Here is a 282,935-nt window from a genome sequence, read left to right as displayed (position 1 = left end):
TAGTTGTATATTTGTTAAAGTTAAAATTTTTTATATTCCTACAATAATATTAGTAGGTAGAGTTTTTAATGAGTAAAATTATATATAATTTTTGAATATTTAATTTTTCATATTTTGTAAGCTAATCTTTTACCTATCAAATTTATGATGTTATAGTGAGATATTTTTATATAAGATACTATATTGATATTTGATAATTAAATATCTTAATTTTTATAATGCAACAAATAATTTAACTATATTTGGTAATTTAGAAAATAGAAAATATAAATTAAAAAAAAAAGATAATAATAATCATGTTTTGGGCATAATTTTGGTAAATTATAATTTCTACTTGTGAGTGAACAATCATTAAGAGCCCACTTCCAACCATGTGGAGTTTGTTTAAATTTATTAGTATATAGTATTATTTTTAGGAAATACGATTTAGATCTTGTAATTTTTCATTCTTCATTCGAAATTCGAAATTAAGAAGTGTTATATCGGGAATTTTCCAACATGTTATCAGAAAGAAAGTTGAAAAAATACGAACTCTTTCTTTAAAGAGAGTCGAACGAAGAGGCGATATTTGTTATTAGGTCAGAGAGAAATCTGTAACTCGTAAGTTTGTCTCTCTTAAAAATTTACTACGTGATATGAACAGACTTCTTATATTTTGATCTATTTTACATATATTACTAATAAACTATTTCTTTTGTTTCAATTAATGTGACATTTTTTTTATTAGTTCATTCGAAAAAATAAAGATATAATTCTATAGTTAAAATAATATAACTCTGACCATTTTATTTTACACATTTTACTCTGATAGGAATCCTTCATCAAAACGTGAATGTTATGAATATTTAAAATCACAAGTTTCAAAATGTCTATAAAATTATAACTATATGTATATACATTATAAAATATTTTAAGATCTCATATATGTATATGTATCGTTTAAATCATAAATTTTAAAAGTTATTTTTTTTTATAAATACCATCACATAAATTAATTTCTATTAGTGTCCTTTTATCCTACTAACTTCCAAGTAGCTTATGTTTTTCCCTTCATGGTAAAGTGGATTATTAATTTCTACATTTAATTTGCTCTATTTTGCCATTTTAAGGTTCATGGAATTTGCCCCAAATGATAAGAAACTAGGTTTCAATAAGTGTATAAGTCCTTTAATATATATATATATATATATATATATATATATATATATGGAAAATCAAATCTTCATCATTAACATATAATAATTCAGATAGTCAACCAACTAAGCAGAAATATATTTAACTTTTAATTAGTAATTTTGATAAATTTGAAGTATTAATATTAAATATTTTTCTTACTTACGTCCCACGGAGTATGTTAAATATATATTGTTATTTTGTATTCAGAATAACATAATTCTACGTATAATTTAAATATAACATATTTCTTTATGTAAAAAGACAAGAAAAAAACATTTTAATTAATTTAAAGTAATATTTAGGTAATGACATATATGTATGTTGTTATTATATGATTTAAATATAACATATTTCTTACGTAAAAAGACAAGAAAAATACATTTTAATTAATTTAAAGCAATGTTTACATAATGACATATATATATATATATATATATGTTGTTATTTCTTATGTTTGAAGTCTTTGATTCCCAGCCAACAAGCCAAGAAACAAAAATAATAAATAAAATATAATTTTAAATCACAGTTTCATCCATTAAATACTAAGGTTAATTAATTATATTAAAAGATAAAATCAATAAATGACTAGTACATATATTGGATCAATTATTCTACTTATAGAATAATACAAATATAATGGCACATTTTTTAATTTATTTGGTGGGATAATTGTAGAATTTTTCTATCGTTAACTCTAAATTAAAGATATTAAATTTAAATTTTAATGAGGAATATTTTCCTTTTGAATGGATTTTATATAGCATAAATTTAAATTAGTCGAATTTTTAATATATATTTTTGTTTAAATGTTGAATCTTTTTCTTTATTATAAGAAGTAGTAAATTAATTGATCATGTCGTATGGTCTAATAATCAATAAAGTTGAAATAATTATGTGATTTCAAATTTAAATTCAACGAAGACAGAAATGTTTCGTGATTTTTTTCCTCATGTCTTAACCTTAGTAGCAGAAATATCTGATATTGAGCTAGTGGAAATAGTATATACTCGGAAAAAAATATAGTTATGATGCATATAAATTGACTCAAACACCGCAATCATAAGGAACAACAATAACTACCATATCTTACTCCCCAAAAAAAGTTAAGATCGACAATGTCAATCATCAAAATTTAATTAAAACTTAATGCATATAAAATAAAACAAAACAAAACAAATATCGTGTTTAATAATTTATCATGAACTGACATATTTTATGTTAACTGACAATCTACCGCAAACCTCTTCGTTTTTCCTATACCAAAACCTGAAATCAGTAGTGGCGAGTAAATTTTGCACAAACAGACTCGAACACCACCGTTATTAAAAAATTTATAGTTATTTTTAAGTGTGACATTATTTTGGTAGGGCATGCTTTGCAAAGCAAGCCTAACCACAAAGGTTAAGACAAAATGAGGTCCCATTTGTGGGGACTTAAGTCCAAATAAGTCAAAAAGTTGGGGCCATAATAAAAATTTTATAATTAACTTTTTGTTTTGCCTTTAATTTTTTTTAAAAAAAATTTGCTAATTAATATTTAATTAAAAGGAAATATTTTTGTCTTTGAATTGACAAAAATCTTATGTTATGTCTAAAGTTTATTTAGGGACTATTAAGTCGGTGTTGGAATTACCCTTCTAAGTGCTACAAATTTCATAAATGCCATTTAAAGATTAGTATTATTAATCACATTTAAACCCTAATTATTGAAGAAATCACAAGTAGTAATAAATAAAAAAATTTAAAGTGAGTGGTAATTCAATATCACAACCATATTAAGTTGCATTTTAGAGGTGTAAAGTTTTAAAAAAATGTGATTTTTATTGAACATTTTTGTCATAATATCATTGAAAAAAAGTGAGATTTTAAATTCATCGAAAATATATTTAATGTTAATTTTTGACAATTTTTAATCAGAATTTTCCCATTGAAAATTCGTGTGTTATAAGCATTTTTCCCGCTCAACATCAATCTTGCATTTTAAGGATGTATAGAGTTCGATTGTCAAATTATTCATGTCTTTTTTGTTAATTGCTCAATCTAGATTTTTTATTTTTAAACGTAATGAGACGATTTTCTTCGACGATAATAAGATAGATTAGAAATTTGTTAAGGAAAATTTAATTCTAGTTTTGACACTAAGCAAATATGTGTTAGTCCATTAATTGGCACCTATCAATTAATAACATATACATAAAAGAAAAAAAATCTAAAGTCAATCCTTTTGAAATTTGAGCAATATGATTCAACTAATTATAACAAAAAATTCTAATAACTTCTTCTTTTTCTTTTTGGAATATTGAAAATGCAATAACTTATTAGACTTGCTTTAAAACTAAAATGAAAATATCTAAAATAATTATAATTATAACGCCTCAATCCCAAACAATTTAAGTTGGTTATATGGATCCTTACGTTTAGTGATGGGGTTACATACAGTTGAAGAGTGTCAATCGATATTCCTTCATCGAAAAATTATCTGTAGCTAGAATATATATATATATTGACACTCTTTGACTTTTACGCGATTTTACTTATTTATATTTTGAGACACCTTAGTCGAAATTCTGATTTCATCACTTTTCACTTCTTCTCGTGATATGGAGGGTAGGAGGAAGATGAGGATTGCAAAAAGGTCGACGACCAACGTAAAACGTCGACCTATATCTTCAACTTAGTTGGAAAACCCTTCTATCGCTAAAAAGCAAGGTTTTTTAATCAGTATTTTAGCTAGTAGTCACTTTCTTAGATATGACTTTCGGCAAATTTGCGTAAGTGTCTTTGTAAGCAATACTCCTAAAACTCCAACAGAAAGAAGCCGAAAAACTTTGACATAATAGGAACGCCTCTTATAAGGGCTCGATCCTTGTGAATCTTAAAAAAATAAAAATATAATTGAATAAAATAAAAATAAATATATTTTTAATTAATTATTATCTTGCTTTATAAGATGATAGCCTACAGACAAAGTGGGTCTGGTCAATATTTGGAGTAGAATTTGTGGGAATATTTATAACATAAAAAGGCAAAAGCAATTGTTTGCTAAATCTAAATAAATGCCTTTTTGTCTTTGAAATATATTCCTTGTAACAAGTACCAAGTTTTAGAGTTGATATTAATATTAACATAAAAGTTAAAATTTACAAATAATTATTTTTCATCTCTCCTAATTGGAAAAAATAGATTTTATCATGAAATTTCAAATTCTTGATTTTTGTAACTGAAAAATTGATATCATCATGAAATTCTAATTTTTACTGGACAAAATTCGATAATAACAACTATCTTTTAACTAGTGTAATGTGAGCTTGACTCCTTCTATCTTTAGTATATTTTTTTTTGAAGTGCATATGATTTTTATAAAGCTTCATAATTAAGTCTAGCTAATTATAAGTAAAAATTATAATTTAATTAACTTTAATGTATGTGTGAGCCCACATAAAAGTAGAAAAAAATATTTAGAATATTATAACATGGTGCATTATGTGCAACTTTGAAGTGATTTGGATTAATGATAGTGACCAAAAGGTGAAAATAATGCAAAAAGAAATGAGGAAAGGAGATTCGATATCTATTAAATAAATTGTGTCGATAGTGATAATTTATTTGGTTAATTTGCTTTTATCGTGCGAAGAGAGTTTAAAAATAAGGTCTCGTAACGTATAAACGATATATAAAAAGGAAAATTTAGTGAAACACACATAACACATGATATATCAAATCTCGAAAGAGATAAATATTAATGAAACATAACCACTTTCTTTGTTTGGAGATTTTTCTACCTTATTATTTTCTTCCTTCATATTTAAATTTAATATATTTTTAAAAAAATAATAAATAAATTAGTTTATATATACTAAGAACTGAATAGATTTAGTTATAGTACTTAACATAAGAAAATAAATAAATATAAAATAATAAATTATCTCTTATTTTTCTAAACTAGACATACAAATGAACATTTATTGTTAGTATCGAAATAACCTATTATCTATCGAAAACAAGTTATTTATCTTTATGAGACATAATTAAGATCTACGTACATTCTATTCTCCTCGTATTCTATATGTAGTATTAAACTGAATACATTCTTCTTCTTCTTCTTATTATTATTATTATATAATGAATAAGTAAATATGAACAATTTTTACATTTTTAAAGTCGATCTGATCCATTCGTTCGATATTTCAAAAAAAAAAATCAGCCATTCACTGAATTTCCAACCCCACTTATAAGAAAAAGAAGAAGATTTGTTTGGACCAATAAATTGTTGAAAAATATTAAAAATTCTTATCCACACAAGTGTGAAAAAATTGTTTGGACCAATTGCTACAATTATTCAATCAATTTGGTCCACGTTACAATGAATAATTGGGTTAGTCTGCTACAATAATTTTCTATTATTAAGTGATAAATATTCTTTTTTAATTCTTATTAAGGATCGATTATCAAATTTGAGCTTTGAGAATGAAGTTGAACGTCTTTGCTATGAAGGGCTTAGTGTTTGTCAAAGTGAGACTTTTCCATTCGAATTTAAATTAGCTGAATCTCAAAATAAATATCAAACTTCAGATAGTAAATTAAAAGAGAGATCATACTTGACTTTTTATTGTATTACGTAATCATATTTTAACAGATCAACTTAGATGATTCACTAGTAAATAAACAATGAAATCTTATAAATCAAGTAAATAAAAGATGATGAAAATGACGTTATATATATATATATATGTAAAGCTAATTATATTTAGGTTATACAATCAAACTTTATTATAAAGGTCATTCATTATAAAGATTATATTACTACAATAGTTTGATTTTCTCCAAAATTATTTTTTTATAATATATTTACTTTTCTATTACAATATTCTACCTATAATAACAAGAGTTTTAACGCCAAAAAGGAAAATTATTTTGACACAACGTATCGAAACATACCCTTTCTGAAAACTAATATTTGGATACATTCTATTCTTTCATACCTCACTTTGTGATATTACATGTGTATATATACACATAAGTTTTAATTTAAACGATTGATTCGGCGTCTATTTAAATTATTTTTTCTAAAAAAAGTTCCATTTTTCAAAATATGTTTGTGTGAGTGCTGTTTGAAGCCCATTGGGCTTTTCCACTCTCAAGTTGGTTTCTAAGTCCATTGGGTATTGTTGGGTCAAAATTGAAATAATGAAGCTCATTAAGATATTATGTAGTTCAATTTTAAACGTTTAATCGATTTAAAGTTGTTTAGTTAAACTAATGGATTGTCGAATTAATATCAATTTTTTAAAAATTTAAAATTTATTAATCATCAAATTAAAATTTTCAATACTATTATTAAAGAATACGGTGTAGTAGATAGAAATGTTCCTTCTTTAATCAGGAGTTTTGATTTCGAGTCTTGAGTTAAAAACAATCCTACTTCTCCTTAATGTATCTATACGATAAATTTAAATTAGTCGAATTTTAATATGATATCAAATGACAAATGAACCCCTGCCCCCCCTCCCCCTCCCAAAAAAAAGATTCCAATACTTTTTATGCAAGTTCGTTCGATCCGAAATACAACAATTACTACCTTGTCTGATCAGAAATCAACTTATTTTGATAAATACTTTTGTATCAAAAATATTCTCCGAACTAGTAATTTAGAAGGGTAATACTTTCTATTTATAGTTTAATATTTGAACATATATATTTTTAAAAAGCAAAAACTTTTACACATCAAATTCCAAAAAATAAATTATAAACAATTTTTTATTTGATAGATATAAATTTTACCTAGCATTTTCGAATTAAGAAAAATAAATATTTTTTAATTTTTCTTTTTTATTTATTTTTTATTTTTTTAGGGATTCGTCTAGGTTTGTTTGAACTCTTTTTTTTTTTCACTAGCTCAAAAGCCTTCAATTTTTCGAGTAATTTTCTTCAGCAACTCAGTTTTTCTCTTCTTGAAGTTTCAATAATCTTCCATTAACAAGTAAGTATTGTATTAATTCTATCAATTAAACTTTTTTTTTTTTTAGAAATTTAGTTTAGTATTTTGTTGTGTTTGGAGCCATAGTTGTTGTGTATAGAACAGGAATAAAAAGCAAAGATTCAATGATTTTTGTGTAGTAAATGATATGGGGTTTCGACCCTTTACATGTTTCTTGTTTATCTTTTGTAAAGTTATGATCTTTTTTAGGTTCAGATGTTATGGTGTTCAAGCTACTGTAATTGGTTCCTTTTATCTTATCTCTGTCTGTCCTAAAATTAACTTTGTATAGTAGCTCTTGGAGCTGATTATAATCCTCAAACTTCTCAATATTTTGTCTAAATTGCATAATCTTTGGTGGGTTTTTTGTATAAAGGTGTTAGCAATCATTAACAGCAGCAAAAGAGGATAAGATGAAGTTGGATGTTAACGTTTTGAGATACCTTTCGAAAGATGATTTCAGGGTCCTTACTGCCGTTGAGATGGGAATGCGCAATGTCTGTAAAATCGTATACACCCTTTTCGACTTTGATTTGTTTTCTTTTCAGTTTATGATGGTTTGTGTTTTGGCTTTTTCAGCATGAGATTGTGCCTTGTGAGCTCATTGACCGGATTGCTCGCCTCAAGTTAGTCCATTTTTCTGAATTGGAAATACATTAGCTGTTGTGTTGTTTTGTTATTTTTTTTTCTGTTTTTTTGTTTTTATAGTTATGTTTAATTGTTTTTAGGCATGGAGGCACATATAAAGTGTTGAAGAATTTGCTAAAGCACAAATTAGTGCATCATGACTCTTCTAAATGTGAGTGTTTTGATTGTTTTTGTTTTGTTAAAAGCTACAGTATTGGGGCTACCTTTTTGTTCTGAATTTTATTTCTTAACATTGCTGTGTAGATGATGGATTTCGACTCACCTACCTTGGTTATGATTTCCTTGCGATAAAGACTTTGGTTAATCGTGGGATGTTTAATGGAGTGGGTCGTCAAATTGGTGTTGGAAAAGAGTCTGGTAAATTTTCATCAATATTCTTGTGTTTAACTGTTGTTTTTGTTACTTTATAATTTATACTTAAATGTATCCATTTTTTATAGATATTTTTGAGGTTGTAAAGGAAGATGGCACAGTTCTTGCAATGAAGTTGCACAGACTTGGTAGGGTTTCTTTTAGGGCAGTCAAATCGAAACGTGACTATTTGAGGCATCGTAGTAGCTACAATTGGCTGTACTTGTCCCGACTTGCTGCTTTGAAAGAGTTTGCTTTTATGAAGGTAAGTGCAGCTCTCTAATTTGCCGTATCGTGTTTGAATTAGGAGATTTGTTTGATATTAAACACTTGTGTAAACAGGCACTAGAAGAACATGGATTTCCTGTTCCTCAGGCTGTGGATTGCAACCGACATTGTGTGATTATGTCACTTGTCCCAGGCTATCCACTGTAAGTATTTCACAAATATAGTAACGATGGAGATTATCTGTTATACTAGAGTTTCCTAATATCTCTGAACTTCTGTAAACTTGGTGTTATTACTTAATTACGTACCAGTACATATGCAACATTTTTAGTCTATACCTAGCTTTATAATATTAGCCATAAGGATGCGAGAAGAGTTGTTTATTTCTAATCACCATCATAACCTGGAAAATATAGTTTTTATGGTATTTGAGGTTTAGTATAACCATAATTTTTCAGTAATTGAGTTTTTGTATAGTAGTAATTGGATTCTCCATAGCTTGCTTCATAGCAGTTCTCCTATCATGTTCTGTGTTTTTCCTTTCTTAAGTATGTTAGCTTCATCTACCTTTGTATGATCAAATTATGTGGCTAAACTGACCTTTGACCTTAACTAAATTGGTAATGTTAATTTTTCTTCCCAAATACTATTTAGGGATTCTCGCTCCCGCATAAACCCTATAATCTTGTCTAATCTATTTTGTGCTTATAGCAACAACTCATTGTAATAAATGGAATGCTTGGATACTCTATTAATAGCATTATGAGAATTATGTTAATCTGTAAAAGAAATTGTTATCTATGAACTTAACCTTAGAAAAAGCATATTCTTGATCTTCGGCTAACAGTGCATTATTATTGTATTTTTAGTTTCTTCCTAGAAATAGTGGCTGTAGAACTTATAGAAATGGTTATAATAGTGTGCAGGTTAGGGAGCTGCAAAACCCAGATGTGGTTTTTGAAACAATCATCGCTGCTGTTATTCGTTTGGCAGAACACGGGCTTATTCACTGTGATTTTAATGAATTTAACATAATGGTATCTTCTATTCCTTCTTTGATTTATTTAAGGTTATCATTATATTTAACTGCTATATTTTTTTGTTCCTTACGAGCTTGGTTCGCCAGTGTGCAAGTGGAATATGTTCTTCCATTTTTCATTTCTTTGCCCGTTTCAATTGCTTTCATTGTATAGGCTTATATTAGACCTGTTCGTCAGTTTGCTGATAATTCTTATGTACCTTATTGGATTACAGATTGATGATGATGAAAAGGTCACCATAATTGATTTCCCACAAATGGTGTCAGTCTCTCATCCTAACGCTCAGATGTAAGATATTTTCCCATCTTATTCCATCTAAACAGTCTTTCAGAATTCTGTTTTTCTTGTTAGTTCCCTCCCTTCATCTGGACCACTGTGTGCTATAGATTGTGCTCTTAGAAAAATTGCTGTCCCTGATACAAGTTTCTACATGTTAGGTACTTTGATCGTGATGTGGAGTGCATCTATAAGTTCTTTGCAAAGCGGTTAGTGAATTTACTCCTTTCTGTTTATTTGGAGAAGTCCATCTGTTTGACCAAGACGCTACCTGTGAAGACTTCTTCCACTTTATGATGTATTTTTGGGACTCATCTTTTGGAGTCACTTTTTTATCCTGATAACTATTTTGCTGCTACATATGAATTTGAGACGCTGAATTTTCCTTTGAAGCGTGAGCTCATAGTTTATCTCTCTTACCTATCTTTAGGTACAATATGTCCTTTGATGAAAATGAAAATGATTCTGATGGTTTGGAGGTTGACATAAATGAAGTTGGTCGCCCCCAATTTTCTGAAATAAACAAGAACAGCGGTTTCTTGGACAAAGAACTTGCTGCCAGTGGTTTTACGAGAAAGGATCAAGATGAGCTTGAAAAGGTACAATCAAATGGCTCAATTGCAACTAAAATTTGTGAACCTTACTAGAAGAAGAAACTTTCTGGATATAGCCTTATTCCAGTAAGAAGGGAAACAAATAAAATAAACTATGTTTAGATTGAATGACTTCTTTTGGAACCCCAATGAAGCTGACTCTCGTATTATTCTGGAAACTTAACTTTGAATATTGCGACTGTGTGACGAATGTGATGGTATTTGTTGCTGAGTAACTTAGATATTCATATTCTATTGCCTTCTCATGAACGAAATAGACTGGCAACAAAAGAGAAGGGGAAAAAAGTTTGTCTTTTAAGCTTGCAGCTTGACTTTTTGGGAATAAGTTTTTTCTTTTCCTTTTATGGTATGTTGTTCCTATGTCATGGTTATTACACAGTCATGGGGATTTCTGATTCTACCTTTCCGTGCAACCCCGCAACTTTACTTATTTTAGCCAAAATCTTTGGGGCTAGGACACTTATATTTGGAGGAGGTAAGCTAACTTAAAGGCATGAAGTTGCCGATTTTTGATTCTTCCTTTCAGAAAACCTGGGGGACTGGTTTTGTGGGATGTGCTGCAGTGCTGTGAGGACACTTTTTATGGCCCTGGCACATGATTACCTCGACATTGTCTTTCTTCTTGTGTCAAACATAGAAAAACTTATCGCAGCTTTGTGATATCCTGCCATTTTGAATTTGAATCGCCTGTTGTACTCGACTTTGTAGTTATTCTTTACTTTGTTTGCAGTTGATTGAGGGAGAACTTGAAAATCATTCAGATTCTGACGATGAAGGAACTGCTGATGAAGAAGATGAAGAAGACATTAACAACACAAACGTCAAGCAGCTCGAATCCTTGGACTTGGCGAAGGTAATTCATCTTTCTCCACTAAGAAACAATGAGAGAAGAGGCAAAGACGTAGTGATCTCACTACAGATTAAAGTCATAACATGAAATGTTTCTGGTTCGTTTGGTTGATACGAGAATTTGGGACCCAATTCTCTTACACTATTCTTTATTATTTGAACATAGTAATGTGCTACTTTAATATGAATTTCACCCGAAATATGGAAACATAAGATGAGCCTCAAACAGTTCTCGTATAAATCTAAATAAAAAACGAGATGACAACTGATGAACCATTTTTCTACATACTACGCCTTTGCTGTAAAGCAAAAGAGAACATTTCTTGTGTCTCTTGGCATTTACTAGAGATATTCTCTTGCAGGAAGACGTTAATCATCAAACTGGGGATGATAAGCACGACGATAACCATCAAGTTGGGGATGAAAATGATCCCGAGGAAGAGGAAGAGGCCGAGTCTGAAGATGATCCTGAACTAGAGAAAAGCCTGAGCAAGCAAAGGAAGAAGGCTATCCAGGCTGCCCATCGGGGCAAGAGGAACTTTGCCTCGAGGAATACATACAAAGACAAAGGTGGGAAATCCTCACAGAACTCAAAGGTCCATAAGCAATTGAGTGGTTGGTGAAGTATACACTATTAAAGAATATGCAATCCAGTGTCTTTGAAGGCCAATCCACGGAATTTCTTTTGCGCGAAGGTGTTGAAGAGAATATCATCATATAAACTAGCTATCGATAAGTTACTGAGTGATTCAGTTTCGACTCAGATATATACATTGTCCTAAATGTCTGTCTGGTGTATATTTAAAATTTTGGTAGCATGTTTGGCAGAACATATAGGCTCAAGATTGTTAAATGTGTATTTGTTGTTTACTAATGATTATAAATCAAGAACAGCTATGTAGTTGTGAAGAACTACTTCAGATATTCTATTGTTGGTTATACTTCTGCTATTTTCGATTGATTTTCCTGTCGATTATATCTTGATACATGTAACGTATCAAACGAAGATCAATTACCTGCTGACCAAGTTCGTTTTTCTGTGATAGGGTAGATATATTACGTTATCGATAGAGGGAGTTGATATGTGAAACCATAAAATACACTGAAGAAGGAACATATCTGAGATTAAACATCACAAATCTGCAATCACATTACAACTTCTTTTGGAGGCAAAACAACACATAATAAAGTACAACAGATACAGAAGCCTCAAGACATATAGCTAGAAGCTCCCATGTATATTAAAAAGAAAGCTCACTTTCCGACTCTATAGCGCGTTATTACATATCAAGAAATGATACTAGCTAGTCGTAGGTGGCAAAACTGCGAGACTAGGTTCAACAACCCGGAGCAAGCCAGTTGTTAGCCTTGTTGTTAGATCTTCTGCAGATACTTTCATCACATCCCTCCGCATACCAATATCAGCTGCATAGCGACTGGCACAATAGACCCCAACAGCTGTTGCTACCATCCCATAAACGTTGGTGGTGACTAGACGTAGTGGTGTTGACATAACAGCTGCAAGTGGTCCACCGATTATAGACACTGCTTGTCCACTTTGTCCCATTGTACTATCATCTACCACGAGTAGTCCTGTCTTAGAGTAGATGGCGAAGTCCTCACAGTTGTTCTTGAACACATTGTACAGTCCAAAGCCATTTGTAAGGAGGTAGTTTGCTCGATGGACTACAATGTCATCTGGATCCGAGACTGCAAGAGTGCACGTTCCTCCACGTGCTTTTGCGAGGAAGATAGCAGGAGTTACAGCATATTCAAAGCGATAGAGGATACCTCCAGCAAGAAAGCAGTCCAAACATGACGAGACTACTCCGTGACCATCTGATGGTGGGGTGCAAACAGTACAAGGAACAGTAGATCGATTTGGAATTGAACTTACCAAAATATGATCCAGAATGGTTCCAGTTCCTACTTCTTGACCACGTCTTGTGAAGTGAATGACTTTATTATCCCCAACATAGATACCTGTTATTTAGGCATATCCAATATTATTACAAAATAATCTTTGTTTTCTCTAGTTTATTAATCAAGGTAATCAGGAAACAAGGGATGGGGTTGGGGTGTATAATAACCTTTTTTTTGAGGATGCCCGGGAACAACTCCTAGGTCAATTAAGGAGAAAATGTTGGAACCTCATGGGTAAGGATAGATGGTCGAAGTGATTCAGAAGCATAAACAAGATCAAACTTAAATAACATGCCAAAGCGCAAACGTTTCGATAACATTATCTATGCACTTCAAATCTTCTTTAGACTAATGTGAATACTGGCAACAAGCCAATTCCCTTGAACTTACAGAAAGACCGATAACCCTTCACTGTAGCAAGCAAATTACTACAGGATTTTCCGAATAACATCAGTGGATCATCTTCCGTTCTATAATTAACTGCTTTATTAAGTGAATGAGCTACACCCCATATTGGCAAAGCCCTCTAAGGTCTATCACTAAGCACATAGTCAAGAAAAAGGTAACCCCTGAGAATTACTTGATCAAAGAAATGGATCACTCACATAACGCATTTCGTTCCTAATTGCTTATGATAACCGCGCATTCCACAAGAGGTACCTACTACCTCCCACCGACACATGTACCACAAAAATCTATCTACCAGGCTTAGACAAAATGAAAAGAACAGATTCCAAGTTTTCGTACTTGAACAAAGTTTTTATCAATTTAACTAGTTATAGTCTAAAAACATAGAAACAACAGAGATTTAGCAAAATCTAAATACTCACAGACACAATTCAAAAAGAAAACACAATTGCCTTGAAAATTCAATGCTATCAACAAATCTAGAACAACCCCATGTATTATCTCATTTCCATAATTAACCGAGATACCTCATACCTGCCACCTCCTACCAACAAGTTACAAACGGGGAAAAAATCACTTGCAGTTTGAACCAGACACCTCATGGTTCCACACCCATAGGTACATATCCAACTATACATTATTTACCATAAAAAACACGTTTTTTCTGCATCAACATTAAATGCTATCAACAAATCTATAACAACTCCATGTATTATCTCATTTCCATAATTCGCCAACATACCTCATAGCTGCCACCTCCCACCACCACCAAGTTACAAATAGGTGAAAAATCACTTACGATTTGAACCAGACACCTCATGGTTCCACACAAATAGGTACATATCCACTTGGACATTATTTACCATAAAGATCAATTTTTTTTTAACTACAGCGACCTTAAATGCTATTAATAAATCTAGAACAACCCCATGTACTATCTCATTTCCATAATTAACCGAGATACCTCGCACCTGCCACCACCAACAAGTTACAAACGGGGAAAAAATCACTTGCGATTTGAACCAGACACCTCATGGTTCCGCATCCATAGGTACATATCCAATTAAACATTATCTACCATAAAGAACAAGTTTTTTTTACTACACCAACCTTAAATGCTATCAATAAATCTAGAACAACCCCATGTATATCTCATTTCCATAATTCTCCGAAACACCTGCCGCCTCCCACCACCAACAACTTAACAGATTAGAAAAAATCACTTGGAATTTGAACCCGAGACCTCATGGTTCTCCGCATCAACATTAAATGCCATCAACAAATCTAGAACAACACCATGTATTATCTCATTTCCATAATGAACCAAGATACCTCATACCCGCTCCCTCCCACCAACAACAGAAAGGGGAAAAGATCCTTTGCAATTTGAACCAGACACCTCATGGTTCCACACCAATAGGTACATATCCAATTAAACATTATTTACCATAAAAAAACAAGTTTTTTTACTACACCGACCTTAAATGCTATCAATAAATCTACCAACAACAAGTTAACAAATAAGAAAAAATCGAAATTTGAACCCGAGACCTCATGGTTCTACACCCTAGGATACATATCCAATCAAACATTATTTACCATAAAGAACAAGTTTTTTTTTTTTTTTAACATCAACATTTAACATCAGATTAAATCCTTTTTTTAATGTTCATGTATTCAAATCAACATTATTTAACATAAAAAACAAGTTTTTATTTTTCTACATCAACATTAAGATATCAAATTAAACCAGAAAATTTCATATTCTAACCATGATGGGCATAAATATAAGCAGTACGCCAAGAATAAATATGATCTCCAGGTTTGAGGCTGCTTCTATCAATTCTGTCAATCATTTCACCAAAAACGAACAAAACAAAGATATAAATCAGTAAAAACTTCAAAACCCCACCAAAAAAATTGAAAAAAATTGGAAAAAATCAGATTACCTATTAGAAAGCAACCCCATTTCTTAATTTTTTTGGATAAACAGAAGGATATGATGAATCAAAATTTGATCAAGAACAAAAGTTTTTGCCTATTAAGTAAATGATAGACACAGAAGACGCGTATCCTTCGTGGTTTTTTGTGTCTGCTTTACGGCACGGATTTCGATGGAATTTGAAGATGTGAAATGACAAAATTACCCTTTTGCATTATGTAAACTTCTCTATTAAGAAAACATGAGTGTGTGTGAGGTGGGGGTGGGGTGGGGTGGGGTGAGGGGGTGGGGGTGAGGTGGTTGAGGTGGGGGGAGGGATGTATTCTTTCGAGGAAAAAGATAATAATTATATACATATATCCCCGAATATAATATATAGTATGTAGATATCTTCCGTCATATTTTTGGGACATAACTGTCTTTGCCGTAAAAAAACTAGAGCGTATATACCCTTTATAGTGACAGATATACACGTGTCACAATCTTATCCACCGATCGAACATCGGATCGATGGATAAGATTGCGCCACGTGTCCCTATTTAATCTTCCGTTAGAGTGAAGGGCATATACGCTCTAATTTTTGAACGACAGAGACAATAACGTCCCAAAAGTATGATGAAGGGTCTTTGCATACCATTTATGATAGTTTGGTTTATCCTTTTCTCCTTTCTCCTGAATATAAGGGATTTTTTGGTAGCGGTATAAAACAAATCTCATTCATGTATTAGAGTCTATAGGTTATAACTCATACAACTTTTGATATGTGGATAAGAAAAAAGTTAGCAATTCATATATAATATTAATATTAATACCACGTTGTTGATAATTTTAAGGATGAAAAATTTGTGGTTTATGTATATGAACAGACGTGCACGTGTCATAATCTTATTTACCGATCGAACATTTATTAAATATCGAATCGACGGATTAGATTGCGTCACGTATCCCTATTTAGTCTTCCGTTAGAATTAAAGGGCACATATGCTCTTGTTTTTGCACAACAAAAATTTACCGATGTTCCAAAAATATGACGGAAAAATTCTGACATATATATAAAGCTTAGCGAGAATATGACCTTAAATATAAGGAATTGGTAGCGGTATAAACAAATCTTTTAGAGTCTATATGCTATAACTCATACGATGTTTGATAGGTGGATAAGAAAAAAGTTGAGTAATTCATATATAATATTACTACCACGTTTGGTTGACAATTTTAAGGGTGAAGAATTTGTGAATTATTTATATTAACGGATATACACGTGTCATTATCTTATTCATTGACCTAACAATTATCAAATATCGGATCAACGAATTAAATTGCGCCACGTATCTCTATTTATTCATCCGATATAATGGAAGGGGAACATAGACTCTTGTTTTTCCGCCAATATTTCCAAAAATATAACGGAAAGAATATACATATCCTTTACGATAATTTGAAGGTATATTTGATGCTATTATATTCACAATCCACAAACTAGGCCCAATCCGTTCACAGTCCAGGCCCAATCACATCACCAAAATCCACGTCATCGAATCACATCCATCCACGTCATCTCCCGGGAATCTAGCGAGTACACGTGTCATCCTACGTGTCATTCCACCATTGTTAAAAGCTTCAATTTTCAACCACTCATTCTTCTTCTTCTCCAAATTTTCAGGAAGAAGAAAAAACAGAGCAATTGCTAAAACCCTAGAAAAAAAATGATGAATTTCAAGCCGCCGGAGACTAAAACGACGCCGTCATCGTCGTCGTATTCGTCTACGGCGGAGAAAGCGTTTTCATTGATATCTAAAGGATGGAAAGAGGTTCGTTCTTCCGCCGACGCAGATCTACAACTCATCAGAAACAGAGCTAAGGAGCTCGAAAACTTCCTTAGCTCAGTACCAACAATTACCGCTACCGCAACTGCAACTGCAACTACTCCGGGAGAAATTGATTTTGTTAAGAAGCTCCGTCCAAAATTATCGGAAATACGTAGGGCTTATTCGTCGCCGGACTTCAATTGGGCACCGAAAGGGAAGCTTAGGATCGATTTATCGGGAATTACGAATGCGATTGTGACGGAATCGGAAGATGAGAAATTGGGGAAATGGAGAAGAGAGAAGAGGTTTAAGGATGAAAAGCAATTTGGGGAATTGAGTAATTGGGAACCAATTAGGGCTTTTAGGAATCGATTAAGAGAGATGGAGGTTGAGATTAAGAGTTCGAATTCGTCTTCTCCGGTGGAGATTTTCGAAGGGATTAAGAATAGTGAATTTATGGAGAAAGTAAAATCGAGCTTCGTAAGTTTGTTCTTCCATTATTGTATTGTTTCGTTGTCTCTATCGTTAATGCTCTCATTTAACCCCTTCTCGTGAGATTATACTGAATATATTGTTGTCATTGTTACGACTCTCATTTTATGTATTTCCCTTTTCAAAATGCTTCATTTAAGTCGAGAGTCTATCAGAAACAACGTCCTCTATCTCTACAAGATAAGAGTAAGGTCTACGTACACTCTAGTGGGATTACATGATACGAGTAAGGTCTGCATACACTCTATCCTTCGCACACTCTACTTGTGGGATTACATGATACGAGTAAGGTCTGCATACACTCTATCCTTCGCACACTCTACTTGTGGGATTATATGATACGCGTAAGGTCTGTATACACTTTATCCTCTACTTGTGGAATTACACGATAGGAGTAAGGTCTGCGTACACTCTATCCTTGCAGACTCTACTTGTGGGATTACATGATACGAGTAAGATCTGCGTACACTCTATTCTCTACTTGTGGGATTACATGATAGGAGTAAGGTCTGTGTACACTCTGTCCTTCGTAGACTCTACTTGTGAGATTACATTGGGTATGTCGTTGTTGTTGATTGTTATAAAAGAGAAAAGTGGTGGCTTTTTGGGCAAAAGAACCAAAAAGTTACTACCTTTTTCTTTTGTAGAAACAGCCCGAACAAAAGGAGTTCACGAAACGTTTTTTTTTTGTCAAAAATTTAAGTTTTGAACTTTTTGAGCCCATGCGACAATGTTAATGTTATGTTTATGTACGAGGAAGCAGAATTACTTAAAATAAGGCTAACTAGTTGGAGGTGATTTGCTTCACGGACTAGCTATGGAGGAATTATAGCACGAAGATTATCTTGTGTGAATTGTGATCTATATATATAGTTTTTACGCAGTCAATAATTTATGTAAGTGTTAGTTATACGAGTTTTACACTAGAAGCTAAAGTTGTACTAGTAATGTAGAGTTGTATGCCGAATTTTTTTAGAAGAGAGTTTTATATGAAACGTTGTATTAAAATTGATCCGACTTGCTACTTATCACGGCTTTCCTTTTCACATGATTAATCTGCTGTTTTTGTGTTTTGTCTAATGATTTTTCAGAAGTCAATTTGCAAGGAACCAGAAGAGTCGAAGGTTAGTGTCTTACTTCTACATTTCGTGAAGTTGTAATTGCAAGGTTTTAGATGTGTTTGGACTTTCAACGAGTTGTGTAAATAATGCTTTGCTTTGTCGGTTAAGGTAAGGAAGTTTGAAATGACGATCTTGATTGAAGAACAGCAAGGAAACACAACCTTATAAACCGACCATTATAACCTTCGATTGTACAATGGTCGGTTTATAATGTTTTTGGATTTATATCTTTTTTGAAAAGTGGACATATTAATGTTTAACTAGAAAATGACTGAGGATGAAGCTATTTGGTTCCTTTACATGATCTTTGTCTATGCAGGGAGTTCCGCCACTGGACGTGCCAGAGTTGTTAGCATATTTGGTTAGACAGTCAAGCCCCTTTTTGGATCAAATTGGCATAAGAAAAGGTAATAGTCTGTCAAACGGTTTGTGATTTTTGTAAACTTGTTGATTCGATCTGAGTTTGTGTTTCTCTGGATTGTTCTACTTGCAATAGATATCTCAGACAAGATCGTTGAGAGTTTATGCAGCAAACGGCGAAACAAGCTATTACCTGAAGGAGATTGTTCCCTGATCGAAGGCGATAATATGATTGATGAACTAGAACTACGAATTGCCAGTGTACTACGAAGTACTGGTCATCATTATGAAGGTGGGTTTTGGAGCAATTCGACAAAGCAAAACGTATCAGATGGTAAAAGACATGTAGCCATAGTCACAACTGCTAGCCTTCCGTGGATGACCGGAACAGCTGTCAATCCTCTCTTCCGAGCGGCTTATTTGGCCAAGTCTGAAAAGCAGAACGTTACACTCTTGGTTCCATGGCTATGTAAATCGGACCAAGAACTAGTTTATCCAAACAATCTTACATTTAGTTCACCAGAAGAGCAGGAACTCTACATACGGAATTGGCTTGAGGAAAGAGTCGGTTTCAAGACTGATTTCAAGATCTCGTTTTATCCTGGAAAGGTATTTCACGCGAACTTACTGCATATTATTCAGTAAAACAAAATGATGTTACTGAAAAATGCTGTGATTATTTGACACTTCGTTTTCCTCTCCAGTTCTCCAAGGAAAGGCGAAGTATACTACCAGCTGGAGATACTACTCAGTTTATCCCATCACGGGATGCTGATATTGCAATCTTAGAGGAGCCAGAACATCTAAACTGGTACCACCATGGCAAACGTTGGACTGATAAGTTTAACCATGTCGTTGGTATTGTTCACACAAATTATTTGGAGTATATCAAAAGAGAGAAGAATGGAGCTCTTCAAGCTTTCCTTGTGAAACACGTAAATAATTGGGTCACAAGAGCGCATTGTGACAAGGTAATATTCTTATATATTGATTGCGTTCTCCAAGATGGGAGTAGGAAAAGTTGTTCGTTAAATTCTTTACAGCTTTACAGACCAAAAGATGCGTTAGCACTTTGAAATGTGTTTATCGTGTCTAATTATTTAATTTATCCCGGTTCTCTGATGGAAATGCTAATTTCGTTGTTTAGGTGCTTCGCCTTTCTGCTGCTACACAGGATTTACCCAGGTCTGTGGTCTGCAACGTTCATGGTGTAAATCCGAAGTTTTTGAAAATTGGAGAAAAAATGGCTGCAGAAAGACAAAACGGTCAGCAAGTTTTCTCTAAAGGTGCATACTTCTTGGGAAAAATGGTTTGGGCTAAGGGTTACAGGGAGTTAATAGACCTTTTAGCGAAGCACAAAAGTGACCTTGATGGTTTTAATATGGATTTGTTTGGCAACGGGGAAGACGCTCATGAAGTGCAGACAACGGCTAGGACGTTAAATTTGAATGTCAACTTCATGAAAGGCAGAGACCACGCGGATGATTCTCTTCATAGGTATGAAATATGAATCCTTTTAATAGAACCCCTTTTAGTTTTTCTGCGAAGATGCTGCTGGTAATATGTTATATCATAAAGCTGCTTTAATACTTCGATCTTTAGATAGAACATAGGCGCTACCTATACTTTACACACGCATGCGTAGACTTGAAAGCATATTTTTTGGTTCTTGAATGAATTTGAAAGGCGATTGTTATGATCTTAGTCACTTGCGTAAAAAATGTACTTCATGGTTCATCTTTCCTGATCGATAAATTTTTACTTGCAGTTATAAAGTCTTTATAAATCCTAGTATCAGCGATGTACTCTGTACAGCTACAGCTGAGGCACTCGCTATGGGGAAATTTGTAGTTTGTGCAGATCATCCGTCTAATGAGTTCTTCCAGGCATTTCCTAACTGCTTGACGTATAAGACATCAGAAGACTTTGTAACAAAGGTTAAAGAGGCAATGACCGGTGAACCTCAGCCTCTAACTCCCGAGGAACAATATAAGCTTTCGTGGGAAGCTGCAACACAGAGATTCATCGAATATTCTGATCTCGATAAGGTTTTGACTAGTGAAAAAGGCGGTGACAGGAGAAAAACCAGGATCAAGGGCATAGGAAAATCAGTTTCCATGCCAAATCTCGGTGGGATGGTTGACGGGAGTCTGGCATTCGCACAATATTGTCTCACAGGGAGCGAGTTCGTGAGGTGGTGTTCTGGTGCAACACCGGGAACACGAGATTTTGACCAGCAGCATTGTGAAGATCTCAATCTCTTACCTCCCCAGGTAGAAAACCCAATTTATGGCTGGTAGTTATATATATACACATCTCATTTGACCTGTATAGGTGTGATGTAACTTGGATACTCATAACTCCAATCGTTACCTGGTATTAGTGTCGTAACCAGGATTTTCACGTAAAAAGTCATTTTGATCTTATATATAGCGTATTTTTTTTTGGAAAGAGATTCGGATGAAACCCTTCGTGTTCCCTAGCTCCACCTCTGCACTAGTGTTTCAGGTTTTATTTTGATGATTTTTGTAACTAGTGATGCAGCAAGAAAAGTAAATAGGATGTGTAAAATTATGATATATGTTCTTTGTCTATCTAAAATGTGTCAAATTATTTTTTTCATGTATTTTTGTAAATTAAATATATGAAATTGCACTTTGTAGAGCAAAAACTAACTTGTAATACACATACAAAATAATATTGAAAGGGAATTAAATACTTGAACAAATTTCACTAATACTTTCATGTGCAATTATTTACAATTTTCTATTTTAAAAAATTAAATGCTATCATAAACCTTTGTATCGACTAAATTTACAAAGTCTCCTTTTTTTCTGTCGTTTTCATCTCCTCTACTATTGTTGTTACGGTCATCAATATAGATTCGAGAAACTGAATGCTATTGTTAAACTTTATATCTGTTAAGTCTGTTAGTTCTACTTTGTTCTCTGTCATTTCCATCTCTTCCACTTTTGTTGTTGTCATGTTTTCACGTATCCCGATAACAATAGATTCTTCTTTTGTTTTAAATAGTGTATTATTCACCTGATTCGCCCCCTCTAGGACTGTTAGTACTCCTTTTGTTGATTCAACAAATGGAATGTTGTTATAAAGCTTTATATCGACTAAGTCCATAAAATCTCCGATCTTTTTTGGCGTTATCATCTCTTCCACTATAGCCATTGCGGTGCTTCCACTTATCCAAATAACAAAAGATTCCTCTTTTGTTGCATTTATTGTATTATTCACTTGATTCACCTCTTCTACTACCACTTCCCCCTTTGAGTCTACATTGTCACCTATCTCGATCGAAACAAAATCACCACCATTCATCTCATCCTCCACAATAGGATTCACGGTCCCACGGTGCAATATTCGTGGCCGATGCGATCGTGATGCTGTTGCCGGCGACATACTCTTTTTCTCGAAACGTGCTTTGCTCGAAAGCTCCTCGATAGCCTCAGAGATCTCGTCGACACATTTAGTGACGGCGATGAGTAAGGACACGACCGACGCGGTGGGGACACAGTCCATGACGCACGATTCATCGTATCGAAAAAAGGTTTTTGAAGTGCCTAGTGTGAGTTTTAGGTCATCAATGACATTTTTTGTGTTACATATATAAGAAATTGGTTGTGCCATAGTTTTAATGGACAATGCAAATTCTTTTAATGCATTTTTAGATTCCATAATCATTTTTTTGCATACTTCTTCTATCCTCCTCTCAAATTCATTTGGTGCCTACAAAATTAACAATTAATAATATGTTAATTTGACTATATATATATACCATAAAATTTAAGTTATATATATTAAACAAACTTTTATACTATTAAAAACATAAGTTGATCTCTCAATAAACAAAAGAAGTAATATATTATATTTTGTTTTAATTTATGCAGCATTATTGATTTTTGACTTTTGGTGTTACAAAATGTTTGACCATTCAAAATCAATATAGTTGTATTAAGTTGTTCGAAGTTTTTAAAATTTGATACGTTTTTAGTAATTATTCGGGTTTTTACTGTGTAAAAATTATAAAATTATATCGCGATATATTATTGTGCAAAAGTAGGTTATCCTCTTGAATATATATCATAAGACGCGACATTTTTTAACTGTATCTAGTAATTCGTAACCCCCCCTTCCCCCCCTAAAATCTTTGGATTTTTACTCTGTAAAAATTATAAAATCATATCACGGTACATTATTGTGCAAGTAGGTTATTCTCTTTAATATATATCATGAGACACGATATTTTTAACTGTTTCTAGTAATTCTTACAAGCCCCCCCCCCCCCCCAAAAAAAAAAAAAAAAAACAATCTTTGCATATTTATTCTGAAAAAATTATAAAGTCATATTGTGGTACGATATTGGGCAAGTAGGTTATCCTCTTTAATATATATCATGAGACACGATATTTTTTAACTGTTTCTAGTAACTTGTACAAGTACCCCCTCCCACCCCCCCACACCTCGAAATGTATATCACAAGGTGACAAAAAAAAATAGGATTTGAAAAGATCAGAGTGTTTTATATATGTACCTGAGATTTAGAATTTATGTGGCTATTAAGAGCTAGAAGATGGCAAGCACATTTTCTAACAAGACTACCAATCTTCAAGTATTGTTTCCATGGATGATTAAACTTGAAACCTCCATGAGGGGGTTCCCACCATGCTAAGTTTGCCTGAAAAATCGAATAAACGATACATTATCAGTATAATTTAACTTATTATATCATGTTGCTGAATATTTAGTTTAAGTATTGTCAATCAATGTTGTTAACTAAATTCATTCATAATATGAAGTTCTTTTATATCGTTAATGAATAAAATTCAAATTCTGAAAGTCGTTATAAAGTGACTCTCATGCATGTGTTACAAAGGTGATTTTTTTAACAAAAGTAAGAAAATGTCTCGTCATATATAGAAAAATAATAAATACTCAAATAATAGTAACCTTTTTTTTTGAATGCAATAAAAAAAAAGTTTTAACTAGTAATGAAAAATTATTACTTTCTTTTTAAAAATTTAAAATTATGATAATTATAATATAATTTACTTACCAGGGATTCTTCATTGGCCTTAGAACCAATAATACTTAATAAAGCTTCATGAAGTCCTTTTTCATTATTTTTGTTACCTTCAACACTTTTTATCTCAGAAATGTGAAAATATTCACTTCCAAATTCTGTAAAAACAATAAAAAAAAATTAAAATTTTTCAATATGTTGCTCCATATGAATTCCTAAGTTAATCTATGTGACAAAATATTAAGTATTATTTCGTATGTTTCAATTTATGTAACTGTGTTTAAATTATATTTAAGAAAAATAATATATTTTTTTTAATTTGTAAATTTTGACGCTCCTATTAAGAAAATAATTTAATATTATTACTTAATAAGAGGGACAATTGCTTAACTAGATAAGACAAAATTTAAAAAAGTTAGAAAATCATTTAATGTGAACCATAGGGAGTATGACATAGGGGTCATATTTTGAAAGGTTAGGTAAATAAAAAGTTTTAAAAGTTGAATAATTTCTAAATTAAAAATAAAATAAAGTCATATAAATCGAAACAAACCTTCTAGATAGCTCGCTAGCTTTTCAAGGTTAATACTAGCAAGCTTATGAAGATCTTCTCCGGCCCATACTGGACGAATAATTATTGAGATGAACATAACAGTGAAAATACCGATAATAATAGTAGATATTCGTCGATGAGCTAATTCAAAAATATTTTCGATTCGATAACCGGAGATGGCAACCAAACTAAAGGTCAAAACAAATATCATGGTTCCATAGTCATACCTCCTCTTAATATGAGGGTAAAATCTTGTAAATGTACCTAAAGCACCTGTATGTATATCATTATAAATAAAGTTAAATTTATACATCTTAATTCGTTTCAATTTATATAATTCTATTTTTAAAAACTTCTAGTTTATCCAATAAAAATAAAATCTTTCCTTAAACTTCTCATTTTATCTTTAATGAAAAACAATGTAAATGTTATGACGTATTTATGAGACAAAAATTTACAAACAACCGCATTTTATCTTAGTAGAAAAATACTTATATTTTTATTTACAACTTCATATATTTATGATTATTTTTTAAAGACATTCAGAAAAATGACCATCAGTTTTAAAAGTATTTTTTTATAGGTAAATTTGTTAGGATCATAAATTTCAAAAAATATATATATTTTTTGGGATAATGCACGAGTACCCCCTCAATCTATGTTCGAAATCTCAGAGATACATTTATACTATACTAAGGTCCTATTAACCCCCTGAACTTATTTTATTAATAATTTCCTACCTCTTTTCGGCCTACGTGGTACTAACTTGTGGGACCAACGCTGATTGACTTTTTTTTCAAGTTAGTGCCACGTAGGCCGAAAAGGGATAGAAAATTACTTATAAAATAAGTTTAGGAGGTAATAGGACCTTAATATAGTATAAATGTGTCTCTGAAATTTCGAACATAGATTGCATTTTCCCTATTTTTTTCTAAAACTTATTAGTTGATTAGTCAAATAGATTCACATAGTAGACTTCATTCACTTTAACATTTTTATTTTTATTTTTTTGCTATTATTTTATTATATAATATGCTTTGCATTTTCATACCTACAATAAAGACCAAAACTCCAAGAACTATAGGATTTGGACCTTCTCTCCCAATTAATTCAGCTAAATATTTAGCTCCAAGACCAAATGCACCAGCTAGGGCTGTACCAATTCCTCTATTTATGCTCTTTGATATGGTTGCACCTGAATAAATAAATAAATAAAATTTAAAAAATCTAGATAATTCGTATCTAATATAATTTTTGATAATTCATCGCTGATATGTCATTAGATAATAATTTTTTTTTGCTATTTAGTAATGAAATTGAAAAATTAGCCGTGAACCTCATCGCTAAACATAGCTCACATCTAATAATTATCTAGTTCATAGTTTAATAAGATGAACGATACGATTTCTTTTTCCATCGATAAAAATTGGAAGATTAATTATAGTAAAAAAAAAAAAGAAGAAAAGAATTACCAGCGGTGAATTCAAAAGTAACCACCACAGTCAGAATAGCCCACATTACTGGTTGATCAAAATTATGAAATAATGGTTCAGTGTAATAGAACAAAGAAACTAAAGTGAGAGCTAATCCCACTTTAAATGCATGCCAAATTTTTCTTGGATCATCTTTGCCAATTTGCTTTGTGTTTTTTGCAATTTTTCCAATTTTTTTTTGAATTTTTCTTGGAATATACTTAAGTTTGTTCCACCACTTTGTGGAAACACTATGATTTTCTTGATTTGTTGAATTAATCTCCATGAAAATAATCGTTTTAGGATAAGTAAAGTGTGTTGGGAGAGAAAGAAGAGAGACGAGTTAAAAGTGAGAATTTTGTAATAAAAAATCTGAAAGAATCTCAATTTATAGTTGGAAAAAATAATGAGGTGGAATATTTTAATAATTTATATTTTGTACATGAGAGTTTTATTTTAGTGGTAGATCTTATAATAACAAGATAATAATATCATGCTACTTCAATAGACAAATAAAATAAAATAAAAAGAGTGTAGATACTAGTAAACTAAAAAAAGTCATTATATTGAATTTGACTTTCTTATTCCTTTCTTATAGTACATATATAGATCATGAAAATCAATTATAAACCTAATAACAATACATAAACAAGATATTTATTTCATTTTAGTTATTTAAAGTGTTATCAAAATGACATTCATTACGATAAAAATAACCTTTAGCAGAAATAATTATACATATTAATAAAGAATGAGAAAGTTTTTACTGATATTAGTTAATTGTCATTGTATTCAGTGTCGCTAAAGGTTTTAGGGACATTTACAAAGAGTGTTCAATGCCGCTAAAAATATATTTTTAATGATAATTAAGCTATTATCATTAATTAATTATCGCTAAAGAATATTTTTGATATAGTGATTAATATTCGTATATACTAAATATATCAACAATGATATTTATCTTTATAGAACACACAAGTTGTTAAGTATGATAAGTACTATTAAAAACTAGGACAACTTTCACATATAGCAAACAAAAAATTCATATTTGTGTGCTATAGCAAACTTTGCATAATTGCGCTCCATAGCAAACATAAAACTGTATAATTCGCTATACATATACAAGTGTATAATTCGCCGGCCTATTTCGCTGCAATTGTATAATTCGCTATCTTATTTCACTACAATTATATAATGCACAATTGTATAATTCACTGCCTATTTCGCTGCAATATTAACTGTATAGCAAGAAGATATATGTTTTTCTCTCGCTTTATACAAAAACAGAAACACAATATATAAACTTCTGTTGTATAAAGCTAGAGAAAATTGTATTTCGCTGCAATTGTATAATTCGCAATTGTATAATTCGTTGACCTTTTTCACTGCAATATTTAAAGTAAAATGTTTGTAAATTGTATAATTAAGTGTATAACACGAAGATATATATTTTTGAATGTGTATATACAATTTTCTCTCGCTTTATACAAAACAGAAACAGAATTATACACTTCTGTGTATAAAGCAAGAGAGGCGAGCGAGAATGGAGAGTGGCGAGCGAGATTTCTGGGAGAGAAACGCTGACAAATTTTAGCTAACGTTTGCTATGGAGCACAATTAAATCAAACCCTAGCTATTCCATTTATTTTAGGTTATTAGTTTGCTATTATATACAATTTTCTCTAAAAACTATTATGCTAACAATAATATCTTATCTACTCTAATAACTAAATAAAACAAAAGATAGAGATACAAAACAAAAATGTCATTGAATTAATTAACTTGCTTAGTACTTAATTTTTCACAAAAATGCCATGAACATAAAAGTCATAAATCTCATATATGTATATTATGACATTTCATTTATTTTAGTATACATTAATACATATTAAAAATCGGATAAAGCTAAATGGCCAGTAAATTACAAAAATTTTAATATCTTTATTCTTGTAATTATAAATTGATTTTTCTTCATTTTTTAGTTAAATTATATTAAAGTTAAAAGAATAAAAATATTCAATAAAATAAAATAATATAAATATAATATCATTCTGATCAAATTCTGAACAAATTTTCTGGCCAAATGAATTTTTCTTTAAAAATCAAGGAGATTAGTTTCCCTTTGTAGAGCACATAAGTTGTCATAGGAAGCCAAAATATTATAAGTACTAATAAAATCAAGACTATCATAAATAGCAATACTCTTTTCGATCCAATTTATGAGACACTTTTTATTTTTCTAGAGTCAAATAATTTCTGATCGAAAATTACACATGAAATTTTCAAATTTTTGTGAAATAAAATTTATATATTTGTAAACTACGTAAAAGATACTATAAGTCACAATAATTGATAATTCAAAATATTATAAAAAATTTACGATAAAAAATAAACTAATATTTTATCTACTATAATAGCCCAATAAAACAAAAGAGGGGGTGGTGGGCATATATATATATATATATATATATATATATATATATAAACTTTGAAAAAGAAGTCATTGAATTTGACTTGCTTGATTCTTGTTACTTATATATAGGTCTGCCACTGAATTTTTCAAAAGAATAACACAATCATAAAAATCATAAACATATGATATTTGTTTCATTTTAGTTATTTAAAGTGTGATCAAAAGGACATTAACATTAGTACATACTAATATCAACAAGGATATTTATCTTTGTAATATACACCACATGTTGTAGGAAGTCAAAATATTATAAGTACTTGTAGAAATTATCATGATTACAATAATATCTTATCTACTCTAAATTTAACTTTTGTGATACCTTTCTTGTAATATATATGTATGTGAGGCGGTGTTAGGTGGAGATTCATTGGTTCAGACGAATTCACTAGTTTTTTCGTATATTCTATATTCGTATTAAAAGATAAATTATGTATACGAATAAATTGATTCAGAACTCCCAGACTCCTAATATTGTTAATATTTCAGAAGAATTGACATGAAAATAAAAGTCATAAATCTCATATAGTATGTACATATGACATATAATTCATTTTTTTAGTTATTTAAAATTTGATTAAAAGGAGATTTTTTACATTAATACATATTAAAAACAACTAGGTTAATGTTGCTTTGTAGAGCACACAAGTTGTCATAGTAATAATAATATTTTATTTACTATTTGAAAAAAAAAAAATTTGACTTGCTTAATTGTCCCTTATTTATATAGGTCTGCCACTGAAATTTTCTAGAAAAATAAACACAATTATAAAAATTATAGACCCCATAGTACAAATAATATTTGTTTGATCATTTTAGTTATTTACAACTTGATCAAAATGAAATTAATAACAATTATAATATTTTATCTACTCTAGTAGTCAAATTATATAAAAGAGGCTGGAGATAGTAGAAATTAGAAATCATTGAATTTGACTTGCTTGATTTGTTTTTATCGTTATATAAAGGCGTATATGTTCTAGTTTTTGAACGGCAAAAATATCAATATCTCTAAAATATGTTAGAGATATCTGCATACCATTTACGATAGTTCTAAGATATATTTATTTATTTATTTTAAAATGATAGATATTATTATGCTAAAACTTTTAAATTTAAAGGTTTTTACAATTTTTCATGTCACACTAATTAGTAGAGATAATTGAAATGAAGCTTTTTTTTTAAAAAATATTTTTCTCAACTGTATGATAGAGATGATTTATACATATTATAGATTCGTCTAGATTATTAGTCTGTAAGTTGAAGTGTTTAAGTGACTTATTAATGGAGTTAGTTTAATATATTGGATTGTTATTCACTGGATTTTCCTCTTCTACTACCACTCTCTCACCTATCTCGATAATAACAAAATTACCTTTTTCACGACACGACAAATGCAACGTGGGCAAAGTTCATGACGCATGATTTGTCGTGTCGAAAGAAGGTTTTCGAGGCATCTAATGTGTATTTTTAGGTCATCAATTACATTTTATGTGTTATGTACGTGAATTATGAAAGACATTGATTATTATTTCGATGTTAAATTATGTTAAAATTATAATTAATGAGCAAAAATATTTGCTCACTATAAAAATTTAAGTTTTTTTGATAAGAGTATCATATATTTTCTTCATTCTTAATATATATTTTTGGGGCTGAGCCTTGAAAATACTAATACATGGAGTCTTTTTTAAAAAAAATGAGTTCTACATGGTGTAAATATGTAATAATCGATCCAATAATTTGAAATATAAACACCCATATGTTAAAGTATATAATAAAGTAATTAAAAATATGTTCTACTTCCCTTCTTGAATGAGAACATGGTGTAAATTCGATTTTAAAGTTGAAACTTAAAAATTTAAGTTTTTAAAGTTGTAAATGGTTATACAATTTTTTTTAAAGTTTAGTGAGTAAAAATCCCCAAAATTTAAAAAGCTTAAAATATTCAAAGATTAGATTTTAAAATAGATATGGACTTTTTATCAAACAGAAATGACACATCAGATTAATGTATCAACACATCAAATTAAGGTATTTCGTTCATCAAATTAATGTATCTCATGCATCATATTAGTGTATCATGTATAAAATGTACATCATATTAGTGTATCGTGTATAAAATGTGATGTATCTTACTTAACGATTAATGTATCTCGTGAATCAGATTAATGTATCAGCGGTTATATTATTGTTTCATTTTGAAGAATTTTTGTAATTATAAACTTATAAGGGACAATGATAATTTTACCTTAAAAATATGTGTTTTTTGTACAAATAATAGACAAAATTTTGGATGAGGACCAAAAATGCACCAATATTACAAATATGAGGGACTATTACTGCTTTATGTGAAAATTTAAGAATAACTTTGAGCCTTGACCCAAAGAAGAAGGACTATTTTGATCCTTCATTTAAAATATGAAATATTTTTTTTAAAGAAAAAAAATGGAGAAAAATTTTTCATTACAAATTAATTTTGACGATGAAATAAAATATGAATTCACCGACTTTAAAATTAATGAAAATAGAAATGGATTCTTTTATCGCGAAATTTGACAAATAATATTATCCGGTGCGAGTTTTGCAACATGTTCGATTTTTTAATTAACAGATATAAATATATTAGCAACGAACAAAAATTCATAGCTAAGTAATTGGGATAATTCCTTTTATTTTTCCCCTCGTAGGATTACTCAATTTCATATAGCTAGGTTCCTTTTATTTGACTAAATAATAAAAAGTACATCTTAATCTTATTATCTTAGTATTAAATTTAATTAAGTGATTGATAACCATTAGTTCATATTGACCAATTTATATCAACCTAGTTAAGTAACCTTTGGTGAATGGTGACCATTCATTTATTAACTCGATTATTTTAATCTGTTTAAATTTAATCAAATATACAAATAAGATTATTTTAGTATTATAGTTTGAATTTTGACCTTATTAAAGAAAAACAACCTTTTAGAGTCAAAAATAAATTAAATCATCACAACATGCTATTTAGTGATGACAAAATCTTGACTTATCTAGAAGATTTTCTTTTAGCATTTGTGACTGAAATTTTTACCATTCGTCAGGGCTAAAATTCTGAAAAACCTTTTATATAGAAATTTTAAGGATACATTTTTGCTTCGTAATTGATCCAATCAACTCCAAATCTAATAACAAGATTCAATTCAAACCTTACAAAATTAATAGATTCACTTGGTGTTCTTCTACGAAAATAGTATTTTTCGACCAAAATTGATCCAAAATAATCATGTATAAGTATGAGAATTCAGTTTTCTACTGTACGTATAAAAAAATGGTAAAGAAGGAGAGGAGGAAGAGGAAAAATCACGACGAATATACATATTTACATTATTATGAAAGGACACTCCGCGTAAACATCTTGTTTTGGTGCAACAACATTTTTGTAAAGATCGTGGTTTAACAAAAATGGGCTGACCCGTAAACTTCTAATTGAAGCCCAATTGAGTAACATGTATTTTCTAATTAAAGCCCAATGGGCCAACATGTACTACCTTCATATTATCCTTTTAGTTTTTAGTAGAAGAACTTTCACATATAGCAAACATAAAATTCATATTTGTATGCTATAGCAAAGTTTGCATAATTGCGCTCCATACCAAACATAAATATGTATAATTCGTTATACATATACAAAGAATTCAATTGTATAATTCGCTATACATATACAAAAAGAAAGCAATTGTATACAAATCAATTGTATAATTTGAGTATGTATAAAACGAGAAAGAGAGAGAGACAAAAGAAAATTGGGCAGGGAGAATATTTGTATTTTATAATTATAAGTGTATAGGACGAAGATATATGTATTTGCAAGTGTATAGACAATTTCTCTCTCTTTATACAAATAGAAACACAATTTATACATTTCGTTTCTGTTTGTATAAGCGATAGAGGCGAGGGTGGCAAGCGAGATCTGGGAGAGTGGCTAGCGAGATCTGGGAGAGGGAAGAGAGGGGAACGAAAATATTTGTATATATACAATTTTTTCTCGCTTTATACAAACATAAATGCATTTTATACACTTGTGTTTGTATAAAAGTGAGAAGAAGCGAGCGAGAGAGGGAGAGTTGCGAGCCAGAGTTTGAGGGAGAGAGGTGATTGACAAATAGTTTGCTACAGGGCACAATTAAATCAAAGTATTATTATAACATTTAATTTGATATATTAGTTTGTCATTATATACAATTTTCCCTTTTTAGTATACTTGATGGATCAAACACAATCTTATTGAATCTAAGCGTGACTTTCTCCTTAGATTGTTGTTACAACCCTTAATTAGATAAACCTAATGATATGTATCTGACTAATATGTCTTATTTCATGTATCTGAAATCGATATATACATGTATCTGAGATGAAAAATATGGTAAAATTTGTAATAACGTAAACTTAAGGAAAATGATGTAATTAAATTTTAAACTAGTGAAAATCGTAATGTTTAACCATTTATTAAAAACCCACTATGATAGAGTAAGTGTTTTATCATGCCATAGAAATTGAAGTTGCTAAAGCTATGTCGTCCCTCCTAATTTGGATTCAAATTCCATTGGACACTTTATGCTATTTTAAATTTTTTTAAAAATCATTCAGAATTCGTAAACTTCAAATTCTGAAATTATCTGATCATAAACATTCATATTGACGAATTTATCATGATCAAAAAGTCATAAAACACCAAATCCCTCTTGCACAATAAATCATTAAATAATTGGTTGTACTATACACTTCATTTAATTAATTAATTATTTTTTTCAACAAATTTCATATTTTAATCATTTGATACAAGTCTAATCAAGATTTCTTGACCTTTAGAATTTTATATATCTATGATCTATTGATTTGGCTAGACTTAAAGTGTGTTTATACACTTCATTTGCATGTTTTTTATTAGCCACACAAAAAAATATTACAAGCAAAGCTAACCTTTCTAGAGTTTGTTAACCTCCTTTGGGCTATGACATGAAAATTAGGTCAAGTTTATGTGCAAGTATGACCAAAAAATATTTTTATTTTATTTTACCTAAGTATGGAATAATTTTTTAAAAGTTGGGTAAACCCTAGAGGATTTTTCTTCATAGAGATTATCATTATTTTCAAAAAAGTTAATCACTTTTTCAAAGGGTACTTTGTTCAAGTTAAGATAATGAGAATTAGTGGTTGTAATTGTGTTTAAGTGGATACACGTAAAGAGTGATAACACGAAAGGTTATTAAGTTAACGTGAATTCTCTTAATGAGGACTAGAAAAGTTGAAAAGTATTTTCATCTCATGAGCTAATTTTTCCGATTAAGTTGAATTCAAGGTTCATTTATTAATTGTGATATTAAATCGGTCTCTTTCACAATCCGCTATTTACCTGATATTGTATGTGTGAGGACACAAAGGACTAAAATTGAAATTATGCAATAATATAAGGATTAAAACCCCTTTCCCCCTAAAAATCATTAAAAAAATCGAAAGAATCCCTCAATTGATTTCTTTTAATTTATGAAAGTCGAGAAACTCCGTCAATGTTTTAAGTGGAAAACTGCGATTGATGAATATAAATTAAAAATAACAAAGTATTTCATAAAAAAAAAACATGTGGAGTTTAACGATAAAATTGTTCAATTTAATAGCAAATATTAGGTTCAAATATATATAAATGTGTTTAGGGTTTAGGGTTTAGTGTGTGCGCATCAATGAAAAAAACTTCATTGTTCCTTTTAAATTTTTTTTTTTTGACTTCATATTCAAATCTATCGGATTTTACTTATTAGGTTTAAAATTGTCCTTTATTAATTTTGATATTTAATATTTCTAATATGTATAATTTAGGAGGAGGACAAATTAATAAGCTAATTAACCTACCATTCTAACAACCACAAATTTATAAGTAAATCTTGTTTTTATTTTTCTTTCTTATTTCAAACACTATCACATAAATTTACCAATTGATAAATTACAAGTATATATGATTAATTTATCCATTGGAAAATGTATCCACCACACATCCCCACTTGGGCAAAAAACTAATTAAATATCTAAAATAAGATAAGTGGTACTTCATTTCATTTATTAATTCTATTTAGTACACTACTCTTTGAACAATTTGATAAAAAGTCTTATAAAATTAAAATGTCCTTGGTTTTTAGGATTGGTTATGTCTATGATCTAATAGTTTGATTTAAAAAAACATCAATTAATTTCTTATTTAAATTTTATTTAAAAAATCATAAAAATGTGTTTTACAGTAAAAATTTATATATATATATATATATATATATATATATATATATATATATATATATATATATATATATATATAAAATTTAAAAGAAAATATTCTTTTATCTACTTAAAAGAAATAAATTAAAAAGGAAACCTTACATAAATCCTAATAGTTTAGGAGCTAATAACTTAGACATATTTTAGTAATTAATATTATGAATCTTACCAGATTTTGGTGTATCCTGGTACGTCAAGATGCATGTATCTCGAAATATATGTGGTTAACATTAGATGTAATGTGTTCTAAATACACTGTACTCAAGCGGATTCACATGTACATAGACAAAGCCTCTCTCCCATCTTGCTCGCCACCCTATATGTGTTCGATATTCCAGATACATGCGGATCTCAATACATACACATGTATCTAGTGTGATTCTCGTATATTTGAGATACGTGACTATATATCTTGCTTGTCTCTCTTCCTATTTTGATGTATCTAGTTGTAAAAATACATATATATATGATATAAAATTCTTAATTAGTGATAAGGTATGTAATTATCTGCAAGTATAGGTAAAACTAATATATATGATATGAGTATATAAATAAATATAATAAGATAATATTTCCCAATTAAAAATTTACAACTCCATATGGTATTAGCCATTAGGTTTGTACAAAAAATAAGTTTGTTTTGATTTATCAAGTGGTGAAATATTGATATTAGATAAGTTGGGTTGCTAATGTAGCTATACTTATAGGACAATTTTATAGATGTGGTAAACCACTTGTGTTTTTCAACGTTAAATTTTGCTCTTTTCTTTTTCGAAATTTTTATGATATATAGAATATAGTTTTTTTTTTGGTTATAAAAGATAGTTTTGTAACTTTAGTATAACAATTGAAAATTGAATGATCTTATTATTTAACCATGAAACTTACCTCTCTAAACGTAGGCATAATACTCTCTTTTTCTTTGAAATAGTTTTGTGAAAAGCTCAATAACAATACATAAAATCACGGGTGACGATAAGAGGTGGAGTCAGAATTTTCATTAATATTGGTCAAAATATAAAGAAATAAACACATGAGAAATAGAAAGGAGTTGAACCTCTGCTATATATACCTAACGAAAAACTTTAGCCATATATAAAAAATGTAATTTTCTATTGAAGGACATTCGAAGGGCAAAACAAATGAATGATATTAGATATCGACATATTAAAAATAGGATAGACACACGAAGTAGTCGAAGTAGACACACGAAGTAGCTGAAGGGGGTTCGATATCTACTATATATACATAAAAATTTATTTCGACTATGTATAGTATAATTTTTCGCCAAAGGTGGTTCAGATGAATCCCCCTAATACAAAAATGGTGGTGTTATAGGTAATAGCTAGCTAGTGGCGATGATAGTAAACAGTAAGGATTGATGGTGACAACTAATATTTATGATGGATAATAATGATATCTAATGACGAGGGCAATGATGGGTGGTTGTTTTGATAATCGTAAAAGGTCGCTAGTTGTGATGACTTATGATTGTAGTAATTGACAAAAATGATGGGTGATGGTCGTAAACACTGGTGGGCGGCCGTGCAGTAGCCAATAGTTGATAATAGCGGAAGATGACAATATCTGATATTATAATCTCCGTATATCTCAATATCTAACATATCTTTTTATTTTTATCGATCAAATTTATGTAAATATTGAGACACACTATATTTTCTACGGTAGAGCTAAGGATATGATTGATGAGTTTAGGCGAATTTAATAACTTTGGGTTAAATTTTATAATTTTAAAATTTATTAAACATACATAAATTATCAAAATTAAAATACAATAACTTAGAAACTGAAAATTTGAACCCATAAACTTTAAATTTTAATTCCGATTATTCATGTTTGACATAAAAAAAATGTCCAAATCCAAAACGCGTAAAATATATTTGGACCAAAGTCTAGTGTATTTTAGCAAACAAGAAATAATAAATTAGTAGATCTTTTTCTATTTAATTTCTTCTTAGGGATTGCTAGCACTTCCAAGTTGAAAAAAAATAAATCAAGTGGTACAAATATAATTCTAGTCAAATTAATTTGGACAACGTACAAAAATCTTACTAGTTTATTTGTTAATTATTTAGATACATTTTATAGTATTATGACTCTTAATTATCAGATTTGGTGTGTCGAGATACACGTATCTTGAGATACATGGTGTCAAAGTCTGTATTTGTTCTAGATAGACGATTACATACAAATCTAGCTCGCTTCCTTCCCATCTTACTCGCCGTTCTCCTATGTATTTGGTATTCCGGATATACGTGAATCATACAAGATACATACTAGATACCTATATTTGTATGTATCTGGTGTAATTCGCATGTATCTGAGATACATGACTATCTCACTCGTTTTTTTCCATCTTGCTCGCTTCTCTCCCTATTTAGTGTTAATACTTCCTCGATATATGACATTAAACTCTTAATCTATGATATGATACGTAACCATTTGAATAATATTATAGTTTTCCCGATTAGATTGTTTTTCATTTTTATTTTTACTTTGATAAGAAGAAAGATTAAATTAAAACCAAAGATTACATATGAAAAATTTATTTAAATTGTCTTTTTTAATTAATAATTTCTTTAAAAACATGTCAAAGGCAAACATATTAAGTAAAATAATGGACGAGAGGTGAAAATCTCCATTCGATTTTACAATATATGATTTTTTTTCTCTCCATTTTCATCGAATCAATTTATTAAAAAAAAAACACAATAGAAAATATATTTTTACTGAAATAGTGGAAAAGTTCTTAATTTTCCAATATGAAAAATATTATTTATTTTTTTCTAATCGATTCAATCAAATACCCATGAGAATAACCATAATTGTGATTTTTAGGGGTGATTATTTATTAAAACAATATTTGGTTAAAATTATTATTTTTTTATTTTTCAAAAAAAAAAAAATTGCTTGAAAAATCCATGCATGTGCATTTTCAGTTGAAAAATATTGCATTTTTTTTTACACTTTTCAAGAAGCATTTTAAGAGTGACATTTTTACCAATAGAATATTTTGACACATTTATTAGACGGTTAAACTGTAAACTATGATTTTTCTTTCTAATTCTATATAGATTGCCACTTGATATAATAGATGGTCCTAAATATTATTAATATATGGTCCTTTTTTTTTCTACAAGCTACACAAAAAAAAAATGGTTTTATTATAATTAGGGGCGAAAATACACGCAACTTGTTTGATGATTTTACTGGTTGAACTCAAAATGATTCATCAATTAATCGAATCAAAATAAAATAAAAAAGTATAACTCACGAAGGTCAATATGTAACCCAATCGAAATAAGTATAAGAGAAACTTACATAAATATATTATAATAAAAAAAATATTTATCATTTATAGTAATAATATTTTTTTCACTTTATCAGTTTTTTAATTAATTTATAATACAAGTTTAATATATATTACAAAGAACAATTTATTATTCACATATAATACAAGTTTTAATGATGGATAATACATTTATCACACATTTTAATACATTTATAATACAAATGTGTCAAATTTTACCAAACAAATATAATATATTTCAAAAAAACAATTATAATTTATATATATTGCATACATAATTCACTTTTAATTCATATTGCATAATTTAACATAATATTGCTATAAATGATAATAAATAAAAAAAATATCGCTAAAATCAGTAATTATTTTTTAAAATGTACTAATTTATGTAATTTTTCTTTAAGTATAATATATTAGAAAAAATATGTCCCTTTGAAATCCATTTTTTTTCTCTAGAAATAAGTTAGACAAATTACTGATTAATATTTTATTAGGGAACAATTATAAATATGGTCAATTTCGAGTTATTTTGTATCATCCACATGACTGAACATTCATCGCTATTTTAACGAAGCTCGTAGCTAACTTTTTGTGCTCGTAGTGTTAAATTATTGACTCTGATACTAGTTCTCAGAGGTTAACCAACCCTAAAATATACTCTTTAACGTACTATCGATCATTGTAACGACCCGTTTAGTCGTTTTGAGCAACAGACTTCAATTCTGGAAAAACTGGCAGAAGCGACGGACCCCACGACGGACCGTCGCAGGGTCTCGTTTCTAAACACTTAGAAATTCTGAAATTTGGGTGCTGAAATCGACTCTCTGAACTCTGTGACGGACACGCAGGACGGACCGTCATAGGCACGACGGACCGTCGTGATCCACCGTTTCAAAACACTTCAACTCTTGAGAATTTGGTACAGGGAACGACTCTCTGAACTTCGTGACGGAATGGCAGGACGGACCGTCACAGGCGTGACGGACCGTCATAGATTGTTCAGTGGAAATTGACTCTCTGACCCTTGCGACAACCTGCAGGACGGACCGTCGCAGGCACGACGGCCCGTCACAGGTTACGCAAATCCCAAGCAGAATCGGATTTCCTTACACGTTTTAAGGGACGTTTTTGGACTATTCTTTCCTTAATTATAGATTTCGTGGGTTTATATTAATAACTCAAATTCTTGGGGGTTAAAAGAGGTAACCCTAAGTTGATTAGTGGGGTGTTATTGCCATCTTTTATTCTTAATTATACATTAATTAGGATAAAAGAAAGAGGGTTGAATAAAGAAAATTAGAAAGAACAAAGAGAAGGAAAGAGAAACGAATTGAGAGAGGAACGATCGAGAAGAAGAGGAAAACACCAAGCTTTGAGGATTAACTTACTTGATCGCAATTCTTCGGTGGAGGTAGGTTATGGTTATTTCATGCTATTCGTAGTAAACTCTTAATAGCGAATGATATGTGTTAGTAGTATTGTAAACCTTCTATATGCTTAATTGTATGCTTGCATGAATGATGTGATTATGTAATTGTGAATAAATAAGCATGATGAAGCTATTGAATCCCAAATCTTGAAAAGAAACCCTAATCTACTTTGTTAATGATGATGCCTTGGTATAAAAGAAGGCTTGATGAACGAAAGTGGTGAGATTAGGGGATCGGGTGCCACGTTTCGATACCAGGATAGAATATGGATCGGGTGTCACGTTCCGACACCAGGATAGAATATGGATCGGGTGCCACGTTCCGGTACCAGGATAGAATATATGGATCGGGTGTCACGTTCCGACACCAGGATAGAATATGGATCGGGTGCCACGTTCCGGTACCAGGATAGTATATGAGGATCGGAGTGTCACGTTCCGACACCAGGATAGAATATGGATCGGGTGTCACGTTCCGTTACCAGGATAGAATATGGATCGGAGTGTCACGTTCCGACACCAGGATAGTATATTGAGGAGCGGAGTGTCACGTACCGACACGAGGGGAATAAAGATAATGAATCTTGAAATATGATAATATATCCAATCTAATGAACTAAATTCCCAAATGAGTATGATGAGGAGGTGTGAGTCCTCATTGATGTGCTTGGTGTTGTAACCAAGAGTTATGGTAACTATAAATGCTGCATGCTAAGGATATTAGTTGATTTTATGATATTGCCTAATACATACTGTTTTCTATTTTGAGTTGGCCGATGATATCTACTCAGTACCCGTGTTTTGTACTGACCCCTACTTTTATGTTTTTCTTCTTGTTATTTGTGGAGTGCAGCAAACGTGCCGTCACCTTCGACTCAACAGTAACTCAAGCCAGTTTTCGTCACACCGGATCTTCAGGGTGAGCTAACGCTTCTAGCTTGGACTGGATCTTCTCCTTCATGTCTTGATGCCTTGAACCTCCGGCACGGACTAGCTTCTTATGTATTTTTAGCTTTTAGAAACTCTTAGAATTAGTAGTTTAAAGTAGATGTTCTTGTGATGATGATTTCCAGGTTTTGGGAATAATAGATGTTGAATATTGATAGTTATTGAATTGGTTTTATTAATGAGTTTAAGTCTTCCGCATTATTTTCTGTTGTTATTATATTGAAATGTTAAGGTTTAGATTGGTTGGTTCGCTCACATAGGAGGGTAAGTGTGGGTGCCAGTCGCGGCCCGAATTTGGGTCGTGACAATCATACTATTCTCTTTAGGTCACGCGACCCACGCCCACACGATTTTTTCCAGAAAGCCTCGCACAATGACACATATTTTATATTTGAACTTAGTACCCATCTAATATAATCAATATAAGACTCAGTTCGCAAATAATGCTAGTTATCCTTCTCATTATGAAAGATCAATATAGGAAAAGCTAGATGCTCAATTTGTGGATGAAAAATTTCCAAAAAAGTAAAATAAGTCAAATCCCATTGTTTCACCTAAACTATAAATTGAACATGATAATGTATTCAATTGTGTGCACATTTTCACCCTAACACCTTTTTATTTCTTTCTCAATTTATACCAAACTCAATCATTTTCCAATGGATATTGATTCCAAAATCCAAGAAAAAAATAGTGTTTTAAACATGTTGTGGAATCAACTCAAGTGGTTTCCAATGAAGTTGATAAACAAAATTAACAACATTGCTAATAACACAATAAATATTGGAAAAAATGATCCAAGAAAAATTTGGCATGCATCCAAAGTGGGATTATCACTTACTTTGGTTATATTGTTTTATTATTCATGGCCACTTTATCATAGTTTTGAACAATCAGCCATCATGGCTGTCCTCACAGTAATGGTTGCATTTGAGTACACTGCTGGTAAATCTTCACTACAAAAATAAAATACTCCCTCCGTTTTACAAGAGACTGGTCTAGTTTAACTCGGTACGAAGTTTAAAAAAGATAAAGAAATTTTTTGGTCATGTGGCCCTAAATTAAAGTTATGTCAAATGTACAAAATTGTCCTTTAATCTTGTGGCCTTAAACACGTCACGTGGAAAGTTGTTACCAAAAAGAAAGAAAAGATCTTTCTTTTTGAAACAAATCATTCTTTTTGAAACCGAGGGAGTAATTATAATTAGCTATAGACTTCGATGTTAACTAACATAAAATTTTGATTATCTGATGTTAAATAGGTTTAGCGATGAATTTTATTGTTTAACTACTTGTCTTTAACATATTTTGTTGATTATCTAATGCTAAATAGGTTTAGTATAGATAATTTTTTAATATATATATATATATATATATATATATATATATTTATTTTTTTTTTACATTTGATTTTCATGTTAAAGGGTTTTTATTATTTTCAGGTGCAACTATATCAAAGTGCTTAAACATAGCATTTGCAACAGCATTAGGTGTGTCATTAGGGATTGGAGCTAAATATTTAGCTGAGATTTGTGGAAAAGAAGGGGAGCCTATAATTCTTGGGTTTTTGGTCTTCATTCTAGGTATGATATGCATGCACAATACAATCTTCTTCTCTATTATAAAAAAAAAAATGGAAATCGTCACACCAACATGGGTTGTAGTGCATTAGTGGAAGTGTTTTATTGTTAATCGAAGGTCTCGAGTTCGAAACCTAGGTATGGAGAAAATTTTGTTGGGAGTGTCACCCCCTAATAGGCCCTTCAGAGCAAAATCCAAAATTTTTTCGAAGCTCCATGTGGGCTCCGGACACCGGAAGGGAATCCCAAAAAAATGGAATATGGATTATTAGTTTCATTTCCAAACTATATTGACAGTCTTAAAAACACACCTTTACTTAATTATCTGGACTTAAATACATTCTCGATCTTGTACAATGAGTGAAATACACTCCTAGATTCTCTTTAAGTTTAGGAGTATTTTCAATACTTTTTTCGGCTTTTTATTACAAGTCTCATGTTACGTTGTAATGTGGTAGATCAGGGATGTATATGAGTTTAGTTAGTCAATTAGGGGGGTGTTTTCAAGGCTGTCAATAATTCGAAAATGAAACTAAATAATTAAAAAAATTGATGACGTGGCCGAATTATAATTGACCACATGTCAAATATGGTTTTGCAAAACCGTTGTTAAAAAAATAATGGCATGAATTAGTCCTTTCTTTAACAGTAATGACATAAATGAGCCAAACTTTTAACTGATGGCATAAATAAGCCTTTTCTGAAAGTTCGATGACATATTTGAGACTTTTCTCTTTTAAAAATAGTACTCAAATACATTTATGAGGAGAGAGAAAAATGAGTCTACTTTTGAAGGATAATTTGATAAACATTTCAATGTCTTCATTTATTTCTCAAAATCCGTGCCCGGTCAAATGTTGCCACATAAAATGACACGGAAGGAATATAAATTTATAATGTAAATCGATCGTACCGCAAAATACAGAAATCAAACTTTGAAATACCGATCCGTACCAAATTAATTAGGTATAATACGTTTAAAAAAACCAAAATTACCTAACCAAAGTTTTCAGTACCATACTGTACCATCCATACCATGTCCACCCCTAGTTGAACAAGAGTATCGAAATTATATCCTATACTGTTTAAATTTTGAATCCGCCTCTGGTTATGCAGGTGCTTTAGGTACATTTACAAGATTTTATCCACATATGCAAAGGAGGTATGACTATGGTTGCATGTTCTCTGTGGCAACATTTAGTTTGGTCACAGTGTCTGGTGATAGGTATTTGGAGATGGTTAAGTATAGGATATCAACTATTATGGTTAGTGTTGCAACAGTCATGGTTATATCATTGGTCATTAGACCAGTATGGGCTGGAAAAGATCTTCATAATCTTATTATTGCAAATCTTGAAAAGCTAGCAAGCTTCTTAGATGGTATGTGAACGTTAAAAACACAGTTAAACTATTTGATATTTTTTTTAGTTTTATATATAAACTGTTGAGAGTGTGAGTCATTTCATATTTAAATTATCACTGATTAGTTTGACTGCTAATATATGGTGTTATGTAGGCGTGTTTACACACTCCCTCCGGAAAAAAAAACTCATGATGTTTCATTTTATGTGAGGTAGTTTGACTCGACATAGAGTTTAAGAAAGAAAGAAAGACTTTTAAAACTCGTGGGCTACAATAAATGATAGAAATTTGTGTGGTTGTAAATCTTTTTATTAAGGGTTTAAAATATATATTTTATAGTTAAATTGTTACTTAATATAGAAATATTAAAAAGAAAAATAAGTCACGTAAATTAAGACAGAAAGAGTAAAAAAATTCATAACCCACTCCCCCAAAAGAATTATAAATTTTCTTAATTTCTTTTATAAAAGTTTTTTAAAAACTTATTACCCCTCTCCATTGGGAGATTAAAATTATAAAGAAGTTAGGGAGTTTTAAGGTGTACAATCAAATTATTTTATAACGATGTCATTTGTCTCGATTTTTTTAATGCTATCGAAAAATATTATTATAAAGAAAAAATAATAGTGTAACATGAAATATTGTTTTCAAAAAAAATTTGATTGTTATACTATAATATTGTTATAAATACTAATTGTTATAAAAAAAGAAGTCTGATAAACCTATCTATACAGTATAATTTTTCAACGAGGAGATATTTAAGCTTATGTTGCAAAATTTGATAAAAAAAAGTGAACTCTTTTGTAGGTTTTGAATGTGAATATTTTCAAGCAATTGGTGAGGGCTCCAAAGACAAGGAAAAAGGATTTCTTGAAGCCTTTAAAAGTGTTCTTGGTTCTAAGGCCACTGAGGAATCTTTGGTGAGTAGATATATAATTGATTTGATTTTTATATATATATATATATATATATATATATATATATATATATGAAATTTACTCTCGGCTGTTGAAAATATCGTTTGAGCTTGAATAATCTTATTCTCTCCTCTGAGAATTTATGAGAGATATACATTTTAATTTCATCGTTTAATATTTATATCGCGAATTATATACATTACTTTTAAAATGATGTGACGCTATACATTTATTTATTTTATATTATCAGTATATATAACTTATATTAAAAAAATTATTTCAGGCAAATTTTGCATGGTGGGAGCCAGCAAATGGACCATTTAGGTTTAATAATCCAGGGAAAGAGTACTTAAAGATTGGTAACCTTGGTAGAGATTGTGCTTGCCATCTTCATGCTCTTAGTGGTCACTTAAAATCTAAATCTATGGTATATAATTATTATTTTTTTAAAAATAATCAGAAAAACTTAAATATTTTGTCGATTGATTAAATTGTGTCATAAAAAGTAGGGAAAAGGGTCTGATATACCACTTAACTTAGTCATTTAGAGCTGATATATCCTTCGTTATAAAAGTGGCTCACATATGACCTTACCGTTATACAAACGGCTCACATATACCCCTGCCGTTACAAAATGGCTCATATATACCCTTCATTTAACGGAAGTTAAAAAATTAGTTTTAAATTTATATTTATTACTTCTAAATTTTTTTAAAAAAATTATTTAGGGGTATGTATGAGTCTTCTATCAAAATTCAAGCTATATTTTAATTTTTTTTCTTACAAAAATTATTTTTTGACTTCTTTTATTATGATTATTTGAATTTCTTATTCTTGTTTTATTTTTTTTCTTTCATTCCTTAGTTTAAAGAAAAAAATTAAACTATTTTTTTTGTGTATTGTAATTTAATTTCGTATTCGAAGAAAAAATTTGGTCATCTACAATAAATTTTACAAGAATATTAGTGAAACATAAATAAATTTGATTATCAAAATAATAATTATAAATTAGTCAGTGAAACAAAAAAAATATATTTGACGAGGACTAAATTTACTCATATGGGATTATATCTTTTAGAAAAAATAATAAAAATTTAGATTAATTTTTTTTTCATTTCCGTTAGAAAAAAAAAGAAGGGTATATGTGAGCCATTTGTTTACAAGTAGGGATATATATGAGTCACTTTCATAACAAGAAGTATATCAGGTCTAAATGACAAAGCTGAGGGGACCTTTTTCACAATTTGTAATTTTTGACACGTGTTTGATTTTCAGGCACCAACTGAGTTTCATAAAAGAACAGAAGAAGGTTGCAAAAGCATTATAAAGAAATCTAGTAATGCATTAAAGTATCTTGCTTTGTCCATCAAAACTAGGACGCAACCCGGCCCGTATAATGCAAAATTCGCCATCGATGAACTTAGAGCGGCGCTCTTAGTTACCACAAAAACCATCTCAGAAGAAGACACAATCGATGTCGTGTCGGTGGCGTCGATACTCATCGACGTCACTAGATGCGTCGACGAAATCTCTAAGGCGGTAGGAGAGCTTTCGATCAAAGCACATTTCCAAAAGGAGAAAAAAAAGAAGGATAATTCACCATCAGCGCCTCAATTACAACTCCCAAACCGCGGAATCGTGAACGCCGCGGTGGAGGAGGAGGAAAATCCTATAGGTCTAATAAAAGGAGAACATGTTGTTTGTGAGATACATGCAATAGAAGAGGAGATAAAAGCAAAGGGAAAATAGAAGTAAAGTCGATAACAGAAGCAAAGACGGATTCACAATATGAAGTTAAAAAAAAAAATAATACATAGAGAAGATTAGATTAAAAAATATTAAATTTACGTAAACTTATGTATGTAGGATAAAAAAATAAGAGTATAAGGATAAACTAGATAAGAAAGGATAAAAGATTAACTACAAAGTGAAAAGTTTTTTATTTTTTTTAAAGAAAATAAATAGATTTCTTTTCATTATTTTAGTGTGATAGATTTTCAATATATATATATATAACGATCGACCCATTATGAGTGTCACGGAAAAAAAAATATCACGATCCACAACGAGATCTTGATGGATCATATTGAGTGGCCCAACTCAAGATATATTGGGCTTCATAGGCACAAGCCCACAAAGTTTGATACATATAGGACTTAAGATTTGTTCAATCTTCATTGGGTGTCTTTATTTGTATTTATTTTACGATAAGATATTCGTCGTAAGATATAATTTCTCTTTATTAAATATTTGTTCTACTGTGATAGGGTGTGTGGACTTTAGGAATAGTTATTTTTAACGATTAAAAAAATGAAAAAATAATTAAATTTTGTGTTGAATTTTTACGTGACAATCAATTTGAGATAATTATTTTTAAATCACGATAGATAATTTAAGACAGTAACAGTTATTAAGTGGACATAAACTTTCTTTTGGATTTGGTACAATAAATCACTAAAATGGTAATGAAAACAAACAAATTTGAGTGTACATTAATGTAATAATTTCTTGTTGAAGCCCAACACCCCAACACAGTCATGTGAACATGTACAATTATATTTATCAATTTTCATAGTTTTTTATTTTTATTTTTAAACCCGGTGTTTGGATATCTGTTTTGGCGCTCGATTATTCTGGATTCGTGACGTGAACTCCCACTTTAAGGGGTAAAGTGTTTCTTACCAAAGGCGATTTCATTCTCAGTCTCCGAACCTGAAATGAAAGGGTACTAACCAGTTACCACTTGAAAAAAATGTTATTTTTTTTTAATTTTACTTAAATGCTATAAAAGTGCTTTAAAGTATTCTTCCTCAGCATCCTCCTTTTCTGGGTCCTTGTCAGCTTAGATGATTTCTGTTATGGTGGACTCTCTCCTACAGCCTCCTTCTCAGGTCTCGGTTTCTGTGCGGCATGAACCCACTGATCAGTTGGTGGGACAGTAGACGGTGTTTGAAATAACCATTGTTTATTCAATCGAAATCTCATAAGAGAAGAAAGCTTTTAACGTGGGTCGGCGTATAGCCCACTCCATTCTATCTATGACGCATCGGATCAACTGAGAGAAATCCTGAGTAACGAGAGAGATTCTCCACACGAACGAACGACCCGCCAAGTTCGAACTGACATAGGTGAATCGGACCAACACCTATCGATCCAAACATACTCAGTGGACAACGACAATTCACTACCAAATGATCTGATTGCGTAAATATTATGTATATATGGATATTATAAAATTAAACTTAAACTGCATAATAATTTTAATAACAAAAGAAAATCTTCAAATAGTAAAAAAAAATACTAATTGATTTGAAAATGTACTAAAAACATGAAAGATTGAGTACCAAAAAAAACCACAAAACCATATCAACAAATTAACTATGGGCCCTTAAACTGTCTCCGTCATTGTTTCTAAAACAAACCATTTTGACCCAATGGGCCAAATTTCCCTCTAAAATTGGGCCCATATAATAATACGTTATACAAATATCTTGTAGTGTTCAGAGTTAATTACATTTTATCTCTAACTTTTCTCAAATTACCAAAATTCCTTAAATTTGGTGAAATCCAGATACATCTCAAAACGTCTCGATACTCTGCGTATTGATTTCGGATACATCACTCAATATCCTGATACATTACGTAAAGTTATGTATCTGAAAATTAAAAAAGAAAATAGAAATTTTAGTAAATTTTTCAAATGAAAGAAAATCTTCAAAAATATGATAAAATAAGGAATTTGTTACTGTCCCAAGTACCCACACTTATGTCCATCACTTATATCCATTTTTATTTCTTCTTTATGTTTGTATTCAAATTTTGGCCTTCAATATTCACCTTCCTTGAGAACTAATGGAAGATGGGTCCTTTGGCTTTTTTCTTCATTTTTCACTTGGTATTTGACATCTATTTTAGAGTTAATAAATTCGAATTTGCGTGAAAATTTTTTATTTTGAAGATACATCTAGAGATCAAACTCGAATCAAATGGTGGATTCATCATTGTTCAAGGGGTTTCAATTAACTCTCTTCGCTAAAATGTTACATCGTCTGGATAGTTAATATTACACGCATGTGTGTGTTAAATTTCCTTGATTCTTTTACATGTGTTTACTTCTTTATCGGTTTGACTCTTTTAGTAAAAATTCTGATGGAAAACTGTCTTTTTATTTAACAAATATAAAGCCATAAGGGTTAGGTATGCGTACATCCTACCCTCCCCAAACCCGACTTATAAAATTACATTAAATATATTATTATCGTTCTAACGGAAAATTTTGACGACTCCACTACTCAAAACTTTTAATTAAAGATAAAGTTATTTATTACTCTATCGCAACCACTTTGATGCGGCTCCTTTGGCTTGTCCCACTATACTATTATAAATAATTGATTACTTTCTTCAATTGTTATAATAATATTTGATAAAATATGATTTTGTACTATTTATAGAAAGCTACTAGCTACTTGGTTATTAAATTAGTACTAGAATTCTCCTCTTTTTTCTTTCTTTTTTTTTCTTTTTGGTTTTAGTGATTGATAGATTCATGCAAATGTGTAATCTTTTGATAGTGAAGGATGTGTATATTTCCTATATATACTTGAAGAATTGATTTATTCTAGGATCTAATTGTCCATACTTTGTGAGGCAGCAAAACAAAAAAAACCTCCAAAATTCAAGCATTATTTCAATAAGAAAAAAAAAGTTACTAATTGACAAGTATGATTAATTTATTAATTAATTAACTTAGCATGATCAAGAACCATAAAGCACTATAAATCCACTTGTGCACAATATAAATAAATTAAAGTACTTAGGTCATCCTACTCTTCATTTATTAATAGTTTTAAATGACAGCGTTAGCAGAATTTAGAAAATGACATACTGATATAGATATTAATAACTGTTTTTATGATTCGAACTTGTGATTTATGAATCAATATCGTTGCTTTAAAATTCCTGATCGATTCGATTAATAGTTTTAACTATATAAAAGGTGTATAATGATTTCTTGACCTTTAGGACTTTTAGATATTTGGACATGTCTATGATCTAGAGTAGCATAGAGGGGGTGGCTTGTTTAGTGTTTATCAATTTCATTAGTGCTCTTTTTCTTTTTGATTATATGATAATTACACCTTTGAAAGTATTGCTCTTATGAGGCATTTATTAGGGTCACAATCCATTTCTTTTTTGGAAATAGATAATATAACTAGGTATTCTAGGATAGTATATAGTCTTTAGAATAATTATAATATTTAGGGTTTGTTTGGTTATTAACAAAGTTGTTCTTAAATTACAATTTTAGAATCATTTTCTATAGTTATAATTCTTAGGGTTGTTTCATTGTTAACAAAGGTATACTAGTATTACAATTTTGGTATCAAATAGTTTTTTCCCCTTATAATCATTATTCTATAAAAAAAATAAAAAAAATTATATTTCCCTCTCTATTTTTGTGATTTTAATATTTAAACATTTTAAATAAAATTCAAAGACATGATTAAAGTATCTTATAATTCAAATATTGCTAATTGTAGGGAAAATCTTCATACGTGTTTTCTCGTGTTATTTAGTACTTGTAATACTTTCTGAAAAGAAGAATCAAAGTTAAAGTAACTCCAACGCTAATAAAAGTGTTTAGATGCCTAGAAAAACTAAAAATATTTGCTATTACATGAAATCGAAAAGTTAAATTACTTAAATACCCTTACGATAAAGTGTTAGGTGGTTGGGAGGGGGGGCGGGGGGAGGGGGTCAAAAAGGAAGGACCAAAAAAGTCTTAATTGCTATTGTTGCGTACCTAATCCGCCAATTTGGGTGAGGTGTGGGGGCATGTGTGTTCAATTTCTTTTGGTTTATAAAGAGCCACGTTTTTCATAATAATAATAATAATAATAATAATAATAATAATATTTATTGTTATAAAAAATAATCATAAAATATCTAGGTTTGGGTGCAAGTAAAACCAAAATACACAAATATTTTAGGATTAATTCCGAAAGTCCCACTTTTTAGTTTACTTATTACCATTAATCCGTGATATAAGTTTTAAAAATTTGCAAAATCCCTAACTTTACGCATCACATTAGTGTATCTCGCGCATTAAATTAGTGTATTTCATGCATTATATTAGTATATCTCGAATATCAGATTACAAATTATGTAATTTCTGTAATTTGTTCAATATTTTATTACAAATTAAGTAAGAAAATAATTAATCAAAAGAACAAGTTGGGTATAGGCAAGAGTACTAGATATTTTTCTTCCTAATGATATACATGAATTTTAATGTAGGAATTAAAATGATTTTTGTTTAATCTTTTAAGAGAATATTCAAACAATTAATTATTCTGGTTATTATTTTTAGTTGTTTTAATTCAAATATTGTGAAAATATTTTATCTGTTTCTATTAGTTTTACATAGTTTAATTGAATACGATGTATTACAGAAAAAGAATATTTATATCTCTAAAGGTTATCGTCCTACTCCTGAAGTTTTGTATTCGAACTTTATGTATGAAATAAGTTTCACTCAAAAATATTCACCTCTTATCTATATCATTACATGATATAAATTTAAATTAATCGTAAACACACCATATTATTTTCCTCTTGTACATTGTACTAGAGGGAAGTTTCACCAACTTAATTTTGACCACTATAGAAATTTGTGTAGTTAAAGCCAACACTGAGAATTTTTCTTATGTGACTTTTAATAGATGGTCCTAGAAAAAGTTATAATAAATTGTCCTTTTAACTTTTCTATCCGGAGAAGAATAAATTACGTATTTAAAATTGAAGGACATAAGCTATATTTTAGAAATATTCTTCTATAAAATAGTTTTGATAAAGCTACTTTAAATTAAAAATGGTAAGTAAGATCTCAAACTATTATTTTTGACTTAGACGAATTGATGAAATAATAAATAGAGATAAACTCGATAGAAATAAATAATCGACGAAGATTGTGTATTATTTTGCATTAGTGTTGTTTTTCATTCTATCTTGGTATGTTTTATTTGAGGTCGATGATCTATCATAAATAACTTGTCTACGTACTTTTAAATATAGGAATAAGGTCTACATAAATTCTAGACATAATACATATATGACCCTTAATTTGGTGTCAGTTGGCAACGTAACCATGACTCTTAACTTTAGATGTGCACAAGTAGATACGGCCCCCTAAAGTTGTCTTCAATAGGTATAAGTCATAGTTGAGGTGTCTAAGTGAATTATGCAAACAACTTTAGGGGGCCGTAGATGACTTAAGCCTTAAATTTTTATAAAATTGTACAAATTGACGCATTCATCTTGCATGGCACCCTGCATAGAAAATTTATGTCTACGTTGTGTCTTACGTATATAATCCATGTAAGATACGTGTGTCTAATTGTTCAATTTTATACAAATTTAAGGGCTTACTTGTGCACATCCAATCATTGTTGCTAACTGACGTCAAATCAAGGGTCATATTTATGTATTATACCTGAATTCTAAGCATAGTACATAATCATGACCTTTTTATTATTTGTTTGTAGAAATAAACACTTAAATTTGTATGAAATTAAACAAAACAAACACATTCATTCTACATATCAACTTTGTGTCATACGTAACGTTCTAAGTGTGTTATGACACGTGTGTCTATTTATTCAATTTTATACAAGTTTAAGTGAATATTCACACATTTTCAAAGTTGAAAGGCGTAGTTATTAGCTAAAGTCAAATTAAGACTACAAAGTAAAAACCAAGCTGAATATATTATTATTATTTTATTTGATAACTTCCAATATATCCCATCATCTCTAGCTCCTCATGAGATTCGTTAACAACATAATTTATTAATATCATTTTCTTCTATTCAAATTATATAAACGTTTCGAGTAATCGATCCAACAACGTTAGGTCGATGCTCGAAACGTGTCACCCGACAATGAAGTAAAGGATAATATGAGCAAAGAAAAAGGGAATTGATGATTGACACACGGCTTTATTCTGATTGGTTACTTTCTTGACTTTTTTTTTGTGATTGGTGGGTCCCATTTACTATAATAAAGTTTAATTTATTTTATTTTTTTTAAAAATAGGGTCCCATTTTTATTTATTTTTTTCTTTTCTCTTCTAAAAAATTCCACACATAAAACCAAAAAAATAAATAAATAAAACTCTCTTTACACGTCTCTACCCAAAAGTGGGACATAGAAAAAGTTTTTAAATTTTTAAAAAATTTTAAATGTTTGAAATTTTTTTGGTAAAGTCCAAAATGAATTGATTAGACCTTACCACCTCACCAAAAATTATGTCAGAAGATAAATATTCTTTCATTTTTAATTAAAATTAGAAAATTTATGAATTTAATATGCGGTGAATTATTGTGTAAAATTTTGTATTTTTGATGTTAGAGTAATGTGATCTTGTTATATGAATTTGAATTAGTCAATTATTAAAATCGGTGCTGAATATTGTGTGAGGAATAAGAGGTACATTAATTAAACTTGATTACCTTATCAAAAATTGTATCTGGTGATAACTAGGGGTGTGCATTCGATTTTTTGATTCGATATTTTCTCTTTCGATTCTATAATTCGATTTTTTCATTTTTTGGTTTTCAGAAACAAATCGAAAAATCAAACAAAATGAATTATAAACTCAAATTCAAATCAAGAATTTAAAAAACCAATTTAAATTAAAATTCGATTTGATTTAGTTTTTTGATTTAATATAAATAATGCACACCTTAGTGATAAGTTTTGTTTCATTTTTAACAAGTCTCATATAAAATAGATAAGAAATGAATTGATTAGATCAAACTATTCTATCTATATATTAGAACATGCATAATATATAATTTTTTCGTTTTTAATTAGATATTTTATTTTTTACTCGAAAATAAAATCTATTATGTTTTAGTGCGTTCCTTAATATTTTAAATTGACTTTTATGATACGAATTTAAATTAGTCGAGGTCCGAAGTGATTACTTGTGGGGCCCAAGATATGGTGCGAATCTTTCTCATTTTGTGGGGTAAGATGTCCTGTTTCTTTGACACGTGTACAGTAACTGTGGGTCCCACGTTATTTATTTTATTTTATTTTTGGTTAATGAAATTGGGGACCAAGGCTGCGTGTTAATCGGTTCGGTTCGATTTTTAACCTGCTAAATTATTATAAAATTATTAACAATTGATTTATCTGTAATTGATCATTTTTAATTTAATTATTAAGATTTGATATACGCGAGAATCATTGATTATTTTAGAGACAATGTAACAAATTAAATGAATCATGCACAAAAATTGTTAGATTGCAATTCGCTAAGAAAAACAAATATCGATAAATTATAGAACAACTCGGAGTTTGAGACAATCAAATGTAAAACTACGAAATTAAATTCTTAGTCAAGAAAATTATATACCAAATGATATAAATATATGTTTACTATCGATTTATCAGTTAATATATTTATTACTGATAAATTAATGACCTTTTTTCTATTCGAATTATCAGTTTCGATTAAACGGATATTTCAAAAAGAAAAAGACAAGATTGTTTTTTTGTTTTTTTTTTCTAAAAAAAATATTATTAAAAAATGGAAAAAGTCACATACGCGTTCTTGGCTTTGCTAGTGATGCCGTATTGCATACGTGAGCTTTGGTTAATTTAATTAATTGAAATTTTAACAATTTAAATCAAATTTCTTTTATTAGGAAAATTAACAATTTTAATTATTCGACTTGCAAAAATTCACATTTGAGTCGAGGATCAATGTCACGACCCAAATCGGGCCACGACTGGCACCCACATTTACCCTCCTATGTGAGCGAACCAACCAATCTAAACCTTAACATTTCAATATAATATCAACAGAAAGTAATGCGGAAGACTTAACTCATTAATAAAATCAATAACTATTGTTATCCCCAAAATCTGGAAGTCATCACCACAAGAACATCTACGATCAAATGACTAAGCTAAGAGTATTCTAAAAGCTAAAAATACATAAGAAACTAGTCCATGCCGGAAGTTCAAGGCATCAAGACTTGAAGAAGAAGAGCCAGTCCAAACTAGAAGCATTAGCTCACCCTGAATTTCCGATGTAGTAAGACTGGCTTGAATTACTGTTGAGTCGAAGACGACGGCACGTTTGCTGCACTCCACAAATAAACAAGAAGAAAACATAAAAGTAGGGGTCAGTACAAAGCACGGGTACTGAGTAGATATCATCGGCCAACTCAAAATAGAAAACAGTATATACCAAGTAATATCATAAATCAACTATGATACTCAACATGTAGCAACAACAAGTACTATATCATTAACAATTACCGTCAAGTTCACACATGAGGACTCAAGCCTCAATACCATACTCATTTGGGAATTATGTTCATTAGATTGAGTATATTAACATCTTTCAAGATTCATTATCTTTATTTCTCTTGTGTCGGTACGTGACACTTCGCTCCCTCATATTCATTAATCCTCTTGTGTCGGTACGTGACACTCCGATCCCCTAAATCTACGTGTCGGTTCGTGACACCCGATCCCCTAAATCTACGTGTCGGTTCGTGACACCCGATCCCCTAATTCTACGTGTCGGTTCATGACACCCAATCCCCTAAATCTACATGTCGGTTCATGACACCCGATCCCCTAATTCTACGTGTCGGTTCGTGACACCCGATCCCCTAATTCTACGTGTCGGTTCGTGACACCCGATCCCCTAAATCTACGTGTCGGTTCGTGACACCCGATCCCCTAAATCTCATTCTATCAACTCATCAAGCCTTCTCCCTTACCAAGGCATCATCAATCTCATTACTTTAGTTCATCAAGCCTTCTCCCTTACCAAGGCATCATCAATCTCATTACTTTAGTTCATCAAGCCTTCTCCCTTACCAAGGCATCATCATTAAAAAGAGATTAGGTTTTTATCAAGATTTGGGATTCAATAACTTCATCATGCTTAATATAATCACAATTATATAATCATGTTCATGCATGCATACAATTAAGCACATAGCAGGGTTTACAATACTATCAATACATATCATTCTCTATTAAGAGTTTACTATGAAAGCATGAAAACCATAACCTACCTCCACCGAAGATTCGTGATCAAGCAAGTAAATTTTCCCAAAGCTTTGTGTTTTTCCCCCTTCTCGAGCGTCTCTCTCTATCGTTTCCCTTCTCTCTCTTTCTTTTTGTTCTTTCTATTTTTTTCTTATTCAAACCCTCTTTCTTTTACCCTAATTAACATGTAATTAGGTGTAAAAGATGACAATAATAACCCACAATTTAACTCAAGGTTACCTCTTTTATCCCCCAAGAAATTGAGTTATTAATATAAACCCAGGAAATATATAATTATAGCAAGAAAAGTCCAAAACGCCCCTTTAAAACTTAACCATAATTCCGACTTCAACTGGGATTACGCAACCTGTGACGGCCTGTCGCGCCTGCGACGGTCCGTCCTGCAGGTCGTCGCAAGGTTCAGAGAATGGATTTTCACTGAAGGCTCTGTGACGGTCCGTCACGCCTGTGACGGTCCGTCCTGCCATTCCGTCACGAAGTTCAGAGAGTCGATTTTCAGTACCCAATTTTCAGATTTTCTAAGTATTTTGAAACGAGATCCCTCGACGGTCCGTCGTGCCCATGACGGTCCGTCGTGGGTTCCGTCGCCTCAGCCTGTTTTTCCAGAAATAAAATCTGCTGCTCAAAACGACTAAACAGGTCGTTACAATCAATCAAAATCATTTCTATATTCTTATATTGTAGGAATAAAATTATGTATACTGCACTTTTTCTAGATTCAACTGATATAATTTTTCTTAGATATGTTGTTGATTTTTAAAAAATAATTTACTCGCTCCATTTCAAAAAGGATGACCTAGTTTGACTAAGAACGGAATTTAAGAAAAGAAAAAAGACTTTTTAATCTTGTGACTCTACATTAAAGTTATGTTAAATGTACCAAAATACCTTTTAATCTTGTGGTATTAAACATGCTACGTTGAAAGTTAAAGTTAAAGTATTACTAAAAAGGGAAAATTGTCATTCTCTTTTAAATAGATTAAAAATGAAATAGGGTCATTCTTTTTAAAACGACAAGAGTATTTATCTAACAATAATAGATTCAAACAGTTATTAATTACTCAATAATCATAACAATATTAACTACGTCTGAATTTTAAATAACTCATAGGGCATATCTAGGTACTAGAAGGAGGTTCATTTTAAACTATTTTTTCATTACAAAATTACACCATATATTATATATAAAAGCTTAAAATTATTTTATATATATACACAATAGATATTAAACTCTTTTATCAACTTTACATATGCATTTTTTAATATTTTGAATTTATTTAGTAAATATTTTAACTTCACTACTAATTTGGGATTTACTTTTCATTATAGTGCATATGTCACAATGAGTTTATGTACAAAATTAGTTGAGATTTGAGTATCTCAAAGATAGGGTAGGCATTCGACATTTGATTTGAGATTATAAATTTTAAATTTAATAATTAATAATTAAAAATAAATATTAAAAATTAAAATTTTAATTTGATAATTGATATAATATTTGATTCAATTTAATAACTCGATATTTTATATCTAAAGCCTACTTAATGATACATGTTTTTATATGCATATGTGCCACAAGTTCTTCAATATATATTCCCTCCAAAAACAATTTGTTAAAATGATTTCATATAGTAAATCTTAATTTATTTCTTTTAACTTATTGGATTATATTTTTGGTATTTTCCACAATGCTTAGAGTATGCATGCTTATGGTTATCGATTACATAATCTTAGAAAAAATATTTAAAATATCGAGGATTAACATAGAAGATTAATATATAATTGTGTGTATTTCGCTTTTTTTAAGAGAGGGCATGATAATAGTTTGGAACACTTTATTTGTGCCTTTTTTCATATCAATATTATTATTATTAGTACTCTTTTTTTATTTTATTCTTCAAATTTTATTATCACATGTTATTTCGTTTATTTTAAGTATGATGAAAAATATTATAAAATAATAACTAAAATGTATAAAATTTATATATAAAGAGGTAAAAAGCATCGCATAAATTGAGACTAATGAAATACCAGTCATAATTAAGAGTGTTCATGGCTCGATTTGGATCGATTATTGATAAAAATAAAAATCAAATCAATCTAGTTGGTTTTTTAAATTTTTAAAACCAAACCAAACTAAACGAAAAAAATAACCATCGATTTGGTTCGATTTGGTTAAGTTATTCTGGTTTATTCAGTTTGAAAGCAATAATTTTTTTGACGACGTATAGACACAAACACCTAAAACATGAACAATCAACAGAAAATCTATTGTTGGTCAATTAAGCAATACTGGAGTTATCATAACATGAAAAAAATGATTCAATTAAACGAAAGTATAACTATTTTATTGAAGTATGGTAGGGAAAGACTGAAATGAATTTGGATTTGGGATTGTTATAGTTGGACTAAAGTGTTGGGTTGAGAAAATTATAAAGTTAAAAATTTAAGTTAATTAAAATTTAACAAAAAATTTACATTTTACTTATGAATAATATTAGATAATTATAATATTTATATACCTTATTTATCTATTCGATTAGGTTACTTTTGCGTTATTTTTTTAGTAAAATCAAAACCAAATAAAATAGTATCGATTTTCAGAATTTAAAATCAAATCTAACCAAACCAAATCAAATATTAATTTTTTAATTGATTTGATTTGAATTATAATTTTATTTAATTTTTTAACCATAACCATGAACAGACTCGAGTTATAATAATTTTCTTTCCAAAGAAAAATATAAGTAATAGATGTAGTCCTTATTGATTGTGACTTCATATATATCCAAAATCTATCTTACTAGAAGTGATTCTTTCTCCAGTCAATTTTTCCAATTCCAAAATTAATGGAAGTAGTTATTGTTATTTATTTTTATTTTTATTTTTCCAGAGATTTTTTTTTTCATTTGATTGTGAAATGTGGAATTGATGTGATTTTTGGGCGAGTTTTGAGGTGGGATATATAAAAAATGATTTAAAATACAAATTAAAAGTGCAAATTTATAGAGCGTAAGTTTTAAAATTTCAAATGTAAATTTCAAGTTAAAACATAAATTCTAGCGTATAAATATGTCTCGGATAATATTATTTTTCTGTTTCAAAATTATTTTTTATTCAAATTATTTTTTTATTAGTGTAATGATATTTATATTCCATGCTATCATGTTTTTACCGGTAATATTAATTTTTTCTAAAATGTATAAATAAACTTACATAGAAATTATGTCTAAATGATAGATATTTCATAGCATTAAGTGTTTGAGATAACTTTATTTTTTTTTGTTATACTTACACTTTTTATTTTTTCTTGTTGAATATATATATATATATATATATATATATATATATGTATGTATATATTTTAAATGTGAATATCGATAATGATTATTATTATTATTTTGTTAAGTTATTTGTTGTCTTTCTCAAATAGTAATTATAATACATTTTTTTATATAGTTACTTATTAATACATTTAAATGACAACTATAATTGTTTTTTTTCTATATTATTGATTATTTATTAAAATTTATTTATAAAATTATTGAAAGTTTTTACTTTTACTTACTTTTTTAGTAATAAAATTATAAAGTTTAAAATATGAGATGTACGTCTCACAGATTCATAATACATATGCTTCGTTAATAATATTTTAAAACTTTAAATTTGACTGCTAATTTATGTAATTCTTTACTATTAACAATAGTATAGGGCCAAAATTAATAAAACACTTTTAATTTATGAAAATGGATAAGTGAAATAAAATATTTATTTTGATCTGATCGATTGAAATGAGAAGAGATAATAGAGAGATTCTTATTGTCTCATATTAAAAATAATTATTTTAATTTATTTGTCTAACGTAAGAAATTAAAAAAAATTATTATCACATTTTTTTTCTCAACATTCAATATTAAATTACTAAGTAAAAATAATAATATTCAAATTTAGAGTTTCAATTATTAGTAATAAAATTAATCTAGTAAAATATATATCTAATCGATATTTTTTAAGAACGTCAGATTTAGGAGAACCAAATAAATATAATATATAAAGACAATAAAGATAAATAGATTGATACTTTAATTATAAATTTTAACATTTTCCCTACTTTCTAAAAGTTTGGCAACTTTTGTCTAGCATGCTAAGGCAAATAAGATTACGTAAAACAATTCTTTTTCATGTTTTCATTTATAAAAAATATATTTTTGCACTTTAATCTTGCTTTTTATATGATTACATGATATTTGTTGTAGTATAAATTTCAAAGTCATATTTTATTTGGACAATGTTATTTTATTTGTTTTAATAATTACCTACACATTTACTCACAATTTCAAATATTATGGAGTCAAAAGTTTGGTTTATAAATATGATTGAACTTTAGATATTATATGAAGCTCATATTCATATGAAAAAATTCTTAAAGTAAATATATTTACAATTTTTTCATAAAGCGTATCTATAAATATCTGTTACGAAATTTAATAGTGTAATTTTTCTTTAAAAAATCATGATAATGTATATAAATCAAAATCAAGTTTATATAGCATTGAAATGTAAGTAATAAGTCTCCATATCGGTTGTTGGATGGCCAATTGATTTCTTTATATGGACTTGACAATATGTTCCTTTTGAGGTAGTTTTAAAGTAGAGTTAAACGAGATGCTATATCTTTACATGATATATTACTAATCATACTCATCCCAATTCGTTCACCATTAATGTAATACGTTCTTGATACACGCATTAGGTTTTCAATTTTCACCCTAGTGTAACAAGGAGTGTTAAGTCTTTCACATCAATTATGAAATGGGCGATAATATTTTTAAATATTGAACTTATATATATATATATATATATATATATATATATATATATATATATATATATATATATATATATATATATCAAGATTATTAAGTAACAATTATTGTGTTTTGTTAAAAAAAAAAAAGGTAGCCTATTAAAAAACAATTTTGTTAAAAAAAAAGGATTACATGTGGATGAGAATAGGAGAGTGAAGGTAAGTAATTTGGTGGATTGTGGAGTCCACAAATTGGGTAATATAACACAATGAATTTGGTTATGTTAATTGCTTTTTGGTGGGGTTTGTTATATTATATTCTTTGGGAAGAAACAAAGTTTTATTTATTTATTTTTGTTAAATGCAAAGTATTTGGATGAGTTTCTATGCAAAGCAAAAGAATCAAACAAATAATGAAAAAGAACCAATTCTTGTTGTGGCTAATAAAGATATGGACCCATATATATATATGTGTGTGTGTGTAAAAAGCAAAATCCCCTTTGATTACATAGTCAAGTTGTTATTCCAAAAACAAGAAAAACAATTACAAGAGTACAATTGGTACTATTCAATTTTCACACTTTTATCATTTTAGCATGTTTTGGCTTAGAGGAAATTTGACAACTATATTGCATCAATGAACTTAGATAGATTTTCTATCCGAGGATCTATTGAAAATAATTTATGTACTCTATAAACATAGATATAAAGTTTGATTACATTCAGTGATGGGATTAGGTTTTTCATTAAGATGGTTCAAAATAGGATTCTGATGAACCCCTTGACCTTATATGGCTCTGCCTCTCCATACACCTTGTGGCCATCGGAAAAGAAAAATGACAATTAACAACGATATTTGGTTTGGATAAGTTAATCATGCCAGGGCGGAGCTAGTGTAGAGCCGGGGGGGGGGGGATTCCGTTGAACGTAGTAACTTTAGTTCAAATTTTGTAAACGTCATAAGAAACTCATTTAAATATGTACACGATTTTTTTGTTATCTTAGAAGATATAAATTCATAAACTTTAAATTTTTGATTTAGCCTGTGATTATCACCTTGTTTGGAATAGAATATGTACAAACATATATAAACATGGAAAATGAGGAGATTCTTCACAAGTAAGTCTCAAAATTCTCGCACCATACGTTTTTCCAGTGAATTGGTTCAATAGAAAATATGTTTGAAATTATCTTTCACAACATAAATTTTTCATTTATTCACGATACGAAAAAACATCTTTTCCTAGTAGTGTGCACCGAGTACTATCACATTAAAACATACAACTATACCTTGTATCTACATATTGATTAAGACATTTATGTTATCATGTACTTGTTGAGATGCGTACAAGTTAACCTAAGCATCATAATTATCGAAAAAATAAGCATATTATATTACTAATAACTCAATTGCTTCATCTACTCTAATTCATGCATAATACTACTACAAAAAGTGCCACATCCATCAATCATTTTTTTCAACTTATTACCTATGTATGTGTAAGTGAAAAAAGATGAAAGAAAAAAAAAGCAATCACAAGTAGAAAATTAGTTTTATGATGTGATAGCTCCATGCATATAGGTATGTTACCATGACAAGTGTGACAACAACCTATGTTAATTTTTTGCAAAAATTATCCTTTTTAAAAAAATAAAATAAAATAATTCATGATACATATTCAGTAGCATATCTAGAATTTTAATTTCAATAAATATAATTGAGATTCTTGGTATTAAACTCATTCTATTTTTAAAATTATGAGTTTAAATATTTATACATATTATTTGTTGCAATTAAATTTGAAAATACTAGGTTACAAAAACTATTTGTCAATATTTTAGTGGACTTTTATATAAAATTATATTTTTACATGTGCAACAAATAAGGAAATTGATGTACATAAATAAAAATACAAGAAAATATCACTTGTGCTGTCAAAAGTATTGTCATGATCAATTAAAGATAATTTTCTTTTCTCTTTTAAATTGTTTTTCCAATATAAAATCCACTTACAACATGTCATATAAAAGAAAAGATATAAAGCATTAACATAACTTATTTTTATTTTTTTAAAAAAAAATTATCGTAGTCTTTAAGGTATATTCTCTTCCCCCCCCCCCCCCCCCACAATTTTCGATATTAGCATTGACGCTAATTAAATTCAGATATGCTCATTGTAAAGTCCATTTCTAAAGACGTCACATTATTGAATTTGTTTTAATTACGAAACCTCCAAAATTTAAAATTTCTGATTAAAAATAATTTTTTTATTCATTCTATCACAAACCAGATTAATCGTTTAGGTATATTCTCAAGAAAGTGAAAGGAAATTTCTTTAACATTAAATACTCTTTTGGATTGAGTCTTTTTGCTTAGCCAATGGATTTAAATATAGTGCTCCACCTATAAAATAGAAGAATCCAAAATTTTGTCTCAAACATATAATAAAATAGAAACCAAGCTTATAATATCCTAAATATTTATAAAAGAAATTATTTAAATAAAAATCCACTAGGTATCTAGTTAAGTACTTATGAAATATTATATGGTGCTCAACTTGGCAATAATCACATTATTTTATTATTATATAGTAGAAATATATAAGTGAAAAATATAATTTCTTTCATGCAATAGTCCAATCATAATTTCTTCGTACTTCGATAGATATTATCGATGTGAAACGATCAAATTTGCTTCTGAGCTTTATAAAATAATTTAACTTAATTATTTTACCTTTATTAATAATTAAGATAAGATTTATTTGATAGTACAAAAATTGAGCTAAATTTATTTTTATTGACTAAGGGAAAATGTTGAATTTTCAACATTACATGAGCCTATTATCTAGAAAGATGATTTAAATTTACTCTTGATATATATTTTTAAAATAATTTATTTTAAAGAAATATTTATAAATAATTTAATTTTAATTTATTTTTATGACATCCTTTATAGCCATAATTTAGACAATCTCATCATGACAACAACTTTAACTAAAAGGAGATTTAAGTCCTCTAATTAGTGCAATTTACAATTAATATAAGATTTCATCTCTATAAAAAACTAAAGTAAATTATTGAAACATTAAAAAAAAATAACTTTTTAAAATCAAATCGAATACTGTCTGGCAATTAGGAAACTCAATGTATAATTCTTTTGTCTCATTTGTATTTAAAAAATTAATTTTTCTTTAAGGAAATATCTACATATAATAAATCAATCAAAGAAGAAAAAAAAAGGTGACATTTGAATCTATTGCCACACATTCATGTTATTCCTTTTAGAAATAAATAAATATAATCAGATCGAGCTAGTTGAGCAAAAAACACTTTGAAATCTCATGTTCATAATATTTTACATGTTTTTTTAAAAAATTTAATTCATTGATAGGATTTGTGTTATTTATGAACTTATTAAAAAAGCAACAAATTTCCTTATTATTAAAAAATAAATAAATCAAGTTAACCACCGGTAGTTAAGTAATTTATTAATACTATATATATATATATATATATATATATATATATATATATATATATATATATATATATATATTAGGAGGAAAAAAGTATATGATATTTGACACAAGCAAAGTCATGTAAGAATTATTAATCTATTTTTTAAAAAAGTAGATATATAGCTGGACTCAACATATAGTTTTTGATATATATATATATATATATACATATATATATATATATATATATATATATATATATATATTATTATTATTATTATTATTTATTTATTTTAAAAAAGTGTGAATTATATAATTGAATTATTTTTTTGAAAATTACTTTAAAATGTATTATATGAAAAGTGGTACTTGATTAGTATTTCGAGTAAAAAATCTTTTTAAACTCGCAAAATTTTACCTTTTTATTAAAGTAAAATACATATTTAAAATCATCTTAATTTTTAAAAACTTTACTCTAAATATTACTTTTTTTCTACTTATTATAATTACATATATTTTTCAATTTGGAGTTTTTATTAATAATAATAAAAAAAGAAATATGAAGATAATGATATTATGACTTTTTAGGACATTAAGTAGGTCTTATGGTGGTTGGCCCAATGTCTCTTGGCATTATATTATAATATATAGTTGCTTTATCATCAGACTCTTTACATCCAACCACAAAAAAATAAAAAAAAATAAAAGTAGAAAATGAGAAGGGGAAAAATAAATAAATTATATAGTAAGCTTATCTAAAACTTTAAAAAAAAATTGAAAAAATATGTGGTTGGAAAAAAGAAAAATACTTTCGTCCATTTCAATTTATATGTCACAGTAAGAATCGATAAAGAAATTTCAAAAACAAAAACAAATTTAAAATACGAAGCTTGTGCTTTGAAACATGACATACTATTTAAACGATTAAATAATTCAGACCTTATGAAATTAAACACGTCATAATATTTTTATATTTATAAAAGTATCCCATCAATGACATGTTGTAACGACCTGTTTAGTCGTTTTGAGCAGCAGATTTTATTTTTGGAAAAACTGGCTGAGACGACGGAACCCACGACGGACCGTCGAGGGGGTATCGTTCCAAAACACTTAGAATTCTGAAATTTGGGTACTGAAATTGACTCTCTGAACTTCGTGACGAAGTGGCATGACGGACCGTCACAGGCATGACGGACCGTCACAGGCCCTTCAGTAAATTTCAGTCTTTGAACTTTACGACGACTCAGCAGGACGGACCGTCGCAGGCACGACGGCCCATCACAGGCTGCGTAATCCCAGGCTGGGTCGGATTTCTTTAAATGTTTTAAGGGACGTTTTGGACTATTCCTGCTATAATTATAAATTTAGTGGGTTAATGTTAATAATTTAACTACGTGAGGGTTAAAAGGGATAACCTTGAATTAATTAATGGGTTAAATTCATCATCTTTCATACTTAATTATATGCTAATTAGGGTAAAAGAAAGAGGGTTTGAATAAGAAAAAGAAAAGAACAGAAAAAGAGGGAGAAACGATCGAGAGGGAGAGGAACGAAGAGGAAAGCAAAGATCTTGAGGAAATGCTTGCTTGATCACGAATCTTCGGTGGAGGTAGGTTATGGTTTTTATACTATTCGTAGTTAACTCTTAATAGCGAATGATATGTGTTGGGTTGTATTGTAAAGTCTTCTATATGCTTAATTGTATGCTTGCATGAATGTGATTATATAATTGTGATGAAATAAGCATGATGAAGCTATTGAATCCCAAATCTTGAAAACCATGCCTTGGTATAAAAGAAGGCTTGATGAACTAAAGTAATGAGATTGATAATGCCTTGGTATAAAAGAAGGCTTGATGAACTAAAGTAATGAGATTGATGATGCCTCGGTATAAAAGAAGGCTTGATGAATCAATAGAATGAGATTAGTGGAGCGGGTGTCACGAACCGACACGTAGAATTAGGGGATCGGGTGTCACAAACCGACACGTAGAATTAGGGGATCGGGTGTCACGAACCAACACGTAGAATTAGGGGATCGGGTGTCACGAACCGACACGTAGAACTAGGGGATCGGAGTGTCACGTTCCGACACATAGTAGTAGGGGAGCGGAGTATCACGTACCGACACAAGAATAAAGGTGATGAATCTTGAAAGATGTTAATATACTCAATCTAATAAACCTAATTCCCAAATGAGTATGGTATTGAGGCTTGAGTCCTCATGTGTGAACTTGGCAGTACTTATTAACGATTATAGTACTTGTTGTTGCTACAGATTGAGTATTGTAGTTGATTTATGATATTATCTGATATATACTGTTTTCTATTTTGAGTTGGCCGATGATATCTACTCAGTACCCGTGTTTTGTACTGACCCCTACTTGTATGTTTCTTTTTGTTAAATTGTGGAGTGCAGCAAACATACCGCCGTCTTCAGCTCAACCGCAACTCTAGCCAGTCTTCATTACTTCGGATTTCAGGGTGAGCTAATACTTCTAGCTTGGACTGGATCTTCCTCTTCATGTCTTGATGCCTTGAAGTTCCGGCATGAACTAGCTTTTTATGTATTTTAGTTTCTTAGATACTCTTAGATTAGTAATTTGAGGATAGATGTTCTTGTGATGATGACTTCCAGATTTTGGGGATAATAATAAATGTTTGAGTTTTTAGAAGTCATTTGATTTATTTTGTTAATGAGTTTTAAGTCTTCCGCAATGTATTTAGTTTATTATGTTGAATTGTTGGGGTTTAGATTGGTTGGTTCGCTCACATAGGAGGATAAATGTGGATGCCACTCACGACCCGTTTTGGGTCGTGACACATGTTATCTCATAATATATCGTATTGTAGTGTTAATGTATTTATCTTATTTTGATAAATATAATATATATTTAGATATATTTTGTTGTTTCTTTTCATCAATTTAAATAATAACTTACGATAAACTATCAAATAAAGTTAAGGGTAAGTTACTGAATAATATTTTCTCCGTCTTAATTTATATAAAATATACTTGTCTGATATGAAGTTTAAGAGAAAAAGACCTAATAATAAATTATTAGAATTTTTTATTGATATAAAGTGGTAAAAAGTAAATTTTATCAAGTATAAGAATATGGTATTTCGAAGAAAGTAAATTATAAGTAAAGACAAGATGAAAAACAAGACAATGGTACAAATTAAACTAATCAATCGTTATATACATAAAAAAATCATGTGTTATAATAACATATTTAATAATACGATATAATAAAATTTAACTGAAAATCAAAATAAAACGCTATTTACCATAACAATATGATCATATAACACAATAACTAACAACCATCCACATAAGATATATAGATAAAAAGTGAATAGCAAAATTCACATGAACTTAATATTTGTTATTCAAATCTTATTCAAATTAATTCCTATAACAATATTATTTTGAGATTATTTCGTATATAAATTTTGAGTTTTGAATCTATCCGACGGCTGAATTAGGTAAAAATAAAATTTTCATAAATGTAGGTCCTAAATTTATTTCACGATTATCTTTTTTCAAGTTGCAAACACAAATCAATAATGACAATAGGGCCCTCTCCCCTATCTCTTCAACCCTACCTTTCTTTTTCTTTCTTTATCACTTTCAAGTTCATATTTTCCCATTTTTGTTAGCTGTTCGTCTAAGTTTATATGACATATTTTTTAATATTTAAAATAATTAAATTTAAATATATTTTTTTCATATTATTAGAAGATATTGTTATATTTATAAATGTTAGATTTTTTACTTTTTTTTTTAATCTAATCAAATACCGTCACATATTTTAAAATCGAAAAAAAGTGTGTGTTATAAAAAGGGGTGTTAGTGGAAATGGACGTTACCTCGTTTTTCATCTGTTTGTTTCTTCTGACAGACCTTTGATCTTTGATGATAGATACGTCCATACCATTTTTTATAATTTAATCGATTATTCGTTTCGATTTATATGATATTATATTAATTTAAAGAATTGAATAAAAAATTATAAGTAATTTATATATTTATTGTTATAATTTATGATATTTTAAAAAATTATATGTACTACTTTAAAGGCAAAGTCCATATATTAATTTATATATTTTGAATTATAACCGGATTTTGATAAACTATTTATATCAATTTTAATTAAGACAGTGATATTGAGTTAAAATTATTTCAAATTGAATCCGTAACTTTATAAGCTCAAGAAGAAAAAGAGAGAAGCATTGTTCATGTCTTATAACAAGTTTAGAGATCTCATCATTTATCGATGTAAGGTTCTTTCCGTACATCACTCCCTCGCGTTGGAGCGTGCACATTCGTAGACCATTTTCCCTTTCGTTAATCCCTCATGTCAAAAAACTTTTTTTCTCGAACGAGAATGTGTTTGTTAACAGATATCAATATTTTCATCCTTATTCAATTTGTCTCTCGAAGAACCACATAGAATGAGCCTGAATTTGATATCATATCAAAGTAACTCTTCAATCGCGAATTTATATATACATCAAAAGCTACCTAAAAAACGAAGAGTTATACAAGCCTTATAATACGTCTTTTCATTCGTCACTTCTCAATAAAAGAAAATATCGGCCAAACTTTATAAGAAGTTCATTCATCAATAATACTTTCTCTATTTGTATTTACACATAAAATAAAAAAGTATGACCTTTGAAATTTGAACTATACCACATAAATTACTCTTCGATATAGCCTAGTGATTTAACCTCGGTACTTTTATACTGAAGGTCTCAAATTTGATTACCTTTATCAACAAAAATGAAATTTACCTTCTAAATCGATCTTGTCGCACCAGACTTGCCTAGACACGTAGATTAGAATTTTAAAAAAAAGTATATATATATATATATATATTTTTTTTTTATATATAAGCAAAAACACACACTAAAACTCACATACACACATCCACATCTTTCTTTCTATCTTTCTTTCTCCTCTCTCTAAAAAGTTGAGTACTTTTATTAGCTCTCATCACTTCACACAGAAGAAGATGGTATTTTTATTTCTTTCTGCTGATGGCTGCATCAAATGATTTGAAAAGCTGAGTCAAATCACAACAAGAAAAAGAAAGTTATAATAATAATAATAATAATTATAATAATAATTATCAAAAATATTATTTTTTCAGGTATGGTACTTCTTTCACTCATTAACTATGTATATACAGAATTTGAAGTTTACGAGTTTTCTCCTCTTTTATTTTAATTTCAACTAACAAAGATAGAGTCAGAGTCAGCGTAAGAATACGTAGTTTATGAATTTTGAATTATGGTTTTGTGTGGTTATCGAGTTCTGAATTGATAATTTACATGTGTTGAATGAATTTTTGTAAGTACAAATCTATTGAGTTCGATCGAAGCCATAACCGACAGTTTAGTTCTGCCACTGTTCAGAGGCGGATCCAGAATATGAAGGTTATGAGTTGTTGTAATATTTTGAGTTATTGAATTCTAAATTGATTTTATGTGTTAGTAGGTACAATATTTGAAACAAAATTAGATATTAAATTCAGTTGAATTCGTATAACTGACACTTAGTGCTCAAGGATCGATCTAGAATTTGAAGTTTATGAATTTTAAATTTTAAATTGATAATATCTACATGTTAGATTGATTTTTTAAAATAAATATACACTAAAATTATTGAGTTCGATCGAATTCGATTTGTGTTTTTCTTTTTCTTTCACTTTATCAAGAGAAATTATTTTTTTTATGATTCATAAATCTATATAGATAAATAGATGAATAAATTAGAGTTCCTCCAAAAAAAAAAATGTTTATGAGGAGTATTTTGTTTTTTCCTTTTTTGATTTTTTCGAAATTAAAATTTCAACTTTATCAATTCTCAATTTTATAATAACAATTATAATTGAATTCGAAATTTATTATTTATATATATTTATTCGTTCCTTTGTCTCTCTAAAAAAATTTCTGTTATGATTTTCTGTGTCATTCTAATCAAAAATAAATTATTCTTCATTTCTTCCATTTGTCAGATTATAATACACCACGTGCACTTACAACATTTTGTAAATTTAATTTACAAATCCTATTATATAATCTTTTTTTTTTAATCAATTTTTTTTTAACTACAATTATATTAACATATGCTAAATTTTTAGGTTTATTTTACCATTTTTGTGATTTTGAAGTGTTACAAAGTGTGAATGGGTTGAATTATTTGGACCTTAGCTTCTTGTCTTCAACAGTAAAAGGTACATATCATAATTACCATAAAATTATAACCACTTTTACTTAGGTATCTTATCATATTTAGGTAAAAAGAAAATAAAAATTTACCCACCTAGTCGAAATAATCAGGAGCGGAGCTATAGGAACAGAATCGTACTGTGTATATAAGGTTAAAATTTATTTTTTTAATAAATCATTTCAATGAAAATCATGTTTCTGCAACATTGAAGTCGTAATTTATAGTCATCAACAATATATATATATATTGATTATTGATGAAAAGGGTTCATCAAAACTTCTTCCGATAGAAAATTATAGTATATACTAAATCCTTTGTTTTTTCTCTCGTATATTACTTTTTCATATTTTAAATTTCTTTAGTGAAAATTCTGGCTCTGATACTGTTTGGTATGTTTTTGTATTTATATATATATGTTTTGGTTGTTTTTTTTTTTTTGGAAAAAATGATATATGTGGACTTACTTGACTTGACTTTAACTTAATTTTTTTTTTTAATTTTTCAGATTAGTTGGTGTTATTTGTTTATATTATTGTGGAGAAAAAAAAATTAAAAAAAAAAGAATGGCTTCTTATTTTCATGGAAATTCAGAAATACAAGAAGGAAATGATGGATTACAAACTCTAATACTAATGAATCCTGGCTATGTTGGATTTTCTGAAGCACAACATCACCACGCGCCACCACCGCCACCGCAAGGTGGCGGCGGCGGCAGTAACATAGTTTTCTTCAACTCCAACCCTCTTGGAAATTCAATAAACTTATCTCACGCGCCACCACCTCCGCCGTCACAACAACAACAATTTGTCGGTATACCTCTCGCCACCGCCGCCTTCACCGCCCCATCTCAAGACTCCGGCAACAACAACAACAACAACGAGTCTTTCTCCGGCCTTCACGGCTTCCTTGCTCGATCGTCTCCATACGGGTTCTACAACCCGGCTAATGACATCACGGCGGCGCGTGAGGTCACACGCGCTCATCAGCAGCAGCAACAAGGGCTTTCCCTTAGCTTGTCCTCATCCCAGCAGCCGAGTTTTGGGAGCTTCACGGCGGCGCGTGAGATTGTTTCTTCGCCTACGGGTTCGGGTTCGGCTTCGGGGATACAACAGCAGCAGCAACAACAACAACAGAGTATTTATAGTGTTCCTTTGAGTTCTAAGTACATGAAGGCTGCACAAGAGCTACTTGATGAAGTTGTAAATGTTGGAAAATCAATGAAAAGTAGTAATAGTACTGAAGTTGTTGTTTATAATGATGTCAAAAAATCGAAAAATATGGTCGATATGGATGTACAGTTAGACGGAGTTGGACCAGCAGAGAAAGACGGAGCTCCAACCAATGAGCTAAGTACCGCGGAGAGACAAGAAATTCAAATGAAGAAAGCAAAACTTGTCAACATGCTTGACGAGGTAAACTTTTTTTATCTCTTTTTCTCAGTAACGTTGTTGCATCCGTGTCAGATCACATGTTGATTTGCCTCCGTTTAGATATGTGTAATTGTAGCCTTATCAATAGTCTACTCTACATTGATAAGTTTAACGACAAGTAGACAACGCGGTAACCTTGTTGGTTGTTATGTTGCTCGGACCCTACAAAATTATTGCCATACTCATGTCAGATTCTCCAAAATGGTATATTTTTGGAGCATCCGACATGCAGTCTGACATTTTTTTTCTCAAAGAGTCCGAGCAACACAGGTTTTCGGCCTTCCAAGATAGAAAGAGTATGGTCTCTCTATCTATCAAATGATAAAAGACCAGAACTTTCGTCAGGGCACTGTCCTGACAATCTTGTAAACTAAAGATGCAAGTTTTTTTGAATTTTTCAAAATTTTTTTTCTCGAAATCTTTGATATAATTCGATTTTGGGTGATGTTATATAGGTGGAGCAGAGGTATAGACATTATCATCACCAAATGCAGTCTGTGATAAATTGGTTAGAGCAAGCTGCTGGTATTGGATCAGCAAAAACATATACAGCATTGGCATTGCAGACGATTTCGAAGCAATTTAGGTGTCTAAAAGACGCGATAATTGGTCAAATACGAGCAGCAAGCAAGACGTTAGGCGAAGAAGACAGTTTGGGAGGGAAGATTGAAGGTTCAAGGCTCAAATTCGTCGATAATCAGCTAAGACAACAAAGAGCTTTGCAACAATTAGGAATGATCCAGCATAATGCTTGGAGACCTCAGAGAGGATTGCCCGAACGAGCTGTTTCTGTTCTCCGCGCTTGGCTTTTTGAACATTTCCTCCATCCGTAAGCACGAAACAACCCTTTCTCATTAGCTATGTTGGTCGGACTTTTCAAAAATATTGTCACACACCAGTATACATACCTGACGATATTTTTGAAGAGTCTAAACAATATAGCTTCGTTAAAAGTACTATATTTTGATATATTGTGGTAAATTTGTTTTGTATAGTTATCCCAAGGATTCAGACAAAATGATGCTAGCAAAACAAACAGGGCTAACTAGGAGTCAGGTTAGTGATAACTGATAACAACATTGTCGTTTTTTGATTCTCGAGTTTTGATTTCTCAGATGGTCACTTAACTAGAAAGTCGTCTTTACTTCAACAAAGAGAGTTCGACCATTCTAAGATAATAACTGTTAGTTGAGTGAGTATCTGAGAAATCGACTCTTGGATTCTCTGGTTTCTGGTTTTTACTAAGTTTTGTTTGTGGACGATTTAGGTGTCGAATTGGTTCATCAATGCTCGAGTTCGTCTTTGGAAACCAATGGTGGAAGAGATGTACTTGGAAGAGATAAAAGAACACGAACAGTTGGGTCAAGAAAAGACGAGTAAAGTAGGCGAACAAAACGAAGATTCAACAACATCAAGATCCATTGCTACACAAGACAAAAGCCCTGGTTCAGATAGCCAAAAACAGGACAACCCTGCTTCATCAATACCGATGTCCAACGCCACTTCCATTCCCCCTATCGGTATGAACATCCGTAATCAGTCTGCTGGTTTCAACCTGATTGGATCACCAGATATCGCAAGCATCAACGTTACTCAAGGGAGTCCAAAGAAACCGAGGAGCAACGAGATGTTGCAGCATTCACCAAACAGCATTCCATCTATCAACATGGATGTAAAGCCAAACGAGGAGCAAATGTCGATGAAGTTTGGTGATGATAGGCAGGACAGAGATGGATTTTCACTGATGGGAGGACCGATGAACTTCATGGGAGGATTCGGAGCCTATCCCATTGGTGAAATTGCTCGGTTTAGCACCGAGCAATTCTCAGCACCATACTCAACTAGTGGCACAGTTTCACTCACTCTCGGCCTACCACACAACGAAAACCTCTCAATGTCAGCAACACACCACAGTTTCCTTCCAATTCCGACTCAAAACGTTCAAATTGGTGAACCAAATCATGAGTTTGGTAGCTTAAACACACCAACATCAGCTCACTCAACATCAAATGTCTACGAAAACTTCAACATTCAAAACAGGAAGAGGTTCGCCGCTCCCTTGTTACCAGATTTTGTTACCTGATAAACTAAATTTAGCGACAGACAAACATCTGTCGCTAAACAAGAACATGTTTTAGCGACAGATAACTTCAGTCGCTAACTTAGCGACTGAAAACTTCTGTCGCTAAACATGAACATGCATTAGCGATATACAGTATACAGTATATACTGTATGTCGCTAAACAAGAACATGATGAAAAATGATACATGTTTTAGTATATTGTTTCTCATTCTATCATATAATGGTAGTGTAAAGAATCAAGAAACAAGTTTTACATAGTTACATAGTCTTTATACATTGGAGATGAAGAACCATTTAAGTTCTTCAAAAATAGATAGATTTTCTAGGCTACATCTAGAAGATATATATATGGTTTTGAGGGTTTGTATATTAATTTTGGGATTGTTATATTGGATGTGGAAAAAAAAATGTAGTTATTTTGGATGGTATAAAAAAATAATACTCCATCCATTTTAGCCAATCTTTGTTACTTCTCTTTTCATGTTCTGGAGGTTTCGTGGTTCGAGTCCTGATCAGGTATGAGGTCATCTTTGTCAAGAAGCGATTTAACCCTAATATGAAACTTATCCATTGCGAATACAGATTCAGTCGGGTTTCAACATGGTTATTGGACACCAGATGGAAATAAATAAATAAAATTATTACGAGTAACTTTGTTTTAAGTGTTGTTTTATTCCCTAGAAAAATGAATGCATGTTTGAGTAAGGGGTTGAGTGATTCGTCGAAAATATTATACTGTATATATCATAGATGTTGAATTTTCTTGTCTTTTTTCGTATGCTTACTTTTCTATATTTTGAATCTGCTTCGTGAAAATTTTGTTGAAATCATTTCCCTTCTAAAGATAATTTTAGAAAGGCAAGATTTTGAGCTTAGGGTTTTTTTTCACTATAATAAATTACTACCACATATAACTAAATATATGAAATATTTATATGATTTTTCTTACTCAGGTATAATAAATCGATCAGAACGTGTAATTGTAGTCTAGTCTAATCGTTGATATACCATATGCATATTTATTTGTTTGATGTAAACAATAACTTCTGAATAAATATATTATTTTATTTTAAACTATTAAAGTAATTATTTCATATTAATTATAATATAAAATAAAAAAATCATCTCAAATATCAATATTTCTTGTTACACGTGGAATTTTTGTCCTTGGAATTTTTTAAAATGAAATGAACCTATAGATACAAATTAAAATGAAATGAACCTATAGATACAAATTACATTGAGAATATTTTTGTCCTTGGAATTTTTTTCTTTATTTGGGAAATTACTTGTTAGATTAGAATACTTATTCACTTCCTTTTTTTTTTTGGAAAAGAAATAAAAATAAAGAGCATTTTAAAAGTATTATTTCTCTTATGTTGCTATCAATTATTTTGGAAATAATCTTTGCTTTTGTGATTCTTTTTTTTTTTTTTTAAATTATTTGCACCTATTTGTTCTTTCCACTATTTGATTAACAGGGTATTATATATAGTTACAACCAACAAGATTCTTGAGCTTGCGAATAAAATCTCACATTAAAAAATAGAAAGTTATCTCGTAGGCTTGATTCATGGAAAAATATCACACCACATTAACAGTATTATCGATCATTTTATCGCAATAATTGATATCAAAGCTAGTGAATCGACTAAACGGGTGCCTGACTTATTTTCATAGCTCGGCTACAAACCGAATTACTATATTTGCCCCTAGCTCGGAGATACATATACACACCCACCACAGAAGTCGGGAGAGGTAGAATGTACACAGACGTTACCCCTGTCTTTCTGTAGTAGAGATGTTTCCGATAGACCCTCACTCAAAAGAAAGCTTTTGAAGTAGGGTTGCAAGAAGAACAAAATAATAGCAAGATAACAAGGAAAATAACCAAATGCAAGTAGAAGTGGTTCATGTTAACCATATGCATTCTACGTTTGCTTCGACTCTCCAAGCATGTTGATGAACTCGTGCCAGATCCAACAAAAATACTTAAGTTTTGAAGAATCTGAACACCCATTGACATTTTTGGAAAGTCCGAGCAACATAGTCTGCCTCACCAGCTCAAAGGAAGCACAACAAAGGAGAAGGTTCGACTAGTTTTCTAACCAAAAAGAAGGCTAAAACAGAACTAGTTCCAAATAACTAACAAGCAGCCTTTCAAATGTAAGAACATAAGTTATCATCAATCATCACTTGGCATACAGTTTCAAGGCAAAGATTCCAGTTTTTTCGAGTTCCGAGTATATTGCTGAAAATGATTGATATACTTCATAAGGAATAAGCATGAAAACATGGAGAGGGTACAAAAATAGAGGTCACTTTACAGAAGCTAGGCCATTTTAAGATGTCTTACCAATTCAGCTAGGTTATAACTCGAAAGAATAAAAGAAAGTTTTCAGCATATAATCAGTGACGCGAAAAGGAGGATAGCTAAATCCTAGAATTGGCAAAAGAAGAGAGAAGTCATACTGCTTTAGCTGTATTGTGCTCTTCCCCAAGTGTTGCCAGCCTTCGCTTAGCTACCTTGGACCTGTAACACCATACTTCAAATGCCTCGGTGAGGTCTGGATATCGAATCTGTTGATTTTCCAACCACTCTGTTAAAATGTCTGTCTGATCAACTGACGGCAATGTAAGTATAATAGCAACAAATGCTGACTCCAAAGATTGCCATATCTCACTATCGACTTTTAGTGTGATCTCATCCTCAGTTTCCTCGGTGACAGAATCGACTAAAGGCTTCATTGTCCGGACAAAAGGAAGCCAGAGCTTCACCATGTGAAGTCGTTTTACTGTAGGTAACACAACTATGCCATAGCCTATTGCCTCTAACACTTTTGCGGTCACCTCAAGAACCTTCAGCTTTGTCTTCAGAATTTGATTTTCTTCATCTTTTTGTTGAACGATGGTTACTAGCTTCACTGACAACTCCGTCCAGCTGCAAACAAAATCTCTGATAATCTCCAACTTCCCTAATATCTGACATGCCCATAACAAATCTGTTAAACAAGAATGCAACGATTGCATTCTCCCAGCATCTGAAATCGATTCTTGGAGGTCACATAATAGAGACTCTACAATGCTGTTAAATCTATCAAGCAGCTTCTTGACACATCGCATGACTTCTAGCTTTATTTCTTCATCAGCGGTCAGTAAAGGAGCATCATCGTCCTCGGTAAGCATGTATTCAAGCTGTTCTTGAGCAGTGTTTTTCAGATCATTCAAAGGTGAAGGAGGTGATGACGTAGCAAATTGAAGGGCTGCAAGAAAAATCTTCATTACGGCAGTAGGATTGACTGGTTGGAGGCGAGCAAGTACCGGTTCCACCTTAGATCCCATGCTTGGTATAGTATTTAATATCTCTTCCTCTTCAGCTTCCTCCCAAGGGACTGCTTCCAAATAATCCACACATACTGCAGTAATTCTTGGGCATCCAAGTTTGACAGCAACTCGCAAAATGCCAAGTGCATTCTTGACACCATGGCAAATTTCCATCATTAAGCTATCCGCAATGACATAAAAGAGTCGAAGGACATTGACATGGGAGTCCAGATCAGGTTCTTCACAGTAAACCTCAACACAATTGCGTGAATCCAGAAACTGACATGTCGGCCAACTATCTGATAACCGATCAGCAAAATATTTACTCTCTTCAATGAGAATATGTGAATGACAGTAAAGCCAATCATCACGGCCATCCTGTGTTCTAAGTCTTACGACAACATCACTCGTTGGTCTATCTCCAATCTTGCTTGATGTCTTCAATTCATTAGGCTGCGGGGGGGAGGGGAAATGATATAAGGTTAGTTAACGTGATAAATTATTGACAATGTATTCAACAGTCAAATCAATAAGAGAAAAGCAGGATGTAAGCTTCTCTTATGCCTTTAAATGATTAATGTTCCTACGTCACTCCTTAATGATCCTTCCATCAGTACAGCAAAGTGAAGGCAACCCGCAGTCAAATAAGTAGATGCAAGAATCAAATTCATGTACATGGCTCTTAAGGCAAGGTAAAGCCTAACTTCCCTTAAGCAGCCAGGCGGAGGCCAAACTCCTCGCAGCCATACACCTTCCAGCATGAGGAGTTCGGCTCTTAGCCTGAATCTGAGGTATAAACTACCTCTTTAGCTTTCCTTGCCCGTTTTTTTAAAAAAAAGATAACATTTAGGACAAGTAAATTATTCAGAAGTTATAATTGAGTGGCATAACAAACAACTTCCCAACTTCCGCGGATTCTTAGCATTACAAATAAAAAGATAAGAAAGTGTTCACACTCAAAAGGAAGACCCTTGCTCTTATTGGCATGTGCCTTGCCTGGCCAATGCTGGATTGTCTCAGCTTACGCTTTTTCCATTCATATCACCAGAAATATCTTGAAATGTTTCAAATAAGAAGTTAGGTAAATTGTTTCATCAAAAGTTTCCTGTTTATTTCAAATTTCCAATGCTCCGGTGATATGACACAAGAACACACAAGAACCATATTTTCTTTTAGTTTTCTATACTATGTTAAGACACTTACGACTGTCTCCATTAATGCTCAAGACTAGTTGGTGTAGCTTCGATGCATTGTCAGACCTGCTAATAGAAAATGACACATGACATCATAAAACAAGATAGCAAAATAGTTTAAATCAGATTGATTCTGTATTCAATCAGAAAACTGTGCATCCCTAACAAAGTCAAAGAAGTCCAACAAAAGTTTCTTTTGGATAATTAATTTCTTTTCCGATTTAGATATAGATCCAAAGAGAAATTTAAGCTCTATTTGGTTAACCAAAAACACATAAAAGAAACAGAAGAAAAAGTTCATAGAGCAGACATTAATAGTAACTTTTTTTAGAAGAGGTGCACAGGTCAGCTTATGCGCACAAACCCTAGATGTGATACGCTTACAACAAGACTACCAAGGTATCTAATCCTGTTTGTTCCCCATGCTTTCGCACCTCAGCATCGGTAGGGACCCAGAGAGCTGCCTTTGCTTCTGGCATTCCTTTGTAGATCTCCGGAATTCACCCCCCCCCCCCTACACAAGAAATTCCACTCTCCTCTATCTCACTCAAGTGAATCGGTAATATATATAAGGTCTTGGCTTCGGGGATAGAAATCTATAATATGCAAACAGCATCAGCCATCAGGCATCAATATGTCAAACAAATATGGAAACACTAATTGAAGTCATACAAAAATGGCTAGTAAATCACGTTAGTTTCCAAAAAATGGCTTAACTCTTATTCATATTTACCAACTTTATCTAAATTGAAACGTCATCAACTTCCGATATTCCTAAAGAGAGAACTTTTCAGGTAGTTATAACATGAAGAACTCTAGTAACACCAATTTCAATAAAAGGAAAGAAAGAAAAACTCTATTAGCTTTACACTTCCCACCACAAACTCTATTCATTTTTGTATTATGAAAATATCATGACGAGACTAATGAACTCCACATGTTCAATTCTTCTTAACCTCATCTCTCAATACTGGAACAAAGCCAAATTAACGGTAGCATGATCATGAATGTGTCATCTTACATAGCTTAAGGATGTTAGCTCATCCTCTTACTTACTTCGTCCTCTTTTGTCTTCAGAACTAGGATCAACTACTGAAATTTAATATGTCATATTAATTTCAGGCCTTCTCCAAGGACCGAGGGCTTGCGAAAGACATATATATACAGTAGTCGAAGTGGAAAGTTGTGTTATTTCAAGAGTTGGCACGTAGAACTAGGTGACTTTTTCGATGCATGATAGTGCTGTACTCATTAAGCTTACAAAAGGAATTACAGAGTCCATCAAGTTCTATAGTAGCTGTAGCCAATAGGCGTCTTTGACAAACAAGTTAGGACACATAAGCGTGTATAGATGATCAATAAAAGACTAGGAAATTAAGTAAATATGTTAAACAAGGGATTGGAAAGTGAAGAACACAATCCAGCTCCAATAAGGCAATCATATACAACCTTTTGAAGGGCCACCTCTACCACAAGTTCCTAGATTTGCTCGGTCATAAAATGGATCTTCTGGTGTATATGCCCGACCGCTAACCTACAAGAAACAACTAAATATGGCTTAGTTGAAAAGAAAGGCCTGTGAGATTCATAAAGTCAGAAAAACAAATCACAACTCAAATTTGAAATCCGTGCACATAGCCACCACTACTAACGTAATTTCCGACTGGTGCATCATTACAATTATCACACGTAGGAAACTTGATAGCTGTAAGTTTTTCAGTAATTTATCTGCATCTTCACAGTTAACATGGATAGTAGCATCATTGATATGTAACATGAAGTGCTAGCAAATGAATCAAAACTAACCTACATTTGTCATTGTAACACAATACTTTTCAAGTCACCAATTTTCCGAGCACTCACGTTAGAAACATTTTCCAACAAAAATAAGTTACTGTTTAATATACACTACCCCGAAGAATGCTCAAGACAGAAGTAGCTATAACTAGTAAGTAGTATTTACATAAAGCAGAACAACAACTCCATTATCACAATGTATTCAGTAATTCAGCTACTTAACAAAAACGACAACTTGTATAACTACAATTAGTAACATTTCAAAGAACCCCAAGCATTTCTCAGACTCGACAAAATGTGTATAAAACAAAACAATGGGGTACCCTTCGGGATGGCTCAGATGGTTTGTCTTACGACTTCCACAACATTGGTCTCAAGTTCAAAACCCCTTACCAGCAAACAACAGCGGTTTGGTCTTGCCTAGTACGTCTTACCTCTCCTGTATGGTCTGTAAGCGGCTACTACGGGTTCCCAAATCATCAAAAAAACAAAACAAGACAATATGCAAAGTTCTTTTTTCTTACCCTCTATCCAAAATGACCCACATTCTCCTTCTACTCAAGAACCCCATTTACAAGATAATCAAAAAGCTCCCTTTTTGTCTACTTCCCTTCACTCAACCAACACACACCAAAATCTTCCAATAGATACCTACAAATGATAAATAAAAACAAAATCAAAACATCCATTAGCTAAAATCTATTGAATGTAACAGTTCAATATCAAAAAGTACTAAACTTGAAGAATGAAAAAAAAAAAAAAACCTAAAATACTAATCTTTTTCTTAAGCAGATAAAAACCCATATCAAGAATGTAACAACAAGATTCTTTAAAGGGTATTTCTTCAAATTCCATATACATAAATAATCTAAACAAAGTAGCAAAAAATTATTGATTCTTGTGCAAAAAACATACCTTTTTTACTCATTTTCAAGTAGATTTAGAGTTGTTTGTTCTTCAAATTGTTGAAGTAAAAAGTACAAATTTGGGGGATTTGGGCATTTGATTCTTGAAACTGTTTAAAGATTAGAAATTTGGGAAATCAAATAGTTGAGTTCACCTTTTTTTTTTTTTTTGGAAGGATAAACTATGATGATGGTTGATTTTTTAATTATTTTTTTGGGCACAAGTTGGGATTTTTTTTTTTTTCATTCCAGGTTCGATCATCAAATTAGAGTCTGACTAGATTTGAATTCATATCGACAAATTTCATATTGGGATAAAGTGCTCGTTAACAAACCCGAGGGCAAAACTTGAACATTGCATACAATTTATTAATATATAAAATAAATGTTATAGCTACAGTTTCATTTGATTTCAATTCGCAGCAAATTTCTTGTCATTTGCCTCTTTCTCCTTTCTCTGGAATCTCGTTCGCCGCTCTCAGTCATCTCTCCCTGGCCTTCCTCACTTTACACATATATAATCATTGATACATATACATAGTAATTGCATATATATAATTATTTATCTGTCTCGAATACAATGAATATATTTGTATTTGCATAAAGCGAGTGAGAGATTTGATATAGAAATACAAATGTTTTAACTCGATTCAATTGTATATTAACGCAATTCAATTGTATATGAATTAAATTTTATGCAGATTTATAAGCGCAATCATTGATACATATGCGTAATAGTTACATATATACAAATATATATCTCTGCTATAAATACATAATTCATCTCTCTGTATTCTTTGTCCTCTCTCGCTCGCCTCTCTCCTAATCTCGTTAGCCACTCTAGCCTAATATTGAGAACATCTACATCTACAAACACAATTTTCATAGACACTTACGTTTGATTTATACGAATCACTGATATTTATAAAAATTAAATACTTCATAGAAAACATAATTTGGATGTAAAGCATAGCAAAACTATGGTTATAGAGCACGATTATAAATTTTATGTTTGTTATTCCTGAAATTTACTCAACTTTTATTATATACTTGCCTAAAAATGCCACATAACAGTCCATCTATTTCACAAGGGAAATACTTGTTAACAAGTCTTTTAAATGTATTTTAGGTCTTCCAATTCTGTTACCACCATTCAATATTCGGTGTGATTAGAACTTTGATTAAATCTGGATCACGCATTATAAGACTCATTTGAAAGTGGCACTTTTTATTCGAAATCCAATTCTTATTAAGGACGAGACAATTTTATCAATGTCACCACTGCATCACAACTCATATTGATATTACACGCACAACAAACAATAATATGTTGACGTTAAAGAAAAATAATCAATTCATATCTTATAACCTCAAAGGCAACATTTATGATTCGATGAGGTCTACTTTGGTACAACTATTATTGTACCATCCTTATGATGCTAATTTAAATTTATATTTCAGATATTTGTTAAACAAGTATAAATAAAAAGATATTTATAAAGTAATTTGATCAATTTATTATCATATCCAAGTTAAACAATTTCTTTTTATTTTTTATTGGATGTTCAGAGTGATTAGAGCTCTAGTTAAATTCGAGTCGCGTATTGTAGGACTAATTCGAAAGTGATACTTTTAACAGAATTTTCTATGCTTAGAACTCAAATTCGAAATTTCTGATTAAAAGCGGAATAATTTCACCACTGCATCATAACTTATGTTGATATCACAATATTTATATGTTATGTAAAAGAAAAATAATCGATTTATATCATAAAACCTCAAAGTCAGCCATTTAAATTTATATTTTCAATATTTATTAATCGATTATAAATTAAAAGATACTTATAAACAAATTTAATCAATTTATAAACTTATCCAAAATCCACATTTCTCAAATACATCCAATTAATTTGTTTGATTTGTATCCTTCTAGAATCTCATTTTTTAAATTTTATTTTCCCTATGAATCACAATTATTTTATTTTTCCTATGAATCACAAATTGCAAAATTGATTGTTGTAACACTCTTACCATTGACTTGGCTTTTTTTTTTTTTACTAAACTAAAGAAAAACAATTAGAAAATAATTTATTTTTATTGTCTTTTTGTTTGTTCTTATTTAGCTATATTCTTTATTACGTGTTGAATTTGTTTACCACTTAGACTTGAAGAAATTTGGTTCATAAAAGACTATTCAATCCATAAAAATGATTTTTTTTAAAATAAATATAAACATTTGAGGAAATAACTAATTTTAAATTAGATATAATTTATATCATAAATGGTTGATATATTACTTCACCAGTATTAATAATATTTAATTTATAAAAGACAATATATATGATATTTTAACTTTTTTGAGAACCTTTCAAAAGTTTATAGAATTTTCATGATAATATTCTTTTAGTAGTTGATTAGTTGATTGATAACTTTAATAATTTTCATAATAAAACAAACCAAAAAGTAGCCAAAAACTTTGGAAGTCAACAAGGTTTTTGTAGAGTTTTAGACTTTAAATTACTAAGAGAGGGACAACTAAAATAACGCGGTTAAGTAAAAATGTTATTTTGATATTTTAACTCGATATGTGTGATGAAAAATATTTACGTGCTTTATGAATTTAAATTTTTTTTATATATATATATATATGCTGTTAGTGTAAATAATTTATCCTCGTATAAGATTTCCCTTTGTAGAGTGTTTTTAAAATACTATGCTATTGTATTTTTAAAGTTTGTTTATTTTGTTGTGTATGATAGATCGATAATTATAATTTATTCAACTCCGACTTACATATATACGCTTATAATAGAAACGTCTCTAATATTTCATATGACATCTTACACATGAAGAAATATTTAAAAAAATATACAAATAATTTCTTCGTTAATCAACTAAAAAAATAACAGTTTAATCTTCTAGAGTCCAAATAATTAATTTTATACTAATATACCAATTTATATATTTGTCATTATCATAATAATATACATATATCAATTGTACATGTAACTAATTTATACTTTGATTCAATGTGATATTCTATATTCTTTTAATAAATATGGAATAAAAAAGAACTATTCATATTAAATATCATAATATCAAAATTACGATATTTTTACCAAAAAATAAATAAATTGCGATATCAAAAATTTTAATTACATATAATATGATACTTAAATCTACTGTATCAAACTTAACTATTCATAATAAAATCAAATTAATCAGATCTCAAAATGAATACTAAACTTAACTTCTTCGAATAAAATAAAATTAATCAAATTTCAAAACGGATATCAAACTTAACTACTACTAAAAAAAAATTAAATTATTCAGATCTCAAAACAAATTCGAAACAACTAGCTATAGTAGTTGCTCTTTTCTTTGACCAAAGTCCACAATCAATCACATTGTGAGAAAGTATGACTATTTACTTTGACCAATCCTAATATTAATTCTTTCTCAATTATATAAAACTTACACAATTTTTTCCACTCTTTAGTCTCCAATCTTTTTCCTTCATTTATTTCAACACACTTAGCCACTTTTTATTTCTCCTTTCCACACCTCTCCATTTATTATAACACAACCATATTGTAAAACCAAAAAAAATAAAGTTCAAAATTTTCCCTCTTCTAATGGAAAATGTTGAAATTCCTGAGTATTTTATATGTCCAATTTCTCTACAAATCATGAAAGATCCTGTAACGGTCGTTACTGGTATTACGTATGATCGCGATAGTATCGAATGTTGGCTTTCCAAAAACCCTAATAGTAACGCCCTTTGTCCGGTCACGAAGCTACACGTGTCACGAGATTCAGACCTAACACCAAACCACACTCTCCGTCACTTGATTCAATCGTGGTGTGTATCGAATGGATTCAACGTTTTTGATCAAGTCTCGACTCCGACTAAGCCTCCGTTAAGCAAATGCTATGTCCTCAACCTCGTTCTTGATCTCTCCGTCCCCGGGACGGAGAATATCAAGACGTTAGAGAAGTTGGAGATGTTAGCTAAGGAGAATAATGAGAGAAACAAGACATACATGGTTGAAGTTGGAGTTCATGAAGCCCTAGTTAACTTCTTGATCCGATGTTACATGAAATGTGACACTAATGGCCTTGAAAAAGCCCTTAGTACACTTTCATTAATTTGGGATTATTTTCCATCTTGTCATGAAAATAATGAAGTCGAAAATCGCGAAGAGATATTAATAGATTCAATCACATGGGCGTTAGGTCTTGATCGCAACATGCAAAACCATGCAACGATCAAGAACCACGCGATGAGCCTTTTGAGATCCATCATTGGGAAGGCGAATTCAAGCACATTGGATAGACTAAAACCCCAATTATTCGAGAAAATAATTAGGGTTTTACGCGAGAGTGGTAGTAATACTACCACCATCGCACAAAAAGTAGTTGACAACGCTTTACATGTCATCCTAAACACTAGTCATTCGGGCAAGAACCGGAACATTATGATTCAATCAAGGGCAATTTTCGAGCTCATCGAGCTCGAAATCAATTTTTCATCAAATAAAAAGACTAAAGAGCTAATATTTGAGATATTATTCAATTTATGCTCTTGTGCTGATGGTAGGGCACAACTTTTAAGTCATGCTGCTGGAATTGCTATGATTACAAAGAGGATTTTAAAGGTTTCTCCAATTGTAGATGAAAAGGCCATAATGATTCTTTGTTTGATTACAAAATATTCAGCAACAAGTGGAGTTCTTCAAGAAATGTTGAAAGTCAAAACTGTATCAAAGATTTGTACTGTGATACAAGCTAATTGTGCTTCACATGTAAAGGATAAAGCAAGGGAAATATTAAGAAATCATTTTGATTTTTGGAAGAATTCACCTTGTGTTGAAGTTGCCACCTTAACAAGGTATGCTTAGTGATAATCATTATAATTTATTTTTTTGTTTTATGTGTTTTGTATCCGATTTGGGACTCGACTAATAACCTGAATTCACGCTGAAAAATCTCATTTTCGATAAATTTTTTTAATATTTAGTGTCTGGTATTTGATTTCAGGCTTCATTAATCGGTCCCGTATTGGAAAATCCCATTCTGGGTAATTGTTACAAAGATCCTATATTATTTTGATTTTTCATTTGGTGTCGAGATATCTGATTTTGATTCGAGTGACGAAATCACTCTTTAACTGATATTATTATAAGAATTTTTAAGTTTTGTTTTTCATCTGGTGTCAATATTTGTTTTGAAGTTCGACTATATTCGAATTTTACATAGACAAATCTCACCTCAAAATGTAAAATGCTCCCCAATAGAGACGATTCTATTTTGGAGGCTTATATATATATATATATATATATATATATATATATATATATTATGAGATTTTTGATTAAGATGGAAGGTAGTACTTACCATCCTACAACCTTTGATGGTGATCAAGAATTATATATTTGTATTTTTACTAAGTAAATAACCAAACAACTTTATAAAGTTTTGTTGATATAATCTATTGATCTCATCTAATAATGTTAGTGGTTAAAATAATTTACAAGCTATAAATGAATCCAATTGTATAAATTGCTAATATACCAAATTTCAAATCTTTTTTTAGTAGATCTATTAGTTTAATTTTTTGTAATATTCAAACAATCTTGACTTTATTTGTTGTTCAATAAATTTGTAGGGCTCAAGGTAGATGCATAGTACTTTAAGAATTTCAAACAAATATAATGTTGATTATAATAATCTCTGTCATTTTAAATTAATTGTCATATTTTTTAATAGAAAAATTAATTTAATTCATTTTCAAAACTATCTTAAAAAGATTAATTTAAGGTAGCTTTTCAAAAATTAAAATTAAAAACTCATTTGAAGAGGTGGGGTGCAGGATAGCATGGCTTTGTCAGAATAATTAAATATTTTGTTTTCTTAATTAATTTAATAAAATAAAGTTATTTTATAAGTTCGATGAAGCTTGACTTTGTCTTGGTTTAGTTTGTTGGTCTCGAGGTATATATATACGAAAAATCATTTTGGCCAGAAAATTTGTCAGAATTCGATCAGAATGAGATTTTTCTATGTAATTTTACTTTTTAAAAACATTGTTACCCTTTTAAATTTAATATCTTTTACTAAAAAAATGAAAAAAAAATTAATTTATTTTAAAATTAAAAAAAATATTATAATTTTTTAAATTTTCTAGCCGCAAATAAGAAATAACGATCTTAAAGGTAAATCATCAAGCTTGTGATTATATCGCTCTGCTTTTCGATCGATACACAATTAAAGAGCCCGATCACATAATATCATAAATCGGCGTCTTTCAAGAGGAAATGATTGATCAATGCTCAAAATAAATACACAGACTTAAATTATATCGATGCGTAACTCGCGAAAAATATATATTTTGAAGATTCTTATTTGAAAGGAGGTCTAATCATGGGCCCAAGCCCATTTCAATGGCCCAAAAATCTTTTATTTGAGTTTTGGCCCAAAAATAATTAGTTTTGCATTTTAATTGGGCTTTGCATATGTTGTTGAATTTTCATTAAACTGTCATAATGACCGCGATTTAATAGATATTAGTGAATTTATTTGTGCTTAACATAATTATAAAAGACGACGAGATATTAATAGATTTATCAAATATAATATAAATAAAGAGGTATTTGCAATATCATTCTTTCTTTATATACATAAAATTGATTTCATAGAGAAATCATTTTGTATTTAGTAGTTAGCAGATTTAGTTCTAACAAAGTCATAAATTACTCTAACTCTAGCTCAAAACAATGTTTATATTCCACTAATTCATCATACAAGTTCTGCGTAGACCAAGAACGAACACTCAAAAAAAATTTCGTTACTCACACGTTTTCCACCTTATTTTCAACTTTATATATTTTGGTGGGATAATGTACAAGTACCCCCTCAACCTATGTCCGAAATCGCAGAGACACACTTATACTATACTATGGTCCTATTACCGCTCCTAAATTTATTTTATTAATAATTTTCTACCCTTTTCAGCCTACGTGACACTTTTTTATGGGCCCAACGCTGGTTGATTTTTTTTCCAAGCTAGTACCACGTAGGTCGAAAAACGATAGAAAATTACTTACAAAATAAGTTTAGGGAGTAATATGACCTTAGTATAGTATAAGTGTGTCTCTGCAATTTCTAGCATAAATTGAGGGGGTATTTATACATTTTTCCTATTTTGGTCAATGCATTATTATCATATTACATGCCAAGTCTAATAAAATTATTATTTTTTCATTATAATTTTGGTCAATGTCTATCATAAGTGCTAGATCTATGAGGATAATATATAATTTAATTTTTTTATATTATAAATATATAAAAATAAATATTTATTTTTAAATATAACGGACAAATAAAATCGAACGAAGAAAGTATATGCAAATGAGGCACCAATACATTTACCTTATCTCAAACTATAGCCACATAAACACTTCAAATTACAAACCTAACGTATGGGTTCCCATCACTAAAAAACAATTGATGTACAAAATATTTAGTGTTCACGTATAGTTTAAAAATTGATACTGATACAAGATCAAAAAATTTAAGAATTTCTATAGTTAATAGTTTCAAGTTAATATTATATTTCTACGTTTTATACGAAATAAAAAAATAATCTATGTATATTCTATCCTTTTCAAACTTAACATATGAAATTACGTACACTGAGTATATTATTATTTATATTTACGAGTCTTCCAAATGCTTGAAAGGGATGTACTAAATAAGCAATTAATTATAAATAATTTAAAACAATAATTATATTAAAAAGTACTAACCTTAGAATGATTAAAACTTTCGCGTGATATTTATATCAAATTATATTAATTTTTCATTATTATGATATAAATTAATTAAGGTGAGATTATTTATCAAACTATCATTTAGTTAGTCATATTTTATGTGAAGGCATTACCATTTGAGGAGGCAAACAATTTTTAAATTTTTTATATTAAGATTTTCAATATTTTTAGCTATTAGTGATATAATTTGTAGTATTATTTTTTGTATAGCTTTCAAATATATAAATTTTATATATTTTAATTTATAATTAAATTAAGTATTTTGATCTCATACGCAATTAGTATCCCTTGCACGTGTGTACTTAGTTGAATTTTGTCACTGCCTAAACAAAATGATTACTAACTAATTATAATTTTTCTTCTTTCAATTTATTTATTTAAAAAAATTAATGAAATGACAAAATTGAATAATGTTTTAATTGGAAAAGCCATCACTCCCTAATTTACATTGTCAACTCATGCATGAATCATGATCATAGTGGAAGATTCAAAATAATTTCTCAATTAGTCTTAACTTTAAATTATTTCTCAATTAGTCTTAATATGTCACAATACAAATTATTGTTGTCTTTCATATAAATTTAAGATTAAAAAAAATCAAGAACAAAATTAAAAATCCATTAATAAGTCAATTATGATAATAAATTAAAACTATTTACATAAAATTGATCTTACTAGTGTTATTCCAAGAAGAGGATAGAGGCGAAGTCCAGGGGTCGATTCACGTTGAATTCAGGGTTCACTCGAATAATCTTGACAAAAAATTATACGATATATATAAGGTATATTTTTATGCATTTCCATAGAAATATATATTTTGAATCTCCTTAATGACAAAGAGAAACTGATAGTGCAATGACAAGTCCCTTAAAATTTAGATTCATGTTACCCCTTCAAATCGGCTTATGACGACGTTTTATTTTTTTTCTTTTTTTAGTTTCAATTTTTAAAAATGTGCTTTAAGTGTGATTTTAAATTCATAAGAATTCAAAGGTTTTATTTCTAAAGGTTCATTTAGTTATAATAAAATTTAAAAATCATGTAAAACACATGTTTAAACCATTAACTCTTATCTTAGGCTGAGTGGATATCCACTAAAAATAATGGGTGGATACCATACTCATCCATCATTTTCCCAAGTCAATGACCTTTCTTTGGTCACCTATATTTATAAATTAACTTCGAAAAAAATCATGTATTAATTATAAATATATTTACATATCGAGAAAGTGACAAAAATCAACATAAAATTAATTATATAATAGTATATCCATGAGGATATATCATTATATTGTTGGTACAAGCTTAAAAAAAAATTAATCAGAAATCGGACAGATCCATATGGTGTCCTCTGAATTCTTGAACATCAATTAACCTCGTATCGGGATATATATTTAGAGGTATTTATAAAAAAAAATTAGCATAAAGCACCTTAGTGACCAAATGATCTAACTAATTCATTGACTCTTGGGTGGGTGGTTATGATTCTAATTTTGGGTTGTTGAACCGAGTTCGAATCTCACTTTTAAGTTTTAACAATGTTGTTTTTTATGTTATTGACTCGAATATCCACGACCTTTCAATACTGGTATGACGTTGCGCGAGACTAGAGTTTGATTTCAGCTAGAGTCTTATTTCGTATTATTCAATTCAATAGTGACCAATCGAATACTATATTATCAGTAAGTAGTTCTTACTCGAGTTCAAGTTAAGAAAAACTCATACCATAACCGTTTACTTGAGCTCGAGAGAAGGACTTTCTGTAAGTAGTTCTTACTCGAATTCAACTTGAGAAAAATTCGTACCATAACCGTTTAATTGAGCTTGAGAGAAGGACTTAAACTTCACTTATACTGGTTAATTTAAAGCCGTTCAATCAAAATCAAAAGAAGAGACATATCTCAAACTTCAATACTTCATCTTTAAGTGTCGATTATGCTAAATTACATCGATTAAAACACGTGATAATTCGAAACTCGAAAAGTAACTTAGAAAGCGCAGCCAAAATGGAATTTGGACCCCCCAAAAAAGTAAAACACGTCTAACGTAGTAGTTATCACTTTCTCTCACTAAATATATTATTTGTTTTTTTGTATAATAAATAAAAACACGATATATATACGCATGCATGTGTTTTTATTATTTTATTTTTCTAGAGAGAGAAAGTCAAAACTATATTATATTTTTCCCTAACGTTCACACACACACTTGGCCCGCGCAAACACGTTCGATAAAAATTAATAATGTATTTGAGAATGTTGATTCTATTTTCGAAAAATTACATTATATAATTAAATAAAATAATTTTTATGTACATATATTACATATTAATATTCCTAGCTTTTAACGATTTTACATTTTTTTTGTATACTTATATTATTATCCTTTAATAAAAAGTTCTAAATTTTGAAAATGAAAAAAAAATTGAGATTCACTTATTATAGAGCTCACAGATTCACGGTCTTAAAATTCATAACTGATAAAATTTGATTTTGGATTCATCTCTTAGCGTACAATTTATGAAAGTGAAATAAACTAATAATTATTATGGTGATTATATTGTACGTATAATTTTAAACATGCCATGCTGAATTAAAATATTTACATTAAAAATCATATATATATATATATTTTTAAATAGAAGTATTATTATATATGATGATGCCTATAGCTGTAAACAATCTTTAAAAAAAAAAAAAAAAAAACTTTGAAAAGTCTTATTCTTCTATTTGCGTGTTGACTTTGAAAAGCTCAATCTCCAACTCATATATATACCACAACCAAATCCTCTAATTTTTCAAACCAAATTCACTACTCATCTAAAGTCTCAACAAATCAAACATTCCTCTAAAATTTTTTTGTCATATTTGCAAAATTTCTTATAAGATTGATCTCCTTCTTTGATAAATCTTGAAAATTTCCCAAAATATACAAATGGAAGAAATTCAAATACCTTCTTATTTTATTTGCCCCATTTCACTAGAGATGATGAAAGACCCCGTCACGATCTCTACAGGAATAACATATGATCGAGAAAATATCGAGAAATGGATATTCTCTGCTAAGAACAATATATGTCCAGTTACGAAACAATCTCTTATTACCAGCATAGAGTTGACCCCAAATGTTACTCTTCGACGATTAATCCAATCTTGGTGTACTATCAATGCGTCCCATGGTATTGAAAGGTTCCCTACACCAAAGCCTCCGGTTAGCAAACCACAAATAATAAAGCTCTTAAAAGAAGCGAAATCGCCAAAGATGCAAATGAAATCTCTCAAGACCCTTAGATCCATTGCTTCTGAGAATGATGCTAACAAACGTTGCATGGAATCCGCGGGGGCAATGGAGTTCTTAGCTTCTATTATTAATAATAATTCGAGTGAAGTGTTTGAAGAAGAAGAGGGTTTCATGAGTACTAAAGACGAAGCACTTAGCATCCTCTATCAACTCAAATTATCTGAAAATGGATTGAAGTCACTCATCATGAGTGGAAATGGAGAATTCATTGAGTCATTGACACGTGTCATGCAACATGGGAGTTATGAGTCTAGGGCTTACGCGGTTATGTTAATGAAAGACATGTTCGAAGTATCCACACCAACTCCACTTTTGAGTTTGAAGCAAGAATTCTTCACACAAGTTGTTCAAGTCTTGAGGGATGAGATCTCTCAAAAGGCTACAAAAGCATCATTGCAAGTGCTAGTGCACGCGTGTCCATTTGGTAGGAACAGAGTGAAAGCAGCAGAAGCAGGAGCAATTAGGGTTTTGGTTGATCTTCTGCTCGATTCATCTGAGAAGAGGGTTTGTGAATTGATGTTAATTTTACTAGATCAAATTTGTCAGAGCGCAGAAGGGAGAGCTGAGCTATTGAATCATCCCGGAGGATTAGCCATTGTGTCCAAGAAAATACTTAGGGTTTCTAAAGTAGGGAGTGAAAGGGCAATCAAGATCTTACATTCAATCTCAAAGTTTTCATCAACACCAAGTGTTGTTCAAGAGATGTTGAGTTTGGGTGTGGTAGCAAAGCTTTGTTTAGTTCTTCAAGTTGATTGTGGAAGTAAAGCTAAGGAAAGAGCTAGAGAAATTCTCAAATTTCATGCAAAGGCATGGAGGAATTCTCCTTGTATACCTATGAATTTATTATCTTCATATCCATTTTAGGAATTAGAATGAAAAGAAACAAACAATTGTTAGATAGAATAGTAAATACAAGAAAGAAAATACAGTAAATTGATTTTTGTACATAGTTTGTTTTCTTAAAAAAATTAGGAAAATTGAAATGTGGATAAAATTGTCCTTGAAATATAATTGTTCATATGCATACATCTTCACCTGTCCTACTATTTAATTTTATGTTGTTTAGGTAATATAGATGAAATACTTAATCAAGTAATTAAATTCCTAACCAACCATAATTTATTAGACTTCCTTAGCATCCCTTATTTGACACTCTTTGTGTGGCCTACCATAAGAATAAATGATAATTAGTTTCAATTTATTTATTATTTATTTGGTTTTGATTTTTTAATGTTAGTAATTTTAAGTTAAAGATGTGTAGAATGTATTAAGATGACTTTTAATCGTGTGATCTTAAATATATCATGTGAAAAGTTAGAATTAAAGAGTTTTTAAAAAAAGAGAAAGAAACATTATCTATATTAAACGAACTAAAATGAAAAGTAATGGAGCAAAAGCATTAGGGTAGGTGACGGCCGATGATGAAATTTAGCAAGTTATTGAAAATCATCACCACCTACCCGAGCAAGAGTTGTGCTCACCAATAAATACGAAGAATAGAAATTAAACTCTATGATATCGAATCTCCTGTCATTTCTCGGTAGCTCAATGATAAAGTAATCGACTGTTAATCAATTGATCTTCGTATGTCCAAATCCAAGAGAAATAAATATGAAGGGAATGAGTATTAAAAAATAAGATTCAATAGAATATGATCTAACGATTGTTTGGAAAAAAATTATATTCTTGTTCATTATCAATGATTTTTCTTAATTTGCTATAATAGTCCTTTAGCTGTTGAAGGTTTTTGACTAATTTATTGTATGAGATTTTTCCATATATATATATACTAATAAAAATGTTTTTCTTTTATAGTAAAGAAGATACAAAAAATGAAAAAAATTAACTTATTGATCCCTTTTTTTGTTGGAATATATAATTTAATAATATTCTTTTAAGTTTCTGCGTTCCTAATTTTATATTAGAAGAGTTTATTGGCTATACATTTAAATTCTGTGAAATATTCTGAAGAACGATGTCAATAGACACTTCAAAAATTTCCATTGTTTTCCAACAACTATACTAATTTCAATAATGCTTCAAGCTTCGAGAATTTTTCCACGGATTTTCACTATTTTCTAATAACTATTAGTTTCGATAATGCTTTCAGCTTCAAGAATTTTCGTGATTTTTCAATAACTATTGATTCCGATAATACTTCAAGCTTCTAGAATTTCCATGATATTTCAATATTTTCCAATAACAAATAATTTTAATAATGCTTCAAACTTCGAAAATTTTCAAACAACTATTAATTTCGATAATATTTTGAAAATTTGTGGACATGAGTGCAACATGTCCATCAATTGAAAGAAGGGAAGCATCAAGTGGTTAAGCTTTGAATATTGTAACCAATTGGACTTTAAAATTTAGCCACTAATTTCATGACGCATAAATTCTCCAAAAAACTTTAGAAAAATAACTATAAAATTGTGTGAACTTAGTTGACTTTTCAAATTAAATGAATTCATCATTAATTATATTGGGTAATTTGACATGGAAATAGTCATTTCAACTTGTACCATTTGTTTTGTGGCTATTTTAGAAAAGGATGGCTATCTGTCAAACTCAAGTGTTTGTAATAATTAACTTGGAAGTTAATATTTCTTCGTCTCTAATTATTTATCGTATTTTTTACATACTTTTCAAAAAGATAATATTTATAAGGTATTTTGATTATTTTATCTCTCTTTATATCTTACGATATGATCTTTCTATTGATTAAATACTTTTTTGGCATCAACCCCCATAATAAGATGTGATTATCTTAAAAAGACAATTACCGTCAAGAGTAAAATAGAGAAAAAAACAATTAATTTTATTTTGAATTTTTAAATTGACGAATATTAAAACAATTACTTTTGAAAATCAACAAAAATAACATATATAATGTAATCTTACTGGGATCGAAAAATGACATGGTAGAATATGATACGTGTAAATCTATCTTTGTAGAATAGAAACACTATGAATTCGTACGAAAAAATATATGTAAATGATAAGATAATAAATCAAATGCAACAACATATAATACTTCACACGTAGAAATTCATCATTTCAAGAAAATAATGTTTGTCAAACACTAAAATTATTTTTATTAATTAAATACAAGTGTATTTTTCTCAATACGTCGAAAGAAAAAAATGAATACAGTATAATTAACCCTCATTAAATTCATCAACCTATAACTATATAGATTTCTCTATAACAAATCATTCTCTACGATAATATTTTATTACAAATTAATTATTTTTTATAATAGTATTTTATTATAATAATAGAAATATACACCATTAAAAAGAAGTTTAATTGCCGCACAAATATATTATCTAATGATCAATAAAGTGAGTTAAGCACTATGAGGTTTTATCAAATTCAAATTTTTGTTATTAGTAGGTGATTTCGTTTCATATTTCTAATTTTGGTGAACAGAATTACTTTATATTGATTACTGATGAAAAATAACATGTGTTCTATAAAATTAATTGAGATACGTATAAACTGACTTGGATATCCCGATTATAATAAAATAAAAATAGTTTGACTTGAATGCTTCAATTAAAACCTGGTCTTAACTACCAACTGCAACATGAACTATAAATAACCTGTCGAAAATTTCATGCAAATTTTCACTACTAAAAAAAGTAAATAATAATACGTAAGAAATAAATAAAAAGGCAAGTCTTTTATTTTTATTAAAATTCATTAAATACTTATAATTATATAATTTGAACTGAGATACTATTGTTAACTTTGAGAATATTGTTCAAATCTATGAATTTCAAATTTTTAATCCATCTAATATATATATATATATATATATATATATATATATATATATATATATATATATATATATATATAAAATCTAATATAAATGGGAGTTGATAAAGAAAATTAGACAATAACCTTCCTTCATCAGAATTATTTTCTATTAAAAAATATTTTTTATACATTTAAAATGATTCTTTTGGTTTCATATTCAGTGTGTGATGTCCGTATTAGAGCCCCGATTAAATATGTATCATGCATTGCTAGTTTTATTTTGGGGGTGTGTTTCTCAAACATGATTTTCTTCATACCCCAGACTTAAATACGAGACATCGAATTAATAGTGGAACAATTCGACCATTATACAACAACTAATATTAATATATTTCAAATGATTTAACCTTAAAGTTTTCTATATAGTCATCATAGATAACATTATTTTGTTAAACGAAAAAAGGACAAATATGTCCCTAAACTATCCTAATTGCTATACATGCATATATCCTTTGTCGTAGTTTTGGAGATTGATTGTCCCCGCCGTTCAAAAAGTAGAGCATATATAACTTTTATTTTAACAGAAATACACATGTCATGATCTTATCCATCCACCCAATATTTATTAAATATCAGATCGACGGACAAGATTGCGCCACATGTCCCTATTTAGTTTTTCGTTAGAATGAAGGACATATATACTCTAGTTTTTGAACGGCAGAAACATCGATGTTCTAAAAATATAACGGAGGATATCATTTATTAAAGGTATATTTACCTTTTTTTTTTCTTTTTATAATAACATAAATTAAATATATAATATATTTTAAAATTTCATATTTAATCAAATTAATAACGTGAATAAAAAATTAAAAGTGAGTTGTTTTGTCGGCAGTCTTTATTTTACACTGATAAAACACGAGTTTATTTATTATACATTAAATAAAACTAACATACATTATTATTATTTTTATTTTTATATTTAGAAAAAGTCAAAATGTGTTCACTTTTTTCCTACGTATACATGTAACTTGGCCTATTTAATTTGCCGTGTTTAATTTTGACTTTGAAAATCTCTTTACAATATTCTCAACTATATATATAACCATAAAAAGCTTCAATTTCTTCAACTACACAAAATAACAAAAAATATTTTCTTGTTCTTGATTTCTCCTTCTTTGATTAATTTTGAAATTTCTCAAAATATACAAATGGAAGAAATTCAAGTACCCCCTTATTTTATTTGCCCGATTTCTCTAGAGATAATGAAAGATCCTGTCACGATCTCAACTGGGATGACATATGATCGGGAAAACATCGAGAAATGGATATTCACTGCAAAGAACAACACTTGTCCGGCTACGAAACAATCTCTTACATGCATAGAGTTGACCCCAAATGTTACTCTTCGACGATTTATCCAATCGTGGTGTACTCTCAATGAGTCACATGGTATTGAAAGGTTTCCTACACCAAAACCTCCGGTTAGCAAACCACAAATAATAAAACTCCTAAAGGAAGCGAAATCGCCTAAATTGCAAATGAAATCTCTCAATAGACTTAGATCCATTGCTTCTGAGAATGATGCTAACAAACGTTGCATGGAATCCGCGGGGGCAATGGAGTTCTTAGCTTCTATTATTAATAAAAATGTAAATGAAGTGTTTGAAGACGAAGAGGGTTTCATGAGTATTAAAGACGAAGCGCTTAGCATCCTCTATCAACTCAAATTATCTGAAAATGGATTGAAATCACTCATCTCGATTGGAAATGGAGAATTTATTGAGTCATTGACACGTGTCATGCAACATGGGAGCTATGAGTCTAGGGCTTACGCGGTTATGCTAATGAAAGACATGTTCGAGGTATCAACACCAACTCCACTTTTGAGTTTGAAGAAAGAATTCTTCATACAAGTTGTTCAAGTCTTGAAGGATGAGATCTCTCAAAAGGCCAAGAAAGCATCATTGCAAGTGCTAGTGAACGTGTGTCCATTTGGGAGGAACAGAGTGAAAGCAGCAGAAACAGGAACAATTAGGGTTTTGGTTGATCTTCTGCTCGATTCATATGAGAAAAGGGTTTGCGAATTGATGCTAATCTTATTAGATCAACTTTGTCAGAGTGCAGAAGGAAGAGCTGAGCTATTGAATCATCCCGGAGGATTAGCCATTGTGTCCAAGAAAATACTTAGGGTTTCGAAAGTTGGGAGTGAAAGGGCAATCAAGATCTTACATTCAATCTCAAAGTTTTCATCAACACCAAGTGTTGTTCAAGAGATGTTGAGTTTGGGTGTGGTGGCAAAGCTTTGTTTGGTTCTTCAAGTTGATTGTGGAAGTAAAGCTAAGGAAAGAGCTAGAGAAATTCTCAAAATTCATGCAAAGGCATGGAGGAATTCTCCTTGTATACCTAATAATTTGTTATCTTCATATCCATTTTAGGAGTTAGGATGAAAAAGAGCAAAAATTGCCAAAGGTAGAAATAATAATTGGCTTTTGTGCACATAATTAATTCTTTTGAGAAAATAGAAGGAAAAAAAAAGGACAAAATTGTCCATATTCCATATTCAACAATGTAATTCAATTAAAGTGTTTGAGAGTTTGAAATTTACTGACAAATTTAAGAAACTATCAATATATTATTTGTAAACATATCCTCTAAAATCTCCCTTATTTGACAAAATTACAAAAAAACCATACTCTCTTCTATTTTCTATACATATACATCACTTTACGCACGACGTATCAATTTGATACATCCCTTTACGCGATATATTGAGTCTGATACACCATTTTACGCGATGTATCGGGACGTAGGTGATATATTGAGACGTTCGAGACATAATGTATACAAACCCGTTGAGTCATGAGTGATATATCCAAAACCTAAACGTGATATATCGAGACGTTTTGGAATGTCTCCAGATTTCACCAAATTCAAAAAATTATTATAATTTTTTTAAAAAATAGGAATAAAATATAATTATCTCTTTAACACTACATGATTGATATAAAATTTCCATATTTAATTTTGTATTCCTAATCGACCACCCATAATCCCATATACCTACATGCATGAAAGGTAGGTTTCCATTATTTTTATATTATATAGTTTTTTCATTTTCCTAGCAGCTAGCCATATATGACTGGATCCAGCCATGACATATTAAAAATTAGTAGTACTATTTATTCTATTTTATCAAGTAATACATACTTTTTATATACGGAATCAAGATTTTAATTTTATGCATTCTGAATCTACGATTTTAATTTTATGCATTCTGAATCTACGAGGGGTAATATAATTGAGTTCTAGTTATATCTATAGATATTTAATAAATCATTCATCACCAAATATGTTTGAACAAAAGTTACCATTTTCGACCTAGTATTTATTCAGACTTCTAGCTCTGATGATATTTATCAAGAAAGTATATGAATACGAATATATTATTAAGAGAAGTATTGAAAACACTTTTAAGTTTAGCATAAATTATCAGTTTTGTTTCTAAATTATTGACGGCCTTCAAAAATATTCATCTACTTGACTAACTAAATACACTTTCGATTTGCCACATGACATAGCAAGTAGTCTCAAACTCTTGTAGGAACATGAGACTCCTAATAAAAAGTCGAGAGAAGTGTTGAAACGCTCCTAAACTTAACGAAAATTTTATGGATGTATTTCACTCATGTAGGTGTATTCAAAAGTTCAGTTAGTCAAGTAAAGAATAATTTTAAAACTGTCACTAGGATCTGAAAATGAAACGAATTATTCGTACTAAATTTATAAATATTTTCAATGTTTCGATCTGCATTTTTTGAATAAATTATATTATGTTTGATCAAATAGTTATTTCTTTATAGCTCTACGAAAGAACATATTTTATATTATTTTATATACATTAATAATATTTTTTATTAATATTATAATATTAATTATTATTAATTTTTTTTTATTATTATTAATTTTTTTTTGGTTGTTGTTTTCCAACTAGCAAAGAAAACTGGCATTAGCTGGATATAAAAAAGAGACTGGACCTCAATTCATTTAATTCAATTAATTAATGAGACAAAGTCTCCTTTTTTGCTTTATTTAATATATATAGACGCAATTGTGGAATAGAATTTGACAAGTCTCTCTAAAAATAATTTTTTTTTAAAAAAAATTAATTCATTATATTTTAGCCACATTTGTGAAGTCTATTTTTCTTACTAAGAAGATTCGTAAAATTTAATTTAGAGAAAGAAAAAAAATATTTGTGTTGACGTAAAAAAAACTTTTTTGTTATTATACTTTTCTTTTATTGTCCTCATTTGTTTTGGATCGACTTATTTATGATGTGAGCTATATATATATAGACATTTAAAACTCAAAAATACATTTTCAAATCCTTTATAATATATCAAAAGGAAAACAAACAATTTAGAGCTTTAATAAGATCTCCCACTTGCTTTATTTATTTTTAATTTTAGAGTCAAACTATAAAAACTTTGACTAACATGTATTTTTTTATTATAGTAATATGTAAAAAAAATTGTAATTTATAGTAATTTTCATACAGTTTTAAAATATCTAATTTTTTTAAAAAAATATCGAATTAATATGATTCAATTTACTTTTGAAAATTAGTCAAATTAACTTTCGATAAGCGCAATATAACAAATAATTTCGAACAGAGGGAGTATGAATATAAGCCAAGACTATAACTTTTTGACTCCATATACTGATTCTTTATTAATGATATATATGTTGATTTTTTTTATTACGTGTTATTAGGAATTTGAACTAAGAAAAAAGTGAAGTAATACCTAAGTCAATTCTTATGTGCTCATTCAAAACTTGGCACTTTACTATTTATTTTTTAAAAAAAAAAATATAAAAAAATAAATGGATCATAAAATACATTGTGCAAATTTTAAATGTATTTATTGATAATCAAGTATAGTGGTCTTTATGTATTCTCTTCTAATCATAGAAAATGTCAAGATGTATAAATTAAAGTTTAACCAATAAAAAGACTTTTTATTGTTTAATTATGAAATTTTATTTATCGCGAATTACTCGTCAGAGTGTGATTAAGTCCAAAAATAAGCCAAAATGGTCCAAGTTTAGATAATCACATAATATGTACTCCATCCAAGGGTCAAATTTATCAAATAAAAAGACTTTTTATTGTTTAATTATGAAATTTTGTTCATCGCTAATTACTCGTCGGAGTGTGATTAAGTCCAAAAATAAGCCAAAATGGTCCAAGTTTAGATAATCACATAGTATATATTCCATCCAAGGGTCAAATTTATCAAATAATGATGGCTTTAATATATTTGATTAGAGAAGTCAATTAAGTTCATATACAAACATATATGTGGCTAATATTTGAAGTCGAATAAATTGCATTCACACTATAACTATTTTTTCTCGTTCGCTGTTCAATATCTATATTAGATTTTAATTAAATTTAAATTTGTGCCAAATATTTTGACATTGGGGAAGCGGCATAGTCATATGGTGGTTAGGGTGTTCAATTCGTCGGAAAAAATATTATATATACAAGTAAAATGATACATAAAATGATTAAATAATATACTTTGGACACACTTAACACAACAAGATATTATAGCGTAGTTCAAATTTATCTAATAGACCTTTATATTAAATTTATTTTAATAAATTGAGAGAAATTTATTCCATCTTAAACTAAATCTATTAGAGTTACATTAATCTTTATGACTGCATTATTAGACATAATTCGCTGTCATATATACTATTATTTCGTATACTAAATATTACATATTTTATCACTAATTAAGAGTTTTCTAATATATATTGAGAAAAATATACTTAGATACACGTATTTTTGCTACCAAATACACTGAAATAGTGTGAGAGGCGAGCAAGATGGGGAGGGAGGTGAGCGAGATTTGTTTTGCTACCATATACACGCGAATCACACCAGATACATTATATGTATGTGTTTGGTTTGATTTGCATTTATCTGGGATATCATATACATAGAAAAGTGGCGAGCGAGATGGGAGAGAGGCGATCAATATTTTGTTGTGTTCTCAGATTCATGTGAATCCACCTGGATACAATGTAGTTGGAACAAATTTGGCCCCACGTATCTTGATATTTTACGTATCTGAACGTACTTGGATGCACCAAAATATGATAAGATTAAGATACGTAATACTGCAAACTTAAACTTAAGTGTATCTAAGCAATTAGCTCCTAAACCGGTGAGATTTATGTAAGTTCGTTTATATTCAAATTCTTAATTCCTTCTATGTCATTAAAAGAAATGACAAAATAAATAAATAGAAAACATTATTATAGACATCAAGAAAGAGCCTCAAATATGAGATGCCAAGGAAGTCTAATAAATAATGGAAAATCACTTTCCATGTGAAGCTATGAATATAATATAGGTGGTTAGTTAGGAATTTAAATACGTGAATAATATATTCATGTAAATTACCTACTTTTTTTTTAATATATATATAAAATAACTCTAAAGAACATAAAATTAAATATCTTCTTTTAATTTCTTATATTGGGTATTTTTTATTTCTCATATTTCCCTTCTCTCTTTCTTTTTTTTTTTTTTGATAAAACACTTTCTTGATGAATATAAATGAATCAAAAAGTTGAAGATGGATATATGTATGAACAATTAAATTCATGGACAATTTTGTCCTTTTTTTTCTATTTTTTTTAAAATTATAAATTATGTACAAATAAATAAATTCACTACTTTTGTTCTTTTTCCTTTGTTCTATTTCTACCTAAACATTTTTTGCTCTTTTTCATCCTAATTCCTAAAATGGATATGAAGACAACAAATTATTAGGTATACAAGGAGAATTCCTCCATGTCTTTGCATGAATTTTGAGAATTTCTCTAGCTCTTTCCTTAGCTTTACTTCCACAATCAACTTGAAGAACCAAACAAAGCTTTGCTACCACACCCAAACTCAACATCTCTTGAACAACACTTGGTGTTGATGAAAACTTTGAGATTGAATGCAAGATCTTGATTGCCCTTTCACTCCCAACTTTCGAAACCCTAAGTATTTTCTTGGACACAATAGCTAACCCTCCGGGGTGATTCAATAGCTCAGCTCTCCCTTCTGCGCTCTGACAAATTTGATCTAACAAAATTAACATCAATTCACAAACCCTCTTCTCAGATGAATCAAGCAGAAGATCAATCAAAACCCTAATTGCTCCTGCTTCTGCTGCTTTCACTCTATTCCTCCCAAATGGACACGCATGCACTAGCACTTGCAATGATGCTTTCATAGCCTTTTGAGAGATCTCATCCCTCAAGACTTGAACAACTTGTGTGAAGAATTCTTTCTTCAAACTCAAAAGTAGAGTTGGTGTGGATACCTCGAACATGTCTTTCATTAACATAACCGCGTAAGCCCTAAATTCATAGCTTCCATTTTGCATGACACGTGTCAATGACTCGATAAATTCTCCATTTCCACTCAAGATGAGTGACCTCAATCCATTTTCAGATAATTTGAGTTGATAGAGGATGCTAAGTGCTTCGTCTTTAATACTCATGATACCCTCTTCTTCTTCAAACACTTCACTCGAATTTTTATTAATAATAGAAGCTAAGAACTCCATTGCCCCCGCGGATTCCATGCAACGTTTGTTAGCATCATTCTTAGAAGCTATGGATCTAAGTCTCTTGAGAGATTTCATTTGCAATTTAGGTGATTTCGCTTCTTTTAGAAGCTTTATTATTTGTGGTTTGCTAACCGGGGGTTTTGGTGTAGGGAACCTTTCAATACCATGTGACTCATTAAGAGTACACCACGATTGGATAAATCGTCGAAGAGTAACATTTGGGGTCAGCTCTATGCATGTAAGAGCTTGTTTCGTAGCCGGACAAGTGTTGTTCTTTGCAGAGAATATCCATTTCTCGATGTTTTCCCGATCATATGTTATCCCAGTTGAGATCGTGACTGGATCTTTCATCATTTCCAATGAAATCGGACAAATAAAATAAGGAGGTATTTGAATTTCTTCCATTTGTATATTTTTGGAAAACTTCAAGATTAATCAAAGAAGGAGATCAATCTTATAGGAAATTTTGCAAATATGACAAAAAAAATTAGAGGAATCTTTGATTTGTTGAGACTTTAGATGAGTAGTGAATTGGTTTGAAAAATTAGAGTATTTGGTTGTGGTATATATATGAGTTGGAGATTTGAGTTTTTCAAAGTCAAAACACGCCAATAGGCAATAGGAGAAGACTTTTCAAAGGGTATTTATTAAAAAAACTTTAATCAAATGTGTAGCCATCTAAACTAACTTGGTTAATTATTTTTTGAAACTCTAAATTTATCAATTGCTAATTTATGTAATAAAATAAAATATTAATTTTTAATATAGCGAATAAATAGATTAAAACGGAGAAAATATTAATAACTTAAAATGAGTAGGTCTATTATGTGTATTTTCGGTGGCCTAAATGTGTGTACATAAAGAGAAAAAAAAACAGCTTTGACTTTCTCTCTCTAGAAGTAATAAAAACACATGAATGTACCATTTTTATTTATTAGTGAGAGAAAGGAACAGTTGACATTTATGTGATATTTTAAATAAATAATTAGCTCAAATAAATTTAGAGTTATAGCTATATATCTAACACTCACCTTGTATTTTTAATTAATTCAACCTTTTAATTTATCTAGTTTAATATTGCTTGTAATATTATGTCACATATTTGCTTGTCTATTCAAGTTAATCTAAGACTATGTATCAATTCAACAAGGTCAATTAATACAGTTGTAATAGTTTAAGAGTATATTATTTTGTTTAATGCGAGTTATCAGAATTTGGATTTCGAATACATGAATATGACATATTAAGTGTAATTTATTGTAAATACATTGTATTTTAGTGAGTTTTCATATATCGATGGTCTCTCTGGTTTCTCTTCTATCTCGGTCCCTCTCACCCTATCTCTCTAACCTCTCTCCGCATGTATTTGTATTTCAGAATGTATTTGGATATCCTAGATATACTGTATCCAAGTGGATTAACATATATCATCTCACTCCCTTGACTCACTTCTATAACGCTCCCTCTCTCCTATCTCACTTGTCTCTTTTCCTCTCTCGCTAGCCTCTATTAATTTGTATTTCAGTATGTATCTGGAATATATGTAGGTATCCTAGGTACATGTATATTGTGAATCGTATGTATCTAAGATACATAGATTATCTCGCTCGCTTCCCTCTTTCTCTCGCTCTCGCCTCCCTCTTTCTCTCACTCGCCTCTTTGATTATTTTAGTGTATCTAGTAGAAACTAAAAATACACAATTATTTCAAACTATAAGAAGAATTAGTAAATTTAATTAAAATATTTTGTATACTTAGATAGTTTTGCAATAGAATAAATATTAACAAGAACACATTCAAATTTTATGTAAAATAATTAAGATATGTATAATATATAGATATACCGTTTTAACTTGGTCTCTAGTGTTATTTATGCACTTAAAGTTTTGAGTATAAAATCGAATAAATAGACACACATATTTTATCGATATTTTATATGACATATACTCAAAATAATTTGTATTATGCCGCGTATCATAAAAAAAAAAAAAACACCACCACTCTATTAGAGATTACTTATAAGACTAGACACATTCTTTTATATTATTCTTTGAAATTTCTGAAAAATTCAAAATCATCATATTAGTGGCTTAGATATAAAGTTCAACAATCTTCAAAGTTCACATAATTATCAATATTTATTTCCTTCATTGGGACTAGTTGCACTCATATCACTATCACAAAACTTTTATAACTTCTAGTGAAGTTCAAAAAAAATAATTAGAGCTGATTATTTTGAATGTTAATCTAGTTTTTTTAGATATAGTGAAAAGTCTAATACCTGGTTCTCACCAAAGAGTGTGCAAAAAGACACAGAATGCTAGTTTTTGACTATATGCATGTATATAGTATATTAGTATTCACAATATTTACTATTAATGGTAGTTTCGTCAAGTTCTGGAATAATACTAAAATTATCTTTATGTAATTTATAGTTTACAAGTAGTAATATGAAATTTTTACGAATGATTGTATTTATATTTAAAAATAGACGGTCTATATTACACAGATATTCTTTTATCGGACTTTACGCGAATGTGGGATGCAATAGACTTCTTAGTGAAATCATATATATCAAAAATTTCTTCTCTATACTTGCTATTGGAGATGCAAAAATAAGAAGGGAATCAAAAAGTTGAATATATGGATATGAACAATTAAATTTCATGGACTATTTTGTCCATTTTTTTTCTATTTTCTCAAAAGAATAAATTATGTACACAAAGATAATCCACTACAAAACAATTTTTTACATTTTTTTTTATCCTAATTCCTACAATGGGTATGAAGATAATAAATTATTAGATATACAAGGAGAATTCCTCCATGCCTTTGCATGAAATTTGAGAACTTCTCTAGCTCTTTCCTTAGCTTTACTTCCACAATCAACTTGAAGAACCAAACAAAGCTTTGTTACCACACCCAAACTCAACATCTCTTGAACAACACTTGGTGTTGATGAAAACTTTGAGATTGAATGTAAGATCTTGATTGCCCTTTCACTCCCTACTTTAGAAACCCTAAGTATTTTCTTGGACACAATGGCTAATCCTCCGGGATGATTCAATAGCTCAGCTCTCCCTTCTGCGCTCTGACAAAGTTGATCTAGTAAAATTAACATCAATTCACAAACCCTCTTCTCAGATGAATCGAGCAGAAGATCAACCAAAACCCTAACTGCTCCTGCTTCTGCTGCTTTCACTCTGTTCCTCCCAAATGGACACGCGTTCACTAGCACTTGCAATGATGCTTTCATGGCCTTTTGAGAGATCTCATCCCTCAAGACTTGAACAACTTGTATGAAGAATTCTTTCTTCAAACTCAAAAGTGGAGTTGGTGTGGATACTTCGAACATGTCTTTCATTAGCATAATCGCGTAAGCCCTAGACTCATAGCTCCCATGTTGCATGACACGTGTCAATGACTCGATGAATCCACCATTTCCACTCATGATGAGTGACCTCAATCCATTTTCAGATAATTTGAGTTGATAGAGGATGCTAAGTGTTTCGTCTTTAATACTCATGAAACCCTCTTCTTCTTCAAAAACTTCATTCGAATTATTATTAATAATAGAAGCTAAGAACTCCATTGCCCCCGCGGATTCCATGCAACGTTTGTTAGCATCATTCTCAAAAGCAATGGATCTAAGGGTCTTGAGAGATTTCATTTGCATCTTAGGCGATTTCGCTTCTTTTAGGAGCTTTATTATTTGTGGTTTGCTAATCGGAGGCTTTGGTGTAGGGAACCTTTCAATACCATGGGAGGCATTGATAGTACACCATGATTGGATCAATCGTCGAAGAGTAACATTTGGGGTCAACTCTATGCCCGTAATAAGAGATTGTTTCGTAACTGGACATGTATTGTTCTTAGCAGAAAATATCCATTTTTCGATATTTTCACGATCGTACGTTATTCCAGTTGAGATCGTGACAGGATCTTTCATTATCTCTAGTGAAATTGGACAAATAAAATAAGGAGGTATTTGAATTTCTTCCATTTGTATTTTTTTTTTTTTGGGGGGAAGTTACGAATATGAAGATTTGTTGAGACTTTAGATGAGTATTTTGGTTTTGGAAATTAGAGGATTTGGTTGTGGTTTATATATACTAAATAGTTGGAGAATAGTAAGAAATATTCAAAAGTCAAAAACACGGCAAAATATGAAATTTATTATTAAAAAAAAGATGGAATAAAAACTTTATAATAACTTTACCAAGTCTATCTATTAATATGTGTATTTTTTGTGGCCTAAATGTGTGTACATATGGAAAAAAATAGTACACTTTTGACTTTCTCTCTCTAAAAGTATTTAAATCACATGTTCAATTTTCTTCTCTTTCTAACTCGTGTTTTTAATTATATATATATATATATATATATATATATATATATAGGGGTGGGGTGGGGGGTTGATTTTCTTAATATTTCTTTGGTTGTTCAAGTTGCTTTTGACTCAACCAATTGTTTTGCTTGGCTTTTTTAAGTACATTGAACATGAATGAGTGTTTTTCGAGTTTGAGTTATATATATTGTCAGTTTAATAATCGAGGGTTTTATATTTTATATTTAGATAATTTAAATAATACTAATAAGTTAGTTTAAATAATCGGTAATTTAAAAAATTTAAATTTTTTCTTTTTTGAAAATTGTTTTATCAAAGTTTATATTAGCATGTTGATATTAAAGATCGCGCTCGATCCTTATCTTACTCATTCACTCAACAACATAAATTAACTTATTTAATAGGAAAAAATTAATTGTTCAAGTTCAGATAACCAGATTAATATTCATTCCTTTTTCATCTTATACGAGACTCTTCTGCATTCTACCTAACACTTAAAATAAGATATATAATTTGATGTATGAACAATTTAATATAGGGCTCACTAACGATAAATAATAGTAATTAAGATGGATTCTAAATCACGAGGACTCTAATACCTATATAATCAGTATAATTTATGTATATCGATTATGAACAATTTAATATAGGGCTTACTAACGATAAATAATAGTAATTAAGATGGATTCTAAATCATGAGGACTCTAATACCTATATAATCAGTATAATTTACATATATCGATTAGAAATAGTAAAAGTAAACGATAAATTTAATTGTTTTAGTCAAGACCTACTTCTAATTATACTGAAATTTAAAATTATTTGCATGTGGGAATATAGTTGAACAATTAATATATTATGATCTAATTAGTGGCTTGACTTTTTGTCACCGTCATTTACAAATTGTTTGGTCTTACCAAATTAAGTTGAACTAAATTTTCAAATAGATTAAATCTTCCCTATTTTTGGAATATAGGTACAATATATAGATATAGTTGGTTATATTTTTTATTTTTAAAAAAAACTTGTCTATTTGAATTGAATTTTCGCGTTTTGCACAAATTTTAAAAAAGAATACTCGTTTATCAGATATTTTCTTTATAAAAGTAAAAGAATTATATACATTCTATCACGATCTTTTAACTGTAATTGATTCTCTTTTGTTGGCTATTATATTTAATTCTCTTTCTTTTGGATTTTGTAAAAAAAAATTCCTTTCAAGTAACTTTATTATTATTTGCCTTTTTATGGTTATTTACCATTTTTGATGTAATTAACTTTTATGAAATTGTACTTGCAAAATTAATAATAATAATCCATTGTTTTGTCAAGAATATGATTGTTGTCTAGGAGAGTTTTCTTGGATCATGAAATATTTCTTGGATCATGTGTTGCCTTTCAAATCATAAATATTTTAAAAATATATGCATTAATTACTATGAAATAAATTTAAATCAAATAAAAATAATTTAACTTTAATTTTGTTTTAATTATTTGCCTAAAATAACAATTATCAGTCTAATATTCAGTCATTATACCCTATGGTTAGCTTAATAATATGAAATTAAAAAAAAACTGTCATAGTCAAAGATATTTTTGGAACTTTGCGAGTATATCACCAATTTAAAAGGAATGAAAAGAAATAGAAGTTAGAGTTCGAGATTTATTGAACTTAATCAGATCTTCGATATATAGGGTTGGAACAATATTACATCGTTTTAAAAAGAAATGTCCCATCACACATCATAGTAGATATATATGATGAGAGATCGATAGATATTTCGAGATAGAAAATAATATGTTATATAAAAAAACTAAGTAGCTTATTGAAAGTGGAAAGTATACTTTTTGTATGTGTTCTCTTTAATTTCCTTTTTTCTTTTTTTTGTTTTAACTACATGTTCAATCAATCACTGTTATATAAAATAAATATAATGGATTAATATATCATACATTAAAAAAAAAAAGCATGCAAAAAAACTAAGTGAAAAAGGTAGGTTAAAAAATACATTCCAAATGTGAAAATCACCAAAAAAAAAATGCAACATTTATAAACTCTTATGTATATTGAAGTGTTTGTTTCACCAATATATTACAAATTCAGTAAGTATTATATATTATTATTCAGAAAAATATTTTCACCTTTTCTGTACAAATGCACTATATTATACATCCAAAATGTGAAAATTGCATAAAAATAAAGTAATATATGAACCTTATGATATTTGATTTCAAGGCCTAAAAATATTTCCAAAATTGGACAAGTTGAAAAGGCTCTCATCATTTGCAATATTCGCGCTATGATCATGACTCAGATCTTCTTTTGCTAATTCTGGCTCTGGCTCTGATCGTTCGGATGATAAATTATGACTTGCACTTAGAATACCATTAGGAAATACCATATCATGATGACCATGTGAATTATTAGACCATATTATATCTTCACAAGGCAATGGAGGTAGCTCCATAAAATTGTTACCTAATTGATCATGGTTGATAATATTATTGACATCCACATTATTCATATTTGTATAGTGATCATCATGAACATCACTATGATTCATAATATCTTGCTTCTCATCATGAATCCCACTAAAATAAACACCATCACCAATAAATCGCGATTCTTGACCTAAATTGCTAGTCATGAACTCCATGTGATCTATCATCGATGAAAACTCAAATGATGGAGCGACTAGTACTCCTTCTTGATTAGGCAATAATAAATCATCAGATAGTTCAAGATTCTGATGATTCTCCGATTGTGATGGCTTGGAATTACCACTACTATTCAAGAAATTTGAATAGACTAAAGCAAGATCAATAGTTGGACCATGATGATGATCCAATGAACTAGTACTATTGGATTGATTATGATGATCAATATTAGTATGATTTAAAGAAACCCCATGTCCCAAATTTCTTGAAATAAGACCATGTTGATGAATTGTACTAGAAGAAGACTTACCTCTTCTACTTTTTCTGCATCCACCACCAATTGGAACATTCCTTAAAGAACCACCTTTAGTCCAATACCTTCTACAACCTTTGCAAAAATACCTAGGTTGTGTCAAACTATAGTTGTTGTAGTAACAAAATTTTGTGTTTGTTGAACCACAACGTGGACATGTTGGTACTAACTCAACATTTGATTTCCATATCCCTCTTTCCATCTAATGTTAACACAAAGATTGTTGTTGTTGTTGTTGTGCTTCTTGAATCAAGAACTTGTTCCTTTTGAATATTAACATACATCTCCCTTTGAAGCTACAAGCAAGTGAAGTTAAAAATCTTGACCATATGACTATATTCTCTTGAAATATATATATATATACATACACTCTAACTCTAACCTTTTCAATGATGTAGTTCGACTCGGCTCAAAGTTCGAGAAACGAATTAATAAGGACTTTTGAAACTTCTAATCTTCAACAAATCCTGGTAATTTATAGTTGTGTGGTTTAAGATTTTTCTAAACTTGTTGTATTAAATATGTCAAAACATAGAAGCTTCTCGTTAAGGGTAAAATAAGAAATTTCTCGTTAAAGGTAAAAACAAGAAATTTTAATACAAATAGAGTCAGAATTTAAATTTTACATCTACATTTGGTGGTTAGAAAATTGCTTAGAGATTACATTATTTAGATTTTGCTTCTAGTTTTGAACAAATTATTGTATTATATTTTAATAAATTATATATTGTTGATAAGCATTGGAGAGAGGAATATTGTACATGATCCAAGAAGCCCATGATCCAAGACAAAAGTACCCAATTTTAGGTTTAATTTTTTAATTAGGTTTAATGACATTCCTAATTTCTCATCACACGAGTGCACAAGTGTATAATTACACTTTATCTTATAAAAGTCCTATACTTACTTCTCAATCTTCACAATTATAAATAATTTTACTATGTCGGTCGTACTCTTTAAAAATATATATATAAATATATATTAAAAATAATATATGTTGTTTATCACTTTTCTCTGTTTATATCATTAGTAATATATAATATTATTCTCGTAATTTTTTGTCCTACAATTTTGATTACTATATGTTGTTTCTTATATTTTGATTATCACATTATTTGATATTGTTAATATTTATCCTTGTTTCATATGTTATGTAGTGTTTTTCCTATTATTTGGTATGTTTATAACTTCTATTATTGTCGTATGCGTTATTTGACCTGAGGTTTTTTTTTCGAGAACAATTTCTCTCTCTTCATGAGTTAAAAGTAAAATTAGTATCTTTAACCTAAAAAATTACACCCAATGTATTATTATCGATACTTTATTATTATATTATCAATTTTGTGCTTTTTTTACCACTTTACCAATGGCTCAAATAATATAACTCCATTTTCCATAATAGTATTTCAAAATTTTCTTATTTTAGAATCGTTAGTCTAAAAGTATAAAATTAAATAAACATTAATCAATGTAAACTTAGAAATTCTATTATTTGTGATATTTCAGTAGCCGTATGATGTGAAAATCTCATGTATAATTATAGCGATATGATCATCAATTCAATTATATTATCTAAAGAAGCGGAATTAATGTTAATTAATAGACGTGCATCAGATCACATTTCTTTTTTTATACTCTGAATATTCATAAAATTAACTAAGACGAAATTAAGATTTAAAGTTTGTAATTTTAAATTCGTCATTGAACACATAGCTCATTTTAGTTATTGATTTGCTATTACATATATATATATATATATATATATACACATACTCAATTATACAAATACGAGATTTATGCAAAAATTTATATATACGAAATTTATCTGAACTCGTATCTAATATTGTTGTTTCACATCGACACACACCTCTATGAATATAATTTTCGAAGTCATTAAAAAATAAAAAGAGAAGTTTGAGTTAGGGGGATAATTACAATTAGATGTTCACTAATTATCCAACATGTACTTGGGCATTGATGGCAACAATTATATTAGAATATCAAATTGATGAAACATTTTATCAACATGCAGCTACCAATTAAATTCCCAAGATATATATCTGAAAACAAATAAATAAATAAATATATATATATATATATATATATATATATATATATATTCGGTGCATAAAATATTTTGTATTAGAAGAAGTCAGAAAAAGACGTCACTAAAGAGATCACGTGATATAAATAATTTATTCTAATATAAGCATTAGTGACTGTTTTAACGAGTCCAGAGCCTAAAGGGTTTCAAAATGGTATATAAAATTTTATATTAACCAAAACGGAAAAACGTTGGAACAACAGCAATTTCCTCCGCCGGAAAAAGATTTTACAAATGCGATTTAAAAAAAAAAATCGTTTTTTTAAAAAAGTATATTTTTTGCAACAAAATCGCTTCCTAGACCGTGATTTTCTTAATAAAAAAAAAATTCAACAAAGCGCTGCCTAGGCAGCGATTTTCTTGAAAAAGAATTTTTTTTTAAAAAAAAATCACATTTTGCAAAATCGCTGCAGTAATGATTTTACTTTTTCCGGCGGAGGAAATTGTCGTTGTTCCAGCGATTTTGCCGTTTTTAGTTAATATAAAATTTTATATATTGTTTTGAATTTTTATTAATATTTTATACCATTTAGGCTTCAAACTCCTATTTTAACGGCTCAAATTATAATATTTAAATTATACAGAAATAATTTTATTTTTACTCCAAAATTCTTTGATCAAGAACTTAATGGCGGAAAAAAAAAATCCAGCTGCAAACTTATGCCTAAACATTAGGGAATTATAATTTCGTACACTTTTACCTATTCAGTTTGAAAATTTTTAAAATTATTTTTATTTTATTTTTATTATTAATTATTTTTTATTTTATTATTAGTATTTAAATGACTTAAAATAATTAGAAATAATATAAAAATATTATTAATTTTTCAGAATTGTGTCACATCAAAATGTGGTTAAAGAGTGTAACTAATTTTAGTTTGGTTTGCATAGAGGACCAACTATTTCAAAGTTTAGATATAGACTTTTTTTTTTTAATTTGTTTTCTATAGTTATTTTGAGTTTGATTATTATAAATTTATTCATAAAAATATCATTTTAGGGGATAAAACGTTCTCTATTAAAACTAATTTTGTCTTCAATACTCAAAGTCGAAATTCTCATTAAATGAAGATGGTGGTGTCAATTGCTTGAATTATAATTGCCTAATTAATAATCATGATAGGAGTATTGCAAATACACTCCGACACTCTTAATCAAAAGTCACAGATTGATCACAAAAGTGAATAATAATAATAATAATTATTATTATTATTATATATATATATATATGAAGTCTTTCATTTAATATGTCATATACAATATCTGGACTAATTAAAATCTCAAAACAGATACTAAACACTTAGATGAGATATCAAAAGATAGAAAAATGACTAAATTTCATTTTTTTTCTGAAACTCCGTTTTAATCTTACAAATTCACATAAATTAAAACGGTGACATGTTTTTTTTTTAAAAAAAAAAAATAATTTAAAAAAATTAAAAAAAAATTAATTTATTTTTTTAGAACCCAAGCTTTGTGTCCCTAAAAGCTACTTGTAGTTTTCAAGGAGTTTGCTCCCTTTTCAACCAATCATGTTTCTCCACGTGTCACAAACACCCGACACCTCTTCTTCGCCGCCGGGAATGTCAAAGTCTTATAATTCCGTCAACCTTAACGGCCCTTCTCCATGTGCTCTTTTGACACAATTCCCAATAAAAATAAAAAATAAATAAATAAATAAAAATATATCAATAATAATTACTCTCGATTACAATTTACGCGACACTATTTTCTTATTTATCAATTTTAAAAAAAGAAAAAATTATATTTAGAAACGTAATTTATTAGCTTTAGTCTCAATTTTCAGGGGCAGAGTTAGAAGATTATGTATTGGTAGATCTATTGAACTGAATTTTGTATTAAGAAGTTTACTAAATACGTTTTTTTTTATTAAAAAAAAGTTGAAATTTAAAATCTGATTAATAACCAACACATGATGTCGCTATCCTAGAAATCAGAATAAGAAAATTCAAATAATGGCTCTATCACGTTTAGACTTCTCATTTTACCCTTAATCATGAGAAGCTTTTATATTTTATCTTAGTGTTTATAACATGTTCGATACTATAAGTTTTAAAAGTCTTATTAATCACATAACTATACGTTACGATATATTTAAGATCAGAAATTTCAAAAATTCTCAGTTTTGCCTTCAACTGTTTTTGAGTCGCGTGAGCTAGTCAAATTATATCACGTAAATTAGAAAGGGCGAATATATATACATATAGAGTCATATGGTCAAGATTTTGTAAAGGGAGATGCATGTTATTATTCAAAAGAAGCAAGTTTTTGATCAAGAAACACAACATCAACAACAACAACAACAACAATCTTTGTGTTAACATTAGATGGAAAGAGGGATATGGAAATCAAATGTTGAGTTAGTATCAACATGTCCACGTTGTGGTTCAACAAACACAAAATTTTGTTACTACAACAACTATAGTTTGACACAACCTAGGTATTTTTGCAAAGGTTGTAGAAGGTATTGGACTAAAGGTGGTTCTTTAAGGAATGTTCCAATTGGTGGTGGATGCAGAAAAAGTAGAAGAGGTAAGTTTTCTTCTAGTATAATTCATCAACATGGTCTTATTTCAACAAATTTGGGATATGGGGTTTGTTTAAATCATACTAATATTGATCATCATAATCAATCCAATAGTACTAGTTCATTGGATCATCATAATGGTCCAACTATTGATCTTGCTTTAGTCTATTCAAATTTCTTGAATAGTAGTGATAGTTCCAAGTCATCACAATCGGAGAATCATCAGAATCTTGAACTATCTGATGATTTATTATTGCCTAATCAAGAAGGAGTACTAGTCGCTCCATCATTTGAGTTTTCAACCATGATAGATCACATGAAGTTCATGACTAGCGATTTAGGTCAAGAATCGCGATTCATTGGTGATGGTGTTTATTTTAGTGGGATTCATGATGAGAAGCAAAATATAATAAATCATAGTGATATTCACGATGATCGTTATAGAAATATGAATAATGTGAATATTATCAACCATGATCAATTAGGCAACAATTATATGGAGCTACCTCCATTGCCTAGAGATCAAGAGATGATATCGTCTAATTTACATGACCACCATGATCATATGATATTTCCAAATGATATTCTAAACACAAGTCATAAGTCGTCAGCTGGAGGACTAGAGCTAGAGCCAGAACCAAAACTAGCACCAGAACCAATGCCAGACTGTCAGAGCCAGAATTAACAGTAGAAGATTCTAATCGTGATTATAGCGCGAATAATGCAAATGATGGGAGCTTTTTCAACTTTTGTTGCAAGTCTTATATATATATATACACACACTATTGCATGTATAGGAAAAGGTGAAAACATATTTCTCAAGAATAATATAATATATACACCTACTAAATTTGTAATATATATTGGTGAAGATTGAATTAAGCACTTTCATATGTATTAGTGTGTTATTAGTAGATGAAATGTGTTCAATATAGTGTATTAGAGTAAAAAAATAGTTAACAATAGTAGCTTTCATAGTGGCACTACTAAAAACACTAATTTCCAATTAAAAAATATTTATTGATTATTTTTATTGATATTTTAATTGAATCGATAATTGAAGAAAAAAGTAGTAGTATTTTCACTGAGAAAAATTAGGAAGTTTTCTAATATTTTAGTGAGAATCCATTTTCACCATGTGGTTTCCTAATGAGTTGGTTTGATCAGAAATGAATGGCAAAAATCATGTTTTTACATTTTACCATCTATAGATCGAGTTATGAGATCTAAAGTATTAATACTCAGCATCGTAAATAAAAAAAAATCAAATGATAATACATACAAATCCGTTGATTCATCGATGTTGAAAAATGATTTGCATTAATATAAAAAATGAAATTCAACGTTATCTTTAATCGAAACTTCTTTCACCTTAAACTATCCCGATTCTATTCCTTCTCTTTGTTGCGACTAGTCTCTTCGTAGTAGGAATATCGAGAGGGATGGGGCGGAAGTAGAAACTCTTTTGCAAGACGAAACGCTATGATTGTGAAAATCAGTTCAAAACCCTAACTTCACTAAAAAAGCGATAAAAATTTGCATACATTTTTTATCTTCTTCAAACACTCGTTACAAAAATAACCATATTTGATACGAGACCAAGAAAACATTTTCTAAAAACTTAAACAATTTATTACTTATTTTCTTATATTCGATATCGAAAATTAAAATATATATATATATATTACCCTATGAAAAATTTGTATATATCCTAAAGTATTAGGAAAAAAAAAAGAAGTCCACCGCCATTGCCATATAGCCACAATGAAACTCAGAATCAGATGCTTTGAAACCAAAGAAACCATTAAAATCGATGTAGAATCTTCATCTTGCACTCTTCAAGAACTCAAAAATCGAATTTCTCAAGCATTTCCATCATCATCAATACCAAATTCGATTCATCTTTCTCTCAATCGAAAGGATGAACTTCAATTTTCTGAAGAAGATACGCTTCAATCGATTGGAATTACCTCAGGTGATCTCATCTTCTTCACTCAAAATCCAAATGGGTTTTCAATTTCAACCGAAACCCATATCCCCAAATCGAAAAATTCAGACACCCAAATCGTCAAAGAATCTGAAACTGTGAAAAAATCGGATACCCAAATCGTTAAAGAAGCTGAAACAGTGAAAAAATCGGACACCCAAATCGATCAATTGGAACCCCACGAAACGGAAACGAAAACTCGACCTGGGGGTGAGGAAATGGAGGAGGAGTTTATGGAGGTAGATGATAATGGAGATTACAGTGATGTGAAGTTTACGAAATCGTTTTCTGTACCTGGGTTTTTGAGGAAAGTGTTCACAGAGGAGCTGAAAGATGACGATGGTGGACGGGAGCATAAGCTGTTGGTGGTTGCTGTTCATGCTGTTTTTGTAGAATCTGGGTTTGTTCTTCTTGATCCTAATACTTTAACTGAGGTTAATGTATCTCAATGTTTGAAATATTGGTGTTTGGGATATCGAAAGACATTGTTTTACACTTTGCCTGAGGTTATTGATCATGTTAAAGGAGATAACTGTAATGTGATTCATTGTATTGAGTTAAAGTTTCAGTCTTTAGGGAAGTTCTTTATTGCTCATGGGTCGTTATCCGGTGGGGGGAAGGGATCCACGTTTAGAGTAACGTTAAACGAAGATCAATTGGTTCCATTTTTGAATGTTGTATGGGCTAATTGTGGATTGAATGAGGTGGTAGATGGAGATTTTGGAGAGAAGGAAGTGTTTGTGTTTTGGAGGAATGTTAAGGATGGGCTTGTATTGCCATTGTTGATTGATTTGTGTGAAAAGTCTGGTTTTGTGCTTCCACCGTGCTTTACTCGACTTCCGACTGAGCTTAAGTTGAAGATTTTGGAATCACTTCCGGGTGTTGAGATAGCGAAAGTGAGTTGTTTGAGCTCTGAATTGCGATATTTGTGTTCGAGTGATGATTTGTGGAAGAAGAAATGTGGGGAGCAGTTTGGTGATGGTGAGATATCTGCAGGAGGACATTGGAAAGAGAAGTTTGTTAAGTCTTGGGAGAGTAGGAAGAGAAGGAAAGTGATTAATAGGAGGAGAGTGGTTGATGGGTTGCGAATTTTAGGGGGTCGTCATCCATTTCCGATACCTTGGACACCACATGTAATCGGTGGAGATTATGATGTTTTCCCTCCACAATTTGATAATACTGGAAATCCATTAGGGCGGGCGCCACCTTCTCCATTGCTCCATCCGTGGTCAAACCATGTACGTCGTTGTCATCTTGGAGGACACAGGAGCAACTTCCCTTGAAGTCTTTACCAGTAAGTTGTGTAGTTTTTGTCTATGTAAGTAGTGCAATAGGTTTCAGTTGCAAGTTTCTGTTAATATGGTAATAATCTTTTTATGTTCCGTTTGGAAATTTCGAAACTTCAAAATCGTATCGAGTTCCATTTGGAAATTTCTGGTTTTGGTGTTTGGATAACTCTTAGGCAGTTGTTTTTATTCTATTTCCTTTTTCTGTTTAGGCGAAAACAGTGAATGTAATCTGCTTGGCTTAGCTCATGTGTTGAGTTTCATGTTGAAATGAATCCAGCAAATTATGTTTTCCTTTGATTTTTGGTTTGTGTTTTGCGTTTTGCCCGTTGAATCTGTGTTCAGTCAGACCTCTCTATAGTAGTCATTCTCTATAACAACATATCGCTTCCACAACCAAGTTTTCGATATAGAGATACTTGACTGAACAATATTTGTGATGGTAGTTGCTTAAGGTTGTTCTAGCTAAAAAAGAGTGGGGTCGCGGCTTGCGAGCATGAGCCGTGTTCCAACCTGGAATACTTTTGCGTGGTAGTCAGTTTATGCATGTAGCAAGTTGTCCAAATAGGGTTCTTGTAGCAAGTTACGTCAAGCCGGTATACTTAGACAATACCTCTCTATAATAGTAATCCTCTCTGTAACAACATTTTACTATAATGGCCGAGTTATATTATACGTTCTATCTAGTTGTATTTCTCTATAACATTCAAAGAATGTCCGGACAAACGACTCCCGTTATAGGGAAGTTTGACAGTACTACTGGGCATCTGACGACATTTTTGAAGAGTTCGTGCAATATAGGTTCTTGTTGGTTGTGGACGACTTTGTTTGGCTGGTAGATTCATTTTATGTCATGTATTTTGTTGTGTGGGAAGTGTTGAAGATGAATCTGCTAGCTCATGTGTTACATGATAGTTCTGATGTAGTGAGTTGGATTTGCTGCCTAAAACAGTTGCATTATGGTATTGACATCCATAATTTCTGATCTTAGTTAAATCTAGGAAGAATCTTTTGAGTCGAGGGTCTACCGAAAATAACCTTTCGTAGAGGTAAGGTCTGCGTATATCTTACCTGTTCCAAACCCCGCTTGTTAGATTTACACTAGCTTTTTTGTTGTTGTAATTAAAGCTAGAAAGAAAATGCTATGCCCAAACAATGGACAAATTATTTTAACCATCATTATCACTACCCAAAAATGACCAAAGCCTAAGCATGGTAGAAGTTGTGTATTTCGAAATTGCAAAGCAATAGAGTTTACAAATGCATTAGACTGGAGATTTAAACGTTTAATCCCATCGTTTAACAAGCAAGCACCGCGAGCATAGCTCTTCAACTAGACAACAAATGTGATATCATTGAAGTGACGAAAACAACCAAACATGATATTAGTTATCAGCAGAAAGCACAATCGCTGAAAAAGGCGATACCTATCTCATGGTCTACTGAGCTTATTTCTCTGCCCAGCTTTCACATTTAGTGAAAGTGAAACTATCAGGAATCACATGTTCTGTATGGTTTCATCACATTAATATCTACTGAGATTTAGAAAGTTATATTTTATCCGCGTTCATTATGCTACTTAAACAAAGATCATAACGACGTTAACATTCAAAAACACTCACTCAAAGAGTAACCAAACGATGATGTCTCTCAACTCTCAGCACAAAGCTTAGGCGCCAATGTTCTCAATTTCAGCACCTCTGTCCATCCTCTTGACAATACCAGCAATAACCTGAAACATTGGAGTCGAAATCACTACTCATAAAGTGATCGATACTGATTTCTAAATCAAACTCGTGTAGTCAAGGTATAGCAGTTAGCTGAAAGATATCTGGAGTGTCGATGAGTTTTACCTTTCCAGGTCCTAATTCGTAGCTCTTCTTTAGCCCTTTCGTTAGGAGTGTTTTTATTGTGGTCTCCCATTGAACTGGTGAAGTCACCTACATATGCTCAAACATGATAGATCAACATTTCGAATCATCTTTAATCAACTTAAAACTTGTGTACTGTCGGTTTCTTACCTGGCTAGCTAATATTTTCTTAATTGTGTCTGGATCTGCATGTGGTTGTGCATCAACATTTGATATTACTGGTATTCTTGGAGTTCTGATCTCTGTTGCACTCAAAGCAGCTTCTAATCGTGAAACAGCTGGATTCATAAAACTTGTGTGAAAAGCTCCAGCAACAGCTAGACGTACCTGGAACAATTAAACGCAATGTGTTAAGATGCAAACACCATTAGCAGTGCATTTGGAGAGGAAAAGGAAAATACCGTCATTCGTGCTTTGAACGATTTTGCTTTTGCTTCTACTGCTTCAATTCCTTTAACACCTCCAGAGACTGCGTAATTTCCCTATAAAATGATAATACAACAACAGAACTTGAAAATGCTTAGCCACATGCAATATTCTGAAGAGTAGAGATGGAATTTATTTTCGCGACAAAGCTTTTGGAGGAACTTACGGGACATAAGAAATTTGCAATCTGAACTTTGTTGGCTTCATCAACTTCCTCATTAGCTGCATCACACAGTTTCTGAACCTTGTCGGAATCCAGTCCGATTATACTAACCATCGCACTTTTTGCAGCATCAGCAGCATCCTGTACAGAATTGATATTGTCAGCAGGGGTAGAGCTAGTAGCCTGCATGCAGGTTCAGCCAAATCCAATCGATTTTGCTCAAACAGTATACTTATGTCAATAAATATTACCTGCATAGCTTCTCCTCTAAGCTTAACCAGCTTAAGTCCATCCTCGAAACTGGCAAAGGCAATCAGATTAGTGGAATCCAAATACTTGTATCTTAAACGGTGGGAAGGATAAGAGACTACATCCAGACACAAGCCACTACTAAAGCATAATGTTATGTAGGGTAGAAACCTGAAAGCTCCAGTAAATGCCAGAGCAGTGTATTCACCCAAGCTCAGACCACATGTGACGTCAACCGAATCAATTATTTGCTGACCCCCTTCACGAGCACGGAGTATCTCTACTGCAGCTAAGCTAGTGACATAGATAGCTGGCTGGGAACAAGTAAATTATGAGCCAGTCAAAAATGATTGTATAAGACTATAAGTTACATCCTATTGTCATCATAAACATCATCTATAACACTTCATCTGTTTACTAGAAAGCAAAACGTGCATGCATTGCAAAACCTTTTGCTGTTCCTTCTGTATATGTGATTTAACGGGATCAATGTGTTTTAGTTATTAACAAGAACTGTAATACAAAATAAGAGGTGCGAGTCAAAAACAAGAAAAATATGATGAAACAAATACCTGGCTTAGAATAGTGGAGTCTAACTTCTCTTTTGGACCATTAATACAAATATCCAAAAGGTCAAACCTGTAAGCAAGGATGAAGAAATATGAACATGAAATGCTTGATTATCAATCACCATATCTATCAGTTTCAACTCAATCCAAAAATTTACGAACACGAATTATGAGGAAAATGTTTATAGATTGTTGATCAGAGCATTTATGAGACTTCATCCATCATATTTACCCCATGATTTCATTTGCTCTCTTGTATAATTCAGCTGCAGCAGGCACCTTCTGAGCCTCTGCACCCATTCCAACAGCTTGTGCCCCCTGCAGAAGTATAGAGCTGATAAAATAGTTTGCCATGAAATTGGATATCTTGTGGTCGCAGTGACATGACTATTCTAGAAACTAGCAGTCTACAATGATGACCAAGAGACCAGATACTCACTCAATCAACCGTGGACATATACGTTCAAACTATAGCGAGTTACGGGGATACTCCAAAAATACACTACTTTTGGCGAATTCGACACGCATCCATTGGCATTTTTGAAGAGTCAGAGCAACATATAGCTGCTTAAAGGTATCTAGAGAAGTTGAAGCATTGTGGAAGTATTACAAAGCTGGAGATACTAACAGGATAGTATTCCTAATCTCAAGCTTCTAACAATGTTTCAAAATCCAATCCACTAGACCAAATATAATCAAGTAATTATCACCCTTTTATTCAGCAAGAAGTACTAACCAAGTTATTAGACAACTAAACATAGAATTTAACACAAATATGCAAAATGACCTCAAAGCTAGCACATTTTCAGTCCAACATTGATGAAGTAATACAATTATACCATCTACGTTTTTCCCCATCAAAATCATTTTTGTAATAACAGTGGTATCCGAGCCGAGCCAGCTTGCCCACACCTCCACTAATTTCAGGGAATACCCGTCACCTCCCACTAGCAGCAACAGATATCAGCTAACTCTATCTACATTATGTCCACCAAGGCTAGGATAGATGTAAAAGAGTTCAGCTATTCCCTATATCCGAATTTATATAACTTACTTACCTTTTTAGTCCTTCCCAGAAGAATAAGTTGAGAGTAGAGTTACAGGATGGAAAACTACTTTCACGTTCGGTTCAGAGAGCAATTTTTCCGTTGAGAATTCCTCGTTCCCTTTCGTGTGAATTCCCCAACGGAAAATTTCAAACTTGGTCCTATCTACTCCATCTCTCGAACCCCTACCCTTCAGACTTCATCTCTCGAGCATTTTAAATTCTATATTTAGAAATAATTTAACTTTAAAATGCTCATTTTTTTAATAGCTACTACAAACAAACGGGACGGAGGGAGTAGTTCCACGAGATCTCGTGGTTGTTAACCCACTTCATTAGCCACACCACTAATGCTTTTCCCATTCAAAATCTTATCAAATACTCAGCAATTATCATAATTTTGAATTCAACAGCAAATAATATTGAAATTACTTTTATGAGGCGAATTTTTCAATCAAACTCGAAAATCTAATCGATTAATTGGAGAAATGTGAAATGCAGAAGAGATTTACCTGTCCAGGGAAGAGAAAAGCATTGGTAGGCTTGTAATCGGCGAACAGAGCATCATCGACGGCGGCAATTTGTGATCCAACGGAAATGCTACTCATGAAAACCCTAGACTTATCCAATTTCAATGGACTAAATCTTCGAAATCCATTCGAAGAAATGGAAGGAAGAATCAATGAAGATGAGCAGCTCATTGTTCAGTTAGGGAGAACGAAGTAATGGAGGAGCGACGGCGACGGCGACGGCGACGGCGGTGTTACGGTTGATTGTGGCGGAGGAAAACAGAGTAATCTAATATAAGCTTGCAATGGCGGAGTTAACCAAGTGTGCATAAGACAAGTGACAACCCAAAATAAAATAATTCTCCATTTTATCCCGAGATTATTATTTTATCGTATAGTATCATTTCGATTCATCATTAATAATGAAAAATATCATTTTATTCCAAGATTATTATTTTATCGTATAGTATTGTTTTGATTCATCATTAATAACGAAAAAAATTGTTTTATATAATGATCGATTTCATGTGATCGTGTCGTTACTTTAATATTTTTTTCTCATTTTTTATTTATTTATTATTTCTAATATGTTTATTATTTAAATTATGAGTATAATAAACTATGTAATGACAGAAAAATACAATTTATTCAACATATTGTATTGATCAAAACAATACAATATGATACGAAGCAATACGTAACAACCATCCAAAACAAAGCGTTAGGGGTCATTTGGTTGGGTCCTTTGTGAATAAGTTATAGCGGAACTGATGAATTCTCTTATTATTATGGTATAAACCAAACGCTGAATAAACTAATCCTACATTTTATCTTGAAATTATTATACCTTATACCTCAAATTCAAATTTAGAGTTTCATATATCGTCTTCAATAGAAGTTTTTGTATACAACAAATAAATATGAAACGAGACGGTAAAAAAAATGACTTGAAAAAAAAAATCAATATTAATTTTTATGCCTTGTTTGCTAATGTCAAGATAATTGCATATATATTGTGTATAATGTACAATTTATAATTTGAATTCTAAATAAATCAATATATGCTTTATCAGCAGATTATTATTAACGCATATATAACATTGTTGTTGAATCGATAGCGAATCATCTTTAAAATCGTTACAAAATTATCCACCTCTTGGAGGCAGAATCCAAGATTTAAACTCAACGAGTCTAGGACTCGAGTTTCAACCACTGAACCCATCACCTTATTCGAGTTCTGGGTTCATAGTTCAATATTTTCAGTACATTTTACATAAGATAAATCTCGGTCTAGACTAAAAGTTATAAGTCGAAAACGAACCCAGAACTATACTGCTAGATCTGCCCCTGCATCTCTATGCTAACACTGCTACAACAAAAGGGGCCTCAAACCATATGTTTCTGCTAAAAATGAACGATAAAACGCCTTGTTAAATCAGTACCGTATATCTTGACTATGAAGTAACTCAACCACAGCAGCAACTACACCCTTTCCCTCGACTGAGACGTCAAAGTGGGGCTCTTCGATTTTCCTTTTTAATATTTTGTCCAGTTCCACGCGGAGTTTCTGCAGGATATGGGATACACACGAGCAAATAAGTTTTTAAGTTTTAAATGTATGTCACGAAGATGAAATCGAAAGACAAACCTTTATTAAATCCAACACACTTTTTGACGCGGAAAAGTGAAGATAGCCTCCAAGCATTTCAATGCCGTCTCCACTTTTGCTTGGAGTGAGATTACCCCCGAACATAAGAAGAGAATAATCGGATATGTTTGTTGAATCTCTGATATAAATGCTTGAGGTTTTGACTTTCTCACTGTAAACTAAGTAGGGAAGAGGGAAAAGATGGACACTAGCGTTGACAGATGCTGGGTGGATGTCTACTTTTCCAACTTCCTTCGTGTAGAATGCTGTACGCTTTCCTCTTCTTTTACACTGCACGACATTTGGATAGAGGCCTGCACAAAGGATGGCGCATACCATCTCTAAATCATTGCTATATTCATTGTATGCCTGCAATATAAGATCACTGTCGCTTAATCTTGATCATGGATGGGTGTTTTAAGTACTACACCGTGATATATACACACTTCACCAAATAGTAAAAATTTACGACAAGACATGGTCAAACCAGACCTAGACAGCATTAGTCAGTAGGTCTGATTTGGAGAATTTACCTTGGCTCCTCGTGATTTATCCACAAAACCAATATCTGACAGTAGGTCAATGAACTGATTTCTCATGTCTTCCATCATCTGCAAGGTTACAGGAGATAAGAAATTTTCCCAGCAGAAGGTTCTTTCTTTTCCGTAACGTTTAGCATCTTTCCATCCTTCAAATGCTTTAAGAAGTGCAATATGATCACTGCATCAAAAGGAAGATTGTTTTCACACGACTAAGGAAATATTTTATTCCACAAAGTAATGTCCCTGATGGAAGCCAGAGAAAGAAGTGTATAAACCATTAATTTTATTTGGTTTAACCTGCAAGAATCACCAGCAAAGGATCTTTTAGCAGCATCGGCTTCCTCTTTCCTGTTTATTGGAAGGACAAATGGATCACGGTGTGCCAGAGCAGCAGCAATAGTCAGTGCAGGGTTAAGACATTGGAAGATGGACCCCATCAGAAGCATCTTTCCAATATTCGGATCCAGCGGTAGAGTGCAAAGATGGCGGCCTGTAAAGAAACGTTCTAAGTAAACGTTCCAACGTGGAATATATAGAGAAAAACATGTGCACTAAACAAACCAAGTGGAGTAAGTTCTTCTGTATCATCCAGAGCTCCAATAGTTTTGAGAAGTTCAATAGCATTGTGGACAGAGAGAGCATCTGGAGGTTGAAGTGCCTTGGCCAAAAAGGATTCAATAGCGCCGAACTGCAAACTCTTAATATGGAGACAAAGCTCTTGTAGTGGTGTTCGAAGAATCTCAGGTAGTTGATATTGTGCCATAGCATCATGTATTAGTTTCGGATACAACCTATAACAAACTCCAGGTTGTACACGGCCCGCACGACCACGCCTCTGCAGATAATAAAAAATCTCCAATAAGCCAAAAATACAAAGCCATATGAAGTTGAATGAATTTGACTCCAAATATGTCAATCTCCCATAATATATATTGCATTTTTAATTACCTGATGTGCTGAGGCCTTTGATATCCATGAAGGTAATAAACAAGCTAACTTGTTAAGTGCATCATAGCTAGTCTCTTTCGCCTTCCCACAGTCTATGACATACACGACATCATCTATAGTTATACTGCTCTCAGCTATGTTGGTTGCAAGCACAATTTTCCTGCATGATCAGATTAAAGATATTTAATTTTTAAAAGAAAAACCGACTGATGAGCTGCTAGTTTAAACTATCAGTCTTAGCAACTCCTTAACTACAGCTGATATTTTAGTATACTTTGATTCATATCATACTGCTATAATATTAGTTAATGTGATTGAAAATGAAAATCCACCATTCAACAACAAGAAATAACAGAAAAAGTAATGATCCACCTGAAGAGATTAATGATTGAGCAATGGTATTATTGATAAAGGGAGATCAACCTATGATTAAAGAATGTGAATCTTGGAAATCCAGCTTATGCTAAACAAAGAATGTACCTCGTGTTAGCAGGTGGACGATCAAATATTTCTCGTTGATTTACTGTTGGCATTGAACCGTGAAGAGGAAGGACTAAAAACTTCCTGGCGTCTCCAAGGAAGTTGTTAGCCTTAATTTTATCAAGTAGCTTAGAAATCTCATCCCAACCAGATAGGAACACAAGAATTGCACCTTCACCTTCACAGCGACAAATATATTCAATTGATGCTTCCACCTGTTCAAAGCAATGGAATAAAAACAATCAAAGCTAAGAAACAAGAGAACCCATGCAACCAATGAAATAAACAAGCCTTCAACCAAACCCCTCTTTCAATAAGGAACTATAGATTGAATGTTCGACATGAATAAAACTCCTTTAGTTGGTAAAAGGTAAAGTACGTACAAGACCCAAATCAAGCAGTGAACCAGACCATGCTTCCAGAGATTGTCTTGTAGTCATGCTGTAGCCTTTGTAATGTGAACCAATGTCCACATCCTACAACCAGAAATCTTCAATAAGAGCCTACTTGGTAAGAGAAATAAAATATGCATGTGAAGAGAAACTGTCATTTAAAGTTCAGTTACAATAGAAAAGCTTACTAACTGGTCATGCATTCCCCTTGTGAAATGAGTAAATAACTAGAGGATGAAGACCACAGTTTCTGACAGAACACAGTATTCACAGTACATAATCAAATGAATAATTTAAAGTTAATTAGTCTGCTTTTAGAATTGGCTATTAAGTACAGGAAAATAGATGTCCTCCACACTAAGCCTTTTAATTTGATAGGGTCTGTCGAGCATAAAGCTGGCGACAATTCTACCTCCAATGTGAACCAACTGGTTCACAGGCTCACATCCTCCACATATCAATTTCTTTTAGGGAGGGCGATCATCATAGAAATTAAGTACATGAAGCAACTGCTCGATAAGATATACGAGCACTTGCATACTCAAGTTATGAGCCCATTCACGGCATCCACAGGGCAGGAAGCTCTCATGATTGATTTGGCTTTATATGTTGCAAAAAAACAAAACGTCTCCTTATTAAGGAGGTAAAGAAGACATGAAAACATAATCAATACTCCCTCCATTCCAATGTGTTTGTCTTCCCTTTTTAGTCCATTTCAAAGAGAATGTCTATTTCCTCTTTCTTTTTTGGAAACCCTTCCATTCTAAAACTTTCCACATAACAAAATTAAAGGGCATTTTGATAAATTCTACATATCTTTTATTTAAGACTACAAGATTCAAAAGTCTTATTTACTTTCTTAAACTTTGTGCCAAGCCAAAATCAGACAAATAAATTGAAATGGATGTAGTATTAGTCATTGTTCACCATTTCATCAAAGACAATAAGAATCTCTCTGGTTTATTTTACTTTTGAACGACTGGGCCCTGTCTATTCCCAACCCCTTTAGCCTGGGAGATGATACGATAACGAGTAGAGTAAAAGATTGAATCCTGACTTAGCTCTGCCTGGCACTGGACAGTGGCCTCTTCTTGGATATTGGATCACTCCAGTGCTTCAGGTACTATGGACCCTCTGCCATCCATTCCAGCAGAGCCGTTTCATAAGGGAGGGGGGGGGGGGTTAAACCTCGGATGCTAAAAGTTCTTATGTTACACCCTACAACTACTCTCTTCATCCCATTTATGTTGCACAATTTAACTGAAAACATAAGGAAACACGGTAACAATAACCTCATAGTAGGTTCTAGACAAACTGCCAAGTCTAATTCATCAAGTAAGTCCATTTTCAATAGAAACAAGTACTTTTTTTATTCCAATTTCATCAACTATAAAGGAAAAGACCATGCCTCAAAAAGATCAGTCAGAGGATCTCTTTTAGAATCTTGTTGCCTCATCCTTCTCCTTGAGTTTCCTTGGAAATTGTCTGCTTCGGATTTTATAAGGTAACGAGTCTTCTCCAACACGTCTTCAAGAAACAGCTCTGCCACTGGATACGTCAAACCCTGGAAAATTAAGCCTAAGAAAATTAGAAGCAGAACATTATGGCTGGACATGTCTTGAAATTTGGAGATACACAAGACTAAAACACAATACCGGTATATGAATCGTGGGTGCATCTCTAAAGTATTTGGAGAACAACTCAGCATTAATAGTAGCACTCATCAGAATGAGACGCAAATCAGGTCGTCGAGGAAGGAGGTCTCGTAAAATTATCAAGAGGAAGTCTTCATTCATGCCTCTTTCATGGATTTCATCAACAAGCAGATGGCTAACACCAGTCAAATCAGGGTCCTGAACCTATATACAAAAGGAAGAGGGGAAATCACTTTTCCTTCTAATAGATACAACAACATAGCCAGTGTTGTCAGTGTAGTCTCACACAGTGCGTATGGGGAGGGTAGTGTGTACACAGACCTTCTAATAGATACAAAACCTCTAAATCAGTAGAATTAATCCAAGATAATAATTACATAGATAATTATAAAATAATATCAAGCCCATTATGCAGAAAATATATTAAGTTTCCTTCATCCTCCATTCTTGAGCATATTCCGGCACACATGAAGACCTGTACAAAATTTTGACTCTCCAAATACACAGAGCTTAGTTACAAAGATGTGGAGGAACAAAAAATAATAGGCATGTCGGCATTGCAAGTAACAAACTGCCCTGTCCTATTTCAAAGATAAAACAGTGAACAAGGATTTTACACAAGTTTTGGCAAAAAAGAGTTCAAGAGACAAATACCAGCCGCCGCAGTAACACTCCTGTTGTGCAAAATAGCAACCGTGTTTGAGCAGAGCGCTTTGCTTCCAGCCGGATCTGGTAGCCAACAGTATCACCAAGACTGTCTCCTCTTTCAGAGGATATTCGAGCAGCAACTGATATTGCAGATATACGGCGAGGCTGAGTGCATATAATGTTACAATCAACACCACGAAGGGATGATATCTCCTCTTCTAGAATGAATTGAGGGAGCTGTGTTGTCTTTCCACAGCCAGTCTCTCCAGAAACTACCAAGACCTGTATTGACTATATAGTGAGTATGCTCTTCCTGTAAAAGCCCTAATAGTCTAATAATGTGATTCAAAAGCATCGAAGTGCCACAAAACCACCCGGTAATTGATTAGACTAATAAAAGGAAATTTTATTGCAAACATGTCAATTAATCTGCAAGCAGAGATATTTACAAATGAAATGTTTTTCATCGCAGGACAATTTTTCCGTAAAACTACTTTCACAGCGTTCCTGAGAAAAGAGGATGAAAATAAACAAAGAATGCAGCTGGCAGAACTGCTTCTAGAAGTAACACTTCCTTACCCTTTTTTTTTATTGAGAAGATGTAAGTTTCATAAAAGTGGAAGCACTAAGAAAGTGCTGTAGTACGTACAAAAAGCAAATAGCAAGAAAAATCCCATTATAATCGTTAGGGATTAAGATATGAAGTATCGATTCTTCTTCATTTACAAGTTCCTCTTAACACCAACAAGAAGACAGAAGTATACACTTCTTTTTAACTGGTAACATCAGTTTTTTTTTTTGAAACTGGTGTATGTATATATATATATATATTAGATCTGCATCATAACAGTGCTATCTACAATTAAAACACAGAGGTATACACTTAAACATTATTTGCTGAATTGGATTAGCTATGTCTCAAAACATCTACCACTTTCCATACTATACACCAAAATACATGTAGGCATGTCAATTCACCACACTTTGTTATCACATTTTACATTAAGATGCTATTTGTTTCTCAAGTACATATTTCAAGAATTAGAGTTTAGTAAAGTTGTATGTGCAGTCAACAGGATTGAAAATTTGGAAAAAAGAATTAACTGAAACATTACGCATTGTTGTTGCAGAAGTAATTATTACAGATATCTCACCTGATTATTTGCAACAGCTTCCATAAATTCAGATTTCACTTTAAATGCAGGAAGTTTTTCCCTGAATGAGATCATTTCCTTGACTTTTTCACTTCCCTAGCAGAATAATTTAAAACAGTTCAACTGCTGAAACTAGAAAGTACCACCGAAAAGATGGACTAAAAAAATCAAGAGAAAAAGTTGTACCCTTGTCTTTTCCTGTTTCTGTTTAAGTTCCACATTAAGTCTTTTGGTGGCAATATCATCCTCTATAGACAACTTAGGTTTGGTTGTTTCTACAGCTTTGGATAATAATTTGGCAGAAGTACCAGATGTTGAAGAGGAAGTCCCAGCAGATACTGCGTCTTGTGAACTACTCAATAGATTTCCAACTCTTTCCTCAATCTCAGTGGACATCCTAATCTGAGACATGGCTACAGTTTAGTTATTTTTTCATTGGTGTGGTTACAGTTAAGTTATATATTAACTAAAACCAGCAACACAAACAAATCATCAGCACTGATAAGTGAAAGAACATTCTCACCAGCTAAAAGTAAGATGGCAGTACTATACCTCTTTCTGTGTAGATCCATGACGCTCATCAAGATCAGCACGGTAGCTTGGCAATGGGACTTTGCTTGCAACAAGTGCCTTTCCCTTGTTATAAGCATGGCTTTCTTCCAGCAAATACAAAAGGCATGGATAGGACAATTAGTAAACACTTTATTTACTATGAACACCATAAAATAGTGCTTTTTAATGGTGAAGCAACATAGAAAGAAAATTTAGTTTTTACATGAGAGGATGGAGCTGATTTATATCTACCAGGTTTGGTTTCTTCTTCCATCATTTTAAACAAAGGGAAAAAGGAAATATCATGTAGCACACATAAGTTACTGCAATTACATACATTAAGAAGTGTAAGTAACATGTCTGGTTTTCATCTTCTGAGTGTCAGTTACTTACCGAAATCCTAATATAAGGTAGGGAAAAATGTATCAATTACATATTTTAAGATAAAAGATATACCACAATCTGAAGCTAGTTGAGACCGGCCATATGAATCTTAAATAGCCTGTATTCAATAATTTAGACTCTCCAACACTATAATACTAGCATACAAATCTCTAACATGATTAAGGACTGGGCCAAAAGTAAGCCACAAACATGCTTAAGCCTTAATCCAACTAATTAGTATCGTCGAAAACATATCCTTTTTTACAATTATACCTGATTTCCACTAAATTTGCATGGATTGTAAGAGGTTGTACGCTTTTTGAGACAACTTCCTTCCACGTGATTTGAAATGAATAAATTAAATGGTGTACATCTTAAATAGATTGTGCAACTATTAGATTCATTGTGCATTTGCAGCCTATAGTTGTATGGTTAACGGATCACAAATACAAAAGTCGTATTACAATATGAAGTTCACTAACTTCACTCTCATAACCATATCTCATTTGCGGGAAATGTAACACAAATTTTTTCCTTAAATTCCCCGACACATTTTTCCTATACTTGTTTTTATGAGTTTACACAAAAAAAAGGATATGCAGTGTTCACGATTCTCAGTTCTCAAAGCTTTAGGACATGCCTGAAGAGAAAAGTAAATTTGTTTTGACACAGCAGAAACATCTTTGAAGAATTCTTTTGCTTTTGTGTATTTACTCATCTTTACGCACTATAGAAGGAAGATCACTCATTTCAAGTACATTTTGTATTCGTAATCTATGTTTAATTATAAATTTAAGTTTAAAATGATTGAAATGGAAGCACAACCCATGCTTAATGCAGAACAAAGAACAACAACATATCCAGTGTAGTCCTACAAGTGAGGTCTGGGCAGGGTAGGGTAGTGTGTACGCAAACTTTACCCCTACCTTGGGAGGCAGAGAGGATTACAAAACAAAGGACAACAAACCAAAGTTCGATTAGTGATAGTCACAGTTCCTCTTCAAAATCAAAGCACTTACAAGTAAAGTTCTAATTGATACGCCATATCAGACAACTTTTGTTGGTCATCCCTACTAAAATTCCGCCTTATAACCATTTCCTGCTCCCCTCCTCTCTTAAACTGCTCCATCTTCCCCCACCACTCATTCTCATTCATCACCTCCATCTACAACCAAAAATCACAATGTTAACTTTAAACACGCCAACAATTACTTTAATTATATTCACAAAAGAATAAACATAGACATCACAAGTTTACAAACAACGACAACATACCGAATGTAGTACCATAAAATGGGTCCGGGAAGAGTAGAATGTATCCAGACCTTACCCCTACCTCAAGGGTAGAGAGGTTGTTTCCGATAGACCCTCAACACAAGAAAAAAGCAGTCCAAAGCAATCCAGAAAAAAAAAGTAATGGAAGTACAAAAACAACAGTATTACAACACAATAATACGATAGTCGAACATACAAGAAGCAACATATAGTAACAGAAATCTAAGGACAAATAACAACAAGAGTACTACTACAGCTACTAGTATGAACGGACAACAAGATAATGCAATACTACCTACTAAACCTCTATCCTTATCCGTGTCCTCCACAACATCCTATCGAAGTTCGTCTCTTCAGTAAGTTGTAACATCAAATCAAAAACCACGAGTGCTACTATAAGTGATGAATTAATTGTGATTAAACTTTGATCCAGTACCTTACACTTTTTTATGTCAAAATTCAACTAAATTCTTCCTTCTATCCTGTTACAAATTTACAAACGACTACGCCTTTTCTTCTAATCCAAATCTCGGTAGTATCGCAACACATGTACGCACTGTTTAAATTCTGCAGCCATATATCTATATTTACACATTTCTAACAAATGCTAGAGTAATGAAACCAAAAAGCAGTGATAATTAAAACAGTACCTCAGCTGCCTGCTGCCGAAGGCGTTCAGCACGCCATACAGGATCCCACCATCTCTGTTCACCACCACGTCCTCCTCCTCCTCCACGACCACCACCACCACGGCCTCCGCCACTGCGTCCTCCGCCGCCGCGGCGACCGCCTCGGTAGTTCGGGCGATAAGCCATAACGGAACGGGAAAAAGAGTAACTCCTTTGGAGTGATGAACGAAGAGAGGTATTACAGAAGTGAAAACGGAGAAGGGCGGAGGAGTGTGGGTGGTTTAGAAGACGCACTGACATTAGTGCGGGAGCGCGTGTGATAACTGCGAGTGGGGTTTTATTTGGGTTTTAAAGAGTTTTCTTTTTTAAAAAATGTAAAATTGCGTAATAACAAATTATTAATTCAAATTAAATATTATAAACTTGATTTGATTGAACCTCATAGTTGTTGCTATTTCGGTTCTCTCCTGATGAGTCTCGCGTGTCACTATCGTTCTCCCCCTTGTTTTTCTCGCTTTTATATAAACACAAATGTATAAATGTGTTTGTGTTTATAAAAAACGAAAGAAATATTATATATATACATATATTTTCGTTCTCCTTCTCCTAGATCTCGCTCGCTAGTCTCTTCATCGTCTTTGTTGCTTATACAAACGGAAATGTATAAATTGTATTTCTGTTTGAATAAAGCGAAAGAATTTGTATATACATATGCAAATACATATATATTCGTCCTGTACATTTATAATTGTGCAATACAAATATTTCTTAATCTAGTTTTCTTTGTCTTTCTCTCTTTCTAGTTTTATACAAACACATATTATACAATTGTTGTTTTGTAAATGTATATCGAAATAAAAATAGATTATACAACTGTGTTTTTTTGTATATGTGGAGCGAAATATGCATATTTATATTTGTTATGGAGGGCAATTATGCAAACTATAATTATAACATACAAATATGATTTTTGTATTTATTATATGTGAAAGTTATTACTCCATCTGTCCTTATTTACTTGTTCATATTTTACTTTTAGATGTTTCTATTTACTTGTCCATTTTGACAAACTAAGAAAGGACAAAAAAAAATTCCTATTATATACCCTCATTCAATTTTTTTGAAAAATTCTAAGTTTTAATTCATCATTTTTGAATTCACTATGTTAATTGTTGTTATATTAATATGTGTATCTTTTTTAAAGTGGACAACTAAATAGGAACAGAGGGAGTATTTTTTAATTCACATTCGGTATCAATAGCTCGCTTGAAAGCTCTAATTAAATTCGGATTGTGCACTATCATATTTATTTGAAAGCGATGCTTCCAATGGAAATCTCTTTTCTATCAAGATTTGAATTTGAAATTTATAATTAAAAACGAAGATAATGTTTTCATTGCACGATAACTCATATCGATAAAGAATGTTAATATTATGTCCTATGGTATTGGTCTACATTGAAGTCAATTTTTGGTGGAAATTAAATGCTTTTGATTTATTTTAATGAAGCAAGTCGTAGTGAAATTAGAAGCGAATGATATTTATTTGAAAAAATACACACCTCTTAAATAAGATGAGATTTAGTTAAATCGACTTAAGTATTATTATCAAGCTAAGATTAAGTTAAAGGGAGCGTTTAAGCTTTTTTAGTTTGTGAAGATGTTATTCAAAAATTATAGGCATAACACATTAAAAAAAAAAAACTTGGCTTAATCGACACTTAGTTATCCAATTGTGTGTAATAATAAATATATTTAAATTTGTATAAAATTAAACAAGTAAATACACGCATCCTATTGCGTATGAAGTGAATTGACATTTAGAATGTTATGTAAAATGCGTTTTTGTGCACGCACCAAAATTAAAGAACATAAATATCAAATAAAATTAATTCAAAGGAAATATTTGCATATTAAGCAAAATCATAACATGAGAAAATTACTAAATTCGTTACTCGAGAATTATAATAATTATAAAATTTATTCAATGAATATTTTTTTTCTTAAATTTGTGATTTTTTTACTTTTAAAAATATCGAATATATTATCTCAATTTTATTATTTATAAAATTATTATTTCACATAAAACATGACACAAAATAATATCATAATCATGATAAAAATAATTTCAAATTACTCATATACAAATTAAAATTAAAATTAAAATTAGAATAAAAATTTAACAAATTATAAATATTTTATTTCGAGATTATTATCTTAAATTTTTTAAAAGTGAAAAAATAAAAATTGGACTAATAAGCATTACATAATTCTCATCACACTTCAATTTTCTCTTCGTCATACACAACTCTGGATCTGAGCATAATCGCCGGTGAGATCAAGCGAGCCGGCACCGGCGACGAGTCACGAGTAACGACAAGTCAGTTCAATCTCAGTCACCGGCGATAATGGATCCGGTGAACTCAACACTTGCCCGAATGCTATTGGATGAGATCACTCCTGTGGTTATGGTTCTCCGAACTCCTTTTGTTGAAGAATCTTGTCAGAAGAATCAACTCTCCTTCATTGAAATGCTTTCTCCTTTCTGCAATTTCAACAATATCGACGGTCAACTCCATTTCAATACTAATTTAGTGTAAATACTAATTTTTTTGTTTGTGTGGAACTTTTTGTGAAGTGTTTTACTTTATTGGAAATGCAGTGCCAGTTCGAACTGCTAGTGATCAGCCTTACAGACTGAAGAAGTTCAAATTGCGGTTGTTTTATGCTTCAGATATACGGCAGCCTAATATCGAGGTACTTCTTTTAGCTGAAATACTAGACGGACAAGTATATACTTCAGTTGAAGGTCGTTAAATTATCAGTTTTTATTTTGGAAGATGAAGTTGCAGTACATTAGCAAAAGAAGTGTATTTTATGATTTGCTTGCTTGGAATGAAACTCTTTGCTTTCATGAAACTAAATTACTGCAGTGCTTCAAACAGCAGCTACTAAATAACAAAGTAATTGCAGAGAATTCTTTATGTAATAATTTGTTTCGATTCGGAAATTTATGAGGTAGCCTGGTACACAAAATCACAAGAGGTTTTAGATTTAGTTACTTATGGGAGAACCAAAAAAAAAGTGTCTTTCTCTATAAACCAGTAAAACTTGATGAGATCAGGCTTCATCCAAAATATAAACCACCTTTCTCTATGTTTGTACATTTGGCAACAAGAAAAAGGAATAGGATTGGGGTGCACTAATCAAATTGGTCCTCGTGAATTTTGAAGGTTAAATTGAGGAGAGCTACATAGTACATTTTATTATTATTAAACTCGAAATTGTTTGAGACGAGGAAATGAAAGGGGTTGTGGGTGACTGTTTGCTGTGCATACTTAAGGTAGCAAGCTGTTGAAGAAGCTTTAGTAGAGAAACAGAGGTGAAAAAACAATTCTAAACCCCATGGCTTAGTTCAAGTGCAAAAGTTGTGTAACTTGTGACCTAGTCACATGTGTGAGCCCCGCGCCACACAAACTAAGCCTGTTATTTAAGTGTAGAAGGGTAGAGGAGAGGGAAAATTGTTCTCGAGTTTCTTTGGTTGCAGTTGGTCCTGAGGGTTCTAGGGGGTGGCCCTAGATGGATTTGTTGACCAAAAGAAAAAAGGAGTTGAGCCGAAGACCGAAGAGAAGGGTATGATGACATGAGGACCAAAATCTTTTGGGACCAATATAACATAGTTAGATAAATCTCATTCACCCTACATTCTGCAAAGACAGTTGTTATAAACCATTGGAACAAAATATTGTACTTTAGTGGCAACATGATGACTTAGAGAACAAGTTCCATCTTGATACGTTTTGAGGACCTTATATGAACACAAGAAAGACTCTTGAATCTTTGAAACCTAAGTTTTGACACGATAAAGTGAAGATTCGTGAAACCATAACCAAGAAATGGGGTATGGGGGTGGTGTTTCCAGAACCTAGCCCTCATCATTTGTGTATGCGCGTTCCAAGATCTACATCTTTTAGGAGGGATCGTTTGGTATAGTGTATTAGAAAAAATAATGCATGCATTAGCTTCGTGTATTAGTAGTACCTTGTTTGGTACACTTTCAAGCCTTAGTCATACACTTTATTGTGCATTAAGGGGTGTATTACTAGTACATGAAAATCCGTGATATTAATAATGCAAGGGATCTAGCATAGTTAAAGACCCAATTGCCCCTCTAAACCTTTTTTAAAAAATCAAATGTAAATATATATTTTAAAAAAAATTTGTGCAATGCTTGATATTTTTAATACACTAACACAAGAAATAATGCAAGCAGTACTAATACACTCTATTTGGCATTATTCTTATACACCCACTAAAATGACCGGTTAAAAAGTTCTTAGTTTCCAATGGAATACGGAAAAAGTTCTAAAATATAGTGTTTCATTGTCTAGTACATGGTTGCCAAACACCAGGTTTTAATCTTTGTGAAATAAGTGCAGCTTTTCAATTAATTATCTGCCTCTGTGGAGGAACTAGTGATACACAAAATATATATATATTTTTTTGACAAAGACACAAAATATTGGTTTAAATTCCCCCTTCATTTACTTTCTTGTCAAATTGGCCTATTCCTTCCATAATCTGTTTCTGCTGGAGGTCAGAACCATTAAAATATTCAGTTTATGGTCTATTTGTTGGTTTCTGTGACCTGAGAACTGAATGGTGGTAATTTTTTTTCTGTATTATGCTTGTTGCCTTTAAAATTGACATGTTTTCTTGTCTAGGTTGCAAAGGAGCGGTTAAACCAAGTTATCACTGATGCTGGAGAGAAAGATCTTTCTAACTTATCTTCAGAACCTCTGCAAATTGAGAGTGTGCTCAACTGTATGTTTTATGCAGTTATATTAAATTGTTAAATTCTTTTTTATCCTAAAAAGAAATTTTTTGATGAAGTAAAAAGTAGGATATTTAATCTCCGAAGTTATTAACTTAGGACTTGGGATAATTAACGCAAGTGTATCAACTTATAAAACTTAGGACTAGCAAATTGCAATTCACATTTCACTGTGAACTGCTAGATTAATAACTTGCTTGTTTTGTTCCTGATGTAGTTAGTTTTTGGCTTTATTTAGTCCCCAAAACAATTTAATTACTTTCTATGTTTGGAGCTACAAAATAGTTTTCTGCCTGGAAGTGTGTGATTGTGGTGGACTAATTCCCTTATGATGTGCAATGAAGCTTCTCAAAACGAGTTCCTACCGTCATGGTTCCAGTATTTCAACAAAGAGCTAGTACGTACGGTCTCTTTTTCAGAACATGAAGCTTTTGACCATCCTGTGACATGTAAGCTGCCTTTTTATCTTACACTTTTTGAGTCACTTTCCCCTTGTACTCCCCGGTTTTCATTTCTCTTTTCCTTTTTAAGAGATGAGGTTCCATCTTACTTTTCTGGATTCTGTTTCTGGCTTACAATGCTTCTATGTCTGTGGTGATCATAATATAGGTCTTTTGGCTGTTTCTTCACGGGATGAAGATCCTATCAACAAATTTGTTGACCTATTCAACATCAATCAGTTGCCTTCCCTACTTAATGATGGTTCAATGGATCCAAAAATGCTAAAGCATTTTGTATTGGTACACGATGGTGTGGAAGTTCCATTAGAAAGGTTTGATGCTCTTTCCTTCTGAAATTTTCCACGGTGTAATCTAACACAGCGATTTATAACATTGAAATTGTTAACATCACAATCACAAATCCATGAGGATTGGAAGTTGAAGTATTTTAGTAAAAATATAATCAGTGTCATTCAACCCATTTGTAGTCTCACATTTCTGTCGCTTAGTTGTTTTGTCACTTTAATGCTCCCAAGGCCTTGGGCTAGTGTGTAAGAGCACAACATGTAATGTGTAGATAGGCACCCGTCATGGGTTTAAACCATGCAACAATTTAAAATATGGTATTTAAGTGGAGAAAGGTAGAGTCACGGATCCATTATCCATCGAGTTCTGAATCGTGCCGTTGGCCCTTCGAAAATTTCTTGATTATAAAAAGAACTCTTGACATTCATTTGAAGATAAGGAACAAGGTAGAAAGATAAATTGAACTCATACATGAAATTCTTACCTTTGAATAATCAAAGAGAGGTTCAATTGAAGAAATACAATGGAACTTTCCCAAGTTCACAAAGAGTCTCAATATTCATCACCAACATAAACATATGAACTGAGAGACCGTTTGGTTACTCTGATAAATAATAATAATCCTGGGATAAAATATAGGATTATTTTAGGGAATATTAGACAAAATGTCCATTGAGTTAAAATTCCTTAACCAAACAACCAAATCATAATTTATGACCTAAAATGGCTATTTGACATATTTTACTGCCGGCGAAGTGCAGGAGGGCAAGTGTGACTTTCAAAGTTTTGCCACTCCACGTGCCCCTGCCAAGTGAAGAGAAAAATGGGAAAATTCTTCTCCAGTACTGAGTATCTCTTCATGAGTCTCTTCCATCCATATAACAATTTCATTTAGTGGCAGAGGAGAAACTAGAAATGTTTTTACTCCATCAAAGAGTTTGAACACCAATAGCTAGGAACATTTTGCATTAATTTTACTTTTGCAGTTAGATTCAGAGGAATTCATATCTAAAACTTAGGCCTATTTTGAGAAGATTTGAGTTAGTTGGGATTTATTAAAATCAGCTCGTTGAGGAGGATGAACTGTTGCAATATATAAACTTTGTATGAACAGTGTATATGGATGTGTATACATCTCTGATACTATAACTATAGACGATTATAAACTATTCATACAATATTGATATGTTACATATACAAGCAGGCTGCAGCCATTTTAGTTGAGATTTTTCTTTGTCGCCCGTACAGTAAGGGATTGTCTATACCACAGTTTTGGTGTTATTTCTATGCCACGCTCACTATGGGATAATCCTGGGATTGTTAGTTTCACGGTGAAACAACAAAATGACTAGGATGCCCTTCTCCAAAGTCCATGATAGCCACCTTGGATGCTAGCAAGAATGCAGATAAAGTAAACTATGTTTTGACTTCCATCATAATCCTGGAATAAGTAAAATATTTGATGACAGAACGTGAAAGCATCAAAAGGATATCCATTAACATCTCATTTTCTAGTGAAGGACTTCAGACAAAGTAGAAGAAACTCTGTTGGAGATGTCATCTTTCTCCTTTCCCTTGCCTTCTGTTCCTTTCCAGAAAACCATGTTTCCAAACCCTTTTAGGAGCCCCTTTTTCTTTATTAACATAAGGTATGGAAGGGCTATTTGTAAACCTAGAAAGTGCAGATGCCTAGACGCTGTTGTTGAAGCAGACAGGCGTTGGCCAACAGCCACAACAGAATGCCTGCTGGCGAGAACCAGGCTCTGGTTGTGGAGTTAAGCGCTTGGCGAACTTTTCTTATCAAGGTAAAAGGGAACCGTGTATGCAAGTCATATACCAAAAGGAGAGAACCTACATCAAAATATGGTTTTCAACAAAAAAGATCCAAATTTCTATACAAACGGGGACCTCATAACTACACCAAAACGAAACTAGAGACAAACACTTCTATGTAATTTTACAAAAGTCTAGCTGCTACTTCAATGGTCCTCCTAGTTCTCTTTTCCAGATGACTCACTTGATTGCTAATGGGGCAACACACTGTGCCTTCCCCTTTTAAGAGTCCAACTTCGCAAACTTCCTTTTCTGTACCTGGCACAACCCATTGCCCCCCAAACCAATTAAGGGCCATCCTCCATAACTGACTAGACACCTTACAATGCAAAAGAAGATGATCGACAAGTTCGCCTTCACGCTTGCACATAAAGCACCAACTGGCATAGGTAATCCTCCTCTTTCTTAGATTCTCCGCTGTTAAGATTGCTTCCCTAGCCGCTAACCATACAATAAGTCAACCTTCCTCGGAGCTCTAGGGTCCAAATGGAGTCATGTGGGAAAGAGCATTCCTCTCTCAACTTTGGAAGCAAATCTTCTTACTCTGCAGTACTAAGAACGGACTGGTCTTCTTTTTCTGCTTTTCAGTAGCTCAATGGTGCTTATATGGAGCCTAGGCACTGCCGGTAGGTCATTTCTCTCCTGTTTCTTGCTTCTCCGACACTCTGATCCCTCCTCGTGTCATTTGTTTCTTTTCCTAGATCTTCTAAGTGGTATCTCCTTTACTTGAATAACCTTCAAACACAACAAGGAGCCTTGTCAATGCTCAATCACAACATATAATTTGTTACTTAACAAGTCCTGAAGCCGCACAAAGTCGTGTTGATGCAAACTACATGCAGTGTCTCGAGGATTTCACATTTAGCGTAGTCTTGGGATGAATATGCCAAACATAGCTATGAAAAGGGGCACACAACTGAAGAGGAGTAGCATTTTATTATGTTCACACTTACGTAGACCTTCTATTATAGTCCTTCTCCTCGCTGCATTTCTAACTATCAAATCTGTTTCTAGACTTATGGTTTTGTCTTACTGTGGTGGTTTTTTGGTTACAAAAAGATGAGCTCAATTTTGCATGATTTGGCTGCTAATGATGCTCTGTATTTTCTACAGAGCAACCAAAACCTTGGCAGAGATGAGGAGCACTTTTGGGGCTAATTGTTGTCATTTGCTATGTATTAACTCCTCCAAGGATGGCTCAGAAGAGCACGAAAACCTATGGTCTGCTTATGTAAGAGAACCTTCTGAAGCTTATTTGTTTCACATCATATCTATTGGCTTTGTTATCTTTGTTTATTAGATGAATTAAAGAAAAAATATTTTCTTGTGTCTTACAGAAAACTGATATTTCACATGGCCAGCAGTTACGTTGCTTCCTTAGCTCAGATGACTTGGATGAGGTATTTGTTCCTGAACCTTGTATGGCCTGAACTTAGAGGTACTTTCTTAGGATAGCTGGTCATCAACATCCTTCTCCTTGATATAAGTAATTATTTACATGTGTGTTGAATTGAGCAGCTGAAAAAATTTGTACAAGATCTATCGTCTAAACATATTATTCCTCATATGGAGCAAAAAATTCGTCTGCTTAACCAGCAGGTATCTACCCCTCAACCCTGACTGGTGTTTGGAATTTCATTTTACTTTTTTAAATCTTAGAAGTTGATGATAACATGTATGTTACTTCTATCGGTTTTTTCTTACTTAAAGCTAAATTTCAGGTTTCTGCAACAAGGAAAGGTTTTAGAAACCAAATAAAAAACTTGTGGTGGAGAAAGGGTAAAGAAGATGCACCAGAAAACCCAGCTGGTCCAACGTAATTCTGCAAGCTCATCTCTCGTCTAGTTTGTGACGTGGTTGTGTTTTCATTTTTCTTTAAATGACTAATGAGACTTTGTGATTGCTTTTCAAGGTATACTTTCAGCTCCATTGAATCACAAATAAGAGTTTTGGGTGATTATGCCTTCATGCTACATGATTATGAGCTTGCATTGTCTAACTATCGTCTACTTTCTACCGACTACAAGCTCGACAAAGCTTGGAAACATTATGCTGGTGTTCAGGTAATTCTTGGAATTATGTATTGGATTTTCATTGTTACTAGCAGAGTACTTGTTGTAAGCTAAATTTCTGGATAATACATGTCTCTGGTATGATTTTCTTCACTCAATATGGAATCTGCTTAACTTGGGTTTCCAAGGTGCAGTTGCTGATTCATGTAGTTTGATGAGCAAAACAATGAGTGCCCACTGGTTCTTATTGTGTATTTTCCTCAATTATGTGTTTTGAAAGTTCTTATGTCTATTTGGCCTAAAGATTTATTCAATTGGCGAATGACATTCTTAAATCATAAACACATGTCTCTGAAAACATGAAACATTTTGTGTCTTTATTGCATATTTTCATGAAATAGATCGAGATTGGGAAAATAGTAAGTGCTAGCATATGAGCTCATTGGACACTGTATCTTCATTCCCTCTGGGTGCATCAGGCAGCCACAGCACCTTGTTTTTTGTTTTATTTAATTGATCCATGCTAGTGGTAATGCATTGTAAATTACTGGTAATGCACCTCACAAATTGTAAATGGTCTCCTTCACTATCTTACTTTGAGATTTATGAATAATCTCTGAATAATGTACTTCCCCTTTTTACTTATTATATTGAGACATGAGAAAATTTTCTTTATTATGTATTTTCTGTTAGTGGCTTTAAAACAAGAAATTTGACATTCAATATACCTTTCTCATTATGAGTTTGCCATTTGGATTCAGATTATTATTTTTTTGGTTACGGTTGGTTTTATTTTGATTTTGATCCCTGAGGATGTGTGTTTGTATTGGTTTTGAAGAATTGATGGTTGTTGTGTTGGAAGAATTGTTTTTGGAAACAGCCTTCCAATGTTTTTGGTTTTCTAGAAAACAAACATTTAACAATTCTGGGTTTAATTTGGAAAACAAAGTTGCTGTTCGAATAATAAAGTTGGCCCTTAGTTTGTGCTGATAAAGCAAATCTTCTTACTATATGAACCAGTCAGACATCTCTGCCATGCGGCTATCTTCTTTTTGGGAGGAAAAAAGGAAATTATTGTGGTTAAACCTATTGGGCTAAACATATTAGCTATTTTTTATTTACCTATTAAATGTTGAGAGAACTGGAGTGTTAAATACATTGAACTAGAGCTAGAGTATATTATTGGTGGGGAGAGATTGGAGTATCTTGGGTTTCTTTTTGGGTGTGTCTTACTATTGATCCAAATACTGCATTGTCCATCAGATATTCTTCCGAGGAGAGGTGATCCAATATCCATGAGAAGTAGTTAGAACATTGATTACTTGTTGACTTCTTTCTTTGTCTTTGATGCATACGGAGTGTATGCATACAGCTGTAATCAACTGGAGTTATAGAAGGGACATGAATGATGAACTTCTGCTTAATGCTTTGTCTGGTTTTATAATCTTTCAATGTGTTCTCACCTACACTATCAACTCATATTGCAGGAAATGATGGGGCTGACCTACTTCATTTTGGATCAGTCGAGAAAGGATGGTGAATATTGCATGGATAATGCATTTACTACATATTTAGTATGTACGCATCCCTCTTCTATGTCAGTTATTTCAACTTTACCCTAGGCTGTCAATTTTATTGCAGTTGTCCTTTTAATTTCCTCACCAGCGACCATTGAAAAAGAGAAAAAGGGGAATAGAATGGGCATAAATCAAGGAAAAGTTAAGACGGTAGTAGTAGTCACTCTGACACTTGTTTAGAAACCTGTTTCTCTTAAGATCTGCATGTTAAGCTTTTTATGTGACCTGGAAGCTGATGGATCAATACATTGTTGTATTGCATACTTCTTAGTTTACTTAGGTGATGATATTCTTGGTCTAAGTGTTCTTTGTTATTATTTTTATTTTTATTTTAATTATTATCATTGGCCTTAGATGTAGTATAAAATACGATCTAAGGTTTTGTATGGTTTTGGTAGATGGATTAAAATATTATCTTTTTTTTTTGCAGAGAATTGGATCATCAGGTCAAAGAAATGCTACACGTTGTGGTCTTTGGTGGGTAGAAATGTTGAAGGCCAGAGATCAGTACAAGGAGGCCGCCAGTGTATACTTCCGTATCTCTGGTGAGGTAATGCCCAATTTAGATATTTTGGTGGATGACAATCCTTATTTCCTGTTCTGAAGAGGTTTATTCTTTAGGAGCCTCTCCATTCAGCAGTAATGCTCGAGCAAGCATCGTACTGTTACTTGTTTTCCACTCCCCCCATGTTGCGCAAGTACGGGTTTCATCTTGTTCTTTCCGGGGACCTGTATAAAAAATGTGATCAGGTATTTGTTCTCACCCAATCATGCATATAGGTTATTAAATGCTGTGATCTAGAGTATAACTATTTATTCCGTCTCCATTATCAGATAAAACATGCAATTCGAACATACAAATGTGCTCTTTCTGTTTTCAAGGGAACTACATGGAGGCACATTAGAGACCATGTTCATTTCCACATAGGAAAGTAAGTTATAAATAACCTCCTTGTTTTTTTGAAACTAGTAACTTGTGTTCCTCAGCTGGCGATCTTCAAAAATTGATCTACAGAGTGGAAGCAATTACAGAAGTCTTCGAAAGTCCATTATCTGTTCTTCATCATCTATACATTGCTCTTTACACCAAAAACATAGAGAACTGGTACAATTCCATTTGATTTTTGGAATGGAGTTGAACCCGCCTTCAAAGATACTTTCATTCCATATGTTTCACCATATACAAGCTGAGACTGTTCCCCACCATTTCTTCTAGCAAACTATGAGTTCAGCCATGGTCCACCTCTCCTTAGTCAAACTGATAAAAGCTGCACAAAAACTGAGTTGAACCTCCTTGTTTTTTTTTCAGAATTGTACTTCGATCATATTAGTCCTGTCTACAGACAAACTGCTCGGGAAAGACAGTTGACACCATTGTTCCCAGAGCTTCTTGTTTTTTTCTTCTGTCTTAACTTTCTTATTACATTGGTTATTTCATATCCTTGTACTAATCTAGCGAAAGCTTCCCTCCCTCCGCTGCTACTGGTTATACTCAAAAAAGCTAGTTAAGATATTATTCGAGAATTATGGAGTAACATAATAAGGTTGTCATTTATTCAGGTGGTATGGTTTCTTGGGGATCTTTGATGTTGCTATCAAAAATATGTTGGAGGTTCTAGCTTGTGGTCATCAATCTAAGACAACACAGGAGTTATTCCTAAAGGATTTCCTTCAGATAATTCAGGTAAGCATAGTTTTGGTTCCTGATGTCTCTTACATCTTGTGTCTTACCCGTGATCCCTCCCCTCCTCCCCCCCCCCCCCTGGTTGGTTCCTGGAAAGATCATCAACTTCAAAATTATGTGGTCCGTTCATTTCTTGATAGATATTATTCTGTACAGTCAAGCTGGTTATATATCATGGCAAAGATCATTAAATTGCCAGTTATATATCATGGAATTCTGGATCTACCGGTTGCTAATATTCCTTGATGAGATTTAATACCCACCCCAATCTTTTGAATAATCAGAAACTGCAAATAGATTTATGAAATTTATATTAGCATCCAATAGAATGAGGTGTTAGTGACTTTTAGTATTCAATAGATCAGAAGACAGAAAGAATGCCCTGTTTGCAAGTTGTGATGCTTTTAAATTTAAACTGAGCAGTTCAATTTAGCCCACTGTTGTCTTTATGGTAATTGCCAAAAATTGCTGAATATAATTTGGTGTGCTGATATATATTAGCTTCAGCATTGCCAGAAACAATTTCCTGGACCTATGGTTTTGATTATTCATATAAATATCCTAACTGAAAAAGAAAAAACTTGGCATGTAGAGTAGTTCTCTTAATTTTATCCATGGAATAATCTTGATTTTGATTTCACTTAATCTTGGTTTGTAACAGCCGTTACTGTTTTGGTTTTAATTTTTATGGGTCAATGACAAGTGCATTGAAGAAGCATGTGTTGCTTTGCAAGAGTTCTTAACGTACTGCTTTGTTTTTTCTCTCATCTAGTCATGTTGCCTATTTTTAATCATTATTGTTCTTGATCTGAAATATATATTGTCCTTGTTTACTCTTTTATTTGTAATATTATGAAGCAAACAGGCAAAACATATGAGGTTCCAAAGCTTCAATTACCAGTAATCAACATCCCTTCAGTCAAAGTGGTGTACGAGGATCATCGTACCTATGCATCCCAAGCAGCTGTAAGCTAATTAGTACTTCCTAAATCTTTTACTTTTTTCTATTTGTTTGTCGTCTTCTTCTCTTTCCATTATTGTTTGTTTTTTGGAATCTAGTAAATGCCCAAGGCCTTCTGACATGTTACTTGCCTGTCATCCGGTTTAAATTATCTGTTTCTGTTAGGTAGTGCATGATGCAGATTCTAGGTGCTACTTAATAATACCTGTGTAGTCTTCCTATTCAAGGGTCTCTTTCGTTACTGTTGCCTTTTGTTTCCTCTGTTTATGTGTTTCTCATAGTTTTCAGCCATTGATCCACTGTGTTCATCCTCATTTTCTTGCATTCTTCCACATAGAAATCTTACCCTCTTCCACACATTACTGAAGCTCTTGGATGTTATAATCCATCTAATCAAAAGGGAGGAAGGATAGACAGTCCAGCAGGTGCATTAGGTTGAAGTGAGATGAGGTAAGGTAACTGTGAGAAAATACACTGAAAAACATTTTGCCGGCAAGACTGGGCTAACGAAGAAGGATCTCATTAAAGTTAATAGACTGTAACTACTTAGACTCTTTGAAAATCAACTAAATTCGTTCTCAACACCATAAATTCAAACCCATGATTTGGATTCATACTTCACTGGTCTTCTTTTCCCTGTTCTTTCCTAGTTCCTTGTTCTTATATTTTCCAGGCTGTTGTCTGTTATTGGTGTTCATATAAGGTTAACTGAAGTCAATGGACATATCATATCATTTAAAATAAAATGTAGTGTTTAAACATTTGTTGTTCCATCCTCTTTTTTCATCCATTCTGTCAACCGAAGCATTCTGCTACTGCTGTGCCAAAATAAGCAATTGAATTCATTGGACTTTTATGCTTTGCTTATATTTAGTATTTCTTGTATATTTAAAATTTCTGATATACTCTTTGTTGTTTTTCTTCCTTTTTTCTTTTTGGAACATCAGATTCATGTCAAAGAAAGTCTGTGGCGGTCATTAGAGGAAGACATGATTCCAACATTGTCAAGTAAGAGTAATTGGCTGGAATTGCAATCTAAAATGTTGCCAAAAAAGTTAAGAGAATCAAATATTTGTGTTGCTGGGGGTAAGTGACTGATCCTATTTCACTGTTGATAAATTTATACTCCTGTCTTTCGCTGATGAGCTTTTGTTAAACCATGATTGAGTTTGTTGTGTTATTAAAAGAAATGCTGCAATACATCCAAGGAACGGTAGACAAGTAGCCACATGATAAAGGATTACTAGAAACAGCAGTGTACCTCCAGTTGGAGTGAACATCAAGGAGTAGTAAGTTTAAATCACAAGTTATCCAGTGATAGACAAATCACTGTTTTGGAACATCACTGGATCTTCCAAGAAGCCAGTCTCACAATTTTTTCAGTAACATCACTCCTGACTTCAGTAAACTTGAACTTGGTACCTAAAGGAAGATCCTGATAGATGTGGGTACAGAATCAGTACTGCAGCATAATATATCAGCTAGCTCCCTCAGAATAGGGACAATTGATAGGATATAAGCATAAGATCTATAATTCTGGTAAGGCCTCAAATATTAGAAGGGTAAGGTTGTGATAGAGTACTTGGGAGTTTTCTGCTCCACAAAAAAATAATGTAACTTCTACATATAGCAGTTGCTGCATTCCCAGGGCTTACCCACTTCAAATCCTCTTATCCCACAAAACTAACATATGGTCTAAGCACGTTCACAACCAACTTATTTGTTTTAATACGCTTACCATGAATTTGTACAAGATGGTTTTCACCCACTCAACATCAACAAAAAGGATTGCCTAAACTTTCTGTCATTAGAAAGCTAGGTCTTTTACAGGAGTGTAGTAATAAAGAATTCTAACCTTTTATACATTACTGTTATACTTGAGCACAATGAAAATGAACACTCTTTGTAGTTAGATAAGCTAGACATTAGGCTAAAAGTGTACTCTCTCTCTTTCTTTTTTAAACAAGTTTAGGCTCAAGAAATCACTGATTTGAAAAGATTCAGAGAAATAATTTTCCGAGAGAGCTGTGTGTTCGTTGTAGTGCTTATCTTCTATTCAAAATCTTCCATTAGTATAGTGATTATTCTTTTTCTACGTTACCTTGTTAATTTCCTAAAATATCCGAGTTATTTTCATTTTTTGCAGAGGCTATTGGGATAACCATTGAATTCAAAAATCCACTTCAAATACCTATTTCAATATCTGGTGTTACCCTAATTTGCGAACATTCTCCAGCAGTATCTGAACCGAGTAAGTACAATATCCTGTTTAATGTCATCTTCTTTCTACTTCTCAAAAAAAAACAAAAATGCAGTCTCTTTCGACTCCCTGTCTGGCCCAAAGTTCTCACCCTTTGCTTTGCACTTTTCACAACTTCATTTTAAGAAGAAATAGTTTTCATTTAGCTCTCAGATATCCGGATATTGTGTGCAAATATTTGCAAAAAATGGTCAAATTGTTCCTCAGAAAGCAGATATTTAAGAGTTTTGGGATGAACGGAGTACTTATTGAATTGATAAGCTTTTCATTTTGTTTCCTCACAAATATTCTTCCTTAATACAACTATTGCAATATCAGAATCATAATAAGTTCTATTGTGAATGATGTAGATGCAAATAATTCAATTGGTGAGCAAAATGGTGAGACATCAAACAAATCAGCCACTAGTGGGTAAGTGTATTGTAACATACAGAGTTTGACTTTTGAGCTCAGTTATGTTTTTCAGATAATAATTAAGTCCCCTTTCCACATGCTTATGATGCTGCACATGTTATTAAACTTCAGGAATTGTGCTTCTGATACATCTTCATTTACATTATCGGAGGCTGATGTTGCCTTAGGAGAAGGTGAAACAGTATTGGTGAGTTTTTTGACAAGTAATTGAACATGTCTATCTGGCTGCTTGTAGATTTCGTTTACGCTTTTGACTTTTCTTGTTCTCCCTGTTCTACTTGCGAGGTGTGCTGACACTTTTATAGGAGAAGATGGCATAATCTTTTGTTTCTAGTGTATGACAATTTTTAGCGAATTATGCTATAAGAATCCCCCGTCTAGCAACAAAGATTATTTATGAAAGGCTGGAGCTAATAAAATTTGAGGCCTCAGCCAAATTCAAGCTACTGAGATGGAAGACATCATCCTCTAGTGCTGCATCAGTGCATCTTCACTTTAAAGACTTGTGATTTCTACCATCAGAACTTATCCATAACAATTTCTTTTCTTAAATCATAATCTAGACTTGCTCCTTGCCCTTGCTCTCTGTTGTTTGCTGGTCAAACAGACGAGGCATATGATAAAAACTGATCACTTCCTTTTCATTCTAGCATTAAACTACCAGTTCTGTTTACCTATTTCTCTTGTAAGTACTAAGTAATCAGTAATTTGTTGTATAGTGATTGCCTCTTTCTTAACTCTCTCTGTCTGTGTACGGTAGTTTTATATGTCTGTTTTGTGATGCTGTAAGAACTGGGGACTTTAGTTTTTTCTTCTATAGATATTGCTATAATCAGAATACACTTACGATTGAAAAACTAGCCCCTTGGTCCATGACATGCGCGTGAGAATCCGAGTAATCATTTCAAAACCTTAAGTCAATTAGTGGAGTAACCCAAGATCTTTATACACACCTCCCAGCATACCTAACTTGGTTTGGGGTTCACACTTTAACTTGTGTGACTGATTCACCTGGTTATTATTACATCCCACTAGCACAAGTATTGGGTGACTTTCGCCACCAAGATATATAACAACAACATACCCAGTGTAGTGTAATCCCACAAGTGGGGTCTAGGGAGGTTAGAGTGTATGCAGACCTTGCCCCTTACCTGGGGAGGTAGAGAGGTCAATGAAGTAGTAATTGCCACCAAGATATATGTAAATTAAGAAAAATTCATCTAGTGTTTGTTGTTTTTGCTGAGATTTGAATCCAAGTCTACTTCATTGACCACTAGGCCACACTTTGGGTGCAATACCAGTAGCGTTGTCCCAGCATCTTATGTGCATTTCTTGCTCTCAGTATCTTGTGATTCTGATGTTCCATGGATGTAGTTTACCTCTGTTGTCTTAATTATCATATTACTATTTCAACTTTCAGGTTCAGCTAACAGTTACTCCAAGAGCAGAAGGTACTCTCAAAATAGTTGGTATAAGGTGGAAGCTGTCAGGTTCACTGGGAGGATTTTGTACTTTTGATTCCGACTTAGTCAGAAAGAAAGTTATGAAAGGAAACAGGAAATCTAAACGATCTACATTCGATAACCTGAAGTTCTTAGTCATAAAGGTGATTTCTTCCTTCCATGCCCACATATTTATTACTTGTAATGTAGACAGTTTAAGATGTTTTAGCATTTTGTACTTGGATGGTCACTGTTACTTATCTGTATGACTTGACTGACTATATGCAGAGTTTACCAAAGCTTGAGGGCTTCATTCATCACCTCCCGGAAACAGTTTATGTTGGTGATTTGCGGTGTATCGCTCTGGAGTTGAAAAATCCATGTAAAATTCCAGTAAAAGTATGTGTCTTCTTTTGTACATACTAGAAAAAGCATGGTTCTTTTACAGCATGTAAAACATTTCCTCATGTTTGAACATCAGAATGACTAACATGCCTAGTTCTTATTTTCCCCTAAGAATCTTCAAATATCACCTAATAAAGCTGTAGAATGTACTTCAACTGGGAATATCTTATCTCAGCTGATATTATAGGCGCAATTGCTGCTGTTGCATTGATTGAAAATAGGCTTTGTTCGAAAGGCAGTTTTCAGACCGGCCCTACTTCGTGGGCTAGAGAAGTCATTAGTCAGGAGGATATTCTAAGTGGAGCAGTAATTCCCAACTACAGGATGAACGAAACTATAATCAAGGCTGAGAACAAAGTTTGGAAATGTAAGACGAAGTTCTCTTGTTTCAAGAGAATGTCTGTGTTTACAGCTAAAGAATAGGAAACTGAAGAGAATCTTGGGAAAAACATTTCCTTCAATGCCATCACCTTCTCTTTTTGGTATAATCTTGTACTTAGCACCTACTGAACTGACTAACCCACAACATATTTTCACCAAAGAGATAAATTGAAGAGTTTATATGTTTTTTTGAGCCTAGTCTTGGAGTTACTCACCAAGCTGCATTGCTTCAATTGCTATTGTCACAACCTAATATTTCTAGGTTATGCACCTCTTTTGTTTTAATAAGAATCTGCGCTATACAAGCAAATATCTTACAGTATATGATTCACCAATTTTACTCATAATCATCTACATCGAGGTATTTAGATACATATAAATTGAGATTACATTGATACATATGAGCTGAGAGTCACCTGTGTGTTCGAAATGGCTACATGCATTGCGTGAAGATGAACTAGCATATATGGTTGTTTTAATGATATCAATTTGGAGCATTGTTAGAAAAATTTCGAGTTCTAATGATGATAGCTGTAATGTCCTGGCAGAAGTTGAAGATGAAGGTCAGTCCGCCTAGGTTTCTCCAAATTGGACACAAGGAAGATCTGGAAGTTCAGTTTCCTGCTTGCTTGGAAAGAAAAAGTTCAAAACAAAGGTCTTTGAGGTCGAAGACTGATAAAGTATCAGATGACATTTTTTCATTTCCCGAGGTCAGTGTGGGCTAAAGATGTTAGACATCTACATTTTAAGCCAGGATCTGACCCCTTTATCTTTTCTGTGTTTCTTTTTCTAGGACACATCAATTGCAGATGGAACTCCAATCTCATGGCCTCTCTGGCTTAGGGCTGCTGCTCCCGGGAAAATATCTTTATATTTATCAGTATACTATGAGATGGGAGACATATCAAGTGTGATGACATATCGTATCTTACGTGTGCACTTCAATATAGAGGTTTGTTCCTACTGTTGCTAGAAATGTGTAGATTTGTTGTAATGTCTCCAGTTGAGGACAATATCATGAATCTGAGCAAGTGCTATTAGTTTTACAGTTACTTTATCCTCGAGCTGGTGTGTGTATTGATCAAAAGTGAGTGAGTTGCTTTTCCAAAAAAAAAAAGTCTCTTACAAGTACCTGCTATATTCACTTTATAGGTGCTACCATCTTTGGATGTGTCTTTCCAAATCAGCCCTTGTCCATCTAGACTGCAGGAGTTCCTTGTCCAAATGGATGTTGTCAATAGATCTAGCTCAAAAGGCTTTCAGGTTCACCAATTGTCATCTGTTGGGAATGAATGGGAGATATCATTGCTCGAACCAACTAAGGTCCTCCCTTCAGATTTTCTACTTGCTGGTCAAGCAATTTCATGGTTTCTCAAGCTCAAGGTTAGAAAATGGAGTGTTTACTTGTTCTGTTTACTAATTTGATGCAGTTCAACTTCAGCTTTTTAGATATATTCCCTCTCTGATATTACAATTTAAGGATATATTTTTTTTAAAATTAACCTATCAAATTGTTGCTTTGGTTTTATGTAATGGAATTCCTTTTTGAAATCAGAATTGTCGGTCGGTAACTGATCAAGATCGCCCTTCGGTGAAGGCAGATGTCAACTTGCTCTGCGGAAGTGAAATGGTTTTTGATCTATACAGCTCTCCCTTGTCTGAATTTCACCATTACGAACGAGTACATCAGAGAATATCGGATCAGGTTCATTTATTACTCTGCTATATTTCTCATTATAATGTGATCAATACTGTTTATGAATGTGACTTATGAGGTTCTTGTGCTTGTAGTTATAGTTGAACTATAAACAATAGAGGGAATATCAATGTATAGTTGTAACGATAGATATTTTTGATTGCTCAGTGATTCAGAGCGGTTTCACGAAATAAATATACAGCATACCTAGTGTAATCTCATATGGGAGGTTTGGGAAGGGTAAAGTGTAGGCAGACCTTACCCCTACCTCATGGAGGTAGAGAGGATTGTTACTGTCTCAAACAAAAATGTGTACAATCCCTTATGATGTACTGCTATACTCAGAAGTTTCTTTTTATTTGAATTGATCAGGAGCACGAGGACACGGTTGACTTTATATTGGTATCCAGATCACAGTGTGAGGAGAATGATCGCGCAAATATTTTCTCCCATCACATATGTCACTGCAGGCAAGGATTCTGTCATGAGAATTTTTAACGTATGTATACATACAGGTGTTTCGCTTTTAATGTATACGATCTTGTTTGTTTCATTTTACAGTGTCAGAACGAGTAGTCCGATATGGTGGATAATAGATGGCCCCCGAACTGTAAAACATGATTTTAAGGAACCTTTCTATGCGATTACACTAAAGATGATAGTCCACAATTCCTCCGATGATGTTGTGTCCATTCGCTGTAACCCCTCTGATTCTGCAGTCAACATCAGCTCATCAGGAACTACATCTGCAGCTTCTGGAAACGAAGTAGGCTGGCACGATTTGTCTCTGTCAAACGACGTTAAAATCACACCTGATACCCCAGGAACTCGAGTAGTGAAGCCAATGTCGTCTGATACAGTTCCGTCTTTCATTTGGTCAGCTTCAAGTTCTACTCATTTTACACTCGATCCGTTATCTTCTAGGGAAACTCCTATGGAAATTTGTGTATTTTCACCTGGCACATTTGATCTATCAAACTACTCATTGCACTGGAGTCTCTCATCCCCCAGCGATCAACGCGTTGAATCGAGAGCTTCATCTGGAACATGTCAAGGCCATCCATTCTACATAACAGTGCTGCAACAAGATTGAGAACTTTTGAGAATTGGTAAGTCAACGTCTTTTGTAATTTGTAAATTATGATGTTCTTGTATTTACATTTACATTTACATTTACACAGAAATAGAAACGTCATAATGGGGAAAAAATAAAACAATTTTGACTGGTTACAATAGGATATGAATTTAATTTGTTTCAATCCTTTTGGGACCAAATACAAGCTTGTAATCCATCCATTTTGTGGTTTAAGAACATGGAAAGGTAGACATTTTCGTTTCTTGATGATTCCGCACTTAAGTCGAGGGTCTTTCAGAAACAGCTATGAGATATTTTGATAAGGTTTACCTACACTTAATCCTCCTAAAACGTAGCTATGTTGTTGATGATACTTTGTTTTTCTATTATTTGTTATCTTTTTTGTGATTAAAGAATTGAGCCTATGTTTTATTAATGCCTTCGGCGCGAAATAAGATTGTATGATATAATATGTATAACTTTTGTATAGTATAGTGTAATTTGATAATATGTTTATATAAACTCGTTATTTCGAGTTTATACAAATGTATCTGTGAATTATACAAGGGAACTTAACAGGGTAGCTATACAACAGACTATAGTTATGAAACATAATTAGATTTTATTATATTACTATTTTCGAAAATTCCCCAATAATAATAATAATGAGAAATTAATGATTTAGTGATTTAAATATTTAATTAGTGGGCAAATTGGGATTAGGAGAAAAGTAATTAACTTTTAAGACGTGTTTTGGTCGGTCAACCACAAAATAATCATAGATTGGGGATGCAAAATTTGAATATATTAAGAAGCCAAATGGTTATAATATTCCTAACTATGATTTAGAATATGTTTTTTTTAAAAAAATATATAATTCCATTATCCTTATATTATAATAAATATAATAAGTTGTTAAAATCTACCAAATAAGTTGATAAGACATAATGATTCAAATGCAACATAAAATGGGATAAGAGAAATTGATTTTTCCCGTCTTATGAATATGTCGAACTTATTAAATTTTAAATAATCTTAACGTCATAAAATATAGTTCATCAATCATCGAAATATTCATATAAAATGGGATAAAGAGAAATTGATTTCACTGTCATCTCCCTCAACGTTGAGCTTATTTAAATTTTGAATAATCTTAAAGTCATAAGATACAGTTCATCAATCATCGAAATATTCATATAAAAATGTTGAGCTTATTTAAATTTTGAATAATCTTAAAGTCATAAGATATAGTTCATCAATCATCGAAATATTCGTATAAAAGACGGATAATCTGTCACTTCTACAACTAATCATTCGATTCTTTATTAAACAACCAACACATAACACAAATGCTAGCCATAACTATTAACCACCTTTATCAGTTATGAATATATATTTACTAATAAATTTTTTAATTAAAAAGAAACTCGTTCAAATATTAAGAATTACTTCTTGTATGGATTTAAATTTAGTATTTTAATAATTAAATATATATTTTGATTTTACAAATAAATAAACAAGGGCATTAAGCACCTTAAATTTTGAAAATATTGTCAAATAAATAAATTTACTCGTTTTTCATATTAAATATTAATAAATAGATTTTTATGGTCATAGCCATCTTTATTTTGTTCTAGAAAAACAACCCCCCCACCCCCCACCCCCACCCCCACCCATTTTCTAGGAAATTTCTTACCTTAGTTTTATTTTCTTAATCCTTAAATTTTGGAGAAAAAAATAAAATAGTAGAAATATTTTAGTCAAACGCGTTTTCCTACTCGTTTAAACATTTCCTCAAATAATTAGAAAAATATCTCACTCAAATATCTTTTACTATTTTCTGTGTCAATTTATGTGATATTATTTCTTTTATTAATCAGTTTTAAAAATTGAAACATCTTTTTAACTTTTTGTTTATTTTCACACAAATATCATAGTACATCATAAATCAATTAACATATAAGATATTAAACTTTGTATTCAGTTACGTTATATCATATAAATTGAAAGAAAATAAAAAAAGGAGTATATTTTATATAACCCCCCACCCCCCTCCCTTTAGACCCACTCAATCTTAACCTTTTTTTTTTTTGATATTTTTCCCACTTTCTTCCCTATTTCATCTTCACCACCTTTTCGTACACAATACCCCCTCTACATTTATATTGCATATAAATTTAAGAATTTTTTTTCTAAAAAAATATATGTATATATAGTACGTTTGGTAGTTGATTTGAAGATGAGTTATACAGATATTAAATTTTACATAAATATTATCATGTTTGATAGCTGATTAAAAGGTAAGTAAATATAATATTAGAACTTGGTCTATAAAGAAACTTTTTATATATTAGTTTATTTAAAAATAGAAGATGAAATATTCTCTCTCTATTTAATTACTATAATATATTTATTTTTCTATTTGATTCAAAAAAATATATATTATTTTTATATTCAAAAAAAGAACATTTGACTTTTCTTTAATTCCATATTTTGTGCTAAGTCTTGTTTATAGTAGTTGATCTAGACGACCAATTTGACTAGTCTTTATTTTTTCTTCTTTTTTTTTTCTAGTAGTCCTTCCCATTATATTCATTCATCCTACCATTTCCATTTTTCCTCAAACTTGCATCTTTCTTGTTGTTCATAGTTTTATCGAAATATCAAAATTTTCGTTAAAGAAAGAAGAAGATGAATGATCTTTTTTCAGGATCGTTCTCTCGTTATAGAGAGAATGATCATGATCAAGATTCTCATGGAATCGAAATGGGAGACACCGGTGGTGTCAACTTAGACAAGTTTTTCGAAGATGTAGAAGCTATTAAAGACGAGCTGAAAAACCTCGAAAAAATCTATGCTCAGCTTCAAAGCTCAAATGAAAAGAGTAAGACCCTTCACAACGCGAAAGCTGTGAAGGATCTTAGGTCTAAAATGGATGATGATGTTTCCTTGGCCTTGAAAAAGGCCAAGTTTATTAAAGTTCGTTTGGAAGCGTTGGATAGATCCAACGCTTCCAATAGGAGCCTCCCCGGGTGTGGCCCGGGGAGCTCCTCTGATAGGACGAGGACGTCTGTTGTTAATGGATTGAGGAAGAAACTTCAAGAATCTATGAATCAGTTTAATGAGCTGAGACAAAAGATGGCGTCGGAATATAGAGAAACTGTTCAAAGAAGGTATTATACTGTTACTGGAGAAAATCCTGATGAAGCAGTTCTTGATACACTCATATCTACAGGTAAATTTTTACTACCTTGTCTCGTTATGTATTCGAATTCACACGGAAAATTAGATAGTCTGAACCTCGAAAACTAAATTGAGGGAGTACAAATTTAAAGGGCACGATTGTGGTAGGGTGGTAAGTATTTCTCTATCTCAGACAAGATCGAGATTTAAGTTTTGATGTATATACTTGATATTAGTTTTTATATGCACAGTCTAATTTTCCGACAAGATGATCCTCTATCGTATGTAGTTCGATCCTTAACCAGAGGTCTTGAGATCAAACCTAGGGGAATAGAGTCGTCTTTAGTATGGAGTAGTTTGCCTCTAAATGGGACTTTTTGATGTAAATTCGGATTAATCAAGCTCCAACACGAATGTGTGACATCGTATGTAGTTCTATACTTAACTAGAGGTTTGAAATCAAACCTTGGGGAATAGAGTCGTCTTTAGTATGGAGTGGTTTACCTCTAAATGGGACTTTTTGATGTAAATTCGGATTAATCAAGCTCCAACACGAATATCTGACATCGTATGTAGTTCCATCCTTAACCAGAGGTTTTGAAATCAAACCTAGGGGAATAGAGTCGTCTTTAGTATGGAGTGATTTGCCTTAAATGGGACTTTTTCATGTAAATTTGGATTAATCAAGCTCCAAAACTAATATCTGAGTAAAACTCATCCAAATTTTCAAATGACATATCAAACAATACTTATTTCATGTATCGTAGACCGAATAGGTTACGAGTCATAACAGAACAAAGTACTTGTTTTTGTCTATCACAGGTCAAAGTGAGACATTCTTACAGAAGGCAATACAAGAACAAGGAAGAGGACAAGTGATGGACACAATAATGGAGATTCAAGAAAGGCATGAAGCTGTGAAGGAAATAGAGAGGAATTTGAAAGAACTTCATCAAGTTTTCTTGGACATGGCTGTTTTAGTGGAATCTCAAGGTGAACAACTTGATGATATTGAGAGCCAAGTGAATAGGGCTAATTCATTTGTTAGAGGGGGTGCTCAACAATTACAAGTAGCAAGAAAACACCAAAAGAATACAAGAAAATGGACTTGTTTTGCTATTATTCTTTTGCTTATCATCATCTTGATAGTGGTTCTTTCTATTCAGCCATGGAAGAAATGAGATATGGTCAAAGGTGTTTGGTTTAGTTGTTGATGGACCTCCCCCCCCCCTTTTTTTTTTTTTTGAATATTCTATATTTTATAGTATACTATTCTATATTGTGTATTTTGGGATATTATTTTGATGTGGGGAGAAGTAAGTTGGATGGGGGTCCATGATGTTATTCTACATTGGATTATTATTATTTTTGTAATTATTGATGTATTTAGAATATATTCTTTTTGTGTTTGTGACAGTTATTTTTTTGGTTATTCTCATTTAACATTAAGTTGTTCTTTTTCTTGTTTATGTTGAGCTTTTTTTTTCTATATTGATGTTTCTTGATATTTTGGTATATTGGTCTAAAGTTTAGTTCTTTCTTGGCTTCTTCACTCCCATTGTTTCCATTTTCTATTTTCGAATGCTTTTACTTGATCCGGTGTTGATCGAAAACAACCTCTTCTCCCTCCCAAAGTAGGGGTTATGTTACTCGGACTCTTCAAAAATGTCAGGGTGCATGTCAGATTCTCCAATAGTATTCCGACAAGGTGTGACATCAAAAGTGAAGAGTCCGTGTAACTTAGGATAGGGGTAAGGTCTGTATACACACTAGCCTCCCAAGACCCCACTTTGTACGATTACACCGGATGTGTTAATAGGTTTAATGTTTAGTTCTCACAAATCAAACTTTTGACTATTTGTCTAAACTTTTGTTCTAGTAGTTCAAACTTCTGACCTCTACTTTGAAGTTTAGTTCTAATAGTTCATAACTTTTGACCACTAAGCTAAAGTTTAATTATATTAATTCAAACTTCACCAATAATCTGAAGTTAGAACTCCTAAAATTTTAATTTAATGAGAAGATCAAGAAATAATATTTTATAAATACAAAATGAGCATATGATAAAGGGAGGAACAAGTAGTAGAATATATGAGCATTTTATAAAGAGTTATCTCTATTGATTCTAGTGATGAGTTATATTACAACCATAATATATGTAAACTATGCAGTTAAGATAATGTACAGGCAATGTAGTAGCACAGCTTACCTGTATCAAAGTTACATAAGCTGGAAAAAGAAGGTCTCCGCCGAATATAAAACTCTACATATCTCCAAATTGCCGATGCCACTATGAATCTCGATGATCTTATGAGCCGAAACTAGAGTATTACACTGTTCTCGGACTCACTTGTTTTGACTACTGGTGGAGAAGATACTGGATCTCTCTGCCCAGCTATATTTAGTCGTAATGGCCGTCCTTCAAGATCCTAATTGCATTTTACAAGAAACTGTGAGAAACAAGGAAGATGTCAAATTGTACTTGAGATACTTTATCATTACTTATCCTTACCACTTCATTCATGGTATCGAGTGCATTGTTCATTGCTTCAGCAGAAGAAAATGTAATGAAACCAAAACCTCGAGATCTTCCCGAGGCCCTGTCATAGATGACTTTTGCACTTAAGAATCCTGGCTGGTCAGCAAAAGCATCTTTCAGACCTTGAGACGTGAGGTTCCAGCTAAGATTCGCAACGTATAGTTTGTGAGGGCTGTCTACAAAACCTTGATAGGTGCTTCTTATCTTTGCACTCATTACTTGCCTTTCACCTCCTCTTGGAACCTCGGGGAAGTTTACCTTGACCGTACGACCTCCAACTTGCTGTCAAACATTATTAAGATGAGCAATGAATGGCCTTCGAGACCAAACTAAACGCTAATTGAGACAGAGGACGTCAGTCCAAGATAGGTAACTAAAATGAAATCTTAATAATATTGCTGTTTCTTATAAAGACAAGGACATCAGTTCAAGATAGGTAACTAACACCAAATCTGAATCATATTGTTAATGAATGACTATCAATATTCAATTAGCGTTCGATATTTTGCATTTTCTCGTATTGCAGGTGAATTAAGTGTTTAATAAACTGATGCAACAAGCATACAAGAAAAGAGATCTTGCTAGTAAATGATAAGAGAACTGCTAAACTTACAGATCCATCAAACAACCGAACTGTCTCCTTTGCATCTTCAACACTTCCCATTGTAACAAATGCAAATCCACGACTTCTATCTGTAACTCTATCATAAACGATCTACGAAATTCATTGAAGAAAAACAACATGAGTCGTCCTGTATCTTATATTCCAAAAGAAAAAAATACAGGAATTCTAATCAAAAGTTGAACTTATGCACAAACATGCAAGCAACTTAGAAATCATGAGCCATTCAACTGCAGCTACACAAAATTAAATCAACCAACTTTAACCACAAAACAACAAATATGAGAAAAATATGTAACTATTAAGTTTGCGGGTACAACTATGTATCCCGTGACTCTGTCTTTAACTTGCTTCCATTGTTTGAGGGCTAATGCAGCCAGTGGCTGAGCCAGAATTTATGCAAGGGGATTAAAAAAAAACACCAAAAGATCACATGTCGGATTTGAACCTATTCCCCAAGGCAATTTGGACATCCTTTATGATTCCTAGAACCTTCCATTATGAAATGCACTCAACAACTTATACACACACAAAAAAAAACTCAGTCTTTGCACATTTGTGCAGTATAATTTTTCAATATAGGAATGTTGAGTTGCATAAATAGAATTAGTCCAAATTTTGTAATTGGACTTTTCTCCCATAACATGTTGATGCCTTCCTTTTTTTGATAAAGTAAGGTCGTATCATAAGATTTTGCTGCATAAAGATTCAAGAATCCGAAAGGGAAAAAGCAACAACAAGACATACCTAATGTAATCCCACAAGTGTCCCAGATTCCGGGTAGAATGTATGCAAACCTTACTCCTAACTCCTGAGAGGTAAATTTTGTCCGAAAGACCCTTGGCTCGAGTCACACATATCAACAAAAACAAGAACATACTCGGTGTACTCCTACAAGTTGAGCCTAGGAAGTGTAGAATGTACGCAAACCTTACTCCTAACTCTTGAGAGATAAAAGTGTTGTCCGAAAGATACTTCGCTGGAGTAACACATATCAATAACAACAACAGACTACCCCTTGTAATCCCACAAGTAGCGTCTAGCAGTGTGTGCAAATCTTACCCCAACCTCATAGAGATAGAGAGCTTGTTTCCGATAGACCCTCAGCTTACATAAAACCCGCCAAACAATTTCAAATAAGGGGATACAGATGTGGAATCAATAACAACAAACTAATGCGATATGGAGAGTGTTATACAACAAACAACATATCAATGCATTTACAAAAACACAACCATTACATAACATTCGAAAAACCGACAGTAACAACAACAAAATAATGCGATAATGAAGCAAAGCAACAAAAAAACAGACCTCAACATTAGCAACTTTACCAGCTTCAGCAAAAATTTCAGACAATTGAGAAGGTGTCATTGAAAATGGCAAATTACCCACATACAATCTACCATCTTCAATCGATTTAGGCTCATCAACAACCCCATCTCCTTCTTTCTCCAAACTCTCACCTCCCTCATTCTCTTCATCTTCTTCAATTTCCTCTTCAGCTGACAATTCAGCTTCCTCATCTAATCCAACAACCCCAGCTCCATCAGACACAGCAGAAGTAGAAAAATGAGTTGAAATTCGACTGAAAGAAGCTAAAAGAGAAGAAATGGGGAAATGGGGTTTCGATTTTATGGGGTTTATGGAGTTATTAATCTTGAAATTGAAATGGGTATTGTTAATACTGGTAGAAATGTGCTCTACTACTGAGAATTTAGGCTTTTGAGTGAAGAAATGAAGTGATGAAGAAGAAGAAGAAGAAAAAGCTGACATTTTTTCTTCCAATTTTTTTCTACCAATGAAGAAATTTCAGTGAGAGAAGATAAAAGATGAGGTTTTGATAAGACAGTTATGGGGTCCATCTCCGATTTCGATATCCGTATTGGAGTCCGAGTCTCGACTAATCTCATGTCAGTAAGTTCATATGTTCGAACTTGAATGGACGAAAGAAATCATAATAACTCTTATCGGTGACTAATATGGATTGTGGTGTACTACTGGTGGGAGTGTTTCGCCCTAAACCAAAAATTTCGAATTCGAGCTCTGGGCATGGAGAAATTCTTGAATCGGTGAACTGTATTCAATCATTTTTACTTGTTCATTTTGAATTCTACAGGTTAATTAACGTATAGAAGGTGTTGAAGGTAAAATACGAAAACATTAATTGTCTTTTCGTTGATACGTTGAAAGTGAATGAGAAAGTACTTAATGACGATCAAGTGATTAATGTAGAGCATGATAGACATTATTTGGTTTTATCGATTTGGTTGTAAACTATTCGATGCAAAATAAATGTTTACCCTAGGATGTTATATTGTACGATATACATTCCGATCCAAATCCGAATTCGTATCAGAAAGTGGGTGGGAGATGAAACAAAAAAAATAGTAATGTTTCTTTAAAATGCACAATGAGAAGGTATACCAGTCTGAAAACACACCAATTTGCACATTATTTGGATCAAGTTCAATCATACATCATTGTAGTTTTCACAAACCAACATCACAAAACAGTAATCCAAACACACTGCAACATCAGAGACCCCCGATCGACAGGGTCGTCATTGTCATCATCTCATCGAAAACAAGCTTATTTATCCAACAAAGTGCTGAAAATAAAGTAGCATTAAGGCTTAAGTGCCTCTTACCATCCACGTTGCTTGATAGCAATAGAACGATATAGGCACCGCGTTAATGCTAAGCCAAGGATGAACTGCCCATGATAGCCAAGGATGATCCGGCAATTGCAGCAACCAAATGTGTATGCATTAGGTTGTAGCACGGATGAGGCGAGGCTCAACTCGTGACACCTGACCTCTTTCTCAAGCCAAGGCTATCATACTTTGAGGTTGCAACAGCTATCAGCTGTGCAAACCCACTTACCAGACATGAAAATACCGTGTCCAGTATTCATCATGTCCGGTATTGCCTGGACCGGAGGCCTCAGGTTTTGGAACAGAAAAGGATCAAGATTGTCACTAGAGTACATGTTAGCGATCCCTGATGAATCGAAGAACCTACTGCCAGATGTTTCTTTTGGTGAGCTCAAATTGCTGCTATCAGACTGCAGCACTTCAGAATTCTGGGATCCGGTGGGGTAAAAGTTTTGAACATCGCCTGTCTTGAACATATTGTTGGTTTTTCCAGCCTTCATAGTTCCATTCATATTCCTTGTGTTCAAGAAACGACCACCACAGCCCCTAGGTCGGCGCAAAGCATGGAGATGGCGAGAGAGGTGCAAGTACGGCTGCACGCATTAAGCAGCGGAAAACTCAGCAACAACAGAATGAACAAAGAACATGCTTTTGAAGAAAAGCATGATGATCAAATAAAATATCATGCTGATATGTAGATATCCACTGTACATGATCACAGAAATAGAACTTTACCTTGCGTGGTTTAAGAGCTTTTTTCTCCATTTCCTTAGCCCTGGTCTTTCGACGCCTTAGTATCCCATGATACTGCTTGGCATTTACGAATATCGGACCTTCATCAGAAGCCAAATTCAATGGTAGCATAATGCGGCCCTGCAAAAATTGTGAAGTGAATTTATATGAATATTAGAGCCTCGAAATCATTCAATTTGAAGATGTAGAGTATGGGAGAGTAAAGAATAGATTACACTACAAAATCCAATTATATTACCAAGTTTACATGATATGTGGCATTCTATCAGAAGACATGTGTTCCCTGTTACTGCATATATTCCAGTGTTCTGCATTAATCCGAAATATTTCCGGTACCACCTTTCATTTGTTATTCCATAGTTCAGCGATAATTAGAGGATCTAACACATAGTTCCGAAGTATTAGTAACATCCTTTTGGTTTAACAATTTGGGAACAAATTTTCTTAACAAATTCAATTCAATGGGCGATAAATGTGATTCCAATGATCTTTCTTAACATCATTCTTTTAATAGTTTTGACGCCAGTACTTCGTCAAACACTGTTCTACCCCAGCTAAACTAGGTACCAAGCAGACTACTCTTTACTTCAATACGAAAGATAAGTTTGGTTTTTATCGTTATTCTAATGACTGAGAAATCCATCTGGGGCCAACCCTTAGGATCAAGGCAACTACAGCCTTTCAACCTCCGAAATTGGATAGAAAGCATCAGTTAAGTGCAGCTACTCCTTCCCTGTTTTCATCTATTTAGTTGCTTATAAAGAGATATACTCAACCAAAAAACTACTATGACAAAAGATTGGAGCCGTGTTTCCTCAAGGCTCTCAGGTTATATAATGTTCACAGAGGTGGCTTCTTCTAGACATGACACACGTAATAACATCTCTGCTTGTGAGGAAAAACTTATATATACCAATTATATTAGACGTTAAACTAGTTCCAGCAGTAAACAGCAGTGCACATCTTATAATGCCATCTGCGAACATCATAGATCAACCAGCAGCATTAATAATCGTACTATAGACCCTCAGTAAAGAGAGTAAGTACGAGACCAAAATCAACAGGCTTAAATAAAGGTTTCTTCGACTTCCTCTCGTCTTTTTCAACTAAAAAAATTCCAATCTTCTTTTAGATGAAGGAGAAAGAATGGTTTTTGGAAACTTTTCCAAATCCACCACATCAAAAATCCAACTCACCTCACATATTATGTGCTAAAACAAAATTTACGCAATATTATCAAGGATGGAAACATGACATAAGCTGTCATAAAGTTAATATTGGTTGTCATTGCGTGTTTGGAAAGATCTCGAAAAATATATAAAGCTAAAGTTTGTTACTTTAGTAAGTTATGCAACAAAACAGCAGATATGTCTACAGTAATGCTGTTACTTCGTTTTTCGAAATATGTAACTAATTCCAGAGAAAGCATAAATTACCAAACCCACATAACTCCGGTGATTGGAAAGTGATGCTATCAGAAAGAAGTAGTACCGAAAGTTGAGGAGCATAAGCCGAAAATAACCCAATGCATTGCTCTCCATAAGGATGTTTTGCATAAATCTGCACCATTTAAAATCACACCACATAAACATAACGAACAAGCACATATGTTGAGATTTATTACAAATGGAACTTTCGATTACCAGGGACTGACCAAAACCTAGCTCAAAGTGACCTCGATAGTCCATATTAGCTGCACGAACAGAGGAAGCAGCCTGAATGTTCGGAAGTTTTTGCCCATTTGCCGAAGATTTGCAATCACCTGAAGGAGTTAGAGGCATGATTATGCCACATTTTTGAAGAAACTTGTTGGAAGTTTGGAGCTATAGATTTGTCCAACTTCCAAACTAGATATTCTTTTTGGTCTTAGACTCATAAGCTAAGTTGCATAGACTCTTCACTTTCGATGTTGCACCCATGTCAAATTCTCCAAAAAGTACTCTACTTTTGGAGAAACCGACACGCACCAGCTGACATTTTTGAAGAGTCCAAGCAACATACCTTGTAAGTACTTTATAAGACTCCTAATAATTCTCTTTTTGAGGTGATCAAAAGAAATACATCAAATCTAGCTAGACTACAGAAAGAGTTTACTTAACCTACCAATGTTTTTTACTTAATGTTTATTTTCATAATATTTGGAAAAGCACTACCAGTTTCCGTTCTTTCTTGAGAAATCTGAATTCCATTGAATTCAGAGAAGCACCAATTATGGTTTTCATGCAATGCAGTTAAGATTTTTGTTACAAGAACTTCACCAACAACAAGTAAATTAAAAGAAGATTTTTTTTTCGATAACAATTCTGATCCAACATTGGTCCAAGAACTATGGTGTTTTTCATGAAAGGAGCAAGCATATTGGCACTAAATATCATTTATTAGACAAAGCATATTTAAGAAAGGATCAGATATCAAAACTTGAGAGGCCACCAAGCCATTGAAATTGATGATCTTAGAAATTACTAATGTCTTTTGGTGTGACTTATCAAGTTTAAGAGGGGCATTGAATTTGTAAACTATATTCATCCCAAATGCATATATTTTAAGGATAGTTACCAACATAGACCACCTCCCTGGCCTATCCCATCGAAAAGCAAGACAATACTCGACCACCTACTAACCTTCTACCCTTATCCGTGACGTCCCCATCCTCCTATCTAAGGCCATGTCCTATGAATTGCCAAAAGAATGAATAAGAAAGTACCAGAGGAAATAGTGAACTCTGTTGCATTCCCCTTAGGCTGCTGCTCCACAGATGCAGATTTCAATTGTCCAAAAGGCTCAGCATAAGCCACAGATTGAGACATAAAACCATTACTCCACCAAGGAGCAGAGCACAATGTTCCAACAGATTGATTCTGGACAACCCGTTCATTTCCTTTGGAAAATATAGTAGTATTCATGGTTATACAAGAGCAACTCACACCTTTTCTCTTGAAAATCTAAAGGAATTATGTTCCTGCAGCTCAATCAATTGAAGCAAACAATATTTCATAAGTTACCATTGAAAACAATGCCTCAAGATTATAATATAAGAGAAGTTCTAAAACTTAATCCAAAATTTTCAAGAATCATATCCAGAAATAACAAAAAAAGAAGAACTTTTAAAGCATAGCAATAATAAAATAAAAATATTTTCTTGATAACTATGATGTCCAGGCCAACTTGCGGACATCTCAACTTATTCCAATCGGATGTTCGTTGCCTCCCATCAAGCACAACTATTAGGTAGTAACAAAGGCTGAACTAGACTTTTGAGTTTATCGATTCTAGATTCTTGAAAAGAAAGTTATTAGTTTTTTGATAAACTATTTATACGATCCACCAAGGTTTGAACAGATAAAAGAAATCACCTAGCGTTTTTGCCTATGCTACAATTTGAACTTGAAATCTCATTACTCTCAACTGCTTCATTAACTACTAAGCTACACCCTCGGGATGCTAGGAGAAACAAACAAAGATCTTGAAAACTAAATCTATCTTTTTCTTCATTATTTTAAGGAAAGAAAAGCTAAAAAAAGGGAAAATATCCAGAAACTACATAAAAACCATCAATCATTGAACAAATATTCTAACAAAAATAAGCTAAACTACAAGACAACCAGACAAAAATCACAAAAATGGCAGTTGGCAAAGAACATAACAATACACAAACTCCATAAAAAGTAAAAACAAAATATAAAACCAGCCTTGAGTTCTATAATACCAAGAATAGTACAAAGAAGAAAATAAGAAGAGAAAGAACTATTTTTTAACAACAGCCATAACAGAAAAAAAAAGTGAATATTCAGTATTCTTGACAAAAACAAAGTTGTCGGTGGCAGGTGACAGATATTCCGTAAAACTAACGAGCTATTCGACACACCATCCTAATAACGAAATATAACACTTCGCTAATTCTACGAAATATCTAATCAACCTAATATTTTTGTATTTGCTAAAATTTTGAACTCAAAAACTCAACAACTTTATCGACTACTAAACTACGCCCTTTTAACTAACTAAGAAGCAAAACAAAATCTTGTTAACAAGTTTCAATCTTTTCTTCATTATACTAAAAGAAAAGCTCTAAAAAGGGAAAATTTCAAGAAAACACCAGACTCTGAGTAAAACATCAAATAAAAAATAAACAAAACACTATTTGAACAAGAAAGATTAAATCTTTACAACACCCATGATAGAAAAAAAGAGAAAAAATAAGTGAATATTAGCAAGTAGAGTGTTGTACCTAGTGAAGTAATAGTTGTACCAAGATGAAAACTTTAAGCTTTGTGTGATTGTACAGTCAATTAGAGAAACCCCATTTAGTAGCAGCCATGTCAGTACAATTTCAAGCAGAGGGAGAGAAGAAAGAGAGAGAGAGAAGGCAACAGAATGATTTACAAGTGGAAAAAAAATTGGAATTACATGGCAATGACCAATGAAATATAGCCTTCATGGAAAGACTTTGTTTTATGTGCTTTATTAGTTTTCTTTTTCCTTCTTTAATAACACTCCCCGCTCGACGGACGGTCACGAATCATAACGCACTCTTAACACAATAAATTTACTTCAAAATTGACTGGTTTGTTTATATGATCGTCGAAACGTGTTCAGGATAATATAAGGGTAATCTGACTAAAAAGTCATATAAAACTTGATTGAAGAACAAGTGTTTGTTGAAGAAGTCCTCGTAACGACTCTCTCGAGATTTAGCATAGACAAGGAATGAGAGAGTCCGTACGAGGACTCGTTTTTTATTTACCAAATTTATTTTCTTTGTCACGAGGGATGTGGATACCTGTTGTTCTTATTGTTCAGAGTTGTAAACTGAGTAATTTAAGGTCGTGGTGGGAGATTTGTATACCTACATACTTAACTAAGTTTTCGAGTTAGAATTCTAAAAATAAAATCGTTAAACAATGTGTTTTACCATTAAATATTAGTCTCGGCGTGAAAAAAATCATATATTAACATAACTATTGGTCTGGTGATCAATAATACGCAATTGAAAAATTGAATTACTCGAATCGAAAAGCAAATATAAAAAAATTTACGATAGGAAACAAAAAACAAATTGTCCTTACACTATCCCTATCCACCTTAAAAATACTTGATATGTTTGTTTAGGTAACATTAATATCTAAACTAAGTTGCGTGCATTTGATATTTTTTTTCTATTAAGACGTAACCAAAAATTATAAAAATCACCTAATATTTTCTTATTGGCTCTAATTAAATAAGAATTCTCATCTGTTTTCATATTTCATTCACTTTATTAACCGTTAGACCACGCAATTTTTTTGACCTAACATGAAATAAACATTGAAATTTTGAAGCACTTACTACTCCCCTTCAACTCATTCTCAACTAAAAAAAAAAGGTTAATAAAAATATTTTATTATATGCTTTTAATACTTGTACATTAGTCTAACACATTCAAATCCTTTTGACTTTACTAACTTTAATTCTTTTTTTAAAAAAAAAATTAAGAAAAAAGGAAAACCACATAAGTGGATATAGTACTTGATATTTGTTAGTGGATTGTAAGAGGATAACCATAAAATCTCTTTAAAAAGTTAATTTTTATAACATAAAAAATTATCTCAACTTTTTATGACATAAATAATTATTTTTCAACTGTTTAGAAAGCCAAGTGGAACATTTTTGAGGGTGGGGGGTTACTAATTATTTTTTTTTAATTATTATTATTATACAAAGTTTTTTCCAACTATAGCAAGTGGATACTATTATTAGTATGATTTATTCTTTTTAAGAAGATAGAGTATATAAATTAATTTGGGTAATTGAGGGTGGGAGGGGACCTCTATCTATAAGTACTTATAATTTATATCACCAAATATTATAATGGGGGTGATAAGCATATCATTATTTTTAATTAGGAAAATTATATGAAATAATAAAATATTAATTTAAATTAAATGATATAGTCAAAGTATATTTTAATTGTAATTAGCAGCAAAGATTCCTTATTTTTGTCATATGATTTGGTATATAATTAGCCATTTTCGGTATACAATTAGTCATTTTATACATTTCGATATATAATGTATAAAATGCATTTGTGTTTGTATAAAGCGAGAGAAAAATATATATATAAATACAAAAATAAATATTCTCATCTTATAGATTTATAATTATACAAAAACAGATCTTATTATACAAATTATAATATATAAATGAATTTATACAAAACTGAACAATTTGTATAGAATTAGATGTTTGTAGCAAATTATACAGATCAAAAGTTCCATAGCAAACATAAAATTTGCTATGGAGCGCAATTATGCAAAATATAGCTATAACATACAAATATGACTTTTATGTTTGCTATTTGTGAAAGCTACTCTTTTTAATTTGATGTGTCGAGTTTGAATTTGAAAGAAAAATTTTATTTTTCTCATAGTTGAATATTTCAATACAAATTACATTAATCGACCTTAAAATGTCTGTCGAAATTCAAGGGTTAGTGTATGTTATTAGCTAGACTAACTACTTGATATGAGATCATTAAAGGTATGATGAGACGATGAGATGATTCGTATCGTTCCATCCTTAACTAAAGGTCTAGGAATCGAACTATTAGAATGAATAAATGTTTTGTAATACATTATAAAAATATTTTGAATGAGAAAATGACATTTTATATTTAAACAATATATTAATTTAATTACTATAAGGAAAAGATATATTCAAAAGGGTTGGTTAACCTATTGAATATTTTTGCATAGCTAGGATCACCATTGTATTTTATTCCATTTTATTAAAAAAATTACTATTATTAATATATTTTTTGAACTAAGGCATGCTATTTAGTTTTTCAAACTTTAAGAACCTTTCTAATTAATATTAGTGAATTTTAATTAAAAATCTCGAGTTTGAATTTAATATATAAATTGTTTTTAGTAGATAATATTTCTTAATTTATCGATGTCCCGATATGATTATCAAAAACCAGAAAATGGATAAAAGAAGAGAGCCTTCTTCCAAAGACTCCAATCCAAAAATTGATTTCAACTATATATTATCATTATTTTTATATTAGAATAAAATATGTATATAAGGCAGCAAGTTGGGTTTATATATATATGTATGTATGTATAACATTTTTTTAAAAAAAAAATAAAAACTAATTGGTTGTAAATTTAATTAAATGATATTAATACAATAGCTGGAATAATATTGTTTTCTAGTCATTGTCATTGTATTAAACTATTAATCTTCTTTAAGATTAATTCTATTTGTATGGTTTGCAAATTTTAAGGATTTTTTAGCCACTAGTTTTGTTAGTAAGCCCGACCTTATAAATCAATCTGAAATACGTAAATTTAAATTTAGTCAAATTTTAATAAAATATCGAATATCGTAAAAAATTTAAGAAGAATGATAATTATGTAAAATACTTGTAATTTACCTATAAATTTTCAATTTTTAAATAATTTAATTTTGTATACTCTGATTTTCTCATATTTTTTTTATTTCAGTTTGAATTTTTATATTCCTTAATAAATATTATTTTATTAGTGATGAATACTCCAATAAGTTTGAGGAATGAAGGTAAGATAGAAAAAATAAATATCTTCATTTACTATTAAGTAAAATAAATTTTAAATAATATACTAAACAAGTAAATGATAATAGAAAGAATTTAAATAACATTTAAGATTTTACACTATCATATTATTCAAGTGAAATCCTTTTGGACTGTTAAAAATAAAATATATTAGCAATATTTGTAATAACAATAAATATAATTTGATAGTATAAAAATTATTTTACTGACATATGACAATATATATTATTTAAACTCATTAATTAATGCCAAATTATAGATACAATGTGTAAACAACAAATCACAAACATTATTAGATACTAACTAACCTACAACTAATTAGTGTCCATTTGACATTTTCACTAATGATTAACATAATTTTCCACTCTTATTTTTTTTTTAATTAAATGCTTATGATGTTAATGGAGTAAGTGCTTGTGGAAACACTATTATACAACTCAAATCGCACATTCACATTTTACAGTGCGTGGAGTCATAATTATCACTAAAAATTTAAACTGTTTGATTAGTTTTCATGATGTGTCATGCACTTGTTTGCTACTTCAATGGAAAGACGATAGATTTTCGAAAAAAAATTCAAACGAATAAAATCGCCTATTCAATTTCACTGTCGTACAAGTCAAGAGTCGAATTTTGCAGTAATAATATAATTGTCGCTATAGTTGACAATAATAATAAATAATAACAATATATAGATTTTACTAAAATATCCAAAATTGGAAGCTAAGCAAGTAAACTTCAAGAAATAATAAAGAAGCTTTATTAAGAAGGAAAAAAAAAAGAAGCACATTTTCAATACATGTGTTTGATGTAAAATAAAGTTTAATATTAATAAAAATGGACCATAGTTTTATAGATAATTAATAATTGCAAAATGGTAAAAAGATGCCTTAAATGGAACTCATTCTCCTTTCTAGACTAAAAAATCATTATTTATAAGGTCCACATCAAAAATATATTTAAGTTCCTTTATTTTCACTTTGTCCCCTTTAAGTAGGTATATGTATATATCATTGAGAAAAATCATGCGCGGATTTAATTCAAAGCGAATAATATTTATTTTATCATATTATGAATATTTTGTGATATTTTAGCACTATAATTATTATCAGAGCGGACAATTCAACGAGATAAATATGAAAATGTCGTAATAACAATAAATCCCTATATAGTATCGCTATTTATTTACATGTCGATTTAATAAGTAACTTTGAAGAAACATACACTAATAAAGAGAAGATAATGAGTTTTGGTGATCATAAATACTCAGATGATGTGGGTGACACACAATAAATCTGTAGATAACCAATACGCTTACATATTAATCACAAAATGTATTATTATTATTATTATTATTGTTATTATATTTTTATTTTATTTAATTTCAATATTTCCATATGAAAGCACCTAGGTTTTGCTTTCTTTTTCATCTTGTTTGACTAAATTACAATTTTAGTAAACATCACATTAATTATGACTAGTTTAATTTAGTTTGTCAAATGTATCAAAGAAACTAGTTATATAGTTGGTAAAATAGGGAGCAAGATAACAATATATCAAACTCAGTAATTGCTTTAGTTATCTCGATTAATTTAAATTCACGTCACATAATATATATATATATATATATAAAAGTGATAGCTCCCTATCATAATTTTCTCTTTTTTTTCCAAGTATTTTGTCACCATTCTTATTTCCTTTTGAAAGAAACATATACATCCATACAAGAAATTAAAATATACTGATTTCTTTGTATTAATTTATTTGTCTAATTTTATTTTGATAGAAAATTTATACGTAAAAAAGATTTTTGAATTTTATGACTTTAATTAAATTAAAATATGTAAAGTGTACAATTTCTTTTTAATCTTATGCTTTGAATATGTTAAGTGGAAAATTGAAATTAAACAGTCATAAAAAAATAGTCTTTCTAAAAACGAACTAAAAATAAGAATAAAATAAGTAAATTAAACTGAAGAAAATAAAATACGAGTTAAACATAGAAACTCATATATATATATATATATATATATATATATATATATATATATATATGTATATATGAGAAATCATACCTAACAACTTACATCACCTATCACCATCCCCCCACCCCCCAAGAGTTAGTGGTACGATAGCACAACTTTAACTAGAGATTGCGAATTGAAATACCGATAATAAATAAAATCGCTATAAGAAATACTTTTTAATAGATTTTATGCGGTAAAAATTTAATAGAGAAAATTTTTACACGACACAAATTCAAATTAATCTGAAATCTAAATAGAAAGTCAATATCGAGTGTGAAAAAGAGAACATAACCACATACAAAATACACCAAGTTAGAAAGGAAATGTTTTAACAAAAAAAAAAGTGACTCGAATTTGAATTAATCGAACTTCAGAGTACATAATGAAAACAACATTTAGGTTCGTGCTGAAAATGGAAAAAAAATCCAATAAAAATATATTTTTTCAATAAATATTATGTTTCGAATTAGTCAGAATTCAAAATGAGTATATGCGAAAAATAAATTGCTTTTCTTGCAAATTTAAGTGGTTCAAATATAATAATTTTTTTAAAAAAATATTTTTTTTAACTTTTATTGGAGAATGACGTGATCCACGTGTCAACAATTGAAAGCTTGTTGGAATGCATGAGATGTCTACAAGTGGAATCCATACAACCACTAAGAGTAGTTACTTTCTACGTTCTTAATTAAAAATCTCGAAAATTAAGTGATTTTGAATTGAAAATATGTTTTCGTAGGAAGTACATATGATCGATTCTACTTTAGTAATCTATGTAACGCAAAATTGAATTAAATCGAAGCCAAAATAGATATCAGATATCATGTATAAATCGAAAAAAAGGTATAAAATATCGAGAACCTAGCCCAATTAATTTGCATTCACAAGGCTCTAGCAAGAAAATTCTAATTTTCAAGGCTCTAAAACCTGAAAGTCCGAAATTTTTCATTAAGAATAAAATGATCGTTCCAACAAACATATTGCTAGAAACATATGCAATCATTCTATTACGAGTTCAATAGAATCAAACTTATTATACTTTTTAAAATTATGGATTTAGACTAATAAAAGAAAGATTCTCAATCAACATATCGCAACTATTACAGATGCAATAACTTTTATGTTGCGGATTCAATCAAACCTAACATTTTCGACATGTATATTGTAATCTCAAGAAATATTTATCTGGACTCATAATTTTAAAATTATGATAAATTTAGGGTTGAAATTTTTTTAAAATTGAACTCGTTAAATTTAAATCCGGTGACGAAGTGGCACACAAAAGAAAAAGGAAAAGGTGTTTTATGTGATAAATATTTGCTCTTAGATTTGCAATTCCACATCAGATTTAGCTGACTTTTTATTAAATTTTCTTATATATATAAATAATACCCACCGTTGGATTTTGTCTGGGTATGTGTTAAATAACTTTTTTAAAAAATAACTAATACACCTTTTAAAAGGTACAAGAAAAAGAATTATTGAAAATTTAAAGAACTTTAAAACTTTTTATTTATTTATTTATTTCTAAGAACTTTGAAACTTGCTTGATAACATCACCAATGATCTCATTACCAATTGTAATGGATTCTTTTAATACTTATTTTCACCCGACATTTTAAATCTATAGTAAAACTTGATTAGATTCAAATTTGTATCTTACATGACTCGTTTTTATAAGCGGCCTTCTCGGTAGGGTTTTTCCAGTCTCAAAAATTTTCGAAGTAATTAATAACTCTGATTAATTTAGAACTGATAAATCTCAATCATCTCACCACAATAATATCGATAATTATAATGGCTTCATTATGGATCTTAGCTCATAAGCTTCATATAGATATGGAGGACCTTTTGTTGGATAGCAATACTTTTATCCCTAAATTAATTGTAAATTTACTTTTGGATCATTATTGTAATATATAACAAAATATATTTAATTTTTAATTAATTAAATGATTGGTCCCTTAATGTAGAAATTTATATTATATTTGATTATTCATGGTATTATAATACGACGCGTTTTAATTTTTTAATAAAGGATATTCGACTGACTATCTCTCACTGCTACGTGATAGATCATGCCTAAGGATCCATAGATTTAATTGTGAATCTAAGACAATAATAAAAATACTTGAGTTTAAAATTTTCATTTATGTTTCTAGATTTTTTATTTCGAATATCATATATCTATCCGTAAGTAAAATTATTTTAAATATATGCAACAAATTGTTTTATTCTATTCAACATAATCTTTTTAGTAAAAGATTAAATCGAATTTAATTATGAATCAATTAAGAGAACGAAAGATAATTATTTGATATATTCCTTTTTATTCTTTTTTATTTTTTGCTAATTTATTTAGTATTTTCTAATTTATGAGCAAAATAAAATTGAAACTCTTTTTATACCTCATAAGCAATAGCTAATATAAGCTTCTTGAACAATTTTATTACTTTCCGAGCCGTTCGATACAAGTGTAATACCTTAGCTTAGGATAAAAAAGCAAAAAGAAAGAGATATTGGGTAAATAAATATGCATGTTTTACATAATAATGATACATTCTAAAGTCGTATGAGTCTAAGGCCCGTAGTAGACAATCTCAATAGCGTGTTGGATTGAGCCGTTAAATGGTATCAGGATCATTTCTATATCTACCTTGTCGAAAGTGGGCCATAGTTCAACTAAATTAAAGCGAATTTAAAAAAAAAGGTGAATAACCTCAGTGCTGAGTCTAAGCAAATCATGTGGTGGGATAAGTATCAGCGAGGATGTTGAGTCCGTAATAGGAGAAGAGGTGTATGTGACACCCTAACTTAGGATAACATCGACAAAACACATAAAATGATGTTGGATGTATAGGCAAATTGTACACCCTAGTAATGCATTTTAAAATCGTACAAATCTAAATTTAAATTAAAATGAATAATATTACTAGCGGAGTGGATCGCGATGTTAGCTTTGTATAAGTGCTAAAAATTTCAATTTTCATTTATTTTGCTTGTGTTGTTTGCTTTAAGTAATGCATTTCCTTTTGGACTTGGTGAAAAAGTTGAATGGATCAAGTCAAAAATGTGTGTTTGTAACACTAAGTTTTTTTGTTTTATTTAGCTTATTATAAAGTATAAAAAAAAACGATTAAATGTTACTTAAATATGAAAGTGGATTTCAATTTCATTAATTTTTTAATAATCTTTTCTTAACTTTTTTTTTCCTTACTTAGATTAACCTAAGATATTAGCTTTCCTATTATATATTTCAAAAAATAATAATTGAAATTTGAATTTAATTCAAACTTGAAAAATTAGCTAAGGATGTGAAAACCCGATATATCTGACTAAGATATATGTATTACATATTTTTCTTCGAAATATTAGTCCTTCAATTTAATCCACCCTCATGAGCTCATCCTCGTCAAAAACATCAAAGAGCACTAGCAAAAGTTAAAAGTTTCATAATGAGTTCATATATATATATATATATAGTCAAAATTATCGAGCCTTTTTTTATAATAACGTTGTTTGTTCGAAATTAAATAACTTGTTCTAATAAAATATTATTATTTTATAAAATATAATTTTAACATGAAAATCAATTCCAAAGAACTCATCTTTATTCTTGACTTAAAAGGAAAGAAGCTATAAGAGGTACATCTATAGTACAATTGTAAATTATAATTAAAAACATATCTTGTAATTAAATCAAAAAGTTTGAAAAGTGTAATTGAAATAATTAGCAACCTACTATACAAAAGGAGATGATAGTCATAGTACTTTTTTGGTTTATTCCATTTAATATCTAGACCTATTTTGGATCGATTAATTCAGATTCATACTGTGTAAGTATAAGACCTGAATCAAAACTATTAAACTTCTTCGTAGCTTAAAAGTAGGTCTACTCCTTTTTCAAAACTCGAACATACAACCTTCGATAGAAACATATATTACTCCATTACCTTCTAAAATAGGTGATGAATCAAAACTTAGAAACAATACCTTTTAAAGCATTATTTGGTAGATTCAAAAAGTTAAAAAGGACTTACCAATAATGGCTATCTTTCCAAGTGTCAACTCTTGAGAAGATTTACACAATGCCAAGTGTATCTATTTAAGCAAGAATTTTGATGCATATTGACAATGATGGTCCATGTATAGCTACTTCATCTTGATACATTTGACACAAAGGAAAATGGGAAATAATTAAAAGAAGTACTATGTGATAAAGAAAGTTAACAAGTTATCATATAAAAAAGGGAAAAAGGAAAAATATTCTCCTGAACTATTGAACTATTATAAACGGTATGCAGATACCTTTCGTCATACTTTTGGGACATTGATGCTCCTGTCGTTCAAAAACTAGAGCATATATACCCTTTATACTATAACTGACATACACGTGTCATAATCTTATCCATCGACCGACATCGGATCGATGGATAAAATTGTATCGCGTATCCCCATTTAGTCTTTCGTTAGAGTGAAGGGCATATACGCTCTAGTTTTGGACAACAGGGGCACCAATCTCCCAAAAGTATGACGGAAGGTATCTTCATACCATTTACGATAGTTCAGGATATATTGTCATTTTTTCCTATAAAAAAGGGGATGATAAGCATATAACTTTTTCTTATTATTAGTTTCGGTATTCGTCTTGGAGTTCAGATTAATCAGCAACATAAAACTTGTCAACGAGAAAGGGCTTTGAATCAAAGTTTTTTTTTTCATTTTTATAACTCGAATTTGAGGTCTCTAATTAAAAATATACTGATTCATTCATTCTACCACAATACTTGATCGATCTGAATTCATATTATGCACGATCCATTAAACATAATACTTTTTTGATTTCTCGTTTGACTTACAATATTCATTGAAAATACTCGAAATTTTTAATTAAGATTTATGAGTGAAATAATCTTTGCTTATTCCACCACAATCACAATGATATAGTACTCAAATTACCTTCCCAAAGAGGTTATGAATCATAACCTAGAAACAATTCTTTTCAAGGCATTATTTGGTAGATTGTTAAAAAGTGAAAGGACTTATCAATCGTGGCTCTTTTTCCAAGAGTAAATTCTTGAGATTTACACAATGTCAAGTCCATCTATTAAGTAAGATCTTAAAATACATAATTGATATCTATTGATAATGATGTTACTCTTTATAATTACTTTCATATTTGCTACATTTGGCACAAGGAAAGTGGAAGAGAATAAGACTATATCAAACATTTGAAAGGCAATTATTTATTCCCTATTTCTTCTTTTAACTTTCATAAATTCACTTTTCTATTTATTTCCTTTGTTTTTAACCTTTTCCTTTCTTAAAAAAAAAATAAAACTTTCAACCTTATTTTAAGAAAGGCTGATGCAAAATATAGTGCAAGATAAGTAAAGGTGTCTGGCCCTTGGGGTGCAACCCTTTCTCGAGGGATAAGTAAATCTAGAATGTTTTGTACATCTGATTAGTTATTTAACTTTTTTCGTTCTTAATCATATATTTCAAGTTTGAGTATTGAAAATAGAGTCAATGGGATGGTAAGCACCCCTTAATCTCATTTCGAGGCCTAGGAACATAATTAATAGAACGGTAAGCACACCCTTCATCTGAATCACATATGTCAGGTTTAAATCGTGAAAGGAGTCATATTAAGTAAGAAACGTTTTATACTCCCAGAGTGATACTTCTAGTTACGAATCTAAAGTAGCCAAAGTTTATAGAAGGTAATGGACAGCAAATCAAGAAACTATTAACTCTTTGAATGGTTATTTCATCAATTAATAACATATGTTAAACACCAATTAGAATCTTTTAACCCTAAAATAATCACAAGAATCCTTCAATAACTAGAGGACCTACAATGAAGTGGAATCTTTTTATTTAAGCAAGTGAAAGTAGTCCATCCAATTTTTTGTTCTATTTTAAAAGACTATAAAATCTTTAACACTAGATATTCCATTCTAAATTAATGTTCAAGAAGAACTCAAAATCATTTAATTATTCAAAATTTAAAATGTTATATTTCTTTGTCAATACTTTCAATTATTATCTAATACTATAGTTTCTTCAATGTACTATCTATCAATCAAGTACACATTAAATTTATATCCTAAGTTTTATGTACTAACCAAAACAGTACTACATAAAATGAAGTGGAGGAAGCCTTAGACATCACCAAATCTTTCATAGTTACCGACTAAGGATCGTGGTGGAGTGATAAATACTTTTTCATACTTAACTAAAGGTCTCGAGTTTGAGTCTTCCTGGATACGGAGTCACCTTTGTTAGGGAGCGTTTTACGCCCTAATGTGGAACTTTCCAGAGCGAATCCACTAATGTGGGTACGGACACCGGGTGAAAACCAAAAAAAAATCCTTCATAGTTGACTGATTGCAATATGATCTACTGAAAATTTATTCACTAATATAGCTGAAATATATAAAATAATACTTTGATTATGTATATTATACTTAAAATATACAAAACCTATACATTTGCTGGTTATTTTGTAAACTAAATCACCCAAAAGGACTATAATTATCCCAATGACAAGTAAACAATTTTGTATCACTTGGTGAGTCATGAATTGAACATATAAAAAAATGGACTTAGGATGAAAATGTATAGAATATGAAGATTGGGCCTAGCCTTGATAAGCCTTTAAATCATTCTTACATTTTTAAAGAGGGGCAAAAACTACCATTAGTAATAATCTCGTAGTTTCTTGTCTTTCGATTTTCGTTAATATCTATTGTTCTATACTTAAGTTATCGCGTTGTTTTGAGATGTTGTTAGTGTGCCTTTTCTTGATTGCTATGTTATGATTTTGTTATTATTTGTTATGTCAGCTTTGTGTGTCTATGTTATTTTTAACATTGCTTTGTTATGAGTTACTTTGAGCTGAGGGTATTTCTGAAACAACGCCACTCTACCTCTACACTAGGAGTAAAGTTTGCAAACACCCTAGCCTCTTCCATACCCCATACCTCACCTAACCTAGTGGGATTACAATTTTTTTTTTTGGGGTTTCCCCGGAGTGTCCGGTACCCACATTGTAGCCCGACTAAATTCAGATTTGCGCAGGAAAGTCCCACATTAGGGAGAAAAGCGCTCCTTAACGAAGGCAACTCCGCACACAGGGAGACTTTGTTCCACCACAACCCTTGTTGGTGCAACTACTACTTCTATAGTCCTCGTTTTTCATGTGGCTTTCCTCTTAAATAAGGCTAAAAGTATGAAGTTGTTTGGCTAAGCTTATAAGCTGGTCGAACTAGTTTATCCGGAGTTTCTGAATTAAGATATAAGCAACCAAACGGGAAACGGCTCAATCCAGTACTACTTTTAGCTAATCAATTGATCACTAATAGCTCAATGGATATCTCAATTGCCACATCTTACAATACTATAACTATGCTGCCACAAAAGCACAAATTATTTGACTTTCTTCACAAGTTAATAATTAAATGATCAAGAAGACTTACAGTGTCATCGCTCGTATTCTTGCTTCTCATTGAGAACCTGTTTGGAAGGACGACACCAGGAAATTGGATTTGAGCACAATTGTGTGTAACCATTGAGTCTACATGCAACCACCACCTCGTGTCTTGGTGCGAAGGATGCATTCCCTTCTGGCAAATGAAATTTAGGATTCCCAATAATCTGTCGAGTAATCAGAATTTGAGGTAGTTGTCTTCACACACAAGGGTATATTTGTTTGTGGGGCTTCACAAACACGGTTTGCACGTTCTCAGTCACGATGATCATGCATGTAGTGATTATCCACAAAACTGCAAGCAACAGGTATGAATTGACACATATATCCCAAACTGCACAAGGACACACATCCCTAACATATTAGCAACACAGCACACAATAAATACTCTCCCGATCGATCATATTCGGCAAGATTCCATCTGGTGTATCACACCTTATGCTTGCATATCTTCCATCCAGAGCAAAAACCTTGTAGCAAGAGGTCATATTGTTCCACAGTTTCAGTTTTGTACCTGGTCTGATTGGATAAAACTCCACTGCCAAATCAAAGAAGAAACCTGCCAAATAAAAAGAGAATTTGACTACTTGAAGTATGTCCAGTCATATATATGCATGTACAGAGTCATACATAATGGTATCTAGAGTATATTCTAGTCAATAGAACTCTGAGATATAGGCGAAGGCACTTGAAAGGAATTAGCTCGCCAAAACTGTAGCATCAGGAAGTTAATCTTAGAATGACATTGCAGGCTGTTGTTTGCATAACTGTATTAGACGTACTTCCATTAGCTTCATTGCTAAGAAGTTAGAGAGAGAGCCTTGAAAGTGATATAACACATGAACAATACAAACAAAAGAAGGGTATACCACTTGTTAGAGTCTTAGAGATATATATAGCTATTTTAATTTTGATTTTGTTTAGTATGATAATGTTATGAAATGAGCTTAAATGTAAAAGTGAGGATTCATATAGCCGATACATCAGAGAACAAATATATAGCTAGGCTTACAAGCCTATACTGAAGCACATACTGAGTTACCGGCAATTATCCTTGAGTTTAATTTATCAAAAAGTGAAAACTGTGATTCATGAAAATTACGATTACATCAAGTCACCCAGCTTAAGTTCCTCACCTTTCGACAGCAATAGAACTTTTATATAAAGACTTACTTCTAATTGTCATTTTGGGCATCTACGACCGCCTAGCTCAGTGTGTTCTTGATAATAGCATATCTGAAACATGAATAAGAGAACGGGTAAACTTCTGGAAGAATGATAAGAGATGCTGCTGCTAGTGCTATCGGTCACTATTGATGTTACTCAACACGGAAAAGTAAGAGAAATAGAGAAAAACTTTGCGATAGAAAAAACTTAAGAAGATTCAAAGCAAAGATTCTTCACATACCACGGCAAAAATGACATAGAGATTTTACTCATTTGAGAAGGTAGTATCCTCATGAACATATCCGATCCCTTTCATATTCCGAATCAGAAGTTCCAAAAATGAATATATCAAATCAGTTTGGTGATGACTTCGGTCTCTTGCAATAAACAAATGAACCTCATTGTTTATTTCTATCCAACTACACCCTTTTTCTTTCACTACGCCACTGCTATCCATTTTCTCTCTTAACTTTTTGACATTGATCCACATGCCTTTAGATGCAAAAATATTTGAAAGTAGGATATATGATCCACTGTCTTTTGGATCTATTGATATCGCCATTGATGCTGCATATTTACCCAGGTCTATATGACCAGCTTCTCTACACGCGCTAAGCAAACTCCTCCAGACAATGGCGGCCGGTGGAATTGGCATTGTTTCAATGAGTTCCGTTGCTTCGACCAGTTTACCAGCTCGACCCAAGAGAGACACCATGCAAACATAATGCTCCATTTCTGGTTCAATACCGTACCCGGCCATGGAATAGAAGTGACGAAATCCTTCTTTTACAAGACCAACATGGCTACATGCTGAAAGTACTCCAACAAAGGTGACATTGTTGGGTTTCAATCCATCTTTTATCATTTTCTCAAACATATTAAGAGCTTCCTTTGCTTCTCCGTGCTGTGCATAAGTGGATATCATAGAATTCCAACACGCGACATCTCTCTGGATAGTGGAATTAAACATCTTACGTGCTTCTTCCAAGCTACCACACTTAGAGTACATATCGACGAGTGCATTTGTAACATGCAGATCAAAATCTAGGCCGAGTTTTACAATCTGGTTATGAAACTGGAGACCATGAAGCAGACTTACTAGGTTACTAGATGCAGCAATGAGGGCAACAAAAGTCAACGTGTTTGGCTTTTGCAAAGACTGCCGCAATAGTAGGAAGAGCTTTAGAGCCTCTTCATTTTCACACTGTTGTATGTACCCAAACAACATAGAATTCCATACAACAATATCCTTTTCATTCATTTCATTGAATACTTGCCTCGCATATCCAATAGACAAACATTTCGAGTAAACATCTACTAGGATGCTACAAACAAACATGTCAGCAGAAAAACCAAATTTTATGGTAAGACCGTGAAGTTGCTTACTTAACTCCAAGGAGAAAAGCGAAGCTGATGCACCGAGCAAGCTAACAAAAGTCAAAAGGCTTGGAGGAATCAGATTCTCTCTCATTTCAGCAAATAGATCAAAAGCTTCATATAGCCTATTCTGCGTTAAACAACCCTCAATTACAGCATTGTAAGAGATTACGTCATGATCACCCATAATGTCAAAAACCTTCCTTGCGTCACCAAATGAATTACATTTCGCGTACATATCAATCAAGCTATTCTTCACATATTCATCAGAATCAACATTAGCTTTCACGGTATAAGCATGCACTTGTCTTCCCAGCTCTAAAGCTTCAACTGACCCACAAGAAATAAGTACACTACTACAAGCAAATCTATCTAGAATCCAACCCAAACCGTTCAAGTCTCTAAACATGCTTATGGCTTCCCAGTCAGAAGAATTCTGCATGTATCCAGAGATCATCGTTGTCCAAGAAATAGCGTTTTTAACTTCCATTCTATCAAAAACTGACCTTGCAGTCTTTACATTACCACACTTCATATAGAAATCAATAAGCACATTACTCACCGTAACATCCATCTCCGCTCCCCGTCTAAGCACATAACCATGAATTTCCTTTCCTCCTTTAATATACTCAAGCGACGAGCAAGCACCCAAGATACTCGAAACCACATAATTATCAGGTGCAACATCAGTCTCCAACATATTCCTCAATAGCTGCAATGAAATTTCACTCTTCCCCACATTCACACACGCTGCAATAATCGCAGTCCAAGTAGCCGTACTCTTCACCACCAAATCATCAAAAACTCGCCTGGCTGACCCTACATCTCCACCCTTCGAGTAAAAATCAATCAAAGACGTCCCTACATACACAAACTGATCAAAACCAGCTTTCACCACAAAACAATGCAATACCTCACCTTTCACAATACTACCTAACCTTCCACAACAACTAACAACACTAGCCAAAACAAACTCATTTGGCCCCTCCCCCTCTTTACAACTTCTCCTCAACTCAGCAAAAAGCGACAATGATTCATCATAAACCCCATTTTGGGTATACATAGTAATAACAGAAGACCAAGAAATCATATCCCTTTTAGGCATTTTATCAAACACTTTGCGTGCATAATCCAAACACCCCCGAATCGAATACGATTGAATCAAGATGTTGTTAAGAAAAGGGTTGTTTTCAAATCCACAAAGAATCACTTGGGTGTGGATTTCTTTACAATGGGTTGTAGATAATGTGAATAATAATTTGCTTAAATAATGGCGTTGGGTTCGTCTATTACGACGAATAATAGTATAGTTTTCTTCTTCGGAGCGATGATGTAAAGATGATGAAACTGTTAAGAATCTGAAACAAGATTGAGTTACACCATTTTTGAGGGATTTTGGTTCAAATTTGCAGAGTTTACTCATTTGTTTGAGCTGAAAATTCAAAGTTGATGCATATTTATATGGAGTTATTGTTTAAAGCAGTGTTTGACTCGACGTACAAAACATTTCGTATTAGCAGTTTAGTGAAATATTAAAAAGATAAACTTTAAAAGGACATTTATCTAAAGTTATACAAATTTAAAGTTAGGTTTTGGTAAGTACAACTTCACACGTGTTCGTAGTTGATTTTGAAACGGTTAAATTAGGTTCGAAATGTTGGTGAAGCGTTATATATAATTAACTTAAAAAGGATATTATTTGAAGTTCGAACTTATGCTAATTTGAAGTTAGGTTTTCGCAACCATAAGTTCAAACATGTATTGATTGAAACTCTTTGGAACTTTATAGTCGAGTCTGAATTTGATTTTGAAACGGTTAAATTAGGTTCGACAAATGTTAGTCAAGTGTTATAATTTAACTTTAAAAAGATATGTATCTAAAGTTCGAACTTATGCGAATTTGAAGTCGGGCTTTGGCAAGCTTAACTTCAAACTTGTGTTGCTTAAAATTTTTTGGAACTTTAAAGTCGAATCTAAAGTTGATTTTGAAACAGTTAAACTAGATTTGGAAATATTAATCAAGGGTTATTGTTAGCTTAAAAAGATATTTATTTGAAGTTTGAAGTTAGACTTTTCCGATAAATTGAGAATCCCAATATTTGTAAGTAAATAATATGAATTGGAACTGAAAACTATTTTTCGATAAACGGAAAAAAAACTATAATTTAATCTCTATAAAAAGATAACTTAAACAAATTATTATCCTTATACATTAGTTTTGAACAGAAAAATAGAAAAGAAGAAAAAGTACAATTAAGAAAACAAGTTGTGACTTCGAGACAAAATTTTGATTCGATTGAAGATGAGATACTGAATATCAAAGATGTAACGAATTGAAATTTTGATTTGATCTTCGAAAATTGGATATCACGGCATGTTTTTGATAATGCAGAAAGTGGAAATACCAATGGAGGAGAAGACTATAATTGCGGGATCTTCAAAAAATTGAAAAACAGAGAATGTAGTTATGAATTCTGATATTGTTTCCAAAAATTTTAGAAACAGTACTCAAAAGAAATGGTTAAGTTTATTGTTAGGAGTGGCGAGTCGAAAATTTATGATTAAATTTAGAATAGTATTACAATGGTGATACTCGAATATTCATTTTTGTTATATTATTTTTACAATATAGTTTTTTGGAAGGAAAATTCTACGTTATTTGATTGCTTACTTATTTATTCGCTTTACATAAGTGTATTTTTTTCGTACCCAAAATAGCAATGTGAAAATAAAAGTCGTTCTCGAACAAAACTTTGCGATGTCAAGGAGACATATGAATATAATACTATAAGGTTTTATTTAAATTATTATATATAACAATCATAATTCATATCGACTCTTTCTTAAAATCCTAAGAGACCACAAAACATAAACTAGGTTAATGAGATGTTAGTCATGTGTTTGAAAATATTACCTTATATATCGTTATTATAATAACTTAATTTGATAATACAAAAAATTTGAGTAATTTAATTTAAAGTTCTAAAATATTGTTCATAAAAAATAAATATTATTTAAGATTAAAATTTTGAACATTTTTAGTATAATCTTCAATATTGTTCTATGTGAGATTAAAATTATGAGATTCAACAATAATATTTTGGCACCTAAAACAAATATTTTATTAGTTTCACTATCATCTTGAACCATAAATGCCATCAAAAGTCAAAATTTTAAAAAGCAAACAACAATTAATTTAATATAATTAATTATCAAAATGTTGGATAAATCCTAGAATTAAAAATTAAAAATCAATTTTTGAATAACTAATTGTTCAATGTCAAGGCAAACAAATAAGGAAAAAATTGAAAAGGAGGAGAAAAGAGTACACACCGGACACCAAATTACATGAAGATTATTAATTATAATATGTATCATTGTTTTAAACCAAAATAACTTTATCATTATTCTAAGGGAAAATACCCAAGTACTCCCTTAACCTATGCCCGAAATCCCAGAGACACACTTATACTATACTAAGATCCTATTACCCTTGAACTTATTTTATATGTAACTTTTTACCCCTTATTAGCCTACGTGGCACTAGTTCGGAAAAAAAAGCCAACCATCATTGGGCCCACAAGATAGTGCCACGTAAGCTAAAAAGGGGTAAAAAAATTATTAATAAAATAAGTTCAGGGGGGTAATAGGACTTTAGTATACTATAAGTGTGTCTCTGAGATTTCGGGCATAGGTTGAGGGGGTACTTGGGCATTATCCCTTATTCTAAAACGCTCTAAGATGTATTTGCATGATTCATCTCTGCGGATAATGCTCCCAATAACTTGTTTAAAATAACTTTATCATTATTCTAAAACACTCTAAGATGTATTTGCATGATTCATCTCTGCGGATAATGCTCCTAATAAACTTTTTATTATTTTAAGAGGTTCGAATTTAAAGATCTAGTAAATTTAAATATTTTATCACAATTTTAATTGGTAATAATTACTCTATAATTAGTTAAATGGCGTAACAATTCAACCATTAGAGTAGTTAAATTGAAAGTTTGAATTTTTTAACAATTTATTGCATGATTGATATTGACATCAAAACCAAGTCTTCAAAATCATAGTTTTTCTTGGACTATTTTTAACTCAATATTTTGTTGTCAATAGAATTTAGTTTTTCTTAAAAAAATCTATACATTAAAAGTCTTATTGTAAACAAAATAAAATGTGTAACAGCTTTCACATTTTCACGTTGTAAATTACGTATTTCATTTAAAAACTTAAGCTATTATAGAAAATATGTTTTTATTTACTTTTAATTATATATATATTTGCGGACATAGTTATGTCTTTTTAGATGAATCTCATGAACCAAGTAAAATCGCTTGTATGATTACGTATTCCATTTAAAAACTTAAGCTATTATAGAAAATATATTTTTATTGACTTTTAATTACATATATATTTGCGGACTTAGTTATGTCTTTCTAAATGAATCTCATGAACCAAGTAAAAACCAATTGTATTATAACTGAGATATCAAAGATATCATATTCGAGTTCCACATGTTGAGTCACCGAACTCTATTTTAAATATATCAATCCATTTCGAGCTCTTGAAATTAGAATAAACTCAACAGGAGATCGCGAAATCTTGGTGATCTTCTCTATGTAATGAATAAGAAGTCCTCTTTAAAATCATTCGCTTGTAAGTCGTAACTCAACTAACAAAGTACATTAATTACATAGTTCAAAATTAACGACTTACATATTTAGTGTCTTTGGCACCGAACATTTCCAAAAAGGGGACTATCTGGTAAACTTAATATAGCCTCGAGAATTCAAATTAGTCAAACCTAAAGTAGGGGGCGAAAATAAAAGAGAAAAAGAATAATAGAATTTAATTTATTCATAAAAAATAGGTGATATATGAGTGGATAAAGTTGAATAGACGTTACTCACATGAATCAAAACGTTGAAGAAAATGATGGCCTAACCGTTGACATCTTAAACCTAACACCCCTAACATGAAATGAACTACTTGTTAGAAAGCAATATATAAATCTCCGATATCCTTAATCAGAAATCTCGAGATACGACTTCTGAAAATAAAGTCGTCTGATTGGAAGGTTACCTACAGGTTCAATCGAACTCATATGTTTAAGTCGAAATTCTAAATTTATATTAAGAAATTCATTGAATATGTACGAAAAAATAAATTCATAATTCAATTTTTAATATTTGATGACGCTATTCTATAATTCAGTAACCCCTTATATTTGAATTCCGCCTCCACCTCTGGTGATAGGAATCACTTCAAGCTACAACTAGTGAAGGATGATTAGTTTGACATTTGAAAAAATCTTATTTTTTACGTACGATAAATACAACTTTTTGTCTATGAATATTAAATCTCGAACATTTTTAGCTCAAAAATTCTAACTTAATTACTACAAACCTTAAACAGCTAGTGGTTACACCTTTCTGACGTAAATTCAAATTATTTAAATGTCAAAATAAGTATTGAATATCGAGTATGAAACTATAACTTTTTGAAAAAGAAAAACACTCTATATATTCACAAGAAACCTCTTCAAATACATTACTTTTTTGCTTTATATATATATATATATGTGTGTGTGTTTTCATCATTGATATAATTTTTAAAAGCTTATTATAGGTTGAAGTCCAAATATACCCTCCCCAATCAAACTTCCCTTTTATTATCACAAAAAAAAAATATGTAAATAGTTGACTTTCAAACTTTTTAAAATCATTTCTTTTTGTTCTAATAACATCATGGCCAAAACCAAAACCAAAACAACAAACATAACAACACCCTCAAGAACATCATGAATGCCACAGCCTCCGCCCCGGATCCGAATTCCTCCGATGACGGGTTCTTGGGGTCACAAAACTTTGGTGGATTCGCGTATGGTATTGGAGTCTCTGCAGGGATATTGTTATTGATAACAACGATAACCCTAATGTCCTATTTTTGTACGAGGCATCAAACAACGGTGGAGCCACCACAAAGGAGACATAGGAATAATAATAATAACAACAACGAGGTGGTTGTGGTCGTGGATGTGGATGTGGACGTAGGGGTTGATGAGGAAACCCTATCGAGTTTTCCAAAGTTGTTGTATTCGGATGCTTATAAGAATATTCAAAAGGATTCAACCGCGAGTTCTTGTTGTTCAATATGTTTAGGTGATTACAAGAGTAGTGACATGTTAAGACAATTGCCTGATTGTGGCCATTTGTTTCATTTGAAATGTGTTGATCCATGGTTAAGGTTACATCCAACTTGTCCTATTTGTAGAACTTCTCCATTGCCATCACCACTATCTACTCCTCTAGTTGAAGTTGTTCCATTGGCAACTAGACCTATTGGATAAATTGGTATTCTTAGGGTTCACAATCCGCTTCTGGGCTCGATTAATCTGAATTTGAGGTAAAAATGCGTTTACTAACCACTTTTTGACCTTGTTTTCGAAAAATAGTCAATGTCATGGGGTTTCAAGTTCACATGTGAAACTTTAGGAAAATTTTGACTATTTCAAGGTCTTGTATTCACTTTTGGGCTCGATTAGTCTGGATTTGAGGTGAAATAGCATTTGCATGTCGCTATTCGGCCTTGCTTTTGAAAAATAGTTAGTGTCACGTGGTTTCAAGTTCACGAGTGAAACTTTAGGACATTATTATCGAGTTTCACTTGTAGAATTTGAAATTTTATAACAATGACTATTTTTCAATTACAATGACTGAAAAGTAGCTATGTTGTGGATTTTATCCGGATTCGAGCTGAAAAGTCCCGAGGATAAAAGTGTTCTCTATCAAAAGTGATTACCATTCTTAGGACTCAACGCGAAACTTTTGATTTTTTTTTTGCGTTATATCGTAGATTAATTATTTTCTTTCTTCTTCTAAATTTATACTATATGCAATGTATCATAATATAATATGTCATGAAAGAAAAAGTTTCTTCTATTGTTAATTTTTGTTTGAATTCTATTTGATGTAATATAATTTTGAGGCTATATAGGCAAGCACAATTATTTTATTTTTCTTTAACATATTGAAAGACAAAAAGAAATTATGTTAATCGAGAGGAGAGTGTTAAGTATCCCTCGATCTCGTGCTTTACCGTGATTGTCATTTTATTTATATGAATATTTCCTTGAGATTCTGAAGTTTTATCCAAGAATTCAAATTGTAACGTTCTAATATTACAATTTAAAAAAACTATATTGTAAAAAATAAAATAACAAAAAATGAATATTTAAATGTCGCTCATGTTAATACTATTCTATATCTCATCGTAAAATTCTAACTCTGTCACTCCTAAGTCTATAAACTTAACCATTCCTTTGGAGTACCGTTATTAATTTGTTTGAGGTACGTTTTTATAGAAATTAAATTTTAGGTTTTTATTATTTCCTATATTGAAAGGGAGAAGGAGAGAAAAAACAAGTATTTATATTCCATAGGGAAAATACCCAAGTACCCCCTCAACCTATGCCCGAAATCTCAGAGACACACTTATACTATACTAAGATCCTATTACCCCCTGAACTTATTTTATATGTAATTTTCTACCCCTTTTTAGCCCACGTGGCACTAGTTCGGAAAAAAAGTCAACCATCGTTGGGCCCATAAGATAGTGCCACGTAAGCTAAAAAGGGGTCAAAAATTATTAATAAAATAAGTTCAGGGGGTAATAGGACCTTAGTATAGTATAAGTGTGTCTCTGAGATTTCGGGCATAGGTTGAGGGGGTACTTGGGCATTATCCCTATTCTATATTATAATTGGAAATGGAAAATAATAGCATTTATTTTCTATATTCCGAATATATATATATATTTTTTTTTGCATTAATTTTAGCTACAAATTTAGTATTAATTGTAACTTGCATACTTTTTTTTTACTTTTTTTTTCCTGATACTTATATTAAGTTTCCTTATTTAAATATCAAAAGAATATTTTAATTATCTTTTGGAAAAAATAAAATATAGTTCATATGGGATATATTTGACCCTCCTCGCGATTAATTTAAATTTTATTATTTTAATGGTCATAATTATTTATGTTCGATTAATTTTTTTACAAAATTTACTATAGATGCCCCAAGTTTTTTTTTTTTTTTTATAAATGTAAAATTAAATTATTATAGCCACGAAAAAGATTGGTTATAAAACTTTATGTTTACACTAAAAAATGAAACAAAAAAAGAGAGTAAGAAGCTCAAATACTGATAATCGAAAAGTTAAATATTAATTTATATATGAAAAAGGAATATACTTTTGATGGAAGGATCATATATACACATACATTATGTCATCCTAAATTTAAAATCAAATAAATTAATTTAAAAATGAATTATTACACTTATGTTAGATGAAGGGTATATATGAGCTTTTTTTGTAACGATAAGAGTGTATGTCAGCCATTTGAATAACAGTGAAGATACATATGAATCACTTTTGTAACGAGAGATATATTAGCTATAAATAACAAAGTTGAAAGGTATATTGAACTTTTTTCCCTTTAATAATTTGTATATATATTAGATACCAAAAATATAGCACATATATATTGCAATTAAGAGATATGATTTAATTATTTTTATTTTAAATATAACGCTAAACTTTTAACGTATAACATGAACTTTTTAATCAAAATTTGATGATATAATTAAGTGTTTTTCCATATGTTTTATCACAATGACACATATGTTTTTATGATAATGACGCATGAAATTTCAATATGATATGTTTTATCGTATCATGATATCATATCATTAATCTTTGTAATTATATTATAAAGTTTATCAAACTTTAGTAACCATCCTTCAATATCACAACACTCTAATTCACTTCTTCATTTTTACCATATTTTAATTCTACCATTAACATCTTCTTCTATTCTTTCATTCTCTTCAAATATTCTATCTTAACATCAAAATTTAAGTCACATATTAATAATATCATAGATATATCCAAAATTTCGAGATAATGAATGCAGTATTACTAGGAATGTATGTTAGTCGGTTCAGTTTTAGGTATTATCGGTGTGATTTATTGATTTTTTATTTTTTAAATCATTAAACTAATAAAAAAAATTTTAATCGATTTTTGATAGTTAATGGTTCGATTTTCAATTTACGCAATAAGAAAATGCTCATAAAATAAAAATATTATTTTTCACTCATTTCATAATTTGGCGCGATACAGGAAACAAGCAAATCAATTTTAAATGCTTTGATATAGTGAAACAAGAAAGATAATATTTCATTGTGCAAATTTTAATGTTGAATATTGATATAATGTCTAGTTATATTAAATTGTTAATATTTAATACTTATAAAAGATAAAATAGTAAAGTACTACCATTTAATCGGTTATCAGTTTATCCAATTCTAAAAATTAAAATCGAACTGAAACCCAATAAATTGTTCTTGATGTCGGCTCTTCGCCGCTTTAGGTTGTAGTATGTCCAAGGATTTTTTTAAAATTATAAACCATTAAAAATCCGTTAACCCAATAACATTTTTTTCGTTCAATTTATTGGGTCTGTTTGATTTTTGCACACCCCTAACTATTACAAAAAGTTAAAATATATTATATGTCACATATTATGTTATGTCCATTAATAGACATTATATTTGTGTCTCTTTACTCTCATCAACTGTGGAAGGATGTGGTTATTAATTGTAGTAACTTTTGTAACCACCAACTCTTCATCTCACTCATTTTTTTACCTTCTTTATTCCTGTAACCTATGTAACTTGTACGTCATTTACTATCCAATTTACCACTCATTATCTTCCTATTCACTACAAGGAGAAATTCCTCCATTATAAATAGCAATGGTCTTTCTTTAGGTTTAAAAAGAGAAGAGCAAGAGATATACAAGAAAATATAGAGTGAAAAAGATAAGTAACACTGTATTATTTTTATATTAAGATTAGTGTAGTGAAAGAGGAAGTTGAGATATAAAAAAATATTCCGACTCTTCACAAACATTCACTATACAAAAAGGAATATGTATATGTTAAAGGAATGCGTTCTTTTTGTGAAGATTTGAACTCTTCAACTAATCCGGAGTTGTTTGACTTGCAAGACATTGTTGGGTGGTTGTATTTTGGATGTGACAAGTCAAAAGTATTATTGCTGGATCAGTATAGATTCTGTTCCAGTCTGTTTATATCTCCTTACAGAGAGCGAAATATTTGTGTCTCGGCCTAAATACTTATTTATTCGTTTTATTAATTTCATTTTCAACTGTAATCGATTATATTTGTGATATATATATGCCAAAAGAATTTAAAGTGCTAAATAGAATTTTTAATGCGACAAACTTGCAAAATTTAAAAGATTAAAGTGATGTATATAAAAATGCTACAACAACCATCTAAAGAGGTGTTATATTTTTTTCTTAAAAAAAATAAAAAAAAATAGATACAAGATTGAAATTTCTAACTTCACGCTTACAATTACTTTGAGGATACGTTCACACCTTTATATTTAAGTACTTCAAAACAAATATAACATTATCATATACTAGTCAAGTGACTGTGGACTCCTCTATAACTATTTTTCGTCCAACATGATCACGAACAAAGACAGAGAATTGCGTAGATAGAAGGACGGAACGAACCAATCCACTTTTCCTGATCGGAATAAAAAAGAAAGAAAATAATGACTTCTTTCGTTACAGTCAAATGACTTCAACTCCTTTTACACAAAAAACATCGTTGATAATTTTTAAAAAAATATATATTCACGTAAACTCAATAATTCTAAACCTTCCAATAAAACAATATGTTATTGTAAAGTTAGTAATACACCCAACTAAGAAAAGAATCTTTTGTTTTTTTCCTCATATTTTGTTGTATATCATTGAATCACATATACACGTTGCTCACCTAACAGTCCTCTATGTCTGCTTCCTAATTAGCAGTCCAAATATCACATAATCCAATAAAAATTTTGTTCGTATTCGATATTTATATCAATATCATAATACTCCATTATTAACGAGAATTATTTGATTAGCGGATTAAAATAAAATGTAATAAATAAATATATATTTATATTCGACTTCATATGATATATTTTGATATTGATTTATTTTTATTATATCAGTTGAATTATGAAATAATTATTTAAACACCTTTAAAATATATGTTTCACATCAAACGTCATGTAATCATGAGACATAATAAAAATAATTTGAGGTGCTTAGTTGTTAGTTAAATTAAAATTGAATATATGTGTATATATCATGTCACGTCTATTTTATTTCATTTTTATATGAAATGATGATTTAGTTATTTTAGTATAAACAGTGAGATAAAATAATATCAAAATTGATTAACTTGTTAAATTAAACATTATGATTTTTCCTATATGACTTTTAAGATTAACATTTGATTCTCTTTAAATAATTAGCCTTAATATTTAAGAACATTAATTATAAGTCACATTTTAATAAAATTATATCGAAAATAAAAGACTATTTAACCTAAAAATAAAACAAATATGTTACTATAAAGTTGGTAATACACCTATTTAATAAAATAATATTTATTTTCCCTATTTTTCTTTGGGTGTTATTGATATACACACGTTGCTCACCAAACAGTCCTCTCTTTCTTAGCACGCCAATAATAATTTGTCTCTATTCGATATTTATATTAAATCGTAAAATGTATTATCAAGGAGAAAAGGATAAATATATTTCAAATTATCGTGAATGGTATACAAATACTTTTTATCATACTTTTGGAACATTGATGCGTCTGTCGTTCAAAAACTAGAACATATAACTCTTTATACTAACGGACATATACACATATCATAATCTTATCCACCTATCTGACACTTATTAGATACCAGATTGACGAATAAGATTGTATCACGTGTCCCTATTTAGTTTTCCGTTAATGTGAAGGACTATGCTATATCTTTTGAATGGCAGGAACACCAACGTTCAAAAAACACGACAAAGAATGTATGTACACCATTTATAATAGTTCGGTGATATATATTATTTTTTTAACGATTGTTTGATTAGTAGGATGAGATAACAACTATATATTGATATAGAGTAATTAAATTTGACTTTAATTGATAAATAATCATATTAGTTTTAAATATGTGCATCTAAATACCTTAATTTATTTTTATTATGTCAAAATGGTACTCCAACTTATCTAAATGACTTCAAAATTTATGTGTTGCATTAAATATCGAGTGTTCTTGAAAATAGCAAAACGAATTAATCTGTTTTATCATCAATTGAAGTCAAAAATATTTGTTTATTATTATGCCAAAGAGTTTTTATCGCTCTTTTAAAAAATGAAATATCGATATTCTAATATAAATAGTGGATAGAATAATTTCAAAATCACTTAACAAGTTAAATTAAACATGAAATAAAATTCAAGATTCGTACTCTTATTTCACATACTAAACGATTTTTATAAACGATTTCTATAACATATATGAAAATATTCTATTCATTTACTTTTACTTGCATATTTTAAATTTGACACGTTTCTTAATAAATATAAATATTTAATCATAATATTCATATTAATTGACCTATAATATTAATAGATGAAGAATCAAATTCTTACTAATAAGGCGAAAATATTTATAAATCCTTTCTCTACTAGTCTACTACGACTCTTTTTTTTAAATATGTTGAAAACGATAAAAATACTGTTTAAATGATAAACATATAAAAATAAAATGAAAAAAATATTATATGTTTCGATAAATTTATTGATTTGATATAAATATCGAACTCCGCAATATTTTATAATGATAATAATTGGAGGTCTAGTAAATACTAGTACTAATAAGACTTGTTTTTTTTTTTTTCTAATTGTTTTCTTCATTATCTCTTCCATTTTTGTACTTTGCTTCAATCAATGGCAATGGCAGCTATGAAACTCTTCATCACTCTTCTCTTCTTACTATGTCTTGTCTCTTCACTCACTTCAGCTAAATCCACCGATTTCGATTATTGCAGTACGTTTTTTTTTTTTTTAGTTTATAGTATGCGATGCAAAATTTGTTTGATTTTTTTGGGATTTTAATGCAGATTTTGTTGGATTGTTTGTTGAATCTGTTTTTTAGATACCCATTTGGGTTTTTTTGAATTTTAGTGATTTTTTTCGAGTATTGCAGTGAGTTTTTTTTTGTTTGACTTTACAGTATGCGAACTGAAATTTGCTTATTTTTGGGGTTTTGATGCTGATTTTGTTGGATCCCTTTTGTTTGATTACCTGTTTGGTAGATATCCATTATGGGGTTTTGAATTTTAGTGATTTTTTAGAGTATTGTAGTGAATATTTTTTTGTTTGAGTTTACAGTATGCGAACTGAAATTTGTGTACTTTTGGGGATTTGATGGATCCTTTTGTTTGATTATCTGTTTAGTCGATACCCATTTTGAGTGTTTGAATGTTAGTGATTTTCCCCTCCTTTTTCTGTACTTTTAGTATTTTGTGTTCACTGATTTTTTGGTGATTTGTTGTGTTTGTTTCTGTTTCAGCTGTGGTGTTTTTGTGATATTGTGCTTGTATCGTCTCAAAGTTTATCTCTTTTGCTAAGATTGGAAGCTTGATCAAGTTTAGTTTATTTTTTTAAGAGTTATGGTTAAAAACACGTATGAACTATCACGTTTTTGCCAGTTTTAGGCCCCGACTGTGAGTTGTTTTCTATTTTATACCTAAACTATCACCCCTCGAAGCGAAGCTGATACGGTCAATTATCAGTTGTTTCCTTTTTGTGCCTAGACTATCACCTGCTACTCAACTAGGTGTGTTTTGTTACATACATGGTTGTAGTTCAAGTAGAAAAAGGGAACAATTTATAATTGAGATGTAGAACTCGTGAAAAAGTTATATTCAGTGTGTTTTTGACCGTTATCTCTTTTTTGGTCGTTTTTGTTGATTGTTTGTTGAATCTGTTTGGTAGATATCGATTTTGGGTATTTTCTTTTAGTATTTTGTGTTATCTGACTTTTGGTGATTTGTTGTGTTTGTTATTGTTGCAGCTGATGATTTTTCTCTGATATTGTTCTTGTACCGTGTTGATATTATCTCCTTTGCTGATGTTGGAAGCTTTTACAAGTTTAGTTTGCTATAAATTCATTCAGTTTTTTGAAAATAAAATTTGTTCGATTTTTACATGCTATACATGATAAGCTATAAGTTGTACTTCCTGAAGAAAATGCTACAAGTGGTAGTGATTTTTTTCATACTTCTAAATGATCACAAAAATCATTCTGTACTATAAGAGTGGTACTTTTTTTAAAAAATCATTTTTTTACTCAATACTCTTGGGAGGAGTATAGAATTAGTTTTGATATTTAAAAATGGAATCTTTGTATTTAGAAGACAACTTTTCCACTGAAATTGAGCATTATAGCATTTCTTCGACCATTATTTCTTTCGGTATTGAGTAAAACAAAATTTCTTTGGGGAACATTGAGGGAAGTTTATTGTAGATAAATCTGATGATATGCCCTTTTTTGCATTTGCAGATAAAAAGGCCAACTATGATGTTAAGGTCAGTCAAATAGATATAACTCCTTATCCTATTAAGGGAGGTAGAACAACAACATTCAGTATTACTGCAGAGACCGGTAATGAGTTACAAGCAAATCTCTTCCTTTTCTTTCCCATTTATCATATTCATGTAAACACAATAAGTTGATTTTAGTGAACTTTGATGACTGAGTACTTAATTTGATAAAATAGTTCATTTGCTTCTAGATAATATGCCGGTTTTATTGGTTAATTTCATATAATTTGTTAAATGATTGGAATGTCTTGCTTACAATTGGGCGTTTGTGCTTGTGTGGAATTGAGCGGTGTCATACCTAGCTTGGTTGAGATTATTGTATTTTATATGCTTAAAATTGGAGAAGGCAATAAAAGTAGGGAACACAATTTCATGATATTGCTGGAGAAGAACTTACGCGGACTACACTTGTCTATAGCACTCAACATGTTATTTTCCCTCTTACCGAACATAGGTCTTGAAATTGATTTGAGATGAAATCCCTTCCTCGTGCTCCCTTTATCAAGTCACCGTAGAGCTAAAGACATCTCCAGCGAGGTTGTGGGAATTCATAATCAAAGCTTCTTCGAGCAAAGAACTCACTAGTTTATGAGCAAGGATGAAAAAATTGTGAATGTGATCGAGATAATTCTTTTGTAACTTTTTGCATAATGGTAAATAGTCTTGAAGAAAGTTATTTTTGGATTTTGACGATTATACACCGGATAACTAATAGGTTGTTTGGTCAATCTTTTGGGAAGCTGAAAGTGTTTCTTTTTTAGTTCTTATTTTAGAGTGTTATGGTGTTTGTCCAAGCTTTTAGGGAAAAAAAGGCTTTTGCTAAACCCAAATTGATGCTCTAATATTGGCTAAAATGCTTTTAAATTAATTATAGGCATACACAAATTGTTAATCTCCGACAGTACTTCTCCAAAATAAGCACTTATGACAATAAGAACTTCCCAAAATAAGCAGTCTTTTGAAGCTTGATTAAACAGGCTATAACTTGAGAATTTCCTAAAATTTAACAGTGTACGAGAAAGATACTGCAGTTTTGGATTTAGTCCTAGTTTTCTGTGAAGAATGAGAGGAAAAAGAACACAGTCCTTGCAATTAGCCAATATACTGGGGTTTGATTGGATTCTCTAGGCAGCAGAAGTGTTCTCCGAATGTAATCAGTGTTAAGGGAGTTGCATGTAAAAGAAACTTCAGTAGGTGCAGAAAAAATAAAAAAAGGGAAAGCAAAGGTGGAGAGGCTTGGATGGAGTTTCTATTGATCCAGTCAATCAACAGCATGATGACACATCTTCTATAACCCAAGGGGAAGCTGATCATACCACAGTAAATCTGATTTTCATTAGTTTTATTAGCTTACCAAGCTTCAGAATGCAACTCCCTGTTGCTGTTACATTACTACTTTATCAATCTAGGTGTTTGTTTCTCAACTTTCTTAGGAGTTCTCTTACTTACATTTTTAATTTGCTGACTGAGAAGAATCAGTGATTGCAGTTTGTTAAGGATTCAACTTTTTTAAGTGTCTTTTTCTTGTAAGCAGTTTTACCACCTTAGCAAGTATTCTGTTAACTTAAAGATTTCCTTTTTCTAAAGTTAACATTTTGGTTTGTATGTCTTTGGCTTTTATGGTTTTCCTAATCAGCCAGGTTAATAGATTTATCCTTTTCGCTCTATCAAAGTAAGACTTAGAAGTTCAACCCATCTTTGGATGTATCCATCATAAATCCAACTCCTAAGAGTCTTAAGACAGTTTTTTAAGCTTGTGCTTATAAAGACTAAAAAGTACAAGGCAACGGCATGTTTGTTTCTTGGTTGGATCTCCACACCCACGCATAGTATTTCCAGGTTCTATTTTTATCTTGAGCAAGTAGTAAAACTCCCATTGTTGTGATGAGAACTGATCACATATATATGTTATCAATCTGTTGTTCGGTGGGAAATTTTTCTAGCCTATGGTCTGTTCATCATAGCTAAGGTTCTTGCTCGAGACATGGGCACGACCAACCATTTATGAACTTTTGAATTTGTGTGCATGGATCTATCAATAGCTGCATTGGGTTCATTTTTTGATTTTCTTGGAGTAAGTGGCTCTGCAATTCCTTTAGAAGTAGCTTTCGTTTTCTTATGAGCAGTGGACCCCGACATAGTATACTAATTTTTCTGTGATCTTTTTGGACAGGGAAATGGAAGTTTAAAAATATGGTAGAGAAGTATTTGTTGACTAGAAGTATTAATTGTCCTTGCAGGTAGGAATCTCACTGGAGGAAAGCTGGAGATTGATGTCAAGTATTTCTTCTTAAATGTCCACCATGAGGACATTGACCTTTGTAAAGAGACATCTTGCCCAGCGTCCGGTGATTTCGTCATTTCCCACTCACAAGAGTTGCCTGGATTTACCCCACCTGTGAGTCAACTTTCTGATTCTATTTTTGTCTATCCTCGTCATAATCCTTCGCTAATTTTATTCTATATAAAAAATTTAAAACAACATAATCATTATCCATTTCTTCAGCTGCTTAGTTCTTACAAGTCTTTAGACCCTAATCCTCTGTGCTGTGCCTCTTAGGAAAGGAGTGGGGTCTAGTTCTGGGATGATGTAAAGCTATGGGGCCCTGGGGCTTTGGTGTTGTGGAAACAGTGCAGCAGATGATGTGAGGTAGGTCCACAGCATAGTTTTGGACCTTGCGACGAACAAAGTCTTAGTATTTAATGGGAGAACGTAGAAGGGCAGGGTGGGCAATTTTTTTAATAACCTTGGTGTCGGAGCCAACTTTTATGCACCTCAATTAATCCCATGGGATACCAGCCACCTGCCACCTCCCTCCAACAGCATGTTGTTCACCTAGTGGTACTTCATGGTTCTCAATCTACTTTGTTGTCCATGAGGCCACCACACCCACCAGGGGGGCATTACTCCACCAAAAGTTAAGAATCGTGTGCTATGGCCCTCGGGGAGTAAAGTTATCTCAAATGAAAAAAAAAACTAGTTTGAGGAATACAGCCTTTAGATTTGTTGTCTTTTTACTTGCCATTTTTGTAGATTTTGTTGCCTTTTTGCTTCTGTTATTACCCTTCATCCTTTTCAGCAGGAAGCCTTCTAGAAATTGAACCAATACTTATTTTTGTTGTTGATAAAAACCATCCAATACATTGTATGAAGATGCCCTCCAATTGCATCTACTTCATATTTATTGATTGTTCAGATTCCGATTTATGTATATCAGTGATTATTTGTCATCGTTTGGTGTTCTCGGTTTAAATTGGAAGAAAATCTTGCACTGCTGCCTTTAACCATACAACAACTACTATGCCTCAGCCTCGAACATCAAGCATACTGAAATGTTCTATTTTTAAACTTCAGGGATCATACACTCTGACAATGAAGATGGTGGATGAAAAGAACAAGCAACTGTCATGCATAACTTTTAGCTTCAGCATCAGTTTGTTCGACGAATCCGAGGCGTTATCAGCATCCATCTAGCTAGGCAGTCCAAGAACCTTGTGACAAATAATGGTTCTCTAGAACTGTTTCTGCTTAATGTGGTAGTACTGTGTGTTTATGTGGCTTTTTCTTGTACCTCTTAATACAGTGATACTTGTTCTGGTTTTTAATCAGATATATTATCAAGTGAACTGTGTTTCTTTGTCCCTATGTGATACTGCCTCAAGGAGGTATTGTATGTTGCATTATTAAAACCTCTTAGTAATAATTATTATTTTTAATGCAAAAATAAAACTAACAAAATATTGGAAAAATTACATAAATTGATACATTTTAATAAATAATTACTGATTTTAGCATTACTTTCTACTTATTATCATTTATAGCAATACTACGTAAATCTGTCATATGTATTAAAAGTGAATTATGTATGCAATATATATGAATTATAATTGTTTTTAAAAATATATTACGTTTGTTTGGTAAAAAAATTGACACACTATATTATAAGTGAATCAAAATGTGTGATAATATTATACATAAATAAAAGATTGTTCTTTGTAATATGAATTGAACTTGTATTATAAATGAATTAAAAGTGATCAAGTGAAGAAGAAATATTATCGCTATAAATGGTAAATATTTTGTTATTATAATATATTTACGTAAATTTCTCAAAAATATTTATAGCTAAAACACGAAAAAATAAGAAAACACGCAGAATGTGTTAGAGTTCAATACTTATACAAACAACGGTAAAATACAGAATTACTTTTTACGAGTTTTGATCAAAGGTGGAGTCAGAATTTTATAAAGGAGCTCAATATCTATTACTATATATATTATAAAATAGCTCAATATTCTTTGCATACACCAAACTAAAAACCAAAACAATCTTTTTCATTCACTCTAAATACATTGTCATACTTATTTTTTATTCAATTTCAAAAATATAAAATAAAAATGTGTCAAGTTCAAGTGCATTGGTAATTCAAATATATTTATTAAAGTTAGGTATATTCTTAATAGGACCCTAATGATGGGAATATTTCAGAGAAAGTTCTCAACTTTGCATTGATCATTGCTTCACTTTAGGAAATCAATAAAAAAAATCACCAATTTTGCAAGTTAGTTGTCAAATAGAAAGAAAAAAATCGAGTCAGAATGTGAAGTTTATAAATATTAAATATTTTATAAACGTTATAATTTACGAAGAAAAAAAGTTATTGAATTTTCGCCAGTAATATTTCACGTTTTTTAAGATTATAAAGTGATTTTGTGTGGGGGTGGGGTAGGGTGGGGGTGGGGTTTTATCATTTAAAAACTGAACATTTAAGAAAGAATCTCTTCATGTGCACGAGGAACTAACTTGGAAGAAAGGATCTCAACTTTACAGCTAACAAAAGTAACATGGAACATCATATCACATGAGCACCGATGCGGTGCACAAAATATTTCACGTTTATACAAAAGGGGTTCGAAGAAGAACGGGACCACAAGGGTATACGATGTCAACAACTTATCCTGACACAAGTATCAAATGACTCGAATAGTTGTAGGGTTTGAGGAAGGGTCGAAATCCAAAGAAATGTGGGAGAAGGACTAGACTCCAATGATGACAAGATCCTAGGAAGGGTTATTTTAACACAAGCAATGATTACTAATTCTACGACTCAAACTTGTAACCTATAGGTCACAAGATCCGAGGAAGGGTTGAACCCCAAGACGGTGTGATATCCATAGGTTACACAAATACTACTCATTTCGAACCTGTAACAACTTATCGTTGCTTCAAGATCTCCCCTTCTACTTACTATGCATCTTAAAAGAGAAAAAAGTTCTCTTTTTTTAATACAACATAAATCAGATAACTCAACTTTTGAACATTCTATTCAACTTTGTTACCATATATGTAACAAATCATCTTCAAAACAAGAGCTCTAATTAATGTATGCCAATTATGTAAACATTTATGCAATGATGGTACATAAAAAGAAGTTAGAAACCATCTATTATGAGTCCAAGACAGAAGGTTGATTTACAAACTTTTACTTACCTAAAAGGCTTAACACTATCTTTACTCTAAGGCAACACAAAACATAACTAACGACAGAACGAAAACTAGTTAGAAACTATCACACACTTCTTAGATTTACAGTTGAAAAAGACTCTTACGTCGAGATCTCAGACATTGCAACTGCAGGCGGTTCTTGTGCAGCTGTTGCTATCTCTATTGCCGGAGTAGTTATGAGTGGTTGTTGTTGTAAATGAGTGAAATGGAGTTCAATCTGAAGCCGCTGATGAAGAGGGGTTGATGTTTTCAGACCTTTCTTGATATCTGCCTGCAGTTCCCTGATTGGTATGGCAGCTAAAAAACTCTTGATGTAGTCTTTGCATGACTCTTTGCCTTGACAGATAATTTCTTCTGCGCTCTCAGCCTTCGATGGTTCATCTGATTTGTTCACTGCTTCACTCTCTAGAGAACCAGGCGTTGCATTTGTATGAGGACCATCGCTAAGTTTTGGCTCCGCTGTGGTAGAAATAGTTTGCTGATCCACAGCAGGTTTTTCTTCTGTTGAGTCTGTAGTGTCTGGCTGTTTATAGATGGTTGTATCCTTATCAAACTTCAGTATATAAGCTTGATTGCAGCCTTCGTAGAGTCTTTCGCCTAAGGTATCGATGATGTAGTAAGCTTCAGCTTCAACCTTCAGGACAAAGAAATGATCGTTCCAGCTGACGATATAGATTTGTGGTTCACCCATAGAAGTATACTGTAATCCAGCACGGCTAATTTCATCCCAGATATTGTCAAATGACATGGCACCATGCAAGAAATCAAATCCTCCCTCATCCATCCCATCAGGGTGGAAAAAACCGACAAAGGAATTCCCTGGCATGACAGTTATGGAGCGAATTTTGGCTTGAAGGACCGTCTCCAGATCAAAGTGTTTGTCAGGGAACCGTTCCCTGTATGTCTCATTTTCACAAAGTTTCCTCCATTCTAATGAACCTTCTCTAATTAAGCTATCAAACTGTGATTTAATTGGCATGAGACCGCGATTGTGCTGCAACCAATCAGCAACCACAGCCACAAGGGCTGTGCATGCACTTTCTCCAGCAGCTCGTTCACTGCGCTGGTCAATGGAAGCAAAGAACACCTGAGTTTGAAGCTTCATGTGTTCATCCCGACTTATTATCTCTTTCTGCTCCCAACAGCCAACAGCAAAATTGTCATCACCAAACTCAGCTACTGAAGATCGATTAGCAGTCAAGCCTTCCTCCACCTTGTGTACCTGCTAGACAATATCAAATGTACATGTAAAAACTAATGGAGTGGCCTCAAAAGATAGTGTCAAGCACCAATATGGATCATTAGATGTATAAGGTAAGAAAATTACTGCCTAAGCAATACGTTCTAAATTCTAACTACTCTCATTTGATTCAAACATAATTGAGAAATGGAAACGCGGTTTGCTAAAGTGAACTCTACATATAACAAGGCAAAGATGTTTAATCCACATTGCCAAGTAGTATGGACAATAAGATTAAAGCATAATCCTAATCCAAATTTTGGTTTTTGGATAGCCAGTACAGACAAAATTACAAGTAGAACGTCTGATAGAAGAGAGGCTATAGATCTTACCCCAAATGAAAGAGCTCCATCAGAACTGAGCTGTCGACGATCGAAGTCAATATCATCTCCACCTTCTTCTCCATTATCCTTCTTCAACAACGGTTCCCCCTTCGATTTAGGAGATCTAAAGCTCAGCTTCCTCTTCCTCCAAGGAAGGATACTGCGCTTTGAATTCTGCAGAACTACAAGATCAGAAGCACAGGTGACCTGGTCATCCATTTGTGAGCAGCCCACATCTGATCTACGGTTGCTAAAGTAAACCCAATCCTCACCCTCACCATTGACCCTTGTACTAGAATGAAAAGAAACTCCTGCACAATTCGCATAAGCCAGTGGACCATAACTAAACGACTTCCTAACAGTAGGATCCTCCTTTGCCTCATCTGACTCTCCTTCTTCATACTCATCATTGGACTCAGAATCAAAAGGATATGCATATTCCCCCTCTTCGCTCCTTGCTGAGCTTCTTTCTTCACTACCCTCTTCTTCTCGACAAGCTTTCTTTGCTCTCCTAGTTGATACATACTCCGTAAATATTTTAACCTTTCTGAGGCCAGCTTTGAGGGCAGAAAGCTCATCCTTTTCAACTGGTGGAGTTTCTACAGACCGTGCTGGAGACTGAACAGAAGCTAGTGGCCTTTGAACCAACTCTGTCGACTCTTGGGTAGCTCTTAGTTCAAACAAGCTAAGTGATATCTGCATGACATGTCGAGATGAAGTCAAGTAAAAATGATAACAAGGGGAAATAGGTCTTTGAGAAGGATAGCAGTACAAATAACATGTTATGGTAAGAAATTAACTCATGAAATAAAAGGTGCATACACAAAGTGTGGGCCGAGTCTCGGAAGCACCCCCTGGAACTACCAGAGGAATATTCAGTTTAAATTCTCTCTCCTCTATCTTGGCAGCAAATTCGGCGACATTTAAGACAGCTGTACCAACAATAGGTGCCTTATTCTTCGCATTCATACCCTGGAGCAGAAAAAGAATCAACAGATGGTTAAGAAATGTCAGCTATAAGAATCTAATAGACAAAATAGCATCTACATCTTTAATGAGAAACTATACAATTGAAATCAAATAATATAATTGAAGAACTAGATAAGGAAGGAGAATCTAAAACGAAACCGAACTCCAAAAATTGAACCTTAAGCAAACATTAGAACTGGCGGAAACCATAAATCAGTTCACAGATATAGAAACTGAGATGCTTGTGTAGATTTGAAAAAAATATATTCTGGAAGATAACGTAATAGTATTAGTTAGTATTTGCATAGTAGCTTATTCTTTAGTTTCTAATACTACTGGTTACTTCTTTTGCTTTGTTCATCTTCATATTCTGTGTTCATAATTTTCTTTTTCAATACTGCTTTGATTTCACTTCTTTTGAATCAAGTGTCTGTCGTAAACAGTCTCTACCGCACAAAGGTTAGGGTAAGGTCTCTACTTACATCCTACCCTCCCTAGACCCCACTTGTGGAATTAGACTAGCTTTGTTGTTATTGTGGTTGATGTTCCCATGTGTTACCAAGTTACGGGGATCATGAGTGTTATGCAATGCGGATTCAGAGGACTACGTTTTATAAAGTTGGCTAGGATGTAATGTGTAAGAACCGGAGCACCGCCCTTTTAATCTAATAAGCCATATTGGATGCATGTACTTACCGACATCCAATGTTTAGTATCTGTACTGGTGAAATAGTTTCATTTAGAAGTAGCAGACGATCCAGAAGAAACAAACACTCTCGAAATCTCAGTTTCATTTAATGGATTACTGTTTAAGCTCACAAGTATGTTCAAGATCTAGGAGATGTCAATGACAAAACGAACCGCATTACAAACAAAAACGGTTCTTCAGAATTTCTTGAAACACTAAAGAAGAGACAAGCCATCTATTACAGACTACACAGATAGAAAGAATTACATCTCGTTTCCACCCTTCCGACATAAATTTACTATCATATTTAAAGGGAGGCACTAGAGAATCCAAGCAAACAAAATTTACTATCTACAACATCCATACAGTAAGAAAGTAATCAAAATAGGCAGGTATTAGCACTGAAACAAGGCAACCGACAGATGCAAGACGACAAAAGCTCCACCAGCAAATCATTAAGATAATCAAGAGGAGGAGGAACTTTTAGCTTACGTAATGGATGCAACGCGACAAATATGAATCTCGTAGCACTAACTACCTAAGTGGAAACAGCAGCATTAATCTCAAAGTGCACTGGCTTCATAGCGACAAAATTCTGTGAAGGATGTTCCTTCACTTACCGACTTCCATCATCTTAGGTCATGTAAGCATAACTACCAGAATCTTTCTTTATGACAGCAAACAAACACAATAACCACTCGACTTGGTTCAAACTTCAAAGTCATATAAAAAAATAAGATGTTTCCCTAGAAATTATCAGAAACCAGATGGTAGAGCCTTCAAAATAGATTTTGAACAAAAAAAAAGGTAGCTTTAGGCATAGTTTTCTACAAACAATCACCACAAAAAAATGATTATTCTTTTCGAAAACTGGGAGTAGGGAAAGGATAAATGTGGCGGGATTACAATGTAGGAAATCGAACCTTCACCAACAAGGTGAGAGTCGTAGCCAACCAACCGAGACATATAGTGACATCTTTTTCTACAATGTTATCAATCCATCTATAATCAAACCATATAAACATATCCATCCAACTACATCAAGAAAACTCATTTTCAATAGATCACATCACTTTCATCTACCCCTAAAAACAATTAAACATAATTCCAAACAATCCGAATCAAACCATAAAAGACATAAGGTCAAAGTTACTAATCCATAAAAGATCTAAGTAAATATAAGGCAAAAACATTAATATATGAATCTGAATAAAAAATTTCTAAAATCTAAAGGAGAAACTGAAGAATCTCACATTCAACACAGTGAAGGCAATCTCCCATGGATGAAACACATTGTCTTTATAACCAGACAAATTACATAAACTCTGAAATTCTTCATCCCATTCCACCAAAACGCCACCGTTTGGTCCATTTTTCACCATTTCTTCTCTAGTACAGTTCCTCTTCACTGTCTTTCTAAAAGAACTCAAAGCTATTCTTGGTGGCCCTTTCCACCTGATCTCCACCGCAACACCACCGCTAGAATACACTTCACACACCAAATTCTCAACCTTTCCTACAAATATCTTAACCTCAAATTTCTTAGAAATGAGAGGTGGCCATGGACGCCATTTCATCATCTTCACCACCATTTCTCACACCAAAAATGCCAGAAAAATCAGATTTTTTTCAACACCCTTTCTCAACAAACACTTAAAAATGCCATAAAAATCAGATTTTTTAAACACCCTTTTTCAAGAAACGCTTAAAAATGCCATAAAAATCAGATTTTTTCAACACCCTTTTTCAAGAACCTTGGTTTTTGTGTTGGAATTGAAAGATCCGTGAGGACTACATAGATTTTTTTAGTTTATAGGGAAATGGGGTTGGATTAAAAGAGCAAAAAATTGATTTTTTTTCAAATTTTCTCAAAGGATTTTCCAAGAAAACACAGCTAGAGAGAGAAGAATATACAAAATATGTGCTTTGTATATTTGTTTTTTGCATAAATATATTGAGAGAGAGAGTAAAAGCTAGGGGAGGTTAAACCAGAGGTTATCAAGTGTGTGATGTATGTGTTTTTTGGGTTCTTGTGAAGAACTTCTTCTTTCTTCGTTTTTATTCGATATATGATATCTGTATTACGATAAATTTGTGGTTTACAAAATTATATTGAGTACGTTATTGTTATTTTTTTACTAATTTTATTTATTTATGTTTGTCATATTTTGATTCATTAGAGTTAACTAACTAATTTTTGAAACTAAATAAATTTTAGATAGTTTCATATTAATTTTGATTAAAAAAAAATATATCTTAAAATACGAATCAAAATTAATACAGTTTAATACTTACACTAGCTATAATTTTTAATAATCTTATTATGAGAAAAAAAAAAACTTTAGATTTGATTATGAATAAGGATTTATTTATATCTTATTATAATCTTTCATGATTTTAGGAGAAATATTTAAATTAGGAATGGAGAGAGAGTTATTTATTTATTTACCATCAGAATATTTAATGATTTTGTGAAAAATATTTATAATTATAAATATAAAATTACTTATTATTCATCATAATCTTTAATATCTTTTTAGAAAAAATAATTTCGATAAATGAATGAAAAAGAATTTATCAATCTTCACAAATTCACAATCTTTAATGACTTTGTGAAAAATATTTATTGATTATATATAATTATACTTATTATTCGTCATTAATCTTAAATAAGTTATTTTTATTAAAAATAGTTATATAAGAAAAAACACTCTTGAAAATGAATGAATTATTACTTATTATCCGTTACATTTTTCTTAATTTTTACTATCTAGTTAAATTCTTATTACATTATCGTTCATCATAATCGTTGACGATCTTATCAGAAACACTATCGATTATGATGAAAAATTATATAACATATATCATTTCACATCATAATTTTTTACTGTTATCTTTGAAAAATTATATTGTATATACAAAAAATATTTCGATTTCGTATCGGGACCCACCACCATAGATACACTTGTGGGGGTGGGTGGTTAATGGGTCGGTGAAAGTGTTTGATTGTGATTTTGCATATAAAACGGCGTGTGAACAAAGGAGTTGACTTGTATTGTAGTTTTCTTTTATGATAAATCAAAACATTAGGTTAGTTGAAACATTGGAAAATTATTAATATTTTGTCTCATATTATAACACAACTTTAATTAGAAACCACCAAAAGGATTGTATAGTAGTTGGTTGGATATTAATAGTAATAATCTCGGTTGGACGGTCGATATTCGTATCAGTATTTTAAATTTCGATTTTAATGATAGGATATTGAATATCGAACCTCAAAGTTCATTCAGATACGATAAATCAAGTTTCGGAACGATAAAATTCGATTCGATTCGATACTTTTATTTTTGGTGATTTACGTCTGGTACTAATTATCTTTATGTTTTTAATCAAAAATTTCGAATTCGAAAAATTTTCAATTTTATTACTAACTTTTCTTTCTTGACGTATTCGTGTTGATATTTTAAAGATCGATTTTAATATATTCTCAAATATCGATTTCAGTAATTGGTAATTGAAAGTAGATATCGAAGATCAAACTTTCAAGATTCATTCAGATATGATAAATCAAACTTTGACACGATAAATTTCGAGTCGATTTAATAATTATTTTTTTAGTGACTTACAATCGATCCTAATTGTCTTTATGTTCTTAATCATAAATTTTAAATTCCAATATATAAAATAGAGATGCTTTTGATATGGAATACTTTACTTTTAAAGTGAAAATTTTTTGATTTTATGATCAGCGAGTGCGAAACCGAGAAAAAAAAGGAAATAAGAGGATATAATGACATTTTTTTGGTAATAAAACTTACGTGAACACAAAGTATATTAAAATTGTTATAATCTATAATCTATAGATTATTAGTGGTTTAAACACAATATTAGAAGTACTTAAAAGTTAAGTATACATAAAGAGAAAAATTAGAGTTTGCTTAATTAATGCATGTTACTTACATGCAAAGAGAATAACTATCTTAGGGTTGTGAAAATTAATTTATAATATACTTTTTTGGTATTTTTTTTAAGTAATAATTAATAGTTGTAGAGGAAAAAAATTAACTTGCATTTGAGTATTTAATTAGAAAATTTAAGCTTACTTAATTGGAAAGTATTACGTATATACAAAGAAATAATTATTATATGTTTGATATGGTGTGTTAATTCAACGTGTATTAATAATTAATTAACTATTATAAAAGAAAAAAATAATTAACTAGCAATGTTTAAGAAAAATCAATTTAAGCTTACTTGTCAATAATTACTACGTAAAAAATACTATTTTTAGTATGACTCGATAATTTAGTTTTTTTTAATTATATTTTAAAATATATAATAGTAGTTATTAAAGGCGGATATAATATATATAAATTTAACTTAAACAGTAATAATTAAATAATAAATTTTGAACTATATGATTTAAAATTATTATCTATAATAAAATTTCAAACTCGAATTCATAAAGTATTATTAGGTTTCTAGACCATAATATATATTATTGTTATTATTATCTTTATTATTATTTATTTTCAATTTTCTTTAAAAAAAATAATCATTTTGTTTTTGACATTTTTAAAAATAAATTGTAAAATTGACTAATTCAAAGAAGAACATGGTACGTAAACCACTTGCATGAAATAAGGAAATGCATGAAACACCCTTTTATCTTATTTTATTTTTATTAATAAACTACTACTATATAATATAATATAATATAATAATTGGTGAAATTAATTTAATACATAATCTTTTTCAATTTGTCATGGAAATCCCACTCCGACTTTAATAAGGACGCGGTGCAATAATAAGTATTTGTTTCGTCTTTAATCAGATCAGTTTCGATTATACTATGCTAAATAACAATAATCATTTTCATTCTTAATTGAATATTTCAAATTTGAATCCTTTTGAAATTCTTCGACACGATCTGAATTCAGTCAGATCTTAAATAAATACTGCGAACATTAATTCTTTAATTATGGAGATTTAAGATATGTTTTTTTAAAACTCGACTAATCCAAACTCACATGTGTCAAAAAAAATATCATTTAGGTAAAGATAAGTTGCTCAAATTTTAACAATGTTACTAAACACGATTTAATTCTAAATTTTAAACCTGAATTATTATTTTTTAAATTAAAATATATTTATCACTTTACAACAATTTTAAATAATAAATAATAGAGTCGGAGATATAACAAGATAATTACATCATTATGCATGAGTATTAGTATTTTCTAAGTTAAGTAACAAACAAGAGTACAACACTACAAAACATATATAATTATTATACTTACTAGTTACTACCTATATAATTGCAAAAAAAAAAAAAAAAAAAAAACTCAAAATATTAAATAAATATGAGATTTATATCATCATTTAGATATAAGCTAATCTGGTTTTATTAAATTACCTTAAGTTATATTTTATATTCTAATTTTTATTTTATTTTATTGTAGTCAAAAACTTTGAAGATAAACCATTGACTTTTTCATGTGTAACAATTCATGCACACGATATCCTTTGATTTTGCTTTAAATTATGAGTGGAAATAAATATTATATTAATCAAATAATTGTATAAAATTTGACTTCACAAACCTTACACTTTTCTTTTAGAAAAAAAAAATTATTTCATGTGAAGCTAAAATATATGGTTCTTAGATCGAATTTTTAAAGTAACAGTAAAGTATTTTTCATGTTATCGATATAGTACGAGTTTGATGATAGATTATCTATTTTTTAGTTTTTTGAATACATTTTTTTTTATGAATTTTATGTTAAACGTATACGAGATGTTTTGTGTACTAAATAGTTTTTTATTTTGTTTTAATATATGGTCATTTGCTATAATTTTAAAATTTGTCCTAAAAGATGGGCAATTTTTAATGATTTTTTTGACTGAATTTTTGAAAAGTGGAAAGTTTTTTAAAAAAATAACAATTTTTGGAAGTTTAAGTGTTTGATCAGCTTCCAAGAAAAAGACATGAGTATTTTTTGAAAGTTGAAAAATGTATTATTATTATTTATTATTATTATTATTATTATTATTAAAATAATCAAACACAAACAAATAGTTACCAAAACTTATTTGTAACCAATTACTAAGATTTCTTTTATTTATATATATATATATATATATATATATATATATATATAACGTATAATTTATAATTACCATCATTCGTCAATACTACACTAGTCTATCCTTCCTCGTTTGGTTTTCACAATCGCTAAACATTTCTACTACCATTTATCGTATAATTTTAAAAATATATATATATTTAATCAATACAATATTAGATTAATTAATATATTATATGAATTACATACTTTTATATATATATATATATATGATTTGTTATATCAGTCAACACTACACTAGTCTATCCTTCCTCGTTTGGTAATCACAATCGCTAAACATCTCTACCACCATTTATCATAAAAAAAAAAATTTAAAAAATATATTTAATCAATATAATATTAGATTAATTAATATATTATATGAATTACATACTTTTATATATATATATATATATATATATATATATATATATATATATATATATATATATATATGAACTCGTGTGCATGTCACTATCCATTGCTTCTGCATTGGGTTCTATTGGAATCTTAGGCCAAACACATCAACAAAATTATATTTTTATTATACCAAAATTGATATGCATTTTCATATTTTAATATTTTTTATGCTAATCTTTTATCATGAAAAATATCAAATTAAACAGCTGGCCATTACCATATGCTTCCATTAGAAAAAAATACATCCCCCCCCCTTTTTTTATAAGACAAAATGTTTGAATCTTCGGTATATATCGATATGTTTTATTTAGGCACTCAAATTATAATATATTTCAATTAAATACTCGAATACATATCAGCCTCTGAATAAGCTCGATCGTCTAAGATTTTACGATTTATTTACACTAATATGTTAAATGTAGAATTTAAAGAGGTGTTTAAAAAATGATTGTTCACATAACAGACACTTGAAAGTATGAAAATAAAATTTTCAAAGTTCGATTCAGATGTACAAGAAGTTGTCGCATTTCACAAATTATTCATCATTGACGACTCTTCTTTCTCTATCCCATCCTCTTTAACATACAGATGGTACAATCATTAGTATTCTTTTATTTTTAACCAAAAAGTTTCGAATTCGGATGTACTCAACATAGTAATAAGAATGGTCCTTTATATACCAAAACATAGTAATAATAATAATAATCTTTTTTTCCTTTTTATTTAGTATATATATATATATTATAGTAATTTTATTTTTTTAATAGTTGATGAAAATATTGGACATTGAAAATATAACACAAACAGGATGAAAACAAAGGTGTATGCCAGAATACAAATTCTGTTTAGAAAATGACAAATGTAACACTGGCTATGGAAAAAAGTGGACCTTTAAATTGGAATTTTATCACAAAATCTTGACTTAAATAACACTAAATACCAAAATTTCTTTTTCTTTTTTACTACCACTCCACTGTTCACCCACTCACCTTTACTTTTTTTTTTTTGGTGGGGGGGGGGGGGGAAGAGAGAAAAACAAAAAAGAGCATTTTAGCGCAGGTACGTTCAGTAGATGAAAGTAGCGAAAATAAAGATAATGAAATGAATATGTGCGTATATCAGGAGAGATAGAGCTAGAAATGAAGATGTTCATAACAAGGGGAGAGTATAACCTATATAGTGGACAAAATGAGAATGATGTGACTGAAATGATTCGAACATGTGAGAAAAGATGCACAAATATCCCCAATGAAGAAATACGAGGGTTAACCAGAGATATAGTCGAAAAATAATATCGGATATATTAGTAAAATGATATACGAAGTGATTGGATAACATATTTTAGACGCTCTTGACAGAACAAGGTGTTGTAGTCTAATGATTTTTTTAGATTCCTTGAAAGAGCACCCTAAGTGCTCACGTGTTTGAATCTCACTAGCACCACCAATTTATACTTTATTTTTACTCACTCCGTGTAACTCTTAGCTCCGCCACTGGAGTTAACTGGATATGAAGAGAGGTAGAGATAAATTGAAGAGGTATTACATGAAATATACGCAACTTACCAAGAACTTATAACCCTAGGTAAAAAGACATTGTAGTCGAAAATTAGGATAAATAATTAATAGGTAGTCGAGCATTAGCTAATTTTTCTTATCAAGATTATCACTACTATTACCCTATATTCTTAATCTCCGATTTTATCATCACGCGACTTCTTTTGCTCCGATTAACATATTATAAATTGTTGCTACTATTCTTACTTCAAGATAGCTTCTTCATTACTGTATTTTCTTTTCATACTTATTTTATTACGTTTTACAAATAGACAAATCCATATATTAACAAATATCTAGATCAACTTACACGTACCTCGATATATTTCACTTTTTGTGTATATTTTTGAATAAAAAATATGTTTTAGAAAAGATCATTCATGTTATGCACATGTATGGCCACAACTTGGGCCATCTTGTTCATCTTTTGCACATGGCCACTAATTGTATATACATACATAACCTTCAAACAAAAACGACTTAACTTCAGTCATATGAAACTTCAGACACCACATGTCTAAAGATATTACGAAACGAGATATCTTGCAAAATATTACGCATTGCAAATATGACTTAAGTTGTACTGCAATTTACGATTCGTGCTATCGAATAAATCATTATGGAAAAAGTATATATACAAAATAGAAATAAGTTATGTTGCTAGATACATACAACAGAATTTAAACTACAAATTTATTATTCTAAAAGTGCAAATAAGATCTTAAATGTAGAATACATCAAAATATAATTAATCTATATCTACTTATATACATGGCCAAAAAAAAAAAAAGGTCCATGGGCCATAAATGAAAACTATAATTTAACCAAAAAAATAAAATAAAAAGAAATACCAAACATATATAAATTTAGTGCTGCTAATATGATCAAACTACAATTACTATAACAAAATTTTCAACATAAATGGCAAATATTATGTCAATATTAACTCAAACTACTCGAAAAATCGCTCTTTTTTTAATAACCGAGAAATTCTTTTAAAACCAACCGTTAAGACCAAACATAGTCTTCGAAACTCTTAAGATAATAAATCCGATCTTCTATCCTTCTCCACTCAAATATCAGACGTATTTCGCACGTCTAAGGTCATAAGTCCAACATTTGCTACTAAAACTAAGCCTTGAATCTTTTACCTTCTAGTTTTTACACCTAGTTTGATTACGATCTTAGTTACATTTTATGTGTCTTAATTTGACTGAACACGAAATTTAAGAAAAACGATTGAAGCTTGTATGGTTAAACTATAGAGAAGTTACCAAAATATACTATGAATCATGTGATCCTAACTACTAAAATATACCATATAATATGTTTGAAATTAATTATATTACTAAATGAAACACAAAAAATAGTAACTTAATTATTATGTACACTTATTTTTGTACCAAGTTTGTTCTTTTTCTTTCTTTTATTATCATCTTTTGTACTTATACATAATGTGTTTGGAAAATGTTGCTAGAATATGTCTTAAAGAGTTCCGGGAGGGCTAGAAAAAGCAAGCGAACTTGGACTTGGACGTGTAGCCTGATGAAACGTAGTATTGGATTCGAGTATGAATCCAATACAAGTATATTTACTTTTTATTCGGTTTTCAAATCGTATTTTTGGAGGAATGATTTACTCAAAAACCTTCAACATGGAGAATGTATGTCATTAGCTGTGTATCTCTTGCCCCTCTCAACCCAATCCCTTAACTCGCGTATTTTTCACTTCACGAGCTTCACTCTAAACTATCATACAGTATCATCGAGGGAGAGTGCCACTAGCAACAATCGAGGGCAGAAAAACTAAATAGAGGATAAAAGACGCGTACCAGAAAGGCGTCAATCGAGACCCACATCATCATCTACTAGCAATTTTGAATGAACAGGCAATATCTGATTGTCCCTGTGACAAATAATAACTAAAGATTGGTATAAAAGAACAAAAAAAAAGTTTTCTTTGTGATAATGCAAGTACAACATTATAACCTATTATCAAAAATGGGATTTGATTCTAAAGCAGAAAAAATAAATTTTATCAACTCGACTGCAAAGTGATTTAAAAAAAATTCTAAAATAAGAAAAATTATATCCATGTATTGATTTATCCTTGGTAGAAAAACCTGTAAATGCACTCTAGCATTTTGAGCATACACATGGCTTATGTAAGCTCGGACTCTTCAAAAATATCGACGAGTGTGTGTTTGAAGATCTGACAAACATTTTTGAAGAGTCCAAACAATATGATGCCCGCATTCATTGCTAAAATTACTCTTACCCCAGGGACATCCACATATAGTCAGGGTAGAATTTAACAATCTTAGATCTTAAATCGAGTTTCGGGTCAAACTCTCCTAACATGCTAGCCAGCAGATTATAGCAATATGTATCTATGGAAAGATTATCAAGACTAGTAATTCACAAATAACACAGTATAGTGACCTGTACATGTAAAGATTGACGAAAATAAATAGCGCATCACTGAAACAGTGACAAGATATCTCAACAACAACATCCCCGTGTAATCTCACAAGTGGAGACTAGGGAGAGTAAGATGTACACAAACCTTACCCCAACCTTTGTGAGGAACAGACTTTCAGATTGACCCTCGCAAGACGAGATATCTCAACATAACAACCAAATAAACTAAAAGGTACTTTGAATTCCGTGAAATTAATATGGTATATTATTATACTTGAAACGTGAAGGTATATTGTAATGTATGTCTGTACACGAGATATAGTTCCAAAAGAGTGCCTTGAGATTGCATAATAAAAGAACAACCGATTTTGAATTCTTAAGAGGAGGAACTCATCTGCAACTGTGATATCTACAAGAATACATGCAAGGGGCACACATTCGTCGTCCTTTTTTCACAAGAATGCGTAAACCCAGAAGTACGTGTATGCATCTGGTACCGCCTGACCAGGAGTTGCAAGGGAAAACCCTGAAATGACGTCAAAGTAGCAAAACAAAGTTACAAAGCATATTGGCCTAAAATGCTATTACTAAAATTTGCAGTTCTCACGTCCATTTTCAATTAGCATCAATTGGGTCCTATGACTTGTATGTGCATTGTATTACATCTTTTGGGATTTGTACGGATCCATATGCAATCACCTTCAAAGTAGCTCGAGTATATAATTCCTTAACAAGTAAAGCCTCTCTAACGAGGGTACATCCTACCCTCGTTAGACCCCACTTGCTATATTGCTAAAAGTAAAGGTGAACACAACCAAATCAATTGCCTCAAATAAGCAGGGAAGAGAGAAAGAGAGTGTGCAGAAAGCAGAGAGAGACGCACACAACAACAACATACCCATTGTGATCCCACAAATACCATATAGGGCGAATACAGTATACGTAGACATATGTGGCTCGAATCCTTCAAAAATGTTGTCGGGTGGGCATTGCATCCTTCAAGAGTTCTTTTTAAGAGGATCTAACATAGATGTGAGCTGTGGCAGCATTGTTGGAGAATCAAAGCAACATAGATTCCCCCATCTATACTAGAACTTCTATTTAAAAGATCTTCGGTCTATTTAACAATTACTCATAACTATAATACTTGTGACGCACTTGGATTGATTTTATGTATTTTGGAATATTAATTAGTAAGTTGTTTCATATTTGTTAGGTCAAACACTTGAGTTGTCATTCTAATATGTATAATTTAAATTCACCATATCCGTTATTCTTTCTCAGCATGCTTCTGTATATTTCTTTTGCTTTAACTACTGCAACACTATCCCCTAAAGAGCTTGCACCCACGAAATGAAGGTCTCACTAGCTGGCTGGCAAGAAAAAAGAAATTACATACAAGTAGCAACTCAAACATGTTTCTTCTCCTTTTGTTATACTGGAGAAATACTCGAGGATTTGTGGGAGCAAAATTCAAGACACGGTTGATGATGGGTTCATCCTTATATCCTATTTCAACTGAAGTACCAGGCTTTTTGTCTGCGACAGGATTCAAACTCAAGAAGCACGCACACACATCACAATCTGTATTCTTACTGCTAGACTGGCCCTGGAGCCTTTTAGAATAAAGATGAAGTACCTTGACATTTTTTACACTAATTACTATGTTTCAAAAGAATATCTCCCAACTCTTGTGCGGCTCTATTCCTTATAGTATGATCCCTGATGTGTATAAAGAATGACCAAAAAAACTTCATATTTTCCTGACCTATAGACAATACATATATTGCATCTTAATCCAGGTAGCTATACATTGGAGAACTGCTAGATTGTCTTAACTACAAAGGCATGAAGATTTGCATCTAGGGAGAAGTCATCCACGACAATTCAAAGGCAAAATATTCTGTTGAGATACATCGCAAATAGCGACAACTAATAAAATGCATATCAACACTAGTAGTGAAAGATGGCTGTATTCAAAAAACAATAATTCCACTACAATGTATAAATTGGGTTCTGCTTCTAGAAACATAAAAATAGGGACTGCTATTGACAATACCATTGCTTACAAGATGTACACGATAACGAACTCTGTGCAAACGGCAGCATGAGTGTCTTGGAAACCACAGGTCAAGAACGAACCCCTAAGAAGAAGAAAAAGGAGTTAGTAGTGGAAAACAAAGAGACAGCAAACAAAAGAATTTCAGAAGCAAATTAAAATACCTAACACATCAGATCTGGCATCTCTTTTGCATTTCAATTCATCGAGCCACGACACCTGATGAGACGATGCATATAATAACAAAATAAGGTTAAGGCATTGCTGATTCTTAAAAAATCTAGAAAAAGAAAGCTTAACTGAAATAACAGTGATGGGTATAACAGTCGCATAAACTATCATCTTGTCAAAGAGAGATTGTCTTTCGCTATTAGAACTAGCGTACAAAGGATTAAGCTAGCAATCAATTTCTTCCCCTGTGCAATACTTTGTGTTATATCTCACACACAATAAAATATAGATAAAAATTTGATCATCAACATAAGTCTTATACCTCTTAGAACCACAGTTACATGGAATCTTCTTTTCCTCGAAGGGGAACTTGTAGTTGTAAGTTATCTCTTCACCAGCTGCAATATGCCGCTTAGCATAGATGAAGATCTTTTTCTGACCCTCAACACTTATAACTTTTGTATAGCAATTTGGCTGCAACATATGTTAAGATCAAGCAGATGACATAATCGAGTTGAAACCCTATGATACTTCATGTCACACAGTAAAATTCAAATAGTAAGAAAATCACCTCACAAGAATGGTTTACGAATCTGGCAATACCACCACGTTTTGTCGCATCAACCTTCATAAAATATGGTCAGTTATTAAGAAATGGCCGCTCAATCTTTATGAAATTAACAATTTTTCAAAATATGCAACAAATTATGACTATTGGTTCAAGATCGGATAATTAGAGTGTTTGGATTTGGTTTATTTTAAGTGTTTTTAAGCCAAAATAGCTTTTAAGCACTTTTGGAGTATTTGGATAAGTCGAAAGTCACAAGTTAAAATTTCTAACTCATGGCTTATAAGTCAAAAACTAAAAGCCAATCCAAACAGGCTCTTAGACTGATTCCCAGCAAAATTGCATAAATTGGATAAGCATTCCTTTAGCTTTAGCATTACACCCAAAGCTATCACAACTCACTTGCAACCCCTGGTAATGTGAAAATTGCATCGACTATTCCAGAAACACACAACAGCGATTTTGATTACAAGATTAAGCAATGGCTTTCAAATTCAGCAAGAAAAACACCTAAATCCTTGGGGCCGTTTGGTGTGAGGGATTAGAAAAAATAATCCCAGCATCAAATCTCGTACAAAATTATGCAGTGTTTGGTTGGCCATATAAGAAAAATAATCACAAAGATAATGCAAAGTTTGTTCCACGGTGTTTAACTAATTACTGCACTAGCTATGCAGTAATCTATGTATCATTTTATGAGGGGTAGAATGTGTATATGGGGATAAAGTATTTAAAGACAAAGGTACTCTTAAAAAGCAAGTATTTCCTAAATAACATTCCTTGTCTTATTATTCACACTGGCTTGTGCTACTCCTTTTATCTTTTCTCCAGGTGGTTTTGGAGAACATCAACTTAGCGTGATTGATTGGTCACACCGCAATTTCATTTCTCGACATTATTAGTCAACAAGATACCTTGCACAGCAGTACGCAGACCTTACCCCTACCTCTAGATAGAGAGATTTTTGTTTTTGAGACAACTGGATAGAGAGGTTGTTTCCAAAAGATTCAACATTATTAGCCATTGCATAAAAGTCCATCAATATTATTCACCGCATAAATAGTCCTCGCATGTGAACCAAACAACCCCTTAATTTACAACCTATTTAAAACTAAGCTCCTTGGAGTACACATGCATGGAGAACATTATGAGAAGTTAAATTCTCCTTGATATCCCACCCCTTGGGTTCATCCCTTCCTCGACCCTGCGAAAATGCGGGATACTTTTTGTACCAGGCTCCCCTTTTTCAATCCCACGTCAAATCTTTTTAGGATATAAACAATTAGAACAAATATTGGACCTTTAACATGGTCTTTGGTCATGGAAAACTTAAACCTGAATCTCTCAAAAGTAGAAAAGCCAAAAAGCTATTTATCCTAGCATTAAAATTGATAAAATCTACAGTTCCAAAGAAAAAAAATTGATAGGATCTGATCACCTATTTTTGCATTGCTCTAATGCAATGAGATTTTGTTGTGAGTAATGGAAGGACTTATCAATGAGCTTCCTACAAACAGATTTTGGGACATAAAGAAAATAATGTTTTCTTGCTTCTATAACATGATCTTCTCAAACACACAGTACAGCAATAACATTTTAAGAACAATATATGGCAATCAAATTGGGATAACAAGTTATCCTAGCATCAGTTCGATCCAAGAGTAATGGTTTTTAGGATACATATAGACAGACAGAGCACAGCTAGAATAGAATTTCTACTTCATTTTGCTTTTGACCGACTTCAGGTTAAAAGGCATTTCATCCTAACATGTCTCCCCTTTCCAGGATTTGTATAAAAAATAATTCTATCCATAATAGAACATGAGAGGAATTCACATCATCAAGTAGATTCTATAAGAAATTGAATTCTCCAACTACTTCCTCACCACATAATCATCATCCAGTCTGAAAAGGTAACTGCTCCCAATTCCTATCTTTTCATAATAGTGCTCTCGTATATCAGATACCTGAGACTCAAAAAGGAGAGGAGTAAGATTTCAATAAATGAACACTTGAGACAGTGTTTCAGACAATCAAACAAAATCACTTGTACACAAATAAACAAAGTTATGACACCAAGATGTATGAAGAGAACTTGCGGCAAAAGCAGCAAGCTGGAATGTAATTGAGGTTTGGAAGCAATGCTCTTACACGACGACGTATCAGCTGTCCAACATATTCAATGACAAAGTCTTCAGCATCAATAGGCTCAAGGGCAACAAGACCCCAGTCATGTATCTTACTTTGTTGGAAGCGAAGGCGCTTCTTCCTAGCCTACAAAAGACATAGATGAATATGTAACTTGTATATAACCACAAAAGAAAAATATAACATATAGAAATCGCCCGTTCTGAGCACAAGCACAAGCATTACATTGAACACAATTTACTAATCTAACTCTTGACTTATTTTTTTGTTATAGATAGTTAATCAACAATCAATGCACAAAGTATATAAGTTTTATCAATATCCTTTTAATAAATGGGCATAATAAATTATTTCAGCAATGTTAACAATTCAAAAAACTAACAATGATAAAATATTATTGGACACAATTCAAAAAAAAAAATCAACGATATGGTTATTATTAAACGATTTCTAGTATCTTAAGAGGTTTTTTTAAGAATTAAGTTATTTTTAAAATAAAAAAGCAAGTCTTTGAAGCCACATAAATTTTCTTCTCCTGTTTTACAAAATAAGAGAGAACTAATATGATGCTCTCTATTAAATAATTTGCTTTTGTTATATTCTTGGTGATTCTTCCTTTATCATTTCTCCTTTTCAGTAATCTTTTTGGTGCATAATAGTTAAAAAGGAAAACTTATCCTTACATTATCTTTCAAACTTCAATATGATCTTCCTTTCCTTTATAGCTGCTAAGATGTTACTGTTCGCTAAGTTTAAAAAATCCTAAGAGCTCTTCATAGAAAGATTTAAGTTGAAATATGGAAGTGTTGTATAGTACCTCAATACATAAACATTCATTAATGACAATCAACATTTAAAGATCTATGGAAAAAAAAAAGTAAGAAGAGCAACTCAGATACTTACTAGACATAACTTTAAAAGAATATTTTTTAAAAAGTTAAAGATCTGTAAAAGATTAATGGGGAAAAACTGTATATGATCTTTCAAATGAATGTAAAATGATAAATGGAGCAATATATGTCATTCTTTGAAATGAATGTAAAATGATAAATGGAGTAATATATGTCAGCATTTGAATTAGAGATGAAGAATCTAAGTTACGAAAACCTAATTAAAATAAATTGCATGACCATAAGCTCCTCAAACTAAATTTATATGCATACTTGCCCCTTTTTAAAACAATAATGAAAATACAAATGTCACTGTCATGGTGCATATGATGTCACTGCCTTGAATGCTTTTGGAGCAAAACAAATGAACCCAAACATTGCTAAATTTATCAAAGTGCACAGGAGCCTTTATTGTTATTAAATGAAGTGAAAAAGAAAGGGTAAAACAAGGGATTATAGAAGAGGTAAGAAGGCTTAACAGTTAAATGCATTTCAAAAGCTGCAGGTGCGATCTATTTCCACAATAAGAAGAAAAGGAAGAATTTTCTCTCTTTCTCCCTTATTAATTGTAGTAAAGTAAAAGCAATACATATAACAAGGCAAATTCTCATGTTACCTTCAATTGAGTAGCTTTCAAGAGGTCAGCACCCTCGGCAGCAGCAAGGAGGTTGCGCAACTTAACCCTATTTGTTCTTGCAGAAATTCCCTTAGCATTTAACATTTGAGAACCATTAGCATCTGAACTAGCAGATTGAATATGAACAACCTTAGTTCCCCTAACACGAGCCCTTTCGGCAGGACTTGCCCTTAACGACCATTTACGCCACTCCCAACCATTGATCGAAGTTCGAGCACAGCCAACTGATTGTGAACAATGTTTTGCTATCCGGGATTTACCCTTCTGGTTCTTCTCTGGAGTAGCCACCTTTGTTGCAGCTTGGTTGCCAACACCAGTTGATTGTTTCTGAATTTTTCTTGAACGAGATGCTGTCAGATTATCCTCTAGTTTTCTCTTTTTCAAATCCGGTAATTTGGCTGCTGCTTCAATAACCCACCAAGACACATATTAATGAGGCAATAAACATGAGAGATCACGTGAACACTTATAACATTAGAAAAAGGAAAAATAGAGCATCAATTTAAATGAAATATAAACGCTAACATTTAGGAGTCTTCTTTGAACAAGAGGGTGGCTGCATTTCTTGAGTACCCAATTCCCTGTTCGCAACCTCAGACACCTTTCCATCACCACTGGAGTCTGCGGCAACAAAAGTAGCCTTCAGTTTACTGTGGCCTGTATTACTTCTCCCTGCAACACAATTTAGTACAGTATGATAAACATGACTAATTAATATAATGTCTATTCTAGTAACATTTCAGAAAACTGACTCAAGAAAACTGAAAGACCTCGGGAAACAGATGCAACTTTCTCTGAGATGGTGTTAAAATTAATAACCGATGATGGAGGAACAACTAAAGCCGCATTAGTGAATAACTCTTTGTGACAATCTTTCAATCCAATTTCCTCAACATGTAAAGCTGCATTGTCACCCTTATTGATCTCCGTTTCCTCCCCTAAGGGATCTTGCTTCGTTGACTTGTTAATAGTTCTTTTTTTGATGCCAATGTTTCCATCAACCATTCCATTATCACTGGAGACCTCGGTGACATTAGCAGCCTTCAGTTTTGTGCGGCTTGCATTTCTTCTTCTCGCTGCAAAATTTTAAACAGTATGATAAACATGTCAATAAATAAAATGTCCTCTTCTAATAAAATATGAAAAAACTAACTCGAGAAAACTGAAATACCTTGGGAATAAGACGCAACTTTCTCTGAGATAATGTCACAATTAATAACCGATGATGGAGGAACAATTAAAGACTTATTAGTCAACAACTCTCTGCTACAATCTTTCAGCCCAAATTCCTTAACATTTAAAGCTGCATTGTCACCTTTAGTGCTCTCTGTTGCCTCCCCCAAGAGATCTTGTTTCCTTGACTTGTCGATAGATCTCTTTTTGAAGCCAACATCTTCACCAACCTTCCCATTATCACTGGAGACCTCAGCGACAAAAGCATCCTTCAGTTTTTTGCGGCTTGCACTACTTCCCCTCGCTGAAAAATTTACACCAGTATGATGAACATCATCAATAATATAATGTCCATTCTGGGAACATTTGAAAAAACTAACTCAAGAAAACTAAAATACCTTTGGAAGCAGATGAAATTTTCTCTGAGATAGTGTTACAATTAGTAACAGATGATGGAGGAACAACTAAAGAAGCATTAGTGAACAACTCTCTACGACAATCTTTTGGCCTAATTTCAATGCCATTTAGATCTGCATTGTCAACTTTAGTGCTCCCCGTTGCCTCCACCAAGAGATCTTGTTTCCTTGACTTCTTGCGAATAGATCTCTTTCTAAAGACAATGTCTGGAGAAACCTCTCCATTATCACTGCAGACCTCAGCAACAAAAGTGGCCTTCAGTTTTTTGCGGCTTGCATTACTTTTCCCCGCTGCATAATTTAGTACAGTATGGCAAATATGTCTAATTAATATAATGTCCATTCTGGTAATATTTGAGAAAACTCAAGAAAACTGAAATACCTTTGTAGACAGAAGCATCTTTCTCTGAGCTCGTGTTACAACTAGTAAGCGATGATGGAGGAACAACTAAAGAGGCATTAGTGAACAACTCTCTGCGACAATCTTTAAGCCCAATTTCCTTCTCACTTGAAGTTGCACTGTCACCTTTAGTCTTCGCTGTTGCTTCTCCCGAGAGATCTTTTTTCCTTGACTTGTTAATAGAACTCTTTTCATAGCCAATGTCTCCACCGGGGAGAGGCTGCGATGAAGAGCCTAACTTTCTTTTAACCATCTTTTTCTTTCGGTAGTATGTATATTTCCCCACTGCTGTAGGTACCTTAGGAGAACCATCCCCACTTTTGCTTAATGCAACTGGAGATTTATCACGTGTCTCATTACCCGCTTTGCTTCTTGTAACCTGACAAAACAAAAGTAGCATTCAGAAGCATTAACTCTTTACACTGAGGAAATTTGATCTCTAAATTTAGGGGAAGAATCAACTCTCTGGACTGAGGGGGAAAAATTAACTCAGTGAAATGAAAAAAAAAAATTAAACTCTTTGAACTATATTTTAGAAAACCAACAATTGCACTCACCTGAGAATCCTCTGATTTACTACATCTCCTTGCAGAAGACGAAGTTGTCAAAAAGTTTCTAATTATATCATCAACAAGAAAACTTTTCAACTCCCTCAGTGCTTTCTCATGTACCCTCTGCCGGCAATTTGACAGGGTCGCATACCATATTATTCTCAAAATAGAATCATCAGACCTAGCAAGTCGAACTTTAGAAGTTTGTACAGGAACAGCTTCGCATTCAGGTGGTTGCAGCTCATCAGTCATTTCATTACTGGAGGCACTGTCTAAACTGGCAGACTTCTGAAATGCACTTGAAAACCAATCTGACACACGAATCACATATGGATCAATAGAGTTCTGGTGCAATGATTTTTTGCACGAGGAAGTATTCTGAATATCAACATGTGCTAAGTTTTCTGACACCAAAATGGCCTCAGAAGAATCATTTTGACATGCAGAGCCACTAAAAGTATTTGGGTCCTCAGCAACCTGCAGAACAGAACTGTTCATTGAGATGCTGCAGTTCATTATATTGCGGTAAGCATTGGCATCTCGAATTATACAGGGGAAACATTATCAGGTAAGGGATTACTTCAACAAAGTCTCTCCCCCACCTATGCACTTCTAGGGGAGAGGGATATAGTTTACACAGATCACAGCAAGTTCAAATATTCACCTTGATTATCATGCCGTCTTTAAGCAAATCAACTTTTCCCATCGCCTCTTCATACAAAAGACTAGTGAAATACTTCCCCAAGGACATCTTTGCAGACAAGTGGAGTTCATGCAATACTCTCTCAACGATAGGTTGTATACAATCATTAGCTTCAGGGTCTGTTGCATGACTGGATCTCGACAACACCCTCTCATCATTAAAAGGTGATGAAACTAAAGGCAAATTCACTGTCATATTCTTCTCCTCAAACCCTGGAGGGAAATCAAGATAACAGCCAAACGATTCTTGCTCCACTTGCAGCTGCAGAGTCATAAGTCCATCTGTAAGGAAGCACACACAACCACTGCAAATTGACAGGAAAAACATAAGCATAAAATAACTTACAACTTCAGTAGAGAGCTCCACGGTGCAATCTTTTGATGGCAAAACTAAAGGCAAATCCGCTGTCAAGTTCTTCTCCTCAAACCCTGGGGGGAAATCAACATCACAGGCAAAAGATTCTTGCTCCACTTGCAACTGCAAAGTCATAAGTCAGTCTGTAAGAAAGCGCACACAACCACTGCAAATTGACAGGAAAAACAACAGCATAAAAATGCGTACAACTTCAGTAGAGAGCTCCGCGGTGCAATCTTTTGATGACGAAACTGAAGGAATATCTGCTGTCATATTCTTCTCCTCGAACCCTGGGGGGTAATCAGGATCACAGCCAAAAGATTCTTCCTCCACTTGCAACTGCAAAGTCATAAGTCAATCTATAAGGCAGCAAAGATAACCGCTGCAAATTGACAGGAAAAACAACAGCATAGAAAACCTTACAACTTCAGTAGAAAGCTCCACGGTGAAATCTTTTGATGACGAAACTGGTGGCAAATCCACCGTCACATTCTTCTTCTCAAACCCTGGGGGAAAGGATTCTTCCTCCCCTTGCAACTATAATGTTATAGGTCTGTCAGTAAGAAGGGATACGCAAGCACTGCAAAATGACCCCAAAATAAGCATAAAAAGCTTACAACTTCAGTAGAAAGCTTTGTGGTGCAATTAGCATATGATACTGCTTGAATACTCGATTCAACCATCAGACAAGGAGGTGACCATAGTTTTCTCTTCCTCCACGCAGATGAATACTCTGAAACATGGTCATAGAAGACAGCATTCCAGATGCTATGCATGCAAGAATCGAATACTTTCCTGCAAACAACTGTATAAGAATCACAATAGTTCTCAAAGCTTCCAACAGATTTCGAGCTTCCTGAAGACTTCGAAGGGATTTCAGCAGCAGCAGATTCCCAGTTAAGAAGATTAGGAGCTTCTGCACTCCTCTCAGGATCAATTAAGGCCTTACTGCCACCACAACCTGCAGACTGTTCACATAAATGATAAGTAGCATGCAAGATTCGAAATTTCAATTCGACTCACTTCTATTTCATGCTTGAACATTATTTACCATTCTGGTACCAGGAGATGACATCTTGACAGACTGATTAATGACTTTCTTTTGATTAGTGACTTTCTTTTGATTAGCGGCTTTCTTGAGATCTTTCTTTTCAGAGATGCACTCTGAAATTGCATGGCTAACAATCTCATCGAGTAGAGTCCTACGGGCTGCTTTCATGATAACCATATGTAGCTGGGAGCATACTTCTTGAGAAATTTCGGATACAAAATCTTGTAAAGATGCAGTCTCATGCCCATCGGGATTAGACAAAAAGAGAGCTCCAGGGGTAGCCGTAGTCCAACTACTAATCAAAGATTTCAAACTAAATGGTCTATACTTACCAGCAACATGATGTACCTGCAAAAGTCAACATCAATGAGCAAGCACATACCACTTAGGTGTAGCATCACATAGCATGAAAGAGTTGGACAATCTCCAACAAATGCAAGCGATAAGGGAAGAACAGGTCAAAATCCTCAATTCAACACAAAATCAGTTAAAAGAAAACTTAATTTGTGCTTAGTTATCATAGCTCTTCTATGGGAACAAAAACTTAAAGAAACTTGTAAAACGTAAAATAACCTACTAGATGAGGCAAGGAGGTATTCATAGAGATGTAAATGTACCCAAAAAATAAAGTAGAAGCCCTAATTAACATTGAAGCAATTAGTTCAGAGACCTAAGTAACAATTAAAAGGAACTACTTAAAAGAGTAGAATTCTCTCGTGATTATCACTATGTTGCAAATGACTGAACTCTCCAGTTTTAAACTCATTAATAATTGAAACCATGAACTGTCTGTCCAACGGTCTAGAACCTAAATTAATAGTTAAACTATATGAGGCTTGAAAAACAGAGGGAAGCAAATTGAAACTCATGGGATAATTCAAAAAGGGGAAATAAAGTTAACTGATGTGAAGATTGGTAAAGAAAAGAGGATACTACTTCACAGAATTGCTTAGTTAATTTTGGGTTCAGTTCGAACAGTGCCGTGTGGAACAATTTATATAAAAGCACAATAGACTGCAAAAAGTTACCTTTCTCAAAAAAAAAAAAGTACAATAGACTAATACTTTGTAGATAGACCTTTCCAAGTTTTGAGAAGACCATTAACCAAGCAACAAGCACAAAGAATGTAGGAAAACTATGCCAAATTCAAAATGGCAAGTTTGGAAAATATCGGAAGATGAGTGAGAATATAATCCTACAGAGAAAATGGGAAGAGACTACGGGTTAAGTAAGGCCAACTTGACACAAGCAGGGAGGAAGAAAAAGACAACAAGAACAATAGAGATCCAACGAGCCCATACAGAAACACGAACAGGATGCTTTTTGGAATATGCAAGAAATTATGGTAATAGAACTTTGCACAACAGAAATTCTGAGAATTCACCTTTACAGAAATGAATCCTATTAAGTTCCCACTGTATGTACAACAGTATCACAAACAAAAAGGCTCCATTTCCTAGATTATTCGTAAAGCAATATAAACGGGCCACTCCCCACCTCCCCAAGTTTGCTTCTATAGTAAAAAAAAAATTATGCACTCATAGAAATACTTATATTAAGTCAAAAAGAGTTCTCCCATTTTTTATACTTCACGACTAAAACCCAGCCATATCTAATTTTAAAAACTTTAAGTGATCAGTAGCAGTGAAGCAGCTCAATCAAGGCATTCCACCCATCAAAACCCGATTAACTGTTTGACACATGTTCAGTTTACATATAGCCTATAGCTCAGAAAATCCAATTGTACCTTCAACATAATATAACAAACATCTTCCAACAGAGAAAGGCTGGGATAGTAGGAGAAACATCTGCACCATGTACTACAGAGCTAAATATAGGACCTAGAAAAATACTAGGGAACACAAACTCACCATCACTGAATCCACAATGTATCCATAATGACACCATGAATAAAGCTCCATAAGAGAGTGTGGCCCATGTTTCCTCCCTTCATGATCTTCAAAGAACCAACACGATTCTTCGTTGACCTATTTCACACACAATATTAAGCAAAGAAAGTCATAAGTAAGGGAATCGAAATTGCAGAAAATACAAGAAGTCTATTTGTTCTCCATCAAAACAATAAAAGTCTATTTGTTTCCTCCATATTACATAATTACATTTGTTACAAATTGTGACTGCAAGAAATTATATTTTTCGCCTCTACGAGAGTCAATTTCTTTTTCTTTTTTGGAGAAAAAGGTGACACCTCTAGGAGACACAAAGTTACGCACAGCGGCTTGAAGAAGCAAGTAATTAAAAAAGTATCACCACAGAACAACATAAATCCTTAAATGTAAAAGAGAAAGTACCGAAGTGGTAGACGGAGCAAGTGTTCCAGCAGAGCCAGTGGTAGCCATCTGTTGGTTCAACAAATGAGTTCCATGTTGAGCCACCGAGTTAGAATAGGGGGAAGTTGTTCGCAAATCCATTTCATTTCCTCCTGAATCTTTGGCAACTCCCATGGACTTATCCGTTGGTCCATTTGCACCAGAGGAAGAAACCATTACATAAGCAAATCCAGTCGCAACATGTTCAGGGAATTGATTGAAATACTTTAAGGGCACTGCATTCGAAATGGCCCCATTTAAGACAGGATAAACGTGAAGTTCTTCCGGCAAAAAACCAGTAGACAGACCCTCATACAACTGTTCCTTAATGTAAGGACCACACATTTGACCCTGTTCATTGACATACATCCATCCAGTTGCAAGTACAGCTTGTGGGTACACCATACTACTCTTGTCAATTGTTGAACTGCCACCGGCATCACAAGGCGTCGAAACGTTTTCACTCTCTCCATTAGACTGACAACTCATCTCAACACACAATGGTGAAGCAAAATTTTGCAAGCAACTGAAAATATCACACCAAACCAGAAAAACATAACAATTAATAAAAGTATAAAATAAGAGTTAAAAGGGTCAAAACACACCTAAAGTATTTCAATTGAGTATCATACTTGAGCAATGATGTGTGTTGATATAAAAATATAGTGATAGTACACATAGGAAACTCACTCACCTAACAGTTCATGTATGAAACTAATATTTTAGCTGTGTTTATCACCCTGCACCCTATAATAATTTGGTGTGTGAACACAAAACTAAAAAATACAAACTTTATTGAAAATGGACAATACCCAACAGTTAAATCCATCGTAGACACTACATCATCATGTTTTTCATCCTCAATAGAACCCATTGAAGTTATATCCATTCCCATCAATTCTAAAGACTTTAATCTCTTAAAAGGAGTATAATCCGTCTCTGTTTCACTTGATTCATAGCAAAACATCGAAGACACCATAACTTTCAACAACAAAAAATCACCAACCCTGAAAAAAAAAATGCAATCTTTTTTACACCAAATCGACCCCACAATCTAAAATTGAATAACTCCAAACATACATCGCAAATTAGAACAAAAAATCGAGATGGGTATGAAGAAAACCAACCGATTATAACTTTTGCTGATATGGGGTTGATAAAAACCGAAAAAATCCAAAGGATACCACTGCGATAACCCTACAGAGCAAATTTTGAATATATAGAACAAGAAACTCTTCTGGGTATGGATCAAATTGCATAAAGAAGCAACCCTTTTGAAGAAAAACAAAGATTTTGTGTGAATTTGTCTGTGGAGTATTGGTAAAGAAAATGTGTGAGAGAAGAGGGCAAAAGGGGGTGAAGAACAAAAGCAAATACTATATGAGATTAGATTATATGAATCTGAATTCTTGATTAAATGTATTTTTAAAAAAATCAAAATCAAAATTTTATTTTTTATTATAAATATGAAAATCTTATAAATCATGAAAATTATTATTAATTTTTCATTTTTTACATAATATTATCAAATGAGTGAATCGTAGTTCGTAAACATGATATCGAGATATCGTAAAATATTGTAATTGATAAATCAAATATTTTCATATTTTTTTTATAAATGAATATTTATAATTATAAAGTTTTAAATACGCATAATTTTATAAAGTTTAAGTTATATTAGGTTTTTATGATGAAATATTAATTTTTAAATAATTAAAAAAATTTAGATAAATAAACAATTCTCGTGAACAAATTGGTTTCATTTCACTTCCAAAAGTATAGGAAGAATTAAAGCCGTCAAAATGTGCTTAGTCGATGGGGCAGACCCAATCCAGCCCATTATTGGGGTATGATCCATTTAAAATTAGGGTTTATAAGTTTGACCCATATAAAAACAGGACTGTTGAGACTTAATTGGGGTTGGTGCATGGGCCGAAACTATTTGTTTAAGGGTACCTTACAACAATCTCACTACTATATGAGTCAATTACTTAATTGCATGTTATGTTGTAATTACGAATCTTACCAGATTTTGGTACGTCGGATAAATGTATCTCAGGATATATGAACTAAAAAATTAGGTTCATTTATTCTAGATACATTTTATTCGAGTGGATTCACATGTATCTAGGATACATACATAAATCTCTCGCCCTCGCCTCCCTCCCATTTCACTTGTGTATCTCGGATGCATCCACTATATACGTGTATCGCGTGCATCTAGTATTCTAGATACGTGTTAGTTACACTGGATTTTTTACCATTGTTATTAAATCAACATCATTGTTTGCCATATTTTGCTTTAAAATCTTTTCATTTTCTTGATGTATATAATTTGACGTTTGAAAAGAAAAATAACGAAAGAAAGAAAGAAACAAAAAAGGCTAGCCCGCCTCAGCCCTCAACCTTTCTAGGGTTGGATTGAGTTGAGTATTTTTAGGTCTTTCGAAATGAAGGATCAGCCCAGCTAGCCTATTAAATTTCTTAACCTACGAAACTTGGGCTAGGTGAGGCTGAACTGACCCTTTTTGACAAAATAGGAAAAAGCTTATTGTCTAAATTTATTCAGCTTATTGACAAAATAGAGAGAAGCAAAAAGGATCAAATTCATAATTATGTTATTCTGTTTTTGATAATGAGTATTATTAATTAATATTAAAATTATTCAATTTCGCTATTTGCATGAAAAATGATGGATTTAATTGTTCCGTCTAAAAATTGAGATAGTTTATATTCATTATGAATTCAATTAATTTAAATTGTCATAAGGTGATTTCATTTTAAAATTGAAGTTTCTCACCAAAAAAGATCTCATAACATAAATATAAGACTTTTAATTAAAAATTAAAATATACTTATCGTATCGTAACATCTTTAATGATCTATAGTAATAACAAAAAATAAGCCAACCTACTTTTAAATAAAACTTATTAAATATTTATTTTGAATTATTATTTTGAAGAACTTTTTTTGATGGGATTAGAACTCACCCAAAAGTAGATTTTTTTAATATAATTGGACATCATTTTTTTTTAAAAAAAAGAAATAAAATTAAGTTGGTAGTAATCCTTTGTGTAATTATGAAGCACTTACTGTGTACTTTTTATTTTTAAGATATTCAAAATTATATTAAAATCTGATTAGATTTAAATTTATGTATATAGGGTTTATTTTTAAAGTAGCGCATCAAACAAAATTGACATTAAGTGTATAATGTAAAAAACCTAATAAGTATTTATATTTTTGTGAAATAAGTTAGAAAATTTATAAATATATATATATATATATATATATATATTTTTTTTTCCTAATGTATCATTACATAATTAAAAATGAGACTCATAATATTAATGCCATATGTATGATTTAGCTTTTAATACAACCAAAGTAGTTATATATCATTTTAGTCATTTTATTTTATACAATTAATTTTTTTAGTGATTTTTATTTTAGGTGACTTTATTTTAATTTTAAAGAGAAGAAAAAGGAAATAAAATAGGACCACTAACCTCATCTATCAATTTATATTATTAGGTGTGAAAAAAATTGTTGGGAGAAATAAATGCTGAGAAAGTGAACATTGAGATCATTAATTATCCAACTAATTTTTCGGGAAAATGTACGAGTATTTTTAGACTATAATCAAAATTTTTGAGAAACATCTTAATTAAATTAATGTTCTATTACCTTCCATAAACTTATTTTTTATAATTTTATGTATCTTTTGTCTAACGCGACACACGTGTCTCAACGCAATTGAGACGCGTTGATGTCATATACGCCAAAAAGGTACACAAAATTACCAAAAAAAATAAGTTTAGGAAGTAATAGGACTTTGGTTTAATTAAGATGCATTTTTTAGATTTTGGTTATAGTCTAGGAAGTACTTGTGCATTTTTCCTAATTTTTCTTAAAACTTTTCATTAAAATTATTTTGAGAAAATATTTTTGAAGATTTTTCATTTAAATTAAAATTTTTATTCACAAAAATTCAATTTCCTTCAAAGTAAAATTAACATCCAAACAAACTTTCAAATATATTTTTAATTTCAGCTTTAATATTTCTTACAATTTAACAAAATATCACCAATCAAATATATTTGTTTGGAAAAAAAATAGTATTTGATAAAATAAATAAAATACATATACAAGCTAACTTGAATAAATATTTTATTTTATAAAAAGTACCTAACATTTCATATTTGTGATGGTAGGTGAGTGCCCAATATTTGAAAACAACATAACATTAAAAAACATTTTATTCTTTCTATATTAATTGTTATATTTTTCTTTTACATAATTTATAGAAAAGTCATTATATCTTTTTTACTTTATCTTTCTCTAATAGATTATTAATTTATTTAAAAATGAAATCATACTAATCTTATTTCAAAAATATTTATTAATTGGTCAAAAATGGAATAAAAATAATTAGAAATTTTCAACATTGTACAAATACTAAAAATATTAACTCTGAATGTTATTTTTGATTGAATATTTAAATTTAGTTAGACTCAAATATGCATTTTTCAACAATTAAACAAAAATTGAAAGACTAGCTTCTTTCCATTTTCTTTGCTATTGTGTTTTTTTTTCTTATTATTATTATATTACTAGTATAAGTATTCATTGGAAGCTCCATTATATTGTGACTTTTTTGCTAGCTTTGAAAAATTCTTTTGGAATTGTTCATATTCTGATTCTTTAGCTGTGTATTTTTCTGCATTTGTTATTCTCAAGGAAACCCCATGTTAGATATCCACCTTGGTGGTCTCATATCACTGAATTTGTCCCTTTTGCTTTAATCAATTCCCTTGAGATCTGTGACTTTGTAGAAATAAAAATTGAGTCTTTTCCTTTGTTGGGTTATGCTTAAAATTTCAAGATTCCTTCAGAATAGCTGTTGAGGTGAGTTAAAGGTTGAATCTTTAAAAAAAGTTTGATACTTTACTTCAGTTGTTAGTTTGAGTTTTGTTGATTGATTGATAAAGAGGGGTGTCTACAATTCATGAGGTTGTTGGTTTGAGTCAGCAAAAAGTATGGGAGGTTAATAATTTGACTCTTGTTGATTGAATGATTGCTTGAGTTTAATTGTTAAAGTTCATGTCTTTGTGGTTTGTGACCTTTTGATGGTCATTTCTGTTCTGTTTGTTTGATGAAAGATGGAAATAGCAGTATGTTAATTCTTGATTTGAGTTAGATTTTGGTTGAACTAATACCATTTGTTGTGAGCCTTGTTATGTGTAATGGTTTTGCTTGAGTTATTTTTTATGAATTCTCTCCCCTTTACTGGATCATGTTTAGATATTTTAGATTCCAGCTTGGTTTCCTTCAGAACAGCTGCTGAGGTGAGTTAAAGGCGGAAGCTTGGATTAAGTTTTGATCTTTCGTCAGCTGTTAGATTGAGTTTTGTTGATTGATTGATAAGAGGGGTTGCTCGGACGGTAAGCACCTTTCGCCTCCAACACTGAGGTTGTGAGTTCGAGTAAGCTAGGGAGCAAAAAAGGTGGGAGCTTACTGGGGAGGGGTAAAAGAATAAAAAAAATGGACTTTTGTTAATTGGATGATTGTTTGAGTTTGATTGTTAAAGTTCATGCCTTTGTGGTTTCTGACAATTTTGTGTGTTTTGTTTGTTTGAGGAAACATGGGAATAGCACTATAGCAGTATGTGAATTCTTATGAATAATGGTTTTGCTTAAGTTTGATTATTATGAATTTTCTCTTTCCCTTTATTGGTCATGCTTAAAAATTAAAGATTCCAGCTCCGTTTCCTTCGGAACAGTTGTTGAGTGAAGTAAAGGTTGAATCTTTAATGAATTTTTGATTCTATGCTTCAAGTGTTGGTTTGAGTTTTGTTGATTGGATGATTAGTCTGATTTTATTTCGTATGAGAATGTTATGAAATGAGTTTAAATGAAGAAGTGAGTATTTATATAGCCGACCCCAACTTATTTGGTAGTTGGGACTGAAGCGTAGTTGTTGTATTTGTTTGTGGGTTCTTTCATTCCCCTTAGTGGTTCATGCTCAAAACTTCAAGATTCCAGTTTGGTTTCCTTCGGAACAGCTTCTGAATGAGTTGAAAGGTTGAAACTTGGGTGAAATTTGCATTCTTTGCTTCAGCTGTTAGCTTGATTTTTGTTGATCGGAGGATTGCTTGACTTTGATTGTTGAAGTTCATGTCTTTACGGTTTGTGGTCTTTTAGTGATCATTTCTATTTTGTTTGTTTGAGGAAAGATGGGAACACTAGTAAGTGAATTCTTGATTTTTGTTGGTTTTAGTTATGAGTTTGATTGAACTAATACCATCCGCTGAGTGAGTTGAATTGTTTAGTTTGTGTTGATTGGTTAATCATTATCAGTCTGTTTGAGTATTTGTTTGCTTTGGGTTGGATGTTTTTTTTTTTCCGGTTAGTTTGGTGACTGTTTCTGGTTTCGTGCATCTATGGACTAGTTGATGTTACTTGTTGGAAGCCGAGTTGGCGTTTTCCCCCCTTTTTGTGGATTTGGGCAGAGTTAATTGGACTGTAGCATCTGTTATCTTTTACCTACTTAGTTATGCTATGTGGGAGAGGGAGGGGCCCAATCCCATTTTCTCTTAATTTAGTAGTATTTGTTAGTGCTTGCATAGTATCTTATTCTTCAGTTTGCAATACTACTAGTTGCTTCATTTGCTCAATGTACTATTTTGCTGCCGTTATTTTCCTTTCAATCCTGTTTTAATTACACTTCTTGTGAGCCGAGGGTCTGTCGGAAACAACCTCTCTACCTCACAAAGGTACGGTTAAGGTCTGCGTAAATCCTACCCTCCCCAAGCCCCACTTGTGGGATTACACCGGACATATATTGTTGTTGTTGTCGTAGTTATGCTATGTGGAAAAATCCCTGAAGAGTAATATATTGGCTGAGTTTATGTCTTCATTGTACACAAAGTCTTAGAATTTCTTGGATCGCGGAACATGTATTATTTGTATATATCATATTTACCTTATTCTAACACTCAAGATTTGAGTGCTCTTTCCCTTGTTTGACTGAATTCCTCTCTGATAGATTTCAGGATTAATCATTTAATCCATTTTATGTGTAATAATGCATGACATAGATACATATCCCTTGAATAATACTTTTGTTTTTTCAGAACTTCAAATTCCTGCTGCGACTAACTCATATGAACACATCCACGCAGCTTTTCTGAAAACATCATTTTCATATTTTTGTAGGTCCATTCATACTTGGAACACCAAAAGCACTTAATTCTTTTATAGCTGTTGCGGCTTTTAAAAATTTGAGAGAAGACAGCTCTGTTTGCCTAGGATATGCAATATGAGAGACACTGGTAACATCTCTCAGTACCGAGCAAAATTGGATCAGACGTTGTCGTCTCATGATCTTGTAAATGATGACTTACTTAAGAACCTTGTCAAGAATCAAATGCTACGCTCGTCAGAATGTGATCTTCAAGGTTTGTTCTTTGTCACTTCGAATCTAGGTTTTACTTTAATGGGAAGTCACCTAATTCTATAACCTAAATCATCTAACATATACTAAGCAATGATGCATTCCGCGATCCTCCCCCCTCGCCTCTTTTTTTCTTTTGGTTTGCAGAATGTAGTGACAACCTGGTAGAGCGAAGAACCAAGGAAGTGGCAAACTTCCTGAGCATGTTAAGGAGTGCATCTGTAGCTGATAATGAGAAGGCAAAATCTTCTGAAGCAGCTCATCCTGTTTGGAAAGTAGGCTATCTATCACATTCGTAGATTATCTTTTCCAAGCTAATTCTCGAAACTCTCCGCATACCAATGTCATTGTGGCTCTGAAACTTATTTGAAGCATCACGTGTTGGTTGTCTTTGAAGGGGAGCCTTTTCGTAACTGGTAAAGTTGTTGCCGTGTGACCAAGAGGTCAGAGGTTCGAGCTGTGGAAACAACCTCTTGCAGAAATGCAGGGTAAGGTTGTGTACGTACAATAGACCCTTGTGGCTATGGATCCTCCCCAGACTCCTGCGCAGAGCAGGAGCTTAGTGCACTGGGCGGCCCTTTTCTTTTACATGCTGGTTGTCTTTAGCAGCACCAAAGTCTGCTTCTTTTTTGGAATGCATGTATTGCGGAAGAGAGTAATGCTGATTCTCCTTCTTTTGCAGGTAAAACAAGATACTGAAGACTACCGTGTTATGTATCGAGAGGGACCCGAAGGCACTCCCTTCCATACCCTCCTTGTTGAAGGCTATGTAGATGGCCCATCAGATGTTTGTAAGATAGATTAAAATCTCAACTATTTTGCCTTATATTCACAGTTGGGGTGGTTATTAATCAACGTCACCTCCAGAAAGTTCGTGTTGCGTTAGTATTGGACAACTTTTGTGATAGCAACTGTCTGTTTCAGGTTTATGCATCTCATGGGGGGCAGAGTTCTACAAGAAATGGTGAGGATCCCATATGCTAAAGACTCTTGCCTTATTTTAGTATCCTGTCATGTTTAGCATACAATAAAAACTATTTAGGGAGCTGTTTGGATAAATACTTGATACAGATGTTCGCATTGTCTGCCGAACAAACTGACTGTAGTAGGTGGAGAGAGCTTTTGAACTACAAAACTTTTAGTTGTAATGGTGGTATTGTATTTGTATCAGCATACTATTGTGATACTATTTAGTTCGACTGCAAGCATTAGGTTAAGAAAAACAGTATAAGTTTGGCAGATATGAGGCTGGTAAAACTGGTGGATATGTCAACAACAACATACCCATTATATTGCCAGAATTTTTTCGATTGTTCTCTGGTTAGCTAGATTTTGATAAAAGAAAGGCGGCTAGTGATACAAGAACATTATCCAAGTATAGAATGACGAAACCAGCCCCACAAGTGGGGTCTGGAGAGGGTAGGATATATGAATACCTTACCCTTACCTTTGTGAGGTAGAGAGGCGGTTCCATAGAGCAGAATTGCAAGAATAGTATGACAATAATAAATTAGAAAGATACAAAACAAATGAGATGACGAGTAGTAATACATACTGAAGAATAAGAGACTACGCACCTACTAAATATCACCCTACCTCTCGCACATAAAGTGTGACAGAACCCGGCTATTCACTAGCCTTCTACCCTTATTCTCGACCTCTAAACCTTCCTATCTATGGTCATGTCCTCAGTAAATGTAATTAAAAAAAACTTGATGCGAAATAAAATGTCAGTGAAGTTTCAAATTATCTTAACATGTGCATTGAATATATGCTAATTTTCCTTGAATACTGGTTCAAGGGATAGTCTCAACAACTTGTGTTAATACTCCTCGTTTTCACATCAGGTGGCCGCAAACCACAATTCCAACATTTAAGATCGCAGCCTCCGAGTGCGTGCAGAAGGTCAGAGAGGGTGAACAAATATGTCTAGTAAGGTCTGTCATCTTATACTCCCTCCGTTATAATTTGTCTGTCTTAGTTTCCGTTTTTAGTCCGTTCTCTTTCCTTTTTACGTAAGACCACAAGATTAATGGGCGTTTCGCAAGATTCAAAAGTCGTCTTTATTTCGTTTAACTCCATGCCATGTCAAAACCAGAAATACAAATTGAAATTGCGGTAGTAGTAGTTCGTAGATGCTTAATTTGTTCTTCTTATATCTTTAATATGCTGATATATGTTTTAACTACTTGTAAGTTAGGATGAAGCTTTCATGGCCATTGTCAGCAAGGGAGGCACTTGTACATTTCTTTGTATTTGAGTACATTCAAGATGGTCTGATAGTAGTGCTTCTAAATTCGGTAAGCTTGTGAAAGTCCACGACATTTTTCCGTTAACATAGTTGTTCTCGTCATCATTAGAGTAACTGGTTGTTTTGTGAATGTCTCCAGATCTCTGATGTAGATACCGTTGATAGAAGCACTCATGGGTACTCGAAAGACGGAATACCACTCCCGCAGGATGTAGTACGAATTGACGTGGTGGGAGGTTTTGCTATCCAGAAAGTTACTGATAATCGTAGCTACTTCAGGTAACTTTGGATTTCTTATGTATTAAACTTAAAAGCACTTATTGTTGGCATCCGAGACAGAAAATAAAAACTTTCAATAAAATATCCGAGAACTCGAAATTCATCGTGTGTCCTTAAGGAATTTAATCCTCTCACTGTATCCGAGGTTTTGGATTACTTCTTCTCAGTATACGTGTCACTAGAACAACGGTACCTAAAACGCCAACGACTTTGTTGAACACTAAGACGGCAACAAATCACACAAAGACTCGATAGTTGTTTGTTAGACAAATATGCAGAAGTTCAGAATTTTCTACAAAACTGATGCTAGTCCACTGAATTTATAGCCAACGAGGACAGTGAACATGTGCTATTGTGCCTTATCGAAAAAGTCACAACTCATTACCCATTCGATATGAAAATGTGCTATTCAAAATGCATCCTTTCTCTTGGAGTCGTTCGGGAGAACGCTTCATTTCATCATTCACACCTCTTAAAAACTCAACACTTAAAGCAATTAGACGACATATGCAGTATTATCAGCTTCGAACGCTTCTTGTTGCGTTTTCATGCTAGCCTTTTCCATGTAAATTTTCTCTCTTTTTGTGTTTATCAAATTTTACAGGACTATAGCAAATATGGATATCAAACTGGACTTTGTTCCTCCTTCATTCATAAATTTCATTTCACGGCAGCTCGTAGGTGCTGGCTTCAAGCTTTATAAAAAGGTTAATGCCAATTCTGATATTGTTTATTCATTGGAACAACGATGCTGATCAAAGCGATATTTTAGCTCTCTGGATAGTAATATACTGTTCTTTTTTCTTGCAGGAAGTAGCTTCGGTTGCCAAAGGTGACGAAGATTTCAGCAATGCTCTAAAAGATCCACTATATGATCGGATACGAAAAGCACTTTATTCAGATAGTTTACCTGATGACAATGGGGCATTAGAATTACAAGACCTCAAGGAAGAAACACATGCTAGTCTCGATGAAGGGGCAAGAGATAGCAATGGGGCTTCGGGACTGCAAAAGGACTTCAAGAAAGATGCATGTCTCGGAGTTGATGAACGGACAGGAGATGGAAATGGTGCTTTAGAGCTACAAGACTCGATAAAAGACGCCCATGTTCATCCAGATCACGTAACAAGAAAGAATGTTGAAGATAAAAAAGGTCATAGTGAAATTGAGGAAATTAATGAAGACACAAGTGAAATGATTGAAAGTTTAGATGAGAATGACGAGAAAGTCAGGGATTCTCCAGATAATCGACTTGTAGATGTGCCTGCCAACAACAAGATGGTCGTGATTAGATCTGAGGTTCGACAAGCTCTGGGAACTTTGGAGAAGGCTATTTCTATCATAAGGGATTTTGGATATAATTTGGAAATTAGATCTGTTTCCGGAAACACTACTGTTAAGTCTTTAGGTGTAGCAGAGGATGGACGGAAAGACTCAAAATCATCAGAAACTGATCAAATTCATGGAACTCGCATAGCTTGCGCTGAATCACCCGGAAAAGAATTATCAGAGGCGACACGTTACGAACACAGGAACAGCTCCGCTAGTCATGGTTCCAGGTAAAATTTTGTTTGCTTAATAGCAAGAGGCTATAATACATCATTCGTGTTACATTGGTTTTAGAGAAATTAAATACTCCCTCCGTTTTAATTGTTTTTGTCTGGTTTTGATTTGACACAAATTTAAGGAAGTAAAGAAGACTTTTGGATAGTATGGTTCTAAACTAAAAATATGTAGAATGTATCAAAATACCTTCTATCTTGTATTATTAAACATTTAACGTGGAAAGTTAGAATTGAAGAATTGCCAAAAAAGGGATAGAGACATTCTTTTTAAACAGACCAAAAAAGTAAGAAAGACAAACAAATTGAAACCGAGGGAGTATATTTATTTGCAAAACATGCTAGCCATTTAGAGACTTCTACAACTTCTTTACCATAGAAAATCTTGAAGTTTGACTTATATATGACAAAAAAAAGGTTGCTCGGACTCTTCAAAAGTATTGTCTACAGTATTTGTGTCAATCCTCCAAAACCTATCCTTTTTGGAGGATACGACATGGGTGCACCTACATTTCTGTGGAGTGTCCAAGCAACATAGATTCCGAGAGCACTTAATCTTTGTGACAATGCATTTCCTATGATAACGCCTTCGTTCATATACTAGATGAGTTTCTCTCAAACTTGACGTAACTTTTTTCTCCAGGCGTATAAGTTCTAGTTTGTGCACGAGGGAAGCTAACCACAACACGAAGATTGCTCCTGCATCACCGGATGATTATGTTGAAATAATCTTAGGCGAGACACAACACGTTGCTGTACATGTAGACCAAATGAAGGAAGAAAATGTCGCGTCTATCCATGGAAAAAAGAATGGTATAAGAAAACGAAAACAAAAACGAAAACTACCATTTTACTGCTGCTTGAATTTCAAACCAGGACAAGTCAAGAGTTAAAAAGAGCATTTTTGTTCACAGGAGAATGCAGCTATAGTTTACTTGTTACTACAGATGTAAAATTCTTATGTAATTTAAGGGTTAATACCAGAGTGTGTGTTCTGTGTACCTGTGTTGCTCGAACCTTCCAAAGATGTTGTAGCATCTGCGTCAGATCCTTCAAAATTTGCATATCTTTTGTAGGATTAGACATATTTTTTTCGTAAGAGTCCGAGCAATATAGTTTTGTACAACATAATTTAACTCACCTTGCTCATATTTATAATAATGTAATGTTAAACATGATGGTGACAATACCACAAGTATCTGAGAAACAACAACTTGAAAAGCCTTTATTGGTTGTAACACTCGTATTTAACGATAAATAGAGCAGTGTTGATTTAATTTAAAAATAAAATTTAGATTAGATAGTGATCTTGTATAATGAGATAGTTATTTAAAATATTAGACGATCAATTTCGTTACAATTTCATAGGTAAGCAATTCATAATGAGTAAATGATCGTTTATTGGTTATAATACTTATATGTAATGATAAATAGAGTGATCTTCGTCCACTTGTAGATTTGATAGTAATTTTACGCAAAAAGATAGTAATCTGAGATATCAAACGTTCAATTAAGTAATTTCACATGTAATCAATCTAAATTGATTGTTAATTAGTTATAGTAATCATATTTAATGATAAATAGGATGGGTTCGACTAATTTTAAACGAAAATCTAGTAATTTTATTTGAATTTGCAACAACAAATAAGTAAATTGTTATACTTTTAAGAGCAGTTGCTGAAATTTTCTTAAAAACAATTAAACAAGTTGTATTTCTTTTTTATTGCAATTGCTGAAATTCTCTACAAGTACAAGTCTTCCAACTCACAGTCTGATTAATAAAAAGTATGTTTTTATTCGCAAAATCATCACATGTGATATCTCGATGCACAATCATCCCAAATATAACAATCGTTAGACTCAACTCATTCGCCGTTACAATCAACTAGTATTAATATTCAATCTCGCATTAATGATGTTGAAGAAACCTGAAAATATTACAACTTAGAACAAAAATATTGCAATCATAAAACAAATTATATTGAAATATCACAATTGTTGTAAGTTATTCAGCAACGGCTGAAATAGATATAACGACAATTTATTCAGCAACAACATTTAGCAATTCTTGTAAATTACTGAAATAGTGATATTAGTTATTGAAACTTATTATATATCAGTAGCAAGAACAATAATACAAAAATCAAATTTTTAAATGAATAATACACACAAACAATACCTATTAACTTGTTAAAATGATTGAAAATTGTAAGTTAAAAAGTAATTCCTAAAATGCTTAGACCTTTTAAATCACATGTTAAATTAAAATTGGAGATTTTCCCTTCTCAAAATTTTCAAATTCTAATATAAAAGAAGAAGAATTAGAAGCAAAAAAAATGCAAAATAGGTCATCCAGGCTATTTCGATTTTTTATTTGTTCATTTCGTCAGGTATCTGGATCAAAAGAGCAGGACGTTGGAAGAGAAAAAAAAAAACTGATTTGGGGGTTTTCCTACCCTTTTATAAATTAGTTTTTTTGATTAAATTTGGGTAAAAGTGTGTAATTTTAAAAACTTGAGGAGTTATTTAATTATTTTTAATAATTAATTAAAAATTTGTCACCTATTCTTAATAATTTAGTGATGAAGATTAAAAGAAAAAAATGTGAAAAGAGCATGACATTGGGAGAGAAAAAAAACTGATTTGGGGATTTTCCTTATTTTAGAAATTAGGGTTTTAATTAAATTCGAGTAAAAGTGTAAAAATAAAAACTTGAGAACCTATTTAATTATTTTTCAAAATTGATTAAAAAATTGTCACCTATTTTTAATAATTTAAACTAGAGCCACTCTTTTTAGATTTCAACACTTTTTTGTCACCTATAATTCATTCTTCAAGTTTTTGGTAAACATTCTACAATTCTACTATTACAATATTAAAGTCCTAATAAATAGTATTTTGCAAGTTACACATAAAAGTTATTTATCTGGTGTATAAAATTTAAGCCTGATATATATAGATAAAACGCTATTATAATAATAAGATTGTTCGTAAGATATACGTGTGTAGTTGAAAATTCGATTATAGATTGAGAACTCATTTGATAATTTTCTATTTTAATAATAGAAAAATTTTCAATGATATTCTCTCATATCATTTTACAATTGAAGTTTCTGTGGATTGTTATCTACGAATGTTCAACTTGTTTTTATTCTTATTGTTATTTATTTATAAATCTAATAAATATATCTGAAAAGTTATAACATTATTTCCAAAATATGTAAGAAGTAGAGATATACAAATGTTAAAACATCGTAACTTGTTGAACATTTCTGTTCCAGAAATATTTTATAGGATACATGCTCAAAGTATAAATTAGATCATTTAATATAGTTAATTTAAAGTTTTGCTGTTCATTTGATGTTATCTGCTTAAGTTATAAGTAATACTACTATAATCTTTTCAAGTTGATATTTTTAGTTTATTGCTATAGTATTGTTTATATAATATAAAATATTTAATAGCTTCATAACAAATATCTACTAGTAACATATATTATTGATAATGGTTAGTTCAAGTTAACAAAATGTTAACATTTGTTTTAATGGGTTATCTTAGATATTGCTGTCAAAAGATTTGTTAATCAATATGGAAATTTAAGTAATTTAATTTAAAATCTTAGTATATTAGATGAAATTCTATTGTTAAAAATAAACATAAGTGGTGCTAATTAAGTGTTGAGTAAAAATTTACTCACACATTAAGACATGCAATTTCAATTATTCATAATCAAAACTAAGATAAATATTGATAAACTAAGTTCACCATGGTTGCGGAACTCCGGTGATTTGTCATCGAAAAAATAATGAACAACAAAAAATCTTTGAAATCCTAAAAATTTGAAAATATCTCGAATTTTTATCCATCACCTTTAACCTAATTGATCAACTATTCTATATATAGGGAGTTGAAAACTATCCATTGTATAATTCGCTATCTTAAAATCGTGGGTCAAAATCACCGGTTAATACAATTTCTGTGTATGAATTTCTGGATTGTGCAAAAATATCAAAATAAGTATCAACAGATGTAACAGAGAAAATGAATATAGAAAAATGTAATGAACGTAACCAATGACATGTAAAAAATGTAATTTAACAGAAATAATAATTTCATAAAAAATGAACAAATACTTGAACGTCTCTGATAAAAATCCTAATACTTTAAGAAAAAGAATAATTATTAACACATTACATAAAAATGACAAAACATGTATTTTAAACTATTTATAAAACAAAATACTTGAAAATATTAACTTTAAAAACATCAAACCAAAATTTGGTGTCAACAGAATCAAACCCGACTTTCAAATCGGACCCAAGTCTCGATCCCCAAATCAAACTCAACACGTAACTTGAACCTTACTTAACCTCACCCTGACTATAATTCAGGACTCAACCTTGATTGTTTGGGACTAATCTCAATCTCGACTTTTGACCTGACATTAACTTGGGACTCGACCCCACCCCCATGATTAGAAACTTGACCTTTACCTAAGACCCCACCCCCGACCTCAAACATAAAATCTAAACCTCGGCTTAACCTTGATTCGAGAACTAATAACCCTGACCTCAACTCAAACTTAATTCAAGACTCAACCATTACCTCGACGTAGACCTGTCGATCACCCCAATACGATACTCAACCCCTAACGTCTACTTGCGACTCGACCCAACCCCAACGATGGACTCAACCCAACTTTGACCTAAAACTCAAACCACAACTCAACCCTTAACCTCTATCCAATCATGATAATATGTAATATCGGTGAAACTTTATGTGAATATTTATAAAAGAAGAATTCATCGATATTTTTAAAAAGTAAAACTCAATATTCGAATTCGAGATCACCCCACGACTCCATCATGATATACAACCTTGTTATCGTATCTTTGATAGCATAACTTAGTTCCTATCGAACTTATTTGCTTATTACAAATTACATACTACACAAACTGAAGATTACAGTACCTTCTTCTATCAATTTCTCCAAGAAAAACAAAATGTTGATGAAGAAGCTGAGAATTTCAACACCCTTTTTACAAAGATTATTATTGGGAAGAAAAGAAATAGTGATTTCTTCTAAAACCCAATTCGATTTTCCATCAATTTCTCCAAAAGTTGAGAAATTTCCTCAATTTATACAATCTAGAAAGCTTAATTTTCTTAGAAACGATTTGGGTTTTTCTGGGAGAACCCTTTTTAGCTCTGAAGCTGCTCAAAAATTTTCTTGCTGGAATTGTTGTAATGGGGTTTCTTCAAATACGACGCCGTTTCTTGTTTGCAATGCTTGTGGCTGTGTACAACCTGTAGATCAATCTGTTGATTATTTCCAGATTTTTGGACTGTAAGTTGTGTTACTGAGTTTGAAATTTGGTATTCGTAGTAGAATTATTTACATATATGTATGATTTGAATCAAAGTTATTGTGTTAGGATGAACCCTGTGTAATGGTGGTACTGTGAATGTAGTTTGTATTGGTATATTGTTTTTTTTAGTATTTGGAGGAAAAGGCGGATCCAAGATTTGAACTTTATGTGTTCGGTGTAAACCACTAGCCATTTTAGTTGATATTTGTACATGTTTAGTAGAATTATTGATACTTGTACATTATTTGAATCGAAGCTATTGTGTGCAGCTGAATCCGTATCTTGTACTGTGCATTCGCTCCTGACTTGGAGGTTATTAGCTTGTATGAATGGTGGTACAGTGAATGTAGTTCGTATTGGGTATATTGTTAGTTCATGCTAGGATTGTTTATTTTTTTAGTATTCGGAGGAAAAACGAATCCAAGATTTGAACTTTATGTGTTCGGGGTAAATTACTAACCATTTTAGTTAGCGGGTTTTGAAAGTTGACATTTGTACATGTTTAGTAGAATGATTAATACTTGTACATCATTTGAATGGAAGCTATTGTGTGCGCTGAACCCGTAGCTTGTACTGCGCATTCGCTCCTGACTTGGAGGTTTTTAGCTTGTATGAATGGTGGTACAGTGAATGTAGTTTGTATTGGGTATATTGTTAGTTCATGCTAGGATTGTTTTTTTTTTTTAGTATTCGGAGAAAAAGCGAATCCAAGATTTGAACTTTATGTGTTCGGGGTAAATTACTAACCATTTTAGTTAGTGGGTTTGAAAGTTGATATGTGTACATGTTTAGTAGAATTATTAATACTTGTACATCATTTGAATCAATGATATTGTGTTCAGCTGTAACTGTAGCTTCTTCTGTGCATTCTCCCCTGACTTGGAGGTTCTTAGCCATGGCGGTGCTAGGATTTTCATTAAGGGGTTTCAAAATATAAAAACTAATCACACGGAGAGGCCAAAGGGGGTTCAATGTATACTATATATACATAAAAAAATAATTTTAGCCATGTATAAACGGTGTAATTTTCCGCGGGGGTTCGGATGAACCTCTCGGCCCTTGCTAGCTCCGCCGCTGGTCCTTAACTTGTACAAAAGGAGGTACAGTGAAGTGAATGTGGCTGTACTGGGTAGATTGTTAGTTCATGCTTGGATTCTTTCTTCTTTTTACTATTTAGAGCAAAGGTGAATCCAATATTTGAACTTTATGGGTTCGGTATACCACTGAAGCCACTGACCATTTGAGTTACTGGGTTCGAAACTTGTACGCGTTTAGTATATACTTGATCTGAAGCAAAGCTACTGGGTTCGACCCTGTAACTTCTACTGTTCATTAGCCCCTGACTTGGAGGTTCTAGAGTTTAGTGTAATTGATTTAGACTTTAAGATAGTTCATGATAATTGACTCTGTTCTTAACTCTGTAACAAATAAGGTAGGGATAAGTATCAGATATCGCTTATTTAAATCATTAGCAGTGTACTCGAAGGATCTGCATGGAATAAGTATATCAATTCATACCCATTGTTGGGATATAAGGTTATAGTAATATCTTGTGAAACATATGTATTTAAATATATTTATGTCAGTTCTTATCTTTCTTTCATCTTTAGCTTATTGACATGCTAAAGATTCTCTTCATTTTTGCAGGGAGAAGAAGTATGAAATTGAGGGGGAGAATCTAGAGCGCAAGTATAAAGACTGGCAGAGGAAGCTACATCCGGACTTGGTTCACACGAAATCTCAGGTTCATAAAATTTTATTGTACTCATTTATACTAAATCTTCCTTTTGATAATTCCTTTGGCGCTTCCCTTCCACCTAAATTTTGATATTGTTTTACTGTGGCTTTTTGCTGTTTCTGCTAGAAAGAAAGGGAGTATGCTGCTGAACAATCTGCTCGTGTCATTGATGCTTACCGCACACTAACTGATCCATTGTCAAGGGCAATATACATTGTAGGTTACCATTACATACTTGTTGCTATAGTAGTTCCGTTTTTTCATTGGTGATCATCACTTGTTCAGAACATATTCTGTATCTCTGCGATGATTTATATGTGCAAGAGACATTTGACAGAAGATAACTCCTATGATAAGTCCTATTTTCCCCCCTTTTTAGGCTGAAATATGCTTAACAAACTGTAAGGACAAAAAAATAGTATAAAGGCTAATGTTTTATACATATTTATCTTCCGACATATGAGTTTTTGTTTCTTCTAGAGAATTGCCAGAGATGAAAAGCTGACTACTTTGGCCCATTACATTTGGTTTCCTCCGTTTTCTTTTCTTCCTTTTTCCTTCAGAATGAAGATCTGAAATATCTGCACTGAAGTGTTTAAAATAAAGAAAAACTCAATAATATAATTGCAACTTAAGGAAAGATAGTAGGATGAAAAGTAATAGAAGTTGCAGATTGTGGTCTACCAAGTCCTGTCGTTTTCTTCTTAACGTTTTGTCCTGGCTTCCAGCTGAAGTTGGAAGGCGTGCATGTGGATGAAGAGGAGAAGATTGATGACGTAGAGTTGCTGACTGAGGTAAAATTTGTTATGTTGGAATTACTTTTTGATAAGTGCTGCTGCCAGTTGTTTCTTGGACATGTTGGCCTTTTATGTAAGATTTAGAAATTGACAGTCGATGCCTGTAACATGAAAACTGATAACGACATACCCATAGGATGTATGGTGGACCTTACTCCTACCTTTGTGGGGTAGGAGACTTCTTCCGATAGACCATCGGCTCAAAAGTAGTATGAAAAATGATTTGACCACACATTCAACCAATTGGCTTACACGATTATGCTGTCTTGGTATGAGTTTGTTACGCTATCTATGATTTGGAGTTCTTCCTTTGTGGGGTTTAACAATTATTAGCATTTAGATGTAATGTTTACTAAAGAAAAATGGTATGTTATTTTGTTTGATATTTGTAAAGGTGTTTAGCTTAGCTCCTCCTCAGTGGCTTGCCTAAATTCATCTTCTCTGACTATTAGTCATCAAATATTTCACTTGCAGATGCTGGAAATCAGAGAAACTGTTGACGAAGCTAATGACTCACAGGAACTTAAACAAATTCAGGGGCAGGTATAAAAGGACGCCAGTAGTATAAGCTTTTACAGCAAACCTGTTTGAATTCTGCGCAGATTCCCAACTGTTCTACTAGCTGTTATAGAAATTATTTTCCCGCTTTTCCCTTTCCTTTCTCCTCCACTTTTTCATTGCGCTGGGTGCAATCTGGGGGTCAGTTGCGTGGGCTAATTCTGGTGCGTATCGGATGCCTCCTCCACAGTGTTATCAAGCAATTGATGCTGACTGACATTATCTTGATATCATGGTATATCAGTTCTGTAATTATTCCCACTCTCTGCTAGACGAACTTTCGTTGTAAAAGCCATCTCAAACTTTTACTGTGTGAAATGAATTACTGCTATCTGTGGCCGCTCTTCATTGTTTTGCAGATACAAGGAAAGTTCGAACAATCATCCAACTCTTTTGCAGACGCCTTACAAAGTAGAAAGTATGAAGAAGCTCTGGCTGCAATTCGAAGGATGACTTACTACAAGCGCGCAAACGAAGAGATAGTGAGAAAGCTCTAGTTTCTGGGTATGGAAACTTGAACTTTCATCTTTGATTTATTATCATTTGGTAAAACATCCATCAAGCTGATGGTTTTCCCAGTAACTTAGTGTTATGTGAGGGTATTGAACTTGCTACACCAGGACTTATTATTTTTCATCATATTATATAACATTTATTATTATTGTTATAAGTGGGAAAAACTCAAGTCAAAAGTTGAATTACGGTTTTACCCTCCTATAAATTAAAATGTTATAATAAGTTTAATCAAAATAGTAATGACTTTTGAATTTTCTTAGATTAATTTCTATATATTATTATTATTATAATAATAATAATAATAATAATAATAATTAAAAGTGAAAATCTTTTAACTTCAGAATTGAATTACCATTTTATTCCTATGATAAGTTAAAATGTTACAAAATATTTAATTTGTCAACTATTAGAATTCTCAAAAAAATTTCTCTAATATATTTGTATTCATAACCGTATTTTTATGCGACCTATAAATACAATATTTAATATGTAATTAAAATAGTAATGACTTTTGAATTTTCTTAGATTAATTTCTATGTATTATTATTATTATTATTATTAAAAGTGAAAAGCTTTTAACTTCAAAATTGGATTACCATTTTACCCCTATGATAAGTTAAAATGTTATAAAATATTTAATTAGTCAAATATAAGAATTCTCAATAAGGTTTCTCTAATATATAAATGTATTCATAACCGAATTTTTATGCAACCTATAAATACAACATTTAATATGTATTAATTTCTTAAAATTGAATTATTTATTATTATTAATAATGATATTTTGCACGCCTTAATTAATTTTTCAATTACATAAATTGGACGGGATTTGGAAGTGAAAAAATGGTTCTTCAATGCCCAGAGTCATACATGATTAATTTCTTTAAATTAACACATTATGTATTACTTTACCAAACTCTTACAACTCCTATAATTTGTCTTCTCATTTTCTTAACTTGACTTATCAAATTCTAACACTTTTAAATTAGTAATCAATCTTTGTTAATATAATTCATTAAGTATTTAAATGTAGGTTAATTAGTATTATGTCAAAAGAAATTTCAAAGAGCATGAAAAAAATAAACACTATATAAAGGTAACGAATGATTTTCGTTTCCTTCAAATTTTGTTTCTTTAGTTGAGCATCTGACCTTTCTTCTAACTTTCTTTCTTTTCTCTTAAATTTTTCTTTTTGCGTGAACTAAAGAAAATGGGAAATGGAGAAACATGTAGTGTTGATACATGTTGGAATTGAATAATTGTCATATCAATTTACATGCAATATTCGACATTCGTTGGATGATATATGAAGATTACTATCTCCGTAAGGAGTGCTAACAGAAATTCATGGGCTATGAAAAGGAGGAAGTTGATTTCTTTGAAATACTGATTTTAGAATTTTCATTAATTGATTTATGCTTATAGTGTACTGTAATTATAATTGTTTGTGATTATAGATAAATGCGATGTTATTTGTGTATTTGGAGGGAGTTATAAAATGTTATCTTGTAGTATGCCTTCATGTTTTTGAAAATCTAAAATTTTATTTTAAAATATCAAATGAATGTAATTTAATTTATATTTAAAAAGTTTCTCTCTCGAAAAGCGTAGTATTTTCTTTTTCTTGTGGTAAAAGTAAGTAATAGTAAATCTATCCGACTATTTAAGTGAAGATTCTTATATTTTGTGGTAGCTGAAATAGTTTTTTTATTCAATGATATCATATCAAAATGAAAGAAAATTTTCCTTTTAAAATTTGATATTATATTTATATATGATGCATATACTCCTAATTCTTTCTGTAAAATGAATAAGTAAATTCAAATAATTGAAACTTTTTTCAAATCAATATAATGAAAAATATAAATCTCAAAATGTTAGCCAAAATTCATATCGTTTGACTCAAAAATGAAATTATGACAACTAAAAAGGATCGGAGGGAGTAATTTTAAATTTTCTATTTTACGCTAAAGGACATGATTATATATAGTCACACAAATCTCTTTGACATGTTCAAGACCATAAATTTTAAAGTACGTCTTTCCATCTAAAACGAGTTTACATACAATGAAACAAAAAGGAGTGATATTTTGTCGTCACTATTATCTTAATGGTCTTGATCGTTGTTTTGGTTATAATACAATCAATTAGGTAATAACGGTATTTGTTATACCCCTCAATGTGGGATTTACTGGCGTAAATCCAGTCAGACCCCAATGTGAGTACGGGATACCGAATGGAAAATAAAAAAGAAAAAGTGAAAGAAAGGCAACAACTAAATAAAGATGGATCATCATAGAATTATGAACAAAAAAAAAAATATCAAGTTAGAAACTTTCTCCTCCTTTTTACATCTAACTTCATATGTAATACAGTCTTTGCTAAATCTTGTTTACCTTCTCTATTGAGCCCATAGAAGACAGTTCTATAATTAACTGTACTTGGAATAATCCCAATATTCAACATCTCAGATATAAGTTGAAGAGCTTCTTCAGAATTACCAATTCTACATAGACAAGAGATGAACATGGAGTATGCATTGAAATCAGGATATGGTCCATTCTTTTTCATCTGATGAAACACATCCCGAGCCTCGGAAACTTTTCCCACGTTCATATACCCTCGTATCAACGCTGAGTAGGTAACTATAGTTGGTTGACAGCCTGAATCTTTCATTTCTTTGAAAGTTTGAAGAGCCTTACTAACCTGTTTCACTTTGAAGAAGTAGCCAATCAAGGAAGTATATACATGGACTGTTGGATGAATGCCGGTCTGCTTCATGGATTCGATTCTTGCTAATGCTTCTTCTAAGTTCCCTTTTTGTAGTAGTCCGTGGACTAAACTTCCGTAGACGTACTGGCTCAAGACGTGTTGCTCGTCATCAACTTCGTTGATCAATGCTAAAGCCTCTTCCAGCCTCCATGCTCGACAAAGTGATCTAATGTACAATGAGTATGCTAAAGGGGTACTGAAACCGAGCTTTAGTAAAGATTCGGTACAGCTTCTGGCATCCCTTAGTTTACCAAGTTCACATAAACAACCAAGATAATCTTCGATTAGTTCTTTATCAGGACTGTATCCAACTTGAATCATCTCCTGGAATATTTTTACTGCTTCATCAATTCTCCTACCTTTTTTCTGACAAAGAGATGTAATCAGAGCTTTGTAGGTACTTTCTGTCGGTTTACAACCGCTGTGTTTCATTTCTTTAAAAGTACGAACAGCAATATCGGTTAGTCCTGTTCTCCCATACAGCATTATCATGATTGTCCAGGTATGAGCTGTTACTAAACAACCATTTCTCCTCATATCGGAGAATAGATTTCTCATCTGAGTGAAGTCCTTGCCCTGTCCTGCTATTTTAATAGCCGTGTTGTAGGATTCCGTTGTATGTCTGTAACTACTTTGCTTCTCAACCCAAGAGAAAAATTGCAATGCTAACCGACCTTGCAGCTTGAAATTACGCAAAACTTCCATGACGATTTCTGGGGTGAACTGTATGTTGCAGTTCTCCAATTGTTCTTGTATTAAGTACCAATCCCTCGATGAAATCAAAATTTGGCAAATCTCACGTACATCACATTCAATAGAGGATTTTGAAGTTGCCTCTGGCATGTCATGAGCTGAGGACACTTGTTCTAGGTTTTCATAATTCGACTCCAAGTATCGTTCTCGTTGACTGCTCACATCACATGTTCCATTTTCGTGATTGTGAACTTTACAACCCCCCTGTAGCAGCTTCATCCTGTTGATGTTCTTCATATCTCCTTTTCTCTCCAGATACGAAATAACATACTGGAAGATATCGTTTCCAATACACATCTTAGAGGCCTTCATTTCATTCAGAACCTTGAAAATATCTGTTGTCCCTGACACCTTGGTAAGTTCCTTGACAAATATGAGGTACGATTTCCGAGTAAAGACAATTCCTTTATCCTTCATATTCTCAAACACTTGCCACATTTCAGAAATACGGTTTTGGATGATATAACCGGCAACTACAGCAGTTGCTGCAACAGCATCCAATTTAACTCCCATCTCTGTCATCTCATTATAGAGGTTCAACGCTTCTTGAAACTCTTTAACCCTGAAAAGGCGCTGCATCAGATTGGTATAAGTCGAAACGTTGAGCAAACTTCCCGAATCTTTCATGCTCTGAAACAGATTAAGTGCCTTTGAAATTTCATTTCTCCTCAAGTATGCACTTATAAGGACTGCATAAACCTTCTCATCAGCACCGTTTCTTTTCTTCAAAATTTCAACAATCTCCAATGCATCATTGATCCTCTCAGCCTTGCACAGTCCTTTCACTAATGTCGTAAAAATTTCAGAGTCAAGGTTCATGTTTTTACTTTTCAGATCACGAATCAATTCCAAAGCTTCTGTAATCCTCCCCGTGATGCAGAAACTCTTAAGCATAAGCCTGTAGACGTGGTTTTCTGGAATACTACAAACCCTTATCATGTCGTCACCAACTTTGTGAACTGCAGCAATATTTCCGGAGTTAGCCAAGCATTTGAGTAACTGTCCAGACGTAGCTTCATCCAACATCAAGCCTTTGTGGATCATTTCGTTGAAGTACTCCAAAGCTATGTCCGCTTTTCCAGCATTACAAAGTGAACTCAACATGATCGTATAAGCCCTTAAATCGGGCTCATAACCTAACTTCTTCAACTGTTCAAACAATGACAACGCTTTGCCAATCAACTTACCATTCCCATAATGCGATAGCAAAATGCTCCACGTCTTAAGGTTTTTCCGACAAGAACTCCTCTCCATTTCTTCCACCAATTCATCAACCAAACGGAACTCCTTACAGTCCGCAGCCATGTAAATCATCGTGTTATAAGTCTCCGTAGTATGACTAAACCCTTCTCTTGTTTTCAACCAATCGAAAAACCTCAAAGCTAAATGAGGAACTTTAAAACACCTCTTCAAAACCTTCTCAACGACATCCTCGTTATACTCAAAACCTGCACTTTCCAACTGTTCCTCCATCGCGATCACATCACATTCACTCCTCAAAATCCCCGTAATCTTGTGAACAATAGGACTAACATCCCTTTTCACCAAATCCTCAACCCGAGTATCTTCATGTAAATTCATCATTTCCAGCTCTACACTCTGCTTCACATCTCCACAAGCACATGATGAATCCTTCAGCTCTATCCTCATCTCAGCATTTCCACGAACACGTTCCGTGCAAGACGATGAATCCTCCAGCTCTGTACTCAGCTTGGCATTTTCACAAACAAGTTCTGTGCAAGATACTGAATCCTCCAGCTCTGTACTCTGCTTGGCATTTTCTCGAACACTTTCATGGCAGGACGATAAATTTACGAACTGGGTATCGTTCAAATTTGCGGATTCATATGGCATTACACTCTCTGTTCCTAAAATCTCTCTGATTTCATTGAAGAGTGAAGTGAAATTCTGGGGTTGATTCTTGTTTTTCGAATTCGGGTTTTCACTTTTCTTGATTTTGCTAAGCTTAGATGATTTTGTGGAAATCGAAGAAGAAGAACAAATCTTGAATCTTGAATTCAACAGATTATTTTGAGAATTTTGAAGCTTTTGTTTCCATAGATTCTTCAAAATCATTCTACTTTGAAACATTGTTTGATAGTGGCGCCAAGGATGTTTTTGTATATATATATATATATATATATATATATATATATATATATATATATGAGATCTTATTTACGTCTCGGGTTCGAGTCCTGGGTATAAACAAATCTCGTTGGAGCGTTATCCACGAATGAGCCCTATAGTTCGTGATTTGAATTTAGTCGAAACTCTAACGTCAGCTCCGGATATCTAGTGGAAAACTAAAAAGGAAAAACTTAATTTTACGTAGATGTATACAAGTAGACTTTTATAAATGTGTATAAAGTTGAATAATATAAATAGAATCGTTCTAAATGATAATTTGAATACGATACATTTGAACTGATTTATATTATGTTTTTACGTAGAATACGTATTATGGTAGGTAAGGCGTATGTGCCTACTATAGTTTGTTTTGATTGAATACATAATAACGTGTTCTTGTTATATACTTACGACTAAAATTTTTAATAAATTCGTGTGCGTGTTTTCAAGCGATCATTATGTTAATAAGTTGACCACTTGCGCCCAAAATTATCAATAAAGAATGTGTTAGAGTGATAAGTATTTATTCATCCTTAATTAAAAGTCTTGAATTTGTGTCCCCTTGAATATAAAATCGTCTTTGTTACGAAACACTTTATAGTTTACCTGAATATGAGATTTTTTGATCTTGTAAAGATCTTGTAAAGTGAAATTTTTTGATATGAAATAAGATTAGCCGAGTCTCAAAATGGTTCCGGATTTAGGCGATAAAAATGAGGGATGTATAGAAAAGATATACAATGTACAGACATGATTTTGTTTACTCCACATATATACATATACATGTACATTTACATTATATATATATATATATATATATATATATATATATATATATATATATATATAATAATAATAAGAAGAAGAAGTCATAGTTTTTTTTTCTTTTATTGTTGAAACTGTCATAGTTGAAATTTATTCTGGCTTAAAACAATTTTAATGTCTTTTTTAATTTTAAATTATTGCTATATCAAAATGTTCCTTTATGTTAATGGAATTCCATATGTCCCATATAACATAAAATTTTCATTTTATATTAAGATATTTCTCTGTGTCAAGAAAATTCAACGGTTCAGATGTCAACAGAACGATTTATATATTTTTTTAAACTAGTTAAACCTCAACTAATAATCACAATTGTGAAAATTATGACAAATCTCAAGAAAAATCATAATAAATAATAAAAATATTTTTTTTGTCAATACATAGCATATAACTAATACATAAATTATTGTATTAATTATTTATTATATACTAAATATATATTGACGATAACTCTTATTATTACGATTAGACGGATGAATTTTCCTCCGGCGGAGGCCGGCGGCCGGCGGTAACAACTTTGTTTTAAATAGTCAAATATGACATTAAATTAATTAATTGAATACAAATCCAAAATTAATTAATTAAATTAAATAAATAGAATACAAAAAGCAAATAAAATAATAAAAAATTCAATCTAAGTAGTGGATTACCACTTTCCATAAGACTTGTCATTCTATTTTTCTATTTTATTTATTTATTATTATAAATAAATAGCAATAGAAGACTTTTAATTAATTATTTGGATATTTTTTCTTAGACCCCTATAACTTTGTTGACATATTCAAGAACACCCTCCAATTTTTTTGGATTAGTCTTTGAGTCGTTCAAATTTGTAAAAGACGAAAAAAATCAATTGATTACGTAAATAAAATATTTAAATTTGTGACACTCTATCGTCGTTTTACTTGAATATACCTTAAATGTTACTCTTATTTACTTTAATTATAGGCTCGATTAAACATTTTTGTCCATATTTGCGCATGTTATAAAGAAAATTAACATGTATAAGATAACTAAAACTAAAAGACGAGTGTAATAGATTTGTCGAATGTAACTGCATGAAATATTAAGGTTTTTGAACTTTATCGATATATTGTTCGATCAGTTTGATATTTCATTTCATGTTGATTTCAGAAGTTTCAAAGAAATTATTTTCATCTGACTAATCGAATCATAAACGAGACGTTTCATATGATCATTGAAGCAAAACTACATAATTTATAATAACTAAAACTAGAGGGAATAATATTATCAATTATTGAAAACTTTAGGGGGTTGAATTAATAATTATTTCCATTCATCCAAACACGTCTTAACAGAAAAAACTGCCATTTTTTCTCTCCTTGTTATTATCTTTGTCCCTCGAAAATTTCTCCTAAAATAATTATTTACAGAAAAAAAAAACCAAGAAAATTATAAATCCAAAAACCCTTTTCATTTCCCCTCTAAAATATAATTTTTAAAATTTATTTTAATTATCATTCATTTATTTATTTTCAAATTTAAAAAAGTCCCTTTTTTTTTTCTTACAAAGACTGAGTTTTTGTTGAAATTTTCTTCTTTATTACTCAAAAAAAAGGTTGGTGAATTTTATCATTGAATTCTTCAAAATACATTATATTATATTTTCTCTCAAAAGAGTTGTTCTCAAAAAATCTCATCTTTTTTTTTTGGCTCAAGAAGCTCAAAATTTCATATGGTATGTTCTACATTATTAATTTTGTTTGATTTTTAATTTAGAAACACGTTCGAGATTTGAACTTTATGAGTTCGAGTAAGTCTGAGTCAAAGTTACTAAAAAAAAACCTTAAGTTATTAACGGTGGCTCCAAGATTTGAATTTTCAAGTATGCGTAAAGTTGTATACACATCATTCAGACTCTACTCGTGAAATTTCACTGAGTAAAAGTTATTGTTGTTGAGTTAAAGCTAGAATCTTTTGAATTGTTCATGTTTTGTAAATTATTTGGAATTTTTAAGTTTATAGAGTTGAAACTTTACAAGGTCAAGTTTTTTTTTTTTCATTTCTTGAAGTGTGTGTTTGATGTTGACCTTTAATTGGTACCTACAAATTTCAAGAGTTGAAAAATTTTAGTTCTAAAGCATGTGAAGTATGTGGTGATGTTTGATGTTGACTATGTACTTTTTTTTACCGGAAAAAAATTATACTGTATATATCAGGTTAAAATTGTATCAGAAGTAGCGAGATTATACTGGATATTGTTGTTTTGTTGTTGTAAGTGGATGTTGAATTTGATTGATTTCTTCGTGTGTTTACTTGGTTATATATAAAATCCTGGCTCCGCTGCTGATGTCGGATTATCATTTTCTTGATTTGTTGAGTAGGTCATACATGTTTTACTTCTTCAAATACTATAAGGTCACCTCCTTTTGAGAGATGAGTAGCAATTAGTTTGTAGATATAGAGATGGGGAATAATTGTGTTCATGCAAAGATATCAAAGGATGGATTCTTTAGCTCGTCTTGGTGGTCGCGATCACCAGAAATGATCGCGTATGAGAAAAAGGAAAGTAGTTTTCAAGAAGGTGTTGATGTTGTTCAGAGTAATCCGCCTGAATTGGCGAAGATAGAGAGTAGGAAATCGGATGTAATAGGGACGGAACAGGTTATGATAGTAGTGACTGATGAAAAGAAAGACGCGTGGATGATTAAATCTGAAGAAATGATCACGATAACTGTTGATTTGAAACAGGAAAAGACGAGCAATGCTAAAACGAAGAAGAAGCCTCACAATGTGAAGAGAATGGCTAGTGCAGGGCTCCAAGTTGATTCTGTTTTGAAAACGAAAACAGGTCATCTAAAAGAGCATTATAATCTAGGGGAAAAACTCGGGCATGGACAATTTGGTACGACGTTTCTTTGTATAGAAAAGGGAACGGGGAAGAAGTATGCTTGTAAGTCTATAGCGAAAAGGAAGTTGTTGACAGACGAAGATGTGGATGATGTACGGAGAGAAATACAGATCATGCATCACTTGTCGGGGCATCAAAACGTCATTTCAATCAAAGGGGCTTATGAGGATGCCGTTGCAGTTCATGTTGTGATGGAGTTGTGTACTGGTGGAGAGCTCTTTGATCGGATTATTAAACGAGGGCATTACTCGGAGAGACAGGCTGCTGAGCTTGCAAGAACGATACTCGGGGTGGTAGAAGCTTGCCATTCTCTCGGAGTAATGCATCGAGACCTTAAGCCTGAAAATTTTCTCTTTGTCAATGAGGAAGAGGATTCACCTCTTAAGACTATAGATTTCGGGCTTTCAATGTTCTTCAAGCCAGGTATCTGTCGATTTTCCTTCATATTCTTTACTTTTATCGTTACGTAAATTCAGATGGAGGGAGTAATAGATTCCGTCCATCAAAAATGAACTTTTCAATAAGCTGAAGTTATGAACAACAGGACAAATATTCGATGACGTTGTTGGAAGTCCTTATTATGTTGCTCCAGAAGTACTTCGTAAGCGTTATGGTCCTGAGGCTGATATCTGGAGTGCAGGTGTCATAATTTACATTCTTCTAAGCGGTGTTCCTCCGTTTTGGGGTGGTAAGTTGATCTTTTAACGTCTCGTGAGATGCCACATTTTTCGTAGTTTTGCCAAAGTACAGAAATGAACATCTAATTATGTTTGAACAGAAAGTGAGGAGGAAATATTTGATGAGGTTTTACACGGTGATATTGACTTCGATTTAGATCCTTGGCCTAAAATCTCTCAAGGTGCGAAAGACTTGGTCAGAAGAATGCTAATCCGAGACCCCAAAAAACGACTAACAGCACATGAAGTTTTATGTGAGTCATCATTTATCTGTAACTAATCTGTTTCGTGAGTCGGGAGAACATAGCATTTAGAGTTTTCGTTCTGTTTGTTTTGGTAATCGTGAGCCCCTTATAGTATTACACATCTTTCAGTATATAGTTAACTAAAGACGTAAATTTCTGATTGAAGAAAGATAAACAACTCTCTATGTTGAGTAGTTTGTTATGTTATACGAGTTTACTCGTCTGAAAGCATCTGAAAGTGAAACGATAAACTGTAAAGAGCTAAATGCAGTAATGTTGGCACCTCGGTGCACAAAACATCCCGTGTTAGCAGGGTCCCTGAACTTGTTTTAAAGTTGCTTTTTTTTTGTTGTTGTTGTATTCACTTTTGTAGGTCATCCGTGGGTGCAAATTGACGGCGTGGCCCCAGATAAGCCTCTCGATTCTGCAATATTTACGCGCTTAACACAGTTTTCTGCTATGAACAAGTTGAAGAAAATGGCTATCAGGGTAGGTTAACGTATCTATACAGTGTAATTTTCCAACAATACATGTGGTTTGCGACTGCTAGTACACTAACATGTAGTTTTACTATTCAGGTTATTGCAGAGAGACTTTCGGAAGAGGAAATCGCTGGCTTGAAAGAGATGTTCAAAATGATTGACACAGATAACAGTGGCCAAATTACGTTCGATGAACTAAAGATAGGATTGAAGAAATTTGGAACTAATCTTAACGAATCAGAGATACGCGATTTGATGAAGGCTGTAAGTAATTGCTGATGCATTTCCTTCCAGTGTTTGTTCAAAAATTACGCCACGCTTGTTATGAACAGTTTAGATTTAGCTAATATCGAAGAAACTATGCAACATTTTAGGCGGACATTGACAATAGTGGAACGATTGACTATGGGGAATTCGTTGCTGCAATGTTACACGCCAACAAAATCGAGAAGGAAGATTATCTGTTTGCAGCTTTCTCATATTTCGACAAAGATGGAAGCGGATATATTACAGCTGATGAACTTCAAAAGGCTTGTGAGGAATTCGGTATCGAAGATGTTCACTTGGAAGAAATAATACAAGAAGCTGATCAAGACAATGTAAGTCCTCTGGCATTTTTTCACTCCTTAACAACACATGAAACTTTGATATCGATCGATGAGATTGCATAAAACCAGTAATCTGGTTTTGACTTGGCACGGAGTTTAAGAAAGTAAAAAAAACTTTTGAATCTTGTGTTTTTATACTAAAGATACGTAGAAAACAGGCCACTTGGAACGTTGACATGAAAGGGTTTTCAAAAAAGGAAGATATTTTTTTTGAAACGGACTAAAAAGGAAAGTAAGACAAACAAATTGAAACAGAAGGGATAGTAAACGATTTCTTTGAGAAACTCGTAGCTTGATAGGTCAAGAAAATGTATTTTTACGAAAACTGCTTATAGAGAGTAGTCTTCAATGATGACAAAGAATGATAATTCTGTTTCGAAGACATACAATGTGACAAGACACCAGCAATTGTTTACTCCATAGGGCCGTCTCATCAGTTGTAGAGTTTGGTGGACCGGAGAGAAGTGTCACGATACATATATGTACAGAAACATTTAGACATCTTAGGCCACTAGTGTTGAAATGTCAGCTGATGAAAACGAACACAAGTTGGATTGTTCAACAACACAAGTTGCTTATCGAACAATAGTTCATGTGTCTCCCATAACTTAGCTAGTGTTTCGGGTTTGTTCTCTTTGTATAACAATCCAGTACGTTTAAATTCTAAATCCGTCTCTGACTGAGTGTACATTGATACTTATGCCCTTTTAACCTTTCAGGATGGACGGATAGATTATAACGAGTTTGTGGCCATGATGCACAAAGGAAATGCAGATTTAGGTAAGAAACGACTACCAAATAATTTCAACATCGGATATAGGGAGCCGATGTTGGCTTGTTGACAAGAGCGGATATAGGGTGTAACATAGCTTTGAATCAAGATCCTATATATGTACAAAAGTTAAAATTCAGAAGACGATTACTAGCACTTGAGGTCTTTGGCGTCATAGAATCTTGAGCTCGTACAGGTCAAATCCTGAATCCGTCTCTGTTTGTCGATACATGTTTTCAAGATGTATAGAAGTGTAGTAGGTTTAAACATAACATTTGATGCTGGCACATAGCAAATGCCAGCTCTTTTTCATATATAGTCTTTGAGTTATGGCTTATTTGTTTTGCCAGTTCAATGTTTAGTCCTAAAAGATATAAACAACTAATAAAAAAGATAGGTTGTACTCTTTTTGTATTATATTTCAAGGAAGTATAGATAAATGGTTGTCACCATTTCTCCTTTGTCTTTTTTTTTTTTTATAATTTGTATAGATTATCAATCAGAGCCTCGAAGCAATGATAAAGTTATCTTCGTGTGATTTATAGGTCACAAATTCGATCGTGTTGTCATTCACGCTTTTTCTTGGAGTATGTTAAATACATCCTCTTTTTTTGGGGGGTGGGGGGGTGGGGGTGTACGGTTTTTTTTTAAGATAGTGTGTGAATATTAGATGTTTTGTGCATTTGGTTGCCCGAGAGGATATATTATTTTTCAAGGAAGTAAAGATAGGGTTGTCACCATTTGTTCTTTTCCCCCTTTTTTAATTTGTTATACTCATGATTAAGGGAGTTTTGAAGCAACGGTAAACTATTATCTTCGTAACCTATAGGTTATACGTTCGAGCTATGGAATCACGAGTGATACTTGTGTCAACGTAGGTTACATATATTACTCCTTTTGGGGTACAAGTACAACCTTTTCCTCGGACCTACACGAACATGAGATGCTTTCTCATCGGAATATCCTTGTTGTACTGATTATGAAAGGGAACCTCGGAACAACAATAGAGTTATATTCATGTGACCTATAGGTCAAAGTTGGACTTGGAACATTGGAAGCATCAGGGTAGACGACTTATTTTACATCCTTTTTCCAATACAATCTGTTTCCCGATCATATAAAAACGTAAAATATTTCGTGCATCAAACTATCCATTACTAATTATCTTCAAACAGTCTAGTTTACACCTTTATTCCCCATATTTGTGGAATATGTCAATTATTACTAGATAATTTGCTTCTAATTAAACTAAGTTATTTAACCACTTATTGGACTCACCTTTAATTATTAATTAAATCAAGAATAGTATGCTAATCATTATTATACTTAAATTGATATGACCAAATTATTGAAATTAATCACTAATCTTTCAATGTATTATAAATTATAACAAGTTAGTATCATGTTGGAGAAAATTAGAGAATAAAAATTATTGCAAACTAATCAACTTTGATAATGCAAATCCTAGTGGGGTGTACAAATCATGCTTTAATTGCACTTTCAAACCTAATGTATCTTATAATTGGCCCAAAATCTGTCTAATCAAAGTGATTAACTTAAATAATTTGTATAATAAAAAATAAAGTTTGGTCCAACCTTATTTAATTAATTAAGGAGAAAAGTGAAGTCATTATCTTTTTAAAAGGTTAAATTTTTTTTTTTTTTACTATTAAACATTTATAGTAATTGCAAGTAACAACCTTCATTATATTAATGTTGACTGGTAAATATTTATTTTCACTCGATATTTAAATCAGATCAGTAAATATAAGACAAGTGTCTTGTATATACGTAGGCATATATATAATTTAGTCATTGTTAAGGGATTTGTATTCTTACTTTAAATTACTTGATTTGATAAAAAAATCGAGTGGAGGTAAATATTTATTATAATGATAAATAGATAGCTTAATAGATTTGCGGTCCCTTAAATTTGCCAGTAGATTAAACTAGAACGCTTAGAGTTATCGATTATTTCAATTGAATACGTGATAAGACATTTTATTTAAAATTATAAATGTGTTGAAAAATAATGTAAGTGTAAAATAATTGAAGCCCCCAAAGGATATAAAATATTAACAAAAATTTCAAAACGGTATATAAAATTTTATATTAACCAAAATGGCAAAATCGCTGCTACTGCAACGATTTTGCAAAATGTGGTTTTTTTTTTTAAAAAAAAAAATCAAATCGCTACCTAGGCAGTGATTTTTAATTTTTTAAAGGCAGCGATTTTCTAAAAAAAATTTATACCCTTTACTCCGGACTCAAAAATTTTCCGATGGAGGAAATCGCTGTTGTTTCAACGATTTTATCGTTTTGATTAACATAAAATTTATATATCGTTTTATAATTTTTGTTAATATTTTATACCTTTAGGCTCCGAACTTAAAATAATTTGACTCTAAAAATGTTAGGACAAGAGCCATATGATGAAAACTATGGAAGATAAAGAAGAAAAATATAAAAATCAATAATTGAAATGAATCCAATGCTTCAAAGATTATGTTATAACAAACTACAGCAAATAACACAGGTCCAAATAATTGTAGCATGACATATAAAATTCATTTTTTATTTGTAATACGAAATTTTGAATTTAAGTTTTATGAGTAATAAATATATAAGCAGATGACATTTTTTTAACAGATCTTACGTAATATGAATTTAAATTAGTTAAAATTTCAAAACTCATATCAAACGCCAAGTAAAAAAAAAACGTAGATACAAATATCAGTAAGAAACACTGAAGGGTGTGGCTTAATAGTCAATAAAGTGAGTTTAGAATCCTGAGGTCTCGAGTTCAAATTTCAAACGAGACCAAAAAAACTAAATAATTTCTTCTCATCTATCCTACTTTTAATGGACAGAGTCATCTGATAATATCTATTAGTCGAAGTGCACGTATAACAAATCAGCAAAAATTATAGTAAAATGAATAAGATCTCCTTCGTTAATTAATATTTTAGATCAATATTTTTTAGTGAATCTTATACGATATAAATCTAATTTTAAAATTTAAATATCGAACATAAAAAAAAAAATTCTTAGTTGTCATTTTGGAAAGTATTGTTATTAATGGAGACAATATAGCATGTGGCTTTTAACTCATTTGGCCTTTCTCAATCATTATTTAACAATATGGTTATTTTCTCAATGATTTTAGATATTTTAAGATTCCAAAGTGTAACGAACGATACATATAAAATTAAAATAAAAGATATATTATCGATTATTAATAATACATATAAATATTTTTTTTTTAAAAACCCAGATCTGAACATAAATAATTTTATAGGAATTAGTAGTAGTATATAGAGCAAGTATAACATTTCATTATATAAGTAAACACCTGTTAATATTTTTATTGTCATGTTAAAATCCAAATTAAGATGGCAAACAATAAATTTTAAAAAAAATCATAAATATATTTTTATGATTTTAAACCAAAACTAATTTAGTGTAATCAATTCTCATAAAATCATGGCCAAACAATAAAAATTTATCGCTAATCTTATTTAATAGTTATTGATAATTAATGAATTATAAAGAAATCTTATTTAGCTATAAGATATATTTATAATAAGTTTAGTTAACTAAAAAGAACAAAAAATACGATAATATTATAATATCGTAATATAATCCACAAGTGCGATATAGAAAGGTTGAGTGAGTATATATATATATTGTCTTATATCTATCGTGAGAAGGTAGAAAGATTGTTTCTGATGGTAATATATTAAAATCGTCGTTCCTCTTTTGATATAAAATAAAATAATTAAAAAAATTCAAAGTATTAAAAACTTTCTATTATTATAAAAAAATTAATATATTTTTTTATATTAATTGAATACAAAGGATTACACAAAATCCCATATTTTTGTGTAAATTCCTATAAAACTGGAAAAATAATTTAAATAAAAAAATCAACGACTGAGATTTATTTAAACTCAACAGATCCATCGTTAGATTAAACTCACGCCGAACGGTGGTTGAGACATGTTGATTATGGGCCCCCTTATAGAAAACGTGGGACCCACTCACGTTCTACAGTCTGCCACATTGGCACTTTCATTTTTTTTATTTTTTTTGACACGGTGTTCCGTACTCACGTTAGCTCGATTATTTCAAATTCATGTTAGAAAGTCTTAGTTAATAGAGTGAAACCCATCTTCTATAACAGCTGATTCTAAAATTCGATTCTTTCCAATTGCACAGTCAGATTGTTAACGATTATGATTTATGTTGAATCAATGATTTTTTATGTTATATTATATATTTTCTATTGATAATATTTCTCTATACTAGCCAACAGAGTATTAACAAAATCGACTTTGTTATAGAAAAGTTTGATTGTATTTCTTATACGTATTTGATGCATGTTTTAAAACTCAAGTAATCTAGATTTTTCGTGAAAAAAATCATTTTAAAGGTAAAATGTTTTTTATCAATCGAGGATTCTAATTTTAGGATATAAATTTGAAAATCTAGTTAATAATACTTTTTATCATATTTTTTAGAACCATATACTAATAACTTTTGTTATTTTAGATCCATGAAGTTGATGAATTGACCATTTTGACCCTTTACTTATCCAAATAGGCCATTTTTACTCACAATAGAATTTACGGAAAAGGGGATTTTTAAATTATAATTTTTTTTACTATATTCCATGATAATTAATAGGTTAAAATTAAGAATATTAATTGCTAATAAATGAAATTGTGGTCCAAAATTTTGTCATTTATTAATTGACTTTTACAATATTCCAAAAAAAGAAAAATATCAACTCAATAAAATGTTGGACAATTTTTGCTCCATTTATTTTTCCAAATAGAAAACATACAATTACTAACTTGTTTTAGTAGATAAGTTTGTGATGAGGTTTGGCATTATTATAATTATTTATTATTTCATATATAAAGTTTTATCATGTGTGCAAGTCTTCAAAGAGGTATAATAACATAGTTGACAATATTCTTGTTTGATTTTATTTTTAAAAAATAATATTATAGTTTTTTTATTTATTGGGTTGATTAATTCAAATTCGTGTCACTTAGGGATTCATTAGAAAAAGGAAAAAAAAAATTCCTATTGAGACTTTTCAGATACAATTAACTAATCTTTTATATTATGAAAAAATATTTAAAGACTATTTTTTATTGCTATATTTTCATATTTTTTTCAAGAAATAGACGATAGAATTTAAATACTGGCCTAAAAAGGAATATTTGCATAGATTTATATAAAAAAAATTATTTCAAAAAGCTGGAAATTTAAATTTCTGAATTAAGTTCTTTAAAATAAACAACTATACAAATCATATAGTTAATTTATTATTATAAGATATATTATATTGGTAGGATTCCTTGTTTTCATAGGATTCTTTTGTCATCAAATAGTTAGACCATTTCAAGATATTACAATAATTATTAGAAAATTTGTAAGACCCTCTCCAATAAAATAAAAATAATTACTAGTTAAATATTAATATGAGTTGTGGTGAAATAATTTGAGATTTTTTTTTAATTTTAATCAGTAATCTCGAGTTTAAGTCTCTCGAAATAAAAAATAATTATGTTGATAGCTCATTGTTCTAAAAAATGAGCTTAGCAATGTGTAAACTCAAATTTTAATCGTTTATAATACAGATATTGAACACAAGATTGAAAATAAAAAAAAAATCAAATTTTATTATACTCCTCTTGAAAAGGATATTGGATTAACGTGTTCTCCACATGCTGACTTTTGGAGCAAAATTAACTATAATTACAAAAAAATATCCATTAATGAAATATAATAATCAAATCTTGTTGTTAATTATTGATGACTTATATACTATTTTTACTATTTTGTGAGTAAGTTGGACCAAATTTATGTTGATTAAGATAATTTAGAGTTCTAAAGATAAAAATGTTTAAAAGCTATTTTAATTTTATGTTATCTTATACGATATATTTAAATAACTAAAAAAATCAACTTGGAAAGAGAAAATTTAACTAAATCAATTTGTTTTTGATTTGAATTAGATGTCATTTTAAAAAAAATTTAAATCAAAATCGAATAATGTAAATCATATAAAAAATTGAATTATTAACTAAGCTAATGCTTGGTCATACATAGATTTTGGACCGTTTTTGATGATTTATTAACTATCCGATCATGAAATTTTGATTAGATTTTCAAAATTGAATTTAGAATTTGCGTTTTAGTAGAAATTTTACTTCCACTTATAAACAACAATAACTTTAATGTAACAGAATAAATGTGGTCTGAAGAAATTAAGTGTATCAGACCTTACTCTTAACTTCAAAAAGATAGATGCATTATTTTCAAAAGATACTCGTCAGATCATATTGAAAAAAAGACAATAACAACACACCAAAATAATCAAATGTCGAGTGTTCAAACACAACTTCCGGAAAAAAACTCAAATATTCAAGTTTTGAAATGTTAACTTCAAAACTTACGAACAAACGAGAGCTTAAAACAAAAAAGAAAGGTCTAATGTATAAAATATTCTAAATTATTGAAATTTCTGAGACACACTTTCGATGGTTCGTTCTAAGATTTCCCAAAATGGAAAAGGGAAAAAAAAAATTTACTTCCCAAACCTTTAATTTTTTTTTTCAACTCCCATTGAACACAACCATCCTCTCTGTCTGTCCACTTTTTTGTTTTTCTACTATTTCTAACACACAACTTTACATTTTGAATTCTTTGAGTCATAATTGATTTGTACAATTCAACAAAGAAGAAAAATTTGCCACCAGTCAGTACTCAAAATCCTTGTAGACAAAAAGGTACTATTCACTCCTTTCTTCTCAACACATTCCTTTGCTATTTTGGTTTTTTTTCAAGACTGTACCTTTCACTGTTTTTTTTACTCAATTCTGTTGGATCTTTGTGTTTTTCTTACTTTTTGTGAGATTTTATGATTTGGGTGTTCCATATTTTTGCTTCTGGGAAGTGGGATTTGGTTATCCTTTAGGTAGTGTTTGGTTGGTTCTTGAATTGTTTGTTGAATTTACAGTGTCAAGTTTCTTACTTTTATGGGATTTTTATGAGGTGTGTGTTCCAGTTTTTGCTTCTGGGAAGTGGGATTTGGTTAGCTTTTAGGCATTGTTTGGTTGGTTTTTGAACTGTTTGTTGAATTTACAGTGTCAAGTTTCTTACTTTATGATTTGGTTAGCTTTTAGGCATTGTTTGGTTGGTTCTTGAACTGTTTGTTGAAAATATAGTGTCAAGTTTCTTACTTTCATGGGATTTTATGATTTGGGTGTTCCATATTTTTGCTTCTGGGAAGTGAGATATAGTTAGCTTTTAGGCACTGTTTGGTTGGTTCTTGAATTTGCAGGGTCAAGTTTCTTACTTTTATGGGATTTTATGAGGTGACTATTCCATTTTTTGGTTCTGGGAAGTGGGATTTGGTTCCCTTTTAGGCATTGTTTGGTTGGTTTTTGAACTGTTTGTTGAATTTATAGTGTCAAGTTTCTTACTTTATGGGGTGCTATGAGGTGAGTGTTCCATTTTTTGGTTCTGGGAAGTGGGATTTGGTTAAGCTTTTAGGCATTGTTTGGTTGGTTTTTGAACTGTTTGTTGAATTAACAGTGTCAAGTTTCTTACTTTATGGGATTTTATGAGGTGAGTATTCCATTTTTTGGTTCTGGGAAGTGGGATTTGGTTAGCTTTTAGGCATTGTTTGGTTGGTTCTTGAACTGTTTGTTGAATTTAAAGTGTCATGTTTCTTACTTTTATGGGATTTTTATGAGGTGGGTATTCCAGCTTTTGCTTCTGGGAAGTGGGATTTGGTTAGCTTTTAGGCATTGTTTGGTTGGTTCTTGAGTTGTGTGTTGAATTTGCAGTGTCAAGTTCTTGATTGTTGAAAAGTTCTGGTTATTTCCTGTGTCTACAAGTGTTGAATATGCTTTTTCAAAAGTTAATTGCCCTTGATTTATTAGGCAGATCCAGGATTTTTAATTTATGTGTTCTGAACTACAATTCATTTTGCTTAGTTCTTAATAACTTATTTATACGTATTAATTGATTTTTTCCTTAACACAAATATAGTGTTCAAGTCGAAGTTGGTAGGTTCTGCTGAACTCGTAATTTGCAAAGTGGCTCCGCCCATGCCTTGAAGCTTGTCCCTCTTCTGGTGTTATATAGTAGGTTGGGTGTTTGGAGTCCACGACTGACTTGTAAGTCTTCAGTTAGTCCGTTGAAGTCAGACTTGGTTGCCCTTTATGCCATGTTTGGTTGGTTCTTGAATTGTCTTTGATGGTTGAAACTTGTGGTTATTTGTGAAAAAAGATTGAAAATTGTCATATGGGTTGTGTTTCTTTTTCCTTACATTTATGTGTTTTGTCATTTTCTTTGAAGATTTTTATAGAAGAAAGTGACTTGTTTGTGAAGTGTTAGTTTGTGTAGTTTCTTCTTATAGTTGTTGGTTCTATATAAAGTTTTGATTTTTCTTGTGGATTTTGTCTCTGTGTTAGATATTTCGGATAAATGGAGTCTGAAAACGGGGTTCCAGTTGAAGAGGAAAAGATTGTTGTGGTTGAAAAGAATTTGGATATGAGTAAGGAGGAGGAGAATGTGAATGAAAAGAAGGCAAATGCAAATGAGGAAAAGGCTGACGAAGCACCTAATGTATCAGTGGTCAAAACTGAACTGTCTCGAAATGCTCCGAAGAGCAAAGGGTCGAGTCAAAAAAAGCTTGCTACTGGTGGAACTACAAAGAACAATAAGATGGTGAAGGATCAGGCTAGTTTAAGAGCAACAGCTGCATTGACTCGTTCAAATAAGGCGAGTCAATCGCAGAGCCTGTCGTTCCCTTCACGAGGTGTTAGTTCTGATGTAATGAGGAGGAGCATTGATGTGTATCCAAAGAAATCGGATGTCAAGGAACTGAAAACAAAGGGGGTTAAGAATGAGACTTCACATTCGAAGGGATCATTGGCTTCTAGTTCGAATCCGGCTATCAGGGGTGTATCTGGTGGAGTCTTGAAGAATGCAAACACAAATGGAGGTGTTGCAACCAATAGGAGGACAACTATTGCAGCTGGCCCGAGTCTCCGACAATCTATGGTATCGACCCTCGTTATATATTTGCATTTACGTTGTTTGATAGATGGTTTATATCACTGTGTCTCTAACCTGTTTTTTCTTTATCAGTCCGGGAAGTCTCTTACAGCTAATGGAAACACAAAGAAAGCTACATCTGAAGTGTAAGTGAATTTGTTGTTTGCATTTTTTAATCTACGCTTGTTGTGTATAGCATCAATTTTTTTACTTGATATTATGTTTCATTTGCTAAGAATTTTTCTTCAGTTGAGTTATTTCTTTGTGTACTGCAGATCGAATGACGAAAACAAGAAACCTACTAAAACTGAATTGCCTGTTAAAGAGGACGAGGATGCTCGTTCTACTACTTCCTCGTACTGCTTTTATTCTTGCAACTACTTTCATTCTGTCGTTCCATTGGTTTGTTTGTCATCTTTCATGTTCTTGGCCAATTGAATCTCCTTTTGTTTCTGTTGTTACCAGGAGTACCACTCCCCGTGGACAACGAAGGGCCAGTATTGCTGGATTTTCCTTCAGGTTGGAAGAACGTGCCGAAAAACGGAAGGAGGTTTGTCGTTCTGCACTTCTTTCTTGTTTATCAATGAGGGAATGTAACTTTATATGCAAAGCTAAGTAGTACAAGGTTTCTTTCTTCGTTAGTTCTTGGCGAAGATAGAAGAGAAGATACAGGCAAAGGAAGAGGAAAAGAATAACTTGCAAGCAAAATCCAAGGTTGGTTCGAAATATATCAAGTTTTCCCGGTTAACTATTTAAGATCTAGTTTCGCCTTAACCCTTTTTTTTTCCTCGGAATTTGGGATATGATACAGGAAAACCAAGAGGCGGAGATTAAGCAATTGAGGAAGAGCTTGACATTTAAAGCTACACCAATGCCGAACTTTTACAAGGAACCTCCTCAAAAAGTTGAGCTCAGGAAGGTAATGTATTGATCTTAGGTATCCCCTGTTGACACACTGGTTCATTACTTTCGGAGAACACATTAATGTGTTAGCTTCGACATCCTCGTGCGGGGAAAACCTTAATCTTCTGCATGACTTGACATGTCAAAATTATAGTGTGAGCTTCAGAATTTAACAAGAAGTCATTACTAGTAGAACTTTTACTTCCGAAAATTCTTCCGAGATAGTAGATTATAGTGATGACGAAGACATTGTCCATGAAAAGGATCCATCCCACTGCTCCCAACAGGATGCCCTCTAGTGATAGATAGGCACTGTGGCCACCGTGGGGATCCTCCTCGCTGCCCCGACAGGATGGGACATTAGGAGACCCCAGCATGCATAGGATTTTTAGCATAACTTCTGATTATACTAGGAATTCTACATGTTCAAATTCCTCATTACATTTCCCAATTGTCGTGTCTTTTTAATCGATACTTGAGGGCAAACCTTGTGAGAGATCAGGGACTTGTAATAGGGAAACAATGTGCCTCCATCTAATGTACGTAATACGTATAATCAGTAGGCTTTCGATGATACAGATTCTTGACCACAATGAGCAGAATTTAAAAAAAAAAAAGAAGATTCTGATTTCATTACTGAGCAATTCTTAATTGTGTTTGTGTAGTCTCATAATAAACCAAGTATTCATCTAATTCGTGTCTCGGAGTAAAAACATATGCTTACAGAGTTTGAGGCTACTATATTAACTTCCCGTGTTATGTGTTGAAGTTTCATGCTTTCATGTACAGATACCGACAACACGTGCTGTATCTCCTAAGCTCGGAAGAAACAAGAACTCCACATCTACAACCAACAGCTCCGAAAGTGGAGGATCGTGTTTCAGTCCAAGAGTTGTGAACAAAGAACAGGTAAAGTCACCCCGGGCTATGCTGTCAACGAGCAATAAAGTCACCGGTGCATCAAAAGGGAAGCCTATTGAAACCAAGAAGACAATGAAAAGTTCCTCAACTACTAAAACTAAAGGGAAAGCTGTTGCAACAAAATCAAAACCTGCTGAAGCAAAGGCGTTGGACGAGAACATTTGTGATGAGAAATCAAAAGAAATGATCGAACCTGATGAAAGGTCCGCGATGAATCCAGCAGACAACAATGCAGAGAAACCGCCAAATGCTATTGTTATGCCATCAGCTCGAGTCACTGTTGAAGGTTAACGAATTCAAGGAAGTTCTAACGCCCGCTGTATTCACATATATCTCTCTCTCTATATATATAGGTTTCTTTTTTTGGAATTTTTGGAAATTTTATGCTTCATTTTAAGTTGTGAATACATTGTTGTATGTTTTGTGTTTATAAGTTGTATATGTTGGTTCAAAATTTATTTTGATATATATGTTCTTTTCTATCTTTAAATGAATGTGTCACTCTGAGTTTCAACATCTGTTTTTTCATTTTCTAAACATATAGTTAGTTCTTAAATTTTACATCATCGGAAACAACCTCTCTACCTTTGAACTAGAAGTTGGAGTCGATGTCTAGAGGATCGCCATATAACACTTGCTTTGCCACTACTCATGACGGATCATCATGAGTTGGATGTTTGTACGAGGAAAAATTACACAAATACACAATTTAAGATATTGTAATCTTTAAAGGGAAAAAGGTCAAATATACTCCCGAACTATCGTAAATGGTATGCAGATACCCTCCTTCATACTTTTGGAACATTAGTGCTCTTGCCGTCCAAAAACTAGAGTGTATACTCCCTTCACTCTAACGGAAGATTAAATAGGGACACGTGACACAATCTTATGTATCGATTCGATGTCTGGTTGGTAGATAAGAGCATGGCACGTGTATGTCCGTTAATATAAAGGGCATATACGCTCTAATATTTGGACGACAGGAACATCAATGTCCCAAAAGTATGACGGAGGATAACTACATACCATTTACGATAGTTCAGGGGTATATTTGTCCTTTTCTCCATCTTTAGAATTCCCTACCATTAGAAAAAATTACAAAAATCCTCTCTCGGATACATCTCTATTCCTTCGTGGATACATTCCTATCTCCTCTCGGATACATTCCTCCCCTCTCGAATACATCTATGTTCCTTCTTGGGTATGTCCCTCTCATATCATTTGCAATGTACCGAGCAGTCAAAAAATATATTCAATGACAATTAAAAAAATTCAAAATTTTTATAATTGAAAAATAATCCGAGATATGAATTTTGTATTTATACCTTTTTAAAGGGCCTTCAAATAAGCTAACAATCATCAACCCAAATGATCAACTCAAGGAATGGAAAAATGTAGGATGAAATGGACAAATATTTCTTTTTCATTTTTTTTTACGTGTTCATTTGACTTCGAAATAACTTCAAATAAAAATATTTGTAGTTATATATGGCTAAACGTTCATGTATTTTTGTCTGAAATTTAAGCAAAAATGAATCAATCATATGAATATGAACGAACATCAAGCAAAACTGACTGAATTCAGCTACATATCTAAAAATTAAAGTTATTCTAAAATCAGGTATAATAGATTTGCAAATTTCAACATATTACGAATAAAGATTAAATGTTGATCATAAAATAAAAACTCTATGTACTTCAACTATTGTATTATCACCATTTTATCTCATACATTTTAAACGATAAAAAAAATTACATTTTTATATACTTAGTTAATAACTAATATTTAAATAAAAACACATGTAATTTGTCAATTTCAAGTATTTTTAAACTTTAAACTTGACTTTTAATTTAAAATATCTCAATGTTTTCTTAAATGAAACTTAAAATTATTAATTCTATTCTTTTTAACGCTATATATGTGGCCTTTAATTTATTCGATAGATCTGATATCATGTTAAATTATATGTAGTATGTCATCTAATAATGTAAAATAAGTTGCACATATAAGTTAAATAAAAATTTATATTTCTCTTTTAAATAATTTGTGATAATAAAGAAATATGTGAATGATAGACAATTATTATTACATATGGATGAAACTAAAATAAAATCTTAAGTCGTTCTTTAATCTATTCAAATTATATATCTTTAAAATCTATAATAAGTTTATATTCCTCTTATTAATAATTTGTGATGAGAAGAAATATGTGAATGATAGCAAAATATAATTATTTATGGCTGTAAAATAAATTAATTAACTTTTATTATATTAACAGCTTTTAAGAGTATTTCAGACATTTTGATTTAAAAAGCTGTTTATCAGCACTTATTTGTCAAACACATCAATAACTTTTTTTTTTAACTTCAGCACTTTTATCCAAACGCATAACTGCTTATTTTAAAAATAAGTTTCAGCACTTTTAAAAGTACTTTTTTAAAGCTACTTTTATTAAGCTCATCCAAACAGCTCCTTATTTAAGAGGAAACTTGAAGTTATGGCTATAAAGGTGGATCTATCTTCCTATTTTTCTATGTTTGAAAGAATAATAAATATATGAAACTCATATATTTTGTTAAGTGTGTATATATATATATATATATATATATAAAATTTAATGAGACTTACTTATAAATATCATTTAATTATACATATTAAAAAAACAAATAATTTGTCTATAAATATTTTATTGTGAATCTATTATATGATAATAACTTGATATTGTTATACGAATAAAGAATTAGAGACATATTCAAAATCTGATCATTATTTCTTATATAAAGATCTCAAGTACTCTCTTCGCATGAAAATGTTTGTCATTTTACATTTATCGAAAGTCAATTTGATTAATTTTCAAAGGTAAATTAGATCACATTTATTTGATATTTTAAACAAAAAAATTAGATATTCTAAAATTATATGAAAAGTACTATAAATTATAATTTTTTGCATATTAATATGATAAAAAAAAACATATTAAAATGTCAGTCAAAATTTTTATAGTTTGACTCTGAAAATAGAAATCATGATAAATAATACCAAACTGAGAGAGTAATACAGAATAACAATTGATTTTATTATTATTAAAAATACAATTAATAAACATAAACTATTAATTAAATCTCTGTATATTTATTATGAAATTTACTGTACAAAAATTTATAAACTTTAAATTCTACCGATCTATTTTGTATTTTTTGCAGCTCTAAGATCCGTGGAACGTTCCATAGCCACATGAAAAGTATAAAAATGGCAATTATTTATTTATATTAATTTATTTTATATAACTTTGGATTCTTATATATTACTATTTATGAAGGCTATTAGTTTGGACTTTTTCTTATTGCATAAAAAAAATTAAGAATAAAATGAATATATAAAGTCAATGAATTTGTCCAATTTTCTTTAGTCCCCACATCAATTATTTATTAAAACTTTTTATAATTAATAGTTCCATGTGAATGCCAGCTCATTTGCTTTTTCCTACTTTGATGTGATTAATCATTAACCTAATAAAATCAAACCCAAAAAAAAAAAAATTAAAAAAAATTAAAAAATAATACATATATATATATATAGCCAAATTGTTGATAATAAATAAGTGGAACCACTAATTATATATTTAAAATAATTGGAAAATATTTGTCCTCTTTTCTTTTGTGAAATGTTTAATATTACTAAATTGTTTGATAAATTACACAAAGTTAGCTAACATACCCCTCATTGTTGTTTCACCAATTGTTGTTAATTTACGTGCATCTCGACTATTTGTTAGTAACTGTATTTATTTTACTTTTTATTCAAAACATTTTTCTATTATCATGCTTCAATCAAACACGTGAAAGTATTAGCTTTTACAATCGATGGAAAAAACTGTGACACTATATTTTATGAATATGTAACATAGATATCTATTTTCAACTAGCGAATTTACATATTTAGGTTATAAGTTTCTCATTATTCGCTTAAGTCTATTTTTTTTGGCTACTTCACGAGTAAAGAGCGAAAGAACTGAACTTTTTAAAAATTAGAAATTAAGTATAAATTCCATCGCTCATCTAATTCTAAACATGCGTATCAATCAGATATTTTTTTCAATAATTTATCGCTAAAAGAAATTTCCAATAAATATTTTTATTTAGCTACGAAATTTATTCGTCGTTCCTTTTTTTTTTCCTTCTCTTTTTAGTAGTGAGATGAGTACTTAAAATTGCAATCAAAATTTAGCAAAATTTAATTTTTAGAAATGTATATTTTGAGATAAAGAGTACATGGAACTTAAGACAATTTTCTACAACTTTGGGGGGTTTTAGTGTAAATACTAGTTTTTCTTTTTTCTTGGGGGGTGGGGTGGGTTGGGTGGGGGTAGGGGGTAGGGGGGTAGATGGGGCATTGAGCAACTTCCATGAAATAACATGGTCATCATACTTTTTGTTTTCACCCTAAAAGATATAAATCCAACCACCATTTTCAAATATGATTTAAATTACATATATATATTGATAGCTAGTGTAATGATTTTTTTTTTTTTTAACATTATTAGTAAAATATAAATTGTTATGAATATTATATAAAGCGAGAGAGGGTAAGGTTACGAAATAAGGTCAAATAAATAGTATTAAACTGTTCGTATAAAGTTGCTATAGTTATTAATATTCTATTTTCTTCGCTTATATTTCACCTGAATCCAACGAAAATCAAGTATAATATCTTCCATCGTATAGATCAAAACTAAAAAAAAAAATATCATGAAAACCTCATTATCTTTATCATCATTTTTTCCCCAACAAGAACTTGAAATAGTAAAAAAATACATTGTATTATACTATATATTATTTTTCTTCAACACAAAGTATCTAATAAATTTTTTTTAAAGGGGTAAAATAATTTTTCCAATTCCACAAGACAAAAATACAAATCACATCACATCAAATAAAAGAATTGCAAAAAGTTGCATCACAAGTTATTAAAGTATCACATCATGCAATAATAAAAATAATAATTAATATAATAAAATAAAATAAAATAAATAAATAAATAATAAGACAAATCACCCGTGAATATATAAAAAGGACAAAAAAGACTCTGTATATTTCTGCATACAAAGTGTTTGGTACCAACAAACCTTAAATACAAATAAAAAATTGATATATAGTAATTACAGTATTTATAACAAAAACCAAAAAAGAAAAAAAAAAAAAAAGGAGAAAATTCCCTTTTTCTGAATTTTTACTTCGACTCAAGCATTTTTTTTTTCTCCTTCCCTAAATTTTACAAGGCTCTCCTAGAAAAAAAATATTAAAAATTTGCCATTTATTCAGAAAATTTTGTAGCTTTTTTATTTTTTTTTTCCTCTTCTCCACAAATCCTAATTGAATTACCAATCTTAATAATTCAATTTCTTGATCTTGAATTTTAATGACAAAATGACCCCATCATACTACATGCTACTTCCATCAACTTTCCTGCAAAAATAAAAATGTTTGGCGGAATCAGAATCTTTCACTAAGAAGAATTAACGTATAAAGAAGTAAAACACACGAAGAAGTCAGAAGTAATGTAGGAGAGGAGACAGTTTCACTTTCGTTAGATTGTGTAGTGACTTGATTCAGCAGCAGAGTCAGAATTTTCGATTGAACGTCTAGCAGATAATTCTAACCTTGTATATATACTACGCCCCTAACGTGAGCCAACGTCAGTAAAAAATGAAAGATTGCTTTCGAAACCTATGTATACAAAGATGGTATACACACACACATATATATATACATAAAAAGGTATGACCAATCTATCAACGTCAGTGTTATTTTTTCGACGAAGGGGTGTCACTAGACTACCTTGGATGCCAACTCATAATAGAAAAATGAAATTGACAACTGATAATTGAAGTGAAATATACTATTTAGAGAACAAGTGGGGGCAAAGAATTTGTCAACAAATAGGCTAGGCTGGCTATAAAGGACTAAACATCCAAGTTGTTGAAAAAAAACAAATGCATATTAGACACCAAAACAATTGACTTTATCGCGCTCGGTTTTTGATCTAGTGGTAAGAGCATAACATATGATATACATATTAGACACGTAATAAGGTTAAAACCGGACTGTCACCAAGTCTTGAACCGAAAGGCTAGCTCTAGCTCTATCTGAGCTAACCTTTTAGACTAAGGGAGGCTTTGAAACTCGAGGATGATTTTCTGTCTCTCTATCCTTCTCCACACTCGAACCCTCTAAAACTAAGAAGTCCTTCCATCTTTACCAGTTTTCCGGAAAGTCTTGCTTGAGGTAAAAATGCTTCCTCGTAAAAGCAATATCATTCTGAATACTCAAACTCGAGACATCTGATTAAAAATAAAGGGATAACCGCCAGACATTTGGTGGTTAACCCTTTACTATGAATGATTCAACTTGAAACTATCTTTTAATAATAATAATTCAACTACTAAAAAAGAAAAAATACTAACTCCATCAAATGGTTTTAGAATAATCTATACATTAAGCAAAGAATTAATTCTTTTTTCTTAATAATCTTATTATATAATATTATTATATATATGACTCACCGACAAAATTTCTCAACTACTAATTACTTAAAATAATTTTTTGTCACTTTCTATAAAAACGTGCTGAGCATATTTATACCTAACAATTTATGGCTTATAATAAAAGAAATTAAACAAAAACACTATGTAATCACTCAAAAATAATGACAATGATATTTTAACTCACGAAAAAAAAAATATAGCAAAGCAAGCAACACAAATAAACAAGTGGTGTCTGAATCAATTTACGTTTCATGTATCGTAACTAATTTTGATTAATTGATATCGAGTAACTCTGTCCATTGAATTTTTAGGAAATTTATTGATGTGGGAAAAGATGAATTTTCAATTTTGTGTAATTTTTAACAATTTTCAAAATTGGGGCACTTTTTATTTTAATTTAAAAAAAAAAAAAAAAACATAGCTTAGATGTTAAGTCCAAGAATTCCACCACAAAAAGAGTTGGCAACAACTGGAATCACAAAAAGCCATAATTCCATTATTCTCATTATACCCACCACCAAATTTGTACTAAACAAATTAATTTTTGACAAATTTTGAGATAATAATATTAACTTGTAAAAGAAAAAACACTAATTTTTTACTTTTTTTTTTGATAATATGTTTTTCTTAAGCCTTGCTTTTTAATATGATCTTTGTTTTAAGTCGCGATTCTATTGAAAACAGTAAAATATGTGTACGCTTTATATTTTGCAGGGAGAAATTACATTAGATATGTTATTATTGTTGATGACATTAGCATACACACCATTAACCCCAGACCCGAACCCCACTTGAGCTGAAGTCTATCAAAAATAATACCTTCATCTTAGACCAAGACTCTATTCGTAACATAGACACCGTTCTCTAGACCCCTCTTGAGCCAAAGTCTATCAAAAACAAAAACTCGACCATAGACCACAACTACATGTAACATACACACCATGCTATCCAGAACCCCCCCCCCCCCCCCCACCTAAGACGAAGTCTAT

The 282,935-nt window shown here is 31.5% G+C and overlaps 32 protein-coding genes and 1 long non-coding RNA gene across 62 annotated transcripts in view; 17 read left to right on the top strand and 16 right to left on the bottom strand.

The window, feature by feature from the left end:
- Positions 1 to 6,972: 6,972 nt before the first annotated feature.
- On the top strand, positions 6,973 to 12,108 carry LOC101248232 (serine/threonine-protein kinase rio2). Its single transcript, XM_004228577.5, has 13 exons — positions 6,973 to 7,155; positions 7,529 to 7,649; positions 7,732 to 7,778; positions 7,881 to 7,951; positions 8,044 to 8,157; positions 8,241 to 8,416; positions 8,494 to 8,582; positions 9,299 to 9,416; positions 9,634 to 9,707; positions 9,857 to 9,904; positions 10,126 to 10,294; positions 11,040 to 11,162; positions 11,521 to 12,108. The coding sequence occupies exons 2-13, from the start codon at positions 7,566 to 7,568 to the stop codon at positions 11,779 to 11,781; spliced, it is 1,374 nt and encodes a 457-aa protein (XP_004228625.1). The 5' UTR covers positions 6,973 to 7,155; positions 7,529 to 7,565; the 3' UTR covers positions 11,782 to 12,108.
- A 148-nt stretch (positions 12,109 to 12,256) lies between these two features.
- Positions 12,257 to 15,647, bottom strand: LOC101262646 (protein LEAD-SENSITIVE 1). Its single transcript, XM_004228628.5, has 3 exons — positions 15,439 to 15,647; positions 15,261 to 15,334; positions 12,257 to 13,141 (listed from the first exon to the last, which is right to left on the bottom strand). The coding sequence occupies exons 1-3, from the start codon at positions 15,456 to 15,458 to the stop codon at positions 12,459 to 12,461; spliced, it is 777 nt and encodes a 258-aa protein (XP_004228676.1). The 5' UTR covers positions 15,459 to 15,647; the 3' UTR covers positions 12,257 to 12,458.
- A 1,362-nt stretch (positions 15,648 to 17,009) lies between these two features.
- On the top strand, positions 17,010 to 21,806 carry LOC101266854 (digalactosyldiacylglycerol synthase 1, chloroplastic-like). Of its 2 annotated transcripts, none has more exons than XM_004228555.5 (7): positions 17,010 to 17,719; positions 18,823 to 18,855; positions 19,172 to 19,259; positions 19,349 to 19,821; positions 19,917 to 20,183; positions 20,360 to 20,709; positions 20,981 to 21,806. In XM_004228555.5, exons 1-7 carry the CDS (start codon positions 17,138 to 17,140, stop codon positions 21,510 to 21,512), a joined length of 2,325 nt encoding a protein of 774 aa, XP_004228603.2. In that variant the 5' UTR covers positions 17,010 to 17,137; the 3' UTR covers positions 21,513 to 21,806. The 2 variants fall into 2 exon arrangements, with proteins under 2 accessions (XP_004228603.2, XP_069152030.1); XM_069295929.1 differs by having other exon boundaries at positions 17,332 to 17,962; positions 18,022 to 18,855.
- Positions 21,389 to 25,354, bottom strand: LOC138347629 (aluminum-activated malate transporter 8-like). The gene is made up of 4 exons (XM_069295935.1): positions 24,801 to 25,354; positions 24,281 to 24,405; positions 23,759 to 23,902; positions 21,389 to 22,953 (listed from the first exon to the last, which is right to left on the bottom strand). The coding sequence occupies exons 1-4, from the start codon at positions 25,111 to 25,113 to the stop codon at positions 22,027 to 22,029; spliced, it is 1,509 nt and encodes a 502-aa protein (XP_069152036.1). The 5' UTR covers positions 25,114 to 25,354; the 3' UTR covers positions 21,389 to 22,026.
- A 15,997-nt stretch (positions 25,355 to 41,351) lies between these two features.
- LOC101261738 (aluminum-activated malate transporter 8-like) lies at positions 41,352 to 46,602 on the top strand. 2 transcript variants are annotated; one of them, XM_004228861.5, is made up of 6 exons: positions 41,352 to 41,704; positions 42,202 to 42,342; positions 43,456 to 43,719; positions 44,509 to 44,621; positions 44,902 to 45,045; positions 45,894 to 46,602. In XM_004228861.5, the coding sequence occupies exons 1-6, from the start codon at positions 41,419 to 41,421 to the stop codon at positions 46,365 to 46,367; spliced, it is 1,422 nt and encodes a 473-aa protein (XP_004228909.2). In that variant the 5' UTR covers positions 41,352 to 41,418; the 3' UTR covers positions 46,368 to 46,602. The 2 variants fall into 2 exon arrangements, with proteins under 2 accessions (XP_004228909.2, XP_069152023.1); XM_069295922.1 differs by lacking the exon at positions 44,902 to 45,045.
- Positions 46,603 to 54,512: 7,910 nt separating this feature from the next.
- On the bottom strand, positions 54,513 to 55,846 carry LOC138340794 (uncharacterized). Its single transcript, XR_011213647.1, has 2 exons — positions 55,720 to 55,846; positions 54,513 to 54,770 (listed from the first exon to the last, which is right to left on the bottom strand). It is a non-coding gene; the product is annotated as an uncharacterized lncRNA (long non-coding RNA).
- Positions 55,847 to 68,878: 13,032 nt separating this feature from the next.
- LOC101244699 (BEL1-like homeodomain protein 1) lies at positions 68,879 to 74,192 on the top strand. 5 transcript variants are annotated; one of them, XM_069291233.1, is made up of 6 exons: positions 68,903 to 69,137; positions 70,131 to 70,223; positions 70,725 to 71,631; positions 72,105 to 72,478; positions 72,645 to 72,705; positions 72,917 to 74,192. In XM_069291233.1, the coding sequence occupies exons 3-6, from the start codon at positions 70,783 to 70,785 to the stop codon at positions 73,730 to 73,732; spliced, it is 2,100 nt and encodes a 699-aa protein (XP_069147334.1). In that variant the 5' UTR covers positions 68,903 to 69,137; positions 70,131 to 70,223; positions 70,725 to 70,782; the 3' UTR covers positions 73,733 to 74,192. The 5 variants fall into 5 exon arrangements, with proteins under 5 accessions (XP_004228612.2, XP_069147334.1, XP_069147329.1 ...); XM_069291234.1 differs by lacking the exon at positions 68,903 to 69,137 and adding an exon at positions 69,179 to 69,423; XM_004228564.5 differs by lacking the exon at positions 70,131 to 70,223 and having other exon boundaries at positions 68,879 to 69,137.
- A 1,788-nt stretch (positions 74,193 to 75,980) lies between these two features.
- On the bottom strand, positions 75,981 to 81,301 carry LOC101262039 (BTB/POZ domain-containing protein At3g05675). 4 transcript variants are annotated; one of them, XM_069291236.1, is made up of 5 exons: positions 80,962 to 81,301; positions 80,571 to 80,697; positions 79,699 to 79,783; positions 78,260 to 78,318; positions 75,981 to 77,509 (listed from the first exon to the last, which is right to left on the bottom strand). In XM_069291236.1, the coding sequence occupies exons 4-5, from the start codon at positions 78,269 to 78,271 to the stop codon at positions 76,199 to 76,201; spliced, it is 1,323 nt and encodes a 440-aa protein (XP_069147337.1). In that variant the 5' UTR covers positions 78,272 to 78,318; positions 79,699 to 79,783; positions 80,571 to 80,697; positions 80,962 to 81,301; the 3' UTR covers positions 75,981 to 76,198. The 4 variants fall into 4 exon arrangements, with proteins under 4 accessions (XP_069147337.1, XP_010315651.2, XP_069147353.1 ...); XM_010317349.4 differs by having other exon boundaries at positions 78,260 to 78,315; XM_069291252.1 differs by lacking the exon at positions 80,571 to 80,697 and having other exon boundaries at positions 80,962 to 81,294.
- A 3,285-nt stretch (positions 81,302 to 84,586) lies between these two features.
- LOC101262343 (E3 ubiquitin-protein ligase PUB24-like) lies at positions 84,587 to 86,001 on the top strand. Its single transcript, XM_004228863.4, has 2 exons — positions 84,587 to 85,842; positions 85,992 to 86,001. Exons 1-2 carry the CDS (start codon positions 84,587 to 84,589, stop codon positions 85,999 to 86,001), a joined length of 1,266 nt encoding a protein of 421 aa, XP_004228911.3.
- A 2,344-nt stretch (positions 86,002 to 88,345) lies between these two features.
- LOC101267151 (E3 ubiquitin-protein ligase PUB22-like) lies at positions 88,346 to 93,109 on the top strand. Its single transcript, XM_010317379.3, has one exon. It carries the CDS (start codon positions 91,718 to 91,720, stop codon positions 92,945 to 92,947), a length of 1,230 nt encoding a protein of 409 aa, XP_010315681.2. The 5' UTR covers positions 88,346 to 91,717; the 3' UTR covers positions 92,948 to 93,109.
- A 3,706-nt stretch (positions 93,110 to 96,815) lies between these two features.
- LOC101266548 (E3 ubiquitin-protein ligase PUB22-like) lies at positions 96,816 to 98,498 on the top strand. Its single transcript, XM_069291216.1, has one exon. It carries the CDS (start codon positions 97,060 to 97,062, stop codon positions 98,284 to 98,286), a length of 1,227 nt encoding a protein of 408 aa, XP_069147317.1. The 5' UTR covers positions 96,816 to 97,059; the 3' UTR covers positions 98,287 to 98,498.
- A 4,028-nt stretch (positions 98,499 to 102,526) lies between these two features.
- LOC101266855 (E3 ubiquitin-protein ligase PUB22-like) lies at positions 102,527 to 103,893 on the bottom strand. The gene has a single exon (XM_004228643.5). It carries the CDS (start codon positions 103,891 to 103,893, stop codon positions 102,667 to 102,669), a length of 1,227 nt encoding a protein of 408 aa, XP_004228691.2. The 3' UTR covers positions 102,527 to 102,666.
- LOC101268603 (E3 ubiquitin-protein ligase PUB22-like) lies at positions 102,527 to 107,663 on the bottom strand. The gene has a single exon (XM_069291210.1). The coding sequence runs from the start codon at positions 107,489 to 107,491 to the stop codon at positions 106,262 to 106,264; it is 1,230 nt and encodes a 409-aa protein (XP_069147311.1). The 5' UTR covers positions 107,492 to 107,663; the 3' UTR covers positions 102,527 to 106,261.
- Positions 107,664 to 110,067: 2,404 nt separating this feature from the next.
- LOC112940696 (dof zinc finger protein DOF3.5-like) lies at positions 110,068 to 111,009 on the bottom strand. The gene has a single exon (XM_026028981.2). It carries the CDS (start codon positions 111,007 to 111,009, stop codon positions 110,068 to 110,070), a length of 942 nt encoding a protein of 313 aa, XP_025884766.2.
- Positions 111,010 to 115,259: 4,250 nt separating this feature from the next.
- Positions 115,260 to 116,144, top strand: LOC112940753 (dof zinc finger protein DOF5.6-like). The gene has a single exon (XM_026029020.2). It carries the CDS (start codon positions 115,260 to 115,262, stop codon positions 116,142 to 116,144), a length of 885 nt encoding a protein of 294 aa, XP_025884805.2.
- Positions 116,145 to 117,003: 859 nt separating this feature from the next.
- Positions 117,004 to 119,032, top strand: LOC101258296 (F-box protein SKIP22). The gene has a single exon (XM_004228611.5). It carries the CDS (start codon positions 117,224 to 117,226, stop codon positions 118,727 to 118,729), a length of 1,506 nt encoding a protein of 501 aa, XP_004228659.2. The 5' UTR covers positions 117,004 to 117,223; the 3' UTR covers positions 118,730 to 119,032.
- A 1,034-nt stretch (positions 119,033 to 120,066) lies between these two features.
- On the bottom strand, positions 120,067 to 123,971 carry LOC101249116 (uncharacterized). Its single transcript, XM_004228580.5, has 10 exons — positions 123,568 to 123,971; positions 122,243 to 122,328; positions 122,014 to 122,080; positions 121,613 to 121,755; positions 121,444 to 121,492; positions 121,196 to 121,333; positions 121,005 to 121,085; positions 120,754 to 120,930; positions 120,586 to 120,672; positions 120,067 to 120,464 (listed from the first exon to the last, which is right to left on the bottom strand). Exons 1-10 carry the CDS (start codon positions 123,754 to 123,756, stop codon positions 120,402 to 120,404), a joined length of 1,080 nt encoding a protein of 359 aa, XP_004228628.2. The 5' UTR covers positions 123,757 to 123,971; the 3' UTR covers positions 120,067 to 120,401.
- Positions 123,972 to 124,641: 670 nt separating this feature from the next.
- On the bottom strand, positions 124,642 to 134,192 carry LOC101264453 (DExH-box ATP-dependent RNA helicase DExH1). Of its 2 annotated transcripts, none has more exons than XM_010317408.4 (16): positions 133,893 to 134,192; positions 132,987 to 133,132; positions 131,584 to 131,687; positions 131,218 to 131,433; positions 131,032 to 131,127; positions 129,884 to 130,159; positions 129,230 to 129,433; positions 128,983 to 129,138; positions 127,566 to 127,658; positions 127,183 to 127,397; positions 126,703 to 126,862; positions 126,316 to 126,589; positions 126,052 to 126,244; positions 125,746 to 125,932; positions 125,213 to 125,581; positions 124,642 to 125,131 (listed from the first exon to the last, which is right to left on the bottom strand). In XM_010317408.4, exons 4-16 carry the CDS (start codon positions 131,425 to 131,427, stop codon positions 125,000 to 125,002), a joined length of 2,565 nt encoding a protein of 854 aa, XP_010315710.1. In that variant the 5' UTR covers positions 131,428 to 131,433; positions 131,584 to 131,687; positions 132,987 to 133,132; positions 133,893 to 134,192; the 3' UTR covers positions 124,642 to 124,999. The 2 variants fall into 2 exon arrangements, with proteins under 2 accessions (XP_010315710.1, XP_004228595.2); XM_004228547.5 differs by having other exon boundaries at positions 131,584 to 131,683; positions 133,893 to 134,186.
- Positions 134,193 to 136,119: 1,927 nt separating this feature from the next.
- LOC101264146 (uncharacterized) lies at positions 136,120 to 155,457 on the top strand. The gene is made up of 28 exons (XM_004228546.5): positions 136,120 to 136,438; positions 136,533 to 136,627; positions 138,595 to 138,694; positions 139,049 to 139,153; positions 139,314 to 139,476; positions 142,397 to 142,514; positions 142,621 to 142,683; positions 142,802 to 142,882; positions 143,005 to 143,099; positions 143,196 to 143,346; positions 144,783 to 144,869; positions 145,303 to 145,422; positions 145,494 to 145,622; positions 145,707 to 145,804; positions 146,433 to 146,556; positions 147,415 to 147,522; positions 148,465 to 148,603; positions 149,664 to 149,768; positions 150,128 to 150,188; positions 150,303 to 150,378; positions 151,612 to 151,797; positions 151,922 to 152,032; positions 152,968 to 153,129; positions 153,213 to 153,371; positions 153,572 to 153,802; positions 153,975 to 154,124; positions 154,488 to 154,585; positions 154,677 to 155,457. The coding sequence occupies exons 1-28, from the start codon at positions 136,279 to 136,281 to the stop codon at positions 155,206 to 155,208; spliced, it is 3,807 nt and encodes a 1,268-aa protein (XP_004228594.2). The 5' UTR covers positions 136,120 to 136,278; the 3' UTR covers positions 155,209 to 155,457.
- A 1,799-nt stretch (positions 155,458 to 157,256) lies between these two features.
- On the top strand, positions 157,257 to 159,791 carry LOC101262338 (syntaxin-121). Its single transcript, XM_004228627.5, has 2 exons — positions 157,257 to 158,425; positions 159,196 to 159,791. The coding sequence occupies exons 1-2, from the start codon at positions 157,882 to 157,884 to the stop codon at positions 159,552 to 159,554; spliced, it is 903 nt and encodes a 300-aa protein (XP_004228675.1). The 5' UTR covers positions 157,257 to 157,881; the 3' UTR covers positions 159,555 to 159,791.
- A 680-nt stretch (positions 159,792 to 160,471) lies between these two features.
- Positions 160,472 to 163,456, bottom strand: LOC101261547 (33 kDa ribonucleoprotein, chloroplastic). Its single transcript, XM_004228624.5, has 4 exons — positions 162,849 to 163,456; positions 161,526 to 161,627; positions 160,886 to 161,194; positions 160,472 to 160,802 (listed from the first exon to the last, which is right to left on the bottom strand). The coding sequence occupies exons 1-4, from the start codon at positions 163,308 to 163,310 to the stop codon at positions 160,695 to 160,697; spliced, it is 981 nt and encodes a 326-aa protein (XP_004228672.2). The 5' UTR covers positions 163,311 to 163,456; the 3' UTR covers positions 160,472 to 160,694.
- A 502-nt stretch (positions 163,457 to 163,958) lies between these two features.
- Positions 163,959 to 169,515, bottom strand: LOC101257995 (nuclear transcription factor Y subunit A-10). Its single transcript, XM_004228610.5, has 6 exons — positions 169,172 to 169,515; positions 167,648 to 167,902; positions 166,587 to 166,705; positions 166,435 to 166,503; positions 164,926 to 165,063; positions 163,959 to 164,783 (listed from the first exon to the last, which is right to left on the bottom strand). The coding sequence occupies exons 2-6, from the start codon at positions 167,844 to 167,846 to the stop codon at positions 164,373 to 164,375; spliced, it is 936 nt and encodes a 311-aa protein (XP_004228658.2). The 5' UTR covers positions 167,847 to 167,902; positions 169,172 to 169,515; the 3' UTR covers positions 163,959 to 164,372.
- An 8,250-nt stretch (positions 169,516 to 177,765) lies between these two features.
- LOC101262649 (pentatricopeptide repeat-containing protein At4g39530) lies at positions 177,766 to 186,811 on the bottom strand. 3 transcript variants are annotated; one of them, XM_069295905.1, is made up of 5 exons: positions 183,444 to 186,811; positions 183,209 to 183,271; positions 182,025 to 182,594; positions 178,584 to 178,704; positions 177,766 to 177,974 (listed from the first exon to the last, which is right to left on the bottom strand). In XM_069295905.1, the coding sequence occupies exon 1, from the start codon at positions 186,000 to 186,002 to the stop codon at positions 183,468 to 183,470; it is 2,535 nt and encodes an 844-aa protein (XP_069152006.1). In that variant the 5' UTR covers positions 186,003 to 186,811; the 3' UTR covers positions 177,766 to 177,974; positions 178,584 to 178,704; positions 182,025 to 182,594; positions 183,209 to 183,271; positions 183,444 to 183,467. The 3 variants fall into 3 exon arrangements, with proteins under 3 accessions (XP_069152006.1, XP_025885107.2, XP_069152011.1); XM_069295910.1 differs by lacking the exon at positions 177,766 to 177,974 and having other exon boundaries at positions 178,420 to 178,704; positions 182,025 to 182,369; positions 182,471 to 182,594; XM_026029322.2 differs by lacking the exon at positions 177,766 to 177,974 and having other exon boundaries at positions 178,082 to 178,704.
- Positions 186,812 to 190,183: 3,372 nt separating this feature from the next.
- LOC101262950 (RING-H2 finger protein ATL70-like) lies at positions 190,184 to 191,529 on the top strand. Its single transcript, XM_004228865.5, has one exon. It carries the CDS (start codon positions 190,382 to 190,384, stop codon positions 190,928 to 190,930), a length of 549 nt encoding a protein of 182 aa, XP_004228913.1. The 5' UTR covers positions 190,184 to 190,381; the 3' UTR covers positions 190,931 to 191,529.
- A 5,610-nt stretch (positions 191,530 to 197,139) lies between these two features.
- Positions 197,140 to 202,779, top strand: LOC101249001 (uncharacterized). Its single transcript, XM_004228668.5, has 4 exons — positions 197,140 to 197,574; positions 199,093 to 199,194; positions 201,374 to 201,531; positions 202,489 to 202,779. Exons 1-4 carry the CDS (start codon positions 197,475 to 197,477, stop codon positions 202,606 to 202,608), a joined length of 480 nt encoding a protein of 159 aa, XP_004228716.2. The 5' UTR covers positions 197,140 to 197,474; the 3' UTR covers positions 202,609 to 202,779.
- A 1,774-nt stretch (positions 202,780 to 204,553) lies between these two features.
- Positions 204,554 to 209,938, bottom strand: LOC101267436 (uncharacterized). Of its 2 annotated transcripts, none has more exons than XM_004228557.5 (4): positions 209,114 to 209,938; positions 207,026 to 207,175; positions 206,213 to 206,899; positions 204,554 to 205,862 (listed from the first exon to the last, which is right to left on the bottom strand). In XM_004228557.5, exons 1-4 carry the CDS (start codon positions 209,450 to 209,452, stop codon positions 204,741 to 204,743), a joined length of 2,298 nt encoding a protein of 765 aa, XP_004228605.2. In that variant the 5' UTR covers positions 209,453 to 209,938; the 3' UTR covers positions 204,554 to 204,740. The 2 variants fall into 2 exon arrangements, with proteins under 2 accessions (XP_004228605.2, XP_010315755.2); XM_010317453.4 differs by having other exon boundaries at positions 204,554 to 205,865; positions 209,114 to 209,892.
- An 8,688-nt stretch (positions 209,939 to 218,626) lies between these two features.
- Positions 218,627 to 233,226, bottom strand: LOC101263241 (histone-lysine N-methyltransferase ATXR7). Of its 10 annotated transcripts, none has more exons than XR_011212302.1 (24): positions 232,963 to 233,226; positions 232,648 to 232,842; positions 231,818 to 232,361; positions 231,377 to 231,493; positions 229,506 to 229,853; positions 229,072 to 229,422; positions 228,878 to 228,991; positions 228,662 to 228,793; positions 228,446 to 228,577; positions 228,062 to 228,361; positions 227,404 to 227,874; positions 226,829 to 227,225; positions 226,429 to 226,737; positions 226,029 to 226,334; positions 225,628 to 225,933; positions 225,383 to 225,529; positions 224,837 to 225,261; positions 223,334 to 223,456; positions 223,069 to 223,149; positions 221,186 to 221,239; positions 220,937 to 221,088; positions 220,608 to 220,662; positions 220,444 to 220,528; positions 218,627 to 218,910 (listed from the first exon to the last, which is right to left on the bottom strand). XR_011212302.1 is itself a non-coding variant. In XM_069291179.1 (23 exons), exons 2-22 carry the CDS (start codon positions 232,812 to 232,814, stop codon positions 220,641 to 220,643), a joined length of 4,998 nt encoding a protein of 1,665 aa, XP_069147280.1. In that variant the 5' UTR covers positions 232,815 to 232,842; positions 232,963 to 233,226; the 3' UTR covers positions 220,342 to 220,528; positions 220,608 to 220,640. The 10 variants fall into 10 exon arrangements, 1 of the variants encoding a protein (XP_069147280.1); XR_011212304.1 differs by having other exon boundaries at positions 220,454 to 220,528; XR_011212305.1 differs by having other exon boundaries at positions 224,837 to 225,258.
- Positions 233,227 to 236,327: 3,101 nt separating this feature from the next.
- On the top strand, positions 236,328 to 244,557 carry LOC101243920 (uncharacterized). Of its 2 annotated transcripts, none has more exons than XM_004228561.5 (11): positions 236,328 to 236,743; positions 239,053 to 239,294; positions 239,438 to 239,565; positions 239,973 to 240,081; positions 240,215 to 240,254; positions 241,138 to 241,227; positions 241,491 to 241,590; positions 241,681 to 241,820; positions 242,425 to 242,527; positions 242,631 to 243,379; positions 244,026 to 244,557. In XM_004228561.5, exons 2-11 carry the CDS (start codon positions 239,156 to 239,158, stop codon positions 244,273 to 244,275), a joined length of 1,848 nt encoding a protein of 615 aa, XP_004228609.1. In that variant the 5' UTR covers positions 236,328 to 236,743; positions 239,053 to 239,155; the 3' UTR covers positions 244,276 to 244,557. The 2 variants fall into 2 exon arrangements, with proteins under 2 accessions (XP_004228609.1, XP_010315782.1); XM_010317480.4 differs by having other exon boundaries at positions 236,489 to 236,743; positions 239,438 to 239,778.
- Positions 244,558 to 247,933: 3,376 nt separating this feature from the next.
- LOC101261847 (iron-sulfur cluster co-chaperone protein HscB homolog) lies at positions 247,934 to 255,547 on the top strand. 3 transcript variants are annotated; one of them, XM_010317491.4, is made up of 7 exons: positions 247,934 to 248,729; positions 250,399 to 250,495; positions 250,616 to 250,705; positions 251,218 to 251,283; positions 251,761 to 251,829; positions 252,204 to 252,348; positions 254,832 to 255,547. In XM_010317491.4, exons 1-6 carry the CDS (start codon positions 248,386 to 248,388, stop codon positions 252,339 to 252,341), a joined length of 804 nt encoding a protein of 267 aa, XP_010315793.1. In that variant the 5' UTR covers positions 247,934 to 248,385; the 3' UTR covers positions 252,342 to 252,348; positions 254,832 to 255,547. The 3 variants fall into 3 exon arrangements, with proteins under 3 accessions (XP_010315793.1, XP_010315792.1, XP_004228673.1); XM_010317490.4 differs by lacking the exon at positions 254,832 to 255,547 and adding an exon at positions 253,568 to 253,871; XM_004228625.5 differs by lacking the exon at positions 254,832 to 255,547 and having other exon boundaries at positions 252,204 to 252,594.
- Positions 254,637 to 258,276, bottom strand: LOC101263541 (putative pentatricopeptide repeat-containing protein At5g06400, mitochondrial). Its single transcript, XM_004228867.5, has one exon. The coding sequence runs from the start codon at positions 257,974 to 257,976 to the stop codon at positions 254,683 to 254,685; it is 3,294 nt and encodes a 1,097-aa protein (XP_004228915.2). The 5' UTR covers positions 257,977 to 258,276; the 3' UTR covers positions 254,637 to 254,682.
- A 2,156-nt stretch (positions 258,277 to 260,432) lies between these two features.
- Positions 260,433 to 264,948, top strand: LOC101263840 (calcium-dependent protein kinase 26-like). Of its 2 annotated transcripts, XM_069291178.1 has the most exons (8): positions 260,433 to 260,539; positions 261,186 to 262,135; positions 262,257 to 262,400; positions 262,491 to 262,643; positions 263,008 to 263,123; positions 263,213 to 263,380; positions 263,491 to 263,715; positions 264,444 to 264,948. In XM_069291178.1, exons 2-8 carry the CDS (start codon positions 261,268 to 261,270, stop codon positions 264,564 to 264,566), a joined length of 1,797 nt encoding a protein of 598 aa, XP_069147279.1. In that variant the 5' UTR covers positions 260,433 to 260,539; positions 261,186 to 261,267; the 3' UTR covers positions 264,567 to 264,948. The 2 variants fall into 2 exon arrangements, with proteins under 2 accessions (XP_069147279.1, XP_019069281.1); XM_019213736.3 differs by lacking the exon at positions 260,433 to 260,539 and having other exon boundaries at positions 261,144 to 262,135.
- Positions 264,949 to 270,932: 5,984 nt separating this feature from the next.
- On the top strand, positions 270,933 to 275,891 carry LOC101249396 (protein WVD2-like 4). Of its 4 annotated transcripts, none has more exons than XM_010317502.4 (9): positions 271,037 to 271,299; positions 272,567 to 272,694; positions 272,992 to 273,583; positions 273,671 to 273,723; positions 273,853 to 273,933; positions 274,043 to 274,127; positions 274,220 to 274,291; positions 274,389 to 274,496; positions 275,270 to 275,891. In XM_010317502.4, the coding sequence occupies exons 3-9, from the start codon at positions 273,005 to 273,007 to the stop codon at positions 275,690 to 275,692; spliced, it is 1,401 nt and encodes a 466-aa protein (XP_010315804.1). In that variant the 5' UTR covers positions 271,037 to 271,299; positions 272,567 to 272,694; positions 272,992 to 273,004; the 3' UTR covers positions 275,693 to 275,891. The 4 variants fall into 4 exon arrangements, with proteins under 4 accessions (XP_004228629.1, XP_010315804.1, XP_010315808.1 ...); XM_069291173.1 differs by lacking the exon at positions 271,037 to 271,299 and adding an exon at positions 271,323 to 271,487; XM_004228581.5 differs by lacking the exon at positions 272,567 to 272,694 and having other exon boundaries at positions 270,933 to 271,299.
- A 4,552-nt stretch (positions 275,892 to 280,443) lies between these two features.
- The window catches only part of LOC101263740 (fasciclin-like arabinogalactan protein 17), a 4,438-nt gene continuing 1,946 nt past the window's right edge, over positions 280,444 to 282,935 (bottom strand). Inside the window, exon 2 of the mRNA XM_004228632.5 lies at positions 280,444 to 280,867. Coding sequence (XP_004228680.1) covers positions 280,818 to 280,867 — 50 coding nt within the window. The 3' untranslated portion in view covers positions 280,444 to 280,817. The remainder of the gene's footprint in view (positions 280,868 to 282,935) is intronic.

This window comes from Solanum lycopersicum, chromosome 1, assembly GCF_036512215.1.
Source record: "Solanum lycopersicum chromosome 1, SLM_r2.1".
In the NCBI taxonomy this organism is placed as follows: Eukaryota; Viridiplantae; Streptophyta; class Magnoliopsida; order Solanales; family Solanaceae; genus Solanum; species Solanum lycopersicum.
Note: the sequence above shows the minus strand (reverse complement) of the source record. Positions and strands in the feature narration are given on the sequence as shown.

What these genes read in the sequence shown, in the direction of transcription:
- LOC101264146 (XM_004228546.5), top strand. Translation starts at nt 136,279, where the DNA reads ATGGATCCGGTGAACTCAACACTTGCCCGAATGCTATTGGATGAGATC. An exon ending in ATTTCCTTCAGATAATTCAG is followed by an intron (nt 146,557 to 147,414) that starts GTAAGCATAGTT and finishes AATATTATGAAG; the next exon opens with CAAACAGGCAAAACATATGA. An exon ending in TCCAGCAGTATCTGAACCGA is followed by an intron (nt 149,769 to 150,127) that starts GTAAGTACAATA and finishes TGAATGATGTAG; the next exon opens with ATGCAAATAATTCAATTGGT.
- LOC101264453 (XM_004228547.5), bottom strand. Translation starts at nt 134,171, where the DNA reads ATGTCAGTGCGTCTTCTAAACCACCCACACTCCTCCGCCCTTCTCCGT. An exon ending in GAGTGTTACTGCGGCGGCTG is followed by an intron (nt 129,434 to 129,883) that starts GTATTTGTCTCT and finishes TTTTGTATATAG; the next exon opens with GTTCAGGACCCTGATTTGAC. An exon ending in AGAAGAACTTACTCCACTTG is followed by an intron (nt 126,245 to 126,315) that starts GTTTGTTTAGTG and finishes GTTTCTTTACAG; the next exon opens with GCCGCCATCTTTGCACTCTA.
- LOC101266854 (XM_004228555.5), top strand. Translation starts at nt 17,138, where the DNA reads ATGATGAATTTCAAGCCGCCGGAGACTAAAACGACGCCGTCATCGTCG. An exon ending in AGAAAGTAAAATCGAGCTTC is followed by an intron (nt 17,720 to 18,822) that starts GTAAGTTTGTTC and finishes ATGATTTTTCAG; the next exon opens with AAGTCAATTTGCAAGGAACC. An exon ending in TCAAATTGGCATAAGAAAAG is followed by an intron (nt 19,260 to 19,348) that starts GTAATAGTCTGT and finishes TACTTGCAATAG; the next exon opens with ATATCTCAGACAAGATCGTT.
- LOC101258296 (XM_004228611.5), top strand. Translation starts at nt 117,224, where the DNA reads ATGAAACTCAGAATCAGATGCTTTGAAACCAAAGAAACCATTAAAATC.
- LOC138347629 (XM_069295935.1), bottom strand. Translation starts at nt 25,113, where the DNA reads ATGTATAAATTTAACTTTATTTATAATGATATACATACAGGTGCTTTA. An exon ending in AGGCCAATGAAGAATCCCTG is followed by an intron (nt 23,903 to 24,280) that starts GTAAGTAAATTA and finishes TCGATTTTTCAG; the next exon opens with GCAAACTTAGCATGGTGGGA. An exon ending in ACATAAATTCTAAATCTCAG is followed by an intron (nt 22,954 to 23,758) that starts GTACATATATAA and finishes TTAATTTTGTAG; the next exon opens with GCACCAAATGAATTTGAGAG.
- LOC101262338 (XM_004228627.5), top strand. Translation starts at nt 157,882, where the DNA reads ATGAATGATCTTTTTTCAGGATCGTTCTCTCGTTATAGAGAGAATGAT. An exon ending in TGATACACTCATATCTACAG is followed by an intron (nt 158,426 to 159,195) that starts GTAAATTTTTAC and finishes TGTCTATCACAG; the next exon opens with GTCAAAGTGAGACATTCTTA.
- LOC101262646 (XM_004228628.5), bottom strand. Translation starts at nt 15,458, where the DNA reads ATGGGGTTGCTTTCTAATAG. An exon ending in ATGGGGTTGCTTTCTAATAG is followed by an intron (nt 15,335 to 15,438) that starts GTAATCTGATTT and finishes AATGATTGACAG; the next exon opens with AATTGATAGAAGCAGCCTCA. An exon ending in TTATATTTATGCCCATCATG is followed by an intron (nt 13,142 to 15,260) that starts GTTAGAATATGA and finishes CCTAAATAACAG; the next exon opens with GTATCTATGTTGGGGATAAT.
- LOC101257995 (XM_004228610.5), bottom strand. Translation starts at nt 167,846, where the DNA reads ATGAATACTACTATATTTTCCAAAGGAAATGAACGGGTTGTCCAGAAT. An exon ending in TAGGTTTTGGTCAGTCCCTG is followed by an intron (nt 166,504 to 166,586) that starts GTAATCGAAAGT and finishes TAAATGGTGCAG; the next exon opens with ATTTATGCAAAACATCCTTA. An exon ending in AAGCTCTTAAACCACGCAAG is followed by an intron (nt 164,784 to 164,925) that starts GTAAAGTTCTAT and finishes TAATGCGTGCAG; the next exon opens with CCGTACTTGCACCTCTCTCG.
- LOC101263840 (XM_069291178.1), top strand. Translation starts at nt 261,268, where the DNA reads ATGGGGAATAATTGTGTTCATGCAAAGATATCAAAGGATGGATTCTTT. An exon ending in TGTTCCTCCGTTTTGGGGTG is followed by an intron (nt 262,401 to 262,490) that starts GTAAGTTGATCT and finishes ATGTTTGAACAG; the next exon opens with AAAGTGAGGAGGAAATATTT. An exon ending in AACAGCACATGAAGTTTTAT is followed by an intron (nt 262,644 to 263,007) that starts GTGAGTCATCAT and finishes TCACTTTTGTAG; the next exon opens with GTCATCCGTGGGTGCAAATT.
- LOC101243920 (XM_004228561.5), top strand. Translation starts at nt 239,156, where the DNA reads ATGAGAGACACTGGTAACATCTCTCAGTACCGAGCAAAATTGGATCAG. An exon ending in GTCAGAATGTGATCTTCAAG is followed by an intron (nt 239,295 to 239,437) that starts GTTTGTTCTTTG and finishes TTTGGTTTGCAG; the next exon opens with AATGTAGTGACAACCTGGTA. An exon ending in CAGCTCATCCTGTTTGGAAA is followed by an intron (nt 239,566 to 239,972) that starts GTAGGCTATCTA and finishes CTTCTTTTGCAG; the next exon opens with GTAAAACAAGATACTGAAGA.
- LOC101268603 (XM_069291210.1), bottom strand. Translation starts at nt 107,491, where the DNA reads ATGGAAGAAATTCAAATACCTCCTTATTTTATTTGTCCAATTTCACTA.
- LOC101249001 (XM_004228668.5), top strand. Translation starts at nt 197,475, where the DNA reads ATGGCAATGGCAGCTATGAAACTCTTCATCACTCTTCTCTTCTTACTA. An exon ending in CACCGATTTCGATTATTGCA is followed by an intron (nt 197,575 to 199,092) that starts GTACGTTTTTTT and finishes TTGCATTTGCAG; the next exon opens with ATAAAAAGGCCAACTATGAT. An exon ending in CAGTATTACTGCAGAGACCG is followed by an intron (nt 199,195 to 201,373) that starts GTAATGAGTTAC and finishes TTGTCCTTGCAG; the next exon opens with GTAGGAATCTCACTGGAGGA.
- LOC101249116 (XM_004228580.5), bottom strand. Translation starts at nt 123,756, where the DNA reads ATGAGCTGCTCATCTTCATTGATTCTTCCTTCCATTTCTTCGAATGGA. An exon ending in TTGCAAATTTCTTATGTCCC is followed by an intron (nt 121,086 to 121,195) that starts GTAAGTTCCTCC and finishes ATCATTTTATAG; the next exon opens with GGAAATTACGCAGTCTCTGG. An exon ending in CGTTCAAAGCACGAATGACG is followed by an intron (nt 120,931 to 121,004) that starts GTATTTTCCTTT and finishes TAATTGTTCCAG; the next exon opens with GTACGTCTAGCTGTTGCTGG.
- LOC101262950 (XM_004228865.5), top strand. Translation starts at nt 190,382, where the DNA reads ATGAATGCCACAGCCTCCGCCCCGGATCCGAATTCCTCCGATGACGGG.
- LOC101267151 (XM_010317379.3), top strand. Translation starts at nt 91,718, where the DNA reads ATGGAAGAAATTCAAATACCTTCTTATTTTATTTGCCCCATTTCACTA.
- LOC101266548 (XM_069291216.1), top strand. Translation starts at nt 97,060, where the DNA reads ATGGAAGAAATTCAAGTACCCCCTTATTTTATTTGCCCGATTTCTCTA.
- LOC101266855 (XM_004228643.5), bottom strand. Translation starts at nt 103,893, where the DNA reads ATGGAAGAAATTCAAATACCTCCTTATTTTATTTGTCCGATTTCATTG.
- LOC101261547 (XM_004228624.5), bottom strand. Translation starts at nt 163,310, where the DNA reads ATGTCAGCTTTTTCTTCTTCTTCTTCTTCATCACTTCATTTCTTCACT. An exon ending in TTCGGTTGTTTGATGGATCT is followed by an intron (nt 161,195 to 161,525) that starts GTAAGTTTAGCA and finishes AATGTTTGACAG; the next exon opens with CAAGTTGGAGGTCGTACGGT. An exon ending in TCGATACCATGAATGAAGTG is followed by an intron (nt 160,803 to 160,885) that starts GTAAGGATAAGT and finishes AAATGCAATTAG; the next exon opens with GATCTTGAAGGACGGCCATT.
- LOC112940696 (XM_026028981.2), bottom strand. Translation starts at nt 111,009, where the DNA reads ATGGAAAGAGGGATATGGAAATCAAATGTTGAGTTAGTACCAACATGT.
- LOC101249396 (XM_004228581.5), top strand. Translation starts at nt 273,005, where the DNA reads ATGGAGTCTGAAAACGGGGTTCCAGTTGAAGAGGAAAAGATTGTTGTG. An exon ending in CGAGTCTCCGACAATCTATG is followed by an intron (nt 273,584 to 273,670) that starts GTATCGACCCTC and finishes TTTCTTTATCAG; the next exon opens with TCCGGGAAGTCTCTTACAGC. An exon ending in GCTCGTTCTACTACTTCCTC is followed by an intron (nt 273,934 to 274,042) that starts GTACTGCTTTTA and finishes TGTTGTTACCAG; the next exon opens with GAGTACCACTCCCCGTGGAC.
- LOC101263541 (XM_004228867.5), bottom strand. Translation starts at nt 257,976, where the DNA reads ATGTTTCAAAGTAGAATGATTTTGAAGAATCTATGGAAACAAAAGCTT.
- LOC101262649 (XM_069295905.1), bottom strand. Translation starts at nt 186,002, where the DNA reads ATGAGTAAACTCTGCAAATTTGAACCAAAATCCCTCAAAAATGGTGTA.
- LOC112940753 (XM_026029020.2), top strand. Translation starts at nt 115,260, where the DNA reads ATGGAAAGAGGGATATGGAAATCAAATGTTGAGTTAGTATCAACATGT.
- LOC101262343 (XM_004228863.4), top strand. Translation starts at nt 84,587, where the DNA reads ATGGAAAATGTTGAAATTCCTGAGTATTTTATATGTCCAATTTCTCTA.
- LOC101267436 (XM_010317453.4), bottom strand. Translation starts at nt 209,452, where the DNA reads ATGGTGGTGAAGATGATGAAATGGCGTCCATGGCCACCTCTCATTTCT. An exon ending in TTGCCTTCACTGTGTTGAAT is followed by an intron (nt 207,176 to 209,113) that starts GTGAGATTCTTC and finishes TTTCTGCTCCAG; the next exon opens with GGTATGAATGCGAAGAATAA. An exon ending in AGACTCGGCCCACACTTTGT is followed by an intron (nt 206,900 to 207,025) that starts GTATGCACCTTT and finishes CATGTCATGCAG; the next exon opens with ATATCACTTAGCTTGTTTGA.
- LOC101248232 (XM_004228577.5), top strand. Translation starts at nt 7,566, where the DNA reads ATGAAGTTGGATGTTAACGTTTTGAGATACCTTTCGAAAGATGATTTC. An exon ending in CTTGTCCCAGGCTATCCACT is followed by an intron (nt 8,583 to 9,298) that starts GTAAGTATTTCA and finishes TGGTTATAATAG; the next exon opens with TGTGCAGGTTAGGGAGCTGC. An exon ending in TATAAGTTCTTTGCAAAGCG is followed by an intron (nt 9,905 to 10,125) that starts GTTAGTGAATTT and finishes ACCTATCTTTAG; the next exon opens with GTACAATATGTCCTTTGATG.
- LOC101263241 (XM_069291179.1), bottom strand. Translation starts at nt 232,814, where the DNA reads ATGGTGTCTTCGATGTTTTGCTATGAATCAAGTGAAACAGAGACGGAT. An exon ending in ACGATGGATTTAACTGTTGG is followed by an intron (nt 232,362 to 232,647) that starts GTATTGTCCATT and finishes TGATATTTTCAG; the next exon opens with TTGCTTGCAAAATTTTGCTT. An exon ending in CATCTCCTGGTACCAGAATG is followed by an intron (nt 229,423 to 229,505) that starts GTAAATAATGTT and finishes TTATGTGAACAG; the next exon opens with TCTGCAGGTTGTGGTGGCAG.
- LOC101261738 (XM_004228861.5), top strand. Translation starts at nt 41,419, where the DNA reads ATGGATATTGATTCCAAAATCCAAGAAAAAAATAGTGTTTTAAACATG. An exon ending in TGCATTTGAGTACACTGCTG is followed by an intron (nt 41,705 to 42,201) that starts GTAAATCTTCAC and finishes TATTATTTTCAG; the next exon opens with GTGCAACTATATCAAAGTGC. An exon ending in GTTTTTGGTCTTCATTCTAG is followed by an intron (nt 42,343 to 43,455) that starts GTATGATATGCA and finishes CTGGTTATGCAG; the next exon opens with GTGCTTTAGGTACATTTACA.
- LOC101261847 (XM_010317491.4), top strand. Translation starts at nt 248,386, where the DNA reads ATGTTGATGAAGAAGCTGAGAATTTCAACACCCTTTTTACAAAGATTA. An exon ending in TGTCAAGGGCAATATACATT is followed by an intron (nt 250,706 to 251,217) that starts GTAGGTTACCAT and finishes CCTGGCTTCCAG; the next exon opens with CTGAAGTTGGAAGGCGTGCA. An exon ending in ACGTAGAGTTGCTGACTGAG is followed by an intron (nt 251,284 to 251,760) that starts GTAAAATTTGTT and finishes TTTCACTTGCAG; the next exon opens with ATGCTGGAAATCAGAGAAAC.
- LOC101244699 (XM_004228564.5), top strand. Translation starts at nt 70,783, where the DNA reads ATGGCTTCTTATTTTCATGGAAATTCAGAAATACAAGAAGGAAATGAT. An exon ending in TTGTCAACATGCTTGACGAG is followed by an intron (nt 71,632 to 72,104) that starts GTAAACTTTTTT and finishes GATGTTATATAG; the next exon opens with GTGGAGCAGAGGTATAGACA. An exon ending in TTTGAACATTTCCTCCATCC is followed by an intron (nt 72,479 to 72,644) that starts GTAAGCACGAAA and finishes TGTTTTGTATAG; the next exon opens with TTATCCCAAGGATTCAGACA.